The 288,358-nt window shown below is 45.1% G+C and overlaps 2 protein-coding genes across 2 annotated transcripts; both read right to left on the reverse strand.

Annotated features, from left to right (window-relative positions):
- Window positions 1-10,787: 10,787 nt before the first annotated feature.
- Window positions 10,788-190,916, reverse strand: MAML2 (mastermind like transcriptional coactivator 2). The gene is made up of 5 exons (XM_048493607.1): window positions 189,522-190,916; window positions 60,849-62,348; window positions 18,500-18,691; window positions 17,767-17,878; window positions 10,788-14,324 (listed from the first exon to the last, which is right to left on the reverse strand). The coding sequence occupies exons 1-5, from the start codon at window positions 189,918-189,920 to the stop codon at window positions 13,357-13,359; spliced, it is 3,171 nt and encodes a 1,056-aa protein (XP_048349564.1). The 5' UTR covers window positions 189,921-190,916; the 3' UTR covers window positions 10,788-13,356.
- A 3,996-nt stretch (window positions 190,917-194,912) lies between these two features.
- CCDC82 (coiled-coil domain containing 82) lies at window positions 194,913-208,578 on the reverse strand. The gene is given in 8 exon segments (XM_048494697.1): window positions 194,913-195,659; window positions 196,432-196,617; window positions 199,440-199,610; window positions 201,371-201,495; window positions 201,611-201,703; window positions 201,845-202,061; window positions 203,552-204,152; window positions 208,369-208,578. Coding segments are annotated over 7 exon segments (1,446 nt in total). The 5' UTR covers window positions 204,140-204,152; window positions 208,369-208,578; the 3' UTR covers window positions 194,913-195,593.
- Between the last annotated feature and the right edge of the window lie 79,780 nt (window positions 208,579-288,358).

The raw sequence follows: 288,358 nt of genomic DNA on the forward strand, positions 1-288,358 counted from the left end.
CTGCAGGAGAAATTGAGAGTATGGGTCATGTTTTCTTTCGCTGTCCTTATAATAAGGAGTTATGGGCAAAGATTGTTGTCCTTGACAAATTTTCAGTTTGTTCAGAGAAGGTTCATATTGAAGAACTGTTAGCGGATAAAAATCCAAATATCTCAAGGCAGGTGGCAAACTTCTGTCCCTGTGTACTTAAAACTGGTAGCTAGCTTGGTCATTTTGAAATGAAATATTGTTACGTTTTAAGAAATATTTTTGGATTCAGTTTTACATTCAAGTTTTATTGATTAATGATATTTTCCTTTTATTTATCTATTTTTTTTATTTCAAGTTAATGTTTTGATGGTTTCCCTTGAATGCCTTCCGTTTTATTATCCTGGAACTCACTCAGTGTTTATTATTGGTCTATGACCACCAATCACTCACTCAATCACTCACTCAATCATCAATCAATCAATCTCCCTTGGTGATCTCCCATTCAAGTTCAGACTATGGCTATGAGACTGCTACGTATATGTATTGACTGCTACATAGAAGTATTTACAAGCTGAAAAAAGCTTTGGGAATGGATCACAAATTGATGTTGCACTGGAAACATAACATGCTCAGAGGCACCCTTGCTTGTGTTGCTGAAATTAAATTTGCTTCTCTTCAGCCCAGTGAAACATACCATGTAACTTGAAAGACTGCGCATGCCAGGCACAAAGAATTCTCTTTTACTTCATCACTGGTACAAGATGACCCTCCCTGTGAGTCTGTGACAATTGATAGAAGAGTAAATTTTTGTGAGTTTGTGAGTTTGCTTCCTGGTGTGAATCTTCTCTGTTAGCATAACAGGAAAAAGGGAGGAGTGATTTCAAGCAGCAGGGCAATAGATACTTAACTTGAAGAGGCGAGAGATAGCAGTGGAGCGAGATCCATCATTTGAACAATTCGCCTCTGCAGAGGCAGCAGGAAAGGAAGAGAGAAATGGAAGGAAGTAGGAAACAGAGACAGCATTGTTAATAAGGATGCAGGCACTAAAGGGAAGGTCAGTAGGCCATGACCATCTCTCCTCACAATGTTTTCTGATGGAGCAAAATGGAAGGAAGTAGGAGATGACAGGAAAATAGGATCTGGTTTATTGTTATTGACATGATTTCATGGGGCTAAAGATTTGTTTCTGTCAAATGCATTCCAATTATTTGCACCCTGCCCTTTTGCATAGATTCAAAGTGGTTCGTGTTTTTGTTAAGGGATCCTGATGACTTTAGAAAATCCACTTTTTCCTTTCTCTTGACAGCAGCTAGCACTGCTTGCTGTTTTCTGACTGTCCAGAAGCTCAGACTGAGGGTGACCCGTAGTAAGCCCCATTGAACTCAGTAGGACTTACCTCCAAGTAAAAAAAGATGCACATGGTTGGGCTGTCTCAGGGCTCTGAGTTCTACACCACGCTACAACATCTGGCACTCCTACTCAGTACTGAAATTGCACTTGAGCTTCCTATTTCTATTTATTTATGCTTATTTTTAATTGCAACCAATTTGCTCCCTCATCATTCTTCCTGCCTCCCCTTTAGGCTGAGATATTGTGAGGGACCTGAGGTCACCCAGCATGGAAGAGCAGGGATTCGGACCCCTGTGGCCTCCATATCCTAGTCTGCCACTCTAACCAATATACAGCGCTGTCTTTTCTCTGTTTAAGTGAGCATGCATGTGAATGTTGCTAATACTTTATACGGGGTTGGGGTGGGGGTGGGACCTTTTCCACGTGGCATGAGGACCAGACAGATGTGACTGGTGCCACAGCATGCATTTCTTCCTCTGACCCCTAGAGGGCAGAATCATTGAAGGTTCATGATGGACAAACATGCATACTGTGCTTAAAATGCGTAATGCAAGTGCATGAGATTCATTCGCTTAATTCCCAGTGTATGTTGGGTTATAGCTGTTTAAACCTCCACTAATATAATAATTGCTATATCTAATAGTAAAATGTCTGACTGGCCTCTGTGTGGATAATGGAAGGGAAACAAAAGGGTTTCCCGTAGACCCTGGAATCATCCCTGAAAGAATTGCAATCTGAATGTCTGGTAGAGAGTTTACCATCTAAATGCTTGTTCACTTTTATTATTATTATTATTATTATTATTATTATTATTATTATTGTTGTTGTTGTTGTTGTTGTTGTTGTTGTTGTTGTTGTTGTTGTTGTTATACCATTCCTGAAAGACCACAACTAGCATGTGGCACAAACGGTTCTAGCCTCGGCTTTGGCTTTTTAAAATTTTTTACATATGTGCTAAACAATTAATTTTCTGCCCTCAGAGTAGGGCTGCTGAGGAGAGAAACCTAGAATGTTGTGCCTTGATGTCACGTCTGCATCTGCACCGGAAGTGACATCACAGCATCAGGCCTATTTGAATGTCCCTGTCCTCTAATAACTCCCAGTTCTGGGCTAACCCCACTCAGAAGCTACATTTAAGCTTCCAGATGCATAAAGGAGTTTATTAGGAATGAATTCCACCTTACCTTGTTTAATGCATGCCGATTGTCATAACTGAAACAGGACCAATTGGCTACATCAGCCCCTATCCACAGACAGAGAATGACTAAAACTGAGGTTGGTGGAGGCAATTAATTGACTGTACGCCAAATATAAGAGACAGGGCAGCTTAAAAGAAGGGCTTTCTTTTTGCAAGTTTTAACTTTCACTGCAATAGCAGTGCCTCGGGTAAGGACTCGCTCCTATTCCAGGAAGTTTATTTTGGCTCTCCTCTTCCCTTCTGTCCTGCAGAGCCTACATGGCAGCTATTAAAGACACTTTAGGAAATCACTTACACCTTCTCTGGAGCCATTAACACTTCAAGTAGTTCTTCTCCTCTGAGACCTTAAGGTTGAAGACAGATGATGGTTTTTAACACAGTCAAAAGTGGCTCAAGGGAAAAAAACCTACCTTGCTGTTCTATTGCACCATTTCTTTTGCCCTGCTATTGGTGCTGGACAAAGTTTTGCAGGTTTTTCAAACATAAAAACTTGCAAAACCTATTATGAGTGGAATGTGTGTGCACATCATGGGTGTTTAATTTTTCATCTCAAGTTTTCGTTTATTTGCATCTAATCATATTTTTCTATTCAGTATTTTCTTGCTTTCTTCTTCGCTTCTTCAAATCTTCCTCTTGGCTTATTTTCACACCATATAATAACATTGTTAATTGTTCTCTGCCATTTAAAAAAGTATTTTCTGCTACATAAATTGGTAACATGTGGAATAAAAAAATCAATTTTGGTAACATATACATTTTAAATGCAGAAAGTCTTCCTAAACAGGAAATTCTTCACTTTTCCCTTTGAAGATCTTCCTTGATATTTGTCCAAAAGTTTGATAATTATCTTTGTAGAGATACACACACACATTCTATTTTTTCCCTGTCTCTTCTTCTGCTTCAGTTGCATCTATGTCTTCTTTTTATTCAGTTTATATCCAGAATAAGTTCCAAATCTATTTGTTCCATTGCATAATTCAAAGAGATATTTGATTTTATTATTGATATAATAGCATCATCCGCATAACTTTTCATTTTATTCTCTTCTGTATCTTTTTCTTTCTTTCTGGAGATCTTTACATCTTGTCTAAGGCCCCTTCCGCACACGCAAAATAATGCGTTTTCAAACCACTTTCACAACTGTTTGCAAGAGGATTTTGCTATTCTGCACAGCTTCAAAGAGCAGTGAAAGCAGTTTGAAAGTGCATTATTCTGCATGTGCGGAATGAGCCTAATTTTTGTAGTGAGTATTTCCATTGCCAGAATAAATAATATTGGCGACATTGAGCATCCTTGTGTTCCTTTGGCTATTTCAGTTTTTTCCCTTGAAGATTCATTTATTAAAATCCTAACATTGTTTTGTACACATTCTTTGCATCCAATTTAAAAATGCTGTTTCACAATTCATATTTTGTAAGACTTCCGATAGAAACGACCAAGATATGTTGTCAAAAGCTTTCTTCAGCCAAAAACATAAATGCCATTTTTTTCTCTTTGAACATTCAATCGCATTCAATACATTTCTAGTATTATGTTTCATACATCTTCCTGGGACAAATCTCATTTGATCTTGATGGAACAGCCCAATCCAAGCTGGGTGGTTGGGGAGCCAAGCATGTCCTGGAAGGCCCACACTGTTACCCATGCAGGGGTGTGATTCAAATAATTTAACAACTGGTTGTTTACAAGCACCATTTTAACAACCGGTTCTGCTGAAGTGGTGCAAACTTGCTGAATCCCACCACTGCACCTATGCCAGAGGGAGGGTAAACAGGGCAGCAAGTGAACACTACACAGCTCCATGGATATGACCCAGAAAAGACTGCTTCCCCCAGAGTCCTGATGGTATAAGAGCAGGTGTACTCTGATCTGGAGGAACCAGGTTTGACTCCCAGCTCTGCTGCTTGAGATGTGGAGGCTTATCTGGGGAATTCAGATTAGCCTGAACTCACCCACACACACCAGCTGGGTGACTTTGGGCCAGTCACACTTCTCTTTGACCTCCCTCAGCCTCACTTACCTCACAAGGTATCTCTTGTGGAGAAAGGAAGGGGAAGAGTTCGTAAACTGCTTTGAGACTCCTTACAGGAGATAAAAATCCAAACTCCTCCTCCTCCTCCTCCTCCTCCTCCTCCTCCTCCTCTTCTTCTTCTTCTTCTTCTTCTTCTTCTTCTTCTTCTTCTTCTTCTTCTTCTTCTTCTTCTTCTTCTTCTTCTTCTTCTTCTTCTTCTTCTTCTTCTTCTTCTTCTTCTTCTTCTTCTTCTTCTTCTTCTTCTTCTTCTTCTTCTTCTTCTTCTTCTTCTATAATTGAGAATGCAAACACAACTAGGGACTGCCTTGGGGGTGGAGTCAACTTTTGGCCCAGGAACTACCCCCCTTCCCAGCAACAGACTTACGCCACCAAAAATGTGATGTAAGTCCATTTTGCTCTATGGGTGCTTTCCAGGCGGCTGGGGTGTTTTGTTTTTGTTCCTTCGCACACCACCTGAAACCCTTTTGGAGCCAGCATGGCAGCAGGGAAATGGTGCACCTGGCCACTGCACCTGGCCACTGCACCTGGCCACTGAACCCTCTGGATTGGACTATAAATCTGTAATATTTTTTGAAAGGGCATTACTAACATGGCTGCTTTTAAAAACCTGAAAAAGTCAGTCTGCAGAACAAAAAACCATTGAGAAAAGAGATGGGGGAAAATGAGTGGTTCTGCATCCATATGCCAATGGATATTGGGCTATGGTTGTACCACAGCAAGGTGTTGCAACAGGATTGTCTTGTCCACACAGGCAAATCCAGGTGGGAAAGATTGCTATAGTGCTATGATGGTACACTATCCAACAATGCATGGATTGTTGTTTAGAGAACCACAGACTCCAATGTGTGCATGGAATTCCTGCTTCTTCAAGGACTCTTTTGCGTTCAGTAAGATAGGATAGCTGAGTGTGGGTCTGTCTGCTCTGCTGGAAAGGAACAAGTATGAAATTTTACACTGTATCAGGTCTGCAGCATGGTGCTGTCTAACTTTACAATACATTACAGGAAGCAAGGTTCCAAAAATAAACCCTACAGATTGCAATACCCAGATGAATTCTCTGGTGTTCAATAGTTTTATCTTATCAGCTCAAATTGAAACTCAGAAGGCACTTACGTGCCAAAGCAGCTTACAATCATTGTATAGAAACAGTTACAATCACTGTATTGGTTCAAATGCAGGCCTATTCCATAGACCACCCAGAAAATAATTCAATCCTAAACCACTGAGGTAGCCGGTATCCAGATAAATGAGGCGTGTGCACTGCTCTTTCAGAGTCAATACAATGCCGTTCAATATTCAGAAGCTGTTCCAATTTTCACTCCAGGGACCAAACTCACAAATCCATCCATCTGCTGCGTATTCTCTGAGGGTTGGTGAAAATGTCCTCTCCTGCCAACCCCGCTGGTGGTACCTGGAGATCTCTTGGGATTACAGCTGATCTCCAGGAGACAGTGATCAGTTTACCTGGAGAAAATGAAAGCTTTGGAAGGTGACTATCTGGCATTACACAACATAGAAGTCCCTTCCCTTTCCAAGACCTGTCTTCCTCAGGTGCCATCACCAAAATCTCTAGGTATTTCTCAACCTGGAACTGCCAACCCTACTTCTCACTTATCATTTTCCCCGCCACCACAAGTGGATGTTTGCTGTTTAAAGAAAAATGCTCTGCAGCCAGCATTGACAAACTATGGATTTTTTAAAAAAATACCAAAACAGTGCTAGCATTTGCGGGAATAGTTGGGAGGGCACATAGCATCAGATGTGGGCAGGGCGGGACAGAAATTCACTTCCATTCTCCCAAGCCTGTTTTCAGTATCATGTTCCAGGAAAAAATTACTGAAGCAGGCGTGGGAACCGCGGGGTGTGTGTGTGTTGGGGCGGGGGGGGGGGGGGGGGAGCAAGAGCTTTGTGTGGAAGAACCTAGAGTTACATTCACGGGACTGCATTGCAGTGGCTACGAGTATGAACTAGTCTAGCACCAAGAAGTGTCTTATTCAAATCTTGGGATCCTCCCTCCCCCCACCCCGCTGACTGACCTTCCATATCCCACTTTTCTACCGCCTTTGGCTCCTTCACTCCAGCGACAATACAGAGGAAAATAATCCTGGCCAAGATCCCCTGAAGATGCCAGCCACAGATGCAGGTGAAACGTCAGGAGAAAATACTACTGGAACACGGCTATACAGCCATGAAAACCTGCAGCATCCTAGTGATTCTGGCCATGAAAGCCTTTGACAATACTATACAAATCCTGGCCAACCTTACCTGGATGTTGGAAGGATTATGATGCCCGTGAGTGCTTTTCACCCTCTGAAAGACTCCATAAAAACTCACAGTGTTGTTGATACAGCAGTAATTATCTTTCTCACTCACCTTTGCTCTAAGGAATATCGTTTCCAGTTCTACAGAAATCTCCTTTAAAAAGAGAGCATTGTGTTGTTCTGATCAACACTGGGATGCTGTCGTTTGCCTGTGTCTATTTGCCACATGGGATGGAACTATATAGTGAGAGGAACGAGATGAGATCTCCTCCTCTTTCCAGACATAACCACAGAAAAGATAGTTGGATCGAACCTTCCTGACAAAATTTGGCACACTGAGGTCCGGGTTGGCTCTGGACTAAATTTTCCACTAAAGGAATGGAAGGGGATAATTTCCACTGATTCTATTTCACTGCCGTAGACCCCTGATCTGCCTCTCATGCCTTTTCTAAAGGTCTCAGACCCCAAAGAGCAACATTTCAGACAAGAGTGGTGGGCTGGCTACAGTTGTGGTGGAGAGTCAGGAGCCGCTGACTTAAAACACCTAGCATGAGGGAAAATTTAGTCTGGATCTAACCTGGTTTGTGGCTTAGGGCCAGAATGACGACAAGTTACATATTTAATGCCCAATGAACTAGCCACTTATTTGACATTGTGTTAGTGTGTGGGGCAGTTCTGTAGGTCGAATTAATATTCTGAAGGAATGTTCTTATAAAGTGTGGTTTCAGACTACTGCACTTGTGTGAGGGGGAAACTAGGACATTCATTTGAATGTTTAATAGGCAAAAGCTTGGGTCTGGGTTAGATTTTCTTGGGCACAAGGAGAAAAGTGTGTGATTTTCACTGACCCCTCCCCTGTCCTGTGGGAGATCTCCCCTCTTCCAAATATTCCTGGGCTTCCCCCATTTCCTAAGGTCAGTTTTTTTCAGATGGGATTTGGGCTTCTCTAAGAGTGAAGAATTGGTACAAATAGCCTCCCCTTGGCCCCTTCAGCACATGCAGAATAATGCACTTTGACTCCACTTTCACAATTGCTTGCAAGGGGATTTTGCTATTCTGCACAATAAAATCCAGCTGCAAAGTGGATTCAAAGTGGATTATTCCGGATGTGCGGAAGGGGCCAAGCTTGTGCCCATGAAAATCTAAGGGGGATACAAGCCAAACTAACTTTGATTCTTGTATTACTTTTTTGCATCCTGAAAATATCGACTCCTATGAATATTATAACATCTGGGCTAATGCAATGGTTAAAGTAAAGACACTGAAGGACAATTCACACAGCCTTTTAAAAATGTTTCTATCACATGACCTGGTCACATTTTAATGCTACTGGTCCCTCAGAAGATGTCCATCAAAAAACCTACAAATGGTGACAATTTTGCCACGCTATTACAACATAAAAAATAGCCTTGTGAGTTGGTCTGCCAGAAACAGATTTGCACTGGATGACAAACAGCACAATCTACTGAGATTCTCCTGCTCAAGTCCTTTTGAAATGAACTAAATAACACTTCTGCAGCTTGTACTAGGTGTCATGGTCTCCACACAGGAGTTTTCCTTAGTCTCTGTGGTAAAGACTGTTGAGACTAGGGGAGGTACTCTGAAGTGTCACCCCGCAGTAATGTCACAACCTCCCCAAACAGTGCTCCCACCCCCAAACCTCTTAAAATTTGTTGAGGCAGTGTTGGGAACGCTAACTTGTGTGGGAGAACTTCTAGAAGCCATGTTCACATTGGTCTGAAGCATGAGATAATCCAAAATTGTCAAAAGGAGCTGCCTTTTTCCTGCTCGCGAATGATGTTATAAATATCCAAAATGGCCCTCGGCAGAAAAAAGTTTTGCCACCCCTGCTCTACAGAATCTGTGAATTCCTTCAACCAAGAACACCTCAACTATTGTCTTGTGATTGTTCGTTACTATTTAAGGTTTTTAATTAGCCATATGGTATTTATGATTCTAATTGTAATTTCATGCTGTTAGCTGCCCTGAATCCAGCTTCAGTTTGGAAGGGCGGGATAAAAATGGAATACTAAAATAAAAAAATATTGTTTTCAAGGTCACTTTTGTATGGATAAAAGAGAACTGGGTCAAAAACCCTCATCTTTGCCCAGAGGTGCCTGATTTGCTTACAGTTGATTGTAAGATTCTCCTCTGAATGTCTAAATGGAGCAGAAGGTGGAGCAACCTGGGGGACAGTAGTTGAGTCCAAGTAAAATAATCCAGGTGTTGGGAGACACAAACAATGGCCCTTTCCCCACTTACCTTTGACCACCCTTTGCTGCGTAAGGTTTCTGTACAATGCATCTCTGGTATGCGCCTCACAGCCTCCTAATGACGCCATCAAAAGGCTACTGTTTGAGGAGTGCCAGGGATGCCGCGCGCTGAGGGGGCGCGAGAGCGGTAGCGTCGGGGCGGCTTCGCTGTCACCGCCCCTGTAATGGAGAGTTCCCTGTGAGAGTAGCGCGGGGGAGAGTAGCGCAGGGCTTAAGGTAAGTGGGGAAAGGGCCAATGAGTTATTCCAGCAAAAGTGATCATGCAAAGAAGTCCTAATTCAAGGACAGGTAACAGAAAAGGTTGTCAGATGTAGAGTATCTCAGGGTAAGCATGTTGGTTGGCAGTAGAAGAGTTAGGTTCGAGTTCAGTATCAACGTGGAGACCAAAAGGTTTTTGATGGATGAATTTTCAAGAGTCAAAACCCACTTTATTGGATACTTTGTTTGAAAAAGGGAGTGTTTACTTTTGAAGGCTTATACCCCCTCAAATTCTTGGATCCAATAGTCCCTCTAATCTTTCCCCACTACTGTGGAGGAACTTACCCAAAACTGAGCGGAACTGAGCCGCCTGGGAGAATTCCCCCTGCTGGGCAGCCCCTGATCTGTGCAGCACCAATATGGTGACTGTGTGGTTGCACGCTCACACAGATCACAGGGAATATTGTTTGGATCTCTAAGGTGCTACTGGACTTGGATCTTACTCTTTAGAGGCAGAGATAACCGAGGCTCTGAAAGCAATACTGCGAAGATTTGATCTGCTGTAAAAAATTCAATATTTGAATTTAAACGTGTGAGAATGCCAAATAGTGTCAACAAACAAACAAACAAACAAACAAACAAACAAACAAACAAACAAACAAACACCCTTCACTGGCTTATGCCTTACAGCAATTTGACGTTTCAAAGGAAAGCTCAAACTCAGATCCTCAGTTTTTATTTGAGACATGCCTCCCAGTAAAGCAAAACTTAAGTCTCAGGATGAAAATAAAACCATCATATTATACAAACAAAATTGCATATTAAGATAAAAAAGGTAAGCATTTTTTTTCCTTCGCGGTACAAAATACAAAGATTGGACAGTACATTTTGTATTTCACAGGTGTATAAATATAACCCAAAGAATATGATCTCAGGATTTCTACCAAAATATTACACTTTTTGTTTGTTTGTACAAAAGTTTACAAAAAAAAAATCCCTTCCATTATATTTACAACCCAATACTGAGAAGAACTCCTGACTCAACAATGCAAAATATAAGATGTAGTGCATTTTACTGTAGACCCCGAAACGATAGATATGCACGCTTTACACATTTGCGTTAAACAAAACCAAACAAAAGCAACCCTTTCCATATTTTGGTCCATGCAACCCACTGGTAATTTTCTTTGCAGAATTGCTTTGAAATGAATAGCAGGGAAGTCACAACACCATTTCAGCAGCATGTGGCAAGAGCTGTCAGAATTGAACTCATGTGGTCTTTAGAAGGATCTCATCGCTTTTAGAGAAAGAAGAAGAGTTGGATTTATATCCCCCTTTCCCTCCTGTAGGAGACTCAAGGGGGCTTACAAACTCCTTGCCCTTCCCCCTCACAACAACCACCCTGTGAGGTAGGTGGGGCTGAGAGAACTCAGAAGAACTGTGACTAGCCCAAGGTCACCCAGCTGGCGTGTGTGGGAGTGACAAGGCTAATCTAAACTCCCCAGATAAGCCTCCACAGCTCAAGCGGCAGAGTGGGGAATCAAACCCAGCTGGTTCCTCCAGATTAGAGTACACCTTCTCTTAACCACTATGCCACTGCTTTGCTTTTTAAAAACCCACACACTCGTGTCAACGTGATACAGGGATCTGCAAAATGTGTCGGAGGACACTGGGCCTCTGTCACAGGCTCTGAAGCTTGGCATGAAAAGCTAAGCTGCCCTTTTGCTTGAACCTGCTATTTTATGCCTCTTAGAATAGGAAGGCTCTGGGCAGCATGGTTTTCCCAGCTGCCAATAAATGGGCAGCTATATCACCTAGATCAGGGGCCCATAACCTTTTTGAATCTACGGGCACCTTTGGAATTCTGATGCAGGGCGGTGAGCGCACAAAATGGTTGCCACAGGAGACGAAGTTGGTCACAAAATGGCCGCAACAGGGAGACAAAGAGTTCGAGCCCAACAGACAAGAAGAGTAATTTTTAAAAACACACTCAGGAAGAGGAGTGAGAGAGAATAAAACCCCCACTGCTGTAGAAACAACATCGTTTAAATTTGCACAGCCGATCAGGAGCCCCATCCACTTTTTAACACAGAGATGCCATATTGGGGATTTCTGACCTAGAGGGTGGTTTCAGGCGGGTAGCTGTTAGTCTGTAGAACAAAATTCAAGTCCAGTAACACCTTAAGAGATCCATAAAATATGTGAGGCAAGGCCCACTTTTTCAAATACTGATGACACATCTGACAAAGTGCACTTTGACTCAAGCAAATTTATACTCTGGAAAATTTTATTGATCTCTAAGGTGCCTCAAGGATTCAAATTTTAATAATCTAGAGGGTGTGTGTGTGGGTGGGTCAAGACAGACTTAGATTCTCTGGTGTGACCTGCTCCACAATTAGAAAGCACAGAGAATCCTAGCAACATCAACAATGATCAAAAGGCAACGGCCTCCCCTGAGCATTGACTGATGGAACAAAGGTGAGGGTAGAAGAAGACTCATAGGCCATTTACCCACTGGTGATCTCCTTTGCGGTGAGCGAGCATTCCCTTCAGATATCTTTGTCCTTAATGCACAGGTTTTCCCACTCCGGAACTCCTCACGTTTGACTGCCTGGAATCCCAGCTGCTTCCCAAACTTGGTAAACTATGACTTTTTGTTCCCTTTTGCAGTCCCTGAGAAGATCATTTTGCATGGGGCTCCTTCCAGTTTTCTGCCCTCCCCACCTTCCCCTGCCCACACGATAGCAGTTCCTCCCCTCTTTAGGCCAGTACAGCAGCCCAAAGGGGTTGTTTCTTTTTCTTTTCAATGTTTTAAAGACAGCTAAAAAAAGAAAGAAAACAAGGCGGTAAACAATGCAGGAAGGAAGTGGGAGGCAACAGAAGTACCAGTTGGCTCGGCTGGGGATACTTTGGAGCAGGATAATCCCCAGAAAAACCCACAGCAGAGAAAAGAGCCGTGGGGGTAAGCACTGCATGCATAATAGGCCATAGATGACAGGTCATTCTATTGCTACTAGCCATGTAGGGCAAACCTAAACCGATAGTTTCAGAGAATGGCCATGTTGGTCTGCAGTAGAACAGCTAGTCCAGTAGGGAACCTCTTAGTGGTCAGCATCTTTGGGAACCTCTTAGTGGTCTCTAAAATGCAACTGAGCTCACCTCCAGCTGTCTTAAGCAGTTACTATAGTCTAAGCCTATTGAAATCAATGGCAGACTGGAGTAACTCTATTGAGGGCTGCCCTGCTGGTGACCTAACCTCAATGTACAGAGACAGAAAACCTCAGAATACGGTAGCAGTGCTTAAGAGTTAATATCATGGGAAAGACTCAGCCTCTATGTTCTGTCCGCTGGTTGGTCACTGTAGGAAACAGGATGCTGGAGTAGATAAATCACTGGCCCAATCAAGAAGGCTCTTCTTGTATTTTTCTGTTCTTGAGAAGGGCCCTACGGTTAGGAGAGGCAGAAAGGCCACAGATGAGACCAGATGTTTGGAAGATGGGTGACCTATGGAGGTAATTAGGGGCAGGAGGCTGAATTTAATATATTTATTAGGACTAACTCCGACCCTGGGCTGAAGGTTTCTGGTCCTTCATGAATTTGGTCTGAGGGGAATGGTCTGAGGGAAATGGCTAATAAGAGATTGGGGCAGGCAGAAATATCATTTCATGAAGTGGATGTGGAAAAAATGATGGTTTCTTGGACACCTGCTGACTGCTCCTAAGAAATGGTCTGAGGCTGTTTGTGGTTCAGGTTGCCTTTTTCATTATTCAACATTTTTGTTTGCAATAACAATAATTATAATAATACTAACAACAACATGATAACATAATAATAATAATGATACAAAGCTACAGCTATTAGTAGGATAGAAGGTATATTTCTGCACTCCGGCATTTTTGTTCTGCTTTATGGACGAGCGTAAAAGCTTCCGCATTTCGTATTTGGTTTTCCACTGTAAACCGCTCGCCCCCAAAGAGCGCCCCACTGAGCCATCTGCAGAGTCGTTTTCTTTCATGCTTCTCTGCAAAAGCAACTGAGTGAAACTCTTAATTTGTAACGGCCCTGCCCTCTGTCTCAGGAATGGCCGCCTAAGATCTCATCCAAGTTGATGTCTTTCATCCAGTCGTCGTTCCCGGGCTCCGTTTTCAACAAGGAATCGATGAAATCAGAGTCGCTGTTGAGGGCTGGGCCAATGTTGTCACCTGGCTGGTTCAGGAAATCAAAGGCCAGATCATTCGCAGGGTCAGTTCCTTGGAAAGCTCTGGCTGTGGTTTGGTGGGGACTAGTTTGGAAAGGGCTTGACAGCAAAGGGTTTGCGGTGGTCACGTTCGGCCCGGGGGGATTTAAGTGTGGCACGGCCTGGGCCCGTACCTGGTTAGATCTTGCGCTCAGGGCTTTCTGTGCCCCCACCACCTGCCCGTTTAAACTATGGTTCGCTGGTGATCTCGCCTGGACGGCACCTAAGGGGTTGGGAGGCACCGTGGCACGCTGTGGAAACTGCTGGTGGGTGACAGCACGCTGTAGTGGCTGGTTTGGATAGGGGCTCCCAACGGGAAAATGGGGCCCCGCTGCCTTTCGTGCGTCCTGCAGTTTGCCCCCTGTTTCTTGAGAGACCCAGTTCTGAATGGCAGAACTGGAGGTAACCATCACGTTCAAAGGTCTTTGCCCAGAGGTCCCCGGGTTCAAGCTGAGTTTTCCTGGCTGGGAATTGATTCCAGACCCACTCTCAAACGATGACAAGTTATTTCCTTGCCCTGGTGGTGCTTGCCGAGACACTGCAGAGCTGCTCGGACTGGGGATGATTTGGTTTGGGTTCCTGTGCTGCGGGACCTGGCTCACGCCGGTCGTTGTCGTAGTATACGTGCTTGGTTGACTGCAAGGAATGTTCCCGTAGCAGCCCACGTGGCGGGCGGCTTGGTGAGAAGGCATCCTGGCTCCGTGGGCAGCGGACAGAATAGTAGAAGCCTGCTGCGAGATGCTTGGCGTGGAAACGGGGTTGGAAAAGCACATGTTGGAGCTGATGCTCATAGCAGGCGATCCACCTAGAACATGAGAAGGACAATGAAGAGATTCAGTTCTAGACTGCAAACAGGAATTCCATCTTTTGTAGACTCCTTTGGGCCCTTCAGAGAAGAGGAGTTTGAATTTATACTCCCCCTTTCTCTCCTGTAAGGGGACTCAAGGTGGTTTACAAGCTCCTTTTGCTTCCTCTCCCCACAACAAACACCTTGTGAGGGAGGTGGGACTGAGAGAGTTCAGGGAGAACTGTGGCTAGCCCAAGGTCACCCAGCAGGAATGTAGGAGTGCGTGAACATATCTGGTTCATCAGATAAGCCTCTGCCACTCAGGTGGAGAAGTGGGGAATCAAACCCGGTTATCCAGATTAGACCTCACCTGCTCTTAACTACTACACCACACTGGCACCCACCCCATTACGGCTCTCTTCCTATGGCAAATAATGGCTTTGATATAGAGGCCAAGGTTCAACCCCTCCAGTGTTTCTCCATCTAGGAAACAAGAGAGTACCCCAAAAACAGCATGGCACAACACTGTGGGGTGGCCCTCCACTTCCTGCTGGGCAACTGCCCCAGGGGTAGCAGAGCACAACTTTCCCATGGTGGAATAAAGGGGCTGATTTCTCCCAGTGCCCTTTCCCACTTGGAGGTATCAAAGAACCTTCTGGTTCTTAGCAATCCCTTCACCATCACTGGAACGAAACAGCCACCAAGGCAGATGAACCACCTTTCAGAGGAGCAATCTATGCTACAAAACAGCAGTGAACATTGTGGGACTTTAAGGACTATACAAAAAAGAAAGAGAGGAGCGTTTAGATTCCTGTACAGATGGCGACACCCGATTCTCTTTGGGGAATGGTGTGAGTTGTGTAAAAGGGCACAGTGGTGAGGCGCTGGTTTTCTCTTTTGCTCAAAAGACAAAATTCCTCCCCACCCCCATGAATCTGCAGCTATTTTTAGCCTTTTCCTTTCATTTTTGTTGCCTCTTTAATTTATACCAGATGGGCAGAAATTGCATTCCAATTTGTGTTGGGCAGACAACATAACCAGAGCTTAGATACCAAACGAAGTTAGCTGTACAAGAGAATGTGTTGATTTCTGATTCATGCTCAGAACCAACACTCGACTCAAAGGGTGGGTCGTAGGATCCCTCGGGACCTCTTAGGAGCTAGCACATGCTGGGCTGTTTGAGCAATGTTTCCGAAGAACAGAGAAGGAAAATATTATGTTGGGACTGAAAATCTTCATACTTTATCTTGGAGTTATCTGTGACCATGTAACTGACAAACTGGTCTGGGCTTTCCCATCTGCTCAGTGCTGCCCTCAAGCTGCTTCTTCAAACATGGGATGTAGGGATGTTAAGTGCCATCAAGTCACAACTGATGGTGATCACAGCAAGAGGCTTTCAAGGCAAGTGTGAAGAAAGATGGTTTGCCATTGCCTTCCTCTCTACAGTGTCTTCCTTGGTGGTCTCCCATCCAAGTATTAACCCTGCTTACCTTGAGAGAACTGGAATGGTTATACCATGCCACTTTTCCTCTTTAAACCTGATACTGTTTGGTTAATTTCTGGTTAACTGATTTTTTTTGTTTGTTTATTAAAATTCTTGACGTCTGTTGTTCACCTTGGGGGTTCGTCTGCAAGGTGGAATATAAACAAATTCAGTTGAATCAAAGTCAATAAATAGGACACAAAGGTCAAGGCCTTCTCTTGATGTTGTCTCCTAGCACTGGATTGTTGTCTTTGACTATGGAGGTTCTCATGAAAAGAAGAAGCGTTTGGATTTACATCCCACTTTCCCCCCCTGTAAGGAGTCTTAAAGCAGCTTACAAACTCCTTTGCCTTCCTTTCCCCACAACAGACACCTTGTGAGGTAAGTGGGACTGAGAGAGTTATGATGAACTTTGACTAGCCCTAGGTCACTTAGTAGACTTCATGTGCAGAAGCAAGGTAACAAATCCAGTTCACCAGATTAGAGTCCGCCATTCATGTGGAATGGGGAATTGAACCTGGTTCTCCAGATTAGAATCCACTGCTCTCCCCCATTACAACATGCTGACTTACTGATTAGTCACCATTAGTCATGGACCTATCCCCCATGAATCTTTCCTGCCCTTAAAAAGTCATCTTTGCTTGCGGTCATCATTATGTCTACAAGCAGCGAATCCCCCAATTTAATTCATGTTTATTAATTAACACCTGGAAACTTGTTGTCCATAGCAGGTGGGGTGGTGGTTTGGAAGCAACTACTAGCCACTGAACTGTCTCCATCCACTTTTAAGAAGAGTTTGGAGAGAAGAAGAGTTTGGATTTCTATCCCCCCTTTTCACTCCTGTAAGGAGACTCAAAGGGACTTACAATCTTATTTCCCTTCCCACCCACCTCCCACAACCCTCTGAGGTGGATGGGGCTGAGGGAGCTCCGAAGAACTGTGACTAGCCTAACGTCACCCAGCTGGCATCTGTTGGAGTGACAGGCTAATCTTGTTCCCCAGATAAGCCTCCACAGCTCAAGTGGCAGAATGGGGAATCAAACCTGGTTTTCCAGATTAAGTGTAGTGGTGTGCAGTGGCATAGTGCATCTCTCTGACATAAATCTCTGAAATTACAGTACTTCCTAGTCCTGAAAACTGAGATTCTCTAACTGGAGATGCCACAATTTGGACCTAAGATCTTTACAACCACTATTCCACAGATGGAAAACCCACCCTGGAATATTTTCTAGTGCTCTGCCAGCAATAGGACAGCCAGAACTTATGAGTTTACATCCAAAAAGATGTAATGTCTAAAGAAGTTTTAATAAACAACATGCGAAATTCAGCTGCCAGCATCCCAACACCACCTTGGTTAACAAATTCAGGGAATTTGGCCTCAGGGAAGCTAGATCTGGCTAGAGTTCAAACATGGCTGACATATTTTCAAGGAGATGATACATGGAGATTATTTTAAACTTCAGAGCATGAAGCTGTTTCCCATTTTAGAAAGGCACTTTCCTCTTTCTCTGGACATGCCCTTTCCTTTCAGCTACCAGATTTCCTATCTTTAGATGTGCTCTGCTTCTATTACATATATACACACAGTAAACTAAATGTTGGCTTTTGCCTGTCTGTGTGCCACTCATCAGTTGAGTCGTTAGGCTGCTACAGAATATTCACAATCACTCCAATTGCTCAGGAGAAGAGTCAGTCATGGGATAATGAAAATCAGTATATGAGAAGTAGAAGTTTGTTCAGTTGGCCAGAGAGGGGGGACTACACATGGAGAAGAAGAGCTATGTACAATGGTGGAATAAGATGAAGGGGATCTTACGAAGACGGGCTGAAAGTCTGTGTATGAAGAACAATGGGGTCAAGAAGACAGAAAAAGAATGAGGAACACCTCCCCCCACTCATGTAGCACCTTGAGATGGGAATATGCTGGATACTGTTGGTGAGACAAATTTTACACAATCATTCGGACTTTTCCATTACCTGAATACTGATGTGTTTGCTGGATGCTGACCTGGTTTCTTCTTTGGTCCTTATAATCTGGTGGTGGTCTCGTCAAGTGTCTATTCATTTGATCTTGAGGAGATATTTTCTCCTGAGCGACCGGACAAAAAAGAAAAATTTATTATTTTTTATTGACAACATCGAAGTTATTATTTGGGTCAATCTACATCAAAGGTTCCCAAACTTTTCCAGGCTGCCGCCCCCTTGCTTTAAAGGCTGCCCCCTAGCACCCCGAGGATGACAGCTATCCTTCAAGAGAACCAGCATGGTGAAGCAGTTTGAGTATTAACCTAGGATATCAAAGACCTTGTTTTGTGTCCCTGCATTGCCAAGGAAGCTGTTTGTATGTTTGTTCGTTTTGCGCCCTGAGAAAGGAAGGAATCTGTTATCTGGATATCCTCTAATCCCAGATCTGCTATGAGCTTCTCCAGTAGAGCAGGATAAAAATAAATAAACACACAAACAAATAAATAAACAACAAACATTAATTTTAACATTCGGGCTGCCTGTGGGGCTCTGACCTTTGACTTCAGAGAGGCTGGAAGCCCAGCTCAAGTCAGATAAATTAAGGTGCCCTTTGTTTACTTAAGCAGGTTCCCCAGTTGAACCCAGGTCTTCCCCTCCCAGCTTTTAATCCAATGAAAATGGATTATACATTATACATATACTAGTCCAATGAAAATGAAATTATACATACAATAGAAACACTTACTGCTTCTGTTAGTATCTGCTGCTGCTGCTGCTGCTGTTGTTGTTGATGGTGCAGGAGGAGTTGTTGTTTAAGTTGCTGATTCAGTAATGCTTGTTGGGATGAGTTTATGAAACCGCTTCCAGTATTTGGACTGGAGCAAGGACCGGATCCTGGACTGGGCTCTGCACTTTGACCTATGACAGAGTGTTGATCCTGAAAAAGACGAATGAAAAAAAAAGTCTGGCAAAGATACAAACAAATTAACCGGTCTATTCATTCACCGGATGTTGCAGGAAAATGTAGGGGATCTCATGCACACACCAGTGATTTGCATTTATTCCAGGAGGCTGTGGTTTGGGAAGTAAAGTGGATAATGTAGCTGAACCAGGAACTTGGGCTGGAAGAAGCAAGTGAAGAACATTTTGGGAAAAGGCCAAGGCTACTTTGGAATAATAACTGAGAAGGTGGGGCTTGAAAGGGAATGTCCACCTAGGATGGATGAGAGAGCTCTGGTCAGAAGGACTTTGCAAGACTTGGATGAATGCTACAAGGACATGGTTTTTAATGAGTCAGTCACCTAGTTCAGTACTTTCTGCTTTGCCTGGCAAGGACTTGCAAGCAGAGAAGGGACTTCTCTGCATCTGTCATCAAAAACCCTTTCACTGGAAAATGACCAAAGGGAACCGGGAGGTGGGGGGAGTGTATAACAGTAGCCGTGGTCCCATAGGTATGAAGGTGTGGCCTGAGTCAGAGCTAATTGAAGATATTTTTAGATCTCTTGGGAAGATACTATCAGGTGATCTCCCCATCTGTGCTAACCTGGGAAGGGGGGAGGCTGTTTGTGCTAAACTTACAATGTTATGTGAAATGTAGAATTGCTAAAGAAATAGGTAGAAACCATAGGAGACTAGAAAAGGAGTCAGATCCTGTGAAGAAAGTGTATGTATTCCTTTAAAATTTACTGAGAGATCATTTATCTTGTATATTGGGTCTTCTATGGGGCAACCATTTGGTTTTGCTAGGTCATTCACAATGCAACCATTTGGCCTCTTTTACAAGGCCACACTCTAAACCGGACAGATAGGGCTTAATAGCCAAGAATTTTTAGGTGGGGGTCATCTCCCTCACCATCTAGATCAGTGGTGGCGAACTTTTTTGAGACCGAGTGCCCAAACTGCAACCCAAAACCCACTTATTTATTGCAAAGTACCAACACGGCAATTTAACCTGAATACTGAGGTTTTAGTTTAGAAAAAAAGGTTGGCTCCGAGGTGCGTGTTACTCAGGAATAAGCTTGGTGGTAGTCGGTGGCTTTGCTTTGAAGCAACCGTGCAACTCTTCCAACGGGTGAATCACGACCCTAGGAGGATTTACTCAGAAGCAAGCCCCATTGCCAGCAACCAAGCTTACTCCCAGGTAAAGGATCACGCTTTAGTTCTTCGCATGAAAATCAGTGGGGTTTAACAGAGCTTAACAGGGTTACCTACACTGCTTCCCCAAAACTAGGTCTTAGGTTTAATGCTAATCATCGAGCCCAGCGGCCCAGGCCAGCCTAGATGTGTGTGGGAAGGTGGGGGCGACTTTGTTTGCACGTGCCCACAGAGGGGGCTCTGAGTGCCACCTCTGGCACCCGTGCCATAGGTTCACCACCACTGATCTAGATGATTCCACTCTATTCAACACCCAATTGGTTAATTACTGATCAAATGGTCTAGATGAGCCAATTCTATAAAACCCCTGACACCATTTTAGAGAGATTCATTCATAAAGGATTTTTCTTAAGATTTTCTCATTGTTGTTCTTGTTTTCTTACTATTCTTCTGCCTTAGGCTGAATAGCCTTGTATTGTATTGTTTTTTATACTTGGGACTGTCTAGAGATGAGAGAGAACTGATGTTATAATTTCTTTTCCTTTACTTTTAATAAAAAATGTAAAATCTCAGCTGTTTGAGTGTATTTGGATAAAGAACCCTGGTTTTGGTACATTATTGGTAACCTTTGGGTAACCTTTCACAGATCCTAATTTGACTTCAGAGATGTGAAGGAAAGCATGGACTGATGTGAAATGAAAGTCACTTCCGCAGAAGATTGCTTTATTTATTGTAAATTATTTATTGGAACACTTAACCTAAATAACACATAAAAACAAAAATTTAATTTGTTAAACATAACCTAGAATGCCATACTAGTAATTTCCTCAGGACATTCAAGTTTTGGACCAGGATTTGTTTTAATCGAGATGAACTGGACAATACATCCCAGGGACGCACCATCCTCCACACAACCTAGTGGTGGGTTAAAATCGAAGCCAAACTTAATGAGTTGGGCATTTCCTTGGAGGACCTGCTAATGTTAACAAAGCAGGAGGTCTATGGGGCTATCAAGAAGAGACCTTTTGATAGAGAGTTTCAACAGATGCTAGAGGAAGCTAATAAAACCTGTTCCCCGATCTCTCTGGGAATACCCGTGGATATGTTAATTGTAGCCTGGTACCTTTATCTCCTGGTTGAGGCCCGGTGGCATAGAGCAATCACCTTAGCTAAGTGTAATGCCCTGCCTTCTTCCTTTAGCCTTGGATGCCACTTTGGAATTCCACATAAAGAAAGGAAATGCCTGTGTGGCATGGGTCCTGTGGAAACAGTATCTCATATGCTGTTGAATTGTCCCTTTTATGAGATAGATAGGAAGAAGCACATAATCCCCTTCCTGCATGGAAGTGAAGGCATTACAGATAAAAAGAAGGTTATATATCTTTTAAATAGCCACAACTACGAGCTGTTGGAAGCAGTGGCTAAATTTTTAAATGGTGTTATTTTAACTCAGAAGTTGTAAAGGCTGTTATTATCTTGCAATGTTAATGTTAAACTATTTATATGCCATTAAAGGTATTCTAAATCGAATTTCCTCAGGACCACGTAGTCCTTTGAAAACCACTTTAAAGCTCAGACACACAATTTCCGGAGAATATGATAAAGGGGGTTAAAATTAAATTCCTGGTGGCAACGAAATATAGAGAAAGAAAGGAATTTTAAAAAAAGATTGTTTTGCACCTATTATGTTTATTTACAAGGAAACAAGAGAGCGGGCATCCCGTTAACGAACAAACGGTCAAGAGAGCATCCTTCATCCCTCGCAGCTCAGAGGCATCGCAGCAACTCTGCAGGGCTGCCAGCTGGTGCAAATAACAATGCTTCCACTCTGGCTTTTTAAATAGGACTCCAGAAAGAAGCACATTCTCCCTTTGGGCAGCAGCTCAGCTCCTGCAACCTCGTAGCAACAGACAACGAAACAGTGGCCTCATTACCACCCTTGTCCAACAATCAAGCCTTTAACAAGAACAAAAGTTGACAGTGATGATTAATTATGAAGCGGGGCCCGGTCCGTTCTTGCACGTGCTCAGTGCAGCCGCCTGCTGGGGCAGTCTGGCATATTTCCTGTCTGAGGCGCAGGAGTGCCCATGTGTGAACAAACAGCACTGCCTTTCCCAAAACTGTCCATGACGCAAAAGGGATGGAGGCTTTGAGTTTCTACAGCTAAATGTCTTGACATTTTTCTTCTGGGAAGGTGCTGCAGGAATGGATTGTATCCACAAATGGACAGCGTGCCGTCGGAATCAATAACAAAATGGTCATTTCTGCAATTCCCTCACACTTACAGTGGTGTGATGCCAGGACAGAATTCAAGGAAGTACAGAATTCAAGGAAGTCTGGGAATTGTAGTTCTGCAAGGAAGTGTAAAGGTTAGCTTAGGGAATCTCTAAGAAGAGTTTTGAAGAAGAGTTTGGATTTATATCCCCCCTTTCTTTCCTGCAGGGGCTGACAATCTCCTTGCCCTTCCCCCCTCACAGCAAACACCCTGTGAGGTGGGTGGGGCTGAGAGAGCTCCGAGAAGCTGTGACTAGCCCAAGGTCACCCAGCTGGCGTGTGTGGGAGTGCACAGGCTAATCTGAATTCCCCAGATAAGCCTCCACAGCTCAGGCGGCAGAATCAAACCCGGTTCCTCCAGATTAGATACACGAGCTCTTAACCGCCTACGCCACTGCTGCTCCTAACAGAAAGTGCTAAGCATCCTGCGTTTCCTGGGATTCTTTTGAGGAAGCAACGTGATATAAAACCAGTGGGTTGGATCCAAGTATTCTTTCCACTAAGTCTTCCTTCAATGGAGAAATGCTCCTTCATTCAGAAATCTTTTCTACTGGAGGAAGACCAGAATGGTAATTTTCTCCAGGTGAACTGATCTCTGCTACCTGGAGATCAGCTGTAATACCGGGGAAGCTCCAGCCACCACCTGGAGGTTGGAAACCTTAGCTTGTGCACGTACCACTTGTATGTCTCCCCCTCACTACGATTTGGTTCTCAAAATGCAGAGCACAGACTGCAAGTAGAGCTCAGGTGTGGACAAGCCACACACCCAGTGATGGGATTCAGCAGGTTCGCACCACTTCGGCAGAACCGGTTGTTAAAATGGTGCTTGTAAACAACCAGTTGTTAAATTATTTGAATCCCACCACCAGAACCGGTTGTTAAATTATTTGAATTCCACCACTGCACACACCCAGATTCAGGTAAGTGTTGTGCTGGAAGCTGTTGGAAGTGAAGGACTTTGTTACGCTGTTTCCTGCCTCAACCTACAGAGGGGGTTTTTACTAGAGAGCTAGTGCCTAGATAGGGACCTAGGGATTTGACACCTTTACTCTATCATGCTGGTTCTATCCCTTTGATGTTAGACTGATACTCTCAGGGACTTCCTTCCTTCCGGCTTCTTCCTCGACCCCTTCTCACCACTTCTTCCTGCCATGCCTAGAGAGAGGATGGATGGTCCTCGCATCCATCTCCATCCAGCTAGATTAAGATAGCATAGTGACTCTATCTACCTACCTTTCTATCCAGAATGGAGTTCACTAATAAATACTCTTTTTATTAGATAAGAAACTATAACTGACTCCGACTTTCTTTTGTGTAAGCTTGCCGCACATTGGGATTCATCACGCACACGCATGCACACGAGGTAAGGGCTTCTGCTGTGTTCTAGCCACCCGTGCCGCTCTGCTAACTACGATAAAGAGATAATCTCCAACTACCAGGAGCTCTTATCCCAACAGAAGCGGGGTGTGTGCGCGCGTTATAGCCCCACTAAAGCCCATTGAGGGGAGATTCTTCCTCTTCCACCCTTTCCCAGGGCCCACTGAATCTACTTCACAATGGGCTTTGCTGCTAGTTCTAATGTATCACAATAAACGTCTGTTTCAGAGTCAAGCTTCCACTGGGGCCTGAGAGCATCTGGCGTGCTAAAAAGGAGTACGGCGTAATTTCCAAGGAAATTTACTTCAGGAAGGAGCTGATTAAAATTGGTTTCTAACCTTTAGGATGGTTCTGATTTGATTGATACAATCCTGATGCTAAAAGACCTAAGATACAGCTCAGTTGCTTGGGGTTAGAGAAGTATGCTGATTATGAGGGAACCACTGACTTTTCATTCTCTCCTTTGAAGTCCCCACTTGGGAATGTGGCTGTTCCTTCACAGGAAGAGGTCGGAGCTATGGCTAGGTTCCAAAGGCTGGAGTGACACATCACATGTGCCGTGGCATCCAACACTGCTGTGGCAATTACGCTACAGCTTGTACAAAACACCCAAATCACATGAGAGATGAGAGAGCCCTAGCTTGCATTCACATTGAGTAGCGTGGGGGAAGCTCACAACGTGACCAGGTCGCATCATGCGGCATGCGTTTCTATGAATCAAGTGACCACATGAAGTTGCCTCCTACTGAGTCAGACCAGGTCAGTATTGCCTACTCTGACTGGCAGCAGGGTCTCAGGAGGACCTCTTTTGCACCATCCTTTTAACTGGAGATGGACCTGGGACCTTTTGAATGCCAAGCAGATGCTGTATCACTAAACCAAGAAGAAGAAGAGTTTGGATTTATATCCCCGCTTTCTCTCCTGCAGGAGACTCAAAGGGGCTGACAATCTCCTTGCCCTTCCCCCCTCACAACAAACACCCTGTGAGGTAGGTGGGGCTGAGAGAGCTCTGAGAAGCTGTGACAAGCCCAAGGTCACCCAGCTGGCGTGTGTGGGAGTGCACAGGCTAATCTGAATTCCCCAGATAAGCCTCCACAGCTCAGGAGGCAGAGCGGGGAATCAAACCCGGTTCCTCCAGATTAGATACACGAGCTCTTAACCTCCTACGCCACTGCTGCTCCTAGGCCTTTCCTTGCATGTGTGAAGACTCCACTCATATCTGTGGCAAAGATGGGATGTATTCAGAGAATGAAATTAATTTTTTAGTGAGTAAATAACTATTTGCCCTTCCAGATAAGTTAACATAGTCCCATCATCCCCTGCCAGCATCATGCTGGCAGGGGATGATGGGAACTGTAGTCCATAACATCTGGAGGGCCGCGAGTTTGACACCTGTGCTTTAAAGAAAGAGACTCCTAAAAGGATAATGTTTCATAAGGCAGACATGTTGTCCTGCAGTTAAACTTTGAAGATTGGAGTCTAGTAGTACTTTAGAGACCAACACAATTTTCAGGGTATAAACGTTTGAGAGTCAAAGCTCTCTTTGTCAGACATGCTGCCCGAGGAAGGGAGTTTTGACTCTCAAAAGCTTACACCCAGAAAATCTTGTTACCGGACTCAAACCTAAATGGCAAAGTTGGTTTTTTAACTTGTAGACTGGAGCATATAAGAGACTCTGGAGATGCAGCAGAAATTTTAATGGAGTTTTGGGTGAATGCTTGAACTTTGACTATAAATGATGACATCACATCCAGGTCTTGCCAGAAGTGATGTCATCGCATTGGCAAAGACAGCTCCCCAGGTGAGTTTCCTGTCAGTTGCCAGTCTTGGGCTGGCAATTCTACTCTCATGTGTAGTGCACCTGAGTGTAAATACAGGTGCATGAACGCTAAGGAACCATGCAACGCATACTGGCTTGAGAGAACAGCAGAGTGGTTTTTTTTTCTTAGTTATAAAAATATTTACCAACATCCCTTCTCACTTACTAGATTAGATCCAGGCTAAACTGAAGATTTCTTTTTTAAAATCGATCTACTATATGACCAGACTGATTTGGAGCCTGGCACATTCACGAGTCTTTCAGAAGACTTTTGAATGTTGGTTGAAACGGACAGCAATCCACTTTGGCTGATTCCCACTGTTGTGGCCTCCTTCCAAAGCTGCCGTAAAGCAAATGCAGGAAGACACCAGAACGAACGGCATTCTGCTGCCAGCGACAGATAGCGTTCTATAGGGCTTTAAAAATATCTCGCTTTCATCAAAAGAAGTACGACGCTCTTGTTTTTAAATCAGCAGGAGACACCGCTAATTCAACAGTGATGTAAGGGTGGGGAGGGATTGGAAGCTGACATTCATTTTATCGGAAAACACTTTACTCCCTCCAAAAGAAATGAAAGGGATCGAGGTAAAAATATGAGCCAGACCAGCAACTGTTCACATTTCTTCCCTTGGCCGTAGACAAAAGGCCCAGAGAGAATGAAAACATTCCAATGCCATCAGGTTCTTAAGAGATTAGTGTAATCTTTTATACTTTACTGATGAACTGAAGCAGGGAAGAAAAGATTATTAGAGCCAAGAGTAATTTCCCTCCCTGCGTGCGTCAATTGTTTCATTTGTGCAATCTATTTTGTTTTTTGTTTTTTTTTGTCATTATGCATAATTTCTCCCGGGGAAGAAAAATAAAAAAAAAAAGTGGTTTACGGAGTTGACCTTTGAAAAAAACACACACAAACCTCAGAAAAACCACCATGGTATGAAACATCTCTGTCTTTTTTTCATGTGATGTTCAGTGCAAGATATTTTAGGCCTGATTTAATAATGTTCTACCTGGTGATTGTCCTCTCTGGGGCAGCCTGAAATTAAAGTCCGCTGATTGCCTCGCTCCTTTCATTCACTCAAACCGCCGGTATGTGCGCCAGGGTTCCAGCATTCAACTTCTTCTACTGCTCAAGGTCGGACAGTGAGATCATTCCTGTGTTTTACCCAGCTGCGTCCATTTTCCAGGTCGTGAAGCAATCCCGAGTAGAAAACATAGCCCGATGCTCTTAGGAGTAGATGGGAAAGGGGGATCAAGTTCATACCTGGCCAGGAGGGTTGGGGGCCACCTGGGACATGGGGTTATATGTGCAACATGGAGTATGCTATTACATCACTTCTGGGGTAAACCCAGAAGTGACACGTAGTAGCTCCAGGAATTGCCAGAAGCACTATTAAGGATGTGTTCAGGTTTTTTTGGCTATTTATCAGTGGGGTATGTGAACATGTAAAGGTGCCCTCTACCAAGTGAGATCATTCGTCCACCCAGGCCAGTATCATGTTTTCTGATTGGTAGTTGCTTGCCGAGCAAGGCTCACAGGGCTGGCAGGATTCTCTTAACCATAAAGTAAACTTCTGCATTGTAATATATGTCTTAAAAACTGTAGAAATGTCTAACATTACCATACATGCAGATTAAAGAGGAGGCAAAGTAAAGACATCCAGGTTTTTTTGTTCATCATCAGTTTGCTAAGCAGACATAAGATGACTGGAAATGGATCTGTATGTTTTGCTGTCATTTAACGCTTGCTTTTTGATACTTAACGCATTTTTATCCTATATTGTGAATTAGCAATTTTGAACCCTGAATGACGTTGGTAAGTGTAAGCATTCATAATTTCTTTATCAAAACGAAATATATGGTCTTACTTAGTAAAACAAAAGACATGGATAGCGATCCATGAATGGAGGGAACTGCAAAACTTTAGACTGCAAAACTGTACAAAATAAAAACTGTACAAAATAAAAGAAGAGGAGCAGCAGTGGCGTAGGAGGTTAAGAGATCGTGTAGCTAATCTGGAGGAACCGGGTTTGATTCCCAGCTCTGCCGCCTGAGCTGTGGAGGCTTATCTGGGGAATTCAGATTAGCCTGTACACTCCCACACACGCCAGCTGGGTGACCTTGGGCTAGTCACAGCTTCTCGGAGCTCTCTCAGCCCCACCCACCACACAGGGTGTTTGTTGTGAGGGGGGAAGGGCAAGGACATTGTAAGCCCCTTTGAGTCTCCTGCAGGAGAGAAAGGGGGGATATAAATCCAAACTCTTCTACTCTTCTTCTTCTTCCCCTTGTGCAGTGTATTGCATAACCCAGAAAAGGAACGAGAAGAGTCTTTATTTAACTAGGCAGTGCCTTATCCAACATGGAAGACATTAAGGAGAGATTTCAGTCCTTCTTACACTTTTCCACAGAAAACAGAATCCACAGTTGTTATGTTTAATGCAGACAGCATGCACATATCCGTGGAGTGTCTATATCAGAGACTGCTGAGACATAAAACGCGGGTCTACTTTGTGAGCTGTGTGGCTGAGAGATTTCTTAATTCTGTTTCTGGCGTTTCTGGATGTCCAGCAGATGGCACCTGCCCCAAACATCTGGCAAATCCTCCTTCGTTTCCAGAGGCACTCAAAACATTAAGACATTATAACTGCCCCCAATTCATTTGCTCCTGAACTTCCGTTAATGTTTCCCTTTGAGGGAGGGGGGGAGAATTTTTTTTGTTATTGTCGTTGTTCGTTGAGTCAATAATACCCCGCTGCTCTTTCATTCCTTCCTTGCTTTGTGTGCAGTTTGCTTATTTTTTTTTGCTTTCGACCCAAAAACTGACATCAGAGGCATGCAGGTATTTAGAAAGTCCAACCGCAGTTTATAAATAGCTCGGAGCTGACTTAACCGTTTGGATCAGAGCGCTTCACCTTTTCACTCCACTGGAGGAACCGTCGAGTGCCTGAGGTTACATAACCCAGCTCAAATGGAAGAGAAAAGTAACGTAATTACGAGAAAGAGATATCCAGGCCCCAAACTCCAAATGTGATTGAGTGCAGGTAACCAAAGGGAGAGGGGTGAGCTTTTAATACACCCCATTCTTTTGTGGCTTGTTCCACTGAGACTGTCCATCTTTTGTTCCTCTACAAATGAAGACATGGGTGCGACTGAAGGACTTTTGATGGTGAATGACGTGTTTGCTGCAGTATCTTGTAAACTTTATGCATGACCGCACTGATCTCTTTCAAGACAGCTCTTGTGGCTTACACAAAGGAAAGAAGGATGGAGGTACCATCGGAAGGAGAAACATGCAGCCCTGTCTTGGGCGAAGCTACCAAAAGGTTGAGGGTGAACTCTGCCAAATCTGGTTTGCAGATCTGGGTCCAGGGAGTTCTCCAGGAATTAAAGCAAGCTGGTACTGAGAAACTGGCGAGAGAGTGGATTAAATGATATCTCTCATCTTTCCTTTGAGCCCCTTGAAAGAGGGGTAAGAAAGGTAAAATATTTTCACCCAGCGGCCCAGACTATTCAGGATTCTGTTTGAATGAATTCAGATCAGGAACACAAAAGCCTCCATTCCTGAGTGTGCGATTCTGACATCATAAATGTGTACCAAGGCTGACCCCTGTTGTAATATATTGGGGGTCTGGCAAGGCCAAGCTTGGTAAAGAAATGGCTGAGGATGAGGTCTCCAACAGGTTTGTGGTAGATATTCTATTATTTAATATCCTGCTCAATGTAACATACTTAAAGGTCCCAGCTGGTTGGGCTGGCAGGATTTGTCATGGAACAAAACCCCTTTTTGTCCTTCTGCTAATTCAGAGGAACACTGTCCGGGAGCGGGGCCCTCCCCCCACCCGGACTTACCGCCGGCGCTCCCCCCCCGCCCGGACTTGCCACCGCCGTCTTCTTCGGCCCGGCCGGCCGCCCCGCAAGGCTCGGGCTGGCCGGGGACGGCGCTGCCCGCGCGGCCGCGGCACAGCGGCACGAGGGACTCGCCGTGCCGCCGGACAGGGGAGGCGGGAAGCTCCTCCGCCGAGGCTGGGGAGGCTCTGCCGCCGCCGCCGCCGGGACTCCGCGGCCCCGCCCCAGGACTGGAGCCGGGGAGCGGAGAGGCGAGCCGGCCGGAGCAACGGGGGCCGCGACTCCGCCCCACGGACGCCGCGGCCGGGAGATCCGAGGCCGCCGCCGAGGGAGCCATCGGGCCCACGCGCCCCAGCTGGGAGCCGACGCGGCCGGCAGCTGCGCGGGCCGGCGTCTCTGGCGGGGGCGGAGACTTGGCCCCGCAGCTGGTGACGGGCCGGGCATGCCGGTCGGGCGGGAGACGGGCCTGGAGAGGGGAGGGGTTTTCAGGCTTGGAGCTGGGTGGGGAAGGGATAAAAGGGGAAGAAGGGAGACACCTGGGGGGTGGTGGGAATGGAGAACGGAGAAGGAGCCAGTAGACGGGAGGCTGGAAGGGAAACAAAGAGGGGTTGAGAAGGGGAGGCAAGAGATAGTAAATGAGGAGGGCAGAAGCCAGGAGGGAGAGGCAGCTGGAGGACAGGAGAAAGGAGGAGAGGGAAGGAGAGAGAAGTGTGTGGCTGGAGGCTGGGAGAAGGGAGCCCTGTGGCGAGAACAGGCTCCCTCTTGTCCTGATTAGGCAGGGCTGGTCAGCCCGAGGGTGTACAGGGACACCCCATTAATCCACCCCACGAGACCAGGGGTGAGGCCGGGAGTTACCAACACCCGGGTAGGGATAGGTGGGACGGCAACCGGGTACCCCTTTGGGTGCCCTGGAGGGGGGCCCTGACAAACACACACGAGATACTTATTTAGAACAGATGTGGGCTAGGATATATCACCTTGGCTACTTCCCAGGGTTTGAGGGAAAGCTGCAGTCCCATAATTTTGTACCCTGTTCCTCCACTCTTGGTGGCCCAACTCACCAGCTTCCTGTCAAAACACTAACCAAAGCCAGACGATCTGTATCTCAGCATGGCTGATGCACAATGGGTCTTCAAACCAAGAGGCGGGACCAGCCATCTTGATTCAGAGGTGCCGTTCAGGCTACGCACGTGTTGCAGATTTTAGAGTCAATCCACAATGTGGACAAGCCCGGCAATCAGTGGGAGGGTTGGACAGTTCTTACAGTTGGTGCATGGATGGCATGATGATATCACTTCCGGGAAAAACCCAGAAGTAATGGCAGGTAGCTCTAGGGATCATTGGAAACTCTATGGTAAAACTGTACAGTTTCTGGCAAATACACCACTGATGTCACTTTTTACAAAATTCCCCTGCCACTGCATGGAATGGTAGCAGTTAATATGGATTCAAAGGAGGGAATCCACTGCCCTGACCAGGAAAATGGCATCTCTACGGCATCATCCTTTCCACATGGTGGCTGTAGCATCTGATATGTATAGACACAGGGCTTAATGCAACCAGCTTATGACCCATGGGATTTTTACCATCACCCCCAATTTAATGTACTTGCATACGATTATTGTGCGTGCACGTGTGCACCGGTCAACGATACCTTCAATATGTGGAGACAAAATGGATTTAAGAGCAAGACAGGTGTGCGCCGTCCTCTTGCTCCCACTGTGGGTTGACTGTCTGTAATTTCCTCCTATGTGAGCACATTTCTATTCTTACAGTCGGCAGCCAAGCCATACAATGGCAAACATTTTGCTTCCAGTAGAAGGCCGGCCTATTACATTCATAACTGTCTCGCCGCAATCCCTCAGAACACAAAAGCCATCACATAATCCTCTTGCTCTGTGTGAGATAAGTATGGTTGCAATAAATGAAGTACTTCTTCTCTGAAGGATTAAACCCCCCTTTTGGAGGAGGGACACTCTCCCCACCCTCCTCGGTTTTGTTTTGTTTCTGATCCTCCTTTTTAATCAGCTGCGGGTAAGCAAGGATTGGGAACCGAAGCAGCTGCCGTAAAGGACTTTTTGCTTTTACGCACATTCCTCTGAAGCGTATCAATGTGCGTCACCTCTTGAGCTCATTTGCTGAGAGGCCACACGGATGGATGCCTTCGAAGCTGGGAGAGCACTGCGGCTCAGAGAGTGTGCCTGTGGTCCACGTTGCCAACCTCCAGGAGATCTCTGGGAATTACAACTGATCTCCAGCCGGCAGGGATCAGTTTCCCTGGAGAAAATGGCTGCTTTGGAGGGTGGAGTCTAGAACAGCGGTTCTCAACCTGTGGGTCGCGACCCCTTTGGGGGTCGAACGACCCTTTCACAGGGGTCGCCTAAGACCATTGGAAAACACATATTTCCGATGGTCTTAGGAACCGAGACACAAATAATTTTATGGTTGGGGGTCACCACAACATGAGGAACTGTATTAAATGGTCGCAGCATTAGGAAGGCTGAGAACCACTGGTCTAGAATCATAGAGTCATACAGTTGGAAGGGGCCATACAGGCCATCTAGTTAAACTTCATGCTCAATGCAGCCTAGAGCATCCCTGAGGAGCAGCAGTGGCGTAGGAGGTTAAGAGCTCGTGTATCTAATCTGGAGGAACCGGGTTTGATTCCCAGCTCTGCCGCCTGAGCTGTGGAGGCTTATCTGGGGAATTCAGATTAGCCTGTACACTCCCACACACGCCAGCTGGGTGACCTTGGGCTAGTCACAGCTTCTCGGAGCTCTCTCAGCCCCACCTACCTCACAGGGTGTTTGTTGTGAGGGGGGAAGGGCAAGGAGGTTGTCAGCCCCTTTGAGTCTCCTGCAGGAGAGAAAGGGGGGATATGAATCCAAACTCTTCTCTTCTTCTTCTTCTGACAAATGCTCATCTAACTACTGCTTGAAGAGTGCCAAAGAGGGAAAGCTCGCTACCTCCCTAGGATGTTGATTCCACTGCTGAACTATAATGATTCCTGCCCCCCTAATATTTAGCCGTAATTTGTACCCATCATTGAAAGTCCTATCCTTTGCAGCCAACAAGAACAGCTCCCTGTCCTTTAAGTGACTGACTTTTAAATACTTAAAGGAAGCAATCATGTTCCCCCTCAACCTCATCTTTTCCAGCTGAACATTCCCAAGCTTTTCCTATGGTATTTTACTCCTCTTAGGCCCCTTCTGCACAGCACAGGGAGAGCGGCTTGCAGGCGTGATAAAGTAACCCACTCTCCTGTTTTCCCGCTCGCATGCCTCTGTGCAGACAGTGGCTGGAGCCTGCAGAAACAACACGGGCTGCTATTTTTCCTTTGCATGGAAACATAGTGGGTTTTTTTTTGCTCCTTAGCCCCCTCTCTGCATAGATAGGCGGGCAGGCTAGCATGGACCCTCACAGCCATGCTGCCATCCCTGCGACCCTGTGTGGCTATGCAGTTACAAGGCGGGGACCTTTAAAAACTGGGAAGCGCAGCCGAGTAAAGTGCTTCCCGGGGCAGCCGTTCACTTGTGAGTGGCTGCAACTTGCATTAAAACCAAAGACTTGCAAATAGTGCGATTTTCGAATAACCTGTTTCGGGGGAGATAGCACGGGGCAGCCTCGCTTTAGGGGCGGGATATGTGCGAAATTCCCTTTCCGAACGGGTTCTTTCCCATCCCCATCCCTGGTTTATTGGCCCGTGTGGAAGGGACCTTAGCTCCCGCCCCTCTTGTATTCCACCTCCAAAAACTCTACCAGTCTGAAGTTGGCAACCGTAACTGTGGTCCAGGAGGTGCCTCATTGAAGTCTACCGCACACTCACTGGGTGAGCTTTAGGCAAACAATTCTCTTTCTGCCTCAGTTCCCTCTCCATACTACAGGGATGATTCTGGCCTAGCTACAGGACTATTGTAAAGATTTACTGCAGGATAAATCACGGGAAGCACAAGACACACTTAAAGTGCTATATAAATACTAACCTCTAGAGTTACAAAATTAAACCTCTCAACTTTCTACACCAAAATTTTGTCTTTATATATTCACTGACATATGTATATCTTTTCTGAAAGGGTTCCTTTCCTGAGAACCAGCATGGTATAGTGGTTAAGAGCAAGTGCACTCTAATCTGGAGAACCGGGTTTGATTCTCTGCTCTGCCACTTCCGCTAACAGACAACAGATAACCTTTAATGGCATAGTGCCACTTGACCTTTTGTCTAGATATTTTTTCAAGGGTTTCCAATTGTCCATGAATCTACCGGTAATTGAGATCCAGAAAATTTCTGTGGGGTCCAACTCAATTATTTTTAGCAGGGAAAGGGTTGTCGGACCTCTGATTTTCACTTTCCTTTGACACAAAACTTTTTGCTTGGTGTGTTAAATTGAGGCAATGGTCACATGACAGAAGTGAAACTATGAAAAAATGGACAGGCTGTGTGCAACAGAAAAGCAATAAACACATATTTCACGTACAGATAGCTGATCAGCCGGAAAAGTCCTGAAACTCATCATTAAATGTACTGTCTTTCAAGTTTGGCAGAATTTTTCTTGCAGCTAAGTGCTGAAAATTTGTGTATGTGTGTATAGAGGGGAGAGAGAGAGGGGGGGGGGCCAACTACATTCCTGTTGCAATAATCTCGTCTTGTGAGATACCTCCCTTGTGGAGTTCCAGTTTGGGATGTGGTCTTGGCAGTCTTCATCTACGCTGGGGGTTGGGGAGAGGTTTCGAGATTTAGTGGCAAGTCTGGACTTTGGCAAGTCTTGGCCCCAAGCCGGAAGGAGGAGAGAAAAAAATTAAGCAACTTCATAAAATTTCCTTTGGCCCAGACAAAAATGTTTTCAGGCAATGGCTTAGTTTGTTAGCTTTAAAACTTTAGAAAAAGGGGGAAAAAGGGGGGGGGGGCTGGGAGATGAAGGAGGGGCAGAAATTGCCAGGCAAAGCAGTGATTCAGGTTTACAAGAAATAGTGCTGGTCAGAAATGAGTAAGTGGTATTCCGAGTACTAATGCTTTAAGTAAGACCATTTTTTGAACATTAAGAGTTCAAAACGGATAAAGCAGGACTGATTGCCAGGAGGCCCATGTGGTACCCAAGGCGTTGGGAACGTCTTCAACATCTTAAGACCACACTGAATTTTTACCATCCTGGGCAGCAGCACCATGAAACCATAACATGTTGAGAAGTATGACAAGCAGACCCTCTTCTAGCGTTGCCAGCTCCAGAAATTTAAAAGTTATGAGTCAGTCCTGTTTCCCATTATGAAAGTACACTGCCAACTCTTGAAATTAAAAATAAAAAATAAATCTGGTGCCTGGGTGAGGCCTTAGATCAGTGTTTCCCAACTTTTTCAACACCATGGTACCCTTGACCTCACTCTTCATATCTCACGGTACCCTTGCCATCCCCCCCACCTTCCCCTCCCAGTGCCCCTGCTTGCCACACACACTCCCACCTTCCCCTCCCAGAGTGAAGGGAAGCACTGGGGGGGCGGGGGGGCAGGCACTGGCTGCTGACCTTGCGGCAGGCCCTGCCTCCTAGGCCAGCTCCATGTCCTTGCTGGCGCCGGCGGGAGACACCACAAAAGTGAGAGGGGTCGGCAGCATTGCCGTGGTACCCCTGGGACATGCTCACGGCACCCCAGGGTACCACGGAACCCTGGTTGGGAATCACTGCCTTAGATAGAAACTTCTAGGTTTGGGGAAGGAAGACACAGGGGATTTGGAAACCTTTATACTACTCAGTGGTGACATTAGAAAAATGATAAGTCTTGTATTATTCAGGTGACAGAAGAGTCATTCCCATATCTTGGTTTCCAAGATGGCTAAAATGGGAGGGAAATACATTCCAGTGGATACAACACCTTAGAAATATTGCCAGACAGTGTTCTCTATAAGTTAGCAACAGGAGGTGAACTGCGCTTGTGGTATGGGAACATCTCTCGATCATCTGAGGTGGGGACACAACTGTAACAATACTTGCCACAACTGTAACAATACTTGCAATGTGAGAAGGCAGGCTCACACTGTGGTCTCAGATTGTGGGTCTGAGGGCTGAGATCATACAGCTGGCTCCCCAAGGGAACTTAAAACCACCTTGGGCTAGTCACAGCTTCTCGGAGCTCTCTCAGCCCCACCTACCTCACATTGTGTTTGTTGTGAGGGGGGAAGGGCAAGGACATTGTAAGCCCCTTTGAGTCTCCTGCAGGAGAGAAAGGGGGGATATAAATCCAAACTCTTCTTCTTCTTCTTCTTCTACTGAATTCGTGGCACTGGGGACAGACTAATTTACAATTCAGATTCTCATCTACTATATACCACTAGGATTCTTGCATGTTAAGACTCTCTCCTACAATCATGTGCATGACACATATTTTTTCTGTGTTTGGGACTGACTCCCATGAATGAAATGTCTGAACAGAAGAAGAGTTTCTCGCTAGAACTTCCTGTGTTCACATACAACGTTAAAACACATAATCTGTTCCAAACTGAAACCACATTTAAATATGTCAAGACCATCAAGTGTATCCTGATTCCAGATTACAAGTGGGAAATAAATCCTTTCCTTTTTAAACCTCCCATTCCTACATTTAGCATTGCCAGGTACCCAGGGTTGTATAAAACACGCTTCTCTGTGCCTAGCCTGGTAACTGACCAGAATTGGGAGGAGGTAGAAACTTACCGGGGGCTGGGGGGGGGGATGATCATGCCAGAGTGTGCTAGAGAATCACCACTGGTGTGACACCATCACTTCTGGATTGCTCCAGAAGTTGCATCATTACATGGGGACAATGATCCCCCCCCCCCCAATTTGGCCAATAAGTTTCCATCCACTGACCAGGTGAACATCAGCAGACAGCAACCACAATCAACTGGAGGTCTCCCACTACAAACAGGCAAATGGGAACTCTATAAATTTGCTAAGCCTTTTTCATTTATTTTATTTATTTGTTAGATTTTTATCCCACCCCTCCCTGACCAAGGTTGGGCTCGGGCCAGCAAGCAAGAGTATTAAAACAATCAAACATTCACACACAGTAAAACCGCAGCAATAAATTATCCACGAATGCCCTAATTCACAATCACCTGGGCAACCTACTAAGGAAAAGAGGAAACCTAAAGGAATCCATCACCCAATCAACTAAATACTAAGAACATTCCAATAAATTTAATTTAATTTATATTCTTGTGTTGTACACCGCCCAGAGCCCTTCAGGGATGGGGCGGTATAAAAGTTTAAGTAATAAATAAATAATAAATAAATTAAAAAGCAGTAAATTCAAATGAAATACAATAAAACAGGATAGGGAGACCAGCCAAGATGTAACCATCATAGGCCAAGTGGAACATCTATGTCTTACAGGCCCTACGGAATTTAACTAGATCCTCCAGGGCTTGGGTTTTAGGGGAAAGAGTGTTCTACCAGGCTGGGGCCAGAACTGAAAAACCTCTAGTTTTAACCTCTGGTTAAGAACAGCCAGTTGGTTCCATGGCCACAGACTACCAGCCAGTTGCTCCCAGTCAAGAGCAAAGCCTTTCAGGGGTTCTATTGGGGAAGGTAGTCCAGCAGATACAACGGCTCCATACCATTTAGGGCTTTCAAGGTTAATACCTTGACCCTGACCTGGCATTCAACTGGGACCCAGTGCAGCTGGTGGAGTTCAGGCCAAATATGAGAGCTTAACGGTGTACCCATTAGAACTCTTGCCACAACACTGTGGACCAGCTAAGTTTCCAGAGCAATCTCAAGGGCAGTCTTTTGTAGAAAGAGTTACAGAAGTCTAAGCTGGAGGTCACTTATGCATGGATCACTGTGGCTAAGTCTGATGGTGATAAAAAAAAATGCTGTTCTGGCTGTATTGACAACCTGGGCCTCCACAGAAAGAAGGGCATCCAAAGTAAAGTACCCAGCCTCTTTTCATTAGTTGTAGGTGTGAACTCCACCCTGTCCAATTTCAGCAGCTGGTGGCCCAGTTCTTCCTGGCCCAGATGCAGGTCCTCCGTCTTAGATGGATTACATTTCATCTGATTCTGCTTCGACTATCCCACAATGGCTTCCAGACATCTGGACAACTTGTCTAGGATGGTGTCTGGCTGGCCCTCCATCAGCAGATACAGCTGGGTGTCATCTGCAAACTCATGACAACCCAGCCGGAAACTCCACAGCAACTATGCAAGGATTCTGTATACAGATGTTGAATAACATCGGAGAGAGGATCGCCTGCTGAGGGACTCCACAAACCAAAGGGTGTCGTGATGACACTTTCTTTCCCAGGGTTACCTCTATCCCCAGTTCTGGCGAAATGGGACCAGCCACTGCATGAGTATGTCCCATGCAAACCAGGAACCGTGAAGCAGTGGGTCAAAAGCTGTTGGACCGAGTAGTAACAGTGCTGCCCCACCCTTATCTAGTTGTCTACGAAGACCTGTGATACATGCAAGATTCTGGATTCTGATAAATCGTCATCATCTTAACAACAACAACAACAACAACAACAACAACAACAACAACAACAATAACAACAACCAGGCCGCAGGTAGCCCAGGATCCTAACTGGTCCCAGCAGTGGCAATTTGAGAATGTTCAGGACAAGATTTGATTAAGCGGTGTGCTATTTTTAATCTGCGATCAAGCCATTAGGGTATTAATCATTCCAATTATTGCTTTCAGCCTGGATTGCAAGCTCTGCTTGGGAGAATTTTCCCAAATGGCATGTGGAACGCATAAAGCTGTTGTGGAGACAAGGCACCGAACACATTCAGATGTGGTATCAGTCAGAAGAACTAACATTTTGCAAATCACTCTTTGCTTTAAAAAGAAAAAAGCTTATGAGTTAGTATTAGGGTTGCCACCAGGCCTGGAGAGAAAAAAAAATCTGTCCCTGGTGTAGTGGTTAGAGGTTAAGAGCGGCAGATTATAATCTGGAGGACAGGGGTTAATTCCCCACTCCTCCACATGAATGGCAGACTCTTATCTGGTGAACTGGATTTGTTTCCATGCTCCTCCACATGAAGCCTGCTGGTGATCTTGGGCCAGTCACCAGACTGTCTCAGCCCCACCTACCTCACAAGGTGTCTGTTGCAGGGAGAGGAAAGGGAAGGGGTTTGCAAACCGCCTTAGGTCTCCTTATGGGAGAGAAAGATGGGGTAATATAAACCCAAACTACTCCTGCTCCTCTTCTTCTAACAGAGATTTTATGTTTGGAAACGGACAGTTGAAACTTTTCATGGCGTCGAGGCAAATAACATCACCTAGTAAACGACATCCTGTTAAGTCTCTATTAAGGGGCCAGGACATTTTTTTAATTGGTTGTGCAGAATGGACCAAAGAATTTCTATTTCTTTTCTAAATAACAAAGTGTGAACTTACTTCTCAAGCGGCAAAACCACAGAATCCCACTGTCCAGAAACTCTGCTCTTTCATCATGTCCCTTTTTTTTCACTCTAAAGCAGGGGTCCCCAAACTACGGCCCGGGGGCCAAATGTGGCCCCCTGAAGGCATTTATCCGGCCCGCTAGGCATGGCGGCGATGGCTCCATTCATGTGCAGTGGGGGCTCGAGGGAGAGGAGGAACCGGCCCCAACGGCTGTTGACTGCAGTTACATGATGGCACCCCCAAATCTCCATGAATTTTCTGACCCAGAGTTGGAAACCTTACACGTGGCAACTCCTGTTCCGCCCTTCCCTCTCGGCTACTCCATGTGTTGCTCTCAGGCTTTCTGTTCTGCCTCACTCCCATTGGCATCAGCCAGGCTGGTGAATCGCTCGCTGGCTGCTAGGGAGGAAGAACCCAGGAAGATACCTAATCCTGGGTTAGATGGAATGCTTCATTGGGAAAGTTCTGCTTTTTTTTTTTTACAGGGGAAGGTATTCCACAGCCTCCCCAACAATGTTTGGAGCCCACCCTGTACTTGACATACTTTGGTCACTGTTCTAAAAATAGACCATGACAGAAAGGCTGAAAGGTGAAATCAAACATTTTACAATCATTTGTGCATAGGAATTTGTTCATAGTTTTTTTTAGTCCGGCCCTCCAACAGTCTGAGGGACAGTGAACTGGCCCCCTGTTTAAAAAGTTTGGGGACCCATGCTCTAAAGGTCTAGTTTGGGCTCAGTCCCCACATGCCTAGTGAGTGAGTTTAGAAAATGCTGTGAGCATGACACAGAGACCTTCCAATATATCATGTAATAAGACCCTCCAAGGAGACCCATGTGATGCTGAGCTTGTTGAATAAGGCCCATTCATGAGTCAATTAAAGGAATTACTGGAATGAGCACACAAAATACTTTGAAAACTGTAAAACACAATATTAATGTTAACATTATAGGGTTACTTGGCAGGCTGCGTGATATCAGTTTATTAATTTGCAAGAGCTTTGCGAATGGATGCCGGAGCAGCATCTAAGGAAGGGGGCTCTGGAATATAATACAGAAGCTTCTATGATAGTTATTCTTAATGGGAACTATCCAGGGGTGGGATTCAAATAATTTAACAACTGGTTCCAGTGGTGGGATTCAAATAATTTAACAACTGGTTGTTTACAAGCACCATTTTAACAACTGGTTCTGCCAAAGTGGTGTGAACCTGCTGAATCCCACCACTGGAGCTATCTATAAATCTTGGGAGCATTCAGGGGGATAGGCATTATTTTGGGATTATAAACAAAACTGTCAAAGGCTTTCACGGCTGGAATTACTGGGGTGTTGTGTGGTCGTGTTCTAGTAGCATTTTCTCCTGACATTTTGCCTGCATCTGTGGCTGGCATCTTCAGAGGATCCTCTGAAGATGGCAGCCACAGATGCAGGCGAAACGTCAGGAGAAAATGCTACTAGAACACGGCCATAAAGCCCGAAAACCCCACAACACCCCATAAACAAAATCCTTTCCTCACTTGTTAAGGCTTTTGATAGCCAGTGAAGGAATGTAACAAGAACCTAACAGCAGCTGTGCTGGATCATACTAATGGTGTTTGCAGTCCAGTAACCCATTCCCAGCTATAGCTAGTTAGAAACTCACAGATTGTTATTTTACGCTGTTCACCTCTCTGCAAAGCTAAAATCCCAGCTTTTAATTTTTTTTAAAAAAACTGTAACCCATGGGTCGCTGTGTAAGAGGCAATGGGTCAAGAGCCCTTTGGTTCTGGACCTTCAGTGCATGGTAAAAAGACTCATAACTCTGTTCCCACCCAGGCTAAATATGTAAAGGAAGAGGAGGGGGGAAAAGACAGTGTAGACAGAATTTAACCGCCACCAGAGAGCCCTCTGTTGTGTACCTGGAGGTGGTAGAGAATTAAATACGACCGAAGTTCATCACCAGCAAACCACTAGCATAAAGTGATGAATTGCATACATACAACTATTATCACAAAGGATATTACCGGTAGATGCTGGACTTTAGGCAGATGTTGGAAGTTTGCTACTATGAACATTTTCTTAACTAGGAGAGAGGGATGGAGGTGATGGAGGGCTGTCAATTTTGGATAGCGTTTATATTCAGAGGTTTGCTGTCTCTGATTATAGAAGTTTTTTCAGTTGCCGTAAATAGTAGCCATTGAAGGACTTCTCTTTCATGAATCTTTAGAAGCCATTCAGGACTATGGAAAACACACAGTGAACTGGACAACTGAACTGCTCTCTGAGTACAGTGGAGAGACAGCATGGTGCAGTGGTTATGAGCAGGTGGACTCCACACTTCTCCACATGAGTGGTGGACTCTTCTCTGGTGAACCAGTTTTATTTCCCCACTCCTACGTTCCTGCTGGGTGACCTCTGGCTAGTCACAGTTCTCTCAGGAGTGGGAGTAGCAGTGGCGTAGGAGGTTAAGAGCTCGTGTATCTAATCTGGAGGAACCGGGTTTGATTCCCAGCTCTGCCACCTGAGCTGTGGAGGCTTATCTGGGGAATTCAGATTAGCCTGTGCACTCCCACACACGCCAGCTGGGTGACCTTGGGCTAGTCACAGCTTCTTAGAGCTCTCTCAGCCGCACCTACCTCACAGGGTGTTTGTTGTGAGGGGGGAAGGGCAAGGAGATTGTAAGCCCCTTTGAGTCTCCTGCAGGAGAGAAGGCGGGGATATAAATCCAAACTCCTCCTCCTCCTCCTCCTCCTCCTCCTCCTCCTCCTCCTCCTCTTCTTCTTCTTCTTCTTCTTCTTCTTCTTCTTCTTCTTCTTCTTCTTCTTCTTCTTCTTCTTCTTCTTCTTCTTCTTCTTCAGAACTCTCTCAGCCCCACCTGCCTCACAAGGTGTCTGTTGTGGGGAGAGGAAGGGGTTTGTAAGCTGCCTTTAGTCTCCTTACAGGAGGGAGAGGTGGGGTATAAATCCAAACTCTTCTTCTACTTCTTCTAAATACATGTTTTGTTTTCTCTGTCCCAAACCTGCTGCCCATTAATGTCCTTGGGTGCCCCCAAGTTCTAATATGATCCAATCCAACCTTCTGCTTCCAGCAGCATCAAACTCTCTGCCTTGTTGTTTGACCTCAACTTCTGCTATTCAACGGCCACCTAACTTGAAAGTTCCATGTGGCTATCCACGGCTAATAGCCAATGACAAATTTAGTTTCTGCAAACTGAATTCCTTCTTAAAATCCGCTGACAGGTCCCGTGAAACCTGGGAAAAATTTGCATACCTTTTAACCAGTTTTATATCTCCTATCCTTTGGGAGAATCGCCCTACCCTAACATTTACGCATGGTGGTTGAACCACAATGGTTAAAACAGATTATGACCATGGTGGCGAACCTTTGGCACTCCAGATGTTATGGACTACAATTCCCATCAGCCCCTGTCAGCATGGCCAATTGGTCGTGCTGGCAGGGGCTGATGGGAATTGTAGTCCATAACATCTGGAGTGCCAAAGGTTCGCCACCACTGGATTATGAGATTAATGCTGGTTTTGCAAAATATTGTTTCCTGGCTTTGGGCCTGGAGGGTACAAAAATTTAAACCAATGCTTATCTCAGCTAGATTTGTAGTTAGAAAGGGCTGCCATTCTCCTTCGCAGGCTGACACAGATTCACATCTTTGCTGCCGCCTGCTCGAACTTCTCACAGTCGTTTCCACCAATCGGAGCTCGAATTCGGCCCCAGGGGAAAACTCAGGCATCCCACTTTGGCAGAGGATCCGATTCCCATGGAAGGAGGCTCGGCTTTTTACACCCCCCCCCCCGCCCCACATTCAACTTTAGATGGCCACATTCTCATAGATTCTACTCATTTCCTCATAGACTTTCCTTCTCAGCAAGAAGAAGAAGAAAAAAAACTCATGTAAAGGAATGTCCTTAATAGCCATTTCCCTCTGAAATGATGTACTCGAAAGGAAATAAAAGGCCATGAGACGGCCAAATGTTTCTTTTCTACTGTATTGCTAAAATCTGGGCTAGAGGCATGGCTATATTACATTTTGAGGGCCAAGGTAGATATGGACCCAGTGATGAGAGTCACACACACACATACACACACACACCCAATTTCTCCTGAGTATAGTGTGGTTTACAATCTATCACAGTTAAACCACAGGGGGAAAGAAACTCAAAACAAACCAAAACCCCAAACAAATTAGGAAAAAATATATTTAACAGGGGGGAAAAGACTTTCATGGCCGGAATCACTGGGGTGCTGTGTGATTTCCGGGCTGTATGACCGTGTTCTAGCAGCATTCTCTCCTGACGTTTCGCCTGCATCTGTGGCTGGCATCTTCAGAGGATTCAGATCCTCTGAAGATGCCAGCCACAGATGCAGGCGAAACGTCAGGAGAGAATGCTGCTAGAACACAGCCATACAGCCCGGAAACCACACAGCACCCCAGGGGGGAAAATACCTTTTCAAACAGGGATGGTTTCACTGGGCCTGATATTTATATCTTAGTTTTCTTCCTAGTCAGGATCTTAGGTGGCACATAACATTTGGCTCGCCTCCTCCATTTAACCCCACAAAGGCAACTCAAAAAGGTAGGCTGAGAAAGAGAGAGCTTGACCCAAAGTCACCCCTGACAGAATCCAGATTTGAACCTGGGTCCCCCAGATCCTACTCCAGAACTTTAACATCTATTCCATGTGGACTGTTCTTCCACTACATTCTCTCGCAGCCCATTCTGTGAGACCTGAGTTGCTAGAGAGTAGGTAGTATGTTTGTTTGCTGAAGATGTTAGCAACACCCAGCAAAAAACCCAGATTTGGTCAGCAAAGTTGAGAGAAATAGTTGTGTTAAAACCATTCATCTGTGGGGGAGGAAAGCCCATCTATTTATACCAGTCCTTTTCAACCTTTTGACCCAGAAGGAACCCTTGAAATATTTTTCAGGCCTTGGGGAAACCCTGTACCTTCAGGCTCAAATACAGGCCATAAGTTACAAAATTATTATATTTGTCTCATGTGTAGGCTGGATATACACATATATGCATTGATGTAATAGTGCAGGAAAATGTCTGAGAAGATTTAAATTCTTCATTATCATCATCTATATATATAAAAAGCTAACAGTGACTTTGTTAGTCATGCCCTAACGCTGAAACAGCTAGACGGATCAGCCCCAAATTTTCACATGATGTCCCTCCCTGTTGCGGGCAGGTAGTCGGACCTTCAAATCGCCCAAAGTCCATACCTGAGCCAGGTAAAACGTCTTTTTCCTGGTGCACCAGGCCATGAAGCTGGCTGTGTTTAACTGTCACCCTTAGAATGTTTGTGCAGCATGTCTGTGGCCTGAGGGTTTGGTATGCCCTTAGAATGTTCGTGCAGATGGCCATAGATGAGCAGTGAAAACAGTAAATAAATAATACTGGTAGGTAATATGAGAGGAAGTGAAACACATACATACTTTGCCGTGTGAGACATCAGGTGGGGTTACCCCCCCCCCCCACACACACACACATGCAGGTAACTTTCACTCTCTGTGCCTCACCCAATACTACAACACACATACTCTCATACACATCCAGCTCATCCTCACACACCTCACTCTGCACTCCCTCACATCCAACCACCACTTACCCACTTCCTCACCCATATTCGCCACAGCTCTGTTTTACTAAAAGCGAGCTGGAGTTTGCCTTTTCCTTCTAAGAAAATCCGCAGGGTTGGGGTGAACCAACACTACCGGCTCCGCTTCTTTTGCACGTGGCCTTTTAAGAACCCAGGGAGCTGGCCTCGATCTGAGCGCCTCACCACCCTGCCTCTGCTGTCTAAGTGGGATAGCCTCCTTGCCCCAGTTCTGCCTTACCCAGCCAGGACTGTGCGTGTCAACCAGCCTCATGGACAGTGGGATTTAACCTCTGGACAGTTCCGTTGTGGAATGGAAAGGGTTACCTTATACTTAAAAAACAAGACAGCACCATATAGCAATGTGAATTGAAAAGGGAAAGAGGGATTCAATTTGACCACCCCAAAAGGCTATGCTGCGGATCATTGGACCTGCATGGGCATCTGCGTGGGTTGTAGACTGTGATGAGAAGGACAATTGCCACAGCAATGCGTGGCTGGGCCCCGCTAGTTAAACATATTGACCCTGTCTGTTCTGGAATCCTCCTTTTCTCTCTAATGTCTCCCCTTCAAAAATTGCCACATTGGACCCTCAGACATGACTTAACGAATGTGTATGAAATTTATTTCAAATAACAGGCCTGACAAGATGTCTTGAGAGGCGTGCTTGTTTTTTTTTACTGCTCCACAGACTAAGGCAAAGAGTAATGGATTCAAAGTGCAGGAAAAGAGATTCCACCTAAACGTTAGGAAGAACTTCCTGGCGGTAAGGTCTTTTTGACAGTGGAATACACTACTTAGGAGTGTGGTGGGGTCTCCTTCTTCGGAGGTTTTTAAACAGAAGCTGGATGGCCATCTGTCAGGAGTGCTTTGAGTGTATGTTCCTACATGACAAGGGGTTGGACTGGATGGCCCTTGGGGTCTCTTCCAGCTCGATGATTCTGTGATTCTAACAGGGTAAAATACCTACCCAAAAACCACAGGGAAAAGATACAGGAGGGAGAGACTGATGTCACAGGTCATGTTGGATGAGTCCAGTTAATTTCTCTAAAAATGCACTTCACCGTCCCTTTCCAGCAACGTAGAATTCACCTCAATGATCTCTCCTACCTTGCATCAAAAACCAGTAATGGAATCAACCAAATACACCAGTGATGGCGAACCTTTTCGAGACCGAGTGCCCAAATTGCAACCCCAAACCCACTTATTTATCACAAAGTGCCAACATGGCAATTTAACCTGAATACTAAGGTTTCAGTTTAGAGCCCTTCGGGGGTTGGGCGGCATATAAGTTCAATAAATAAATAAATAAATAAATAAAAAGCAGTTGGCTCTGAGGCATGCATTACTCGGGAGTAAGCTTGATGGTAGTCAGTGGCTTTGCTTTGAAGCAACTGTGCAACTCTTTGAACAGGTAAATCACAAGCCTAGGAGGGTTTACTTAGAAGCAAGCCCCATTGCCAGCAACCGAGCTTACTCCCAGGTAAAGGATCGCGCTTTAGTTCTTTGCATGAAAATCAGTGGGGTTTAACAGCGCTTAACAAGGTTACCTACATTGTATCTCCAAAACTAGGTCTTAGGTTTAATGCTAATAATCGGGCCCAGCAGCCCAGGCCAGCCTAAATGTGTGTGTGGGGGGAAGCGACTCTGTTTGTGTGTGCCCACAGAGAGGGCTCTAATCAAGCCCAGCGGCCCAGGTCAGCCTAGATGTGTATGTGGGGGGGGGGGGGCGATTCCCCCCCACATGATGAACTCTGTGTGCACGTGCCCACAGAGAGGGCTCTGAGTGCCACCTCTGGCACCCGTGCCATAGGTTCGCCACCACTGAAATAAACAGTCCTACAGCACAATGCCAGAAAGCTCAGAAAGAGTCGTAACTACATTTTTGTCTGATCTCTGCTCATTCCCGCAATAGTGCATTGCCCTAATTTGAAATAATTAAAAAAATAAATTATGATCTCCCAGGGCGCCCTGAGAGACCACTCGCAGAACACTAGGGTTCCACAGAACCCTGGTTGAGAAACCCTGGCCTACGCAGTAGTGAAAACACCCTCTGTCACTCTAGCAATTGCACATTTGTAGACAGCCTTAAGCGACACAGAGTCCAGACCTTGGGTGTCCCATTGGTAGCTCTGGCTATCCCCGTGCATTAATAGTTCTTAGCGCCTTCTGTCCATGTGGTACACAAGACTAACAAATTTATAATTTATGGGCCTTTTACAGCGCAGCTGAATACTTCTGTACAGAGGGCCTATTCATCAGTGTCTCATGAACGCTCAACAAAGAAGGTGATTGATAGTTATATATGGTTTCTTTAGTGCTCCTGTTCTTGCCATAGTAAATAATTGTGAGTTAACCTTCTCTCTTTCTCCCTCACGCCAATGCACATGACATAATTCCTACTAACAGCTTGATTCCTTTACTCAGACCTGGCTGCAGAAAGCGGCCTTGAAGTCGGCATTATGTGCCATGACATGGACACCTATTTCACAGTCCCAGAGCATACACGCACACATATACACATGACCGATATTTGATTCTGGTGCTAGCACTGTTTTTAAATGCATGTTTCTGTAAATAGAAATTAGTGAAGCCAAGAAGATAAACTAGAATTAGAAAGGGTTAGACTTTGGCTTGGATCCAGCATAGTGTTTTTCCACTGATGCAAAGATGCAAAGTCCATCTAGTTCAGCTCTCTGCTACTCGCAGTGGCCCACCAGGTGCCTTTGGGAGCTCACATGTAGGATGTGAACGCAATGGCCTTCTGCTGCTGCTGCTCCCGATCACCTGGTCTGTTAAGGCATTTGCAATCTCAGATCAAGGAGGATCAAGATTGGTAGCCATAAATCGACTTCTCCTCCATCCTGAAATGCTCCCTAAAATGGCATATCCCTTTGATACCTGTGGTGTGGTGATTAGTGCATTGGACCAGGATCTGGGATACGAAGGGTCAACTCCCCCACCTCTGCCATGGAAACTTGCTGGATAACCTTGGACCAGTCACACACTCTTAGCCTACCCTCCCAGGGTTGTTGTGAGGATAAAGTAGGAGGAGAGGAGAATGATGTAAGTAAATAAATTACGTAAACAAAGCAAGAGCAAATGAACTAAAAAGGGCAACAAGCACAGACCCAAATTTGGTTGTCTGGGTGGTTAAAACTACACCAGAGCCTGTTATGTTACCTTAGGCTCATTCCGCACATGCAGAATAATGCACTTTCAAACTGCTTTCAGTGCTCTTTGAAGCTGTGCGGAATAGCAAGATCCACTTGCAAACAGTTGTGAAAGTGGTTTGAAAACGCATTATTTTGCCTGTGCGGAAGGGGCCAAAGTCTTGGGAAGCTTTTAATCTGCATCTGCAAGCAAGGCAGAAGAGCACACATCCAGCCTGAAGCTCTGATTCTAGGCTAGGATTGCCAGCTCTCCGCTGGCCACTGGAGGGGGATGGCAGGGTAGGCTGGGCGATTTGGGGATGGAGCCTGGGGAGAACAGGGACCTCACTGGGGTACAGTGCCACCCAGCCCACCCTCCAGAGCATCCATTTTCTCCAGGGAAACTGGTTTCTGTAGTCTGGAGATGTGCTGTAATTCTGGGGATCCCCATTTCCCACCTGGAAGCTGGTTTCATTATTTCAGACCCAGCAGCTGTTGACATCATCCCAAATGTAGGTGCTGCATAGCCGTGGCGTAGGCAGTGGCGAAGCTACAAAGGGACAGGGGGTGCGCCATGCACACGCCTGGGGGGCGCAGAAAATCGCCCCCACGCCCCTCCCCCTATCCCCCTCCATGGCACCACCCTGTGGCGCCCCCTTACCTTAGTTCCTTTCCTTTTTGAGAACTTTTTCAGGCTGCAAAAGGCCTGTTTGCTGTAAAAACAGCCTGAGGAACTACAGTTCCCAGGAGACCTTGGGGCTCACAAGCCTGAAAACGTTCTGAAAAAGGAAAGGAACTAAGGTGAGTGTGGGAAGGGGAGGTGCCGCGGGGTGGGGTGCCGCAGGGGGTGGGTGGGCGGAAAATATAGTATGCGCACCGGGCGCAGTTTGGCCCAGCTACGCCTCTGGGTGTAGGTGTGAGTGTCTTGCACCAGGCACACACAGGAACAGGGGCATTCTGGGGGGTGTTCCAGGGTGTGGGTGTGGCAGGGGCGCAGGGTACACATGTGCCCCGGGCACAGTTTCCCCTAGCTACGGCTCTGCTGCATAGCCATTGAAAGGTTGTAGTGTCAGCGCTGCCAAGAGTGCTGGATCATGGCCTTCACACCATCAGTAGGACCTATCAGAATTATGATTGCTAGGGCCAGTCAGAAAGCTCTGGTGTCTGGTCTATGGTCTTCTGCCTGAAGTGCCCATTTAGTGCTTTTCTTTCCAGAGTTGATGTCCCTGTGTTAAACTTTACTTATGCTTTTCCTGTAGCCTCAGAACTATGACCGGAAAAAAAAAAAGAGATCGAGACAGCTTGTGTACAGGTAAATTCATGTCAGAAAATGGTAACAGTATTGTGGAATATCATTGTGGAACACAACATAGAGAAAACATTTCTTTGCAATCTGCTATTATTGTCATTAATCAAAACAATGGTTGGTTTGCCAAAAATAGTAGCAGCTAGCAGGGCTTGGAACGCAATTTTGTTAAGGGAAGAACCGTGGGATGGTATTAAGGAAAATGGTCTCAAGAGAAATCCCCACATTAGCAGTATTTCTCAGTTTAGAAGAAGGTGGATAGGCCTTTTCCACACAAATGGTATAAATCGTTGCATGCCGTCAAATTCTGTGTGTGTGTTTTGTAAAATAACTTTGCATGTTTTCCCCTCTCCATGGTTTTGGAAGTGTTTCCCCCTCATTTTTCCTTGATTGTTTTCCTGAACACTTTACCACAATTTTTTTTAATCTGTTTCCGAGCCAGCGTGCGAATGTCTTCAAACGGTCTTTATTTCTCTGCCCCACCAAAACCCTTCCCTTGTTCATGCCCACTATCTTGCTCGTCTCCCCTACCTCATTCCCCCTTCCACATTTTTTAGAATTTTTTTGACACCACGATTAGCTATAAAAGTACTGGAATTAATGGATGCACAAACCACTTGAATAACCTTCTCCATTGCTGTGGGGAAAGACCAGGGATTTGTGGAGAGTTGCTGGTCTTTCCCATGGATAATGCAGTACATACTGATGTTAAGACTGCATGTAAAAACAAAACAAAGACGTTATCGGCAAATCAGAGCTTATCAATTTCAACCTCACAGGATTAAAAAAAGACATTACAGAAGTGTGGAGGAAAACTCAGCCAAATATGTTGCAGATTCTCATAAGCTTCCACAGGCTCTCTGTTCCCCCACCCAGCACCCTTTTTCCTACTCTGAGCAAAAAATAAAATAAAATTGGAGTTCACTGTCATCAAGTGTGTGGTAGTTCAATCCTGCCTGAGTGCTTAGCAAAGTGGATAAATGCGCTGGGTCTCTAGTTGTTTCTGGGAGAAGTACAAGTGTGTCTAATGGTGGATTGGGCTTGGCATCAATTTTTTGAGTACAAAGTTTCCCAAACGCAAAACAGCAGCTCTTCAGTTGCATTTTGCTACAATCAGAGCCCCGCCCGCTCAAAACTCAGCACGGGAAATGAATAAAGTGATTAATCAGCTTCACATCCTGATTCACAGCTTTCCAAATATTTTCTCTCTTTTTTTTCATTTCAGTTATGTTTGTACCCCGCCCTATCCCCGAAGGGCTCGGGGCGGCTCACAACCCAGCAAAAATACATGCTAGCAATACAGCAAAACACATGATAACTCAGCACTTAGCACTCGGGAGCAAAAGCCGCAGAAGGCCATTGCTTTCACCTCCTGCATGTGAGCTCCCAAAGGCACCTGGTGGGCCACTGCGAGTAGCAGAGAGCTGGACTAGATGGATTCTGGTCTGATCCAGCTGGCTTGTTCTTATGTTCTTATGTAACAATAATAAATACATACGGCTAAATAGCCTCATTTCAGATGGTGACTTAAATTACAAGCTATACAACTTCTAATACCCCAAACAGCAGTACTAACAATAAATACAACTAATCCATGCAATACCTAAAGCTTAAAATACATCAATTCATACAACAAATCAATACATATAATGGATCAATAATTTAACAGTATCAGAGTAGCAATACAGAAGTGTGAAGGAAAACTCAGCCAAATCTGTTGGACATTCTCATAAGCTTCCACAGGCTCTCTGTGGAACTAATAGAATTTCATGGATACATCTCAACATTGTTAATGATGCACCAGTATACACTAAACAGTATAAACTTCATGACAATACATAATCAAAATCAACAAATAGCCAGGAACAGACTGCATTAACATTTCCATACTAACTACCCTAAACTAGACTATGCTATAGCTGCTATAAGGTATGACCTTACTGAATTACTTAGTGCCTGCACTACATTTACTAACATAAGAAGGAGACTACAGTCCCTAACTAAGAATACTAACTAATTCACTAACAATACCTAATAGCTTGTACTCCTAATAGTAGCTACACTTAAGGAGGGACAACAAAATAGCCATGTAAAAGTTCAGCACAGGAGGGCCAGCCCCTCCTCCGATAACTCCGTCGCCAACCTTGTCATTTTATCCGTTGTTAACTGTCCGTTGGGTGTAGAGGTGGGATCCAACCAGTTCTCACCACTTCTCTAGAAGTGGTTACTAATTTTTTCTGAGGGCCGAGAAGGGGTTACTAAAGCAACCTCCCTGCCCAATAGGGACTGGAGGTGCGTGTGTGCGGCGGCGCCACTGTTTGAATCCCACCACCATCAGAACCTGTCATTAAACTGTTTGGATCCCACCACTGGTTGGGGGTCACCACTAGTGCAATGTCCCAGAAGCACCCCCTGGTATTCTCCACTCTGCAAAGGGGGCTGGCAAATATTCTTTGAGCAGGAGGCTCTCGAAACGTTCTTTGGGCGAAAAACTCTCGAAAAGGTGTTCCGGGAGACTTGCCACCGCCCCGCTCACCACCGTACTCCTCACTCCATCAAAGGGCGCTGCAAAGTTACAGGGGAGTCCCTGCCACCGACTCCCGTCTCAGTCCAAGCATCCTTTAAGACGGTTTGGGCCATGTGGTCTCCACCGTCTCGTCCTGATCACATTTGGCTGGCCCCTACTCTGAATCTCGGTCGAAGGCAGACGCTGTACGGGGGTCTTTGCCACTGACCACCCCTTCCTCATCAATCCAAAGGTCTCTGCCACCAACCTCTCTAAGTTCATCCAATTCACCCAGCTCACCCAAGACAACAGACCATCACCTATCGGGGACTGGGGACCAGCAACTGCTGAGACGGGCCAGCTGCCGCCGCCGCCGCTGTCCTCCATGTAACGTGGTGGACAAATAAAGTTGTTATTTTGTCTTAAATCGTTGTTATCTTGCATCACTTTGCATTGTTTCATTAAGTAACCAACCAGGTTGTCAGATGAAGGTTCAGTGTAGTCTAACAAAAGCCCTAAAAAGTTTCTAATGAAACTAATACCGGAGCTCTCAACCGTTGCATCTGCTCCGGGCACCATCTTGAGGCCATCCTCCTTGATGATTAAACAGATCCTCCCCCTTGCCCCAGAGATAGTGGAAAGTGAAAGTGGAGCTCTAGAAAATACATCTGTACAAGAAATCTTGCTGCGGCAAACACTGGCAGCAAAGACCTTGTTTGTAATTGGCCTTAGTAGGTTAATAGGTTAACACTTAATAGTTATGACTCTCTTTGAATTCTGTTGCAGGAAGGTAAATTTTTGGGAAGAACGTGTAATATTCTACAGTTGTGCAGATGATACAGGGGCAGAGCAAGGGGCAACTGTGCCAGGGACACGCACATGTCCTGTGCCCCTGTTCAGTATCACCCGCCCCCGCCCCAGAATGCTCTCTCCATGCCCTGGCCACAGCATGTGCCCAGGGCGTCGTCTCCCCTTGGCGCTACGCCACTGAGATGATATACTTACTGTACTGGGAGCAGACATTCGATAAAAACCTTTCTCTGGGCCAAAAAAACATATATTACAAAAAAATTGTTTGCTGATCTTGGATCGTAACAAATTGAACTGAACTGAATACTACAACATATGTTGTTTGGTTTGGAAAACGCACACTGAATATTACAAGGAACCAAGAAGTTCTCCTTCGATTCTGTGTTTGGTCCCTAAAGACTCAAAGCATAAAGCTAGCAAATCCAATTGTAAACCTTTCTCTGCCTGAATTGATACCACACGCCTGCGACAGGCAGAGAAATAAGCCTTTTGCTATCATTTAGCAAACGCTAGCTGATAAAGCCATGTCTGAGAGTGTTTCTGGAGACTTCAGAGCCAGAAAAATTCACAGAGAATTATCAGTTCTGGCTAAAAACAATGACGGCACTTATGAAGACTACAAATGTGATAGCAGAGAGCTACAACTGTTTTTTTTTAATAACCTGTGTGAGTTTGCGCTTCTTTTAAAAACAAGAAGCAAAGATGAAATCAGCAGAGTCTAGCCATGGTTATTAGGAAGATGCATTGTTTAATGTATTTGCTGAAGCCATTAGCCACAGAGGAATAATCTTCTGCGGCCACAAATCAGCTAATGCCTTTCCCACTTTCTGAATTGCTTCTTTGGCAGAATTGGGAGATAACAGATATCTGTAAGTTTGGGGATACAAATAAAATTGAGGTCTACAATATGGCGCCCGGGGCACCAGGGCACCTGCTGACACCTTTCCTGGAGTCGGCCAAGTTCCTTTTTAATTTCCAGGTGAGGCCTAGCCAATGCAAGGTAGAGAGGTACAAGATTGAGGGGGAGGGAAGGGAGGGGTGGCATGCAAGGGAAGGGAGGGTGGGAGGAGTGGCATGCAAGGGAGGGGAGGGAAGGGGGCCCGGCATCTGGACATGGCCCACCCACCCTAGTTGAGGGAGGGGAGGAGTGGCATGCAAAGGAGGGGAGTGAGTGAGGGGTGGCATGCAAGGGAGGGAGGGAAGGGGGACTTAGTGGGTTTAGAAACTTAGTGGGACAAGTGGGACTTTAACTCAGCAGGACTTCTGGCTGGCCACTGAAGATCTGATTGGGTGTGCAGATTTTTAGAAGTTGCTAGTTAGCAGCGGCAACCACAGCATAAGTTCCGCATGACTGAAGGTAAGCTGTGTGTATGTAAGAAAATATTTTAAACAGTGTGCTCATTTTGACAAGGCATCCTGTTAAACAGAGCTTCTGTCTGAAATGTTGAAAAATTATAGTTAAGGCATGACCTCACTCCCAGACATTTTGTAGCTGGCTTGGTCTCTTGAGACTAGGATTGCTGGGTACTCTCTGGCAACTGAAAGGGGGTGGGGGAGCTCACCAACCGGAAAACAAGGCCTGTGTTACAGGTGATGTCACTTCTGGTACGCATTGGAAGTGACATCATAGTATCACAGGTGATGTGAGGATGATCTGGCATCTGGGCAAAACTCTATGGCAGATATCATTTTTACCATAGGCCCATTATGCATGAAGAGCTTTCCTCGGGGCTCTTTGATCCGCATTGGGCTTATAGGGGGATCTCCTCATGTTTATATGTTTGGAACTGCCTCACTGCCTACTGCGCAGCTTGCTTGCCCCCACTTCCGGGTCACTCCCAGTCCTTGCAAGTTGGCTGGCTTTGTCAGAACATTCTGTAAAGAGACGACATCTTATTTTTCCTTGTAATTTTTCTCTTGGTGCTATACCCCCATTACCCTCCCACCGGTTTCCAGGGTCTGCCATATCAGCCATCCTAGGAATGGCAGCAAAGATCAGGTTCTCTCATGGTAGAGTTAAGGAGAGCTTTCCCGTCTTTTGGTTCTCCAAGAAACTGCTATTCAGGGACATGCTGCCTCCAAGAATGAAATAATCAATTTGGTTTTTATGGCTAACAGTCGTTGATTGACCAATCCTTCATGAATTTGTCTCATCTCTTTTAGAGACTTGAGAAGCTAGTAGGTATTTTTGTGTTCTGTACCATCGAGTTCCACAAATTATAAGCTTTGTTACTTCTTGGTCCTAGTTTGATACTTCAACCACTACACCTCAGTGGTTCTCAAACCCTTTTCAGCCACTGCCTAAGTGGTATGCTACCTACCAGTCTTTTGAATTCAGGATACATGGAGAATATGGGAGGAGACTCAGTATGACACCCCCTCCTCTGTGGTATTATTTAGCAAGAACAGATAGTTTCTTCCCTTGGTGCAGACCTTCTCTTCCCTTGCCTGACTCAGTCTCAATCTGTGTCACCAGCCGCATACAGAATGCGGCGGCTCGGCTCTTGACGGGTGGTGGTTATCTAGACCATATCACCCCATGCTGTGCCGCCTGCACTGGCTACCAGTGGAGTTCCGGATCGTTTTCAAGGTGTTGGTGTTGACCTTTAAGGCTCTACATGGCATGGGGCCCTCATATCTGCGGGACCGCATCACCTCTTATGTCCCACATAGACCGCTACGTTCGGCAGTGGCGGAACTGCTGGAAACCCCTAGCCCTGCAACGATGCGGCTGGCCTCGACCCGGGCCAGGGCCTTTACGGCTCTGGCCCCTGCCTGGTGGAACGCTCTCCCTCCAGCTGTCCGGGCCCTGCAGGACCTTGGTGAGTTCCGCAGGGCCTGTAAGACTGAGCTGTTCCACCGGGCCTTTGGTGAGGCCGGCCGCGGAACTACCGTCCCCCACTGAGGCTGCCAGTTTTCCATCTTGGCAGGGCCTTGATTCCATCTCGGGCCCTGCCTTTCCCCCTCCCAGCCTTTTTGATCGGGCGCCTGTCTTTAATCTTGTTTGCCTTTAACTTTGACATTTAAATGTTAAGAAACTGCTGCTGTGGAAATTTGTTTTAATGTGGTTAGTTTTAGTTATGTATTTTATGTGCCGTTATTGGAACAGCTGTATTGTGAGCCACCTCGAGCCCTTTGGGGGTGAGGCGGTCTATAAATCTAATAAATAATAATAATAATACACCTAAAGCTGGGTCCTATCTAACATTTCAAGGGTTTTCTTGTGCCGAACCTCCCCTTCCTTAGCAGGCCTCCAATTCCTCATAAAAGATTTTCCTGCGTGTGTTTGTGTGGCCCAATTCCCTGGGAGCAGCATTTGGGGGTGGGTATTTCATGCAGCGGGAGAGGAGAGGAAGGGAATTCACACTTTTGTCCATGGAAAATGTAGGCAGGATCCAAGACACAGATTGGCAGAGTGCTCAGACAAATTAATAAATGATTAAATAATAAGGGACAGTGTTCAAGTTCAATTTTCTATACACAAGTTCATGCCCAAACCTAAATCAGGAGTCTACTGTTCAGAATTTTGCTGGTGCTCATAGGATATTGAAAATGTAGGGCATTATTTCTGTATCTAGAAATATTTGACTCGCCCTTCTACGCAAAGTACGCCATTATTGTTTAATGTTTCCTACTCAGCTAGAGAACTTTTGAGGTCTCCTAGTAACTTCCTTTGCAGCAACTATGGAGGCCCCAGAGAAAGGGTGAATACTGTTTTAAGCAGTTTATTGCTGATTTTTTTAAAAAAAATATTCTTTGCACTGCTTCCAAATCTCTGAATGCTTATAGAAGTCCCATTGTGTCTCCTTACAAATTGCTGGAGAGACTGAATAAAGGCTTAGCAAATGTCTACAAGAGCAGTTAAAAAACTGGGCGAAGCATGTCAGAGAGAGAATAAACTATGGATCGGCAACCAGGGTTATGCCAGACATCCTGTCTATTCTGGAATAAGAGACATCCTTTCAAATAAGTGAAACATTACCAGTTTAGTCGCAGAATAGGACAGTTTTTAAGTACTCCATGGAGGAAGCATTACAGAGGATGTAGTGCTTTTTGCCTTCTGAGAGAGGGAAAATAACTTTCATCTGGGGACTTTTACATAATCTCGTGAGTTAACAAAACTCAGACGAGCATTTTACAAACATATAAGTTACAAAGAGGGCCTTTGTAAAATGTCATCTTTGGTCAGAAGAGAGGAAGAAAGACTTCAGTTCAACCCATTTAATAATAAAATATTGACGAGGCTTTTAAAAACAAAACAAACAAAAACAAAACAGTATTTCATGTTTTAGATGGATTTTGTGGAGTCTTTGGGGACCTCTACAGTCAAGTTCGGCTCGCTTTTCATCACCCTTTCTCAAGTTGCCATGGCAGCCGTGAAACTGTTGGAGTGAGACTCACTCGCAGGCCGCTTTGGTAATATTAGAAGCCTGAATATGTGTGAAAGGAGTCACTGACTTCCCAAACCAGATGCATCCTGGTTCTTGGGGAGGGCGATGACCAAGTAGAAGTGAGTCATGTCGACAGCCGGTAGCAGATTGAGAAGTTCAATTAGTCCAGGAGCAAACTGAGCCAAGTAGTGACACATGGGGCAACTCCGCACACGAGTAAAATAGGTTCAACCCAGTTCCCTGAGAAGGGTACTAACCTAGGTCGAAGCCATTGTTGTTCCCCACTGCAACCAGTTTGATCCCAGCTCGGAGGACGGAATCATCCTGTGCCTCTTCGCTGCTCCGTTCCGATTGGCTACCGTTCTATGGCCATGTTCCGTCTATCCCCACACACGTTATTAAAAAAAACTGCCACAGGAATGGAGGGACGAAGGTAGTGTTTTTTTGATTGGCCAGCTGTACGCATGCCCGAAACACTCAGCTGTGATTGGCTGAATGGGGGACTCCTGGCACCAGAGATTCCGCACTTTACTGGAATCGAGCTGAGTTCGAGCGTGGTTCCCTGAAAAAGTAGTAGTTCCCAACTGGAGTTGGAAATTTGACCGTTACACGGGGCGAAGCTGGGACAAAACCACGTCGATCCCAGTGGTTGTGCGGAGCACTTAGGTCGAACGCAGCTCGAACTTAGGTCGATAACGCAAGTGCGGAATCGACCATGGAGATGTTAAAATGGTCTTGGGGCGAGCTGAGTGCCCCTTGCCATGCTCAAAGCCAGCACAGCGTGGGCCACTCAGCTCAGCAGTCCCAGCGACGGGCATCAACTTACCCACTGCATTCTCCCACAAACAGCACCAGTGCGGGAGGAGGTACTTGGTAAGATTGTGTGGTGAAGCCTAGCAGCCCCTGGAAGAATGTAGGGAGCGGGTTTACATAAAGGGTATCCAGAGACACCACAATGTCACTTTCAGCTGTGGAATTGGAAGTGATGTCAAAGACTCACAGGACACCTCTAGGAGTAGAAAAGGACAAGAGTCCAGAAGTCCTTAAAGATTAACAAACTTTCTGGCAGAGTCTGAGAAAATTTCTGGCAGGATCTGAGCTTCGTGCTTTGCAGCTCACTCCTTCAGATACCTCTAGGATTCACCTGAAAGGCCTTTTGGATGAATCCTAGAGCCGTGGTGGCGAACCTTTGGCACTCCAGATGTTATGGACTACAATTCCCATCAGCCCCTGCCAGCACGCCCAATTGGCCATGCTGGCAGGGGCTGATGGGAATTGTAGTCCATAACATCTGGAGTGCCAAAGGTTCGCCACCACTGTCCTAGAGTGTCCCATTTCCAGAAATGACATTGTGGCTACAATGGACACCATTTTGCCCCTCCCATTTCCTCTCCCACATCATCCCATTGTTTGCTGCCAGGGGAAGCAGAGAGTCTATAGGAGTTCTCCTGCCAGGTGTGTGGAAATGGAAAACCTAGCTAATTGGCCAATGACCACTGCTCCTTGAAAGGTCTGAACCAAATGGTCCTTGAAGCTCTGACTGAGTTGTTGGGGGAGGGGGGTTGGTTGGTTCTGCCAGCTACCAGCGCACCTGTAGGGCAGAAACCCATCATGAAATTCTGGCAGGGGTTTTGATAGTTTCATGCACTGTTCTTGATTAGTTTCAAGTTTTTCTTGTTTCAGCAAAAAAACTGATTGATCCTTTGGAACCAATCCAATGCTCCAGACTAGAATCACTATCTAAGAAGTGAATTGGCCTTATTTATACATGTATAGAAGTGTTGCTTTTACTGGTACAGCATGTCTCAACTGCACCCCGTAAGGGATGAGCAAAAAGAACTCATATTTTCTGCGAAAGTTTTTTACAATGTCAAAAACCACCTCCCTGCACTCCCAGTTAATTTTTGTAACTGTTTTGAAAGAATTGCCTGGTGAGTATTACAAAGCGTTGGCTGATTCAAGGAAGCATTACCTTCACAACAGAACCCCTGGCCAAGGCAAAAATGTATTGGCTGCCTAGAACTGTGTTGTCAATCCAATCAACAACATGATCTCTAATTGGTGGGAAGCACATGTGTGAATAATGTAGGAAGGTGAACCCCCGCCCCCCAACAGGCGAAAACGACACTGAAGCAGCCGCAGCTGACGGACACAATTTCACTGAACACGATGCAAAACAATGATGATTTTCACAACAAAACCTTTTTTTTTCAAGACCAGTTTATAATGCATCCTCTTTCAATCGGTAATCTCTGACTGAAAATTCATAAGAACATAAGAACTAGCCTGCTGGATCAGACCAGAGTCCATCTAGTCCAGCTCTCTGCTACTCGCAGTGGCCCACCAGGTGCCTTTGGAAGCTCACATGCAGGATGTGAAAGCAATGGCCTTCTGCGGCTGTTGCTCCTGAGCACCTGGACTGTTAAGGCATTTGCAATCTGAGATCAAAGAGGATCAAGATTGGTAGCCATAAATAGACTTCTCCTCCATAAATCTGTCCAAGCCCCTTTTAACGCTATCAAGGTTAGTGGCCATTACCATAAGGGAGAGTATTTGATACAGCCCTGATCTCAACTTAATATATATATATTGTGGAGAGTTTCAGTATCCTGTAAAAAGTGCAGAATTATTGTGAATCTGTGCATGTGTGTACTTGTGTGGCAAAAAAGGAAACAGCTCTGCTGGCACACATGTGCGAACACACACAAAATACACACAGCTTGAGTCAAGGGCTGTGAGTTGTGGCCTATGGTTTAGATCCTATGAAATAATGCTATGTGCTGCAGACCATTGGTCATTGAATTTTTTGGTATGGTGAGTGATTTTTTAAAAAGAGAACCTACACAAATCAATAAAAAGACAAAATCCCAGGACACGCTTCCACAGCCTTTGGGATCCACTTTTGGGGTTAGTACCCACTGAAGCCAGCACAGAGTAGTGATTAAGAGTGGTGGCCTCTAATCTGGAGAATTGGGTTTGTTTCCCCGTCCCTTCACATGAAGCCTGCTGAGTGACTTTGTTCTCTCAGAACCCTCTCAGCCCCACTTGCCTCATAAGCTGTCTGTTGTGGGGAGGCGAAGGGAAGGAGATTGAGACTCCTTAAAGGCAGAGAAAAAGTGGCGTATAGAAACCAACTCTTCTTTAGGATGGGAAACACTTCTTTAGACAACTGTTGCTGTATAGCATACTTCTTTAGCTAGCACTTCTGTTGACCCAAGGGCTCAGTGGAAGACATTTATTTGGCACAGACAAAGCACACTAGTGGAAAAGGAAGTACCGATGCCAAATTTAGATGAAGAGTGGCCCTGGGCTATTCCACTTGTGAGGCCCCTCCCAATCCCCCACCCTCACGACTAGAGAAAGACAGGAGGGTGTTTTAAACAAAACTGAATAAAGCTGAGAATGATGATGGGTGTTTAAAATGCTGCAATTCACAATTCCTCCTCTGGAGGACTTAAAATGTTATTGTTAAATAGCATAGTGATTTTAAAAAATGCATAAATGTTAAACTTAACACAGTGAAGAACTTTTGCCATAACTGAAGGGTTGTTTAGAGACTACAGTGTGTTATGAACACACATGCATAAGAAAGGGCTATGATCAGAGGTGGATCCAGCAGGTTCTCACCAGTTCCCGAGAGTGGGTTACTAATTATTTGTGTGTGCCGAGAGGGGGTTACTAATTGGGTCTGCTTTTCCATTAGAAATTCCATTAGGTCCAAAAATCATAAAGTCCTGTTGTTTCCTATGTGGCTGGTTAGCGAAGATAGAAAACGGGATAATTCTCCCTGTTGGGCTGTTTTAAAAACAGGTTTTAGTAATATGGTAAAGTACCTTGTTTAAGGAAAGTATCCTTCTTTTGATTTCTAGAAACAAAATTAAGTATTTGAAAGTATTATGTATTTGACAGGCAGTCAATTAGAGGAGAAGTAGTTGTTTCTGTTGGCAGTAGAGGATAGGACTTGCTATAATGCGTTTAAATTATGAACAGAAAGATACCAGCTGGAAATTAGGAACTTTTTTTACAGTAAGTTTTTTACAGTAACAGAGAAATTATTAATGCCCTGCCCCCGGAATGCCCAGCCACGCCCCGTCGTGCTCCGCCCATCCCCATTGGCGCTACACCACTGTTTGAATCCCACCACCATGGGAACCTGTTACTAAAATTTTTGGATACCACCACTGGCTACGATAGTGTCAAAATATTGCACACCTTGGCTGGAGGCCCCCTAGATTTTGAGGCTCTAGGCTTTGGCCTGCCAAGCCGATAAGTAAATCTGGTACAGGGAAGCACTCTGTGCAGCAGACGCCTGCATCCCACTACATCACTAAGCAAGGTGTGAAGCTTTCCCCAAGCCTAAGGAACCTTCTTCCAAGGAAAGAGCCACTTAAGTTGGAGGAACGATCTTTAGGCTGGAGTGAATTCCTTCAGCCTACAGTCAAATGTTGCCTATTGCCAGTGGATTTAAATATTACGACTTGAGCATCTAGGACAACAGGCTTGATTGTGCGCCAACAACTCATCAACAAATTCTGCATTAGGAAAACAACCTTACCAGCTGATGTTGTGATGGAACAGGATACTGCATTCCTGCAACAGGCTGATTTTTCAACATCTTCTGGAGCATGATCTTTTGCTGTAAAGCTAAGGGTATGTTCGGGGGCCTTGGAAGAGGCGGGTTTTGGAGAGGCTGGGCGGGTTGCTGCTGCTGCTGTTGCATCTGTGGTGGTTGCTGCTGCTGCTGCTGCTGCGTCTGTGGTTGCACAACTGCTGAGTTAGGCTGCTGTTGCTGCGATGCTTGCTGCGTATAGTGCAGAATCGAAGGCTTGTTTTGGGCACCCAAAACAGAAGGCATCTGGTGGTTTGCTTGCTCCGAGTTAAAATGGAACAAAGGCTTCATGTTGTTCTGCGGCTCTTCCAGGGGCAGCTGGGCGTTGCTCATATAACCTCGGTTGAGGTCGTGAGCCTTCCGTTGCATTATGATGATAGAGCTTCCCTGGGGCATGGAGTTCATCCTGTAAACGTAGCTGTTCATCCCCTTTGACGAATTCCCATTTACTGGGACTCCCGGCATTCCAGAGTTTTGTGAGCTGAATTGCTGCTGATGGAAAGAAGAGTTGGGCATCTTCTCCTGAACAAAAGGTCCAGAGGAAGGTTCGGTGGATGGCAACGTGGACCAGGTGGACGGCTGATTTTGCTGGCATTGCTGAATCAAGGCATGCTGCTGCCGGTTGGCTGCTATCTGTTTCAACTGCTGAGCATGGGAAACTTCTTGCCAATTGGGCATGGGCCGGTTGGGAATGGAGGACACCTGAGATGGAGGTGTTTGAGTCTGGGGAGCTGAAGGAATCGGTGATGAGGCAGACATGGGAGCACCGGACATCGTGAAGGCTGGACCTGTTGAGGAAGGTCTCATCTGAGGTGACCCCACCGAACCTTGGTTCATAGCTGGGGAATATTCCTGCTTGATTACCATTTTGTCCATCTGCAGGGAAGAAGATCTGGCCGGGGAGGCTCTCTGGACCTGCTGCCCAAGGTCAATATTAAATGGCTCGTCTTGCTTGATAGTTGCATTTATCATGTTCTCCAGTTCAAGATCACTCATGGGAGGCACTGAAATATTAGTGAGTTCGTTGAACAGTTCCTGAAGTTCTGGGTCCATCAACTGTTCCCCTGCATCTTCTCCGTATCTGTTAGGGAAAGCATTGCCCTGTGATGCTTGACCATCCAGATGTTTGCTGCAAGAGAAGGTTTCTCCTGGTTCTTTCTTGACTTCTTTTAGAGCCATGTTGAACATCCCATTAGCGTTTGCGTGGGCGTTATTCGTTGGGCAGTTGACTTTCCTCTGAGAACCCTGGCCAATTGTCAAGCTTCCCAGCAGTGATTGGTTTTGACAGTTATTCCCACAGTGTCCACCTTCTGCCACAGAAAGATTGTTATCTCCCACTCGGACCCTCTTGATATCAAGGAAGGTGCCATCAGCAATGCCATTGGATCTCTTGTTGACGGCTGGTGAAAGATTTACCACCAGTTTTCTCTTCAAGGAACCCTGAAGCTGAAAAAAAAGCAAAAAAAGGTATTTAGTTGGCATTCAAACTACCACTGTAATCAGTGCAATCGGACAATGGTTCAAATGCAGTGCCTATAACATGGGTGCATTAATTCATGAATGTCGGTCAATTATGGACATTTGAGGAGCCCTGGGTCAACAATACAGCAGCTGCTTATGCATGCAGAAGGAACTAGGTTCAATTCCTGGCGTCTGAAGTTAAAAGGCTCAGGTAGCAAGTGACAGGAAAGACCTTAGCCTGCGGCCCTGGAGAACTGTGGTCAGTCACAGTAGACAGCATGGCTTTGAGGCTCACTTGGAATTCATGTGTTCAATAGTATCTTTTATTAATAGTGTCCAACAATGGAATATTAATTTTTCTTACTGAATTTTATATACTGGCAATCCATCTACAAGTCTCTTACATTGCTCTTGTGCTTCCCAATTATCTGAAAAATCTATGTTTTTAGATTTTCCATCAGCAGCAATTCAGATCACATCTATACAATTATGCAGATTATTTATCCATACATCTGTGCAAACCCAAAAGCCCTCCTGAAAGGAGCCACTTTGACATAGCAGCACACACAACTTGAAAACTCGATTCAAAGGCATTCTACGGCGCCTTAGCACGAAGTATACATGATTTCCTAGCTTCTTTGCAACAACTCTTCCACCTTCAGACTGGGGTATAAGGACTCAAAGATGCTCATTCCTACTCGCATCCGATGAAGGGCGCTTTGACTTTCAAAAGCACAAACCCAGAAAATCTTGTTGGTCCCTAAGGGGGCCACTGGACTTGAATTCCAGACATTCTCCTTCTGACACACTAACTGCACAGCTTGGCATATGAGCTGATCCCCACTGCAAATGTCCTGCTTCCACAACTTCTTCTATTCCTAGGCCTTTTGTACAACAGTCTGCCTCAGAAAAAAGATTTCAGTAGGATTGTATATTCCTCCACCATAGAACTCAACATGCCGGACCTTCTTTGTTGTAGAATGCTCCCCCTGGGTCTTCGTGCCGACTTTGCCCTGCTTCTCCCGCCATTCGTTTGAAAGTAAAAATACATTTTGTTCAATGAATTCTAAATGCCCTTGTATCAAAATACCATGTTCAGTAATGCACAAAATAATGGTTTTGACAAAGGCAGCAGATAAAAATTATGATTATCACATTTGTTTGGAACTATATTGTAATGTGGAAGCACGCAATGTTCTTGACCGCTGCGCCTCAACTGACCAGACGAACATCCTTTTCCTGAGAAAGAGTATATAATAGCTGAGACAATGACTGGAGGGAGAAAAAGGCAAATTTTTTTTCAGACTTTCTTGCACCTGTGACATGGTAGCGGCACAGTCAATATCTTGGGATTTCACCCCACATTCACCCCAATATCTTGACATTTCACCCCACATTTATGGCTGCTTTGGCAGGTGGACTATATTTTATTTTATTTATTTATTTATATTTTAGATTTCTAGGCCGCCTCTTCCCCGAAGGGCTCGAGGCGGCTCAACAACATGGCTGTTATCAACAGCAACTCAATGACATAATAATAATAATATTAAACATTAAAACTCCGGCGGCAAATACATATAATTTAAACAATCTATATGACATCAGACGCCCCTGAGGTCCCTTCCATCCACAAATCCCACTATTCCCATGCTCTCCCCACAAAATATCTACAATTTTCCTAACCCTAAAGCTTACTGTGTGACTCTAGATTAGTTATTCTCTAAGCCTAACCTGCCTCATAGGATAGTTGTACAAATAAACAGAAGAAGGGAAAGCAAGTGTTCCGTTCTGAACTCCTGGGAAAAACACATCTAACTCTAATGGAAGCTATATATAATTAGGGTTGCCGACTCTGGTTTGAGATGAGGGGGATGGAGTCAGGGCTTGGGGAGGGACTTCTGCAAGATATAATGACAGAATCCACTGTCCAAAGCAGCCATTTCTGCGAATTCATTTTCTCTCGGACTGTAATTCCCTGGTCCACTGTCTGCTCTCTGACACCCATTCCAACCCCTGGTTTTCCATAATTGAAGGAAAAAATTGCCTCTATTGGACTGTCAGTGGATTCACTTTGTCCCTTGTCCTATTCAGAAGCTTATAGGGAATTAAAAGGTCAACTATTGGATAGAGAGTTCTCTACCCTAATCACCGCAGCCAAGAAAACGTGTTTCCCCTGTATTTTTCTCTCCCATTTGAACGGGGCCACTTGGCACACTACCTGTATTGCTTAATAAACCCCGTTCAAAGGAGAGCCATAATGCTCACCAGGTTTAATGTTATGCCTTCTGCCTTGTTGCATGGCAGATTTAATAAGCAAGAAAAGGCTAAAAGATTGTGCCCATGTAATGACGGCTCAGTTGAATCTCTGGCTCACCAATTACTACACTGTCTCAGATTCAAGGAAATCAGATCCAAGTATGTGAATCTTACTCCTTTACATTTACCCCATCTCCCCGATTGAATTAGATTACACTACTTGTTGGACAACCCTGATCCTTCTCTCTGTAGGATAGTGGCAGACTTTCTCCTGGAAATTACCAAAGGCCAGTAGATTTCCTTCGTCCTAACATGTATTTCCTGTTTTGTATATGCTTTTTAATCCGTTTTTTATTATTGTTGTACTGTTGTCTATGCCAATAAAGGCTTGCTAGTCAAAGCAGCCATTTTCTCCAGGGGAATGGATCTCTGTAGTCTGAAGGTCAAGTTGTAGTTCTGAGGGACCTCCAAAAGTAGGTTGGCAACCCTATAACATAAACAGGTTTTATCGGCCCTAAGCTCAGCTCACGATTCCAGTTGTAAGTTTATCAATTATCAGAGCTACACTCTGTAAAACGTGAACATTGATAGGCTTTAATAAAAATAAACGATTGGCTTGTTCCTTCTTCCGCATGCTTTCCTTTTGCACAAACCTGGTGGAGACCGGCTCTTGCACCATTTCCCAATGATCTTTGCTCTTGTTCTACTCCACAGAAATTATGCTCCAAATTCTTCCCGTGAAAGAAGGAAGTCTCCAGGCAACAAAAGCCAGGTCTTGGCAGCACATTTTGCTCTTCTTGGTGTTTCTTTCATTAATTTACTTTTTTAAAAAAAACTCAGTAGTGCTTCCAAAGTCCCAAGGGCTTGGGAGTTAAGTGAAAACAAGTATCCATTATCTGCCACAGTTCCCAAGAGGGGCGAGTCCCATTCTGTATCCCCCAGACCCAAGATGATCTTTAAGTTCCTCAGGCCATAAAAATGATTTAAGGATTTCACACAGTGAAAAATAATACTGTTATCAAACATTTTAAAAGGCAGGATACTTGACTGAAGCTAAAGCGTACATGCGTTATAATAATTATGACTGAGCCATGAGGTGATGTCATATTACGATGTTTACTAGGCAGACTATATTTATGGGGTGGTTTGACATGGGTTTCTCCAGTTGTCTATACTTTACTTCCAGCAACCTGGGTACTCATTTTACGGACCTCGGAAGGGTGGAAGACTGAGTCACCCTTGAGCCGGCTACCTGAAACCGACTTCCACTGGAATCAGGTCGAGAGCAGAAATTTGACTGAAGTACTGCCGCTTACCAAGATCTCCTATAAACAGACCCAACATTCAGATGAGTTTCACAAAGCTTTAGATCTCAGATAGATTACAGGAAACAGGACTTTTTCTGTGAAAAATCTAACTATGGAACTCCCTCCTCAATTTGGTTGGTAAACAAAGAGGCTTTCCCCACTACAGAAGGGAGCTAAGGTCGACTCGGTTCCCTTCAGTGGAGGGCGATTCCAGGCTGTCCTCACAGCAACTGATTTGGCCCCCTGAAACCGACCTAAGTGGGCGGGATCATCTTGGTGCCTGTTTCGCTCCTCCATCGTGATTGGCGCTTGTGTTACGGTGGGAAATGGGAGCGTTCTTTTTTTAAACAGTTTTTACAGTTTACAGTTACATGCGCTTTCTGCCTGCCATCACTCTCCTGTTCTGCGCATGCCACAAAAGCGGCTCGTGATTGGTTGAACGGATGAGGTGTCGTTTCGATGCTTTCCCACTTCGAAGCGGTATCGACCTTGTTCCGGCAGAAAAGTGAAGTGACAAGGATGTCGCAGTTCTGAGGGGGAGGAACTGAGACAAAACAATGTTGAGCTCGGTGGCAGTGGGGATTCACTGAGGTGAACCTAGGTAGAAACCAGTTCAACTCTGTCAGTGGGGAAAGCCCCAAAATCACCTTAGGGTGACAACAGAGATTAACTAGCCCCAGGGTCCAGCCAGGCACACCTTAGGACCAGGGGAAAAGTTTAGCTGCTAACCGCCTTCCTGCCCAGGTTCGACACACATGATGAATCCCAAAATGAGAGGCATCCATTTTGTGTGGAGCAGGGCCTTGTTCTTATGCCAATCTTTGGTCTCTGTGCCTTTCTGGCACCTCTGAGCAGGTGACCTTGGTCCAGTCACAGTTCTCTCAGAACCCTCTCAATCCCACTGATCTCAAAAAAGCGTCCGTTTTAGTCACGGTGTGCGTAATGTGGGTGGCAGGCTAAATGCAATGAATCTGTTGCAACCTCGGAAGACTAGATTTGCTTGCCAACCAGATAATACATAATGCATGCTCCTTACCGCTTGCTTTCTAGATCAAAAATCCCCACCAACTCAAGGGGAGCGAACACAGATATTCTTTGTAAATATCTATTTAATTTCGAGCCGTTTGGAAATACCGTTCCGTTGACCTATCAGGCAAAATGAATGTTTTTTGTGGGGTCTATTTACACTGTTGACATAGAAGATTTCCCCCTTGCTTTATCGGCGGTGTGCCAGCGTAGAAACCCCTCATTGTGGCTTTCATTCCAGATGCTGGCATGCAGCAACGATATCTATTCCACAAATACTGCGGCTGATAGCTCATAAAGTATTATGTGTGGTTCACATTGTCCAGGAAGCAAAATAAGAACACAGGGGAACAGTGCAGCTTTAAATAGGTCAAAATTGTTAATCAGGACGGGGCATTCATTACTCGGTGTGAAACAAATAGCCATGAAAGATCAGGGCTCCGTGCCGTACAAGATGTGTATTCTTTCCCTCCGTTCCAGAGAACGTTTCCCCCCCTCCCTTTGAGATCCCTTCCAATCATGAATAAATTAACAATCCCTCACTGCTCAATCTACAGAAATTAATGTCAACATTTATTGCCAGGGGATGTGAAGCCAAGAGTAATCAAGGAGAGGCCAAAATGTAACTGTTTAACTGATCCTATCCCCGACGAGAAAGAAATATTAACGGCATTACAGAGGTCGACAGGATAATCAGGCATGTAAAAGAGGTCACCCGACACCATCCACCAGTGGACGCAGCGCACTGTTTACCAGTTGGAGAAGTTGGCTTAAAATATTAAAACACACACAGCCGTGCACAGGAAACTCCTAATCCTCAAAAAATGTGTCTGCTGCCATTTGATTTTGCCTTTCCAACAGGCTGCGGAGCAGATTTAAACCAAGAGAGATTACTGAGCACAGGTTTGTAATCGTTTGCAATCCCAGAATGCCTACAGGGCTAAACCCACAAAATGGTCAGAGCTTTTCAGTCTGGTTAGAAGATTCCCGTGTCTGTACACTTTCACATCCTGTTGTTAGGTATCCACGCAAGGGCAATCCCATACAGGAGGGGTTTTCAAACTGAGGAATCTGGGGGGAGGACAGGTCTTAGAATTTGATCAGGTGTTCCTCAGCGTGACTTGACAAAACACAGGAGCTGGACAGCAGATGTGCAGGTGTTCCACAGGAGAAGCCAATGTAGTTTCTAAAGGTATGGCCATCTGTCGGGAGACCTCTGATTAGGTGTTCCTGCATGTCTGGTTTGGACTGGGTGGCCCTTGCGGTCTCTTCCAACTCTATGGTTCTATGAGGTAGAAAGGCTGAAAATGACTGGCATAAAATGACAGACATTTTCAAGATTTACTATGGTCTAGTCTAGCAGATATAGCAATTGGGGGTATTTCTGCTTTCTTCATGCGACCTTTTTCATGCGACCTTTTCGGCCCATGCCGAAACTGGAATATTCGGCCCATGGCAACTGGAATATTCGGCCCATGGCAACTGGAATATTCACATTTAACTTTTGGGGGTAGGAAGCTTTCAGGACCGTCTGGCTGTAGTGTTCCGATTCTAAACCATCTGAAAAAAAAATGAGGTTATCTAGCTGCCTATGTCCATGGTCATCCTTTTAAAGTACTGGCTTGTACAGTTTCCTTTAGGAAGCTAGCAATGACTAATGGGATATGGAACATCTGGAACTATGAAAGAGGGGAGGAAGGGAAACGCATTGCAAAGGAAATGTTCCTTTAAAAATCTTTTATGATAACCACATGATACAGATTAACATTTACAACGATCACAGTTTGCGAGTTGCCGACTAGAATTTAGCAGTGATTAAAAGCAAGCTTTTAAGAAATATGCATTGTATGGAAACAATTCACTCCACAACATTTAGTTTCTACAAATCAATGTACTTGAAATTCACAGTTTGGCCTTGAGATTTTACCATGGTAAGTAATAGCCCAGGCCAGTCTGATCTTGTCTGATCTGTAGTCTGATCTCAGGAGCTAAACAGAGTCAACCCTGATTAGTATTGGATGGGAGACCACCAAAGAAATTCAGAGTCACTATGCAGGGGAAGACAACAGCAAACTACTTGTGTTTATCTCTTGCCTTGAAAACCCGATTGGGTTGACACAAGTCAACTTTAACTTGACACCATTTTACACACACAAGCAAATGCCAGATTGTTGCTTTTAAAGATAAAATGGAACCACTGGAATGATTTAGTACAAGGCTTATACTGTTTCAGCTAAAAATGTTCTTTGTCTAAAGAGTCTCAAATAGGACACTATTCTACTTTCTATGGAGATGCTGACTAGTACTCTCTACAGATTCAGATTTTTATCTCCATGGATAAATTCTTTGCTTTGGAAAACAGAGTGAAAACCAGTTCAATTTTCAATCTGAAAAAAAACCTGGATTGCATTAGGATTATAGCCACTCAGCCAGTTTAGAGTTCTTACAGTGGCGAAGTTAGATCCCAGCAACCAATCAACATAATTATGGGCTAGTGCTTGGGGGTGATATGAAAGCTAGGTGACAGAAGGCGGACATATGAGCTCCTGCCCCTCTGAAAAGGGGGAAGCTGATTCTGTCCACTTCCTGAGAGAGAAAGTGAGTCCCTTCTCTCATTTCTTGAAAATGGAGAGGGCTCCATTTTCACATGATCCAGATTAGTGAGGAAGAGGGGTGCCAGGCCCCTGCCCCTAAACCACCTAGGAGCTTTTGGGAGTAAAGCACAGGGAAGTGTCAGTCAATGTTGCAAGACCAGAATGTTCTAGGAAGTCCCCCAAACTCTACAGTTTTACAGAGATCTTGGGAATTCCTAGAGCACTGTGATGTCATTTCCGGGTAAAAACCAGAAGTGATATTATGGCATCTATCTACTTCTCCTTTATTTCCTCACCACCAACACGGAAGGTTCAATGTGGCCAGAAGTCTGCCTGGCAGAACCAGGCAAACAATAATCAGTTATGCCCTGTATCTCCTATAACAGTGATGGTGAACCTTTTTGAGTCCGAGTGCCCAAACTGCAACTCAAAACCCACGTATTTATCACAAAATGCCAACCCAGCAATTTAACCTGAATACTGAGGTTTTAGTTTAGAAAAAACGGTTGGCTCCAAGGGAGTAAGCTTGGTGGTAGTCGGTGGCTTTGCTTTGAAGCAACCGTGCAACACTTCAAATGGATGAATCACGACCCTAGGAGGGTTTAGAAGCAAGCCTCATTGCCAGCAACCGAGCTTACTCCCATGTAAAGAATTGCGCTTTAGTTCTTCCCATGAAAATCAGTGGGGTTTAACAGCACTTAACAGGGTTACCTACACGTCAAGCCCAGCGGCCCAGGCCAGCCTAGATGTGTGTGTGTGGGGGCAATTTTCCGCCCCCCACATGACAAACTCTGTGCATGTGTGCCCACAGAGAGGGCTCTGAGTGCCACCTCTGGCACCCGTGCCATAGGTTTGCCACCACTGTCCTATAAAGTGGGCAAACTTGAACCTGGGTCTCCCAGCTCATTCTAACCACTAAACCACGCAGACTCCCATTTCCCAAATGCTTTAGCCCCAAAAAAAGTGTTTATTTTCAGAATTACAATTTTATCCCATGCAAGGCGTTCAGTCAATCACATCTCCTCCTGAAACAGTCTTCTTATTCCCCGCTAAAGAAAAGGAAAAGCGAGGGCTTTCCCCCTCTGTTAACAACAATAACAAAAAGCAGTTACTATGGCAGCTGGCAACTAACAAAGGTTTTCTTTGGCACCGGGTTTCTTTAAAAAATTCTTATGCAACGGCAATCAATAGCTCTGCAGTGACAGTGCATTTATAAGTTCCCATCCTGTACGGTACACAGTATGGGAAGTTGAGACTGCACAATTGTGGCTTGTACCACTTTAGATGGATAAACTTTTAAATGCTGCCTTATGCAACCAAGACCTGTAAGTAGCAAATTCACACACCACAGATACATAAAAAGAAGGTATTAGGCCAGGGGGGATTTAAAAAGCCAACCATTTTCTTACCCTATTCCACTTCTTGGTTCTTTCCCAACTTTTTGCAATCTTTCCTTTACTTCTTTGTTATTTTATGTACACGTTAAAATTCACACCCTGCTCTGCCCTTCTGTATGTGTTAAGTGCCACCAAGTAACTTCTGACTCTAAGAATCACGTCCTCCATATTGTCCTATCATTTAACAACCTTGCTAGGTCTTGTAAACCATGGCTTCCTTGACAGAGTCAATTCATCTCAGGTTCCTCTCTTCCTCTTTTCCTGCTGCCTTCACAGGTTGATTTCTCACAAGAGAAAACCAAAATATTTAACTGGGGGTATTCAAGCTGACCCAACCGGCTTTTGAAATTTAGCATTCACGCTCTAAAATAATTGAACTTTCCAGCGATCGCTGGAGGACTATTGTTGGACAAAGTGGTCTATTTGGCCCTGCGATCTGTTCAAGCAAAGCAACTCTTTCGTTCCTTCTCTCATGAATGACCCATTGAAATGTTCCTGAAGTATCCTGACTATGAGGCCGTTTCTGCACAGCCACGCTGCGGGGGTGCGTCGGCATAAACGACGCCGACATACACCTGCACTGGGACCCGTGCGCATGGGCCGGTCCCGGTAGAAATAAAGAGGAAGGCGAGCGCAGCCTGCAATGCAGAGAGACTGCATGCCGTCCCCTAATGCCTTACAATCTCCTCCGGCCTTCCAGCGCGTCGCACAGACCAGGGGACACGCTCCCCTGCCCTGCGTGACAGCGTTCGGGAAAGGGGGGGATGACGCCTTCCAGCTACTGCTGTTCGCATGGCAGCGGTTGGAAGACGCTGCTTCCGAAAAACCAGAAGCAGCCTCTTTGTGCCGCTCGGGGGTTGTGAGGCCGGCGGCCGTGCGAACCCCTCCCCAGGGACCCTGTTTTTAGCGTCCCGGGGCACTCTTTACCGCCCGTGCGGAAAGGGCCTCTATTACATCCAGTAACACTACAATTGTCTCACCAAGCGTGGTGGGATCTTTTTGAACAGGTCATAGATGTTAACCCCCTTTCTTCATTTTATTTTGGAATTCTGTACTCTCAAAAAAAGTGAGGTGTCAAGAGGAATAAAGAAGGAAGTGGAAAACTCGCTACGAACAGAAATGTCAAGGTGTTTTCTCTCCCTTTTTCTTTACCTTTGAAGTGATCTACAATGAAATACGAATAAGGAGTGACTACCTCAAGATAAAGTTTCAGGGTCTTTAATTAAATCTAAGCCTCGCTATAACTATATGACAAGTTTCCACACTTGCCTGAAGCTGTGTCGAGCAGCTCACTGTGAAAATATGTGATGTATCAAAAGGAAAGTGAGCCCTTTCTCAGTTGCGAAACATTCGGTGTGGTCTTGTGATTTAAACGTTTTCAGAACAGTAATTACCGTGGTATTAATGTTACTTTTTAATACAAAATCACAGTCCAGCGGTTTGCAGACCTCCCAACTTAGATGTTTTAATGTTGTGAGAGTTTATTGTAGAATTAGGGAGACTACCATGCAAAGACAACTGCAGCTTTGGCAAGCATGAATAAAGGTCCAAGAAGAAAACATTAACATTTCAATAGAAATTTTATGATAGTTTTATGTTGCATTTGCTTGTGAATTGCTCTGATTGTCAAGTCTGGCTCAATAAATTTCTAGAGATTTGCGGGGGGAGGGTACCTAGTGAATTCTCAGCAGCAATATGTTACTCTAGGACTTCCTCCCAGACTCTATGGTATATTATAGAGTTCAGCCCATGGAGCTGCTGTGTCCTGCAAGGGAACTAATCTGTGAAACCTGGAGATTATTTGTAACAAGCAGTAAATCCCGTTGTACAAACAAATACAATGGGCTCTAGAAAACTGTTGCTGGGTTAAGGGCACTCAATGAGGGGGTCATCCCTCTTGCCTTTCCTCCTCCACTGGCCCCATATCACCAACAACTCCCTCCTTGTCCTTCTCTTCCCAGACAAGGTTTTTAAAACCTTTTCTGTGTAAGCCCTGCCTCCAAGCTATGTGTGGATGGCAATTGGTTGGAAGTGAGTTGTGTGTGGTGATTGGCTGGAAATGCGTCGTTGCTACCACAGTAAGCCTTTCATGTAATAGGATTCTGGAAGAACTCCAGGGCTCACATGGGGGCTGGCAACTTTACAGTTTGCCCACGGCATAAACAGTCATTCCTTGGGGTGCCTAATCTCTCTGCTGGTGTGTGTGTGTGTATGAGGTGTACACCAAACCAAGCAACATGTGAATGCAAGAGCCGGCTTTCAAGAGACATGATTGATACAGTCATATTTGCTAGTTCCCAGGTCCCCTCCAGGCCACCGTTGGAAAATGGGGTTGCCAGATCCAGGTTGGAAACTCCTGAAGATTTGGGGATGGAGCCCAAGCAGGACAGGAATCTAAGTGGGGTACAATGTCATAGAGTCCAACATGCAAAATATCCATTTTCTCCAGGGGATGGAGATGAGCTGTAGTTCTGGGGATCCTCAGGGTCCTACCTGGAGGCTGGCATCCACACAACTCTAGCCAGGGAGCCATGAGAAGCTGCAATGTCCCCTGGCCTCTTTAGCACACAAGAATATCCCCAAGGAGAAATACTGTAAAATGTCTCCTAGGATTCAGTGGTTCCATTTTAACCAGCCTTACAATTGCCTGCTTTCCAGGACATCAATACTACCAGGTCCAAACTCTCCTCCTTCAGCGGCTCATTTTTAAACGTCATAGGGAGCTGGAAGTTGTTTTCACTTTGGACTTGTACAAATTGTCCAGAACATTGTTGGGGGGCGGTGGGGGGGGGGAGAAGAATGAGAGTTGCTATAGCTACCCATGTTGAACAGCCTGGCAAGGAATAGCAGACCTTCACAGGTAGTTTTGAAGAAATCAGTTAAACAGGCTGTGTTCATTTAGCATCTAGAGAATAAGACTGCCAGTTAAAGTTCTGCAAAAGGAAGGTTTTTTGTTGCTGTTGCAAACAGTGAGCATGAACTATCTTTAGAAGGAAACATTGCCATGGCTTTTTAAAGGGGAAGTACTTTTCTTTGGAGACATATCATTAGAGGGTCAGATTTAATGGGCTATGAATGGAAGAGCTGATAGAAAAAGCGGAGATTGATAATTCTCCCTTCCCTGTCCCCTTTTCTGTGTTAGGGTAGGTTTTCCAATTCACAGTCGAGGCCTAGAGATCTACTGGAATTGTAACTGATCTCCAGACTGCAGAGATCAGCGGCCCTGGAAAAAAATGGTTGCTTTGAAGGTTGGACTGGATGGCACCATGGTCCCACAGAGCTTCCTCCTCTCCCCAAACTCTGCTGTCCCCAGGCTCCGCCCCCAGATTTCCAGGGATTTCCCAAGCTTCAGTTGGGAGCCCTACTTGGGAGAATCCTTGGGGACAGAAAGGGGTGCTGATGGAAGGGAGCTTACAACTTGAGCGAACACCATACACTCCTCTCCAATGAACTCTTCTAACAAGCGCAGGTTTGCTCAGGAAGGAGGCACAGATTTCCACTAAATTGGCTTTATTGCTGCTGCCCCTCCAGTCCTACTCTTTTCCCAGGGGTCCTTCAAACCCAGAGGCGTAAGGGGGCAAAACGGTGCCCGCAAGGTCTCGTGGGAAGTGTAGTTCCCACCAGGCTGCGTTTAAACGAAGGTCGTTCCCAACAAGCTGCTTTTGAACTAAGGTTAGTGGGGAGGGTGCAGTGCCTGGGGTGCCCCTCCCGGCCTCATTGGTGCTACGCCACTGCTCAAACCTTCAGGAACGTTTTTTTCAGGGCATAATGGGAGGCCGGTAGATATGGTGATGTGTCCTGAACGATTGCGGCAGGGTGGGGGCATGGCTTAAATCTATTACCTTGTATATTTTATATGCCGGCATATATATCCATCTGCTAAATCTATCAGTCTCCACACACAGTTTTATAATCAGGGTCATGTATAAATGGTGATCAGCCAATTATCCACTGCAGCCTGTTTCCCTTCCTCGCCCCGCTCTGGTATGAAAAGTCGCACCGGAAGTGCTCTTTCTTTCCCCACAGAAAGCGAGAAGCATATGCGGGGCAAGAGGAAGTGCGTTGGGACAAGATTGCTTGCCTGCACGTGCTTCTGGTCCCCACCGTGCACCAGAGCACCAGTGCGTAATCAGCTGCTGTGTATTTTCCCTGTTCCCAACAAAAAGTGTTTTCACAGAAAATATGCCAGGATCTAATTTTTTTTCCAATTAAAGGTGCTTGCATTTGAGGGCCGGAAGTCCCGCCTTTTTCATAATGCTTTTTAAGAGGAGAAAACTGGTACAAACTAAAAGGGAAATGGATAGATGTTTTTAATATTTTTTGATTTGCAGTTTCCAGTCCCATGAAGTTCACACCAGCTGGATCTACCCCAGTAAAACAGGACAGCTGAGAGAAGAGTTCGGAGTAAAAACACATTTTTAACTTGGCACCAATGACCAGTCTTCCAGGCCAGCCTTTCATTAGCAGCTTCTGTAGATTATTGTTCTTCCTCTAGGGGCTGTAAAAAAAATAATGAACCAAACCTTTGTTCAACCTAAACTGTCTCACTTCATTCTTCTCTTTTCTTTCAGACCTTCCAATCTTGCTGCCCTAGGCTCAGTTTGGAGACTGGAAAAGCAGAGACACTCATGTTCAGATCAACCTAAATGACCAGCAGAATTGGGGAGGGGTCGGGAGGGAAGAATGTTCCTGGGCAGTACCGTGATCGGTTGAAGGAAGAAGTTGGAATGCTTCCCTATTTTAAAAAAATAAACGAAAAGAAAATCTTCCTCTCCACATGCAGAAAAGGAATACGTTGGCCAATTACGCATCGGCACTGGGGTACACAGTGGGACCGGAAGTGCATTATGTTCTTATGTTCTTCTTATGTTCTTCTTCTTATGTTCTTATGTTCTTCTTATGTTCTTCTTATGTTTTTATGTTCTTATGTTCTTCTTCTTATGTTCTTATGTTCTTCTTATGTTCTTATGTCTTCTTCTTCTTAGAGCGGCAGTGGCATAGGAGGTTAAGAGCTCGTACATCTAATCTGGAGGAACCGGGTTTGATTCTCCGCTCTGCCGCCTGAGCTATGGAGGCTTATCTGGGGAATTCAGAGTAGTCTGTACACTCCCACACACGCCAGCTGGGTGACCTTGGGCTACTCACAGCTTCTTGGAGCTCTCTCAGCTCCACCTACCTCACAGGGTATTTGTTGTGAGGGGGGAAGGGCAAGGAGATTGTAAGCCCCTTTGAGTCTCCTGCAGGAGAGAAAGGGGGGATATAAATCCAAACTCCTCCTCCTCCTCCTCCTCCTCCTCCTCCTCCTCCTCCTCCTCCTCCTCCTCCTCCTCCTCCTCCTCCTCCTCCTCTTCTTCTTCTTCTTCTTCTTCTTCTTCTTCTTCTTCTTCTTCTGTTCTTCTGATGTTCTTATGTTCTTCATCAGGGCAAAACATCTTGTCCTGATGTGCTTTCTCTTTGCAGCCAAAAATCTTGCCCCGATGTGCCTCCTCTTACCCTGCGCATGCTTCTTGCTTTCCGCGGGGAAAGCAAGAGAATTTCTGACGCGATTTTTCTCACCAGAGCGGGGAACAGCCGGCAGTGGGTAATCGACTGTGGAATAACAGTCAAATGTCCAACGCTGCCTTACCACACACCTGCATTCTGAAATGGAATGGACCGGGAAAAGATTTACTGCTTGATTTTGTGATGCCTGTTGAGAGTTAGCTTGACAGACTGAGGTGTGAACAAGAGAACAAGAGATTGCTCAGTTCAAATGTTGCTTCAGACATTCAGAAGGTGTACTTAGACAGGGTTTTTTTCCCCCCTCTCCATCACCAAACTCCAGTATAAGGGCAGAAATACTGACCTTCTTTACCAGATTCTCTTGTGAGAATGACTGCAAATCATTTTGAACATTTGACAGCTTTACATATTAAACATTATTTATTCTGTGGGTTATATGACGCACCGCTTGTTCAAATGCAGGAAGCTAAAATGCTGACATGCTTGCATAACAGGAATATGTAGTTGGACAATCGACTGTTCAGAATTGGAATTACAGCCATTCTTCATCAACACGTCCTGAATTAATTACTAGCAATGAGTAATGAGTGGAGACCGTTCAATTTGACCATTTTCCCCTTCACATCACTGACTCATTTCATTTTACCAGGCATTAGCAAAAGCAAGGAGGGGGGAAAAGTGATTCAGCAGCTACGAATGCCTGACACAGATGTAATCCAGCCAGAAGAATCTGCTGATATTGCCCCCAAACAGGATCACTCTGGCACTTCTGTCCATGTTTTCTGGCAATCACTGCACTAAATATCTTTGGAAGAGCTGATTCTATTTACGTACTTATCCTGTTTTCAAGAGTTGTTATTATCCGAGGTTGCCAGGTAGTGGCAAAACCTCTGTCTGCTAAGCTCTGGCGTTTTCCCCACAGCCAATATATCCTGGGGTACGGAAGTGAACCATCCCGGTTTGGCCATGACTTCCGCACGGCTTCTGGGTCTCACTCGGGCCAGTGAGATTTGCCACGCTGATCCGCTCCCATGCAAATACCACCAGAGACGGGTGGTTTATTTTTCCGGCTTCGCTGCCTGCTCTCTCCGCCCCTTCACTGCAGCCAATCAGAACGTCGGAAAAACGGAACCTACATAAACTATATAAACATACGCAAACTACATAAATGACATAGACATAAACGTTCATGTGGAAAATGAAAATAAACCAGGGGCTCATGCATAATTCACTGGAGTTCTTCCTTCCGGCCTGAACACGCTGACGGGCAGTCGTGCAAAGGGAGAAACCAGGATAAAAACACCCTGGGATATATGATCCCAGGTCTATCCCAGGATATTTTGTCTGTGGGGAAAACACCTCTGACACCTAACTGGAGCTGTTTTGGAAGGCAGAAATCGACATATCATCTATGCAATGGACGGCTTTATAGTTTCACAGAGCAGGGTGGTTGAAAGGTGGAACAAAATTCAATAGAATGTTAAAGATCAGCAAAAAAATTTCCAAGCTATAAGTCTCTGTGAGTCAAGGGTCACTTCATTGGATGTACTGAATTAATTAAAGGTGAGCACAGGACAACCTACAACTGTTGGCGTCATTTTAGATGAGAATTACAGCCCCATTCAGAGGGGCAGGCGGGCGAGGATGCTTCCTTCAAAGGCCTTTACCACAGTGCAAGAAAGATATTTTAAAAGCTGCTGATCCTCGCCCCCCCCCATTGAGGAGAATAGAAATACCCCATGAAAATTGTGGCATATCTTTGCTAGTGGCTCCATTGGGGCAGTGGAGGCCGACTAAGGTCAGGCCTGCCTCCAGCCATGCCAGCACAGTGTTTTGCACCAGCGGGCCTGGGTGATAATATGGCTTCTGAGTTGGGAACTGCACAGCTGTGCAGTGCCCAACCACCAAGGTGAGTACCCCCTCCACTGGTGCATTTGCCCCTTGTGCCAGTGGGATGGGCACCCATGCCGGCGCTGGGCTACGCCGGCTCCAGAAGGGGATTCGCCGCCACCCCTCTGGATTGAGCTGCCAAGCAGTTTAAAAATTGCCATGAGGACCCGAAATGCCGCAGCACCACGAAATCTTGCCCCTCCCCCCTTTAAGTGCTGAAATGTTCATGGAGGGCTGTTTCGGCACTTGAAAAGGAGTGTGTGTGCTGGGGAATAAAACTGCAATGTGCCACTTGCCTCGTGGAAATTTTTAACTGCTAATTTCTCATCGAAAATGGTGTTAGTGGCCACTGATTGTCCTGGGCCTGCCCAAAATGTGTAGTCTGGCTCATAGTGATTCTAAAAATTAGGAACTATGGGGAGGGGGGGGGAATTGATTAAGCAAACTTCTCTGTGGATGAATGGGACTAGAAGCTGTAATCAGTCCCTGATGTCTGTACACTGTAAGTGGTTTTTTATTTTAAAATGACAAATGAGAGAATGCCAGATATTTTAAATATTGCAACTAAAATTGCTTTAATGGCACTTTTCAAGGTTTGCATTTCTGGGATGAAAAGCCATAGAAGGCTCTCTCATTAGCCATCTCTGAGATACACACAAACATCTGTTTTATATTCACCATGTAGCGGAGAGTGGATAACTAGGTTAACCTATCCCGTTCACATGAAGGTGATTAAATAATAATATGACACACTTCCTTACCACCATCGACAAGCCCTGGAGACCTACAGATATATTGCAGTGCATTTCACTATACCGCAGAGAAAAAAAAAGTACAGTTGGGTATCTAAAATGAACGACAGCCCCGCCTCAAAAGCAAAAGGTGATGATTGGGATAGGGGTGTTTCTCCTCTAAGGTATTTCCAGCTGTAGTGCCAGCTTGCCTGATCCATACAAGGGAATAGATAGAAGGGGAAGGACTTTTTGTTCATTCACTTGTATAGAATGAGGGGGAAAGATGCTGCTATTATGGAAGGCGGGAGAGACAATCTCCTTTATGTACAGCCAATGTTATCAGGAATCTGCTGAGAAAGACTGACTGAGAATCATTGACTACAAGTCATCATTCATTTCCCCCCCACTCTATGGTCTCCAGCTTCAAGGCTGGAGTTTGTTTGGAATTACATCTGATCTCTGGACAAGATAGATGATTCCCTTGAAGGAATTGGCAGCTCTAGGGAGCTGACTCTATGGCATTATATCCCACTGAGCTTCCTCCCCCTCCTCAAACTCCACAGTCCCCAGACATGGCTCCCAAAGCTATCAATTGATGCAAGAATTTGTTTAATTGCCTGCCTTTTAATCAATTATTGAATTAATTACATTTAAATATAGCCAAACCTCTACATTTAAATATATCTACCAGCCAAACCTCAATGTAAGTTCTTTTTTTGAGGTAACAAAGGATGTGTGAGATAACTTTTTTTTTTCAAAAGTAAAGGGAGAAAAACCCCACTCATTGTTAGGAAGAAAAAAACAACTTTTTCATTCCTGATTCAAATAATACACCAGATCCCAGGAATCCCTCCCAAACAAACGTGGCTTTATTAACTTACAATTTGCCCTCACAGGTTAAAATGGGCTTTGTCTATATAACTAAAGCTTTGGTTGATCAATTCAGCCAGTAAATCAATTAAAGTGTAAAAACGATTTTAAAAATTACACTCTCCCTCCAATTTTTTTTTAACGTAGTTGGTAGATGGTGCAGTCAGCATCAGTAATTGAACAAATGAAATTATATCGCCTGGAAATGACCCTCATCTGATGCTGCTCATGCCCGTAAAATGCAACATGTTAGGCTGAATTTCAGCAGGCAACCTGAAAAATTGGGTTCACTGCTTATAAATTGAATTAGTAAGGTTAAATTCAAAACACAAGGCACTAAAAATATATTTAAAAAAATACCTCTAACTCAGTTCAGCTTGTAGCTAAGGGCCGAAAGGAAGCAGGAATTTGTGGAATGGGAAAAAGCTGATGCCTTTTTCAATACCCACATTCATACATCTGAAGGCAAAGAAAGTACTAACAACAAAAATCATTTTCAGACATTACCATTGCACGTGCAGAGAATCTGCAAACAGATATGCACAGTTACGTTGTTGTTGGAAAAGAGCAACATGTGGATTTTGCATTGGTGTCCAGCCTCTTTACACACTACAGTGGAACCTCGGTTTTCACTGGTAATCTGTCCGGTGACACTCGGCGAAAACCGAAACCGGCGAAAACCGAAGCCACGCCGTTTGCGCACGCGCTACGCAAACGGCGTAGCAAATTTACGCAAAAAGCGTAAATTTACACAAATGGCGTAGCCGAAAACAGAGGCGCCCGGCGAAAATGGAGGCAAAACTACCACAACGGCCGGGGGTGACCGGCGAAAACTGAAATGGACTAAAACCGAAGGCTATGATTACCGAGGTTCCACTGTACTTGAATACCTGATTTTTCAGGGTTCTCATTTAGACGTAGCCGTTTCTCCCAAAGAATCTCTTTATAAGAATTTCATTTCTCTGTGACCAATGCGTATATTCCATTAACAGTTAAATTCCCGGAGAGATTTATACTGAATGCTGCTATATTTTTATATGTGTTCTGGAACTGACCTATGAATTTTAACTTATTATGTATTGCTGTATTTGTATTTATTGTACACCGTCCAGAGCCCTTCGGGGGTGGGCGGTTCCCAAATCTATCTATCTATCTATCTATCTATCTATCTATCTAACTAACTAACTAACTAACTAACTAACTAACAAACAAATGTTACACTGAAAATAAAAACAAGTTTCAGAAAGCCAAGCTTGTTCAATTAAAACAAAAACAGCTGCCTCACGTTGGTTAACATTAATAAGAAAGCTGCGGCATCTTTCCTCCAAACAGCACAGGAATATACATGGCATCCTCCCACCTCCCATTTCTTTTCTGCACCACGAACCTGTGAGGTAGATTTTGACTGGGGGGGCAGTAATTGGCCCAAAATAACACAATGAGTTCTGTGAGCGAGTAGGGATTTAAATCCAGATCTTCTGGCCCAATGCTCTCCCCCAGGGGTGTCCAACTCTGGTGCTCCAGATGTTAATGGACTACAGTTCCCATCAGCCCCTGCTGGCATGGCCAATTGGGCATGCCAGAACGGGATGATGGGAATTGTAGTCCATGAACATCTGAAGCACCAGAATTGGACACCTCTGCTCTACCCATTCTACCACATTGGCTGTGTGCTTTCTAAAATTATTTGGTCAAACTACAGAATTATATTTTCTTCCATGTTTGTCTCCTACCCCATTCCAAATGCAGCTTTCTTTGGCCAGTTTTTCCAGAAGAATGCGCAGTGGGCCAGAGTGCAAAGTAACTTCCCCATGCTTATTTTACCCCCTACTCAGAAAGACCAATGGATGCTTCCCTGAGGCAAATACAAGCCGGCTGAAAGTGACTTTTCAGTGATGGCAAGGGAGGAAAGAGTGAAAGAGTTTCTTTCCCCCCACGGTCCTGCTCCTTGAAAAAGAGCCTCAGCAGATGTATGCAGATAATAAAAAAATAGTTCTTTATAATGAATATAGAAGAACATGAGTGGTTTGATCCAACACTAGTGGCAGAGTTCTTCCTAGACAGCAAGTATTATTTTTAAATACCTATTTTTTAAAACAAAATTCTCACATGGGATGCGCCCCCCCCCCCAAATTAGCACAACTAAGCTCTGCTCCTAATTATGGGTTTCCACATGCAGCGAAGATGTTTTATTTTTTAATACAAGCAGGCATTTAAAATGAAAACTCCCCTACCTGTTGCCTGAAGTGGTACCATCTCAGAAGGACTCTGCCTTGTGAATTTGCCAGATGCACAGATCAGCCATCAATTTTGAAGGCATGTAGGGGAATATATCAGACATTCTTTTGCACCTTAATGAAGACAAAGTACGATAACTCTGAGCTATCTGATAGCTCCGGCATGTCTTTCCAGCAGACCCTCTAACTCCTTTGAAAGTTAATGAAGATTTATTTTGTGAAAGTCAAGCTGCTAGTTCTCATATAACGTAATTTACAGCTAATTTGTTTCCCTTTCCCAACAAGCTAAGCCAACTGATAGCTAGATAAAAAGTTTCAAAGCTTCGGTTTAAAGACCAGTAAACCAAAGCAGGTATTTTCCCCATCTTATAATTGTACTTAAAAGCACACTGAAAACACTCCATCGAGCAAGATTAAAATATTCCAGTACTGAAATGATTTCAGGGAGGTTTTCCACTGTACCTTTAATATAGGGGTGGCCAAAAACCCCCCAACCCCTTCCCCTTCTGAATCTCCACATCAGGAATGCCCCTTCTGTTTGGATTTCAACTTGTTATCCTGACGTTAAAGGGTTTGCCAGGAAAAATAATACAAAGGGGGGGAAAAGTTGGCAGCTTCAGTGTGCTGAATTCTCACAATGGGCACCACAAAGAAACAGCCACATTCGCATCATTGCAAAGCCAAGTGCTCGTGCACAGGGTCGGTTAGATGTCTGCAAACTGGACAGGATCCACAAAGTTTTGGATACCGTGCTATCGTCACTCTGTTTCAAATTCATTCACAAATGAATTCTCTCGTCCGCAAAAGACAAAGCCAGGTGTGAACGTAGCACGACGATGACACGAGATCCAACGTGGCTGCGGATGCAACCTTCCTCTGTGTAAAGAATGAAAACCCGAAAATGGCAACCACAGCCTTGCTGCTGGGATCCTTTAAGACAGAAAGGCAGTGGTGAGACAAGGCCCTCGCAGGCCTCGATGTCTGTGCTCCCCTTTCAGTTTTTCTCCGACATATGGCAAAACGTGTTAACTTCCTGCTGCTTTCTCTCCTTGAGAAAAATAAACAGTGAGGTGCTAATCCCTCTTGGTGGGTCATGGAGTTTGTGAACCACACCTGTTAAAACACAAGCAGCCAGGAGATCACACACAGCCTACCCAGGCCTACGATCACTTTCGCGTTGTGGCCTGCTGTTTAAAAAAAAGGGGGGAATTCACAGAGAGGAATTATTCTAACAGACACAAAACTGGGACTTTGTCAAGAACCAAAGCACTGATCGCATTTGAAGCCCATCCTTTTTCTAAGGTGGGATACATTTTCCCCCCCTTCGTATACACACAACAAACTAATTGACGCTGGTGGTGAATTTTGCAATTTTTTTTACTCCACTGGCCTCCCCACTGTGCCTTCTTGGGCATTCAAAATGAGCAACATAAAAATAAAAATAGATGTAGTCTGTCTTGGAAAAAGATGTCAGTAGGGTTGTATATTCCTCCACCACAGAACTCAACATGCCGGACCTTCTTTGTTGTAAGAGGCTCCGCCTGGGTCCTAGTGCCTACCTATCCCTGCAAGATAAGTATTGGTGACAGTCGTTTAATGAACTATAAATACTCTTGTATCAAAGTACCATGTTCAAAAATACACAAAATAATGGTAGTGTGTAAAAATGAATGATCGTTCTCATATTTTTATCATTTCAACAGAAAGGAAAAAACCGTGAAAAAGAACAAAATGTGGTTACCAGTACTTAAAAACACTAGAATCTAGACAATGGTTAGTGAACACCACCCAGACACAGGATGTCTCTAGGAAAGCAATCAAATGGATTAAAATGCGAGGCAACTGCTATGCAGATACCCTCACTAATTGATTATGCAACTTCATTGTTATTTACATATGCTAAAATGGGTGGATTCCACTCAACAAATGCAAATCATGCTTGCTAATTGCACCCTTTACACTTGTTAACCAATTCAAATGTTTTTCCTCCCACCCTGGGAGTTCCACAGGTATATATACTCCACTTGATTTACTACCATCAGATCCTCTGAAGATGCCAGCCACAGATGCAGGCAAAACGTCAGGAGAAAATGCTACTGGAACACGGCCATACAGCCCGGAAACCACACAACACCCCAGTTCTCATATTCATACGGGGCCAGAGGTGGGACCCAACCAGTTCTCACCACTTCTCTAGAAGTGGTTACTAATCTTTTCTGAGTGCTGAGAAGGGGTTACTAAAGCAACCTCCCTGCCCAATAGGGACTGGAGGTGCGTGTGTGCGGCGGCGCCACTGTTTGAATCCCACCACCATCGGAACCTGTTATTAAAATTTTTGGATCCCACCACTGTATGGGACTGTATTCTAATGCGGAACCATACAGTTTTCTCAACCACTACACCTTAATTGACCATTCTAACATCTTTTTCTGAGAGAGTATAAGCTCCTCAAAAGCCCTCCACGTGCCATCATGGCTTAGGGTTGCCAACCTACAAGTGGGGCCTGGTGTTCTAGTGGGATTTAGTTTGGCTTTTTCCACTGTCCTCCTTTTCTTCCCTTCCCTTCCCTCTTTCCCCACTCTTTTATTTATTTATTTATTTGATTTGATTTTTATACCGCCCCATCCCCAAAGGGCTCTGGGCGGTGTACAACAATTAAAACACAGTGTAAGTAAATAAACATTTAAAAGCAGCGATAAAATTCCCAATGCATTTACCGAATATAAAACTCAAGGTTTAAATTTAAAGTTAAAATCAAGATATAAGGTGGCGTCCAGCGTTCCAATAATATAAAATTCCCTCCCTCCCCACGGTAGAGGGAGGCATGGCGAGTCTCATTAGATGTTTGGTGGCCCAGATGTTAAGGGCCAAGGAAGGGGAACTATTGGCGGCTGGTTCCTCCAAAGGCCCGGCGGAACAGCTCCGTCTTACAGGCCCTGCGGAACTCCCCAAGGTCCCGCAGGGCCCGGGCAGCTGGTGGGAGAGCGTTCCACCAGGCCGGGGCCAAGGCTGTAAAGGTCCTGGCCCGTGTGGAGGCCAGCCGCATCGCCGAGGGGCCAGGGACCACCAGTAAATTGGCCTCTTCTGGAATTAATGACTGATCTCTAGACTAGAGGGAGTAGTTCGTTTGGAGGAAATGGCCTCTTCACAGGGCAGGCGCTATGGCGTTACACCCCACTCAGCTCCTCCCTCCTTGCCCATTCTGCCCTGCCCCAGCTCTATCTGCAAATCTCCAGGAATTTCCCAACCCAGAGTTGGCAACCTCTGGAGATAACATGGGAATGCCAGTAACCGTAGCCCTGTTCAAGCCTTGCAGTGAATGTATGTACAATATGTGTACAGAGTACATTTGATTTTTCTTCATACCAGTGCTGAATAAGTCTCACGTTATGGTTCAAGGCAGTATGGCTGAACATGTGTTAACCTCACACATTTATAAAGGTGCTGGTTCTCAGTTTCATTTCCTAAAGCCAACGTCTGCTGGCTCTTTCTTAGAAACTTCTTGAGATTTGGAGGTGGAACCGGGGGGTGGGTGGGCTTAGGAGCAGAGAGGGAGCTCAACAGGGAGGTAATGCTAAGAAGTCCACCCTCCAAAGTAGCCATTTTCTCCAGGGGAACTGATTTCCAGGCCTGACCTGGAGGTTGGCAACCCTGACTGGCAGGAAATTGACCACAACGTAAAACAGTCAGCCCTAATGCCCCTTCTAGACTTCTGACGTTTCTCTCCATTGAACTGGAGGTGGTGCCATCAAAACCATAGTTTGCCCCCCCTTTGCCACCACATCACTCTAGGCCAGTGGTGGCGAACCTTTGGCACTCCAGATGTTATGGACTACAATTCCCATTGTTACCGCGCTGCTCAGGATAATACTTTCCGTTCCAGAGGTATCCCGCTCTCGGCAGCGCCCAGGAACCCAAGCAAGACCCGACACAGCTCGGATAAATAAAAGTGATTTATTGAGATGATGACCTAAGTGTCAGCACCTCCCTTCCGCACAACAACTGCGCTGCCTAGCAGCCTTGCAACCCCTTAAGTACACTTTCTCCCGTCGGGGCCCGGGAGAACCAAAGACAGCCCACCACCATTCATTAACAAAATTCAAAACAACCAATCATTCATTTGCAACATGCAGGAACCAATCAGTGTCCGATAGGCATCACCTTCTCAAGTTTCGCGCCAGAGCAGGGCGAGGCGATGACGTGTCCACTGACGGGGGACACACAAAGGTTTTCTCCAGGTGTCCGGGGTCAGGAAGCAAAGAGCGATGGCGTGAGTCCCCTTATCTGCCTGCTGAGATTAGGCAGGGCAAGGCGCTTCGACCGAGGTTTCCCTTTGTCCGCGTGCATCAGGAGACTTTTACACGTGAATGGGAAGGGTCCGGGTGGGGCAGAGATGGCTCTCTGCCTTGGGCCAAGGAGGTTCCATACAATCACAAATACAGGGAAACTTACAAATCCTATTTCTACCTAATACAAACCAGTTTCTACCTAAATAAATACAAAACGGAATAAATCCTCCAATCGTTTTAATTCAGACATAGTCCAGGAGCGGGATTCTCTCCTGGCTCCGCTATCACCATCAGCCCCTGCCAGAATGGCTAATTGGCCATGCTGGCAGGGGCTGATGGGAATTGTAGTCCATAACATCTGGAGTGCCAAAGGTTTGCCATCACGGCTCTAGGCCTAGGGTGCCTAAAAGCCTTTGGCTGGCCATGGATTGATGACCCCCCCACCCCAGCACCTCCACCTAACCATTGGGGCTGTCAGCAGCTGCCTAGTGAATCAATCCCCAAAACACACACATAAAAATACAGAGTTCAAATGAAATTATCCTTGTTCTACATCCAGTTCTCTCGAGGCTCACAGAGTAATTCATTTCGGCCTTGGTAGACAATTTCCGCCTCAGTTCTCACCACTTTCTCTATTTCCTGCCGCACTTATGTAGAATATCCCATTAGCAGACTAACTTTGGCATCTGTAAGACCACCCTGTCTCCTTTACGACACAAGCGAGCTAGCAGAAAGTACTATTTCGGTTTTTTTACCCTCTATTGCCACTTTTTTCCTTTGAACAAAAATCCAAAAATAGATGGGATTTATTGCTGGATGATTTTATTAATCAAAAGGGCATTCGCAGAGGTGGTGTCAGGGAGATGAATGGCACAGAATCGCCTACACCCATTTCCCTAATCTGTGGAATTAAGGGAATACATGCATGTAAATTTCAAACTTTCTCTCTTTTTGACACAGTTCACTCAACAAGGTGGGGAAAACACCCACAGAGAAGTGGATGGGGAATTAATGTGGTTGTTGGAACGTAAGCATGGCAAGGTGTATGCTGGCTCTGCTCCCATGAAGGGGAACGCTACTTTTTAAATGTTCCAAATTACAGGGATTGAATGAATGCATGAATGTACAGTTTGTATACATATTGGTGGTGTGCTCATGTCCTGGCACAGGGATGGGACTATGACGTTTGCTTCAGCTCCCGTTTGTTCAACCACCGTTATATTCACTAAAAGTGCTACCCCAAGAAGTCAGGGTTGCCAGCCCAGCTCCGAGTTGAGGTGGGAGCACTTGAGAGGGTGCAGGCTTGAGAATAGAATTGCATAATACTATTTCTAGAGAGTAATGTCGCATACCACTCTAGGATTTCCCCTCTATGGTTTTTACCATAGGGAGTGGGGAAATTCCTAGAGTATTGCTGTATTGTGCAATGTCATCCCCATCCAGTTTCCTTTCTGCTGCTCCCTTGAGATCTGACGGGGACAGGGAGTGAAAAAATGGCAACACTAATGCCCCTTCCGCACGTACAGAATAATGCACTTTCAATCCATTTTCACAATTGTTTGCAAGTGGATTTTACTATTTTGCACAGTAAAATCCATTTTCATAGGGCATTGAAAGTGGACTGAAAGTGCATTATTCGGCATGTGTGGAAGGGGCCGAACACAGGAATAATCTTCTTGATTTCAGCGGACTTAGAAACCTGTACTTCTGCTTCACAAGATGCTTTCAGAAGCAGAGCTCAGCATGGAGCTTTGGAGAGGAAGGGGTCACAGTAATAGGTCCAGGCGTCAGTGTATGCATTTGACAGCTTTTGCATCCATTGCATGCTAAAGCATATAACAATATGTGAGCAGCACTGGAATGAAAACAGCTTTGGAGAAGAAACCACTGAAAGCTATGAAACAGCTGGGAGAAGAGCGTATTTCCCACCTTTATATGTGCCTGGCAGAAAAGTTGCAGAGAAAGGCAAGTAGTTGGAGAGAAGAAAAGGCCATAAAGCTACTACCCTGATCCCCTGAAAATAAGACCTACCCCGAAAATAAGCCCTAGCAAGGATGTAGGTATAGATTTTTTATGGGCAGGGCCCCTGCCCACCTGCCCCTGTGGGCGTGGCCATGCCTCCCCAAGCCCCGCCCCCAATCTCAGTGTTTATAAAAGCAGCTCTCCGAGGCCAGGGGAGGCAGACTCCCCTCCCACGCCCCCCACCAGCTGCGGTCCCAGCCAGCAGTCCCTTCGGTCCGCCACTCTGGGCAGAGGCGAAGCCAGAGGTGGGATCCAACCAGTTCTCACCACTTCTCTAGAAGTGGTTACTAATTTTTTCTGAGTGCCGAGAAGGGGTTACTCCCTGCCCAATAGGGACTGGAGGTGCGTGTGTGCTGTGGCGCCACTGTTTGAATCCCACCACCATCGGAACCTGTTATTAAAATTTTTGGATCCCACCACTGGGCGTAGCTAGGGAAAATGGAGCCTGGTGCAAAATCTGAGTTTTGTGCCCCCCCACCCCCCCCATGAGCAACACTTTCAATGGTGTTTAAACTAGGGAGCCCAGATTCTCCTTTTTAATCCACCTGAAAGGGAGAATCTGGGGACCACAGTTAAAACAACATTTAAAGTGATGCTGTTTTGGGGTGGATTATCCCCCACCCTTAAACAGCATCACCTTCATAATTTAAACTGGGGACTTCACATTCTCCCTTTAAATCCATACCGAAGGGGATGGATTTAAAAAGAGAATCTGGGAAAATTTGGGAGATGCCTGCTGTCAGGGGTGCAATTGTTAAGCTAGCACCACCAAACTTTCAGGGTATCTTCAGGAGACTCTCCTGATAATACCACCAAGGTTTGGAAATGTTTGGTTCATGGGGGCCAAAGTTATGGACCCTCAAAGGTGTAGCCCCCATCTCCTATTAGCTCCCTTTGGAAACAAGGGTACCTCCTTTGGGAGTCCATAGCTTTGGACCCCCTTGACCAAACTTCACAAAACCTTGGTGGTATCAGTAGGAGACTCTCCTGATGATACCACCCAGGTTTGGAAACGTTTGGTTCATGGGGTCAAAGATATGGACCCTCAAATGTGTAGCCCTCATCTCCTATTCCAGGGGGATGGGGGAACCTGCGGGAGTCCATATGTTTGAACTACAAGCTTGACCCATCAGCCCCTACCTGGATGGCCAATTGGAGACTCATGCTGACAGAGGTTTGAGAAGTTTGGTTCCTGAAGTTATGGACCTTCAATGTGTAGCCCCCGTCTCCTATTCGCTCCCATTGGAAACAATGGGGAATGGGGGCACCCATTTTACGAGTCCATAACTTTGGACCCCCTGAACCAAACCTCACCAAACCTGGGTTGTATCATCAGGAGAGTCACCCAACAAATCCCTGAAATTTTGGTGCTGCTAGCCTAAAAACTGCGCCCCCTGCAGGCCAAAAACCAAAAACGATTAAAAAATGTCAAAAAACCCACAAACAGGAGGCGGAGTTTCTGACATGTAATGGGGGGGTGGTTTAAACCCGAGAACCCCCCCTTACCTACGTCCTTGAGCCCTAGCATGATTTTTCATGATTTTTGGAGGATGCTTGAAATATAAGCCCTACTCCAAAAATAAGCCCTAGTTACAGATTTCCCAACGCAGCTGATCTGGTCACGTGGGGGGCGCAAAATCATGGGAAAAAATAAGACATCCCCTGAAAATAAGCCCCGGCTTATTTGGAACAAAAAATTATATAAGACCCTGTCTTATTTTCAGGAAAACACGGTATTACACACATTTGTAGCTCAAGAGTAGTAGTTTTGGCCTAGAGTTCTACAGTGGCGATGGGCTTCAGTCAGCAGTGCTGTTGAGAGAAAGTGAAACTCTGACACAGGTGTCAAACTCGTGGCCCTCCAGATGTTATGGACTACAGTTCCCATCATCCCTGCCAGCATCATGCTGGCAGGGGATGATGGGAACTGTAGTCCATAAAATCTGGAGGGCCACGAGTTTGACACCTGAAGGGACTGTTTTAGCAGACGCGGCATTTTACACACTTTCATGTTCCTCCATATGTGCAACTGCTAGTCATTCTTATGAACACTAGTAAGGCATTGCTGTTGACTTAACGTCACCTTCACAGTGGGAAAAATCAGCTCTCCCACTCTGGTGAGATGGAGATCCGTGAGAGAGACCCCAGAGCATTACAGTCCTTACTATATATAGTCATCTCTTGCCCTCTGTACTGGCCTGGCTCATCCCAGCAATAGATATTTTCCCAGGGATATATTTATCCATTTCAGGGTCAAAAAGCACATAATACACCCAGGTGTTAAAGCTAAAGGCTTGAATCTGCCTGGACGAGAGACCAAGTGTCCGAGCAACACTCTCAGCTAACGCACCTTACAGGATCGTTGTGATAATATATGGGGAAGATGAAAATGATTTAAACTGCACTGGCCCCTCATAGAGGAGAAAGATGAGGTATCGATGAAGAAAAAAATACTGAATTTATTTTTATTTAAGTTATTTCTTGTTATTTGTACAATTATTCATGGCTATTTTATTGATATAACTACTGGTATATGTACTATATATTATAGTTATTTGTGATATATGTATAATGCAGGTTAGAGCAACTTAGGCCGTTTCCGCACGGCCCTTTAATGGCGCCCTGGGGACGGGATAAACGCCGTCTCCAGGGAGCTATTCGCACAGGCGGCGCTGCTGCTAAGCAGCAGCGCCAACCTGACGTCGCTCCCCCTCCCCCAGGGCGGCGTCAGGCTGCCCTGAAAAACAACCCTTTAAAGGGTTGTTTTTCCCCCGACAGCGTGTTCCCGGCGGCGCGGTGCGAACAGCACCGCCGGGAACACGCTGTTTCCCTTCCCTGTCCCACTCACCTTGTCCCCGTCATCGGCCTACTGGCCGTTGAAGCCCTTACGCTGTCCTCTGACCCCTGGAGGTCGGAGGGCAGCGTGGAAGCAGGCTTCTGACGGCCAGCAGGCCGAACGACGGGACAAGGTGAGTGGACGAGGGAAGAGGCGTCTCCATGCGGAGCCGCCTGCCATCTGCCGGCCTCTCCGGAGGCCGCCCGCATGCTTGCATGCGAACGGCCTCCGCCTCCACGCCGGCAGAATTCTTGCCGGCGTGGAGGCGCCTCGACGGCCGTGCGGAAACAGCCTTAGTTATCTTGATCAAAGACAATGTGGAGTGACAACTCTAGAAAATGTATTAATGTATCATTAACTTTGCCATTGGCCTTTTGACACTGATTGACCTTTTACACTGAATGTTGTTTTTAATGTTTTATTTGTACTGTTTTATTTTTCGATATTGGATTTGTTTCTATGGTAATGATTTTATTGATTGCGTAATTGATTTTATATTGTGACCTTCCCTGAGCCCTGCGGGGATAGGGCGGGATACAAATCAATCAATCAATCAATGAATCAATGAATCAATGAATCAATCAATGAATCAATCAATCAATCAATGAATCAATCAATCAAACAAACAAACAAAACAGTCCTTGTTACAGAGAGGGGAAAAAAATAGAAAGAATGCTTTTTCCTCTCTTCCATCAAGCTCTTCAAACTGCACTAAGGACCACCAAACCCTTACCTGCTTAGCTCAAAGTAGAGGTACACTGACACAGCTTGGGTTTAATGTGATACTGGGTGAAGTTTGTTGTTTTATTTAAATGAAATACCTGTGTGGGATTCAGCAGATCATTTCAGGTACGAATGGGATTATTGCTTCCTGAAAAGGCAGCAGTCTACTGTGGCGCCCCAATACCCTTCTCACAGTGTGGATGCAGGTTTTCATGCCTTTATTGAGCTGCCTTTCAGGTAGTATGGGAGGGTTTTAGTTGATCTTCTCAGCCCGAGGAATTCCAGAAAAAGTGAAAAGAGCCTTTTTGTTTAAAACAAATTCCCTTTTTTCAAGCACTACAGAATTGTGGCAAGTTCAACATACAGAAGCAAAAGATTTGTTGAACAAACAAGATGGAATTCGGAGATTTTTCAATAGATGGAAATCAGACAGAGGTCAACTACATGCAGTCTTTGGTTTCTGTCAGAGGCACAGGCTTTTATCAAGCGTTCTAGGTTTCTCACTTTCTTAGATGTTGTATTTCTTAGAAAGGTGCAATTTGGTCTTGAGCTATTCTTAGATGTTACTGACTTAAGGATTCAAAAAGATCTAACAATACACACAGCCTTTCTACTGTTACCCACTCTTCAGAAATCTCCCTCATGATGTAAATTAAGCAGACAGGGAATCCTCCTCTGAGTGTAATCTCTTTCTAACTGGTAAAGGGATTCTTCTATCTTCCAGAAGATAATGCTCCTTTCACTCTTTATTTATGGTGTCTGTGGAAAGTCTCTCCTTACTATTCCACTTCAGTCTTGACCACTAAATAAACTTTCAGTTCTCGTGTCTGGGTATTTTCTGCTCCCAACATATGCTGATGCAGACTGTATTTCAGATCAGATTCACTCTCTGACTGAAAACCTCTCAGGGTAGATTATCCACACTCACGGTTAAGGGACTTGATGTTAACAGGCATAAATCCAAATCCAAAGAGCCCTCAATCTTCTCCCTCTCAGAGAGACCTCCTCCCTCTCCTTGTTAGCTGTTTGCTCCATCGATCAGACCCCAGGTTAGTTTACCCCGTCAGAGGCCCCTTCCCCACATGCAGAATAATGCACATTCAATCCACTTTCACTACTGTTTGAAAGTGGATTTTGCTATTCTGCACAGCAAAAACCAGCTTCAAAGTGAAAGTGCATTATTCTGCAGGTAAGGAAGGGGCCAGAGTACTATTCAGTTCCTGTGAACCTTTTTCCTTTCTACTCTGTGACGGCACTTCGTTCCTCTGACTGTACTTCCAAACCTTATTTACTTGTGCAGTTTGTCACATCTACATTCAGGCAGTTGCGTAGAGTTAGTCGCCATTACCTTTAAAGGCAGTGGTGGGATCCAAAAATTTTAGTAACAGGTTCCCATGGTGGTGGGATTCAAACTGTGGTGTAGGGCCAGTGGGGCTGGGCGGGGCACCACAGGGGAGTGGCTGGGCATTCCAGAGGCGGGGCTGTGGCAAGGATGCAGCCACTGTGCCGGTCCTTGGGCGGGAAACGAATGCACACAGGCGCAGGCTGCCACGCACGCCGGTGCACCTCCTGCTAGACTGCTTCAAGTTCTGCACGCTACTGCTAAGAGGAGGGGTGTAACTAAGGCAAAAATCACGTGACAAAATCACCAATTAGTAACCCCCTCTCGGCACACACAAATAATTAGTAACCTACTCTCAGGAACCTGTGAGAACCTGCTGGATCCCACCTCTGTTTAAAGGATGTGTAGAATTTTTTAAAAGGAAATATGTGTAGGGGTGTGAGGGGACTTACCGAGACCTCTGAAACACTGCAAAACCATCAACCCTGCAAAAGGCTGCAAATGAGTTAACTCAGAGGGGCGAAGAGGTGTGTGGAGGCACACTTAAAAAAAGAAAAAACAGAGATGCACTAAAAGAACAGGGGCCTGACACAATTCAACTTAGGAGATTGCAAACCATGGCCAATTACAGATGGGGCTCCAGGAGGTTCTGTACGTGCACTGGGAGCTGAAGCACACCGGGGCAAGATTTCCATGGAAAGTGAGAGCACTTCTAGCAATTCATAGAATTAAGAATCACTGAGAGAAGGTTACGTATTTAAGTGCCATCAAATCGTGACTGACTTATGGCAACTGCAGCAAACTGCCATCAAGGCAAGTGAGAAGCAAATATGCCATTGTCTACCGAGTCTTCTTTCCAAGCACCAACCCTGCTTAGCTTCTGAGGTCTGATGGATGAGATCAGGCCATATCATGTCTCTGAGAGATAGTTAGCACATACATCTATATTAATAAAAAATTATAAGTGTCTGTTTGTTCATTTGTTCCAAATCCCATATCTCCAAAAGTCCTTCACCGATTGCTCTGAAATTTGGACACAACGTTCCATTCGACTCCATGTGTGTTTTTATGTGTTCATTTCAAATTTTGACACAACGTTGCATCAGCCAATCAGGATGCATGCTTCTTCCTTCACATGCTGTTGGTAAATGGACCCTCAAAGGGGTGGCATGCAAGGGAAGTTATGGACCCTCAAAGGGGTAGCATGTAAAAGAAGGGGAGGGAGGGGTGGCATGCAAGGGAGGAGAGGGAGGGGCCCCAGCATCTAGAAATGGCCCACCCACCCTAGCGGAGGGAGGGGAGGCGGAGGAGTGGCATGATGGGAGGGGAGGGAGGGGGAAGGCGGCCTGGCCCCTAGCGGAGGGAGGGGTTGGGGAGGGAGGGGGAGGGGTGGCATGCAAAGGAATGGGAGGGAGTTAGGGGTGGCATGCACCAGATGGCATTTCACCAGATGAGCCACAGCAATGCGTGGCCGGGTACGGCTAGTATTTTATGAAATGTTAACTGGACAAGTTTGTACCACATAATTTGCTGCGAAGCCAATTGGGCAACGTGGGAGCAATAAAACCTTCACTGATTGGTCATTTGTTCTGTATTGGTCCCTTCCTGACTGTTCACCATATAAAATCTTGTTCTGCTTAGAAATTGAAAACATTGTGGAGAAAGATTCCAGTTCACACAATTCCCTACAGTGCTGGATTTCAGTTTGCAGGGACTACTGAAACCACCCACTTGCCAACATCTGAAATGGTTTATTTCCTACCAGGCTGCACCATGCAAGCATCCTATAAGAAAGGCCAGACTCCTTAATTTTTTTTCCTTGAATATGCACACATTCTCCTGATACAGAAGGAAGTTGTCTGGTTGGATTGACACATTCCATCAACAAGGCAATCTGATACTGCCCGATTTATTTCAAGAGGCAGGACCATTAAAACATAGGATCTTGTCTAAATAAGATTTATAAACCAAGCCAGCTAAACTAGGAGGGCAGGGGGAATTAGCAATACCCCTTTCAAATATGAATGCAGGTTTTTTGTTAGAACACAAAGCCCTCTAATATCTGAAAGCACATATTGTCTTCCCATTTGATTTTGCCAGAATCATGGATTCAATGTGAAACAGCGGGGCGTGTTTGTTCTTTTCCTCCAAAGTTGAGTCATTATCAAAGAGTTCAATGCAGTTCGCCAATAAGCCTTTATTTAGCCATGCTGGAAAACTGCTGACAAATGAGATTCTTCCTGAAGCGGTAAAACAAGGCACAACTAAAAATACCTAATTACAAAAACACACAGAGGGCCACTGGGAAATGCACATGTCTGGGAAGATTCAAACAAGCCATAAGAAAGTGGAGGGAAGCTGCCAGCGTTAGTAAAGGAAGGCCAGAGCGTATTGTTTGGTACGAAGAAGAGAGAGGGATGATGTGGTTTAGCAGTTAGAAGGTCAGACAACAATCTTGGAGATCCAGGCTGCAGTTCCTGTTGTATCATCTAGGGTTGCCAACTCTGGGTTGGGAAATTCCTGGAGATTTGGGAGCACAGTCTGGGCAGGACAGAGGCCCCTTCCGCACAGGCAGAATAATGCACTTTCAATCCACTTTCAATGCACTTGGCAGCTGTATTTTGCTGTGCAGAATAGCAAAATCCACATGCAAACAATTGCGAAAGTGGATTGAAAGTGCGTTATTCTGCATGGGTGGAAGGGGCCAGAGTTTGGAGAGGGAGCTCAGCAGGGAGGTAATGCCATAGAGCAGTGGTGGCAAACCTAGGGCATGGGTGCCAGAGGTCGCACTCAAAGCCCTCTCTGTGGGCACGCGCAAACAGAGTCCCCCCCTCCCCCATCTAGGCTGGCCTGGGCCGCTAAGCTTGATTATTAGCATTAAACCTAAGACCTAGTTTTGGGGAAGCAGTGTAGGTAACCCTGTTAAGCGCTGTTAAACCCCACTGATTTTCATGCGAAGAACTAAAGCGCAATCCTTTACCTGGGAGTAAGCTCGGTTGCTGGCAATGGGGCTTGCTTCTGAGTAAACCCTCCTAGGGTCGTGATTCACTCGTTGGAAGAGTTGCACGGTTGCTTCAAAGCAAAGCCACTGACTACCAACAAGCTTACTCCCGAGTAACACACGCCTCGGAGCCAACTGTTTTTTCTAACCTAAAACCTCAGTATTCAGGTTAAATTGCCATGTTGGCACTTTGCGATAAATAAGTGGGTTTTGGGTTGCAATTTGGGCACTCGGTCTCGAAAAGGTTCGCTATCACTGCCATAGAGCCCATCCTCTGGAGCTGCTGTTGCAAGGGAACCGATCTCTGTAGTCTGGAGATTCCCTACTTGGAGGTTAATATGTCTGAAATAGGGGGAGCACAATAACACAACCCATGAAAGGAGGTACCCGGACCGTGCCAGATGAATTTACAATACATTAAAATACTTCCTACGTTGCAATATTTACTAATATCCAAACATTCCATCTTGTATTCACAGTTCACAATGACGTCACACATATATGTTGTCGCAGCACACTGTTATAATTGGAAGCAAAGGGGCTATAATGATTTTTAATTAAAATGCTGGAGGTTGGCAATTACACAACAAAGCTTATCTTGGGATAGGTCAGTTGGCCATGCTGGCAGGGGCTGATGGAAATTGTAGTCCACGAACATCTGGAGAGCCGCAGGTTGCAGACCCCTGGGCTAGGTCTATCACAGGGATGTTATGAGAAAATGGGGGGGAGAGGAGAGCTGGTGTTGAACTGAGATTTGGCAGACCCAAGTTCAAACTGTACCATGAAGCTGACTTGGTGACACTGGCCCAGTCTCTCTCCCTCTCAGACTAACTCACCACACAGAGTTGCTGTGTGTGGATAAAATGGTCAAGGAGAGAATGTTGTACGCCATTTTGGATCCCTACAGTGATAAAATCAGTGGGTAAATATCCAAACAAATACACGTTTGCCATCCTGCGCTCCTGAGAGAAAAGGTGGGATAAACAGTGAATTAATAAATATTGGGTTAGATTTTGAGGATCCGTTCCCTTAACAGCACTATTTTCCTTCAATGCAAACAACCTTTTGCTGACTGGAGCTTTCTTTTCACGGATGGCCCCTTGAACTGAAAGGAAAGCATCATTATTGTTAAAGGAACGGATTCCATGAGATTGAACACGGCAGCATTTTTGGACCCTGAAGGTATGTCTGTAATACTATAAACTTTATAAACTTTTATACCAGTTCAATTGACATGGCTTTCCCAAAGCATCAGGGCTGCTGGGAAAGGGAACCACCGAGAAGACAAAATTCAAGAGCTCCTTCGTACCCTAGAACAGTGATGGTGAACCTTTTCGAGACCGAGTGCCCAAATTGCAACCCAAAATCCACTTATTTAGTGCAGAGTGCCGACACGGCAATTTAACCTGAATACTGAGGTTTTAGTTTAGAAAAAACAGTTGGCTCCAAGGCGTGCTTTACTCGGAAGTAAGGTTGGTGGTAGTCGGTGGCTTTGCTTTGAAGCAACCGTGCAACTCTTCCAACGGGTGAATCACGACCCTAGGAGGGTTTACTCAGAAGCAAGCCCCATTGCCAGCAACTGAGCTTACTCCCAGGTAAAGGATCGCGCTTTAGTTCTTCGCATGAATATCCGTGGGGTTTAACAGCACTTAACAGGGTTACCTACACTGCTTCACCAAAACTAGGTCTTAGGTTTAATGCTAATAATTGGGCCCAGCAGCCCAGGCCAGCCTAAATGTGTGTGTGGGGGGAAGCGACTCTGTTTGCGTGTGCCCACAGAGAGGGCTCTAAGTGCCACCTCTGGCACCCGTGCCATAGGTTCGCCACCACTGCCCTAGAAGCTCATGGAGTTGGGTAGAAAGATATGACTTTCTGAAATGCAGGACAATTGCTGCTCTGATTTCAGGCCATATAAAGGGGTGACCTTGTAAAGTTCATAGTTGCTGTCAGGGAGAAGTTGCCCATCTTTTCCATTTCCCTCTCCCAAGCAGGAAAAAAGGGCACAGCAATCTGGATTTCTGGAATTCTGACCCAGGAACTACATTGTGCCCGAGGTCCCTGTTGTGAATGCAAAATAATAACTGCTTGGTATATTTGACCCTCGATTTGAAAATTACCAGAAAACGTTTAAATGCAAGATCGGCTCTTCCATATCTCGTTCGTAGTATTGTTTTATGGATAGAGAAAAGGGGGGAGGGGTAAGAAGTCACCCTAATGTTTTAATCAATTTCATGCATCCGATTTCTGAAGGTATGAACTGTCGCATTCCTCTCGTTTCCTGTTTTCCACCAGAAGTGAAAAACATTGAAACGCTCCGAGCAAAACTGTTCTCACAGAACGTCCAGCTGTGGCCAGATGAGGCGTGAGTGCCAAACGATCCTGAGAAAAGCTATTCTCAGGAAACGCTCAACCTAATTCTGCCAACTTCGGAGAAACAGACGAAACATCTGAGCTTCTACAACAGTAAACAAAAGGACTGAATGAAACGGGACTTCGGCATAGACCTGCTTTGAATTGCGGCCTCTGGCTCTTACCACCCCTTTGTTCGCTCAGCTTTGCTTTGTAGAGTCACCCGTCAGCAAAACAGACAATTTATACAGGGGGACACCCCCCCTCCCCCGCCGCCCCACACCAACCTGTTAACTGGAATTCACAAAGGCAACTTTAGACACACCAGATGGAGTTTAAAATCTCCAGAATGCCAGCATGAGCATTCATGGAGGGTTGGTGAGGATTTGGCGGGGATTCTTAAAACTACATCTTCCTTTCCCTTTTTCTGAAACTCTGTGCCACCCGCTGACCTCTCTCCGAAATCTCTCTCGAATGGTAACAATGAGGGCCATACCTCAAGAATCTCACCACACAACATTAACTCTTTTACTCTGAATCGGGAGATAAGAAAGCCGGGGATGCGATAGGAAGGTAACCGCTGGATTTGTCTGAGAGCTCAGTGCAAAAACATACACAGCTGGCCCCTCAAGACACTGTTTAGTCTAAGCTGGAAAATATGTATTCTACTAGAGGCGTTCAAAAGTACCATCTTCCATGCTCCGCTGCCAAACTCACATACTCTTTCTCTCGCCAGACATTATTATCATCTGTGCGAGGAGAACGGCTCCGGCTCTGTAGACGGCGAGGCTGAGACCTCATTTCTTGTGGCGAAAGGTGCCATTTTGAAGGGCGCAAAGTTTTCTTTTGTTGTGAACTCGTGATCCCGTGCGTCTTTTCCTGAGGAAGAGAACACTTGGGGAAAACTGTACTTCAGGTTTTCACTTTTACTGGATCCTGATTTTACCTCAGGGCAGTGGTATCCTGCCCCTTGCTGAGAGCCAGTCACAATTACCTTCAACCAAAAGAATCACACTTCCTTTCATCCCTGGCAAGAGTTTGGCATTTCAAGGGGCTCTTAGCTTATCTGTTCCTCTAACGGTGGCTGTTTCAAGGTGAGAGTCAAATGTGAACCACTGGGCAAGGGTTTGCCAACTTCTCTGAAACACGGAGCAGGTGTTACCTGAATTAGAGGGGTCTGTACCGTTTTAGGTTGGGGAACAGACCTTGCGATGCGACAGAATGGGCTATGGGATCTCTACCGATTTGTACCAGGGTTTTTCCCTTTAGAAATCCGTAGGAAACCAGAATTTGCAGAAGTTTACCAATTTTATCGAACAACAAAATAATGTTACTCAGAACAGTCACAGGCGGTATGTCAAAGAGTTACGTGTGGCTCCCAAGACACTTAGTATCACTACCTTAGGAGAAATGAGAGAGGAAGGAGCTACTGAGTAGGTATATCTAGTCTGCAAACTTATAGCTGCTCACAAATTATCCTGAGAATTTTACAACATAACTCTGAAACATAATTAACACCCTTATAAATCCATTGGAGTCAATGGGTTTGAAGAGTATAACTCTTGGTAAATACAGTGAGGGTGGATCTTCCAATGGGTTCTGGAGAGAAAAAAATCCTTCCATTTTACTGTTGTTGCATATAGCTCTAAATATGACAGAATGATTAGAGGAGAGAGTAGTTAATCCTTTCCCCTTTACTGATGTTTTCTCTGACCAGCTTCAACCCTTTTTCCGAAGCTGCTGTTCATCTCATGGTGGGAAAAAATTTACAAACTGAGATTCAGCCAATGGTCTGGGAAGACCCCCGACTCTCTGGGTGGCCTTGAATGGCAATAAGTTAACTCTCTCTCTGCCTAATTTACTTCTCAGGGCTAAAACAGGATAAATCCCTGAGCTGCTTGGTGGAAGAATGAGATAACATGACAAAATGAATGGCAGAGCTAATATTCTTTCAACCCAAACAATTGATACCTCCGTGTACAAAGGGAGTACATGCCTGCATACCAGAGGCTGAGGATAAACAGAGGATAGGCATCATCTTCCACTTGTGAGTGCCCCGAGGCAGCTGCATGTTTTGAACCAGAAATATGGGACTAGCAGATCTCAGTCTGACCCACCCAGGCAAATCTTTCATTTGTGTTTCTTTGCTAGAGTCCTTATTTATATTAGTCATTTTTTCCCCTTAGAAGTGTAAGGTACTGACTAGGAAAATGACTATGAAGGTTTGTCAGTCTTCACATGGAACCTAGCATTCTCCCAGAATTACAGCTGATCTTCAGAATATTAAAAAAAACAGGAGCTTTGGAGGTGGGAGTTTAAAGCATCACATCCAAGCTGAACCCCCTCCCCAACTCCACCTTCCCCACGCTCTGCCCCAAATCTCCAGGAATTTCCTAACTTGGAGTTGGCAAACCTAGTATGAGCTAGGTGAGAAACCTGCAGCTGTATTCCACAGATTTGTTCCACTAGTGAAGGCACTTCAAGCAGCCTTCCCTCTGATGCTAGCGGTCAGGAGTTCCCTACAGGTGGAGCGAGGTAGAATCTTGCTGCCATTTTTTCAGATAAGAGATACTACATAGAGACATCTAGATAGTAAGTCTCATCACAAACCTCTCAAATAGTTTCTTTAATTATTAACTATGAGCCTTTTAACAAATGAAAGTGGCAAAGTGAGGCAAAAAAGGAAGCACACGTGAGAAAGCAATGTAATCATGTAATTGGGCATGTTTGAATTCATTCAAATTTATCCCCTGATATAAGAGAGAGGCTTGCCCTCATTGGATCACTTCTTCTGTTGGAGGCTAGTGCTTCTGCTAGTGCAGGGGTAGGGAACCTGCGGCTCTCCAGATGTTCAGGAACTACAATTCCCATCAGCCCCTACCAATTGGCCATGCTGACAGAGGCTGATGGGAATTGTAGTTCCTGAACATCTGGAGAGCCGCAGGTTCCCTACCCCTGTGCTAGTGGAATAGATTTGTGGGATCCAAACTGGAAGTGCATGGTTTGAATTTATCCTCCACCAGTGCTACTGATTCTACCAAGCTGCTAAGACCTTATCAGAGCTATAGGCCATATACCGAAACATAGCCTATGGCATCCTCCTATGCTAGCCCTAGAGCAACACTTACATGGGAAGGTGTTCCAGTGGTATGACATACCTTCACAAGGGGCTTCCATTAGAGGCCTCTGCCCCTCATCACCCCCAAAATGTCCCAGATGTAATAATAATAACACTGGCGTACCTCACAGGACTGTTGTTAGGTTTACAGGAATGACACATCTGTACTGTTCTGAACATTTTAATTATAAATTAGCAATACTTTTTCAAACGTGAATTATTTTCTGGTGTTTTGGAAGGAGGTACAATTAGTCTGAACTTTCCAATAGCAATTTTTGGTGGTCATCTCATGACACAAAAAGGAACAGACTTGAATTTTCCCCCTTGGGTGAACTTGTAGAGTAGCAGGGGTTTTTTTGGTATGGAAAACAGTTAGGGTGACTGGAATATGATTGAGCATCAAATAACATTAAATCAACTCCTGATGTTGGGTAAGGACCCTGTCTCAAAAAATTAATAGCCCATTTAGGCTGAAATCTTCTGATTTATAGGCTGAGCTGGGTGGGTTGGAAGACTCATTTTTCTTTTCTGTTTCTTAAATTCAACCCCCCCCCCCCAAAAAAAAATTATGGACATCAATCAAAATCACTGCCAATCACAAGCAAACTAAAAGCTGGCGGCAACTGACTGGAGGACCTGTGAATGTAATCTGAAGGTAGGTGTTTGTCAATACAAAATTAGGAGTAGTTTAACCTGGAACATACCATTCAGCACATGGGTGCATGGAAATGAATCCAGCATTTGTCATTCAATTTTAAGAAGCAGAATGCCCCAAAAGTGCCCTCAGATCAAACATGCCAAAAAGCGAAGAATAGTGAAAGGTGGACGGAAATAAAAAGGGGGCATTTCTTGCAAAAGGATTGCAGTTATACTGAGTTAGGCAGATGTGGCCAAAAGCCAGCATCAACATGTTCTTCTAGGCACCCCGACTTTGAAAATCTTACAGAAATTCCATTACCTGGAGTTATTCTCAATCCATTAGCTTCATTATTTTGCCAGGAAATCCTCATCTCCAGATTATAACCTTGCATCTATCTGGGGGTGGGGCTGCGGCTCAGTGGTAGACCCTCCACTTTGAATGCCGAGGGTCCCAGGTTCAGTTCTCAGCACCTCCAGTTAAAAGGATCAGATATAGCAAACAATGTGAAAGAGCTCAGTCAGAGAAGACAATACTTATCTCGATAGATGAAGGATCGACTAGGGTTGCCAGCAAAGGGATTGCAACTGGAGGGAGACTGACATGTTGGGGCCACCCTGTGAGGGGGATACATCACTTCTGGTACAAGCAGAACTTTATGGTTTAACCACTGAGTTTTGACAGAATGCCATAGTATTGCTAGTGATGCAATGATGTCATCAGGTCTGGAAGGTGGCAATTACCCTCGCTCTGCCACTTGAGCTGTGGAGACTTAACTGGTGAACTAGATTAGCTTGTGCACTCCAACACATGCCAGCTGGGTGACCTTGGGTTAGTCAAAGCTGTCTCAGCCCCACCTACCTCACAAGGTGTTTGTTGTGAGGGGGGAAGGGAAAGGAGATTGTAAGCCCCTTTGAGTCTCCTTACAGGAAAGAAAGGGGGATATAAATCAAAACTACTCCTCCTCCTCCTCATCCTCTGAGCACCCAGCTGAGCACCCAGCTGAGCGGGAAGGGCCAACTGGGAGTCTCTCGTCCAAAGTGGGAACCTGGAAATCCGGCCACCATAAGTCTGACCAATGAGTTCCATTTAGATTGTACCCTTAACAAACATATCGAGAGCATGTATGACAATCTCCTTTATTTTTAGTGGAAGGACCTAGTCACATGCTAAGGAAGACACGTACACCAATATTGCCACTGAAGTTCATAATTACAACAATTGTTTTATGAATGATGTGGAAATAATACCACTAGCCATTAACATTATGATCATTTTGCATTGAGTATCATTTTGCATTGAGTAGCAGAGTGACCTTAGCCCAGTCAAAACCTCTCAGCTTAACCTACCTTGCAGGGCTGTCGCAATGATAAAATGGCATATCCCTATATATGGGACCTGGCATACTATATTGGCTAACAGAATGAACTTTGGGGAGGTACCCAGTTCAAATGTTACCCCTGCCACAAACTTGCTAGGTGGCTTTAAGTAAGGCTTCTTTTGGCTTCACCTCCAATCTCCAAAAGCTGGCCAAAATAGCAGCCCGCCTTACAGGGAGGTTGTACAGATTACAATGTGAGTAACGCTTTGGCTTCTGAAAATGCTGCACAAATAGAAAGCATTAGCATGTCACTCAGAGAAGACTGGAAGGATAAGTTTAAAAAATTGTGTGCGTGTGTACATAAATAATTACGATGATGGCGCGTGAAGCCTCTTTCGGTGTGCATACGTTTTCCATAAATACATGCGTTTCTGCAGTGGCCCTATGAACGAAGGCCAAATCCCACAGTGAAGGAAGGAGAGGCCCCTGCCTTCACATTTTCTCCTCTTCTCACTTTCCTTGCAGCTCAGCTTGCCCAAAGGTCTGTGCTCCTATCTCTGCTTTAATCGCTTCACCTCTGCCGAGAGAAAGCAGGCCTTGCACATAAATATCGGCTGGGATAGTTAATCTTTGCAAAAGTTTTTCAACGTGTAGCCTTCTTCAAGGTCTCCGTGGCACATATCTGAGCTGTATTTCAATGTCCACCCTCGCATTCCAGAGTTGTTTATCGCCGGCTGGCCGATAACCTTGAGAAGTGCCTGTTTATGATGTCTCAACTACCAGCTTGGTGGGGGGGCTGTCTGGCTCTCGCCGGCTCTGCAGAGCTTTTGCCTTCCTCCAAATGTGCTTTATGCTTTGGTTCTTCCAGCGTCACCGAGATTTTCAGAAGCCAGTCATATTTTTTTTAATTTGGCTTGGCCACGGGCCATATCAAAGGGCAGCAAATGTAAATATAAATCTTGAACTTTTAAGGGCAATCAAGAGGAACAAACAAACCCCCTTCCCGCACAGTACACACACATAGGAGAATTACACACGTGAAATTAAAAGTTCGATATTCCAGGTTTCCATCTGTCATTTTAATAGGCATGAAGATACTACCTGGTACCCCTGCTGAGAATTAAGTATGGCAAAAGTATAAAGAAACACGGAGAAGTGTGAAAAAGAGGTATTTTTCAGTCCTGATACTTAAGGGGGCCAAGTCTCCCAATGTGTGACTTCAGGTCCCGTGCAAAACCAAAAGTGAGGCCATTAGCTAAAGTTCCAGGTGAATCCTGGAATCCCACAGGGTTTCACCAATGCAATGATCTCACTTCCTGTTTTGCACCAGACCTGACACCAAGCACTGGGGTGCTGCTGGTGAGCCTGGTGCCCCATTTCTCCACATGGGTTGCGGGTCAAACCTGAGAACTTCTAAACTGGAGAGTCAAAGATTGCTCCTAGGATCATCTAACATGCAAAGCATGAGTTCTGTTATTCCATTATGGCCCCAGCTGACAGAAAACCTTGTAGCAATAAACACAGGACATATCAAACACAAGTGGGTGAAATGAGGTGAAGGGAAAAGTCCTGATTGGCTTGGCTTTTAAAAAAAAATGGAGAGAGACAGTTCCTGTATTGAAGAGAAGCTAAGAACTTTCAAAGATATATATTTTTTTAAACTGAAAGTTTAAAAAGTTCACAAAAAGGCATTAGCATGGAAAACAGGAGTTGCATCAACTGCCTCTAATTTATGCCACAGCCTCATCCCACAGGTGTCCGAACACACAACCACATTTTGCAAAGCAATCACGATAGCAACAAATGTGTTTCCTGTGCTGGCTTTCCCCGGTGCACCATATTGGTTAGAAAATATGATACCACAGCAGTACAACCTTGAGAAAAACATCTGAGAATTGTCCACAACAATAAAAGAAGCAAATATCCATCTATTACTGCGCTATAAAGTCTGGGCTTATCTACACGGCAGGCTTCTTTTTGTAGTGCCCCTAAGTTCAGAAATAGACAGGGTGGCCACCAGAGATAGGGGCCTTCCCCCATGATGTTGTCTTGGCAGGAAACAACCCTGGGGAACCACAATTTGACTCACCTCTGGACCTCTCTCCAAAATTTGGCAGCTAGGCACCAGCTTTCATTTTTTATCAGCCTTTTAGTCAGATTCCCACCCATTTCCTGGGTTTTACTTTATTTATATACTTGCTTGAGCAAGCGGCAGAGGCGTAGCTGGGCTAGAGTGCGCCCGGTGCGCACTCTGTGCCCCCCCCCCACGCTGCCCTTACCTTAGTGCAGGCTGGAGAAGCAGCCTGTTCCCTACAGGCTGAAAATGGCTTGGTGGGAACTACACGTCCCATTAGACCCTGGGGCTTGCAAGGTCTCATGGGAAGCATAGTTCCCACCAGGCCGTTTTCAGTCTGAAGGGAACAGGCCGCTTCTCCAGCCTGCACTGTTTGATGAAGGTAAGAGTGTGTGTGTGGGCCGCTGCCGGGGGGGGGGGGATTTTCCACCCCAGTGCGCGCCCGGTGCAACACACGCCCCCTGGCCCCCGGTAGCTCTGCCTCTGGGAAGCGGTGATCAAATATTCTATCTTTTCTTTTAAAATGTTTATTGCATTATAATAAAATCAAACATAGTAATCTTGTGAAACTTACATATATCTGCTATTCATCCTGTTTTCCAACGGGATGTTTTCCAACATTATTACATTCTAATTCACATTTTAAAATATCACATAATTAATATAAAGTTCAGCAATTTCTTATCTATATTACTTTTAATGCCTTTCCAGCCCAATCTAGATGACCAGCGCAGGAGGGCCACTGTGCCAGAGGAGGCCCTGCACTGCCTCCAGCGAGTGGGAGGGAAGAGCCTAAAAAACCATCCCTGCCGATGGGACTCCCTCAATGGAGCTCTATGCACTTATATCACCCAAAACTGGTGTTAATTCAGGGCCAGGACCATGGTGCAGCTGGATCCAAACCTGGGGTGGAAGCCAACTAAAGTCAGCTCTACCCCCAGAAATGCCCTCCCCATGCCGATGCAAGGCCAGGCGTTATGGCCATCCATCGCAGGGTGTCACAGTGGCTGGGCAGCAGTGGATTTGCCCCTCTGCCAGGGTAAATGCCTCAGGAAGGGCATTTGCATTGGCATAGGCCTGCCCTGTCCCCAGCTGCATCGGTGTTGTGGGAGCATAGCAAGGGCGTTCCTGGGGTGGGTGGGGGTGGAACTGACCTTAGCGGGATGTAGTGGTTAAGAGCAGATGCACTCTAGTCTGGAGAACTGGGTTTGACTCCCCGCTCTGCCACTTGAGCTGTAGAGGCTTATCTGGTGAACCAGATTAGCTTGTGCACTCCAACACATGCCAGCTGGGTGACCTTGGGCTAGTCACAGTACTTTGGAGCTCTCTCAGCTCCATCCACCTCACAGGGTGTTTGTTGTGGGTGGTGGGGAAGGAGATTGTAAGCCCCTTTGAGTCGCCTTAAAAGAAAGAAAGGGGGGGTATAAATCCAAACTCCTCCTCCTCCTCTTCTTCGTCTGATGTCACTCCTGGGTTTTAGCTGGAAGTGATGTAACATGCCTTGCTGATGGTGCCCCCCAAGTCTGTGCTCCTCCCCAGCCTCCTGCTGATTGCCAGCTGCTAGCCTGCAACTATATAATTTCTTCATTTTCAGGTTTAACCGGAAACCAAACACTGGAACCAACTGTTAGCTTTCAAACGCAGCACCGAGAAACAGCTTTCATTAGTATTAAGCACAGTAAGTGAATACAGAGAGACCCAGGTTAATCATCTTCTATTCAATAAGTAAGATGATATAATGTGTCTGTGGTTTCATGTCTTCATTTGAAAGAATGTGCACGCTTGAAAATGTAGTGATGAAAATGTTAAGAGCTAGCAGAAGATTCTTGAAGCCCCTTTCATGCTAAATAACGCACTTGAAATGTATTTTTGTTTCCCTAGGAACGAGAGTATACATTTCATCCGTTCGGTTACAACTTACAAATTTGTTCAGCTGTTTCCAATTTTTAAAACATGCTGTTTCTGTGGGATCTTTTTCTGTGTGTATATGTTCTGCAGCAACTAGTGCACCTAATTCTCCCAGAACCAATCACTTGACACCAACGGAATACTTATGCACAAGAAGACTCACTCCTAAGAAACCCTTTCATCTTCAACGGGAACTGAACAATTTGAGGGTTTCTACCAAAGCTAAAATAAAATTTTGAACACAGTCAAAATGTATCAACACTACAGTTTTAGAAATCTGGATTGTGCGTTTGAGATTGGACTTGAACATTCAAAGTCTGACGTTTCATTTTTGTCAGCGTTTAAATATATGTCTTGCACTTTGTTACAAGCAACGAGATTCATACCGTATTTACACAATAGCCAGGCTTTACAAAAAAACGGCATCTAAGTGAATTAGAAGACTGTCCAATGTTGTGTACTGAAAACTACAGTAGCGCACATTATCTAATAAAATATTATGTCCTTACTACTACATGTCATGTATTAACTACTGAATACATGGGAGATCTAGGTTGAGATCTTCCCCCGATCCTGGATGCTACTTGGGTAACCTTGGACGTTGAGCCAATGTACTACAGTGGTTAAAGTATCGGATTAGGATCTGGTTGAAATTCCTTATTTTGCCATGGAAGCTTGTTGGGTGACATAAAAACATCTAGTAACACAAGCGAGTTCACACCCTAAGAATCTGAATTCAGATTCTCGCTTGTGTTACTAGGGTTTCCTTCACACTCTGACCTTGTTTATGTTTTGACATAAAAACATGACAACCTTTTCTCTCAGCGCTGCCATTTTGGCTGGGGCATCTCAGTCCACAACGCAGCCATACGTGGCAGCAAACACAATTGGTTCTTCCATTACCCCTCCTCAACACTCTTATTGGGGTTCTTGCCACAATGAAGTTAATTCTGAGGAGAGGATGTTCCCTTTCAACTAATATAGAAAAGTCTGTCTCCACATCCTTTCATTCTTGGGTTTTCAGGTAGCTATAAATCTTCCTTCTTGTTTGTTTGAAAACTGAATATTGAGAATAAATTTGTGGGATGGTAGTAACCATTAAAAAGATGGACATAGTTCTTTTTCAAAATGTTGTCCATCCTGATATCACCTTATTTTCATACACAGAGCTCCTAATTTATGACAATCTAGGTCTTACACAACCATACCACTTGTTCAACTGTATAAAATGGAAAGATAGGGTGTTGGTGGTCAACAACAGCACAATACGGCGGAATTTGCATAAACCATTATTTTTAGCCTGGCTATCATGCACAGCAGAAAAGAGAGTTGGATATAAAGCTCCATCATGTTGGTATATGCATGGGAAAAATGCTATTCCTGTCATTGCTTTCTGACTCTGGAATAACCCCCTAAGGAGACCTTCCTTCTCCTGAGCTGTTGACCCTCCTGGGCTGTTGACGGACAGTGAATACTTTTCTATTTAGGAAACTGCAGATTTGAAAAATTGGGGCTGATGGGAATCATAGTCCATGAACATCTGGAGGACAAGGGTTGGACACCACTGGTTCAAAACATAAAAATAACATACATATAATTTGTTCTGTTGATGTAAGTAGTCTAGATGGAAGGCAGGGCTGCTGCTGAGCTTGTTGTGAACCATTCAGGCATTCACCCACACATTTATAACTCCATACACAAAGCAAGAATGAATATCAGATGTGCAGCAGAGAATGAGCCTGCTACCAGTACGAAACCGTTTGCTTTCCAGGAACACGGAGACTTGGTCTCAAAAAGCAACCAGCGGGTTTTGTTTGGGCAGAAACACCGTCCTGTTAAAATGAATCACAAATGTGATCAAATTTAAAATGACTCCCTTTTGAGGCATATGAATCGATTTCACATGTGCCAGAAGTTCTGGGGAAGTTCTGATCTAGGGATGCCAGCTTCCAAGTGGGATCTTGAGATCACCTGGAATGACAGGTCATGTCCGAATTGCACAGATCAGTTTCTTTCGAGAAAATGTATGTCTTGGAGGGTGGGCTCTATGGCATTGTCATCATAGGTCCCTCAGCTACCCTGAATCCTGTTGGAATTTCCAGCCTTGCTTTGCATGCAGCAGCAGCAGAAGCAGCAGGGGATTCTGGGAAGCTGCACGAACATTCTAAAGGTGACAGTTAAAATCCGTTGGTAGTGCTCTGTTCCCTCACCACACACTCTGAGACTGCCTGACTGACTAACTAAGAGAAAAGATGTGCTCTGTGCTCTGTATACTATTGCAAACCAAATGATATAGAAATGTGCTCTGACTATATAGACTATAAGATATTGTAATACAACCAAACTGTAACAAACCATTAGCCGTGCATGTAACTATTATTATGTGATAATGTGTATATAATGTATATCTCTCTCTCAAAGTTCTGCTTATGTTTATCATGAACTTCTGAGGTAAAACGGCTGGTCTTTTAAGAGATAAACTATTCTAATTTAATGTGCTGCACAATCCACATTTCCGCTCGTTACTTTGCTTGACAGGGTTATATACTAAATATACCCGTTGCCCTTTAAATCCATCTTCAAATCTTCAGGCATTTCCAAACCTGGATCGGGCAATCCTAGCCTCTTGTACCCAGCTAGTGGCCAGGGGGCACCTGGCAACCTTATTCTAAACAGAGAATTAGAAGATTATTAGAATCTTAGAATTATAGAGTTGGAAGAGACCCCAAGGGCCAGTGGTGGGATTCAGCAGGTTCGCACCACTTTGGCAGAACCGGTTATTAAAATGGTTCTTGTAAACAACCAGTTGTAAAATTATTTGAATCCCACCACTGGAACCTGTTGTTAAATTATTTGAATCCCCCCACTGCCAAGGGCCATCAAGTCCAACCCACTGTAATGCAGGAATACACAATCAAAGCACTCCTGACAGATGGCCATCCAGCCTCTCTTTAAAAACCTCCAAAGACTCTACCACACTCCGAGGTAGTGCATTCCACTGTCAAACAGCCTTTCTGTCAGGATGTTTTTCCTGATGTTTAGGTGGAATTTCTTTTCCTTCACTTCGAACCCATTACTCATGATCCTAGTCTTTGGAGCCACAGAAAACAAGCTTGCTCCCTCACCAACATGGCATCCCTTCAAATATCTAAACATGGCTAACATGTCACCTCTTAACCATCTCTTCACCAAACTAAACATACCCAGCTCCCTAAGTCTCTCCTCGTAGGGCATGGATTCCAGACTTTTTACCATTTTGGTTGCCCTCCTCTGGATCCGTTCCTTCTGTTGTCTGCTCAAGTTCTGCCGAGTAAGCAGCAGTAGTTAGGACTCAGTTAAGATCGCTCCAATCATATTTTTCTTATGAAGGACTGAAACAGATGATTGGATCATAGGATTTTCTATCCTATGCTCCAGTGAACCCTGTGTGTGTTCCTTCCCATTCTTCCCTTAAATCTAAGCTGCACTTCTGTTATTAGCTCAACAGAGAAAACAAAAGCAGTTATATGAGGGATTTTCCTACTGAGGTACTGTCGAAGGCTTTCACGGCCGGATTCAACTGGATGTGGTGAGTTTTCCGGGCTGTGTGACCGTGGTCTGGTGGATCTTGTTCCTAACGTTTCATTTGCACCTGCGGCTAGCATCTTCAGAGGTGTATCACAGAGGGAAGTCTGTTACACACTGTGTCCTACTGAGGATTTAATAGAAACTTTGGAGGGTGATTTAGATTGAGAAAATAGCATCAGCGATGGTGGGGGAACTATCTCTCCAATAGCACTGCTGCATCAATTGACATCAACATCTCCTACAGTTGCTTTTAATTTATTTTTAAAATCCCTCCGATAGGAGATGTGATCCCGGATCTCCCAACCCACACCTATTTTGGACCTAACACCGTTTACAAAAAGTACAGTTGTTCAAGGCATCAAAATATCTATAGCTGCTCGGTGCTCATATATACTATGAGCAACCCTAGCTCTTTTACAAACCAATGTCTGTTTCTTTCCAGCTTCACAGACATCCAATAATTCCCTTCCACTTTTGCCCAGCAGCACTTCAGAAAAATGTCCAAAGCCACTTCTGACACAGTCGGAAAGCCCTCTCCATTTTTATGTTTCCCACCAAAGCTCCTGTGAGCGTCTCTTACTTACTAGCTGTCTTGCAGATTCCAAACGAACAAACAGAAGAGGAATGTAAAATCGGCAGCTTTATCCTTGGGAAACGGTATTTGCAGAGAGGAAGTTGCCTTCCTGTTTTTTTTCTGTAACAGCAACTCAATTTTTTTTTTAAATAACGTTTCACAGGTCTCTGCCCTTCCCCATATGGAAAATATTTCTTTAAACATCTGGCTCCTTTTTATAGCAATGATAAAAGTAGATTTATTTTCTATAGGCCATAGAAATTACTACTTGCTCAGCGAATGAGCTACTTTGGATTTTACAATTTATTTTAAAGATACGTACACTAAGATCAATGCACTCATATCCGCGTGCTGTAGAAGGGTTCAAAATATTTTTTCCCAAAGACAACTTTGAGCTCCACAATTGTTACACGATGTTGCTGATATTCCTGCTTTTGATCATCAAGTAAATCCTGCCCTATTAAAATAACATTTCATTATGTAATGTTTTCTTTTCAGTTTGGAATAATTAGATATGTTTTCAAGGTGGTAGATGAAAAGCCAGATGTTAGATTACTCTGAGGCTTAGTAAGGGCGGCAGGCCAGACAGAGTGGCAGCATGGCAGATTCTCAGTGGCTCTGGGTCAGCAGCCTAACACAGCAGTGAATATTCCGGACAAGATGAAGGGAAAAAAAATCAGAGATATGAAACTAGGGCTAGTGCCTGAGTGGACATCAGTGGATATTTAGCTGATTTTTAAAATAATAACAGCATATAAGATGACTAGTTGAAAAACAGCCCCAGGTCACACATTGTAAAGATCAGTCCAGACATGACTGTTATCCCCCCCCTTCCCCACTTTTAACTTTATCTGTGATATACAGACTCCCTGGGAAAACTGGCCACTTCTAACTTAACAGCACTTAGTTCTCCCGCCACCAGCAGTGATGGCTGATTGGCAGTGATGGTATGGAATGTTTAGAAATATTCTAACTAGTCTGAGTAAATGAAACAGAATAGCTTGGGGGGAAATCTCACGGCTTCGGGACAGGAAGGGCTGATGAAAAAGGGGAAGTGGAAAGGCAAAGATAAGCTGGCCAGATGCAAACGAAGACACAGCTCCTTCTATACTTTTTATTGTTGTATACTGAAGAAGAAGGGGTTTTGGCAGGAGCATCATATTGCTTTTCACCTCCAGGAAAAAAGACCTATAGTTTCCAAAACGTCCGAATCTGCACAGAGATACACTTCTGCATCTAATCACACTCACGTAAACCACTATGGTATAAAGGCGAGACTGTTGGACTAGAATCTGAGAGATCCAGGTTGGGATCCCCACTCTGTCACGGAAACTTGCAAGGTGACCTTGGGCCAATCACACACTCTCCAAGTAACACCCCACACAGGACTCTCGTGAGGAGGAAAAGGAGGAGAAAAGAAGAATGCAAGATGTTTCTGATCTCCCTTAGGGAGGAAGATAGGCTATAAAGGAGCTATCTATTTAGCAAAGAAATAAATAAAATCACAGAGGCTTTAGAGGGTGAAAGAAGGAGGGTATGGCTGTTGTGCCTTGAGTGGGAATGGGCAGAAATAGTGTCATGGGATTCTGCAATGTCAAAAACCTGGATTTGATGCAGTGATGCTCTAGGAATCCCACCGCTCTCTATGGTTTTTTTTTTGTAAATAGATAATTTAGGGGATCCTTAGAGTGACATCACTTTAGATTTTACAATGGAAATGACATTGTGGTGCTGCTCCATAACATATTTCCCTCTCCATTTCCCCAGGGAGGATTAGTGGGAGCCCATAGCAAGGGAGCAAGGGAGCCAAAGACCACAATTATAGTGAAAGATATTGATTGGCAATCTCTGTTTACACGATAAGATATATATGAATCTCTAGCTTATCATAGTTTTCGTTCCCAGCAACTGATGTATTAAACCAATGGTCTTATCACAGCTTGTATCCTGTTGTGAATATCCTCTGATAGAAGGAATATCTGTCAATGGAGTGGGACCTTCATCTCCATCTTCTTGGGGTGACAGTGGACAGTCCAGGAAAACAATGGCCAACTACTCATGGAACACATTGGGCCTTTTAGTTACATGATGGGACAGAAGTCTTCTCTTGTTTACACACAAGGAGGCAACCCAGTCCTCCCAACAGCTAGTCTCAACAGGTCTCTGTTTCCTGGTCCTTTTAACTCCACCCCTCTAAAAGTACAGATCTCATAACACTCAGTAGTCCCTATATACTATACAACTGATATTCTCCCTCCCTCCTCCCTTCCCCTCCAATCTCTCGCTCACCAGATAAGCCTCCATGGCTCAAGTTGCAGAGCGGGAAATCAAACCCGGTTCTCCAGATTAGAGTGCACCTACCTTTAACCACTACACCACCTGGTCTGTCTGAAAAAAAGTTTTTGAAAGCCCTCTCGATCATCAGGGAGGGCAGAAACAGAGCGGGGGAAATGGGCTGGAGCCAGATACAGACCCTGCTTGTGCTGTTCCTTGCAAAAGCCAACTCTGTTGTAATGATACATTGATATATTAACATGAGTCTTTAGAGAAGAAGGAAGGAGCTGGTAACATAGAAGTAGGGGATAAGGGGAAGGCATGAGGAGTGGGAAGGGTGGAGCTAGGCAGGCTGGCCGTGAACAGAGGGAAGAAGTCCAGGGCCAAGCTGTGCTCACTGAAAAATCTCCCTGTTCTGGGGGCAAAGCAAAATGAAACTTGTGCTTCAAGTCATCTCGCTTGCTGTGGGGAGATTACAAACTGAAACTGGGGCTCGAGGGAATACGTCTGTACAAGAAATCTTGCTGCGACAGACATTTGCCCCCGTCGCGCAGCAGATGCCTTGTGCACAATCGACCAATAAGAAGGAAGGCGGAAAACAAGGGGGGAAGGGAGAGATTGGTGTACCCTCCTGCTGTGCTATTAGCAGACATTTTCTGTGGGGTGCAACCCAATTTATCTAGGTAAAAATGCATTTTATACTCTCTTACAAGCATTTAGCATCTCCCTGTTGTAGCTGCAAAGTTCATGTCAGGTTAGATGCAGTTCTGGGTTGCACCTCAAATTTCTGGAGTGGCTTTCCAGGTGCCACAGCTGGAGATAATTCAGAAACCTTATTGCATGGAACTGAAAATTCCCATGCGGCATTTTGCTGGCCAGCAAGCGTTTAGCTAAATGGACCTTTGGATTCCGATTACAAGGGATGATGCCATACAAACAAAAGCACAGCTGGGGCCATTAAATAAAATTTGGATTTCGGCTAGAGGGCTAGCAGAAGCTGTCTATGAACAAGTCATGTCGTTCCTCCTTCCACTTTTCATTTCATTAGTTAATCTTCCAAGGAAAGAGGCTGATCTTTTCTTGTCTCTTGAGAGAGCAGGATTTGTCAGAAAGCCAAAAGATACCAAAGGTTTAACTGTCTCTTATTAATCATTTAATGGGAGTAAACTCTACCCTTCTCCAGGACCGTATTAGATTATTTTCACTGTTGATTTTTAACAGGGGAAAAAACAACAACCCTACATTAAATAATCCCCTTCCTCAACATGGGTTTATGTTTGCCCTGCAGGGATTAGTAGCTGCTATTATTAATAACAATAGTGTATACAGTTCTGTGGATTCTCATTCTCGTTTGTTACGAAAGGTTGGATCCCATGGATCTCTTCAGCTAGTGGAGGAGGTACCTTCTGCTGGAGGAAGGCATCTTGCTTTGGGAAAGGTGCCTTCTGCTGGTGGAAAGTTCCTCTGCTAGTAAGATCCAACCCAAAGATTCATTAATTGTCTGTATTTGTGTGACTGTCTCTTCCTTTATAGCCCCCAAGATCAGGAGCCAAGGGACTCCTAATTACCCCTGGCCCACGGGAGGTCCGTTTGGCCTCAATGCGGGCCAGGGCCTTTTTGGCCTTGGCCCCCTCCTGGTAGAACAGTCTCCCAGAGGAGATCAGGACCCTGTGGGATGTCATGGTGTTCTGCAGGGCGTGCAAAATGGAGCTGTTCCACCAGGCATTCCGTTGAGGCTGATTTTTGACTACCAGTCTCCCCTGGAGCTATGTGTCATCTTAGCCCACGGGTGGGTCTTACTTCTCCTGCTTGATTTTCATAGCTTTTAGTGTAGTCTGGTTTCATCAATTGCTAATTTTATGGACTATGTGATTTTATTATGTTGGTAGCATAATAGAATAAAAAAGACGGTTTTGTCTTTTAAACGATGAGTCTTTTTGTTGAAATACGTAATGCAATTCTGTTTGCACATTGCCCTGAACCAGACATGGGAGGGACGATAAATAAACAAATAAATACATAAATAAAGATGACTCTCATATAGGAATAGGATTGTCAGCTACAGAAGAAGAATTTTGGGAGGGTGGATAAGCTATTTCATGTTATGCTGACATACAATGCCACTTCTGATGCGAAAATGGAACAGATATCATTGTATGAGGGCGGCACTCCAAGATTCAACCAAAACTCTATGGTTAAAACAACAGAGTTCTGGAGGAATCTAAGAGCTTCATGTTGTCATGGTGCTGCCACTTGAAGTATGTCATGGGTAAATCTTTTAACAATGTACTTAACTGGTAGGTTTTTGTTCCTTTCTGTCTCTTTGATGTTGCTGTAGTTTAATAAATTTTAATTTTAAAAACCAGCTGTTGGCATTGTATGAAACCAGGTAACTCTAACAGCATTTCTGCATTTGTAAAAGGACCAATAGGAAGCTCAGATAATCATAATTATCTTAATCCATCTAAAGGTTGCCAAGATCATGGCTTTTTCTGTATGAGTAATTTACAGCATATCTTGCTACCAGATGCTACTTTTTTTTTAATTCCACAAGTTTTTTCTTCCATTTTATTCTGGAAACATTTTTCTTAGTTTTGACTCTGTTGTTTTCCCAAGCACTTTAACCACAATTTTTAAAATCCATTTCCAACCCGGCATTCCCATGGAATGACCTGGTTAATCTCCAGGACGTGATCATGTTGAAACAATCTTTATTTCTCCACCCCACCAAACACCTGATTCAGATCCTCAGCCAGGCACAAGCACAGAAGCTCTCCAGGTCCTCAGGACCAGAAGAGATGCAGGGGACCCCAGACTGGCATGCCCCCCCCCCGCCACTTCTCCTGAGCCCCATGAGTGGCACAGGAGAAAGCTGATAAGTGACTTGTATGAGAGGAGACACAGCACTTGCTTGGCTAGTCCGAGCCTACCAGGCCTCAGCCATGAGGGGAGTGCTTGCAGGAACAGGTCTGATGCATGAGACACACACAGCATCTCCAGCTGTCAGGTGAGTGTCTGACTTAAAAGAGGCCAAGGGAAAAGCTGCTGTGTGGTAGCAATGTCTTTATAATGGGCTGGTACCACTGTCTTTACAATGCTGAATGTGGAGTCTCCTGATCCAACCCTGACTTGGGCTATGGCTTCTGCTCGTTGTCTCCTGACCTGCCCTTGGACGTTGAGACTGTGGACATTTCTGGAATTCTGACAAGTAGTTCTATGATCCCAAACATGGTCACATTGGCTCCCAGCAATGTGCTTCTCAATTCCCATTTGGCTTTTCCTTGAAGTATCACATTCCCCAAACAAAGAGCCAATCTGGTCTTTCCTCCACCATATTGGACCAGTAGGTGCTTCAGAAAAGCCCACGGGGCTCTTTGGGTCTACAGAGAACACTCACTTGGAACGGCTACGTCCATCATAGGAGGATTCTTGGTATGGAGCCTCATAACGTTTTGTGGGGCCTCCTAATATTTTGTGCTCAGACCTGGGCCACGTTGTAGCCATTTTCTCACCTCATAAGTCCTCATAACGTTTTGTGGGGGTTCTCTATGGTAGCGATTTTGTTGAGACACCCAGCATCTCCACCTTTTTGATCTTGCAGGCATCTTGCAGGAATTCTAACACAGCGTAGTGGGCACAGCCACACAATGTCCACCACAGAAGGTGGCGTCAACTACAAAATGGTTTCCCCAGTTTCCTTTGAGTTATACAGCGCTGAGGTGGCAGTTGCTGCCCAAACAACATTCTGCACAGCCAATCAAATCTCCAATGGCCAATCAGAAGACTTTCTGGGCAAAAGCCACACCTACTTTCCCAAAAAACTTGGCAGGCATCAGAGAATCAGACAGCCCCTGTTGGGTGGTCACCATGGGGCCCAAGGCACAACACTGGGGACACCTACGCTATGCGATGGAGAAGAGTTGGATTTATATCCCCCCTTTCTCTCCTATAGGAGACCCAAAGGGGCTTACAAACTCCTTTTCCTTCCCCCCTCACAACAAACACCCTGTGAGGTAGGTGGGGCTGAGAGAGCTCAGAAGAACTGTGACTAGCCCAAGGTCACCCAGCTGGCGTGTGTTGGACTGTACCGGCTAATTTGAATTCCCCAGATAAGTCTCCACAGCTCAGGCGGCAGAGCGGGGAATCAGACCAGGTTCCTCCAGATTAGAGTACACCTGCTCGTAACCACTACGCCACTGCTATGATTAGTTAAGGTTAACAAGAGAACATGGAAAGGAATTAAAAGCAGAGAGGGAAGAGCATGGCTCCTACAGAAAGCACCTGGATAGCAAATCACTCTTACGTCTTCACCAAACCCTGGTGAAATTTGCATCCCTTTCCTCATTTCCAAATAACACATGACCTTCTTACTATAGGACCATAAAGGCCCAAATCAGCATTTGTGTGAGGCTGTTGTTGACTGTGTAACTTAAGCTTCTGAAGGATGAAAACAAAAGCCAGATGTGTGGATGTGTTTGGGAAGGTAGTGAAGGAAAGGAACCGTTTCTTAGTGGAAAATATATCACGCTGGCGTCAGCTGAGGAAGCAGTGCTCCCATTCAAAACCATGAACTCGTACAACACAAAGCACAGTCTGAGAAAGGAAGGTTTTATTCAGTCTATCAGATCATATTTCTAGAAGTTGCTACCTGGAGGTATTTAACTCACTGGTGTTGTTATAACAGCTTTTACATTAGATGGCTGATGAAGAAAACCTGGAATCTGACTTCACCAAAGAAATTCATTCACTTTAAAGTCTGCAAAATTTGAAGTATAGGTATAGAACTCTCCAGACTTGTTGCAGGGGAGAGAAAATGTATCACGCAAACATGGAATGACCTGGTTAATCTCCAGGATGTGACAACCACACAAAAAATACACGTGCCTCTATTGCGGTTGCATGCCTAGTAGAGAAGTTTCAGATTTTAGCAGGTGCCTCCTCAAGTAATATGAAAACCTTGAGAAACCGGTTTGTGTGTAACCATCCTTCCACTAAAGGTCATTGGTGGTTTCAAGCAGCACAGCTTTTCGTGGGTTGTACATTTTCCAAGATGGAAAGTGGGGAGAGGACTAAGATCACAGGAAGAGGATCTCCTGACTGTCCCATCAAAGAAGCCCATTTGGTGGTTACACAAGAGAGGGCCTTTCCAGTGGCAGGCCAACAATTTACTCATGTGTGGTCTCCTTCACTTTGAGTATACATTCCCTTCTGGTTTGATTCTCGGTTACACCCATGTTTTCCCCTTGTTGGCAGTCCCCTGCTCTCAGGGCAGAGAATCCCCATAATTGTTGAGTCTCTTTAAGTGCAACTTTTTTCTCCCTTCACAGAACAAGCGAAGGAGATCACCATGTTCCTTGCATTTTCTCGCTTCCCCCCCCTTCCCACGCCCAAGCGATTCCTCCCGCTCCACAGCCTCCCTCCCTCCCATGCCTCCTTCATGTTTGGAGGGATTGTAAGTTTATAGAAGTTCCCCCATTGGATTTCTTTTCCTTAAAAAAAAAATAGTGCTGTCCAGCAATAGTGCGGTGAACACAGTGAACTTGACAAGGCTCAGGGTGGGGAGGGGGGGATATTTTAAACCAGACAACTCTAAGAGAAGGAGGAGTGGGAAAGGGGGGGGGAATGCTTTACGCAGAACACAAGGGACATCGCTGCCCTCCCCCGCCCCGCCAACCTCCCCTTGATGAGAAGATTTCTTGGGGTGCCTGAAGTGGGAAGATCTCCTGTCCAGCAAACTACTTATAAATCAGACAGCCCCAAAACAAAACAAACCCAGGAAACTGCAAAAAATGCACGGTGACAAAAAAAGAAGGCAGGAAAAATGGTGGATCAGCCATGACAGGGATACTTTGAGGGAGATTAAAGACGTAGGGCAAAAAGGGCACGTAGGGCACACACAAAATCTACCTTGAAGCAAAGATAGTGAAGCAACTCTTCCTCAGCCATATGGTGTTACGTGAATCAAGGGCTATAGCCGTGGTGGCGAACCTTTGGCACTCCAGATGTTATGGACTACAATTCTCATCAGCCCCTGCCAGCATGGCCAATTGGAGAACTTGTAGCAAAACATGGCCAATTGGCCATGCTGGTAGGGGCTGATGGGAATTGAGGTCCATAACATCTGCAGTGCCAAAGGTTCGCCACCACTGGGCTATAGTATGCCTTTGGTGGTGGGCACATGACTGAAAGGGGCCTCCAGAGATGATTCGGAGGGAGGGGAAATACCAGAGGGTAGAAATTTGGAAAACAGTGGAATTAATGGAAGTATCAGAAGAAGCCACATTAAAATGCAGTTATTTTTAGGGTTAGCATCTGATGCTAAAGGACACATCTGATGCTAAAGGACACAAAAAAGATATATCAGTGTTCAAGTCTCTGCTGCCTTTGCTTCATAACTCTTGCAAGCATTAAATCTACGCGCTCGAGAAACTTTTCCGGCAGTCTGGAAGCCTTTCCTTACACTAGTGGCTGAGATCATTTAACACTTCCGTTCGAAAAACTTCCCTGGGAAGATTAGCATGATCTTTGTAACGAGCAGCTATTGTGATCCCCACAGACCCAAGAAATCTATGGGAACTGTGAAATTCAGAACACATTTCTGTCCAAATGTGATTTTAAAATCCACCCTCAAAAATCCAACCTGCTTTTTGTGATTTCTTGCCCCCTCCTCTTTCTTTGCTCAGATGCATAAGTGCCGCACATAAAATAAGACATTCAGATAGAAACTTGGGTTACGCTGGGAAATTAAAACATGTGGTTTCTTTGTTCAACTCCAGCCCCACTAGCCCCTTCCTTCTGCACAGGATAACCTACAGTAGTTCTGATATCTGGATAAAGACTGCCTGTTTCAGAGCCTGTTTGGAACAGTGTTGGTGATGGAAAGCAGCTGGGAAAATCTCTCCCTTTATTCAGCTCAGAGGCCAATGATGGACTCCCACTCGAAAGGGAATGTTAAACCATGTCACAAATCAACCCTAAATGGCACAGGTCTCTGTTTCCACCATCTGGCTTGTGGGCTAATTTTTCCTAAATGGTCAATCCAACTAAAATGGAGGCCATATTTTCCAAACAGGAGCCAGTCACTTTAAAGGGCAGATAACAACTTAAAAAAAAACACAAGTTAGAAACACTGAATGAGATTCTAACTTTGACTGGCTCTTTAAACAGCTTGAAGCCGCTTTTGTATCGAGCAGTGGTTTTAGCACAGACTTTCCAGCAATTCCTAGAACCACCACTGTCACTTCTGGATCTTTCCTAGCGAAACGACACCGTCACATAAGTGACACTGGGTCATTTGGTCATGTTAGGGCTGCCAGAGAGGTGGAGAGACACAGAGAGAGCTAATTTCACACATGACAACACTTCCAGGGGAAACTGGAACAATATTACATCATGTTATGAACTGCCGGAAACTCTGTGGTAAAACCATATGGTTTCTGGCGATCCCTAGAGTGATGTGATGTCACTTCTGGGTTATTCCTGGAAGTGACATCACATTTTGACTGACAATGGTTTTTTTATTTATTTTTTTCCTCCCACACTCAAAAGCAGTGGTGGGAACCATGGTTGCTGGCGGGACCAGGAAGTTGTGCACCTAATTGTTATGTAACCATGTGCTGATAATTTCTTTTCACAGTCTTGGGAACCATTTATGTCTTTATTCATGTATGTTTTGTTTAGACATTTCTTTTATTTGCTTAGCAGTTTCATTCACAGTTGCTTTATCTGAAAGGCATTAGGAGTTTTCCTCATTTTTTCCACTGTTGTATTATTTGTTTTTGGCATTATGATCATTTATTTGCTTGAGCCGCTCGCTGCTTGTGGGCTCCTCCTGACTAGGGTATTTCCTTTATTGCATCGTGCCTAGTAATTCATTGCAAACCATTGCGTTTGCTCCTGCTCTTATTGGTTCGTGTTTGCCGAATGGGCCGAATTTTCACCTACCAAAGTTTCCACCACAAAGTATATAAAAATCCAGGATTTAAAAAAATGTTCAGAGTTCACACATGTAGAGGGAGTACAACTCCTTCCTATTCACGACCAGGTGGGATGGTTATACTCCCTCCTTTGTCCATTCATCTGTATTTATTTTATTTACAACATTTATATACCACCCAAACAGGGTACCTGCCCCAGATTATGGGAACAATGCTTCTTGAGAATTCCTAACCATAAGAATAGAGCACACGAGCACTCACAGAATGCAAGAGTGTTCATTTATTTATGCAATACTACTTATATCCCACCCGTCTCTTGTCTCTTTCGTACAGAGCTTTTGGGTTCAGCTCTGAGTTGGGAACTTCCTGGAGATATGGAGGCAGAGCATGGGGAGGGGAGGAACATCAGTGGGGTATAATACCATTGAATCCACCCTCCAAAGGAAAAAGGGAGTGGAGCAACCCCCACAAAGGTGGGAGGGAGGGGCCAAGCCGAGGAAGGAGCTGGCAGTGGAGACCAGGCTGGGGAGTCAGGCTGGGGAATCTCAATGAGAGTTGGGCAAGAGTCTTCTCTCCTACCCATTCTGAGATGAGTCCCTCCTATCCCAACTTGGACCCCCAGGGAGAGGAAAAAGTACCCATGGGAAAGGTGACCACTGGGCAAGAGCACCTCACAACACCAATGCATGGCATCACTTCTGGTGCAAAACTGGAAGTGCCATCATTGTGTTGGGGTTAAACCATAGAGCTTTGGGTGAATCCTAGAGCATCAACATTACTTGATGTCACTTCCAGTTTAATGCTGGCAGAATCGCTCCATGTCAGCCCAATGCTGATGAAATTGTCCCCGCCTCCAAATGCTGTCGCCAGGATGGCAACTATAGCTGGCCACCCTTTCACTCACCGCAGAGAACTAGCTCTTCCCACAGAGGAGCCACAATGCATTTTGTGAACAGTGGTGGTTGGTGGCGCTTGGGGAAATTTATACACTTTCAGTTGCTGAGAGGGAACAAATTATTAACTTCATCTTTGTCTTCGCACTTCATTAGCGCAAATATTAGAGCTTATGTTTCATTCCGCTGAAAACCCTATGCAACAGCTCCTTTTTAATTGCCAGGCCTCAGAGATGGCAAATCCTGACTTCTCATTAAGATGCCAGCTGACACTCAGTCCCTCAAAGCGCCCCTCAGCGGCTCCTGACCACTTAGATACCAATTTGGAGGTGTTTGAATGTGCTCCCAGAAAGGCAACTGACAATGAGATACCCGCTGTGCACAATGCCTAGCTTCTAATGGTGCGTAAGACATTTTAATTCCTGTTTATGAAGGGACTTTGACTGCCAGTTTGAATATTTCCTTTCCCTCTAAGGCTTCACACAGGGACAGGCAACTTGAAGCCACATCAAAAATAACTCGTGTGTTAGGGGGCTGCAACCAATTTGCAACTTTTGCGTAGCGTGTGAGGAACATCCTTGGCATAGCATTTTAATTAATGTGACGGACGGGGCGCTGCAGTTGGTCAATGTGTTCTTGGATATGTCCGTTCTGATGTAGCCCTCAGATATGGAAAATGCAGCTGAGCCGGACTTGTGCAGCAAAGTGTGGTGGGAATGAGGAGGCTGTGTATGGAGACAGCAGGAAATTTATGCAATGCATTTATACCCCACTTTCTCTCCAGTGAGGAGTCCAAAGTGGCCTAGAATATTCTCCTCTTATCCTCACCTCACGTGAAAAATTAGGCTGAGACGGTGTGATGGTCACACGGTCAAGCAGCAAGCTTCCATGGCAGAGCGGGGACATGAAACAGCATCTTCCGGATCCTGTGACACTTACCACTCTACGATGCTACCACTTCTGCCAGGAGTTGGAGGAAGGACTGTGTAGTTAAAAGCTGGTGTGTATATTAATGTGTCTGGGCTGATACTATTTGAAATGGAGTTGCTGCCTACTGCTTGGGAAATTTCCACAGATTTGGGGGAAGTGTGTGGTGAGGGCAGAGTTTGGGGGAGTGAAGAGGTGATATTGTAGAGTCCACCCTCAGAAACCACCATTTACTCCAAGGGAATGGATGTGTGTAGTCTGTAGATCAGTTGGAATTCTGGGAGATAGCCAGGCTGCACCATGAAGAAGAAGAAGAATTGGATTTATATCCCCCCTTTCTCTCCTATAGGAGACTCAAAGGGGCTTACAAACTCCTTTCCCTTCCCCCCCTCACAACAAACACCCTGTGAGGTAGCTGGGGCTGAGAGAGCTCAGAAGAACTGTGACTAGCCCAAGGTCACACAGCTGGTGTGTGTTGGAGTGTACAGGCTAATCTGAATTCCCCAGATAAGCCTCTACAGCTCAGGTGGAAGAGCGGGGAATCAAACCTGGTTCCTCCAGATTAGAGTACACCTCCTCTTAACAACTATGCCACTGCTGTTACCACATGAGGTTGGTAGCCCTAGTTTGAAGTGTTACAGAGATGAAGCTTAAGCAAATCTACTCAGAAGTAAGCTCCATTTTATTTAATGGGGTTTATTATCAGGGAAGAGTGCATAGAACTGCAGCCATGCTCCACTCGGCACTTCAAAATTCTTCCACTGGGTTACCAACCTCAATATCAAGCCAACACGACTCTGAAAACTGCAAACTAATTTTTAGGTTCTGAGTATGTGTTACTGACATCCCAGCCCATAGGGAATGTATGCTCAATGTGAAGGAGACCACAAGTGTGTAAATGGCCACAGTCTTCTGCAATGAAGGGAGTGCACTGGGGTTAGAAACAGCCTTGGAGAAGGGAGGACTTGAATCAAAGCTTCATGATTTGACCTGTTCTTTACAATCCACTTTCCCAACACAACTCCCCCCTCTCTCCCAGAACTGCAGGATACCAATATATTTCCTCTGTAGATTAACTAGCATTTGTTACACAAGTTTGATTTGCCTTGGAAAAATGGCACAGGGAGAAAGGATCGAACTGTCGCCACTACATCTAGTTTTGATCTTAATATTGTCATATTATGTATGCTTTAAACATCCTCTGAACAATGCCTTTTATTTAGAATAAAGTAACTTCCTGGCTCATTATTTGCAGAATTGACCTGGAATACCCAGCCAGACCCCCCCCCCCCCCCCCCCAGTGATAGCTTCACTCTTGAACAATATGATTTCACCAGCCTAAACTCTAGAAATAAGTAAACTGCCTTCTAAAGTTTTCACATGCAATACCATCCTGTTCTGCCTTTTAAAAATGTATTTTTTCATGCACAACAGAAAATGAAAGATTGTTTTAAAAAAAATCTGGCCCAGATTCAAGAATGCTAACGATAACGCTCTCACTTTCTGCCCACAAAGTGTTCCATGCTAAAACAAAACGAAACTGCAGTTGTCGAAGGCTTTCACGGCCGGAATCACTTGGGTGCTGTGTGGTTTCCGGGCTGTATGGCCGTGTTCTAGCAGCATTCTCTCCTGACATTTCGCCTGCATCTGTGGCTGGCATCTTCAAAGGATCTGGATACAGATGCCAGCCACAGATGCAGGCGAAACGTCAGGAGAGAATGCTGCTAGAACACGGCCATACAGCCCGGAAACCACACAGCACCCAAGAAACTGCAGTTCCTTATAATTGGAAAAAAGGTTGAAGTACAGAAGTTTCTCGTACTTCTAGCTAAAAAAATGGGTTGGAAATTAGAACTCAAAGGGCAAAGCACATATGACACAACAAAACAGAAGTCTTGTCAAACACAGTGTGTAACTGACTTCCCTCTGTGATATACCTCTGAAGATGCCAGCCACAAATGCAGGCGAAACGTTAGGAACAAGATCCACCAGACCACGGCCACACAGCCCGGAAAACCCACCAGAACCAAAACAGAAGTCTTGTTCTGAAACTATTCAGGGGACTCAATACCCCATGGAAAAGAAACTTCAGATAATTTTACTATCTAGTATTTCTGTCCACTTGTACAAATGCATGAAGTATCCACATAGGGCTGAGCAGTGATTTTCAGACTGTGCACTGCAGGAACCTTGGAGTTCCCTAGAAACTATCGGGGATCCTTCAAATATAGGGCAAGGACTGGTAGGCATGTTTCCCTAAAATTCAGCTTGCCCTCCACTTCCACATTTCCCACGCCATGTACGGCCACAAGGGAACCATTTCTAGAGTGCCATCAGTTCACACACAGGGACCAGCTCCCATGCATATTATGGCTCTGACATGTGTATTCCTATTTGAGTAACACCCATCACCACTGGTTGCCCCTGTGCTCCAATGCTATGGCAGAAGGAGAAAAAGTTCTCTCTGCCCACCTTCTCTACTCTCTGCATAATTTTTAAAAAATAATTTCTCCCCTTAGTTGCCTTGTCCCTTTTTCTACTTGATGGAAGAGGACAGAAGACAGCCAGAAGCAAACTCACTTTGTGTCTCTGTGAGGACTTACATCAGTGGTTCTCTACCTTCCTAATGCCGCGACCCTTTAATACAGTTCCTCATGTTGTGGTGACCCCCAACCCTAACATTTATCCATTTTACAGATGGAGAACACTGATGCAGAGAGTCTCAGGCGACCCCTGTGAAAGGGTCGTTCGACCCCCAAAGGGGTCGCAACCCCACAGGTTGAGAACCGCTGACTTACATAAACAACTCTCTAAGTTAACAGTACAACTATACCCATGATACAACACATGGTTATGTTTTACTGCTGTTGGGGACCCCCATAAGTTCTGTCTCTGGTGATGGAGCCAGGGTCTTTGTTAGGCATCTTAGAAATAAGGCTATGGGCTGCAGACCAAGGAGAGCTTTGGAAGTAGCATCCTTGTTATTATTGCATCCTTGATATAAATACATGCTTACTTCCAGAGCTACCCTTAGTATGTAGTCCACCAATAGGATGTATCAGTGAGTCATATCCTGCTACTGAGAATATAATGAAATGCACAAAACAGAGATTTACATGCATCCCACACAGGGAGATATTTGTGCAGCTCCTATGGGTGCAGTACCATGTATCTCCCCCACCCCCCCACGGGAATGATGTACTAAGTCCCATTTCAAACAGCAGTGATTAGCGTGAATAACAGGAAGCACGCTTCTTCCCCACTTCCTGTACTCAAACATATGATTAACATCCAAAGCCCCTTCAAGCTTGAGCTGCAGGCTGTGTGCTGAGATCTTCTATGTTAACAATAAAGCCCATCTCCTGTATCAATTCATACATGTCTACTCAAATGCAGTAAGAACAATATACTTTTAGTTCTATGAGCATGTAGTATTTCCTTTAAATGCTTACTGATTTCTCGGGTTCTGTGCCTTTGGTTTGTGGGTTAACCTGCTCTGTTTCTGTGACAACATTCCGGGGAACAAACTGTTATAGTTAATATTACATGGTAGCTGACTTCTCTGCAACCTCACATTGATAACATGCCGCTTTCTGGAACAAGGGATTTTTGCCCACAGGAGAAGTCATCTGCAGAACTTTAATGACTGTGTCTGGCTATAATTACCAAGTCTCAATATTTACAGAAACCCATTTTTTCTTTGCTGTGTGGATGGCTGGGAAAATTTCTTGCAACTTAAGCAGAGATTCAGAACAACCTTTTAAATAAGATTGAGGACTGTTTCAGTCCTATGCTTAGGGCACTTTCGCATAGGAAGAATAATGCACTTTCAGTCGACTTTGCAGCTGGATTTTACTGTGCGAAATAGCAAACTCCGCTTGCAAGCAATTGTGAAAGTGGATTAAAAGTGCATTATTCTGCATGTGTGGAAGGGGCCTGAGTGAGTTTAAAGCCAGTCCCACTGGACAGTATCGTACAATTCAGTTACAATCACACAGGAGTCTGAGAGATCTTCATGATACATAAAATTTTCTCTTTCATTCTGGAGCAAAATTTCCCTCCTCATAGGATAGAATTTTGTGTATCAAAAATGCAGAAGAGGAATATTTTAAATTCTATTTTATTTATTCTATTAAATTTCTATACCGCCCCTCCTCTTTTGGGCTCGAGGAAGTTCACAACCATTCATAAAAACAGCATATAATACAATAAACTATAAAACGATAAATTCAAAATAGTGACCAGAACTATTCTCACCACAGATAAACAACTATGAATGCTACAGATGACACTGTTAGATGCAGGGAAGAGGAGATACAACTGCGTGTATCAGGAGCCTATTAGCTATGCACAACAGGAATACACAGTACCTGTGGTCTTCCCAATACATAGGTCACCATGTTATGTGACTAGCAGAAAACTCTGTATTTATCATGCATGTACAGCCCTGGTATGCGTGAACATGAACCTTGAAAAAGTTAGTGGTTAGCATATGTGTACTAGAGCTGTACAGAATGGTAATTATATACACTGTCCCTGTTCAAACAACATGCATCAAAAGGCTCAAGGTGCATGTATCTTAAAAGTGGCAGCACTGGGCTGTAGACCAACTTTTTGCCTAGCTTCATGTTCTGGCTAACTCTTTTCTTCAATCTCACAATACGTTTTACTCTGGTCTTTCATTGTCCATTTATGCACTTGTGGTCTGCTTTGCAGTGAGCATTTGTTCCCTTTGAGATCGACTCTCTGTAATGCTCATGTTTCAGCTTCCTCAGAATTCACCGCATCTCAGCTCAGACGTGTCAAGGTTTCCAAAACCTGGTAAAGGATGACTGTTCCTCCAGCTTCACAGGGAAAGCAAAAATAAACAGAATGCGTTTTTGCATTACCCCGGTTTTCTCACTTCTCCTGGCTTTCCCTCCGCACCCAATAGCAGTTCCTCTGGCCAGGATAGAACAAGGAAGTGGGTGGGGTGTGTGGCCAGAAGGGCAAATCCACATACCCTGTTTCCCCTAATATAAGACATCCCCGAAAAATAAGACATAGTAGAGGTTTTGCTGAAGTGCGAAATATAAGGCATCCCCCGAAAGTAAGACATAGCAAAGTTTTTGTTTGGAAGCATGCCCGACGAACAGAACACAGGAAAAATAAGACATCCCCTGAAAATAAGACATAGCACATCTTTGGGAGCAAAAATTAATATAAGACACTGCCTTATATTCGGGGAAACACGGTAGCTGAGGGACACTTCACAGCTGAAGATTTCCCTGCAAATGGCAAAACATGGGAAAATGGCAAAACATGGGGAAAACATGTCCACTACAAAGGACACCGTTGCACAGGAAGTAGAAAGCGCCTCAAAGTCCCTTAATTGCACTCAGCACGGTCACCTCTGTCTACCACTCTGCTGCCAAAACCATTTAAATCTTTGCTCTGACTATTTGACAAATCTCCTTACATCCCTCTACTGCCTTCCAACTTTTCCCAGATCCTTTGCAAACTTGTTATTTATTTTCAGAGCCCTCCATGGCCTGTCTCTCCATTTATCTTTCTATCCTTGTATCTGAAGAACCTAAGACCAGCCATAGGACCTTCTATGGGCAGAGCTGATGCTCTGCCAGAGCCACGACAGCTCCCCTTAAATAAGGACACAACCGACTTCGACTTCATCATCCTATTGGTTTCTCAAGATGACTGACGTGAAATACTTATTCACTGAGACTGGATCAGGGTTGCCAACCTACTGGTGGGGCCTGAAGATCTCCTGGCATCACAACTGCTTTCCAGATGACAGAGATCAGTGCCCCGGAGAAAATGGCTTTGGAAGGTGGACTCAATGGCATTATAACCCACCGAGGTCCTTTCCCTCCCCTCCCCAAGCCCCACTTTCATTGGGCTCCAACCCCAAATCTCCAGCAACGCTACCCTGGAGAGACTCTGTTAGACAGAGAAGAAAATGCTGAGTCAGGACCCAACTCAGGATAAGACAGATCCATGTGTTCATGTGTGCAGTAAGGCAGCCCCATGTATTTATGTGTGCAATGCAATTAAGTTATGGATAAAATGGAGGCAAAGAAATGATGTAAGTGGCTCTGGGTCCCTATTAGGGTTGCCAATCTCTAGGTGGGGCCTGGGGTTGACCCAGAACTACAACTGATCACCGGATTACAGAGACCCATTCCTCTGGACAATATGGCAGCTTTGGAGGGCGGGCTCTATGACATCCCATCCCTGCTGAATTCCATCCCTAGGCTCCGCCCCCAAACCTCCCAGAATTTCCCCACCCAGAATCAGCAACCCTAGTCCCCAATGAAGAGAAAGGCAGAGTAGACATGAGTAAATAAATAAAAACGGGTTCCCTTGACAACTCAATTCTTGATAATGGCTTCAAGCTGAATGTGGGAGCTGAATCGCATTGTGGCTTGGATGCTATATCTTGTTTCCACAGGCGCTCCTCTTCATCTCTTGAGGTGATGGTGCTCTGTTGTAGAGTGTTTGCGCCTTTGGTCCAAAAATTGCCTACCACTGAAGGAACATGCTTGACAGAGATAGACTGCCTCTGCAGTGGATGAAGAAAAGCACAGGCGGAAACAAGATTCACAACCCAGGCCCGTGATTCCAGGGATCTGAGGACATACGCGAGTTGTACCTGGGCATTGCACATGTGATTGCACACGTGATTTCACAGTCACATGTGCAATCATTACTTGATACTGCAGTTATTGAGTGATGGTCAAGCATGTATAAACCAGCTCAATGAAGCCCAGACTCTGAATTTAAACACACACACACACACACTCTCTCTCTTTCCAATACACCTTCCTCTCATCAGTTGCGTATCTGTCCTAAAACCAGAATTAAAACATAAAAAAACATGCTTAATTGGCATTCTTCTGCTCCTTTTCTAGCACCCTGTTTTACAGTCTTTCAGGCTGGGGCCTCCAAAAGATCAGTTGCCCCCAGTACTCCTCAGCTCCTTCTCTGACACATTTGGTAACTATTTACTTAACCGAACTGCGAGGGCGGGAAGAAAGCTCCAGTTCTCTTGAGACCTCACTCTCTCTTCGCAGCAGGCTTGTTTACCTCAGTGTTGCAATCATTCTGCAGTTGTGAAACCCCCCCCCCCCCCCCGGCTGAAATCTCGGAAGAAATCTTTAGCGACAAGCATTCCTTGAGACGGCAAGCAAAGATTGATCAAGGAGCGAGTGGTAGAAGCAGCAATCATTTAAATTGCCTCTCACGGAGACTAGCTGGATGTGGTAATAAATGTACAACCCCACCCGAAATGGTCGCTGTAGACCTCGTTTGGCCCCTTCCCTTCTGCAGTGTCTGGCAAAAGCTGAGATATTATGGTGTTATTATATCTATTTCTCTGCCCCTCCTGCTGAACATCACTGGCTAGCAAAGTTGGGGAGGAAATGTGAAATGACATTGTAAGCTTTTTATATTTTGAGGACAGAGAAGATGTGCCACCATCATAAAATAGTTACTGAAGTGGGAAGGGAAGCAGCTAGGAAAGACAACCAGCGGCTGGCACTTGGTAGTAGACCTGGAAGGGTCCCTGCATGACATACTTTCTAATGTCAACTTGAAAGTAATGTCACATTGTTCTAGGATTCAGCGGAAACTCTATGGTTTTACCATAATATCAGTTGAATCCTAGACCAGTGTGACGTTACTTCCAGGTTCATCCTGTAAGTGACATCACACCAGTGATACAATGGGAATTTTTGCCTCCCTGCTATGAAAACAGTGTAGTGGCAGAGACGTAGCTGGGCCAAACTGCGCCCAGTGCGCGCATTCTATATTTTCCGCCCCCCATGACACCCCCCTGCAGTGTCCCCCCTTACCTTAGTTCCTTTCCTTTTTCAGAACTTTTTCAGGCTGCAAAAGGCCTGTTCACAGTAAAAACGGCTTGATGGGAACTATACTTCCCAAGAGACCTTGTGAGCCCCAAGAGACCTTCCCAAGAGACCTTGTGAGCCCCAAACTGTAGTTCCTCAGGCCATTTTCACTGCAAACAGCCTTTTGCAGCCTGCGGAAAAAAAGTTCTTGGAAAAGGAAAGGGAGAACCTGAGGTAAGTGGTGGGCAATGGATGGTAGGGGAGGCTTTTACCGCTGGGAAAGGGGAGGGGCCTGGGAGGTGATCACACTTCCGCGTGATGCGCTCCGGAGCACGGCGCACCTCCCCGCCCCCCTGTAGCTCCGTGACTGTGTAGTGGTTAAAGGTGCTCGACTGAGATTAGGCAGACTCCATGTTCAAATCTCCATTCTTCCATGAAAACTTACTGTGGGAGCTTTGGCCAGTCTCTCTCGTTTTTATCCACCTCAGGGACTGTTGTTGTGAGGATAAAATGGACGGGGAAAATTATGTGGTAATGTTAAGATTTCAAAAGTGCCTGCTTCATTCAGCGAAGCAAGAGTTAACTGCTGAAGTCACACGCCTAGAATCACATGAGCTTCTGGAAAGATCTCTTCTTCTTCTCTGAAGCCTCCACGACAGTTTTGCCATCTCCAGCACTGCCTGATTGCTGAATCCATCTATCTTTGGGCAATGCTGGCCCTCCTGGCCTTTGGTTTGGGTGCCATCTGTGCCTGTATCTGTATCTGTAGTTTTATATGAATTCGCTGCTATAATGTATTTTAATGTTTTATTTGGAATATTGTATTTATGATATTTGTATTGTATCTGTTTTATGTTTCATTGTACACCGCCCAGAGCCCTTCAGGGGTTGGGCGGTCTATCAAGACTAATAAATAATAATAAAAATAATAATTCTTCCAGAAAAAGAGGAGAGACAGGCACACAGGCACAGATACCTAGACTAGACTTTCACAGACAGAGTTTGCTGTTCCTATATTTAGCGTAAATTCATTTGTTATCTATCACTTGCATCTTTGCCCTATTATTTACTCTGCTAATTCATTGCAATGCTTCGGGTTCCCATTGGGGAGAAATGTTGGTATGAATAAACACTGTTGTGAATCATGGTTGTAGCACAATATCCAACAAGGAGACAGCCTTCGTTACTACCACCTGTGTACGTGTAAGTGAAACATGAGCAAAGCCAGGCTTTCTCACAGAATACTGTTCACCTGGGTAGTACTTTATGGATTTCAACTGGAAAATGAATCATAATGATCAACAACACTAGTAATTTCTTTGAATATACAGAAAATAACTTTTCCCTGTGACTAAATAGGGGAAAGATACTCCATATGCTCCACGATCTTGGAATTGTGATCACTTATTGGCAATAAAATAGCCTCCAGGAGAACAAGGCCAAGAAGCTTAAATGAAGCTGGCTTTTATTTCCATTTAAGCCACAAGTGATTAATATAATTTATATGTGGGCGGGTAGGCTTGTAAATATATTGCGAGAACAGCACAAACCACCTGAAACCCTTCAACGTTAAACTAAGATGCCGGCTTTGTCCTAGACAGGCCTTCATGATCCGGGACCTATATATCTGAAGAACTGCATCCCCTGGTATCTACCTTTGGGGGATTTACTTTCGTCCCGGCCATTTCTCCTCGCAGTCCGCTCAGTGAGAGAGATGTGCTTGGCATCAGCCTCTCGCAGAGCATTTTCATTAATTGCACCAAGTAGGGTTGCCACCTCTGGGTTGAGATTTGGAACAGAGATTTGGAACAGAGGCCCTTTCCGCACGGGCCTAAAACAGCGCCCTAGGGACGGCAAAAACGCTGTCCCTAGGGAGCTGTTCGCGTGGGGGGTGCTGCTGCATTGCCCCCTCGTGGTGAGAAGCGGTCAAGCTAGCTTCCCAACCTCAGCCCCCCGAGCTTAGGTTTTCTGGAAACAGCGGCTTCCAAATGCTGCCGTGTGAACGGCAGCGGCTGGAAGGCGCCATGTCCCCCAAGACTATCTCAGAAAGCTTACCTCGTCTCCTGGCATTCACTGGCTCGCGCAGAGGCCAGGGACACGCCTGGCCTGGGCGCAATTACCTAGAGCTACTCTACCCAGCCTGTGGGGGCGTGTCCCCTGGCCTTCCAAGTGGCGAGCTGGCGGCCAGGGGACGAGGTAAGCTTTCAGGGACGGCGCGCAGCCCAGCGGGAGGGCCAAGCGTCAGCCACTCTGCTGCCCTCCTGGGACTGTCCATGCGAATGGTCCCGGAAGGGTCAAGGCTTTTACTGGACGACAAGACCCCCCTGCACCGTTGCGGTGTAGAAAGGGCCAGAATATGGAGAGGAGGATTTGGAGAAAGGAGGCAGTTTAGCAGGGGCGTGATACTATATAGCCCACCCTCTAAAGCTGCCATTTCCTCCAAGAGAAGGGATTTCTGAAGTCTGAAGAGGAGTTGTAATTCCAGGAGACCTCCAGGCCCCACAAGATTAGTAGTCCCACCCAGAACGGAACTGGTGTTATTTGATGGCACCCATTTTGAGTTTGACCTAACTTTGGCCAGAACATTCTTAGGACAGGCAGCCTTCCTTTCCTCATCAGGGTAGACTCGTTCTGCCTGAATTACTCTCTAGTGCCATTTTGTTGCTTCACTCTCCTGAAAGCATATTACTGAATCACAGTGCTGCAAAACTGCTGGGATCCTGTTGGGATGGCATGATGGCACGCTAGTCCTGCCGAACAAAGAGAAGCAGTAAAACTCAACAGGAGCTTTTCTGAATCATCTGTAGGGACAAATAAAGAGAGGGAGAAGGATGGCATCTCCAAGGCATGGTTCTGTGGCTGGCTTGGGCCTCCACGTCTCTAAGTTTAATAATTCACTAGAGCTATCAAGATGTCCTTCCAGAGTTAATTACGAGCTCAACATGGGGCTGACAGTGAAGAGTGATGCTTGTAATTGGGTTAAAAATGTGGCAGCTAGAAAATGAGAGAGCCAGTTACGGTGAGGAGGAGGAGGAGGAGGAGAAGAAGAAGAAGATGAGGATGATTTTGGATTTATATCCCACTTTCTCTTCTGAAAGGAGACTCAAGGTGGCCTACACACTCCTTTCCCTTCCTCTCCTCACAACAGACACCTTGTGAGGTAGGTAGGGCTGAGAGCTACGAAGAACTCTGACTAGCCCAGGGGCTGATGGGAATTGTAGTTCCTGAACATCTGGAGAGCCGCAGGTTCCCTACCCCTGGGCTAGCCCAAGGTTACCCAGCAGGAATGTAGGAGGGCAGAAACACATCTGGTTCACCAGATAAGCCTCCACCACTCAGGTGGAGGAGTGGGGAATCAAACCTGGTTCTTCAGATTAGAACTCACCTGCTGTTAACCACTACATCATGCTGGCTCTCAGAGCAGAGTACCAGACTAGCATCTGGGTGACTCTGGTTCAAATCCCAGCGCTGCCATGGAAACTCACTGAGAGACTTTTGGACCGTTTCTCTCTCAGTCTAACTTATCTTACAAGTTTATTGTTATGAGGATAAAACAGAGTTGGGGAGGGGAGAGACTGATGTTGAAAGCTGCTTTGGGTTCCCATTGGAGAGAAAAGCAGGGTATAAATATCTACATGAGTAAATAAATAAAACTGACCAACTAGGTGAGTTCTAGTTCAAATCAAGCCTAAACTCTCCCTAGAAGCTAAAATGACTAAACCAGTGGTGGCGAACCTATGGCACGGGTGCCAGAGGTGGCACACAGAGCCCTCTCTGTGGGCACTCGTGCACAGAGTTCATCATGTGTCACACACACACACACCTTAGGCTGGCCTGGGCATGATCCTTTACCTGGGAGTAAGCTCAGTTGCTGGCAATGGGGCTTGCTTCTGAGTAAACCCTCCTAGGATCGTGATTCACCCATTTGAAGCGTTGCACGGTTGCTTCGGTAAGTTTACTCCTGAGTAATCTGCAAGTGCCTCTGGAGCCAACCAAGTATTTGACATTTATTTATTATTTTATTTATTATTGAAGTTTATATACCGCCTCTATCCCCAAAGGGCTACCCATGTGGAGAACAAAGTTATAAAATCACATATATACAATAACCCTTAAATACATTAAAGGCTCCAAGGAATTTAAAAAACGCAGCTGACCAGTAAATGTGCAAAACAACAGTCCGCTAATTGAACCCTCATTAAAAACTAAACTAAATTAAACTAAAACCTCAGTATTCAGGTTAAATTGCTGTGTTGGCACTTTGCGATAAATAAGTGGGTTTTGGGTTGCAATTTGGGCACTCGAAAAGGTTCGCCATCACTGGACTAAACTGAGGCTACTGTACTTTAGTCACATTATGAGATGACAAAACTAACTGGGAAAGGCAATAATGCTGGGAAAAGTAGAAGATGGCATGAAAAGAGGAAGACCCAACATGAGATGGATTGACTCTATAAAGGAAGTCACAGCTCTCGGTTTACAAGACCCGAGCAAGGCTATTAATGACAGGACTTTTTGGAGGACACAGATTCACTGGGTGATGTCGCTTACCACACAAACAGTCCCATTAAAGAAGATGCTACTTACGTCTTCGTAGATCTGTTTAAGGATTGCTCCTACACTAACTTTTTAAGGCTCATGTTGGAGCAGGGCCCTCTTGAGTTAATAAGAAGGATGTAGTTGCCCTTAAGAGTGATTTAACCTCTGCTCTAGCAACTGTCCTGAAAGGAGTAAACAAATCATTTCCAGTCAGCACCATTTTTAATCTTGACATGTCCAGAGTTTATGAAATAGGGAAAAGAGCCAACAAAGAAGTACGCTGCGGAATTAACGATTCGGTACCTGTAGCCCTACCTGGATATGCACCAAAGGTTAACGATTAAGTTGTAATATTATGCCTTTTTTTTTTTTTGGTGGCCTAGAGTTGAAGAAATTACTGACAGGAAGCCCAGCTCAAGAATTCAATCAAAAATCCTTCCATTTGTCAAAGCCGTTTCCTGTCCGGTTTCTAAACATCTGCTTCTCCTGTTTGCGACAAAAAAGCCTTTGTTGAAATAATAAGCATTCATCAATACTTCCCTTGCAAATCACAAACGGTTTCTGCATGAAACTAAGTCCTCTTGTTCTCCCCCCTCCCTCCTCCTCGCCTTGCGCCTTTCAAAGTTTATTTTACATATCTCTAATAGCTTCCTTGTAACCTCCTTTTTCTTTCCGCTTCTAAATTCTGGAAAATCTCAAACTGACAAAGGAAGACATGTTAAAAATGCTGACACGTTCACCGGCTCAAGCTGGCCGCAGCTCTTTAACCAATCGGGAGGCGAAGCAGATGGGTTTTTTTGCCCTCTTCCTTGCCAAGGACTTTTTGAGTTCCCTTACATGGCAAGGCTTTCCTGTTTGGAAAAAGCTAACACTGCCTAGACATAAATCTAGTGTCTGAAGGGGGCAGCAGGAAACAAGAGACGTTTTCAGAGTTTTTCATTTCCTATCTGAAGTATCACCAAGTTCTTGCTCACCCACTTGCAACAGGGTTACCAATCTGTAGGTGAGGCCTGAATTTCTCCCAAAATTAACAAATAATATCCACACAGGGGAGATCAGATCCTTTGGAGGACACAGCAGCTTTAGAGGACAGCGTTTATGGCATACAATAGAGTAGGGTTGCCTGTGGGAGACAGGACAGATGTGAGCAAGGTGACCCCCTCGGTGATCACATGGCATCACTTCCAGGAAAACACAGAAGCGACATCATGCCTCTCTAGGAATTGCTGTAAACTTGGTGTGGTAAAACCATAGTTTCTAATGATTTCTAAAGAGGCACAACATCTGGGGAAGGTGACATCATGCTGTCAGCCATTTTTTTTTCTCTTGCTGCCGTTCGGAGTGGAAGTGGGAAACAGGAGGTGGGCAAAGGAGACCCCCTTGCTCCCCACACCGGAATCTAGGAGAAGTCCTAGAGTGATAGCACACCCCTTGCTCAGGAACCACACTCCAATCTCTGGTTCATTCCGCACATGCAGAATAATGCACTTTCAAACTGCTTTCAGTGCTCTTTGAAGCTGTGCGGAATAGCAAAATCCACTTGCAAACAGTTGTGAAAGTGGTTTGAAAAAGCATTATTTTGGGTGTGCAGAAGGGGCCTCTGGGAAATTCCCAAGCCACAGTTGATAACCTTAGTTCACAACTGGTTCAGAACACAGTTTAGCCACCAGATGTTCAGAATGCACAATATGCCTTAAACATGCAGGTGCCATATTCAATTTTTGTTTGTTGTAAATATGTGCATCTAGAGATACACACATCATTATAAGAAGAGCTGAAGAACCACCACTCATTCACAATGTCTGCTCTCATCCCATGCTCCTGATCTCTGACAAATATATATTCTTTATTATTCAAAAACCTGAAGCTGTTTTGACCCTGGGCAATAGCAAGGCCTGCTTCCCTGATATCCTAGCTTTGTCTACAGAGAGGAATGATTTCAAACACGTTCCTGATCTATATTTACAATGCAATCCTAAAATGATTCTCTAAATGCACTGAAGTCAATGGCCTTAAAATAGGCTAACTCTGTACAGGGAAATACTGTCCATTTTTTTTAGCCACCACACTGTGCAAGTTCCTGAAGTCCTGAGAGGAACACTTCTTCCTGTCCTGTTACTCTTCAGTGTCAAGATACTCAGTTAGGTTGATTGACAACACGCTCATAATGGAAGAAAGAACGTGTTTCTTCACACAATGAACAACTAGCTCTATGGAACCAAGCAGCTTAAAGAGTGTTTTGCTTTTTAAAGGATTATACAATGCTTTTGAATGAACTGTCCCCTCAAAATATTAGTCAGGAGTGATGATCACAAGTAGAAAACTTCAAGGGCAGAGATGTGGGAGTGGCACACTGTTATGTGCAGCAAGGCATCATTTCCAGGGGAGCCTAGAATTGATGGTGGGTAGTTCAATAAATCGCTAGAAACTCTATGGTAAAACCATTGCATCTCTGGTGATTCCTAGAGCTACCCACCCTCACTTCCAGGATTTTTGGTCTCCTACCGCCAGTTGGAGTTGCAAGGGATAAACATGGGCTGCCACCAAGAGAAGTGGTGGGATCCAAAATTTTTAGTGACAGGTTCCCATGGTGGTGGGATTCAAACTGTGGCGTAGCGCCAATGGGGCTGGGTGGGGCACGACGGGGGCGTGGCCGGGCATTCCAGGGTGGGGCATTCCTGGGCAGGGCTGTGGCAAGGATGCAGCCGCTGCACTGGTCCTTGGGCAGGAAACGAATGCACGCAGGCGCAGGCTGCCACGCACGCCGGTGCACCTCCTGCTAGACTGCTTCAAGTTCTGCACGCTACTGCTGAGAGGAGGGGCGTATCTAAGGCAAAAATCACATGGCAAAATCACCAATTAGTAACCCCCTCTCGGCACACACAAATAATTAGTAACCTGCTCTTGGGAACCTGTGAGGACCTGCTGGATCCCACCTCTGACCAAGAGGCCTCCTTCCACAGTGGGAGGGTTGGCAGCCCTTAGCTGGTGCTGCAGTGGGCTCCCTCTTCTATGGGGTGTATTGTTTGGAGGTCCCAGCACCTTTCAAATATTTAACTAATTCCTTGCCAGACCCGGCATAAGACAAAAGGTGGTTTACTCCAGTGTACGTTACCATTGGAGAAACGTTGGAACTGTAAGGGGCTACAGACTGGCCTGACACAGCTGTGCGTGTCAAAAGATTTCACTTCACAGGACTTCCTTCTTGCAAACTATAATTTAGACAGCACTTCCCGGAAGATCTGCTTGTTCTCTTGAAGCAGCTTTTTAAAAAAGCTATTTAACGCTTCATAATGTGAGGAAATAGCCAATGGAGGCCCAGGCTCTTTTCTCATCAACCACCCCGCCCTTGTCCAAATCCGGATGAATACAAGGCCGTGGTTCTCACATAACTCATCACAGTCCTTCTTCATATTTAGCACAATCAAAGGAATAATTATCGAGAGTGGATTTTCTGCAACGACGTAAACTTGCGTGTGATCGCCCCTGACATAAAGAGAGCTCTGTGTCTTGGCAAACTCTCCCTTTCATTATGAAGGCAGCAGCCTCAAGTTACACGCGGGGAACCTCATTCTTTCTTGCTTTCTAGTTTTATGCTCTCTGAGTCACATGATCCTCCGACTGAATGTGTTTTATCTTTTCTAACACGCACACAATTCGGATAGCTGTGGCGGATTGCTCTGGGTAAGGCAGGCAGTACTTTTGCGTGCTATCTGGCAAGCAAATTCAGAGGAAATGAGACAAGTTTGGTTCAGAGAGCAAAAAACAAGAACGAAAACGTCAACTGCAGGTTTTTAAATTACACAGAACTCCTCATCAAGCATCCTGCAGAAAAGGACACCAAGGGAGATATTCGGCCAAACTAGACTAGAAGCAGGGAGATCACAGTTCACAGCTTCTGGCAGGGCCTTTGTTGTTTAAAACAGTGGCGGCGGGATTTGCGTTAAGGGGGGAGGAGAGTTTCTTTCAATACATTTTGACAGCGCTCTGCAGTCAAGCTACACAACCCCAGCGATCTCTTTGATGGTGGGTCCAATTTTTTTATATGTTAAAAATACTTTCAGGGAAAATTATTGGGAATGGGGCTGTGAACTGGAGAAGAAGGGGTGTTAATGCCGTACCAAACCGACCCACCGGGCTATTTGCCCCGCAGGATCAGTGTTGCCAATATCTAGGTGGCACCTGGAGATCTCCCGCTATTACAGCTGTTCTAGATCACGAACTAATGGATTCAAACTACAAGGTAGAGATTCCACCTGAACATTAGGAAGAACTTCCTGATGGTAAGGGCTGCTCAACAGTGGAATTCACTCAGTGGTGGGATTCTAATAGATCAACCACTGGTTTGCCCCCCCCCCCCGCCACACACCCCTACAGCGCCCCCTGTCGCCTACTTACCTGGCTGCTGCACCCCTGCCCCCTTTTCCGAGGTTGGGCGGGGGGAGGCTAGGGAAGGTGGTGGCTTTGAGGGCGGGGCGGGCTACAGTCATTGATTGGGCTTGTGCGCTTCTCTCTGGGCCATGGCGGCTGCGTCTCCGTGGAGAGGCTCTCGCTGGAGTGCTGCGACGGCCCCGACCAAGCACACGTGGCCCAATCTGCGGCTGGTTGCTGATTGGGTCGCGGGCGCCTCTGGGCCAGCGGCGCAACCTTTGTGGGAGGAGAATTCCAGCTGGTTAGCTACCAGTTCGGCAGAACTGGTGCAAACTGGCTGAATCCCACCTCTGAATTCACTGCCTCGGAGAGTGGTGGAGTCTCCTTCTTTGAAGGTTTTAAAACGCAGTCTTCCGGCATGGCAGGGGGTTGCACTGTGATCTCTTACAACTCTATGATTCCACGATGACAACCAAAATCAGCTGTCCTTGAGAAAACAGCTGCTTTGGGGACAGAATCTACGGCACTATACACCGCTGAACTCCCTAACCCTCCTCAAACCCCACACTCTTCAGGCTCCATTCCCAAAATCTATAGGTATTTCACAACCCTAAGCAGTATTAAAGGCTATTGCGGGGGTGGGGGGTGGAGAACAGGGGAAGGATTATCCTCCCCTCCCCACACATAAACATCACGAATTACTTAAAAAACCGTGACAAATCTGATCATCGACCACCCTGTTCCTTGCCTGGGTTGGTCTTAATTTAAACCAACCAGTGTTAGCAGTGTGAGAGGCAGGTTTTGGGCAGAGCCAGGGCTATATTTGAAGCATGCCTGCCCTGAATGTGGGGGCTCATTCAAGATTCTGTGCAGGTCCCTCGCCTTTGCATCTGGCACTCTGGACACTTCTCGCTTCCAGGGAGGTATTGTCTGACTTTCTCTGTGCTCCTTGTTCCATGGAGCGAGCAAGCGTGGCTACCACAGTTGAGAACATTTCTGCACAGCCCCAACGGCAGCAGAAGGGTGTTTCGGCAAGTTCTTCATTCATGAGAAACACAGTGTTTGCTTACAGCGTAGGCGACAAACACAAACGCTGGCGCCAGAACTGTTTGTCTTCTGTATGGAATCTGCTGAAGACAAGCTGTTGAAACCCTCCAGTGAGGACTGTCGATTTTGGGTTGGCAAAATCCTGGGGATTTAAGGATGGAGGGGGGAACATTTAGGGAGGGGTGACCTCAGTGGGGTACAAAGCCCTACAGCCCATCCTTCAAAGCAGCTGTTTTCTCCCGGGAGAATGATCTCTTTAGTCTAGAAATGAGTTGTAATTCTGAGAGATATCCACTTGGAAGTTGGCTGTGATACAGCAGCCAAGAAACCCAATGTGATTATGGGCTATATCAATAGGAGTATAGTGTTTAGATCGAGGGATGTAATTGTACCACTCTACTCTGCATTGGTCAGACCTCACCTGGAATATTGTGTGCAGTTCTGGGCACCACAATTCAAGAAGGATACTAACAAGCTGGAACGGGTCCAGAAGAGGGCAACTAAAATGGTAAAAGGTCTGGAATCCATGCCCTACGAGGAGAGACTTAGCTGGGTATGTTTAATTTGGTGAAGAAAAGGTTAAGAGGTGACATGATAGCCATGTTTAGATATCTGAAGGGATGTCATGTTGGTGAGGGAGCAAGCTTTTTTTCTGCTGCTCCAGAGACGAGGACCAGGAGACATGGGTTCAAGGTGAAGGAAAAGAGATTCCACCTAAACATCAGGAAAAACTTCCTGACAATAAGGACAGTGGAATTGCCTCACCTTGGAGTGTGGTGGAGTCTCCTTTTTTGGAGGTTTTTAAAGAGCGGCTGGATGGCCATCTGTCAGGAGTGCTGTGATTATGTGTTCCTGCATTGCAGGAGGGTTGGACTGGATGGCTCTTGGAGTCTCTTCCAACTCTATGATTCTACCCTGCTCAGGGATCTGAAACAGGTTTCCTTCGAACAGGGTCAGGCTTGCAAACTGCCCCAGTTCTATGTGCGGTGGATTGAAGGAACATCTGCCCTACCTCTGGGCTCGCAAGGAACGACCTACAGTGCTGGTAGATTTCTGTGTGGCAGTGAAACATCTCTATTTGGTGACACTTATTCACAGAAGTGCTATATGCACAGCCAAATCTCAGATTTGGATTAGCCACACATATTTCAGAGCAAGAGATTCAACAAAAGCCATAATAAGAAAGCCTGTTTGCATAACTAAAGCCATGCAGTTTAACATAACAGATAATCAACCTGTCAAATAATAATCCATTAAGTTTCTGCAGCCCAAACAGTGGTTGTTACGAGTCCTTTCTTAGGAAGTAGCACATACACAGTGTCACAATAAGGAATGTACACAGGAGAATCCCAGTAGAATTGCTTCTGTGTACTGGCATAAGTGTGCCCATGGTTGACACTAATCTGGAAAACCAGATTCGGACCCTCCTCTAACCTCTTGGCTAATATGAAGTCCCTTGGCTGGGTGGACTGCTTGAGAACCAACTGGGCACATTTCCTCTCTAGAACTCTCTCTGTGGCCCATGCAGGCAGCAGTAGACAATGGCAAACCATCTCCAAATGTCTCTTGCCTTGAAAACCTTATGGGTTTGCCACAAATCAGCTGTGACTTGATGGCAAAATCACATAGACACACACACTCTGACACACCCAGACACACACACACCCAGACACACACACACACCCAGACACACACCCAGACACACACACACACGCGCGGTATCTAAGAAGCCCTTTATTCCCATAAAATTTTTTGCTTGCCATTCGCTTTATGTACCAGTTATTCTAGAATTCTACCAATACATGTTAAAGATTTCATTTTCTTTTAAAAAAGCTGTTAATTCTTATATTTATAAATATACTTATATTTATACTTCTCCCTGATTGGTTTTTCACAACCTTCCCCTCCCTTCCACCCTATCCTTACAGAAATAACATAGTAAGGTCGGTCAGACTGGTAGACTGAAGTGCACAGGGCGACTCAGCGAGCTTCTGTAACAGAGCAGGAATTCAAACCCTAATTTGACAATAAAACCCGCCCCCCCCCCCCCCACACCAGTTCTTAAGGAACCACATTGGGTCCCACACAGAGTCATATAAAATTCTGGAGCCTACATTACACCATCACATGTATGTCTGCCATGATGTATTTGAGTTTCGGGTAAGGTGTATCCCCCTGCCTTTCTCCCCACAACAAATAGCACCAGTACATTGTTCCAAGTGGCTCTTCAACCTACCTCATAAGATTGTTGTGAAGACTAAATGAACGCTGCTTTGAAATCTTTGGAAGAAAGAAGGAACATGTGAAAGGCAGGAACTTGATATACAAAGAGTCCAAGACACCCAGATGATGACATGTGTTTGAAAGCAGGCCTTTAACACCTCTCTCTTGAAACAAGCAACTTTACAAATCACCAGAATAAATTCTAGTTCCTCCTCACTAGCCAGAAAGCCAAAACATGGTACAAATGAGTCACCACACCGTGATTGCTAGTGAAGTCCGAAATGAGGAAATTACAATCTTAAGAAACAAACCTTATCTTACGACAAGAAGTCAGCTCTCAGAAAGCAGTTCAAGTTTTGCAAAACTTGTTTTCACGTGGGACCTATTACATGTTCTTTTTGTCTCTTCATTAAACCAGTTACTGAGTCAGACCCCTTATCTCCACAGTTATTCCTCATGGAATCTACAGGGGACATCGGCGGGTGGTTATCACCTATTGCTAATTTCTCATATATTTCTCTGTGTGCAACTTTTGATGAGCCAGATGGCTTCTATTAATAAAACGCAGGTGGGAGGCGGATGGTAAGTTCCAGTCCTAAGCTCCGAAGCTTTCTCGCTTGTATAGAAAGCACAATATCAACAAAATGAACTTGCAGCGCTTCACAGTTTGCGAGGAACTTAGCAGAATAATGAAGCAGATGATGGGAATTAGTATTAAAAATGCACGTCAGAAGAGATGATTTCCACAAATCTGGGATAATCGTTACAAAATTCTACCTAGGTGGACAGGATTAAGTAGGATATATATCAGCTATAAGCTTGAGACAGCTAAGAAACCTATTTTGAGTGCCAGGTTTTAGTCTCAGAGTATGTGGAGTTCTTCTAGGATTACACACAGTGGTTTTTCTTTTACTTGGGGTATGTTGTAGGCAGCCCCCCATACAGATGGGATTAAGGCAATGCTTTCAGGTAAGGTTTAGTCTACAAATTCAATTGGGAAACCCTAGCACAGAACCCCAGGTGAACACCTGACTCAAAGCTCTTATTTAGCCCCTCCAAGCATGCACAAAGTGCTTTTCCTTTGGCAGCCCCAGTACAGATGAGATTAAGGGGTGATACTTTCAAATCAGCTCGTTTACACATTCCTAAAAATAACAAGGTTCATTCCTAAAAAAAAGGGCTGTGTTGCTGTGCAAAGGTTTGGCTCCTCAGAAGCCCAAAAGGAGAGCATGAAGCCCATAACTGCCCTCTGTTGCTACTCACCAGTAACTAGTATTCAGTGATACACTGCTGCTGAACATGGAGTCTCCATTTAGTCACAATGGCTATTTTATAGACCTCTATTTGACCTTTTGTCCTCTATTTGATTTCCCCCCCCTAAATCCCTTTTAAAGTCATTGACAGCAGTGGCCATAATAAGTAGCTATCTTCAGTGATTGCAAGGTTCTATAAATGAGGGTGTATGAAGTAAGCACTGGGTTCCTTTAAACGCATACCTCGCCTCCAACAGTGGGGAGGGGCCACGGCTCAGTGGTAGAAAATCTGCTTCGCCCGTGGAAGGTCCCATGTTCGATCCCAGGCACCTCCAGTTAAAAGGACCAGGCAGGAGGTGATGTAAAAGAGAGACGCTTCTAGTCTGAGCAGGCCATACTTTGATGGACCAAGAATCTAATTCAGCATCAGAAGGTGTCCTGTATTCAGTTTCATTAGGGTCACAAGTTTGTGCTATGGGAAGGGGGTGCTGCTGCCTAGAAATCGAACTCAGATCCCTTTCCTGAGATATTCACAAGGCTTCACTGACAGAATTTTGATGTCTGTCTTTTCAGGCTTAGGGGTCAGTTAGAAACAAAAATGAAAGCCAGTTCATATTTGTGAATGAAAACTAAGTGGTTGATTCATAAAAAGAGACGGTTGTAGGGGGAAAAAGGAGAAAGCATAAACTCGATTCAGGGAAGCTTTAAGGACACACGTGCAGAAACCCCAACCTGACTGTTCTCTCTACTTGAGCTTTCTCAAGGTGCTGCACGGTTTCAGTTCTCCTACGCAAACCAGAGCCACACTTTTAAGCACGACAGCGACAGGCTGAAATTTTTTAAAAACAAAAAGCACGCTCTAAACACAACCGCAGCAGCAGTGGCACAAAACATCCTTTATTGCCGGACGTGAGAGAAACACACCAGCTTCTATAAAAAGCCATAGGAAGGAAGTGGACGAACCTCAGAGGCAAGTGGGAGTGCGAAAGGAATGTTGTCGCATTTTTGAACACACATTTTTCTTTTGTGTTCTACTAGGAAGGCTCGCTGTGAAAATTTAAAGGGTGTGTGTGTGTGTGTGGGGGGGGGGGATGAAGCGGCTGGGGGTACTGGCTTCCGATTTGGCTTCCCAAACTCACAAGCGGTTTTCTACAAAACCTCTCTGCTCCCCTCCTTCCGAGAAATCTTGAACCTCTCCTGAACTACAGGAAAGGTCGATGTACTAGCAATTGCTGCCTTGACTGAAAGGTGAGCTTTTTGGCATGCAAGGGAAACCTCGCCAGGTGATCTTGGGCCAGTCACTTGCTCTCAGTCCGACCTACCTCACAGGGTTCCTGTGAGGATAAAATGGAAAAGAGGAGAATGATGTGAGCAGCTTTGGGTCCCCATTGCTGGAATATCCCCGTGAATGCTCTTGGGAGGAGTGGGAGGAGCAAGTGAGGGCGGCTGTATGGGCTGAGGTAGTGAATTCCACACTTTTATCATTCATTGAGTAAAGAAATATTTCTTTTTGTTTTCTTTGCCATTTGCAAACTTGCTTAAGAACATAAGAAAAGTCATGCTGGATCAGAGCAAGACCCATCAAGTCCAGCTGTCTGTTCACACAGTGGCCAACCAGTGGCCTCTAAGAAACCACAAACAGGAAGACTCTAATAGCCTCTTCCTGTCTGTGCTCCCCAGGACTTAATATTGTAGGCACACTTCTATGCTGGAGAGAATAGGTATGCATCATGACTATTATCCATTGTCCCCAGAGGCGTATCGGGGGGGGGGGGGGTGTGACGGCGCTCAGAGGCAACACCCCTGCTCTCCGTGGTTCCTGCCAAGACACTCACCACCTCCCTGCATCCCCCCTCCGTGGGCCCACTCTGAGCTTGGGGCGGCTGCAGTAGCTTGTAAGGTCTGCGAGTTTGTCCGCTGACTCCCGCCGGATGTTGCCCCCCCCCCAACCTCCATCGGCACCAGCCCTGCTGCCTCATCTTCGGTCTCTTGCAGGGCCGGGCCAAGGGATGCCTGGCGGGCCCGCAGAAGGCTTTGGTCTGCGTGACCAGATAGGTGGCAGGTACGTCTCTGATTGTGACTAGTAGTATGGATAGCCCTATCCTCCATGAACATGCCCTCTACCCTTTTAAAGCATTCCATGTTGGCAGCCATCACCACATCCTGGGGCAGGGAGTTCCACAGGTAAACCAGGTGCTGTGTGAAGAAGTACTTCTTTTTGTCTCTTTTGACTCTCTCACCTTTCAGCTTCAGCAGATGACCCCCAAATTCAAGTATTATGAAGAAGAATTTGGATTTATACCCCACCTTTCTCTCCTGTAAGGAGACTCAGGTGGATTACAAACTCCTTCCTCCCCCCGCCCCCACAACAGACACCTTGTGAGTTAGGTGGGGCTGAGAGAGTTCCAAAGAACTATGACTAGCCCAAGGTCACCCAGCAGGAATGTAGGAGTGCGGAAACACATCTGGTTCACCAGATAAGCCTCTGCCACTCAGGTGGAGGAGTGGGGAATCAAACCTGGTTATCCAGATTAGACCTCACCTGCTCTTAACCACTACACCATGCTGTGTAGGAAAAGCTTCTCTGTGTCCACTCTCCCCATTCATAACTTTATAGGCCTCTATCCTGCTCCCATTACCAAACTTTTTTCCTAAGCTGGACAGCCCTAAGCATTTTAACTACTTCTCATAGGGCAATTGCACCAGCTCCTTGATCATATTGGTTGCTCTTTTCTGCACCGTCTCAAGCTCTGTGATATCCTTTTTTAAGTGTGGTGACCAGAACTGTGAAGAGTATTCTGTGCGATTTCACCACAGACCAGTGAAGGGCAGCACGGTAGCAGCAGTTTTCTTTTCCGTATCTAATTATGGCGGGCACGGAATTTGCCTTTTTTCACAGCAGCTGCACACTGAGTTGGGATTTTTGAGTTAGCTACTGTTAATTATGGTAGCCAAGGGTGGTTTTGCGCTAATTACAGTTAGCAAAAGTGAGAGAACAGAGAACCTCTTAACTACGGTTTGTTATACAACTTAAAAGGAGGGGGCATTTCCTATTAGGATAAGGTGACCAGATTTTTACTCCTGTAACGCGGGGCGCGCGCACTCCGCTAAGAGTTGTGAGGAGCACACTGCCTTTTCGCGGGCAGCCTCCCGGCTGTCAGGAAAACAGGGAAGCACCTTAGAAGGCATGCGCAGCGGCAGCAGGAGGCGACGCCGCCGCAGGGGAGCCGCGACTAATTAGTGGCAATGCGCCCTGCGTCAAGGCGCCTCCCAGCTGCCTGCCTGCCTTCTGGGGCTTTCCCTGTTTCCCGCCTCTGCTTCCCAGGAAGGCAGTGCGGCAGCTGCAGGCGACGCTGTCAGCAGGGAGTTTACTCACTAGGCAATGCGCCTCATGTCATACTTCCTGCCACCGGCCTCGCTTCTGTTCTGGTGGTAGCTGCACGGCATTGCACGCTGCAGGAGCGCATTGCCTAATCGGGACAATTTTAAAACCCCGCGGGACACATTGCCAAAAAGCGTGAGTGTCCCGCCAAAAGCGGGACGGCTGGTCACCTTATATTAGGAGGGAAGGGGAGAGGCATGCAGAAACCCACAGGTACCCCTGAGCTAACCAGCTTATGAGATCAGCCAGTGATACATCCACATTAAGCTCAAGTGGGAGTGGAGGATTCGTTTCCGGTACACATGTATGCAAGTGCATACAGACGAACACTAAGGAACCATGCAGGACTTTAGTGATGTTTTGAATTGTCAAGTATAATACATTATTAGATCATTATTTCCCCTACCCATATATCTTTGTTCTTCGGTTTCTACACCCTTTGCTTTTAAAGCAGGGTGGGGCGAGCTGTTGTATTACAAAACTACAGTACACAGAAAGCATTTTTTCTATTAATAACTGCGCTGAGTTTTAGCATATGTGAAAGACAGATACACCCAAAACGAGAAGCCCCGACGTATATAATCAAAACAAGGCAGGATATCACCAGTCTGCAAGACTATCCCTATTCCCATCTGTAACAGATTAGAGCTTCGAGAAGAGTCATTGGGATAAATAACATTCTGTGTAGCAAATCCATTTTTCCCGCATTTCCAAAATTAGCAAAAATGCAGAGAGGCTGCACTATATGCCGTGGGATATCATTGTAACCAGGAGTCACGGAGATCACACCAGGACGAGGCTCTCAGCCTGCACTTTAAGAGCTTAGCCATGTCCTTCCTTTCCCCCTGCGCTCAGGTGCGGCCGAGCAGCCAAAAATAATTAACTACCTGCTGAGGAGCAATTATTCCAGGAAGCACAACGGTATCCAAAGGTGCTCCTTTATGACTAAACACCAGTGTAGAATCAGCATTGACTCCAGCGAGGGGTGGGAAGAATTATGGCCAGGTGTCAAGTTTCAGGATCAAATTGAACTCGCAAGAAGGTAATACTTGTCCAATAAGGCCTTGTGGTTACAGTTTCAGTTCTTGAGGTCCCAAATTTATGTTAAAAAAAAAACACCCCCTGAACAGATTGGAGATTCATACCATTGGAAAGCGAGCTGTGGTAGTTCTTCCGCACATTCTTATATAAAGAATGATTGAAAGAGGATATGCATGGGAGTCAATTGACCAAGTCAGTCCATATATATGTTTTTATCTGAGCAACAGAGTAATCCTAATCATACAGATGTCTTCTAGAAAGGAACCGGACGGCTTCTAATGATGTGGACTCAGTGACATAGGTATAGATTTTTATGGGGGGTTCAGGGGCAGGGTCCCGCCCCCACCCACCTGGGGGTGTGGCCACACTTTCCCAAGCCCCACCCCTAGCCTCAGTGCTTATAAAAGCAGCTCTCCAAGGCCAGGGGCAGCAGACTCCCCTGCCCCGTCCGCCTCGCTCCCCCCCACTGGCTGGGCTCCTAGCCGGCAGCCGGCAGTCCCTTCTGCCCTCCCCTCCAGGCAGAGGCGTAGCTAGGGGAAATGGAGCCTTGTGCAAAATCTGAGTTTTGCGCCCCTTCCCATGGGCAGCCACTGTAATATTGGAATCCACCCCCAGACAGCATCACTTTCAATGGTGTTTAAACTAGGGAGCCCAGATTCTCCTTTTAAATCCACCAGTTAAAACAACATTGAAAGTGATGCTGTTTTGGGGTGGATTCTCCCCCACCCTGAAACAGCATCACTTTCAATGTTTAAACTGGGGATTCTCCCTTTAAATCCTTGCCGAAGGGGGTGGGGATGCAATTGTTAAGCTAGCAGCACCTGCTGGATCAGACCAGAGTCCATCTAGTCCAGCTCTCTGTTACTCCCAGTGACCCACCAGATACCTTTGGGAGCTCACATGCAGGATGTGAAAGCAATGGCTTTCTGCTGCTGCTGCTGCTCCCAAGCACCTGGTCTGCTAAGGCATTTGCCATCTCAGATAAAGGAGGATCAACATTGGAAGCCATAGATCAACTTCTCCACCATAAATCTGTCTAAGCTCCTTTTAAAGCTATCGATGTTAGTGGCCATCACCACCTCCTGTGGCAGCATATTCCAAACACCAATCACACGTTGGGTGAAGAAGTGTTTCCTTTTATTAGTCCTTATTCTTCCCCCCAGCATTTTCAATGAATGCCCCCTGGTTCTATTGTGAGAAAGAGATAAAAAATTCTCTCTGTCAACATTTTTTACCTCATGCATAATTTTACAGACTTCAATCATATCCCCCCCAGATATCTTCTCTCCAAACTAAAGAGTCCCAAACGCTGCAGCCTCTCCTCATAAGGAAGGTGCTCCAATCCCTCAATCATCCTCATTGCCCTTCTCTGCACTTTTTCTATCTCTTCGATATCCTTTTTGAGATGTGGTGACCAGAACTGAACACAGTGCGGTCGCACCACGGCTTTACATAAGGGCATGACAATCTTCGCAGTTTTATTATTAATTCCTTTCCTAATTATCCCCAGCAAAAAGTTTGCCTTTTTCACAGCTGCCAGGCATTGAGTTGACATTTCCATGGAACTATCAACTTAGACACCCAAATCCCTTTGCTGCTCTGTGACTGATAGAACTGACCCTTGTAGTGTGTATGTGAAGTTTGGATTTTTTGCCCCTATGTGCATCACTTGACATTTTGCTATATTGAACTAAGGAGCCGCTTGGCATAGTGGTTAAGTGCTTGCACTGCCACTCACACACTCAGAAGTTCAAGCCCCCTGTGGGTCAGATATCCTGGCAGCTGGTTCATGGTCAACTCAGCCATCCATCCATTCCTTGGTCGGTAAATTAGTACTTAGCACATAGCTAGGGGGTAAAGAATAGCTAGGGAAAGCAATGGCAAACTACCCCACAAAAACAGCTTGCCTATAAAATCACTGCTTGCAGTGGTACCCCAGGGTTGGATACAACTGAAGGGGAAACTTTACTTTTTACATTGAACTGCATTTGCCATTTCTTAGCCCACTCACCTAATTTATAAAGGTCTGCTTGGAGCTCTTCGCAATCCTTTGCGGTTCTCACCACCCTACATAATTTGATATCATCTGCAAACTTGGCCATCACACTACCGACCCCTACTTCCAGGTCATTTATGAATAGGTTAAAGAGCACTGGTCCCAAAACAGATCCTTGGGGGACACCACTCCCTACATCTCTCCATTGTGAGAGTTTGCCCAAAGTCACCTGATGAGCTCACAACTCAGAAGGGAATTGCAGTGTCTTCTGGCCCATAGACAAGCCTGTATCCAATTATTGAGATATGGTTGGCTGTACCAAAACATGTTATAAGCCACCTTTCTCTGAGACAGAGTATAGACTTAGTTCAATAAATCTGCTGCGCTAAAGCGCTTGTTTGTTGCTAGGCATCAGCTCCCACTTGAACACCAAGAGGAATAACAACCCTCATAATTAAAACAGAAAAGAAATGTGAGAAATAAATTAAAGGCCAGCACATAAAGACCCGGAGGTGCCTTCTTAGCCTTTGCTGCAGGAATACAAGAACAGCACTGATGTATATACAGAAAACATGTTTGGTGTTAATCTATAGGCCAGCTGATACTGTTTTATCTACTTGGCCACCTGTACATCTGCATTTGTGATGTTAACAGTGTGAAGGAGTGGCTAGTAGTGTCAAGAAGGTATTCCTAGGAGAACTTCCTAGGCCACAATCAGCAAAGCGTTTCACATGTGCAGCTTGTCTTTTAGTCACTCCTTATCTTTCAAGGTGGTTTCTTTGACCAGCACTTGATTGGAAAGATTCACTTTAGCTGAGAATGTTCTGGACGAAAGGCTCCAGTTGCTCATTCCAAATGGGGGAGGGCCTTTTCGCTCCCAGTTTGGAAAGTTCAGACAGGGCAGCCTCTGGATTGGTCAATTGGGGTCACCAGACTATGGCCAGCATTTTACATAAAGACTCATCAATGGAATTTTGCATAAAGACTCATTGCAATTACCCCTCTTTCCTTACCCCAACTTTGTGGCGAGAGAGAGAATTTTGTGTAAGCCGTACAACCTTAAGGCCTCAAGAACAGCTATACTGTGCAGGACTTCAGTGAGTATATAGAAAGACAGCTTTATTTGTTTTTGTGTATCCTGTCTATGCTAAGCTGCGATTCTGTTTGTTTTTAACAACTTTTTGAATTTTCTAAATGAAACTCTGGCCCCTTCCGCACAAGCAAAATAATGCGTTTTCAAACCACTTTCACAACTGTTTGCAAGTGGATTTTGCTATTCTGCACAGCTTCAAAGAGTACTAAAAGCAGTTTGAAAGTGCATTATTCTGCATGTGTGGAATGAGCCTCTATTTTGCTTCTACTAGTGTGCTTGGGCTCCTTGCTGAGTGTGGTATGGCTTGTGCCGCCACAGTTGGAGCCTCAGTTGAGGATCTGGAAGACCCCAAGTAAATACACAGAAATGAAACGTGCCAGCAAATTTCATTAGAAGCGTCATCAGGTGCAGAAAGTCACAGACTTCAACAGACTCGGAAGGATGCAGCTCTATTAGAATAGCACCACATGATCTTACAATCTTAGTTCATCCCAAAGTTTATGTGGATTATTTGCCACAAATTGTGCGACGTTTTCCTGGCTATTCTACGCTTCATCCTTAGATAGTTTTGCAGGAGTTGTAGAATTTTTTTGCCTCTCGGGCTGCTTAGTGGTTACCAACATGTCCTTTTAATTTCCTTAGACAAGGCCAGAGCTTTCTAAAGACGTTCCTCCGACTGTTTCACTCCTATTATTATCAGATGTTTCTGTCTGTCTCTGTTTTTTCTCTCTCCCTCCCCTTTCTAGGAATAGAGAGTGAGAGAGAGAGAGAGAGAGAGAGAGAGAGAGAGAGAGAGAGAGAGAGAGAGAGAGAGAGAGAATTAAACGCACCCTTTCTTCCTCGTTCCTACTGTGAAGCAGCTCCAGCCAAATTGAGTCTGTGGGAACAGAGGCTAGCACGCATCAGATTGTAAAATCTCCGCAGTGGGTCAGAATGTAAACAGGGACTCCTTTTAGAAACAAGAGAGTAAAATGTTCTCCAGAAAATTTTTGCTGTGCTGTTAAGTCACATTCAACAACAAGCAAATTATCCTTGTCCTCTGCAAAATAATCAGGGAACTGATGTGGAGAGAGACTTTGAACTACGGTACTGAAGATCAAACCTGAACTATTAACACAGAACTGCGAGATTCCAGCATTTGTCTCCAAGAAAATTTCAGCAAGAACATGTATTTGCATAATACGCTACCCCCCCCCCCCCCCCCAATCCAACTGCATACAAACTCTGCTGTTTGCTGTTATACTGCCTTGCGCCAGCAAGCTGTTAACTGGGCTATTGTGAAGTTATGGAATGTTCACAAACATTCTAATTACATACCCCCCCCCCCCAAATCATAAATAAAAACCGATATGCACTTGCAGCACCCTTTTTCTCATAAGGGTTACTGCCAGACTTCCCTTTAATTACAGGTTGTGGAAGACTCCATTACAGTTGCTTTATTATTATTATTATTATTATTTATTATATTTATAAACCGCCCTCCCCCGAAGGGCTCAGGGCGGCGAACAAACAAATAGATAGAGCACAAATAAAATCAAAATTTTTAAATAGTTATTAAATATGGCTCTATAAGTTAAAATCAACCCCCATTAAAATGCAGCATCTATCAAAATTACCGATGGCGTCCTACTCGTAGTCCCCTAAGAAAAGAGGGGGGGGGGGAAAGAAGAGGGAGGGGGAACGGCAGGGTCCACAGATTTTAGAAAGTGGGTTCAGTTTTAGACTGAATTAATTTGCTTGCAGCAGCCTAAACTACACCGTGTTAAAAGTTAAGACACCACTTGTTTGTTAGGGTCAAGATATGCCTGAAAAACATAACTGCTCCACAATTTATTGTCATCAACACTTTAAAAAGAACCTTGCCAGGATATGAAAAGGAAGGCCGTGAGCTGTTCGGTGTCTGATGGCCAAACAAGGCATGACAGTTTTTAAAGAGTTGGGTCCACAGTTGCCATTTTCCTGGTACAGCCTGAAGATCCCCTAGGTCAGGGGATGCTGGCAGGGGCTGATGGGATTCATAGTCCATGAACATCTGAGGAGCCAGAGTTGGACAACCCTGTCCTAGGATGACTACTGATTTCCAGACAACAGGGATCAGTTCCTTCAGAGATAATGTATGCTTCAGAGAACGAATTCTGCTGAGGTCCCTCCTCTGGGTTGCCAACTCTGGGTTGGGAAACACCTGGAGATTTAGGAAATGGAGCCTGAGAATGGCTCCTAACTATTTATGGAAGGCTCAGGCAGCCTTGTTGGAACTATTCTAGGCAGGTTTTCCCTCCTTTTCTATGACTGAGCTGCTTGGATGGTAGCGTATGAGGTGTTTTAGTTTGGAGAGGAGACGTCTGAGGGGGGATATGATTGAAGTCTATAAAATTATGCATGGGGTAGAAAATGTTGACAGAGAGAAATTTTTCTCTCTTTCTCACAATACTAGAACCAGGGGGCCTTCATTGAAAATGCTGGGGGGAAGAATTAGGACTAATAAAAGGAAACACTTCTTCACGCAACGTGTGATTGGTGTTTGGAAAATGCTGCCACAGGAGGTGGTGATGGCCACTAACCTGGATAGCTTTAAAAAGGGCTTGGACAGATTTATGGAGGAGAAGTCGATCTATGGCTACCAATCTTGATCCTCCTTGATCTCAGATTGCAAATGCCTTAGCAGACCAGGTGCTCAGGAGCAGCAGCAGGCCATTGCTTTCACATCCTGCATGTGAGCTCCCAAAGGCACCTGGTGGGCCATTGCGAGTAGCAGAATGCTGGACTAGATGGACTCTGGTCTGATCCAGATGGCTATTTCTTATGTTCTTATGTTCTTATGTTTTATGCTTGTCTGTTCATCCTTAGTAACTCCAGAAAGGTGAAGAGAGTGTTTTTCCTTATGGCAAAACCAATATTCACACCTTACAAGTCAAGAAGGAGGCAATACCAGTCAGAAAGGCTGATAGTCAGAATTACATCATGTTTCCTACACTGGGGGAACAACTGTTTCATTAGGAGGAAATGTGAAGAGCTCAGGTTTACTTCTGGGTTCCAGCTTTGCTGACAGCAAGTAGGTTGCTACGGCTTTCTCTCAACTGTGCATGGCATGTAGATTAATTCCACTGAGGTGGCTATGCTAATCAACACTACTGTCTCCAAGCTAGATCATTGCAAAGTGCTCTATGTGGAGCTGCTCTTAAGGCAACGTGGAAACTTCACCTGTCTCAAATAACAATGGTTCAGTTTCTAGCAGCAGTGTTTTAATCCTACAACATCTGTTTTGGCCACTGTTTTGGTCTGCATTGGCCACAGAGATGTTTCCAGATGCAAAGTCCTACATGGTTTGAGACTCACATATTTGAAGGACCATCTCCCCATTCATGAACTTGCCCATCAACTTCATTCACCTTCCCGGTTCTTCCTTTCAATCCTCCTCATGAGGTTTTTTTTTTTGGGGGGGTGGTGGTGGTGGTGGTATCTGGCACCAGTGTACTAAACTGTCCTCCCAACTGAAGTGAGAGGAATATCCAGCCTTCCAGCATTGCCTCAAAGCTGCAAGTGTATGGAGCTACAGAATAATGTTTATCTACGATCCTTTGTCTAAAAACTAACATTACCTGTCCTGGAGCATGATGCCTGTGGGAAGTATATCTTTTTACGCTGTTGTGTTAACTTTTTTTGATTTCTAGGTATGAAATTTTTAGGTATTTATGTCAGTTGGAACACTGGAATGACTCAGATGGGTTTGGTTTGTATAAGATGACTTGAGCTCGTGGCAGTGGAGAAGACGGCCTACACATTTGAAAGATAAAATGAACAAATAGCAATAATCCATACCCAGAACAACAGCCAACAGATGACTCAATAATTATATCTAGACAGATGTGATTACCTCTGTCTAGGAGAAATTGATTTTTGTTTGCTTTTCCTTTCCTAAAAATTCCTTGGCTATCTTCTGGGCACTCCAACTGAGGCTGAACTGGATCTTCTGGATTACTTGGCTCCTCAGAGTAGAGAGATTACTGGTCTAAATATCCTGGCTTGAAACGCCTGCACCTCCCTCCATACTGTTTTATACCTTTCTTTTCATGGAAGAGTGACTTTTTCTGACAACCCTTCTCTGGGAAATTAATGTGAAGAATGTCCTGAAGAATGAATTATGGAAATGTTTACTTCATCCACAGAATGGTGCCAGAGGATTTCAATATCCTGCGATTGCGGCGTGCTTAAAATGCTTTATTTCTGTAAATACTGCCGCTTAGGAGAAGTGTAAAAACGACAGAAGAGTTTCTGCGAGACACATGCTGCCCCATTCTCTCTGTGTTGAAACAACACAAATGCTGTGACAGATTGACAAAAGGCAGGAAACCTTCTGATTCGGGAGCTCAGTTCAGCCAATTCAAACACATGTTTTTGTAACATGCAGCTGAAAAAGGTCAGAGGTTCATTTATGGTTCCCACATACAAACTTAATGAATAAAAAGGCCCCAGGCATGAACACAGATTAGAATATGCTGAAATGCAGCAGAGAGATATTTAGGATTCTGGTATGCACATAAATTAGCCCAGCGGCAAAACTGTGACTTTAAAAAAAGGTGATTCACTTGTTCTCTGAACGCGAACAAATTAATTCTTTAGACATATCTAGCTCAACCAAATGCACTGTTAAGAGCCAAAATACACATTATGGTGGACACGGATCCAATCCATGGCTGCCAACAACATTTTATAGAAAAATGTAGCTGTTTAAAAATTGTCTGATCCCGACTGGGCCCACAGTGTGGCAGCAACAAACAATCTTGCCCCCCTCCGCACTGAAACAGCCGCCCCTCCGCTGCAGTCGTGCAGCTGCAATGGGATGGGAGGGGGCGCCACGCCCCGGGCGCATGCCGTTGGGGTCACATGGGGGGCGGAAAATCACCCCCACACCTATCTTCATCCAGCCCAAAACAGCCTGCTGGTGCGGCAGGAGCGGAAACCCCAAAGCCCCATGCCTCTGCAGGAGTTGGGGGTCGCAAGGTCTCCTGGGAAGTGTAGCCCCCCCCGCACCCCCCTTATCTTAGTTCAGTAATCCCCGTAAAAACCCCAGGCAGGTTCCCTTTAGTCATCATGACTAGCCATCATTGGTGAACCTATCTCCATGACCCTGTCTAGTTCTCTTGTAAAGACGTCTGTGCTCATGACTGTAACTACATCAACCAACAGTACATTCCACAATTCTATACAGCAAACCTGAAAAACACCTTTCTTAACAGTCCTAATTATTCCATTTTTAAGTTCACCAGTTTCCCAGGAAATTTCTCAACCAGTAGTTTCATCACTTGTTGCCAAAACAATATCAACTCTGGAAGACACAACATAATCTCTTTTAACAAATTTGACTTAAAGCACACCTTGAGCACACAGACAATAGGACTTGTGTATGAATGAAAACGCTAGGCTCCGGCACTTGCTGGCAGAACCAGAAATTTGAAGGTTTCAAACCAACTCTGGACAGCTAGATCAAACCTTTAGAAAAAGAAGAGTTTAGATTTATACACCCCCCCCCTTTCTCTCCTGTAAGGAGACTCAAAAGAGGTTTACAAATTCCTTTCTCTTCCTCTCCCCACAACAGACACCTTGTGAGATAGGTGGGGCTGAGAGAGCTCCAAAAAACTGTGACTAGCCCAAGGTCATCCAGCAGGAATGTAGGAGTGTGGAAACAAATCAGATAAGAGACCACTGTTCATGTGGAGGAGTGGGAAACAAATGCGTTTCTGGTTCTCCAGATTAGCGTCTACCTGCTCTTAACCACTACACCACAATAGCTTTAGAGTCTAACATCATCCCAACATATCTTCATCCAGCCCAAAACGGTATTTACAGCCCTGGCCCCGGCCTGGTGGAACACCCTCCCTCCGGCGGTTCGGGCCCTGCGGGACATCAGTGAGTTTCGCAGGGCCTGTAAAACGGAGTTGTTCCGCCGGGCCTTCGGAGGGACCAGCCGCTGAAATGGTGCCCCAGCCAGTTCGCCATCTAGGCTACCATCTACTGTGGCTCGCCACCCTCCCTCCTCCCCAATTTTTCCCTGGGAAAATTTAATGAAAAATGGGGTTGGTCGGACGCCTCCTATTATTCCTATTATTATTATTATTATTATCAGTATAATGTTACCGCTGTTTTAAAGATTTTAATAACTTATTTATTGTGTTTTAAGTTGTTGTACACCGCCCAGAGCCCCTAGGGGATGGGGCGGTATAAAAATGTAAACAATAAATAAATAAATAAATAAATATGGCCAGGGCTAAAAGTCCACATCTACACTCAAAACAGATTTAATAAAAAGCAGTAGCATAGACACACCCTACATAAATTAACTCTACAAAGCTCGGGGGGGGGGAGGGGCTTGTTTTTGATGTTTCATTTAAAAAGATGGAAAATTCCTTTTGGTCTTGTGCTGAACATCCACATTTTCAAGTCCAGTTTCCAGGGTCAAAGTTAATTATGCATCCGAGTGCAAAGATGGGGAGGAAGTGATGAAAGCTGTCATGTGCCAGGCATTTCGACACTACTGAAACATGTCAAGTGTTTGCCTCGATCTGCACAGCTGGATGAGAAAAGCAGGATGGTGTTGAGGGTACAAAGGACAAGACCCCATTTTTAAGGACAGCAATACCTTTCCCAATCAATGAAGAGACATTTCAGGTGTGTCCCTCCATTACCTTCTCTCCTCTTCTATTTCCCATCTGCTGGTTACTTCAGATTATAATCCTGAAGGAAGACTTCTGTTCTGAGTTCTACAGGTTGAATGCTGGATATTTTCTAGCTCTTCTTTTCTACCAACCTCTACGTAAAGATGTGGGGTTTCCCAGAGAACCTCAAGGACAGATTAGCCTCAAGGATAGACTACCATACATGGCAACTGCAGTAAAAGAGGGGGCAGGATAAAATGGCATTATTCCTACAACAAAGCGTACTTTACAAACCAGAAATCACATTTTTTTGAATTTGGATGCCATAACTTTAAAACAAACCAAAAAGCCCATTTTTTTAAAAAAAATTAAATACACCAACAAGATGGTGAGATCTAGGTCCCTTCTGCACACGCAGAATAATGCACTTTCAATCCACTTTCAATGCACTTTGCAGCTGGATTTTACTATGCAGAATAGCAAAATCCACTTGTAAGCAATAGTGAAAGTGGACTGAAAGTGAATTATTCTGCAGGTGCGGAAGCAGGCCTAGTTCCAAAGACATACAAAAGAGCTGATGTAAGATGGACCACCCTAATTGATGTGATAGCCAACAGGCGGCTGCCGGATGACCACAGTGAGCACCCAGGGGCATATGGAAGGAGATGGTCCTTCACTTCTCTCCCTCAGGGTCTCCAAAATAAAATAAGTGGGAAATGGTAGTTTGAGGTTTTGTTTTTTTGTCTCTTGCACCCGTCCATGGAAATGCAAGAGGAACAAGAGGTACTTCCCCACTTCACACACCGTTGAATTCTATCTGTACTCCTGGTGTCAACAGCTGGCAGATGTGCAATTCAGATGTGCTTGTGTTTAGTACGGTTCTGTTTTTCTACTGCATCATGCGCTCAAAGAAACACTCTGACTTTTAAATTACTGGCGAATCCATATTCTTACATAATAAACTAACAGAACAGATGCAGTAGAGCCTTCAATAATATGCAGGTTCTTGTGGTTGGGGAAAAGCCTGGAATATAAATCCTAGATTTGCAAATAAGGGTGGTTCCAAGCGCGTCCTTGTTTTCATTTCAAAAATGTGGGCAAAACGCCGAGCGATCCAGCAGATGAGTAATTCCAGCACGCTGCATAGGGCTCCACGTAGCTAAAGTAGGGATATATGAATATGCTATCTTTTTGGCCCCTTCCGTTTTTGCATGTGTTCCCAGAGATTTTCTTTGGTACTTTCCCAAGTAATTTTATATTTATGGCATGTGCATGGTATTTATATGGAAACTCAAGGATCAAATTTAACATGTGTTTTACTATTATTTGGGCTAGAGAAAAAGAAAAACTTAAATTCTGTCCGAGAAACTGTAAAGTTTTGAAAAGAATCAGAGAAGTCACAATGTTCTGTCGCTTCCTATGCCGATGGCCAGGGTTATCGATGCAGGGTGAAAGAAAAGCATGCGAAACCATTGCTCAGTGGTACAGTATCTGCTTGGCACACAGGAAGCCCCAAGATCAGTCCCCAGAGCTTCTAGCTCAGGGGTCTGCAACCTGTGGCTCTTCAGATGTTCATGGACTACAATTCCCATCAGCCCTTGCCAGCATGGCCAACTGGCTGGCAATTGGCCATACTGGCAATTGGTGGTAATTGGTGGCAATTGGCCATGCTGGCAGGGGCTGATGGGAATTGTAGTCCATGAACATCTGGAGAGCCACAGGTTGCAGACCCCTGTTCTAGCTACAACACAAGACCTTTACCCCAGTAAATTGAAGAACTGATAGCAGTCAGAGTTAGTGTTGCCAACTCTGGGCCCAGAAATACCTGGAGATTTGAGGAAGGAGCCTGAGACCAGTGGAATATATGGGGGCAAATGTCCCTGGGCGGTGCCCATTTAGTCATATGTGTGTGTGTGGGGGGGAAATTGCCCGCACACCCCTCCTCGTCCCCCGGATCCTGCGTGGCCGGCACCCTCCTGGGAAGGAAGGGCCCACCCCTCTGCAGATAGTGTGCCGGGTTGCCTGCCCCGAAGATGCAGCTGGACCAACCCTGCTGCTGCCCCGTCTGTGCACCTTCTGGGTGGCCCTGTTGGGCAGCAGAGCAAGTTGCGAAGGTGAATCCCGCAAGCTCTGGGCCTTTGCCAGCCTCCAGCCCCTCTCCTTGCCCCAGGGGCGGCCGGGGGTGGGGGGCGGAAAACTCAGTTCTTGCCCCAGGCTCTATTTTCTGTCGATACGCCACTGCCTGAGACAAAGGGGTTTAGGGAGGGGAGGGACCTTGGTAGGCCAATGCCATGAAGTCCACCTTCCAAAACAGTCATTTTCTCCCAGAGAAGTGAAATAAATGTTTCAAATGAGTAATAAATAAATGTGATTTATGTAGTCTGCCAATCAGCTATAATCCCAAGAGCTCTCAGTCTCTGGACACAGTTGTCAGCTCTGGGCTGGTAAATTCCTGGAGATTTGGGGGTGAAGAATGGGAATGGAAGACTTCTCAGAGGATATAATGCTATACATTCCACCCTCCAGAGCAGCCATTTTCTACACAGAGATTGAACTCTGGAGATCAGCTGTAATTCCAGGGGCTCTCCATGCCTCATGCGGAAGACAGAAACCCTAGGCTCCAAGCCTGGATGGGACACATGCAGTTGTTTTATAGAAACTCGAAGCAAACGCTTCCAAACACCCAAATGCCTTTTTGCCACATGTTTAGGGAATATGTATTGTTGCGAATAATACTGGATTAGCCAAGGTCCATCTGTGGCCACAAGAATGCATCAAAAAATTAACAAAGCAATAGAAAAAGTGAGGGGATTTTAAATAAACAAACAGAATTTAGCACATCTGGCCAAATGCCTCCGCTGTTTGAAATCATCAGAATGCGGGGCTCATTCCATCGACTTTGGTCACCGTTTTCTTTCCTCTCATACCAGTTCCAAGAGGCTGAGAGGTAACCTTGCCCTGAACTGTCTGTCAAGAACATGCCACAGAAATGGGTGGACAGGAGGGAGAGGGTACATTTTGGTTAAAGTGTTTTGTTTACAAGTAAGGTCTAGTGGAATGTTCCAGAAGGCTGTTTCAGTCGGGAAGGCAAATGATAACTTCAAGTTGCTTGTGGCTCTCTTGAATGCAGTGGGAAAGAAGTAACAGATGTGTTACTGGGAAAGAGGGGGAAAGATACACGCAAACACATCTGAATCTCACATCTGCCAGCTGTTGACATGAGGAGTGCAGTTCAATAGTGTGAAGAGTGGGAAACAGAACCTTCATTTCCTGCAATTAAAGCTACCGGGGCTGGAATTCTCACCTCAGGAGACTGTATGATAATTCTCCATATTATTTATTCTCCCCACCCTGGCAAGGTGTTTATTAAATCAGCTGAATGGGTGAAGATAAAACATCGAGCAGACCACAATTTTTCTGCCCGTCCACCACTCTGTTCCTGAGGAAGGGGAAACAGTCAGGCACTTTCCCATCTCACTTGAGTCAGGTTCAAGTTGAGAAGGCAGTGGCTCAGGTTGAGAACATCTGCTGGACGTGCAGAAGGTCCCAGGTTCAACCCCTGGCCTCTCCAGTTAAAGCAATCAGATAGCAATTGATGTGAAAAACATTCACCTGAGACTTGGGAGAACAGATGCCAGTCTGAGTAGACCAGTGGTGTCCAACTGTGGCCCTCCAATTGGCCATGCTGGTAGGGGCTGATGGGAATCGTAGTCTATGGGCGATTCCACACACGAGTAAAATAGGTTCGACCCAGTTCCCTGAGAAGGGTACTAACCTAGGTCGAAGCCATTGTTGTTCCCCACTGCAACCAGCTTGATCCCAGCTCGGAGGGCAGAATCATCCTGTGCCTCTTCGCCGCTCCGTTCCAATTGGCTACTGTTCTACGGCCATGTTCCGTCTATCCCCACAAACGTTATAAAAAAAACTGCCACAGGAATGGAGGGATGAAGGTGGCGTTTTTTGATTGGCCAGCTGTACTCATGCCCGAAACACTCAGCTGTGATTGGCTGAATGGGGGACTCCTGGCACCAGAGATTCCGCACTTTACTGGAATCGAGCTGAGTTCGAGCGTGGTTCCCTGAAAAAGTAGTAGTTCCCAACTGGAGTCGGAAATTTGACCATTACACGGGGCGAAGCTGGTACAAAACCATGTCGATCCCAGTGGTTGTGCGGAGCACTTAGGTCGAACGCAGCTCGAACTTAGGTCGATAACCCAAGTACGGAATCAACCTTAGAACATCTGGAGGGCCAGAGCTGGACACTGCTGGAGTAGGCTCTATTGAGCTTGGTATAACAACAGTTTAAGGTAGTTTCATGTAGGCAGTGGCCATTACTCATTGGTTAAGCATTTGCTTTGTCTACGTAAGGTCTCAAGTTCAATTCCTGGTATCGCCAATAAAAAGGGTCAGGTGATATAAAGATCTCTCTGGAGAGCTGCTGCCAGTCAGACTAGACAATACTAGCCTCACAGCCATTCCTGTGAATGGTAGCAGCTGGACATGAGGCCTAGTCCTAATTATATTTTAATTGATGCCAGTTTTCAATTTTGGAGGAGCAGTTCTGAGAGTGACATGTGGGGTGGGAACTCTTCTAAACATTATAAACAAGGAAACATTTATTATAACCAAGTGTCGGACTGAAAATGCGGACAACCACGTTCAAATCCCCATTCTGCTATGGAACCTTGAGCCAATTTGCAGTCTAACCTACATCATAGGGTTGTTGTGAAGATAAAAATAGAGAGCAGGAAAACAATGTAAGTTGCTTTGGGTCTCTGTTGGGAAAGAAAGGCAGGGTATCACAAAAGCCAATAAATATTGAGAGTTGCATTTGGCAAATGACACGGCATTGTGGTCCTCAGACATGAATTTATGTGCAAATAAAGAGTCACCAGGAATTCTCCCTGTTCCATACACATACCCTTAGTATGCAGCATACCTGGAAACCTGGATGCAGCAACAACTAAAAAACAGGGCCAACAGAGAAGGAAAATGGGGAAGGGGAATCTGGCTGGTACCTGCAGATTGAATGGAGCAGACACTGCAATCACTACGCCAGTACTTCTGCAACCAATTTTTTTGTAAGACAAGAGCCAGTGTGATCCAACAGAGTGTTAGACTAGGATCTAGGAGACAAGTCTTAGATACTCTGTCTCATATAAATATGTTAGTGGGGTCAGCTGGGGTGCAGTGGTCAAGAAAATTGTAGGTTTCCGCATTAGAACAGAGTCCTGAACAAATATGAGAATTATCATTCAATTTTACGCCCTATCTTTGTCAAAATTATTATTCTGTGCATTACTGAACATGTTACTTTGATACAAGAGCATTTATAGTTCATTAAACTATCATCAAACTTTCAAACGGAAGGGCGGGGGGGAAGACACTATGACCCAGGCAGAGCATTCAACAACAAAGAAGGTCCGGCATGTTGAATTCTGAGGTGGAGGAATCTACTAACATATTTTTCTGAGACAGAGCATAGTTTCTACTTTACCATGGAAACTTGCTGAGTGACCTTGGACTTGGCACACGTTCTCAGCCTAATCTACCCCACAGGTTGTTGTGAGGGTAAAATGGAGAAAAGTAGAACAGTATAAAAAACAAGAAGAAAAGTTTGGATGTATACCCTACCATTCTCCCCTGTAAGGAGACTCAGGGTGGCTTACAAACTCCTTTACCTTCCTCTCCCCACACCTTGTGCGGTAGGTGGGGCTGAGAGAGCTCCAAAAAACTGTGACTAGCCCAAGGTCACCCAGCAGGAATATAGGAGTGCGAAAACACACCTGGTTCACCAGAGAAGCCTCTGCCACTCAGGTGGAGGAATGGGGAAATCAAATCTAGTTCTCCAGATTAGAATCCACCTGGTCTTAACCACTACATCATGCCGGCTCCCTGGTGCAAAGAAAGGTAGGGTGTAAATGACGGGAACAAGTGTGGAACAGTAGCAGGGGAATCACAGAACTTGAGGAATTTAAGCAAGCTGGATGCTGGCAAACTGCCATTTACGTGCAAAGCATACACTTGCTATGGTGATGTCATCTGGAACATGCATAAACAGCCAATGGCCTTTTCCGGCAACCACCTTCACTGGCAGGGGCTTCTATCTGCAAGCACTATTGGTGCAGGCGTGCAATAAAAACAGCTTTTTCCACCTAAACTGAAAATAAACCACATTTTGTTCTATTTAGCTAGCGTTTGATTTACGGCAGGGTTTTTGATTATTATTTTTGCTAAATCTTCTTTATTTAAAGAAAGGTATTTTTGTCTTTTAAACTAACAGGCTGAGGTGGAATGTTTCTGGCTGCAACTTTGCTCCTTCGTTCTCTCTCTGGGCAAAAAAACGATTTGCTGCGAGGAAGGCCGTAACTAGGCACAACAGTGATAAATCTGAAGTCTGTGGCTATAGACAAGCTCCATGCACCTGCTGGAAAACCATTCTGGGGTTTAAGCCAACGACCCTGGCAACAAAGGGATTAGCTGCAACGTGTCAAGACTTCTGCAGGATATGCTAAAGAATGACAAATCACCTATACTATCACTGGAAAATAGTTATTATTGAAATTATTCCTATGTGGTTGTGCAAGAAAAAGTACGGTTGGGTTGCCAACTCTGATTTGGTAAATTCCTGGAGATCTGGAAGCGGAAGACAGGGTTTGAGGAGGGGAAGGGAAATCAGCGGAGCAGAGGTGAAGCGCTCACAGGGATATGTGGGGTCCCATGTCCCCGGGCGCACGTGTGGGAGGGCGGGGGTGGAGAATTGCCCCCCACATCCCTCCCCTCGCCCCTCCAGGCTGATCCCTTACCTGACCCTCCAGAGCAGGTAAGGTAGGCTGACCAGACGTCCCGCTTTTGGTGGGACAGTCCCGCCTTCAAACAATTTGTCCCGCGTCCCGCGGGTTATTTCAATTGTCCCGATTTTTGGAAGGCTGCCACACTGCCTTCTGGGGCGCAAGGCAGTGCAGCAGCCTCCCGCACGCATGGCCGCAGGAGCACGGCTTTCTGTGACAGGGTGGGAAACGGCAGCGTCCCAGAAGGCAGTGCGCTCCTGCGGCCGTGCGCGCACGCGCGCACAGCCACAGGAGTGCACTGCCTTCTAGGGCGCTGTGGGCGCTGTGATAGGGCAGGAAACGGGAGCGCCCCAGAAGGCCATGCTCAGTCGGGAAATGAGAACACCCCAGAAGGCCTGCCGCAGGAGCACGGTGCACAGTGCACTCCTGTGGCTGCACGCGTGTGCAGCCACCCACCTACCCGCCTGTCCCGGTTCACAAAGGTGACCATCTGGTCACCTTAAGGTAAGGGGGGAAGCATGGTGGCAGTGGTGCCCGGAGCAGGTGTTCCCCCGGGCATCATTTCATCCCCCTCCCCTCGCCTCTGCAGTGGAGTATAGTGCTACAGAGTCCACCCTCCAAAGTAGCCATTTTCTCCAGGGGAAACCGATTTCTGAAGTTTGGGGAGGAGTTCTAATTATCTAACGTTGCTTCCACATGGGGACCAGTGCCTCTATGAATGCAGAGGTTTCACAGTGGCATAAAATGCTCCACACCAGGGTATTCTCCAAAGCATTCCCCTTGCACGCATCATCTTGTCCACGCCTCTTTTGCTGGAATGCTTGTCGACAGCTTTTTTTTTTTTTATGGAATAAGTATATAAAGAAAGCCTTGGCCCTTGGTGTGCAAGATCTGAGAAAGGCTGTTAATGACAGGACATTTTGGAGGCCGTGAATTTGCAGGGCACACATATATTGCTGATTATAATGTAATGATTCTCTACATTATAATATAGCAATTAAAAAGAAGAAAACAATTGGAAAAGTCTGCCATTGGCAGCGAGAGGGAATAGTGGTCGTGAAAGGAAATGGCGGGGAAATTTCAGAAATCTGCACTTTCCATGTCTGCAGGGTGACCAAACACACTCTGAGGGCAGTCTTTCTGGGGAACTTCTCACTGAGGCAGGGGGAAACCCAGAAGATGGGAAAAGCCAAAACAGAGTTTGTGGTGGTGGAAAGGGCTGTCAAGTCATAGCTGACTTATGGCGACCCCTTAGGGTTTTCAAAGCCAGAGACATTCAGAGGGAGTTTGCCATTGCCTTCCTCTGTGTGGGCTGAGAGAGTTCTGAGAGAACTGTGACTGGCCCAAGGTCACCCAGCAGGATTCATGTGGAGGAGTTGAGAATCAAACTGGCTCTCCAGATTGGAGTTGGCCACTCTTAATCATTACACCATCCTGGCTCGAATGGTTTTGGACAGATGCAAACCCCCTCAACAATAAACCACTGATATTTGCAGCGGCCACTATGTGTGGAATGGAAAGCGAGGAATGGGCCGGCAGGGGCTATCCCCCTCCCCTCAATTCACGTACAATGCTTTGATCATTTTAATCATTTTAATCTCTTTCCTATTGTTTAGCTGAATTAATTTTAATTCACGGCAAAGCCTAACGTAAACAATTTTTATTTTTCATGCTCAAGCATGTGCAAGGGATCTAAATCCCTTTGTACTCAGTGGCTGGAACATGAAGAAGAAGAAGAAGAAGAAGAAGAAGAAGAAGAAGAAGAAGAAGAAGAAGAAGAAGAAGAAGAAGAAGAAGAAGAGCAGCAGCAGCAGCAGCAGCAGCAGCAGGAGTTTGGATTTATATCCCCCCTTTCTCTCCTGTAGGAGACTCAAAGGGGCTTACAATCTCCTTGCCCTTCCTCCCTCACAACAAACACCCTGTGAGGTGGGTGGGACTGAGAGAGCTCCGAGAAGCTGTGACTAGCCCAAGGTCACCCAAGCTGGCGTGTGTGGGATGTTGCTGACTACTGGGGTGAGGACTCAAATAAAAGCCTGTGTGTACTCCACAATGTGTGAATATCTCCGTAAGGTTCGAAGCGTAATAGTAAAAGAAAAGATGTACTGAAAATTTAATGAAAAGAATTACAGATGACTTACAAATAGAGATAATGCAGCATCTGCTTCGACCCATGCGGTATACATTTTTAACTGAAACATCGTGTATGCTTCACAGCATTTACTTCTGAGTAAGCATGAATAGATTTGGGGCGCAATCATGTAAATTGGTCCTGTAGCGAAGAGCTGCCATTAAAAAAAGGCTGCCAGTAAAGTTCAGACTGCGCTGTAGGCCGTGGATCTTGGTAAATTAGCCAGAATTTACATGGCTAATCCTATGCACAGGAACACAGGCCTTTCCTTCTGCCTCTGAGGAAGGCAGTGGTCCATCCCCCCTCGGCCTCCCCACTGGGACTCCACGTTAATATCGGCCTAAGAAATAAGCACTCTGGTTTATCCAGCAGTCTGATTATCCCAACCCTGGCTGTGTCCTTCCAGCCCCTCCTGCAGATAAAAGAGGATTTAATGAATTCACAAGTGAGCAAACGCCACCCCCCACCCCCACCCAGCCTTGCCTCTATTGAAATGCAGATTTGGTGCTGTGGAATCTCGGCCCCAGCCTGCCCAGATTAAAGCAAACCCCTTCGCACCCCCTCCCCAGCCGGCAGCCTCGCTAGTTCCTTGCCCCATCGGTGGATTCACATGGATACAGTTCTGCACAGCCTCCTTCGCTCACAACAGTTGTAATAAGTCAAACCCGCTTGGCCGGAGGCCCAACAAAACACAAACTCTCCCTTGAAGTCTTCCAGCGTTTCTTACCATGGCAACATCACAGTCATCCGCACAGCAAACAATCGCTCCGACCCATTCTTACAGCTTCCCCGCTTTCTTTCTTTCTTTTGCACAAGGGGGAAAAAAGTATATCATTGAACCCGGGCTCGAGACTTGTACTAAAGATTTTTTCCATGAAAAGAGACAGCGGCGGACGGGGATTAAGTTGCCATCAACTCGGCGCTGCGAAGGAGATCAAAGGAAACCGGAGAGCAAGTGACACAGAAAGACCGATTTTTGAAAAATTAAAAAAAAAGCACTTTTACTTTGAGGAGGGCGTGGCGCGCACAGGCTTGGCTGATTTATGGATTAGCGCAAAGCCTAACAAGGTGAAATTACTTCAAAGAATCGTTACAGGTTTCCTGATGTGACCACAAACGTGTTCTGGGTAGGGATCCAGAACACCCTCTGTGGGCAGGATTGTTATTATTATTTCCTTGTTACAAAAATCTGTACCCACCTGTAAATCAGTTGGGCTGGGCTTTAGCTTCAGGGGAATTGCTCACTATTTTTTTCGGTTTTGTTTTTGCTAGACAATTTATGAAGTCAAAGTTATGGCCCCTCCGAAGCCTGTGGGAAACGCTGCTGCTGTATTTTCTCAGTTCTCTAGTCGGCTAGAAATCATCTGACAGTTCGGGCGACCAAATGGGTTTGTGCTGTAGGTCAGTGTTAAAGAGTGTCACAAATTTGGGTCCCTGGCATCTCTCTCTTAAGAAGAAGAGGAGGTGGAGTTTGGATTTATACCCCCCCTTTCTCTCTTGTAAGGAGACTCAAAGGGGCTTACAATCTCCTTTTCCTCCCTCCCCCCAAACAAACACCCTGTGAGGTGGGTGTTTAGAATCAAGTGGTAGGAAACACTTCCTCATCAGACAGGGATGACAGTTGGAGGTCTCCTGGAGTTGCAGCTCAACTGGTGGCTACAATTCCCTTGCAGAAAATGTACACTTTGTGGAGGGTGGACTCTATGGCATTGTACACCAATGAGGCTCCATCCCCAAATCTCCAGGGGTTTTTCAACCTGGGTCTGGCAACTCTATTCCCCTGTGTCCTACCAGTGATCAGGAAGCATCTGGCAACCTGATCTTGAGAGATACTGTGACACAAGGCCTAACTACATCATAGTTCCTAGGTCTGTCAGGAGGAGCCATGGGTCCTACCGAGGAAAGATGAACTGAGAGTTCCTACTTGAAAATTAGATAACCCCATACAGTTGCCAGTGTGGAGTAGTGCTTAACAGTGGCAGACTCTAATCTGGAGAACTGGGTTTGATTCCCCACTCCTCCACATGAGTGGCGGACTCCAATCTGGTGAACCAGGTTTGATTCCCAATACCTCCACGTGAAGCCTGCTGGGTGACTTTGGGCCAGTCGCAGTTCTCTCAGAACTCGCTTGGTTCCTGTGGAAGCAGGAAATCACAAACTACATCTGAACATCTGTTGCCTTGAAAATTCTACAGGGTAGGCATAAATCAGCGGTGACTGGATAACATTTTCCATCCAGACTTGGGGGAACTGTTGGAAGGGTGCTCAATGGGAATGGGATACCACAAAGTACAGATGTAAATGTTCTCAGGGGAGGAAATATCAGGTTCCTGGGACTGTTTCTGTTCAGGAGGACGTCTTGGTGGTGCTATGGAGGCTTAACGATCCTTTAAACTGCAGGTCCCTGTCCACATTGGCCCCCATGTGCCTGCAAACGTAAACTACCAGAGTATATCTGCTTGGCAGAATTTATGGATGGATCTGGGAACACTGAGTCATAAAGTTCGGTCTCAGGGTAGACCATATTAACCTGAATAAACCTACAACCTGTCCTAAGTTAAGGCGGCTTCATGTTTTCAGTGTTGGCATCAGTGAACTTGTGTAAGTCTCAGTATATGGAGAAAGCGGTGCTGGGATTATTTTACTCTGCATCCGGACTGGTTGTACCATGAGATTGTGCTTTAAAAACTGCCACTAGAGCCTTCAGCTGGTATGTCAGGGCCTAAAATTAAGTCACAGACCAACCTGTTGGGATGTATGCACAGTTGCCAACTTCCAGGTAGGTGTACCTTTTGGCATAATCAAAACCATCCCTGTTGAACTTCTTGCATTTAGTCCCTTTAGTTTCATCGAGAAACTTACAGAAACTAAATAGAAGGAACTTCCAGGCCTGGAGATCTTCCAGAATTACAGATGTTCTTCAGACAACAGAGATTATTCCCTCTGAGAAAAGGGCTGTTTTGGAGGGTGGACTTTGTCATTATACCCCACTGAGGTCCTGCCCCTCCCCAGGTTTCAACACCCCCCCTTTTCAGGAATTTGCAACCCAGAGTTGGCAAGCCTAACTGTACTAGAAACATGACCACCATTTTCTTGTTGTTTAAGAGAAATAAAGCAGAAAGGTTGGTGGCAGGGCTTGGAGAGAAATAAGTAGAGACAGAAGGAAAGACAAATGTAGGGTGATGGAGAGACACAAAAGTGACTCACAAGACTGTGAATGTTCTTTGAGCCTTTGTTAAAACATTATTTGTTTAAAGCAACAGTATACTCCCACCTTACTTCTGATGCACGCAGGACACAGCCTAAGCAACCTGTTTCCAGGAACTGGCTGAGGAGCACTCCTTCCCCAGTGGGTGGGTACGGTAAGTGTCTCTCTCTTCTTTCAGCATTTAATTTGCATCACGCAGCACCCACAGAGATCTGGATTCAAATCCCCATTCTGCCGGTAAACTTGCTGAGCAGACTGTAGCCAGCCACTTTATCTTATCCTAACATTGTTAGGTAGTGAGAATAAATGGATACCTGTTTATAACATCATGTCTAGCCATGATAGTTCACTGACAAAAAGTGAACAATTTGAAACTAAACTGTGAAAAGACAGAGGTAATGCTTGTTGGGAAGAAGGAGACCTTGAAGGAGATTGCTCTCCCCACTTCAGACGGAGTTCAACGGACCCTTGCTGACTCAGTTAAAAGCCTTGGGGTCGTATTGGAGAAGCATTATTACTGGAGAAGCAAATTAATGCAGCTCCCAAAAAAAATACTTTCTTCCAACTCAGCGTAGCATGCAAAAATGGCCCCACGCCTTGATATCCACCCGGATCCATGCCACAGTAACATCAGAACTAGACTACCGCAATGCACTGTACATTGGTGACCCCTCAAAATCAACTGGTCCAGAATGCTGTTGCTTAACTATTAGTTGGGGCCGGACACAACATGCATGTTACTTCCATTCTGCAGACACTCCATTGGTTCTCAATTGTTACTGAGCTCAGTTTAAGGCATTGGGTGTCACTTATAAAGTCCTTCACTGTCTTGGATCCTCTTATTTATGGGACCGCCTCTGCCTCTGTGCTCTGCCATGACAACTCCACTCAGGTCATCAAAAGTCTGTGCCAGTGCCAACCAGCAAATGGGCAAAATCAGCAACTGCCTGTACCAGAGCCTTTGCTATGGTTCCTACCTGCCTAAGAAGGTCAGGAAAACTGTACTCTCCTGGCCTTCCACAAACTATCCAGAACTGAATTATTCAAGAGGGCTTTGCAGCGCAGGTAATAAGACTGCATAGCACAAAACGGGTTCACAAACTCATTTGGATAAATGATTGGGACTTCTGGTTTTTGTTGCTGTATGCAGCATATTGTAAGTGGGATCCTATTATGTAACTTCTGTTCTGAATAATGTGTCATGTTAATACTTAATGCTATGCTTCTGTTTGTTTTTGGTGGTTCCAGACTTTTGATAGCCTAACTGTTAGTTACTGAATGCCTAGGTAGCTAATTTTGCTGCGGAACAACTTTTATTTTTTTACAGTAAGGATGGTTTAGCAGTGATATCAGCTGCCTAGAGGGGTGGTGAGCTCCCCCTCACTGGCAGTCTTCAAGCAGACACTACTCAGGAATGCTTTAGTTTAGACTGATCTTGCATTGAGCAGGGGGTTGGACTAGATTGTCTGTATGGCCTCTTCCAACTCTATGATCCTGTGATTCTATTACTTTAACCACGGGGAAGGGGAAACTTTGTATGTCTCCCTGAGTTTCTTGGAAGAAGAGCACAAAAATGTGATAAATAGATCACATCACCATGTGACACCCCCGAAACTAGGTTTGGCAGGAGCTTAGCAGGCGCGCGTGTGTGTGCGCGCGCGTGCATGTATTAAAAAAAAATCACTGTTGGTAAAACCAAAGACATTCCATTGATCCTTAGAATGCTGTGACATTTAAAGTTGTCAACTGAAAAATTCCTGGAGATTTGGGACTTTAGCTGGGAATTTATTAAGTCCACACTTGAAAGCAGCTATTTTCTCCAGGGAAACTGATCACTGTAGTCTGGTGGTCAGTTGCTATTCTGGCAGTCCTTACCTGGAAGTTGGCAGTCTTAGTGACATCACTTCCAGGATTTCCCTGGAAGTGAGGTCAAATGGTTGTGGCAACAGTGCACCCCCGTTTTTCCTGCAGGGCACCAGCTGCAACGCTACAATTTGCAACGTTTAAGCTAGTATTTTAAGCTTGAAATACGGAATTATGTTCTGAATTAAGAGTATAACATTTTACTTCAATATCTCTGTGCTCAAGGAACTCCCAGGTTACAAAGAAAGACTGCCCGACATTCCAGGTATAAGGTCAGGCTGTGACTGGGGACCCCCAGAAGTCTCCGCCACCCCGTGAAATTCTGCCGTTCATCTCCATTTTGCAAACTACGTGGCAAAATACTCTGACCCTGTTCTGGATTTTTTTAAAAAAAGATTTTGAGCAACAGATTATATCTTTTTTTCTCACCCTACCACTAGCTTCCCCACGCCTCACCTCTCTCTCCCCCTCTCCCCCCCCTCCTTTGCTGGTGTGGGACTATTCACATGCTTGTTAAGAATAAGCTAAAGTACACAGCTGAGACCACAGAACCTGATTTTCAGGAACTGAATCCCTGTTCAGATAATCTCACATTAAATGTTAAACACTTCCTTAGATGTTCCTTTGAATTGTGGCCTCGGCGTGCCCAATCCATCACAGCCCCCTTGTCTGTTTCGATCATTACTTTTGCTAAATTCCCAGCTTTTTTTATGACTCTGGTGATTTAGCGGTAGTAAAGTTATTTGCCCTGCCTCTCCTGGTGGGAAAATTACCCCTCTCCCCACCGGTCTTGGGTAAACACTTTCGTAAGAGAGAGACAGGCTTTTGGAAAATAAGAGTTTTCGAGCATGAGAGAAGGAGAGGCAGGGAGAGAAAATAAACTGCAGACCGAAAAAAAAGAAGTTAATGTCAGGAAGGTCACCACATGGTACAGAGAAGAGCCATTATTTTTTTTTGGGGGGGGGGGGGAATGCGAAGAACATGTGGAAACCATGTGTCTGGCAGGTCTGTGTCAATTTCACAAACACAGAAGTGCTACAAGATTGTGGCCCAAACCAAACGGGAAAGGAGAAATTTGAAAAAGTAGGAGGGAAATAGGACTCTAGAGAGACCGTCAGCTACCGAAGACACTCACGATGGTGATTATTCTAACATTCACTTTCAAGGGAACCTGCTTGTTGCCAGATGCCTGAAGATAAAATTGTATTGACCCTTTCAGAGGCTTAAATGGATGTTATTTACTGGGTGATATGATTTACCTCAGTGCCACGAAAACCTTCCACTGCCCATTTCTGCATGTTAAAAGGGCAGGGCATTTTTTTTATCCAGGCCTATTGGAACCTGTTGCTATTGATTTACATCATTTTCAGAGGGGCAGTTTAATCCATTTTAGTATCTGATAAATATTTCTCCTGTATTGCATTTCGGACAGGGAGTCTCTTTAAAGGACTGCTGATTCTGATGGCGAGCTGTTAATTTTTTTTTTCATTTCAGACATCCTAAAGGCCAAATGTCCTGCTTTTTAAATGAGGGTTTGATCCCATTTTTTTGTGGTAAACTTTTTTTAAAAGGTTTTGTTACATGGTTGTGTTTGACTCGCTACCTCAACCGTTTGTAGTGCTTTGTAAAAAGCTTCTTTTTGCTGCCCCTTTTGTTTCTACCTTTTTAAAGAACCAAAGCAGATTTTCAATATGGATCACGGTAGCCGAAACAGGGAGAGAACAACAGAAAATGGTGGGTGCCATGGGAAAACACCATATCACTTGATGTTCAGTATTTGATCTAAATTTGCTATGGATACAGTTAAAAGAGCCCACTGGAAAAGAGTCATTTGAAATGATCCCGCTTTGCTTTCACAACATGGGAGTCCTAGACTTGCCAAACTCTAGGTGGGGCCTGGACATCTCCCGTTTTTACATTTACAGTGGATCCTCGGTTTTCATTGCCTTCGGTTTTCATCGGTTTTGGTTTTCATCGACTTTTTCAGTGAAAAATTCGTCTCGGTTTTCATCGATTTGTCTCGGTTTTCATCGATTTACAGTAAGGTGCAGGGGTTTGTGGAGAAAAATCACCCGGACAAAGCTGTTGCAGGCCGTGTCTGCAACTTGTTTAATGACAATGTCTTGCCCCATTTCAGACAAATCTTAAAGAGGCGTCAGAAACAGACCTCTTTGGACAGCTTTCTGCTGCGACACTGGTCCACTGGCTCTGAAGCTGGTCCTAGTGTTATTGTTTGTTACTGTTTTCAGCATTACACACTATGTTTATTCACCAAAAAATGTGTTTTTGGTATGTTTTTTGGAGTGCCTAGAACAGATTAATTGGATTTACATTGATTCCTATGGAAAAGTTTGCCTTGGTTTTCATTGGTTTCGGTTTTCATCGATTCTTTTCGGACGGATTACCAACGAAAACCGAGGTTCCACGGTATCTCCAGACAAGAGATCAGTTCCCCTGGAGAAAAAGGCTCTTTTGGAGGGTGGGCCGAATAGCATTGTACCCTACAGACATCTCTCCCCTCCCCAAACTTCACCCTCCACATGCTCTATTCCCCAAAATGTCCAGGTATTTTCCAACCCAGAGCTGGCAACCTTGTTGAGGATTCAATCTGATTCAAAGCAGAATAATGTCTTCATGTAGAAAGATCAATCTAGTCTGTTCACAGATCCAGTCTCTATATTTAAGTATCCACAGATTTGGCCGCACTGAGAATAAAATATATTGATGATTACGAATATTACTAACACTACTTAGCACAGAATGCATGTAGCCCTCATCAATGCTTACTAAAAACAACTTTGCTGATCCAGCAGAGCAGACTCTCAAGCAGAAACATCCATCTTCTTGACAGGGAAATTACAGCATTATTATATATTCTGCCTCAAATGTTCTACGCTGTTATTGATTTCTTCAATCACATAAGCAGGAACTCCCAGCCAATGGGGCCGTCAAAGCTTTTATGTGTGTATCCCTGTTTCAGAAACCTTTTACAGCATATAATATTTGCCCGAGCAGACAAGTCTGATTTCTCCCGAGCTATTTTTGGTGTGACCTACAAATATGTGCTTTTAACGTCCTTATGAAAAGTAGCCACTGTGTATGTGCAAGAGACACAGTTTGAAAGCTAAATACCATTCCTTGCTATTTAAAAGAATAAACTCAAGGTTACACAGACTTCCCCCCCCCCTCAAGTAAGCAAATACTAAGTTGTAGTCTACTTTATAAGACACAATCCAAAGCTATATACCCAGCTGCCTGTCTTTCTTGTAAGGATGCTCCAGAGAACTTTTAGCCTACTAAAGCAAAAAGCAGACACTGCAGTACAGAGGATATCGGCTGATATCAGCATTCTCTTTGCCCTAAACCCAGTTCTTCCAAAATCTACCCCCAAATCTCCTGCAATTTCCCAACCCAGAGTTGGCAGCGTTAACTGGAACCATCGTTATATTTTCTTATCTCATTTGTGCCAAACCAACGTCATTCGTGTCAGCAATAATTTATAGCACCAACGTAAACCATCAACAGTCTCTTGATAATGTATCCTTTTCGGAGAACCTCACGTCCCTCCTCATCCGTGAAGCATATACTTCCTGTAGCCGTGGCATTTGATGACTACAAAACCTACAGTGCAGTGCAATAGGAGACCACTCACGCATAAATTACATTCAGGTCCTGAAGCAAGTAACTGGCACCATGAATGGAAGGTTGGTGGCAAACCAGCCCAGTTTAAAAGTAAGAGCTAGAAAAGGAATCATCAAGTCACTGAACAGAAAATTTCAGGTGGGCTTTTCTCAGGAGATAATCACAGAACTGCGGGGCTACCATGAAGAAAGTCCCGCCGAATGCAAGTTTCTACTGCACATATGGAGCATCAACCAAGGCTATATAAAGAGAAGTTACTCTAGAAGGGGGCTTTCCCTAAGATGCAGTGAATTTTCTACAGAAATCTGATGAAAATGGAAACCTGCCTGAAGATTTTTGTTCATGCATGCCCTCAGTGACAAGCCAGCTGCATTCATGAGAAAGTTGCTTCTCTAAGCGAATTCGTTTGGCACGCACCTTGATCAGGCACCTGTTTATATGCATTATGCGGGTGCACGTGTATTTCCACAAGTGTATTCAATAAACTCAACAGCAGCTTAGGGTATTCTAGCCTCAAACAAAACAGTTATTCAGCCCAAACACCTGTTGCTGATACCAGTGTACTAGATCATGAAAGGGGGGGGGGGAAGGAAGTGAAAGTCTGCAGTGCTAAAAATTAGGAGACATGGGGCGGATTGAGTTGAGGCAAAGGAAAAAGAATAGTCAGGAGAGTGGCTGAGAAAAGGAGCCTCTAAATCCAAGAGGCTTCTGCAACTTTTTCTGAGCCTGAACTAAAGAAACAGGCTGTGTAAACACTTGTGTCACGAAACTGCTTTATACTGAATGGTCCACCAAGGTCCGTATTGTTTAAGAAGAAGAAGAAGAAGAGTTTGGATTTATATCCCGCCCTTTCTCTCCTGTAGGAGACTCAAAGGGGCTTACAATCTCCTTGCCCTTCCCCCTCACAACAAACACCCTGAGGTAGGTGGGGCTGAGAGAGCTCCGAGAAGCTGTGACTAGCCCAAGGTCACCCAGCTGGCGTGTGTGGGAGTGTACAGGCTAATCTGAATTCCCCAGATAAGCCTCCACAGCTCAGGCGGCAGAGCGGAGAATCAAACCCGGTTCCTCCAGATTAGATACACAAGCGCTTAACCTCCTACGCCACTGCGTAGGAGGTTAAGCTGCTGCAGATTGGCAGCAGCTCTTCAGGTAGAGAGGTCTTGTATACACCTGCTACCTTGTCAGGTAGACAGGTCTTGTATACACCTGCAGAAGCAACAGCAAAAGATCTTTACGGCCCTTGGCTGGGGAGTACATTACAAGAAATCAAGACAGGCTGGGTCCTTTTAAGAACTGCAGGCTGCAATCCTGTTCATTCTAACCAAGTAGGGGCAAACCCGATCCAGGTTGACAGAACTTGTTTTGGGGCCAAAACAGAGAAGACTGCACAGTAAAGAAACACACAGCTGATCAGGTGACAGGAATTCCCCTAAACTGGACTCTTATTATTTCAAAACAAGGGTGGAGACTATAGAGGTGGATGTTTGAATACTCACGTCTGAACCCCCAAAACGCGTCCCTCCATACAATATCTCAGGAGTTGTTGGTCAGGTGAACCCTGGTCTAGAGTTGGTGGCAGTGGAGGCATTGTCCCCTTGTGCCACTTCTAGTTTAACCAGAGGTGAAGCAGGAGCACCAGCTCAACATTTGACGCAGCAGGTTCCACCCTCCAATTGTTCCTAGAGGTTACAGGCTGCAGCCTCGCACCTCTCCAGAAACCCCTGAAGTGACTCTGGCCCTTTCCCCACTTACCGTTTGCGGCGCGCTACTCTTAGTGCGAGTCATTTCTGCCGTGGGGTCGTGTTCCCCACTGCCCCACGCTCTGCGCGGGGTCATCAAAAGGTGCCATTTTTTCAGCGCCAGAAATGACACGCGCTGAGGGGACGCGAGAGCGGCAGAGTCGGGGCGGCTGCGTTGTCGCCGCCCGGACTCGTGGGGAGGGCAGCTGGACCCCGTGCTATTTGGGGAGAGTAGCGCGCAGCAAACGGTAAGTGGGGAAAGGGCCTCTGTGTAACTATAGAAATTGGCAACGATTCGAGAAATCAGCATCACAGAAGATGATCCCCCTTGTTCCTACACCTGGAACTACCATCGAGGCAAAGTGGGGAGAGAATTATGTATGCCACTCTAAGCTCCTTGGGGAGCACCCGAGACAGAAGTGAGATACAGCAATAAAACGCAATTAACTGCTTGTATCAAGGCTATTCAGATTCCATTCCCCAAGAAGATCATGTTGCATGGTGGGGAATGAAATCAAATGAGCTTACAATGTATTTTGGCATTCATTTCACTTGGCAGCATGTTTTAACAACATGTTCACACATGCTTCAGAGGTTATACTGAACAGAACTAAGTCTTTTTTATTGGGGGAGACACATGAATGGAAATGAATCCTGGTGCCATGCAATGTAAACGTCTTGTGAAATTTGTGTGTGTATGTGACAATTTATCTATGGGTTTGAGGAATTTTCTTACACACAAGGGCTTTGCACATAAGAAAAGCATAACACGATCCTAAGTTGAAGAAAAATCTGACCTCTGTATGGGGCTGCCGGCCTCCTGAGATCACAACGGATCTCCAGACTACAGGGATCGGTTCCCCTGGAGAAAATGGCTGCTTTGGAAGGTGGAGCCTGTGAACTTTATGCCACTGAAGGCCCCTCCCTCCACAAACATCACCCTCCCCAGGACCCAACCCCAAATTTGCAGGACTATCTTAACCCAGAATTGGCATCCCTGCTTTTATGTTTGTTTTCCATGTGTTCCTTGATTTGATAATAGAGAGGCACTCTGAATGTCTTGAAGCACAGTGTTGTTTTATTTGCTTACCCAACGAATTAAGCCTAGCACTGAAAACTGGTTCTGAAAGACACTGTTCACTGTTTTCCCCTCAAACAGTGCTGAATTCCTGTCCCAAAGAGGGACACAGATAATTTTAGTGCATTTGTAGCCAACATTTTTTCTCACAAGCTAAGTACTGTTATTAACAGATTAATTTTATTTATTTATACCCTGCCTCTCTGGATAAATATCTGTGAAGCAACCTACAGCAAGAAACAGACCAAGAAACTAATAAAAAATCAAGACAAAACAGCTACAAAACAGGTTACAATTTCAAATAAACTCCTTAAAAAAAACACTGACAGGGGTAATTATATAGGTGCACATGTAGATACATTATTGTGAGGCGGGTGTTTGATCAATGTGAAAGGATTTGGCCAAAGGCAACCGGAGCCAAAACCAGTTCCTTAATAGCAGAGTGGTTTACCTGACAGATTGATATTGTTAGGTTATGGTTTCTTAATGACTCCCTTCAAGAAGCAGTGTTATGGAGTGGTTGAAGCGTTGCGGAGGGTTGCTAACAGCCTGGAGAAAAATTATGCTGCCAGCTTAATGGGAAGTTGCTTACCAGATAGGGTTGCCAAGTCTGCCCCTCTGGCAGGAAACCTCGCACTGGCAACCTTAGTTGCCTGCCACAGCTGGAAGCAGTGAGAAAAATAAAGTTTAAAAACTGCCAACATCACACACACTTTGATGTGACTTCTGTTGAAAACCCAGAACTGACACGACATCCCTCAAGGAACCCTACAATTTACCATAGAGTTTTCAGCAATTCCTAGAGTAACCTGACATCAATTCTAGGTTTTCCTTGAAAATGATGCCATAGCACACTGGATGTTGTTGCCCCACCACACGTTCCTGCCTCCTAAGTTCCTGGCAGCAGTGATATTTATCTCTTTGCCGTGAAAAAGTTCCACTGCCCATTATCACACAACACTCCTCTATTAATAGAAGAGCACATTATTTTTCCAGACTGGTTGGAAAAACTAGTGTTGGGCAAGTACCTGGGAGACTACAGTCTAAATGCCATCTTGATCCCACAAACCTGGTGTGACCTTGGACCAGTCATTCTCTTGGCCAAACCTAACTCACAGGGTTGTTGTGAGGGGAAAAATGGAAGAGGACAGAATGTTGATGTAAGCTTTGGGTTCCCATTAGGAGGAGAGGTGGGGCATAAATATCTAAATGAAGTCTCTATCAGAGCTGTGGGAAAGTAACCTCTCCTAGTTCAGGCTCATTCAGCACATGCAGAATAATGCACTTCCAAACTGCTTTCAGTGCTCTTTGAAGCTGTGCGGAATAGCAAAATCCACTTGCAAACCGTTGTGAAAAGTGGTTTGAAAATGCATTATTTTGCAGTTGCGGAAGGGGCCTCCGTTGAAAGGGGTGGGCAGGTTTGTAAAGCAGGGAAGGAAACAACATACAGACAACTGTGAGTTCAGTGAAGCATCTCTTCCTCTCTCCCTCTCTGGCTATCAGATATATTTGCTTCCTTGAATGAAGTGCTTTTTGCCTCTGCTTGTATATTTGCAAACGAAGGAAACGTTCATTTCCGAGTCTCCAGCCCTCTGTTCTCTCTCCCAAAGAGAACCGAGCCAGGCAAGTTCTGCGCCTACAACTTCACTGCTCAAGAAAGGTGAGGCATGCATGGAACCATGGAAGGGGTTACAAAGGCCATCTAGCCCAACCCCTGCTCAATGCAGAATCATCCTAAAGCATCTGTAACAAGAATTCATCCAGCTCTGGTTTGAAGATTGCCAGAGAGGGACAGCTCACCCCCTTCTCTAGGCAGCCAGTTCCACTGCTAAACTACTTTTACTGTACCTTTCCCTATACTTTTCCGACCATAATTTATACCCATTATTGCGAGTCCTGTCGTTTGCTGCAGGCCAACATACATACTTAGACATCTACTTTGTGTTTGGGAGTGATGTGCATTGAATGGATTCAAACCACATATTAACCTCTGTGATACTATTGCTACCCCTGAAAAGCTAGTTTTCCAGCTGCAGGTAGTAGCTAATGTAGGGGAGCTTTTAAAATAGTTACTCTCCCACCTACAATATGAAATGCTACATTCCAGAAAATTCTCTGCTACCTGATGCCAATGTGTAGGGTGGTATAATGGTTACAGTTTTAAACTAGGACTAGATATCTGGATTCAGATTGCCTTTCACTGGGTGACCTCAGACCAGTTACAATTTTCCAGTTGAGTCTACTTCACAAGGCTGTTGTGAAGGCAACAATGGGAGAGGGAGTGTGCATCTTACTTTCATATTGTTTTGTTTGTAAGATGCTCACAAGCGGCTACCCCCCTGCCCCCTTGGTGATCTGTTTTGATTTCATTTTCAGTGTCACTGGGAATTCACCTACAAATAAGGAATTGGGATTTCAGGAGCTTTCCATCTCAAAATAAACTCTGGGCCTCCCCAAATCACAACTCAAGAAGGTTATGCCATAACAATGCACACAATTTGCCATTTTGCCGTATTTGAACGTCAGAACAAATGCGGTTTGTTAACAGTCCTCAGTCACAAAGGTGTGAACCTGACACCATTCTCATATACATTCTGTCTTGGAATACGATATTAATCTTGCTATCCTCACAATGACCCTGTCTGGTAGGCCAGTATTATCCTCACCAACTCAGTTTCTTTGCAACACACACAATTGCGGTGACATGATTTGAAGCAGAGCAGCCAAAACTCATTTGGGAATGCAGAGCGGCTCAATTCGGATTGTTTGAAGCTACATCTGTCCTTCTAAAAAAATCGCTGGAAAGCCAAATACTGGGATTAACTTCAGCCTTGTCTAGTGCCAGAATAATTTTTAATTAATTAGTAATATGTGATAATTCTAAGATATTGCATTATTTACTGGATATATTATACAGTTTTAATTTCATGGTTCTTTAGTTTTATTGCTTTATTTGTTGTATATACGGCCTTTTAAAAATATTTTTCCTGATTTTATAATCTACCTTGAGTCTCACTAAGATAGGTGGGTGACAAAATGAAAATTAATAGTGCATAACAGCTGAGGTACAATGGTGTTTCCTATTGAGAGAACTTGATTTTAGCACACAGTTGATTGAATTGCATTTGAGAGGAGCCATACAAAGGTGCCAAACGCTGGTGATGTAGCGTGATCAGGCATGTTGACAACATTTTATATTTCATATTGGATGCCTTCAAAAACATTTAAGAAACTCCAATGCATCTACACACACAGCCTGGCATACCTTTCATTGACCCAAACAGAAATAATTTTTCAGTAAGCATGCATAAGAGCAGACCAATTCTGGGGTAAGATTTCCCATGCAGTTTACACGCTGAAATCAGAAAAGCAGGAAACGTAGACACCCCAACAAAATTGCAACACATGCAAACGTTCGTTTCAGCTCTCGCTCCCTATGAATGATGTAATAAAACGATGGCTCAAAATGCCATACAGAAGAGGGTTGTGAAGAAATCGATAGGAAAGAGCTTCCTTTCCAGCCGCTCAAACGCTGCATGTGAGAATGCGGCCGAAACTGCTCCACAGCCTTCTGAGAACTGGTCTGCATGGAAGCTTTTTGGAACACGTGGGAAGCTATTTGCATGAGCTGGCAGGAGAGCAAACCCTTCGAGCTGGAATGCTGCACCTGTGTAAACCGGGAAGGATACTAGAGACGTCAAATTATGAAATTTGTGATGTGTGAGGAGATATTTATTCCTGCCTTTGATCCCAGCCCTCGAGGTCTCATTCCTTGATGCCCGACACCCTGGTTCTCTGCCGGCACCCTCCTCAGAGAACTTTTGTGGCTCGGCCTGTCTTCTTGGCCTGGATTCCTGTCAAAGCCGCAACCAAACAACCCAAAACAGCCCTTGCCCTTTACCTGTCCTGGTGTTATCAATAGGAATTGTTCTTTTCATCCGTACCCTGATAAGGGTTGCCAACAGCTTAGAGAAATTAAATCTCATGTATTTCTAATAGCGGCTTCATGTGTGGAAATGGGCCGCTGAAGATTTTCACGGCCAAGAAGAGGTCAATAACATCCATTCAGTTGCAGGACAATTTTTCTCTCCAGGTTGTTGGCAACTTTCCCCATACAGCCCCAACAATCTTTTCCCCACTTTATTTGGATATTTTTATCCCCACTTTTCTTCTTAGTTGAGAGCCCAAGCAACTCACACAACCATTCTCTCCTTTGCCATTTTACCCTCAAAGCGACAACTCTGTGAGGTAAATTAGGCTGAGAGAAGCTAACATTCAGCAAGTTTCTGGGGCAGCGTAGGGACTGGAATATGGTTTCTCCAGATCCCAGTCTGATAGTCTTACATCACCAGCCTTTACAACACCTGTGCAAGGCAGGCTAGCATTTTCACCCCCAGGATGGGCGAAGGGATTGGGGCTTGCCTACCAGTGGAATCCCAAGCAGGTGTGTTCAGAGCTAAGTCCCAATGAGTTCTGATTTCAGTCTATGCCTACCAGTGAGGATAACATTCAAAACAAGGGATTTCAGTGTCTGCAACTGAAACCTTTAGACCTCTCCAAAAATTAGCTTGTCTTGCAAAGACTCCATCTGGGTCAGCTCCCTTGAGCTACATTTCAACTGGGTTATCACCAGAGCAATTCCTTGTACAATCAAATTCCTTTGACTCACTGGTCAGGAGGATGGAATAATTTGCCTAACATGCTGTTCTAAGATGTGTCTTTTTGTCTTTATGCTATTAGACTTTTATACTGCCTCTCCCCTTTGAAGCTTGGAGCGGTTTCCCTTCATAAGCACAGAATAAATACATAAATACAGTAAAATCAATCAGTTAAAACTATATAATTTCTATGTAATCCCAATGGTGATAATATATCCGATTAACAGAACTAATTAGAGGGTTGGGGGGAGGGGAGAGGCCAGTGTTGGCAACCATTATATGAGGGGGGTATGCAGTGGGAAGGGGGAAATCAATGGACATTGTCCGTTTAGTCTGGCGCCAATCCACTGTCTATCCACATCCCATCTTCAATATGGGGATAACTGTTGGTCTACCTTACCAAATCGATGCAAATATTGCAAGTAAACGGCTCTGAACCTGCCTTGGCATGGAAAAGAGCCTATAAATTTAATAAATAAACAAATAAATGTAAAACCCCTTCTAAAAACATGTTACACAAATACCAAGTTTTATTACCCTCCTTTGTGCTGATGCAATAAGTACCAGGAGATTTGTAAACATCAGCTTTCTTCACAAGAGCTTTACACAGTGCCTGTTCTTCCCCAAAGATAAAATTACTGATGGCTTCAAAATAAGATAGCGCTGACGCACCTCAAGAAATACTGGAAGAGTTCTTTGCTGTTTCCACCCTATGACTATGACACACAAACATTTCTTCCATAACGTGCTCCTTTTACATCCGGGTCCCTTCCTATCGATGGGACTCGCCGTTCCCCCCTCTTGGGGAGGGTTTTCAATATGGGTTTCGCTGGACGCCTTTTTATTTTTATTTTATTGTACTAACTGCTGTTTTTCAAAGGGATTTAGTGGTCATATTTTAAAACTGATGGAGCTTGCGTAGTTGTAATTTATTTACATGTAGTTAAACTTTGCTCCCTTTGGTTGTATTGTGGTAGAATTTTATGTTGTACACCGCCCAGAGCCCTCCGGGGATAGGGCGGTATAGAAAACCAAACAGTAAACAAACAAACAAACAAACAACTGCCCAAGCACACACTACAAGGGATTAACCAGGTTCCTGGGGTTGTAACATGTTGAACCAATGCCACCCACAAAGATTGGCAACCCTATTTTCCAGGGGGTAATTCCTCTTAGTCTGATCAAGCCTGCAAACTGACAATATTCCAGTAGTTGATGGAGTAATTTTTCCCTTTGAAACAACAGAGTCCTGCGGGCCTGTGGTCTGAACAGGAGAAAACATGTGAGGACCAGAGATGGTTTTTTGGAGCCTGTGCCCATCACTACATTTCAACAAGAACTTTAATCTGCAAAGAAACTTTAAGTACTGGGATCACTGTGTCCTCCCATTCTTTGCACAAAGCACAGAACAGATTGCCTCCACAGTCTAACGTGTTGCTCATAATTTGCTGCATTTGTTTAACCCACATATTGCTATTATAGGAACGTGCTGGAATAAATGCATTCGCTATGGCTCACCCCACGATACTCTAATGGGACATGAGCAATACCAGCATTCAGGCTCTGCAGCTGGGATCCATCAAGACAGAAAAAGGACAGCACGTCCGACGTGAAGATCTCGATCTTCCCAGCAGAGTGCATCAGAGAATTACTTGCCATGCTGAAGAATCTATCACAGGTGTCAAACTCGCGGCCCTCCAGATGTTATGGACTACAGTTCCCATCATCCCCTGCCAGCATCATGCTGGCAGGGGATGATGGGAACTGTAGTCCATAACTTCTGGAGGAGCGTGAGTTTGACACCTGTGATCTAAGTCAATGATCTCCATGCATAAACTACTGCACAGTCCCCCCATAATGCGGCAGGGAGACATTTCAAGGTTTTGGTTTTGCTGGGCTCAGCGTACAGTACCGTTTTCAGAACCTCTCCTTGACCTGCTCAAAAAACACAGTAGAAACCTTTGAATCCCGGGCTCTGCGATGCAAGCCATTTTTAGGCCCTTTCTGCACAAGCAGAATAATGCACTTTCAATCCACTTTGCAGCTGGATTTTACTGTGCAGAATAGCAAAATCCACTTGCAAACAGTTGTGAAAGTGAAGTGAAAGTGCGTTATTCTGCATGTGTGGAAGGGGCATGGAGAATCTCAGTCACTCAATATTTGTGGGATCCAAGTTCTTGAAGAATACCAGGGTATAAGCGTTTGAAAAGATCCTTAAGTGTAAGGATGTGTTGCTGATGACAAAGATCAAGTTAATTCCTCTTACGATATTCTTCATTACTGTGCAATGTGAAAGTTGGGCAACGAAGAAAGACGGCAGGTAGAAAGTTGATTAGTTTGAAACGTGAACTCTCCCTCTAGAAGCTAAAATGACTAAAGTGAGGCTATCGTATTTTGGTCACCTTATGAAAAGACAAGACTTGCTGGAAATGACAATAACGATAGGAAAAGTTGTAAAGGAATAAAAAAAGTCCCAACAGGATTAACTCAATCAAGTCGGCCACGGCCCTCTGTCTGCATGACCTGAGAAAGGCTATCAACGATAGGATACTTTGGAGGTCATTAATTCATAGGACTGACAAAAATCGGATGGCGCGCGTGCACACACACACACACACACAGCTCTCTTTAGATTTTTTGCCACTATTTCTGTCTTGCACTAGTACAGCTGATTACAGTTTGCATTATGCCTCTGCATCCTTTCACCGTAACACCCCTCCCACCTTCTGACTGGGATTTAAGCACTGACAGATCTAGGGGGACAGAGGGGGCAGACGATCCAGGTGCCATTTGCCTGGGTCACGTGGGGGGTGCATTTTCCACCCGCCCCTGCCCTTTCCCCTGCCCTCCCCTGTGCCCAGCCTGATGCCTCACCACCCTCTCTTCTCCTCTCCCCCACAAGCAGCACTGGCCAGGCTGCCACCGGCTCGGAGCTGCCGCCAGCTAGTGGGAGGCCTTTGCGCCCAGCTGGCAGCACCCCCGTCCACCTGCCCGATCTACTCTAGCACCATGCTGCTGTTACAGAGGGTGAGGTTCCAGTGCAGCTGCTGACTGGCCCTTGCAGCCGCAGACTTGTGGTACCATCTAACGTGGCTTTATGCCACAGGTGTCAAACTCGTGGCCCTCCAGATGTTCATGAACTACAATTCCCACCAGCCCTTGCCAATGCTCATGTTGGGAGGGACTGATGGGAATTGTAGTTCATGAACATCTGGAGGGCCGCGAGTTTGACACCCCGCTTTATGCCGTCAGCTTCCAGAAGCCCCGCCTCAACTCAAGCATCTATCAGTAGCCAGAGATTAAGCAGTAATGATAAAACACACAGCTGTGTTGATGAAAAGCTCTTTCTGGCAGGGAAATTAAGTGATTGGGGGAAGGGAGGGGGGAAACACTCCAAGTGATGTCTTTTAAAGCAAGCCACCCTGCTCTTTCCCTTCTCCCAGATATGAAATGTGGCGCTGATAGTTCCAGTCACCTTCTAGGACTGCTGCGATTCTCATTAAACTGTAATATCGCACGAAGAATTAATAAGATGCCGGCTGCTATTTGAGGTAGAAAAGAGGGCTACTTAAAATGCTGGCATTCCTAGGCGGGAAAACCAACCAGCCAACCCAGATGAAACTGAAAAGGATTCCAGTGGCATCGAAAAGACCATCAGATTTATCCCAGCAGTGCTCACTTCAACAGATGCATCAGGGTGCACAGCCTCAATGTGCGTTAACTGCTGCCAAGTGCCTTGCGACCTATGGCGGCCCTATGAATCAATGTCCTCCAAAAAGTCCAATGGTCAACAGCCTTTCTTAGGGCCTGCAGACCCTCCTTCACAGTCCGGCCATTGGGGTACAGTGGTTAAAAGTAGGTGGACTCTAAACTGAAGAAGCAGGTTTGATTCCCCACTCTTATCTGGTGAATTGAAAATGTTTTCTCCTGCTCCTACACATGAAGCCTGCTGCATGACCTCGGGTCGGTTACAGTTTTCTCAGAACTCTCTCAGCCCCACCTACCTCGCAAGACCTCTGTTGTGGCGAGAGGAAGGGAGGGAGTTTGTACGCCGCTTATAGTTTGGAAAAGCAAGGAATAAACCCAAACTCTTCTCCTTTTCTTTGCCTCATGTTGGATCTTCCTGTTTTCCTACTGCCTTCAACTTTTCCCAACATTACTGCTCTTTCCAGTGACTCCAGCTTTCACATAATGAGACAGAAGTACGATAGCCTCAATTTAGTCACTTGACAGATGCGTGTCCACTCCAATTAATCTGGGGAAGTGAGCGCAGACCCTCATGCAGGAGAAAAAATTATTAACCCTAAAAATGCATCTGGCTGTTGCCACAAGGAGTAGAAGAGTTCAGATTTATACCCCACCTTCCTCTCCTGTAAGCTGGCTCACAAACTCCTTTCCCTTCCTCTCCTCGCAACAAACACCTTGTGAGGCAGGTGGGGCTGAGAGAGTTCTGAGAGAACTGCAACTGCCCCAAGGTCAGCAGCAGACTTCATCTGTAGGAGCAGGGAAACAAACCCAGTTCACCAGACAAGAGTGAGTGGGGAATCAAACCCACGCCTCCAGATTAGAGTCTGTGGCTCATGTGGAGGAGTGAGGAATCAATCCCTGTTCTCTAGCGTGGTGTAGTGGTTAAGAGCAGGTGGTTTCTAATGTGGAGAACTGGGTTCAATTCCCCACTCCTCTAGCGGAGTGGTGGAGGCTTATCTGGATAACTGATTTATTTCCCTGCTCCTCCACATGAAGCCTGATTGGTGCCCTTGGGCTAGTCATAGTTCTCTCAGAACTCTGTCAGCCCCACCTACCTCACAAGGTGTCTGTTGTGGGGAGAGGAAGGGAAAGGAACTTGTGAACCACCTGAGAGAGAAAGGTGGGCTGTAAATCCAAACTCTTCTTCTTCTTCTTCTTCCAGATTAGAGTCCACCTGCTCCTAACCACTGCACCATCCTTGCAACAGTGCAGTGAAGACATAATGCAACAATGCAGACTTAATGCAAAGCGGACTCACCGCCACCAACGCCGGGTTCCTCTGCTCCCCACCAGCCGCCGGGCCCTGCTCGACCCCATTCCTGCCGCCAAGGGCGCCGTCGCCGAGCAGCGGCTGGTGATAGTGGTCCGCCGGAGGGGGCGCTGTGGCGCAAGGGTTGCCGGCCGCCGCCGCCTTGGCGTGCTTGGCGCCTTTGCGCGCCGCCTGGCCGTGCTGCTGCTGCACGAGGCGGAGGAGGTGGCGCGTGCCCTCCCGCTCGCGCTCCGAGGTCTCCGCCCGGCCGCGCTCGTAGCGCCCCGCGCAGTCCAGGTGGTGCTGGCGGCAGACGGCGATGCGCGCGCGCAGCCGCTCCACGATCGCGCTGTGCACCCGCGGCGCCCCCAGCAGAGCCGGCGCTTGCGGGGCCGCCGTGTCCCCCATCTCGGGTGCTCCTCCGGGCCTGAGCCGGCCTAGGCTCTCCCTCCGTGCCGCATGAGTGGGCAACGGGTTTGCTCCAAGAGGCCGATCTGGGTTTGTTTTTTTTAATTTTGCAAAGCTGCCAGAGATCAGCCGCCCCCCACCCCCTCCGGCTTGGGGGTCTATCACACCATCGGGCAGGCAGAATGAGAATCTGACAGATTTAGAGCGGAGCTCCCCCCCACGTTAGAGACTTGCTAGCATATGAATGCAACGGAGCGGCGAGCAGAAAAAGCAAAGAGGCCACGCCGCGGTGGAGATTTGCAAGGGATAGGCATATAAAAAGCAACGGATAGGAGGGCTTTTATTCTCTCCCCCCCCCTTCCAGGAAGTACTAATGGACGGCCGCTTGAAAGGATGCAGACATTTTTACAGTAAGCAAACTTGGGGGGGGGGGGCACGTCTAGTAGAAAAGTAGAGGGACAACTTTTAAAAGGGGCGGGGGAGGGAATCGACAAAGACCAAGGTCTCCTAGGGCAGTTTGAAAAGCTGGGGGTGGGGAATTTGGTAAGGGGGGGGCATGCACAAGAGTGAGACGTTTTTAGAAGCAAGTCGTTTGCACCGGGAAGGCTCGCCCAGACGGATGATGCACGCGGTTTCTCAAGGCTTTGGCAGAACTTCCAAGCTGAAAAATCTAATGTTCAGATGGGGGGGGGGGGGGGCGCGCCGGTTAAAACCCCGTTCGGCTTTTTCTTCTCTCCTCGTCCGGCTTCTTGTTGTAATCCCGTTTTGCACCAGCTCTTAATCACGTACGTATAATATAGCAGACAAGATCCTTATGGTGTCAATAAATTGGCGTTGGGATCAGATGCAATCTCTTGGTCGCGGACGAGAGGAATCCCGATCGAGAGCTACTCCTGCCGCCTCCGCGAAATCGAAAAGCAAAATCCGAGCCTGAAGCCAAAACAAAACAATCTTGCAACATCCTTGTTGTTTCTTTGTAGTTCCAGAAGCTCCAGGCAGCCCCAAGGAGGGAAATCAATATTTCGGAAAGGGGGTGGGGGGGAATAGCAACGGTGCCCCCCCTCCCTCGCAATGCGCCCACCAGCTTGCAAACTTCCAAACTTTTTGTACCTCCGGACCGGTCCAAGCCAGCGAGTCGCCCCGTATGTGTTTGTAAATCCCAGGCGCGGACCGCAGGGTTTCCCCTTGCTCCGCTCTCAGTGTAAATCTCTCCGATTCGGATTATGGTGGAGGATCCCCGTTTCGGAATGCAAAGTGGCTCCCAGCGCTTCTCCTCTTTTCCGCCCGGCTGCTACGCCTGCCCGGCGCGGGGGTTGCAGATAACACAGGATTGCATTGTGCTCGCGGAAGACGCACCGAGGCAGAGAGCAGTCCGCGGCCGACGCTGACTGGGGGAGCCCGGGCGGAAAGCTGGCGGGAGCCGCGGCGGAGCAACGAGGCCAGGACGCCCCCCAGCGGCAGAGCGCCCTCGTTGCAGGGACGGGGAATCGAGCAGATTCGCCGCCGATCCGGAATATGTGAATGCTCACGAGTTGAACGGGACTGACCCCTAATTAAGAGTGCATCTTGGTTTCCAAATAGCCCATATGCCTGGTAAAACCTGGGCATAGCTGGAAACGTTAGAAAAATCACGCTGGATCAGACCCGAAAAAAGCCAGCATGGTGTAATGGTTAATGAGCCCTCCGGGGGAGGGCGGTATATAAATATAACCAATAAATAAGAGTAGCCAACTCTAATCCGGAGAAGGTTTGAGTCTTCACTTGTGCACATGAGTGGCAGACTCTAATCTGGCAAACCAGGTTTGTTTTCCCCACTTCTACACATGAAGTCTGTTGGACGACCTTGGGGCAGTCACAGTTCTCTCAGAACTCTCAGCCCTTTACAAGTGACAGAATTTTCTAAGTAATGTCCAATACTAGATACAGTTTATCTGTGTGTTTTGAATGTACTTTTGATTTGTACTTCAGAAATGTCTGTAATGCTCTGGAGCCTATTTTAATATGCCTAATAAAGGTTGTTGTATTGTAACTCTCAGCCCCACTGACCTCACAAGGTGCCTGTCCTGGGGAAGGTGATTGTAAGCTGCTTTGAGACTCCTTAAAGGTACAGGAAAAGAAAGGTATAAAAACCAACTCTTATTCTATTATTAAGAGGATACAGGTCCTTCAGAATGGATGCCATTTACTTTTGGTTCTCTAAACCAAGCTGTGGCCTTACCATGTCTGTTGTCCATTCCGGGAATGGAACAAAGGTACTTTTGAAGCTATAGTAACAGGTCAGTTACCTGTAGGCTGGAGAAATAGTTCAATATAATAAACACGAGTGAACAGTGAATGGGATGTGATACATGGTTTATTGCTTTATACAACTAAATGAACATGGTAAAATCGGGGGGGAAATGTTGCAGTCTAATAAACTTCTGCTGTCCAAAATGAGAATTGACATCTTGTCAAACAAAAATAAGTTAAGCTGCAGAACACACAGCCTTAGTGGCTCTGGAGGAAGCTCGAACACTTCCCTTGGGTAGATAGGGGCTTGCTCTCTCCCAACTGCAAATTTCCCAAGTGAACTGAATCATTGAGAATTTTGATTAATTCTATTTCAATTACCTTGTAAATAGCATGCCTCTATTTACCAAGTGTAAACATAGGCGTGGGTTCCCAAACACTTCAAAATGCACGTTCTTCGAACGCAGCTGGCAAAGCTGAGTTGTAAATCCCATCAGAGCCTTAAAGAAGATTCAAAACTTCACACACTTTCAGAATTTCTTTGATTTCCCAGCTTACTGTTAAGCCTGAATGTATTAAATCTTGAATTTTTGTTAATGGAGTTTAGAGCTATGCATGGAGTAGAGTTTTACCGTGTTTTCCTGAAAATAAGACAGTGTCTTATATTAATTTTTGCTCCCAAAGATGCGCTATATCTTGTATTTAGGGATTTTTCCGCTCCACAGCTGCATGCTCTGGTATTCTGTTCGATGGGCATGCTTCCAAACAAAAACTTTGCTACTTCTTACTTTCGGGGGATGCTTTATATTTAGCACTTCAGCAAAACCTCTGCTACGTCTTATTCTCAGGGGATGTCTTATATTCGGGGAAACAGGGTAGCTGTGTTTGTGTTGCAATTTCTAACATATGGATGCCTGACCCTCTCATTTTTCCAGAGCTGCTTATCTAGCAGTCCCCTCCATTTTAAACCAGCAATGGTGCTGCAGCAGTTGAGAGGGCTATTGGCGGCAGCAAGCGACTTTTCAACGCTCAGTGAATAGGACCTAACAATAAATTGCCTTGCAGGATTTGGACCAAAGGTTCATCCATCGGTGTCAAACTCGCGGCCCTCCAGATGTTATGATCTACAGTTCCCACCATCCCCTGCCAGCATGATGATGGGAACTGTAGTCCATAACATCTGGAGGGCCACAAGTTCGACACCTAGCCCAAGGTGCTATTGGGCCAGAGTTCTGTGAAGCTCACAAGCTTGGTGATGGCCAATCCCACTTCCTCTCAGAATTTCTCTACCGCAGTTCTGTTGATCTTAATAGGAGCTCCGTTTTCACTCAAGATCAAAGCTGACTGCATTCACTTCTTGGGTAAAACCACATGTGTAGCCACAGCGGAAGTGAATAAGCAGATACTAACGCTGGTTCACTTATATGAGTGCTGGAAAGCATCCAGACTTGTTAATTACAATTGGCTTATTATAGCAGATTACAGAAGCTTCTGGGTGAAGTGATTCTTACCCACAAGTCATGCATACCAAGACAGTTCCTATCCACAGGCATTCAGAGTATTTTGTGTAGGCACCCCTTTTTTCCAGAAGGAGAGATGGTATTTACTTAATTTTGTCATTAGCCAGAGGAAGGGTAAGAAAGTAAATACCCAGTTTCTCAAGCTGGCTGGCTGTCAATATTGTAGGCTTCTTCTCCTATTAGCTGGGAATTATTCCCTATTTAATGGTGGGAAAAAAATGGCCATACCCTGGAGTCGCTAAATCCATTGCTGGAACTTCATCTTCAAGCTGATGCAGTGGACATCTGTGACAGGTCCTTTCCTGGGACCGAGAGGCCCACCCTGCTTCTCTGATGAACCTGGTTGGTTGGTTTTGAGATATACGACTCCCCTTCAGCTACAAGATATTCTTAGGCTTCCAAGTGGGAAGGCTTTGGGCTGATGCTGTGAGGTGAGTTTTGTATTGAGGCTGAAGAGTACAGAGATTTCAGAAGCAGGTTTAATGAAATAACAAAGACTTATTTGTATACAGGGTATGTAGTGAATTTCCGTTCAAGGTTGCAGTTATCAGGTTTGCTCAACACCAGAGATGGCCTCACAACTCTGTCCTCTCCCAGAGATGGAGTTAAGCCACTCTACTATGCTGGCAGGCAGTGCTACACAGGAAATTGTCTGCTCCCTTGCTGAGACAATTCCCTCTCCCCAAGCTCTCCCTCAGGCAGTCCTCATCTCTCGTCTGGAAGAAGATTGGATGCTGGAGTAGCCCTCCCATAGGTTCAGATGTAGAAACACCAGCTGGATAGTGGGTTATACGTAATGGTTTGAGGGCTGTATGGCGTGTTCTGGCAGCATTCTCTCCTGGCGTTTTGCCGCCATCTGTGGTACAGCTCTTCAGATGGCAGGTGCTGTGTGGTTTCGGGGCTGTATGGCCGTGTTCTAGCAGCATTCTCTCCTGACGTTTCGCCTGCATCTGTGGCTGGCATCTTCAGATGAAGCTTTGGGTGCTGTGTGTGGTTTCGGGCTGTAAGGGTCGTTCTAGCAGCATTCTCTCCTGACGTTTCGCCTGCATCTGTGGCTGGCATCTTCAGATGGCTGTTTCACCTGTCATGGGCAGGACAGCTTCCTGTCTCTCGCAACAGCCACAGAAGTCTGAGCCACATTCCACAATGGAAGCAGACCCAACAGGTATCATGTACAAAAACAAAACAGCTACCTCTGCCCAATCTGATAACGCCATTAACACAGTTTACTCACACAAGACTGTTATAGAAATGATTAAATGCTTTTATTTTAGCGCCGCTCAGCTTCACACTTAGTCCAATTTTCTTCTTCTGTTTTGCGTTGGTAAATGCCAATAACGTTAGAGATTTTTTGACTGCGCTGGTTACACATAAGTGTGAATTCTGGGGCTCCGGGATGCATAAATAATGATGGCCTGCTGGTTTCAGAGAGAATCTGTTACTGCTGTTTCCCGCCACCCCCCTGGGGTCTGAAAAAAATATTTGACGCTTACAGCAACTTTTAAGAAAATGTGCTGGGAAAACAGCATGCTGCTTAGACGCTGTTCGACTTGTCACTGTACAGATCGTTCTTCCACAAAAAGAAACTGGAGCCAAACGTTTCTCAAACACTGGCACAATCCACCTGGTATCGCTGCAGAAAAAAGTTCCATTTTCTTGAATGAAGTCCTAGTTATTCAGGGGTGGGGTTTTTTTTATTGTAGACCAGCACATTCAACACATAGCACATGATTTCCGATATAAAACTTTTTTCATTAAAAGCTCTGATAATTAAAATGAAACATGCAAATTACCATTGATTCGTTTCATAATTTACAGAAACACAGAATAAAGGAAAGCAAGAATGCAGGAATGTCTTCAAATGCAACCAGCAGTCTAAAGAATGCATACAAACATCCATCTGCGGAAGATGCAACATGTACGCTCAGTCCATTTTTTCCTCTTGGAAGAAGTCTGCGTCATTCATGTAGCCTTCAAGCTCTGTATAGTGCTTCATAGAATATATATAAAAATGAAACTTTAGCAGAAATCCTAGATGAAAGTTTTTTGTTACTTGATGACATAATTCACAATCAAGATCAATAACTGTCTCCAGATTATCACTGAACACGATCTTTGCAGTTTCAATAGCTCTACAGATAAGAAAATTTCAGCGGGGGCTACTTTCTATCCCTGAATGAAAGACGGCACCTGTCAAAACTCCCTTTGACACAAATGTAAGAGGCTATAAATTCTCCTACGAAACTGACCAATTTATTGACAAATTCCATGCCTATAATTGCGCTAAAATTATGTGCCTGTTCATCAAAACTGATGACTGCTAGTCTCAAAATGTACCAAAAAGGAGCTACTCTGAATCCTTGTTATAGAGGTAGCACTTAATAAGCAACTGGTGTTCTTATTGTAGTTAGTAACTCAAATTAAATACACTTCCAAGATGTCAGATCATGCTGTTAGGAAGTAATCATTATGAGAAACAGCATTCTCTCTTTTGTCCCTAGCTGGAATGTTATTTCAGTCACTCAAGCAAGATTTAATTTCCAGAAAAGTGATATTTCCAGTAATTTTTCCTAGAATTATTTTCTATGGCAACCTGATCCATTTTAGGAGTTTTTTAATTTACACTCTTGTTACACTCTTCCACTTTCCTCTCCCTTTAATGACTTACACTTTTCTTCACAAAAAAGTCACTGCTCCATTGAGTATTAATTTTACCTTCCTGCAAAACAGGATAATTTACCCAACAATCAATTCCACTTTACCTTCTGGATCCAGCCATCTTCTTCCAGCCGACTGAAGACTCTGACTACTGTGTCTTTAAGTGGCTCATCCTGAACTCCGTCGTTCTTCATAACACAGCAGCAATCCTTGTACAACTTGTACTTAAAATGCTTCAGATTGTGATAAACTTCGGTACGACTTCCACACACGCTCCCAACTTTTAATCTCTGCATCAAAAGGCAAGTTTATTTACTGTGCATGCCTTGGACAATTATACAATTAGGTAATGAACTAAACAAATTAGTGGGTCATGGTTAAATTATGTTATGAGACACAGGGGATGTTTATGAATATGTATCTAATTGAAAGTAGCTCTTGAACTCCATCCCGATAGCAATCAAATCAGCCTTTCCTTCCTTGCTGCCCTGAGAATGGCAATTCAGGAAGCCGCTGTGTTAGTTGCTTGCTTCATTCAGTTCAAATATTGGTGCAATTCCAGCAAGTTTAAAAGAATGCAATTAAGAGAACTACTGTGCAATCTGTAACCTTATGCAGCATTACTCCCATCGAAGACCCCTGAAATGAGTGGATTTAGACTGGAATAACTGCAAAGGATTGCACTGTAAGTCTTTGCAAGGATTCAGTTACTACCTGCAAGGCACAAGGCATACTCCATTCAACCCTAAATGAACTACAAGGGAATGAAATCAGAGAGGTTGGCTGTCAAACACTACAAATCCTACAATTATGCAGAACAGTCAAACCAACATAATTCTATATAGTAATCTTCCTTTAAAAAAGTAAGGGAATGCAAAACTGGGAATCCCACGGGTAACCCAGTCTTGTTCAACCACATGCAGGCACAACAGATGTTGCTAAACATAAATGGTGCATGACAAAACACTCGTCAGTATATGATTCTCACATTAAGAAATCATTACCGTCTCTACACTACACCGATTCAGCTTTCTGAGCTGCACAAAGAAATGCTAACTATCTGTGGACATTTAGTTTATTTTTAAATGGGGGAAGACAAATGATCAGCCAGTTATGGTCAATGTAAAACTTCACTGATAGGGGATTTTGAAGGCTGCTCCCCAAGGTATCAAGGACATTGTTTCACAATGTTATCTCTCAGTCAGATATAAGGGCCTTTTACATAAGTATGCAAAGCATCCATACCATTAGCCCAGGGGTCTGCAACCTGCAGCTGTCCAGATGTTATTGGACTACAATTCCCATCAGTCCCTGCCAGCATGGACAATTGACCATGCTGGCAGGGGCTGATGGGATTTGTAGTCCATGAACATCTGGACAGCCGCAGGTTGCAGACCCCTGCATTAGCCTATCAATCTGATAAGAAGCTGTAGAATATAGTACAATTTAGTTCTGATCCAAGAGGATAAACTGTCTTTCTAACCTTCCTAAGAAGCTTAATGAAATACGTGGGCACCTACTAACTGCAGCAAGAGTCACAATTGCATCCTCTTGGAAATCAGATAAAAGATCATAATACAGATTTTTGGGAAGATACAATCAGATTGTGGCCAAACTGACCATCGTTTGTAAACAGACAGGCAAAACGTGAATTTTGGGAACTTCTTATATGAAGGGGATTCAATAGTGTCAAAATAAACTTGAGGATTATTAATTTGATAATGATTTAAGGTATGAGAGACTGACCAGTAAAGGTGATGTAGAGCTGGGGGACAGAAGACAGTAAATTTAAGATTTCATGATTCCAATAACATTAGAATGTCACACTGGGATCCATTATGTCATGATTTTTTTAATGCAGTCTTGGTTGGATGCGCGGAGTTTATTTTTTTGCTTTATTTCTATCTGTTTTTAATTCTTTTTGGTTTGTATCTTTTCTATGTCCATCAAATATATTGTTAAAATTAATAAAAAATATTTTTAAAACGGATATACTGTCTGTCTAGAATCGCTCCATATAGAATTTTACATTGTTTCATGCAATTATGTTGCTTATTGCATGAAGCTGCCCCTTATTCAGAGTAAATGAAATCCGTCAAATTGTTAGTGAAACCCTTAAAGCAGGGGTGTCCAACTCTGGTGCCCCAGATGTTCATGGACTACAATTCCCATCAGCCCCTGCCAGCATGGCCAATTGCCCGTGCTGGCAGGGACTGATGGGAATTGTTGTCCATGAACATCTGGGGCACCAGAGTTGGACACCCCTGCCTTAAAGTAACACTGTCAACAAGATCACCTAGGACAGTGATGGTGAACCTTTTCGAGACAGAGTGCCCAAATTGCAACCCAAAACCCACTTATATATCGCAAAGTGCCAGCATGGCAATTTAACCTGAATACTGAGGTTTTAGTTTAGAAAAAACGATTGGCTCCGAGGCGTGTGTTACTCGGGAGTAAGCTTGGTGGTAGTTGGTGGCTTTGCTTTGAAGCAAACGTGCAACATTTTGAACAGGTGAATCACAATCCTAGGAGGGTTTACTCAGAAGCAAGCCCCATTGCCATCAATCGAGCTTACTCCCAGGTAAAGGAGCGCACTTTAGTTCTTCGCATGAAAATCAGTGGGGTTTAACAGCGCTTAACAGGGTGACCTACATTGCTTCCCCAAAACTAGGTCTTAGGTTTAATGCGAATAATCGAGCCCAGCGGCCCAGGCCAGCCTAGATGTGGGGGGGAGGGGCATTTCCCCCCACATAACGAACTGTTTGTGCATGCCCACAGAGAGGGCTCTGAGTGCCACCTCTGGCACCCGTGCCATAGGTTCGCCACCACTGACCTAGGAGTTACATTGATTACCGTTAAATGGGAGCTGAAACTTATTTATATATTTAACAACAAGCCTAGAAAGTACTGAATTTCAATGAACTCTGTAGAGGTCTCCTGGCCAGCATGATCTATATTTCTTCTCTCATACATGAATGAAAACACTTAAAACTCTTCCACCACCGCAGGCATAAACTCATGACAAGCAAATATCAGCAACCAAAAGGCAACGTGCTTTAGCTTTTCAGTCCATAGCAGTTTCTGGGATTTAGGAACCGCTCAGTATTTTTACCTGTTTGTCATGTGACATGAAGTCATCTGTTTCCATTGTATTGCTATCGTACGATTTTCCCGACAGAACCACTGTAAGCGTACAGTACCTCTGCAGTTCACAGGCCTGACAGGCACGTCGTTCCGAGTCTCCATAAATGATGTACATATCAGGGTAAGTATCCACACGTTCCTAAAAAAAAGATACGTGGTTGCAATCCTGTTGGCTATTTTGTTTCGTGACTCAGCTACCGCATATGGACGGAACTCACGTGAGTGATCTTAGCCACTGCAAACATTCGTTTCCTCACATTATGAGGTAGGTCCCTAATTGGAAGTTTTTCTTTAAAATCTATTAATTTTTCTCCTTTAGAAAGAGATTGGCGTTGCTTTACTCCCAACAGTGTGGTGAGCTGGCGTGGTTAAGAACGAGAACCAGGTTTGATTCCCCACCCCTACACATGAAGACTTCCAAGTGACCTTGAGCTAGTCACAGAACTCTTTTAGCCCCACCTACTATACAAGGTGGAGAGGAAGGGAAGGAGTTTGTAAGCTGCTTTGAAATTGGGTCAAAAACTGGAAGGGATGTCATGCATCACTAGGATGCTCTAGCTCTCCCCAAACTCTATGATAAAACCATAGAATTTTGGGGAATCACTAAGGCATCCCTGGCAACGTGTGATATCAATTCATATGAGCAGCGGATTGTTATCTGGTGAACTGGATTAGTTTTGCTGCTCCTACACATGAAGTCTGCTGAGTGACCTTCGGCTCGTCACAGTTCAGAACTCTCTCAGTCCCACCTACTTCATGAGGTGTCTGTTGTGGGGAGAGGAAGGGAAAGGAGTTTGTAAGCCATCTTGAGTCTCCTTACAGGAGAGAAAGGGGAGTATAAATCCAAACTCCTCTTCTTCGTAATCATGGTTCTTATACTGGGTATTCCAGGAGCTAAGATCTATCGCATCCCATATTGTTACTGTATGATTGATTCAATGGGATATATGAATAGTTTCAAGTCTAATTTTAAGGCCAACCGCTCAGATTAACAAGTACACAATTACAGACATTAAGGCCGAAGAAACAAATATATGGTCGGAGTATGCAACACAACATCCCTGCTGCTTTTAAGCTCGCGGACTGCAACTACAACACACACACTTCCCCAAATATTTCCCTATTTAGAATGTACTTTATTGGGTCCATGGGCAGGAACAGACCAGTTACTGAAACATTCTCTGGCAACAAAAAAGCCCGAAAACTGATGCCAGTACATTTTCCAGCTTATACCTACTGGGTCTAATTCAATCCTTCACATGTAATGGGCAGAAAGAGTTTCTACATTAGGCAATCCTACTTCTTTCTATTTCAGGGGAAAATCCATGTATGCAAACTTTCATATGGAACTGCTGTTACCAATGAAGGAAACGGGAGTTCTCTCGTACATGTGCACAGAGGAAGGGAACTATCCCAAACCCAATTAATTTAAACAAAGGCCTGTCAACAAACAAAGGCAATCCTTCAGCTGCAGTATTTAACCAGGCACTTGAGATTCTGGTTTAATCTACTGAAAGTTTGTGTGTGTGTGTGCTGTCAAGTCACAGCTGACCTATGGTGACCCAGTAGGGTCTTCAAGGCAAGAGACATTCAGAGGTGGTTTGCCATTGCCTGCCTCTGAATGGGCTAAGAGAATTCTGAGAGAACTGTGACTGGCCAAAGGTCACCTAACAGGTTTCACGTGGAGGGATGGGGAATTGAACTCAGTTTTCCACATTGGAGTCCACTGCTTCTAACCAGTACACCATGCTGAAATTTTTATCAATTAAAAAAACAAGGCTTGAATTGTATAGTGTGTTAATTTGGAAAAACACATCTGCAGGGAATAGCCTTTCTAAATAGCAACCAGCGTATAATTCAGTACCAGAGCTGGCATTCAACAAGACAAGAATTCAGGACCTTATATCGCTCTTTCCACCGACTTCTGGCAAGCAAATTGTTAAGACGGGGTTGAATAAAGCGATCATCCAAGTAATGAAGCGAAGTCAGCATCTCTTGTGCATACTTCTTCTGCCTTACTCCTTCTGTTAGAGAAAAAGAAATCTTGTTTAAAGTCGCATTCTTATTCTAAAAAAAAAATTGCTTGCATTCACTTCAACAAGGCAGTCTTTAAAAAGCTGACATGTCCTTCATTATTACCATATAATGAGATCAAAAAGTTGTCATCCACCACATTGATGAGAAAGGCCCTCACAATTCTTTCCAAGTGGACAGAAGGATCAACGTGATACACTATCAAAACAAAACAGAATTAGTAAAATATGTATTTCTGTACATGAGAATTTCCTTGAAGGAGACTTACGAAGCTTTCAAAAACTGGGGCACTATAAATATGATGCGTAGAAGCAATTTCTGGCTTAAATTTAATCTTACAGCCTGGAATATAATGCTGCAGCAGCGTTTCACTTGACATGGAATACTTCTTCTCTTGTGGCTGGCTTTCATCATCCTGGGATTCCTCTCGTTCCCCTTCTTTGCCTTCTTCCTCCTCCACAATGAAATCCTTCATGCTGTCCTCATCAGCTGAATCACTGATTTCAGAGGGACTCAAGGATGATGGATAAGCATCTTCTAATACTTCTTCAACATCCTAGTGACAAGAAGAAAACAGTATTTTTCTAGCATTATCCCTAAAATAATCCATGTTACTACAGAAGTATTCATATCTTTTAAAAATCCCCATTATACTGAGACATTATCATCATTTTGGCTTGCAGATGAAACTTGCTTATATACAGCTATCAAAATACATCGGCGGCCCAATCCAAGAGTCAGGGGGAGGGAGGGCGGTGGTTGTGAACAGTGGCTTGGCACCACTCCCAAAGGGGGAATCAGTGGCACAGGTGCCAGCAGAGAGTGAGAAAACACTTACCACTCCCAGGTAGCCCATTCCCGAAACAGACTTATGCCCTCAGGGGATGGGGCGGTATATAAATATGATAATAAAATAAATAATAAATCAATTTTGCATACGTATTTCCTGGGCTGAAATGCCACTGGACACCAACTAAAGTCAGGTCCTCCCCCTGGAAAAGCCTCTGGAATACCCCCCCCCCGGTGTCAGCACAGGACTGAAGGTCACAGCAGCAATGGCGTCCAGCCTAATTTCCGGGTTTGGGCACCGGGCTACTATCCACAACCCTGCGCTGGGCTAAGTGCCCGTTCGCCAGCGTCTGTGCCAGTTTGCCAAACTGGTGGTGGTGCCCGCACAGGGGTTACGCTGAATTCAATGTGGCTTCAGGCCCCTACCCGGGTTGCACTCATAGGATTGTCCCCAAAAAATGTTTTTTAAGGGTTAGGTAACTGATTCTTTGGTTAATTATACTGAGATTCCCAAACTCTGGGTTAGTAAACTGGAGTGCTTCCAGAAGGCCTGCTGGCACAGCAGCGTAAGATGCCAAACAACAACAAGAAGAAGAGTTTGGATTTATATCCCCCCTTTCTCTCCTGCAGGAGACTCAAAGGGGCTTACAATCTCCTTGCCCTTCCCCCCTCACAACAAACACCCTGTGAGGTAGGTGGGGCTGAGAGAGCTCTGAGAAGCTGTGACTAGCCCAAGGTCACCCAGCTGGCGTGTGTGGGAGTGCACAAGCTAATCTAGTTCACCAGATAAGCCTCCACAGCTCAGACGGCAGAGCGGGGAATCAAACCCGGTTCCTCCAGATTAGATACATGTGCTCTTAACCTCCTACGCCACTGCTGCTCCTAGATGAATTTCTGCTCAAGTATCAGGTCAGCATGCAAGTTCCGGTGATGAGACCAGCATACCCCTTTGACATATTTATTTAAAGCATGTTAGTCTGTCTTCCTCCAAAACAACACTCAAGGGGGCTTATGCTGACAATAAAATATACATTTAAAAGTTCCATAAAAACTGACAAACACCTATAGATAAAAAGTAAGCGATTGTGTCCAAAGCCCTCCTGAATAATGCCACCTTGCACAGCTTGCAGAATCTCAACGAAGTGGCTTTCCTAATAACCGCAGGAACTCCAAGAACTTTTTTTTATTTTAGCCTGTCCCCATTGGCCTGATGGATATAAATTCCGCACGCGAACAACGAATGCACTGTAACTGCACCTCGTGATGGCTTCTGTCACTCCGAGTCCGAGTCGATCGCCGCTGGGAAAGTTCTTGCAGCTTCATCAACCGTTGCTGTTTTCTTTTCGTTTCTTCCGCAGGCGTCGTGCGCCGCTCCTGCTCAGCGGGAGAGTGCTTCACAAATCGTCTATTAATGCAATTCGCGTTTAGCAAAGCACTTTTCTAATACAAATGCAGCTGTAGCGGTCAGCTTCGCATACGGCTGTCGTTATGCATCACTGATGATCGTGACCTCTTGAGTTTTCCCGGGACCACCGTTTCTTCTTCCACGTCTTCTTCTGCGGTGCCCCCACAGCCTGCCTCTACGACTGGAACGCTTCCCCCGTTAACTGTGGTTTCTTCTTTGCTTTTGCTAACCACAGATTCACCTTTTTCTTCCGCTTCGTCTTCTGAACTGGTTTGACTTTCTTTTTCTGACGTCGATGTGATTTCGTCATCCTCTTCCTCACTGTCAAACAGTCCGGTTCTCTTGGTCCGATTCCAATCGACCCGAGATTTGGTTACGGGTTCTTTTGCTCTTGCGTTTCTCCTTGTTTCATATCTTCGACTTGTAGAATTTGTTTCCATGAGGTCGTACTTTCTGTAAAGGTTAAAAAAAAAAGGACGGGATTTCATGTTATCAATTGATATGCCTTTTTCTGCATTCATATTATATGGAGGTATGAATGCCTGGGGAAGAAATAGCCAGAAAAAAGAGAGACCCCCCACCTTTTCCCCCTATACCAGTGGTTCTCAACCTGTGGGTTGGGCCCCCTTTGGGCAGTGATGGCGCGAAGACCTATGGCGCGCAGGTTACCCAGAGGTAGGCAGAAATCAGGAAAACCCTCTCTGTGGGCACGCACAAACAGAGTTCATCATGTGGGGGGGGGGGAAGTCGCTTTACACACATCTAGGCTGGCCTGAGGCAACTGGGCTCGATTAATGAAGTAATTAAACCCTAAGATACCGCAGGATTACTAGCGGAAGCAGTATAGGTAACCCTGTTTAAAGGCGCTGTTAAAACCCACTGATTTTTCGTATGCAAAGAACTGAAGAAAGAGTAGAGATCAGCCTTTACACTGCAGGAGTAAAGCTCCGGTTGCAGGCAATGTGTCTTGCTTCTGAGTAAACCCTCCCAGGGTCGTGATTCACCCGTTCGAAGAGTTGCATGGTTGCTTCAAAGCAAAGCCAACAACTACCACCAAGCTTACTCCCGAGTAACGCACACCTCGGAGCCAACCGTTTTTTCTAAACTAAAACCTCAGTATTCAGGTTAAATTGCCGTGTTGGCACTTTGCGATACATAAGTGGGTTTTGGGTTGCAGTTTGGGCACTCGATCTCAAAAAGGTTCGCCATCACTGCCTTTGGGGGTCGAACGACCCTTTCACAGGGGTCGCCTAAAGTATGCATCAGTGTTCTCCATCTGTAAAATGGATAAATGTTCAGGTTGGGGGTCACCACAACATGAGGAACTGTATTAAAGGGTCGCGGCATTAGGAAGGTTGAGAACCACTGCCCTATACCCTCAGGTCCAAATGTAAAAGTGTGAACCTCTTTTGACATTTTCTAGTAGAACCTCCATCGATTATGGTTTCACTGATATTTGAGCTGCCCAATATGGGGAGAACAGAGTGTTTTAACCTCTCTTCTGTGTACCATTTTCCCCAGAGCAAATCCCCTTTCCACCTTCCTGGAAATACTATTTACTCTGCTAGGGGAAAACATGCAGGCATCTGTTTCTTCCTAAAGAACAGCTTTGGCCAAACGTTTACATGATCTCTCCTAGTCATGGCTAGCATAACACTTAGTGATGGTAGAATTGTTGCATTTGATTAACTTACTAAAACTACACTCTTTAAACCCGAGGTTTAATATTCTTAGCCCCAAAAAATAATCTGGGAATTTGCCATGCATAGTGGCCAGGTCTTTGATCAACACAGCCTTTCATTTCCTTTGCTTTTTACACCTCAATCTTCTATCTTTATTCATTGTTTATTTATTTATCAAGACCATCTCAATGCTGTTTCTTCAGGCACCTGCCAGAGGCAGCTTATTAAATTAAGATAAAAAACAAACCATTAAATGATAGTAATCAAAAGCCAGCATTGAACACACAAGCCCAGCATAAAAGTATAGATCATAAAAAGAACACAGAAAGCAACCGTTTACAGGCTAAAATGGAGGATTTTTTTAAAAAAATCAAGCCCTTAATTAAACGGGTGAATAAAAATGTTCTGCCCCCCTGCCCCAAGCAATGTAGGCTCCAAGAAAGCTTCAAGGAGGATGGAATTCCATAAGCCACAGTTCCTAGCCTTTTCGGTATGGTGGCCCAGAAGTCCAATTGACGTAGTTTGGTGACTGATCCAGGGCTGGCCCAGGATTTTTGAGTGCCCATAGCAAACTGTGACCTTGGCACCCATCTAGTTCAGCGTTCCGTGTTCTACAGTGGCTAACCAGATGTTTTTGAGAAACCAAGAAGGATCACACAGATGCCCCACTATGTACCCCAAGCAAGTGGTATTTAGACATAACACAGTCTTTGCAACTGAAGGTTACATTCCAGCCATTGACCATCCTCTCCTTCCTCAATACTTTCTCTGACGCACCCTCAAGACTGACTGGCTCTATTGATCTTTCAGTCATGTTTGACTTGATCAACGCACACATGAGGTGAAGAGAAAGCATACCAACTAATGGGTTAGGGAAAACGGGCTAACCACCGCTCTCAGAGGCTTCGCCAACCACTTTTGGGTCCTGACCCACAGGTTGGGAAATACTGCCATCACCAAGGTGCCACTGCTGAAAAAGCCCCGTCTCCTTCTGCGTTCTGGAGGCCAGGTGACCAAAAGCAGGGCTTGTGAGGCAGATCTCCACTGGCAGGCAAAAAAACTATGAGAGGAGACAGGTCTTCAAGGACCCGGGCCCCAAGCCATTTCAGGCTTTAAAGGTAAGAACTAGCAGTTTGAATTGTGCACAGAAACAAACAGGCAGCAAATGCAGATCTGACAAAAGCCTGCCTGCTGCATTATGGATGAGCAGAAGTTTCTGGAAAGTACTCAATAGCAGCACCCATGTAAAGTGCACTGCATTTCTTGCACTGCATAGGGGGTTGGATTGGAGGACCCTTGGGGATCCCTTACTGACCAATGTTTCTAACAGTTCTCTGTATGCTGAATATTGGTACTTAATTCTGGAAGAACTGAGCCCTGTGGGGATAGGGCGGGATATACGTATGAAATAAAATAAATAAACTCCAGGCCCCACTGAGCCATTCTCTCTCCAACTTGTAGAACGTGGTGGCCAAGTTTGTGGATGATACCAAATTATGTAGGGTGGTGAGAACCACAAAGGATTGCAAGAGCTCCAAGCAGACTTTGATAAATTAGGTGAGTGGGCTAAGAAATGGCAAATGCAGTTCAATGTAGCAAAATGCAAAGTGATGCACATAGGGGCAAAAAATCCAAACTTCACATACACGCTTGCGGGGGTCCGGTGCTTATCAGTCTGTAGACCGGGAAAGAGGGATTTGGGCATCTTGGTTGATAGTTCCGTAGAATGTCAGCTCAATTCATGGCAGCTGTAAGAAAAGAGCCAAACTCTATGCAGGGGATCGTTAGGAAAGGAGTTGATAATAAAACTGCAAGGATTATCCAGCGCTCATATAAAGCCGTGAAGATGCGTGCACTTGGAGTACTGTGGTCCAGTTCTAATTTAAGCCACATCTCACAAAGGATATCGAAGAGATAGAAAAAGTGCAGAGAAGGGCAACAAGGATGGTTGAAGGATTTGGAGCACCTTCCTTATGAGGAGAGGCTGCAGCGTTTGGGGCTCTTTTTAGTTTGGAGAGGAGACGCATTCTGAGGGGGGGGATATGATTGAAGTCATATAAAATTATGCATGGGGGTAGAAAATGTTGACTGAAGAGAGAAATTTTTCTCTCTTTCTCTCAATAATAGAACCAGGGGCATTCATTGGAAAATGCTGGGGGGAAGAATTAGGGACTAATAAAAGGAAACACTTCTTCACGCAACGTGTGATTGGTGTTTGGAATATGCTGCCACAGGAGGTGGTGATGGCCACTAACCTGGATAGCTTTAAAAAGGGCTTGGACAGATTTATGGAGAAGTCGATCTATGGCTACCAATCTTGATCCTCCTTGATCTCAGATTGCAAATGCCTTAGCAGACCAGGTGCTCAGGAGCAGGAGCAGCAGCAGGCCATTGCTTTCACCTCCTGCATGTGAGCTCCCAAAGGCACCTGGTGGGCCACTGCGAGTAGCAGAGTGCTGGACTAGATGGACTCTGGTCTGATCCAGCAGGCTAGTTCTTATGTTCTTATTAACTGGGGAGGGGGGGAGGGCACAGATTACTGGGTTCACCAGTTTCCCCTCTAACCATCTCAGACCACTTAGATTCTAGTTCAGTTTCAGACCCTGATTTTCTTTTTCTTTTTAGAGTAATTGCACCACAAATCCAAAAGTCAAAGTGACTGCGCCTCACTGTACCCTAGAAAACAAATGCACCACTCTTGGCCTACATCTGCGTCTGGTACCTAGGAATGGGTTCGGCTCTGGTGCAAATGCAAGCGCAAATACTAAATACACACACTGAACATAACAAAACACTGATCGCTGAGCCTGGCTCCTCTCTCTCCTTCTCCCTTTCTTTATCAGCAGAAAGAACTTGACTTCTGTGCGAGGGAAGGGGGAAGCCTCTGCACATGCTCAGAGGCACAGTAGGAATTTGTCCCCTCCGGTTCCCGCGCTTTCATCCAACGACTCCAGCGTGCGCCTGCCACTCCTCCCCCATCCCCATACCTGAGATTCCGGCGGCCGGTTCCTTCCCGGTTAACTTAGAGGCGGAGCCAAAACACTGTATGTGTTCAGTGAGAGGTAGATCGGGGGGAGGGACTTGTAAACCCTTCGCGCTCCTCGATTGGCTGCGGATTCCTGCCACTTTCCAGCCTTTTTTTAAAACTGCGCACTCTTGCATTGCTGCCTCCCCTTCGAGGAAAGCGAAACTGCGCGGGACGTCACGTGGGGTTCCTTGAGTTCGTCGGAGAATGCGCATGCCCAGCAATAGAACGCAGAAGAAAGTAGAAAGGATTTTTTGATGGCCCTAGTTGCTTTTCGCTGTCCAGCCGCTGGGTGGTGGTGTTGTCTAGCCGTTCATTACTCGAGGCCGTAAGTGATTTCATTCCTAGGCGATGTTCTTTGCTAGCGAGATAAGGATGTGATACGCAGCTGGTTGCTCTTCCAGCTGGAAAAGTGCCTGGTTTACAGAAAAGGGGTGGAGGGGTGGGCTCACAGACGGCAAAATGTTCAAAGAATTGCAAGGAGCAAATATATATATAGCAAGAAGGTTTCAAAGCAACTTAGCAAGAAACATGCATGGAGCCAGATGGAAAAAGCTGGGTATAAATATCTTAATAAATAAGATTAAATGCAGACGTTTACAAGACCTTAACAGGACTTTATAATGTATAAACTTGTAGCCAATGGTTGTATATCACCATCCCTGAAGCTCTGCTTTGCCCCACCTAAGAATGTTTCAAAACGTTCAAGGCATATTTTATTGTACTTTCATGCCAAAGAATACTCAAGTGTCCTTTTGATCAGCACAACAGTGCTGTGTGGTAGGCTAGAGACTGAACCAGTGAGAGCCTACAGTTACCCAGGAAGCTCAATGCTTCAGCAGGAATTTGAACCTCAGTCCTCCTCCAACTCTTATAGCCCAAAGATATGAAATGCAAATTCTGGCACTTTTCTGCCTTTTCTACAGGACTGTGGAGGTAACAGCAAAATCATGCGAGTTACAAAAAGGTGTCAGAGTCTGCATCTATTCAAATTAAACTGACATATCGCGAATAGCCACCGTACTGGAGTTTAATTTTGTGAATTGCTATTTAATAGAGCAAGCGTGGAGTATACAGTTCCGGAGTGTGGAAAACAGCTTTTAAATACCTGCTTCTGTTGGGTCCCAACAGAATAGTACTGGACTAGAGCATTACCAGTCGACAAGGGAGACTCGATGTGTGTTGTTGGTTCCATGCTGAGAACTGAATTCCCAGGTGCCCTGAGCCTAAGGTTACCAACTTCCAGGTGGAGCCCTGAGAGCTCCCAGAATTATAACTCACCTCCTGGCTACAGTGATGTGTTCCCCTGGAGAAAATGGCTGCTCTGGAGGGTGGACTCTATGGCACCAAAACTCCTCCCTCCCCGGGCTCAATCCCTAAATCTCGAGGAATTTTCTGACCTGGCATTAGCAGCCCCAGATGGGCCCAATTGGGATACCATACCAAGCAGACTCTTTTCTGGACCATTTTCCTACCTAAGGAGACCTTTAGGAAGTTGCTATTGGCACGACCGGGAGTTCCACATGTGGACTGATGACGCACATCTAGGTTTTCTCCCGGGGGGAAATAACAATCCTTGAGGGCCATTACAAACTGGGAGGACAGTTTAGAGAAGAAGATGTTTCCCCCTTTCTGCTGGGTCTCAATCCAAATCTGCCCTGAGTGCGCCTAGGAATTAAGTTCCCAGCATAGAACTTGTTTCAACATACATTGGACAGGGAGGATCTTGGGAAAACCTTGGCCTGGGCACATAGTCTCAGCCAAACCTACCTCAGAGGGCTGTTTTGAAGATAAAACAAAGGAGAGGAGAATGATGTAAACTGCTTTGAGTTGTCATTGGTGCGTATGAATGAAATAAAGTAAGAAATAAGTAAACAAATGGCAAAGATCAATGGGTTTCCTATCACAAAATGCCTGTGTTTATTTATTGACAGAATGTCTGTGCCACTCCTCAGTTCAAGACTCCTAACACTTGTATTCTGCATCAGGAGTGTGAATGCTACTCCTAGGTGTGTGTCAGTGGCGTAACTAGGCAAACTGGAGCCCTGGGCAAAACCTGATGCCCCCCAGGCGTGTGACCGGTGCAACACGCACCCCCCTTCCCCCTTGTAGCTACGCCCAGTGGCATATCTAGGCAAACTGGAGTTTGGTGCCCCCACCCATGGGCAGCTGCCCTCCCCCACTGTGACCAAGCAATGATTTTTTACACCAGGTTGTTTCAAAGTCACCATCACATTATAGAACATGCCCCAACTCACACATCTGAACACAGCAATAGGCCATGCCACACAGCAGAAATAATTTTTTGGAAAACATTTTCAAAATGCTTTCAAAATGTTTTATTACTGCTATGAAAACATTTTATGGTGTTGTATCCAGTTCCCCCAATTGGGGGAAACAGCATCACTTTCAGTGTTATTTAAACTGGGAACCCCAGATTCTCCCTTTAAGGTGGATTTAAAAGGAGAATCTGGGCTCCCCAGTTTAAACAAGTAATGCTGGAATCCACCCCCAAACAGCATCATTTTCAATGGTGTTCAAACTAGGGAGCCCAGATTCTCCTTTAAAATCCACTTTAAAGGGATAATCTGGGGTTCCCAGTTTAAACAACATTGAAAGTGATGCTATTTTAGGGTTGATTCTCCCTCACCCTGAAACAGCATCACTTTCAATGTTTAAACTGGGGATATCAAATTCTTCCTTTAAATCCATGCCAAAGGGGGGGATTTAAAAGGAAAATCTGGGGAAATTTAGGGGGTGCCTGCTGTCAGGGGTGAAATTGTTAAGTTAGCAGCACCAAAAATTTAAGGGTATCTTTAAGAGACTCTCCTAATGATACCACACAGGTTTGGTGAAGTTTGGTTCAGAGGGTCCAAAGTTATGGATCCTCAAAGGTGTAGCCCCATCTTCTGTTAGCTCCCATTGGAAACAATGGGCGATGGGGCACCCACTTTGGGAGTCCATAGCTTTGGACCCACTGGACCAAACTTCACAAAACCTGGGTGGTATCAGTAAGAGACTCTCCTGATGATACCTCCCAGGTTTGGTGAGGTTTGGTTTAGGGAGTCCAAAGTTATGGACTCCCAAAGGGAGTGCCCCCATCCCGCATTGTTTCCAATGGGAGCTAATAGGAGATGGGAGCTACACCTTTGAGGATGGATGATAGCATCAGGAGAGTCTCCCAAAACATCCCTGAAATTCTGGTGCTGCTAGCTAGCCTAAAAACTGCACCCTCTGCAGGCCAAAAATGGAAAAACACTGAAAATACAAAAAGTCCCATAAATGTATCTGCAGTTTTTGCACCCCCCACAAGGGGGCGCCCTGGACAACTGCCCACTTTGCCCAATGGGAGGAACGCCTCTGATGTGTGTTGCTCCTATTCTGCACTTGCTCCATAGGTTCCCAGTTCTTTTCTGGGTTCAATTCAAGACACAGGCCTCTACAAAACCCTTTGTGGTCCGGGGCCTCCCTATTGGCAGAAGTGCCTCTTGCGAGATACTCTCCCAATACATGGGATTGGGCTGTGACTCAGCGAAAGAACTTCAACCTGAGACCTTGGGGAGTTGCTGACAGTCTGGGTAAACAATACTGACCTTGGTGGACAGATGGTCTGATGTAGTATAAGGCTGTTTCATGTGTGTGCACATATGTGCTGTATTGTGACAACTTCACTAATGGAAGCAAAGACCTTTGAGGGTTCTCCCCTGCAAAGGCGAAAAATCAGTTGCTGAGAGGCCACTGATGAGACCAGTGTGGTTAGTGGTTAAGAGCAGTGGACTTGAATCTGGTGATCTGGATTTGTTTCCCCACTCCGACAAATGAACCCCCAAAAAGAAGGGAAAAGAATCTTTCAACTGGGAACTTTAAGAGTAAGAGAACCTAATGCAGAAATTGACCTGATGTGTCTACAGTAATGGACTTGGTGTCTGCGTTTCTGTGGTATATGTATATTATTTTCTGTTTTTTTAAGAAATGTAGATGTGCCTTTAATTGGGTTTTCCTTCTTCTATAGTTCTCCATAACTCAACATCAGGTGCGATCAAGTAATTTGAACAACCATTACATCAACCCTTCTTTGTCAAATAGTATATTATACCTCAGTATACAAAGGCAATAATCTGCCTCTTTGGGCCTTTCCCCACTCTCTTCGACCCCCCCTATGCCACGCGCTGCTCTCAGCGCGTGGCATCCCTGGCGCGCGCCCAGGCGGGGTCATCAAAAGGCGCCGTTAAAAAGAGCGCCAGGGATGCCGCGCGCTGAGGCAGCGGCAGCGGCAGTGGCGGGGCGGCTGCGCTGTCGCCGCCCCTCTCGTGGGGAGTGCCGGGGGACCCCGCACTACTCTCCTCAAGTAGCGCGGGGCTTAAGGTAAGTGGGGAAAGACCCTTTGATATATCCTTGACCACACATAGCTGAATGCAGTCCAGTCCAGGGCAGATTAGTACCGGTATATTGCATAAGATTTGAAACTGAAAAGATTTATTTGAATCTATTATTTTCAATATGTGGTTTGCTATTTATTAGGGCTCCCTAGTGGTGTTCTGTTAAAAAGTTACCTGGTAGATTGAAACCTATAAGATTCAAAAGGTATACCATCGATACCTCTGGGAACACCATTTAATGTTTCTTTGTAAGTAATTACACCTATTCTTTTTATTTTGAAATCTTACACTGACTCATTTATTTGAATTTTAGATTTTTAATATCTTGTTTTTTGTAGGACCTAATTAAAATCTACTGGGCTGTAAATAAGATTATATGGATTGTAACTAGTTCTATGTCTGGATGGGTAGTTTTAATGACCTCTGAAGAAGATCCAATTGGAGCAGCAGTGGCGTAGGAGGTTAAGAGCTCGTGTATCTAATCTGGAGGAACTGGGTTTGATTCCCAGCTCTGCCGCCTGAGCTGTGGAGGCTTATCTGGGGAATTCAGATTAGCCTTTGCACTCCCACACACGCCAGCTGGGTGACCTTGGGCTAGTCACAGCTTCTCGGAGCTCTCTCAGCCCCACCTACCTCACAGGGTGTTTGTTGTGAGCGGGGAAGGGCAAGGAGATTGTAAGCCCCTTTGAGTCTCCTGCAGGAGAGAAAGGGGGGATATAAATCCAAACTCCTCCTCCTCCTTCTTCTTCAAAATGCATCAGGTCTTTGTTAGGTCTTTCATGTTCCTCATCCTGAAATATTATGCATTTGAGTATTTAAATTGAGGTTTTGTGGTTGTTTGTGATATATTTTATGATATTGTAGTATTGTATGTGTTCTTAGATATGAATGTATGTTTTCTATTGGGATTTTTATGTATAATGTTTTATTATTTGGTATATAGCTCAGTGCAATAAGATATATATTTTATACACATTAAAGGGATAGTTTTCAGACTTCCCAGCCTTTTTGGTTCCTGACCCTGGGCTAGTCACTGTTCTGCCAGAACTCTTTCAGACACACCTACCTCACAAGGTGTCTGTTGTGGGGAGAGGAAGGGAAGGAGTTTATAAGTCGCCTTGAGACTCCTTATGGTTGAGAAGAGCAGGGTATAAATCCAAACTCTTCCTCTTCTGTTTGTACCCAAGTGTTCTATGTTGTAGCTCACACCTGATGGAATGGCCTGCCTGAGGAGATCAGGAAATCTCCCACACTTGTATCGATCTGCCCAATGTGCAAGAGGGAATTGTTCAGGAGAACCTTTTTGGAAAGGAAACAGGGTCATATTTAGGGACTTTAGAATTTTAGATAGCCAGCATAGTGCAGCAGTTAAAGTATTTGTTTAGGATCTGGAAAAAGGTTTGAATCTCCACTCTGACATGGAACTCGCTGGGTGATCTTGGGGCAGTCACACATACTCAGCTAAACCTACCTCATAGGGTTGTTGTGAGGGTAAAATGAAAGGAGAATGGTGTCAACTGCTTTGGAAGAAAAGTGGAATATAAATAAACTACATAATAAATAAATCACTTCTATCGTCAGTGGCAGACAACTTACTGTTACTCTGTTTTTCTAGTTTTGCAATCCAGTTTTTCCAGTTGTTTGTGCTACTGCATGAAGTATAACTACTTAGTATTCTATTCTAATTTTAATCCCATCTTATTATATGGTATAAAGCTCAGATTGTACATAGTGAATAGAATAGAATAGAATAGAATAGAATCTTTATTGGCCAAGTGTGATTGGACACACAAGGAATTTGTCTCTGGTGCATATGCTAGTGTAGTGTAGTGTAGTCCCCTTTGAGTCTTGGTGTGAAAAGATGATCATTGCTATGATCAGCTATCAAGGGGTCCTTTTCATCACAGTCACAGTACACGTGCTAGTCTTACACAGTTAAACGTGACCCGTGATCCAAGCGGATACGACAGATTTGCACATGGTGCGTGTGTACAGCTGTGATTCGGATCTGGGCTGTATGCTAGTGTAGTGTAGTGTAGTCCCCTTTGAGTCTTGGTGTGAAAAGATGGGTGATAAATGAAGCGAATTCATAACTTTCTTCTCCTTTGTGCAAATCAAATATGCAATTATTTAATTTGTTTTTTCCCCATAACACATACGCAGTGATATTTGTATGCCATGAAATCAGCATTATACGACATTAAAGATATACATCATATGGAACTTCTACCTACAGACTGGACCGACAAAGCTAACAGCTAACATTGTGGACAAAAATATAAACAAATAAACTAAAGGACATATTGGAGTCATTCTTTCCTAGCTTGTCCGCTTCCTGTTTCTGAAATAATTTCCTTTGTTATTTGAGCCTGCAAATAGTTGCCTTTCCCTGATTTAATTTCCATGGACAGAGGCCGGGTTTGAAAGCCGTTCACCCGCATTATTATAATCATCATTAGCTCGAGGTTCTTTGGAGAGCTTTCTGCCATACAGAGTTTTTCATTAAATTTGCTGATTACCTTTCCATTCTCAATAACCCTTAAAAACCCACCTACGCCAAAGTATGAAGTGAATCTAAGCCATTTGGCTGACATAGCCCCGTTGTTCACTAGATGGCGTTTGAAACCTACATATTGGAGGAAATAATACTCTGCCAAAATATCTAGTCTTTTCATGGCTGGTGTGATTATTAATTAACACATCCCACTTATGATTTCCAACAGCAGTGGCAAAATTAGGTTGTTGTGACCTTGATGAATAAAGCACGTAATCATTTCCGAAATCCTGGAAGTCAGAAAGTTGCCGAGATCCTTCTCCTTCTCATCTTTCCTGCTTCCGGATAGGACTGTAATCAATAAGATGAAAATTTGAATTGCAAATCATCAAGGTTCAATTGCAGCACATACCTCTGGTGGCAACAGCGGAAGCGAGACAGTTTATGATTTATGAAAATGATTTGTAGATACCTGTGCTGGGGCCAAGAAGAATGCCTCGCTAAACTTATTTTGGGGGGTAATTTTTCACGAAGGTTAACTCGTGCGTATTTTCTGGAAATTATAGCTGGTTAAAAAAAATACCGGATTTATCAAATGGGTTGACGCTAATAATCACAGGCATTAGGAATTGCTCAAATATGTGACAACGTATCTATCCTTCTTGGGGTTAAATGTTAAAACCTGATGTCTCTGGAAAAATCCACATGCCGATTACCAGAAATGTCATTGCTATGATCAGCTATCAAGGGGTCCTTTTCATCACAGTCACAGTACACGTGCTAGTCTTACACAGTTAAACGTGACCCATGATCCAAGCGGATACGACAGATTTGCACATGGTGCGTGTGTACAGCTGTGATTCGGATCTGGGCTGTATAAGAAGGAAAGAAGACCTACAATTTTTCAACCTTCCATCAGTGTGCCAATTCAGAACAAAATCCACTGTGCTGTTATTAACATTTTCAAGAGAGAAAAACCCACAGATTTTGAAGGGATGCATCTTTTTCCCTTTAAAACTTCTAACAACAGGGCAGAAAACCCCTTCAGGGGTGGGCGGTACGCTAAATCTAACTAATAAATAAATATGATTATTTATTTATTCTTAAAACATCTCTGTGTTGCCTTTCTGCCCAATTAGGGTCCCCCTAACAACATAACAGGCAAGGTGGGCCAGTAGCAGTGACTGGGAGTATGCCAAACAACCTGCTTGCAGAAGCCTTTACCTGCTTGCAGAAGACAATGCTAGTGGAAGACTGATGAATCTCCCCAGGGAGAGAATTCATAAGTTCTTCCTTTATTCATATTGCCACCCCAGAAGGTGGAGGCATCTATAGAAAAGCCTTCAAAGATAGCCAGAGTTGGATGGGTAGGTTCGTATATATAGTCCTTTAGGTATTCATATGCAGTCCTTCAGGTACTCTGGTCCCAAGCCACATAGGGCTTCCATCATTAATTTTAAAAGATTATTATGACTTTTAAAAAAGAGACATAATACCAACATCCAATGATAAATGAAGTCACAATATAAACAAATAAAAATAAAAGGCTTCTGGCTTCTTCTGCGCCGAGTAGAGTTGCTCCTGAATTACAACCAAATAAAACATTAGATCTGAAATGCTAAACCTAAAACTATTCACACCTTTCTCTGATATAAGCACAAGTATTCAAACTTTCTACCTTCAGGGGATCTTTTCAGATTGATTCGGAGTCTTCTGCTTTGGAGGTTTTTAAACAGAGGCTGCTTTGATTGTGTGTTCCTGCATGGCAGGGGGTTGGACTGGATGGCCCTTGTGGTCTCTTCCAGCTCTTTGATTCTATAATTTTCTGGTCAGGGGCCCTTTGTGGCTTACAGACAGTTGTGGGTTGCGTTGTTGCTGTGTGTCGAAGGCACGACCAAGATTTCTGTTGCTGTTCACAAACAGAGCATTCAGTCTTAGAATATTCTGTAGTGGTTACTAATGACAATGGACGGTTGATAGTGATGGCCGAGATGATGTCAGAGAATCCTTACCTGCCATCACTGATCTTCTTATTGAGGGAGCCCAGTCAGGCTTTCAAACCCCTCCTGCCTGGGTCAACAGAATGCAGTCCTCATTTAATTTTGTTAATTTCTAGCATCTGTATCTTGTCTTTCAATCATTACTAAACAAAAAGGTACACAGTACATGTTACAACACCAAAGCAGTACAGCATGTACTGTGTATACTGGAACATACTAATGCACCATGTAACCAGTTAACATAGCTTCATTGCAACAGAACAATTTACAAAAATACATAGTGTATTACAAACAACAGCAGTACATAGTGCATATAAAAACCAATACTACAAGGTTGCATAAGTCAGAAAGGAAGCGCAAAAAAATGAAGGTTTTGTAACCAGAAGGAAAGCAATTGCTGGAATGACAGTAGTTACAGACAGAATATCTGGTGACAATAGTGCTTAGTTGTGTGAACAGATGCAAAGGTCAAAATGAAAACAAGAAGAAAAGAAAATTCTGCCTTCAGGAGAAGTCAGTGGAAAGCACTGTAAATCTGTTTCGCACTTTCTGTGCTTCTTCGAGATTTTCCCCAAATGCATGCCATAGTTATCCTTTGCACTGCTATATTTATAGACAAATACACTATCATTAGTTACCATATGTACATTTCATACAGTGCTTTTACTTGTTGGTAGCATAGTTTACCCCTCTCTTCTTAATTTAAGGTGAGACGTAGTATTCTGTTCACCCCAGTGTTCTGAAACGATTGTGAATATACATTGCATCAATTTTGTATGTTAATTCAACAATATGTATAAAAATTCATGCACCATAACAGAATAATATATATAAAATCTTATCCATAACACAAATATTGGAAGAGCTAGTAGTTATTTCCCTCGGGCAAATACACATGTATGGTATACTTAACATAACAGCCAAACCTCTTTCTGTTTTATTGGCAATATTGCCTGCAATGGTCCTGTTTCTGAAAATACTTACAGTCTATAAAAAGCAAGAGAAATTCACTTCTGAACTCAATCCACCAGGATTTAATGTGTTCAGCTTCCCTTATGCCCCACTTCTCTTCCTGCTGGACACCTAGAGCATCTTACAATGTTCTCCCCTTCTACATTATATCTTCACAATAACCCTGTGAGGTAGTTTAGGCTGATTGTGTGTGCCTGTTGTAGAGAAGTAGGGGATTTGGCTCCCCTGTTCCAACCCTAGTAATACAAAACTCCCTACAGCCTGCCCAAATCCGCCCTTTCATTCACTGAACTGTCAAACAGACCCACTAGCTTTGCTTGTGTTGATTCAGCCTAACCAAATTTACATATGCTAAAATGGGTTGATCAACACATGCAAATCACACTTGCTAATTGCACCCTTTACACTTGTTAACCAATGCAAATGGTTCTTTCTCCCATCCTGGCCGTTCCACAGGTATATATGCTCCACTTGCTTTACTACCATCAGATCCTCTGAAGATGCCAGCCACAGATGCAGGCGAAACGTCAGGAGAAAATGCAACGGGAACACGGCCATACAGCCCGGAAACCCCACAACACCCCAGTGATTCCGGCCATGAAAGCCTTCGACAATACAGGAACCAAATTTGTCAGCTTGGTTTTTGACCAACCAATGCTCTGTGTCTTTAACAAGTGCATGACAGCCAAAAGCCAGATCTTTCCCCACCACTGCACCTGCATGCCAAAATAGTTAATAAAAATCACCTCCTTAAAATCGCCTCTTTAAGACACACCTCCTCAGTTAATAAGAAAGGGGGCACGCCTCTTTGGAAAACCTAAAAGTACCAGCCATTAATCCTGATGAGGCTGTGGGGGAAAGGAGGGGAACTGTGCATTACTGCTGTATTTTGGCAAAAGGAGAACATTCTGAAAACATGTGTGGGGCCAGGACCGCATTTCTGGTCCTACACAGCTGAATTAGTTTAAGAAAAACGTAAAGTTAGAAAACACCCAAGAAGCAGTTTTGAAACAGAAGATAAGTTTACTGGACAGCATAAGTATCTGACCAGGGTGTCCCCTTAAGGGTAAGAGGCACCCGCACTTCATACAAAAGGACCCAATTTTATAGACACAGAATTTAGAAAGTTACAGAAGGTTGACCCTCCCGGGTGGCTCTTGAAAGAGACACACCCAGCATACGAAAGACCCCAGTCTTTATAGATGCAGAATACAGACGTCACACAATCATCATCATAAGATTTATGTACATGATCCATACCTCTTTCACGTGCTACAAGCATGTATGTTCAAATCCCATTGGATAGAACTGTCTCCTGGTCACATGAAGACAGCCTCTTATTCTATGTATTACATTCCTTCTGTTCATGCTGTTAGCGCGTGCCTTCTCTGCGCATATGCAAAGGACAGCAATAAAACTAGCTTGCTGTCTCCAAGAAAAACCTGTTTTCTTAGTTTTTGCTCCCAGAGAGATATTTCCTTAAGGCATGCAGCTCTGAATCTACATACTTTTAGATCATAAAACTTACCCTTTCTCCCAATTTGAAATGTTAAAACATTTTAAAAGATTTTACAAACACTGATTCTAACACAATTATAGTAAAATACTAATACATGCGAATCTCTCATTATCATTTCTGTGTTCATTTAACTATATATAGAAAAACACTTTTTCCTTATTTAATTAATCACATTCATTTCTAACCCAAAAACAGAGTAATAAAATGCATATTTCTGCTGTCACGTTGGCCCTCAGTGACAAGATCTCAAAGATGTTATCTGTACTTGCCTGCATAGTCACCAGCAAGCTGGTAACATTCCTTTTGACCCACTGCAAAAATGCAGGCTGTTGGAGACAAGCAAACCTGCTGTCTCTTTACACAGAAACCATTTTGATTCTTCAGATCTTTGGTTCTAAACAGAATCCATGTTTCTTGATTAAATACAAATTTATACATTCTGATCCATCTCCACACATGTTATGTTGCAGGTCAGGGCCCCCAACCTGTTTTGTCTGCAGGCATCTTTTGAATTCTGGCACAGGGTTGTGAGTGCAGCAACAAAAGGGCTGTCACAAAATGGCCGCTGCAGGAGGTGGATCCAGCCACACAATGGCTGCCACTGCTCGCCTTCAGTCATACAGTGAACATTCTTGTGCTGTGGTGGCAGCCAAGGCAACATGTTTAACAATCTGCAGAGCCAATCAAATCTCCAATGCTCAAAAGCCCCGCCCACTTATTAAAAACACTTGGCAGGCACCGGAAAAGATGTCAGCGGGCACCATGTCTCCCATGTTGGGCACCATGTTGGAGAATGCTCTTGTAGGCTAATCATGAGATTTCTTACCTCCCCCGCCGCCCGAATATCATTCTAAAGCAATTGTACAATATTTTCATTTGTAGCCAAAGTCAGCTTTGCAAAAGCTGCTGCAGCACAGCCGAAAAGATGTGCAAACAATCAGCTTTAGTTGTGTCACATTTCATTACTATTCCTGCTAACTCAGAGATTCACCCATGCCCCAATTTTTGCCTTCCTGACAGAGCTACTGCTTTGGATTTAGGGAAGGCAGGGGAAATATACAGGTCCTCCCCAGAGCCCCTTTCAGTATGCCTTTAGAAGAGCTATAGCTGACCACTCCCACGGGTTCTAGCTTATTTCTACCTCAAGAAATCTTGAAATCAATTTTATAAAAATGTAACCATCCTATCTTCTTCCTAAAATTATCCAGGGCATTGTAATCTGATAGGACCACCATCACTATACCCTGAGGTGGGGCAATTAGCAGGGCCCAGGGCTGCGGGCACGGCCTCCTGATGCCAACTCACGTGGCCATTCCCTCATCTATATCGTCTGCATTTTCATGCAGTTGTACAAACATCCCAGAGAGATTCTGTAAACGAGAGATGGAGAAATTTGTAAATCCCCAAGATCACAGTTATTATTAAATCAAGTGAATAGATGATGCTATTAATAGGACAGCAAATACACTGAGGAAATTCCTACCCTATAAAGCTGCTCTCAGCACTAAATGCCCAGGTTCATGGAGAGAAGGACTCCTCAGAGTGATTTTTTAAAAAGGTATGTGTGGGGAAACACTTTCTGCCACCATGGGATTTTTTGAAAGCTCTGCCTTCTCTTACCCCCTTACCTATCTCTCTTTCTGCTGTCACCTGCCTCGTATTAAAGAGTATCCCTTGCTTAAGGGCTAACTGTTCAGCACTCTCTGCCGCCCCGTCACGTTACCAAAATTAGAAGCACGTATCTTAAAAAAAAAGAGTGAGAGAATCACAAAGTAGCCTTACAAGGCACTGCTGCTTGGGCAATTTAATCTCAAAGAATGAATCTCGGTGTCTTGCTGTGAATTTGTCTCCCTCCCGTCACCCCCACGATCTCGCATCCTGCATTTGGAACGGCACCCTTCTGGGCCGGGACAAGGTAAAAAAAATTCCCAGCCCCAGTTTCATTTGTTCAGTTTTCTTTAAAAATCTACGCTTTTCTAAAATCTAGCTAATTGGCCAAATCTTGCAGAGGTCACTAAATGACACGGATGAGATTGACCTTAATAGTAAATGAAATAAGCATCTCTTCTGGAGTCCTTTCCAGTCTGTAAAGTGACCCCCAATTCTGCCTGCCTGCTTTGCCTTCCCTGCCTGCCTGCTTTGCCTTCCCCGCCATGACAAATCCAATTAAAATAAGCTATATCATCTGCATTTTCATGCAATTACACAAACATTCCAGAGAGAATTTGTAAACAAGAGAGATGGAGGAATTTGTAAATCCCCAAGAACACGGTCATTATTAAATCGAGTGAATAGATGATGATTGCTATTAATAGGACAGCAAATACACGGAGGATTTCATCACCCGATTATCTGATGAGAAAGGAAGGTTGCGGAAGGCTGCAACATCTCTCAAGGGTCCTTGCAATAGCTGTCACCCACCTTTTTCTTGTTTGCCAGGGCTGCAGTGCCTTTAACTCTTGCATAACAGTAAGAGATCCAGAGGGCAGTGCCTCTTTTCATCATGGTTTCCCCAGACTGTTGGTATTTGCAAATGTCTGTCACAAGCAGTCATAAAAGTGTTAACTATTTGTTTGTGTGTAAACAAGATGTTGAGGTCACATTCTAATGAGCTGACCTATTGATTAGCTATTGGCCAGTTTGAATAGCCATTGCTTATGTGTCTGTGAGCACATATACCCAAAGTTATAAAGTTAACCTGTTTTCTTTGTTCTCAGGCAGAGGGCCACTACGATAGCCACGAGCTGAGAGAATTGTAAATGTGTGACAGTGCAGTATTGTGTTAATTGTTTTTTTCTCCATGTTACTCTTCCCTTTTAGCTAGTAAACTTTTATATAAAGCAACTCATCAGTATGTGGGTTTTCACTGGTATCTGCTAAACTCTGCTAATTATGCATACCCACCAACACAGACTACAAAATAGCTTTTATTTGATACTAGCGGGGACCCGGCCACGCGTTGGTGTGGCAATTGTCCTCATCACAGTCTGCAACCCACACAGATGTCCATGCAACCATCACAGTCTGCAACCCATCATAGTCTGCAACCCACACAGATGTCCAATGATCCGCAGCATAGCCTTTTGGGGTGGTCAAATGGAATCCCTCCTTCCCTTTTCAATTCACATTGTTATATGGTGGTGTCTCTTTTTTTTAGTATAAGGTAACCCTTTCCATTCCACAACAGAACTGTCCAGAGTGCGAATCCTGCTGTCCATGAGGATGGTTGACACGCACAGTCCTGACTTGGGTAAGGCAGAACAGGGGCAAGGAGGCTATCCCAGTCAGGCAGCAGAGGCAGAGTGATGAGGCGTTCAGATCGAGGCCAGCTCCCTGGGTTCTTAAAGGGCCACATGCAAAAGAAACGGAGCCAGTAGTTTGGGTGCTGTGTGGTTTCCGGGCCGTGTTCTAGCGGCATTCTCTCCTGATGTTTCGCCTGCATCTGTGGCTGGCATCTTCAGAGGATCTGATGGTAGGGGTCACCTAAGACCATCAGAAAATGGTATTTTTATATTTTATATATACCAATTTTATGGTTGGGGGTCACCACAACGTGAGGAACTGTATTAAAGGGTCGCGGCATTAGGAAGGTTGAGAACCACTGTTGTATACGGTCTACGGTACAGGGTATATGAAAGAAACCACAACAAATATCCCCAGTGGCTTATCTGCCTGGGGACATGGGGTAATCCATGTCTCCGGGCAGTCAAGCCTCCTCCGGGTGCCCCCCCCTCCCCACAGCAGGGAGCCTGGGAGGGACGCCTCTGAATATCCCTCTGGATGGTTTATAATGGGCCGAAAATAGTCAATTTGTAACCAAATAATCCCAGTTGTGGGAATAGGACTGCAGTTCAAAAGTTCAGTGGACATGAAATACTGCTGCTTCTACCATATCTTCTTGGGTGATAAAAGCTAACTTCTTGTTTTGTTTAACTCTATAGGCTGCCTGGCTAAGGAAAGTAACACACACTCACAAGTTAATATTGCAGTCTATATATACTTTATATGAAATGAACAAATGGTGGCAGCTAATGAATAACAGTAGCTGAGCCTCCCACCCTGAAACTCTCCAGGAGTGAGAGCTTGTTATTAAAGGGACTGGACTACCTTGTTTGTTAATATTTCTATGAGTGAGAGAGAGGACCTGAGGTGTGAAATAGTCATGGCTCTTTGTATATTTCAAAGGAGACAAGAAGTGATGTCACCTATGTGCAACACCTGTGTAACACTATGTGTAACACAGAACTTGTGTCTTCTGTGTTAGAGAGAGAGGTTTTAGAAGGCTGTAGGCCTGTGGTGGCGAACCTTTGGCACTCCAGATGTTGGCACTCCAATTGGCCATGCTGGCAGGGGCTGATGGGAATTGTAGTCCATAACATCTGGAGTGCCAAAGGTTCGCCACCACTGCATTCTGTGTGAGTTGGGAAGGGCCAACACAGCTGGAGGAACATTGTGGCCATCCTTTTTGGGGGGAGAGGAAATGGTATTTGGATAAGTAATACATCCCAAATTGTTATGCACCTATTAAAGGTGCAGGAAACCTACCAGAAACACCTGCACTGAACAATGTGGAGATTCAACAGAGGTCTATCAATAGGTCATTCCCCACTGGATTTTTCTTCTTGCCTAGAGAAAACTAAGCCTCCTGAGTGGAAACTGCTGAAACCTGGCTACTGAAACACGAGCCCCCAACCCTCATTCTGTCTCTGCTGGAATCATATATTTTTAAATGAAATTTCAGACACGCCACATTGACAAATTGGTGTCATTTTTGAGCAGTTTAAATAGTTCCCTGTCAACCATCAGAAGGAAAGATATACTCAATTAAGTTTGCAATTAGCTCACGCTTGAGTCTTCTCACAGCTCAGTAAGGGTTCAACTAAATGTTAAACTGCAGCTGCATGCAACAGTCCAATGGCTACCTTCACGTGAGAGGTTTCTTGGAGGGGGTAAACAAAGTAGGGATGCTGAACACTTCTCCCAATAGCTGCTGTTCCTCTGAGAGCTGCTCCCCAGAACAACATCATTCTTCCTTCCTCTACTTTAACCTCATAATAACAACCTTGTGAGGTAGACTAAGGCCCACTTACCCTTGTCAGAGGTTTGCTGCGCGCAATTCCCAGTGCGCGCAATTCCTGGTGCGTGCCCCGTCATCAAAAGGCGCCATTTGAAAAGGCACCAGGAATTACACTGAGGGGGCGCGAGAGAGGCAGCGTCGGGGTGGCTGCGTTCTCGCTGCCCCTGAAGTGGGGAGTGCAGCTGGACCCCACGCTACTTTAGGAGAGTAGCATGGGGCTTAAGGTAAGTGGGGAAAGGGCCTAGGTTATGAGAGAGTGATTGGCCCTAGCAGGGTTACTAGCCAACAGCACAACATCACTTCTGGCAAATACTGGAAGTGGCATCACGTTACTGGTGTGTTGTCAATGGAATACTCTAGGATTTGGTAAAAGCATAGAGTTTTCTCTGAGTCTTAGAGCATCACATTGACATCATGCCAGCAATGTGACATCACTTCCACATATTCCTGGCAGTGAAGTTGCACTATTTGTGTGACCCCATTAAATGTTCTTCTCCCTCTAGCCCTCAAGGAACTGGTCCTTGATCCTAAGGGACCAGATCTTAAGCTTTCCATGTGTCTCCTAGGATGAAGGTAACTCAGTGAGCTTCCATGGTGAAATACAGATTTGAACTTGGGTCTTTCGGATCCTAACTGAATACTCCAACCATTACACCATGCTGGTTCTCCCATTCCTCACATAGTTCGAGACCCATGTGGAGAGGCTTAAGTTTAATTCTGTTGAACATCATTCTAGCCTGTCTCCATTCTAGGCTCCTACAATATTTATCCTCATTCTTTGTCCATTTGGTTCCTGCAACTTTGTGTTTTTTGCTAGTAGGTAATAATGTTGGCAGAAAGAAATGGCAGCTCACATGGTGGGGAAAGATTGTTAAGCTGTGAGCACTGAACTGTGCTTTACCGCAATAATACAATTATTGGATTGGCTCACAGGGCAAACTTAAGTAGAGTTACACTCTTCCACGGCCGCTGAAGTCAAGGCATTTAGGGGGTCTAACTCCACTTACTATTGAACTGTTAGGAAATCCAGTTGAAGCATTCCAGATTTCAGTGCAGACAGGGAAAGAGGAGAATGACATTTTAGCAGGGGAGAAGATTTGTATGGAGGTCTGAACAGCTGGACACATTCAAGATTACACTGGAAAATGATAGTGTATTTTTAAAGAATTTATCATGGTTATTTGTTCGAAGTTCCTAAATGCTGTGGCAAAGTTACCAAGCAGCCATGCCTTTGTCATGCTCCCTTCCTTCCTTCCTTCCTTCCTTCCTTCCTTCCTTCCTTCCTTCCTTCCTTCCTTCCTTCCTTCCTTCCTTCCTTCCTTCCTTCCTTCCTTCCTTCCTTCCTTCCTTCCTCCCTCCCTCCCTCCCTCCCTCCCTGCCTGCCTGCCTGCCTGCCTGCCATCAAGTCCCATCTGACTTATATTGTCCCAGGGAAGGAAAGCTGGGGCTTAATCCTTTTAGCCCTGCTATTGCTAATCCAGAACTTCCCCATGCTATTATTCTCAGTTTTAAAGGGGGTTACGTGTGGTATTTTAAAGACTCTCTTTCGAAATACTAATTGTGCAGAAAGTCTGACTTTTATTTATCAGAACCCATTGGGATTTGAAGGGTTAAACTCTTCCTTGCTTCCTGTGGGTCCCTGATCCAAATCACAGCGAGGCACGCAATTTAATTTTTATGGGCAGGCAGAGATCTGTGATTCAGGCCAGGAGTGGGGGCCGCGTTAATTCCAGGCTGCAAACATCTTCTGTCATCTTCTCGCCCTGCTCTATATTAGGACAAAAATGTTGCTAAAAGGAGGGGGGGAAATCCTTCCATGCACTTTTTTTTTCACTTCCTTCCTTTCTTGTCTATTCCACTTCCAGACACGCCAAGCAATAAGGTTTCTGTCAAATCTCCCGGGGAGAGGTTATTGAATAATTTAATAGTTTTCACTGTTCTTAAAATAAGTCTTTTCACACCATTTTTGGCAACACATTAATTTCACATTTGACACGATTGGCAGCGGCTTCAGGATGACAGAGTGAGAAGACACGTAAGCAGTCAGGCCTCTCCGCCCGTTAAGCGGTGCCATAACAACACGGGGGCCGAAGACTGGCAGAGGAGCAAGATTTTTATTTTTATAAACTATTTTTATAAACTATTTATTAATCTACTGTTTTAGAATGTTGTTGGCGTTTTTATAGTTTGAATAGTTAATGTATTTAAACGTTGTATTGTGTTGTAACTGTTGTAACCCTTTGGGATAGGGCGGGATAAAAATGTGGAAAAAATAATTAATTAATCAATCAATAAGACACTGCTGCTCACAAAATAAATGCCTCTCAGAGAATTTTAGGACTCATCTTGTGTTTCAAGTTCGGGCAGGAAGGAGGTCCTAGTCTGTTCTATTTACAGTTATTTCCCACCCTTTACCACAGTCGCAGGGAAGGTTACCATAAAACATGCAACATTAAAATCATGATAGTAAAAACACACTAAAACCCCATTAAAACACAATGCCCCATTAAAACACAAAACCCCATTAAAACCCCATTAAAACACCCCATTAAAACCCCATTCTAAAAATCCAGACACAATCTAAAACCGTGGCGGCGAACCTTTTGCACTCCAGATGTTCATGGACTACAATTCCCATCAGCCCCTGCCAGCATGGCCACGTTGGCAGGGGCTGATGGGAATTGTAGTCCATGAACATCTGGAGTGCAAAAGGTTCTCCACCACTGATCTAAAATCTCCCATGTCTACCCCACCTACCCACAAAAAGGAAGGGTGTACAGATTTCCCAGGAGGCCTCCCAGGGACAGGGAGACCAGCCAAATGCCTGGGTGAAGAGGACGGTCTTTGCCAGGCACAGAAACTGCAAGAGAGTAGGCACCTGGAGAACCTCTAGAGAAGGCCCTGTGGGATCCCCCCCCAGATTGGCAGCTAACCATTTCCCTTGACCCTAAGGTAAGCCTGGCTGGACAATGGGGCTAACTAATCTGCACTGTGTCACCTTAAGGTGATTTAATCAGCACTGCTGAAGAACCTTTTGGGAAGAAGAAAGACACAGAACGACAATTCCACCCCTCCCTTATCCTTGAAGGAACAGTCAGAGTAAACATGTCCTTGTATAAAACCCTTATTTCCAGTGGTGGGATCCAAAAATTTTAGAAGTAACAGGTTCCCTATGGTGGTGGGATTCAACCAGGCGTAGCGCCAATGGGGCTGGGCGGGGCACGACGTGGGGCGTCGCCTGGCATCTCCGGAGACGGGGCATTGCTGGGCGGGACTGTGGTAAGGATGCAGCCGCTGCGCCGGTCCTTGGGCGGGAAACGAATGCATGCAGGCGCAGGCTGCCACGCACGCTGGTGCACCTCCTGCTAGATTGCTTCAAGTTCTGCGCGCTACTGCTGAGAGGAGGCAAAAATCACGTGGCAAAATCACCAATTAGTAACCCCCTCTTGGCACACACAAATAATTAGTAACCTACTCTCGGGAACCTGTGAGAACCTGCTGGATCCCACCTCTGCTTATTTCTCTCTAGATGTAGGTGGACCCTAAACTCCAACTACAGTCAACAAGTTAAAAGTGTGTGTTGGAGGACTGGAAGCAAGTCCTTTCCTTCACCCGTGTTCGAACTCTTCATATAATTTTGTTAGCTTTAACAAAAATTTAAGCAGGAAGATAGATTGCAATATATATATATATATGTATTTAAATAAATTAATACACATCTATTTCCCTGACCTGGATGACTCAAACTAGCTTGATCTTGTCTGATCTCAGAAGTTAAGCAGGCCCTGGTTAGGACTTGAATGGGAGACCATCAAGGAATATCAGGGTTGCTAAGCAAAGGAAGGCAGTGGCAAACCACCTCTGTGAGTCGCCTGCATTGAAAGTCCTGCTGGGTTGCCATAAGTCGGCTGTAACTTGATAGCTCTTTGCATGGGCACATGCACACGCACACATGCATTGATCAACTGTTGTTATGTAGAGGTGGAATGATATGGTATAGCTGTCAGGGATGGCACTCAATTGATTGATGTGCATCCTTGGCTCCAGACCAGGGCTATAAAAACGGGAGATGGTATCTGGATGACTGAGATGCATCCCTGTCAATGTAACCGCTTTAGATGCATGTGCCTTGCCTGCTAATTGTTACTATTGTGTGAATGAAACGTTCCTTCCTTGATCCTTTCTGTAATGCTTTCCACGTGCTTGCTAGATAACTAGGCTGACCCTGAGAATCACTCCCGTGGGAAAAGGAGATATTTCCGTTGTACTGTGGGGGTGAAAATCCAGGTGGATTTATCTCTGACTGTTGCTGACCTTGGGGCGCCAAGGCTCTGTTGTAACTCTTTCTTGCAATCTTTGGGAAAACGGGATGGGGGGGATCCTTGGGGGGGATGAAGAGGGGTGCTGGTTAGGCAGAACTGGCTTCCTGTAAGCTAGGTGCTTCGTTACCTTTCGATAAACTCAGAGGCGTAGCTCCAAGGGGGCAGGGGGGTGCGCAATGCACTGGGCACGGAGCAGCAGCGGCGTAGGAGGTTAAGAGCTGGTGTATCTAATCTGGAGGAACCGGGTTTGATTCCCAGCTCTGCCGCCTGAGCTGTGGAGGCTTATCTCGGTAATTCAGATTAGCCTGTACACTCCCACACACGCCAGCTGGCTGACCTTGGGCTAGTCACAGCTTCTCGGAGCTCTCTCAGCCCCACCCACCTCACAGGGTGTTTGTTGTGAGGGGGGAAGGGCAAGGAGATTGTAAGCCCCTTTGAGTCTCCTGCAGGAGAGAAAGGGGGGATATAAATCCAAACTCCTCCTCCTCCTCCTCCTCCTCCTCCTCCTCCTCCTCTTCTTCCCTGTGGGGTTGTGGCGAGGGCATTTTGTGGGTGTGGCATAGACGTTCTGGGGCGGGACAGGGGTGGAGGACGCACCAGTGCACCAGGCGCGTTCCCTCCCTTACTACGCCTCTGAATAAGCTCTGCTGTTCAACGGATCCAGAGCCTGTTTTTTTGTTTTGAGACTAACAGCCAATCTCATCAGATTTATGAAGCTAAGCAGGATCCATACTTGGATGGGGACAACCAAGGAAGATTTTTTGCAGGGGAAGGCAATGGCAAAACATCTTGGCTTATCACTTGTTTTAAAAGCCCTTTGCTGGGTTGCCCTAAGTTGATTGCGACTTGTCAGTACTTATGCCAGTATGATGTGTCGATACCTGTTCTTTTTAACAATACTGGCTAACAAGGTAGCTTGCAAAGGTATGAAAAAGGTTTTAAACACAATAATCACAAGCCGTTTCTACATGGGACATTTGCTCTGGGTTCAGTGCTGTTGGAAAGCCTCTCCGCTCCACCTCTCTCACAGCATCATGGGGTTTTCGTGTACCTTTTGCGGTTTTCCTGGCTTTTCTCCAGTCTTTCTCAAACTTGCTTTGCTGCCAAGTATCGGGAAAGATCATAGGAAAACCTGGATGACTTTACAAAGAAAAAATGGCCACCACTGGACGGCAATGAGCATAATTTACCCCTCTTCCTTTTTTTGCAGGGTTGGACACACATTCGGCAGAAGTCCTTGCAACCAGTCCTTGCAGACAGCCCTGCCGTCACAGCTGCTTCTTGAGCATACAAAGCAAGCACAGCTGCAATTTGAATTGTGATTTTAGTAATCTGTGCAGGACAACTTCATCTCTTTGAGATGCAGAAATGGGAATGACAAAAATTGGTCTTCTTTCCCTCAAATGCCCCACTGATTTCAGCTGGGCTAAATATATTTCCTTCCATTTGCATCTCCCAGTGGTTTGCATTCATGCACAAAGCAACTGATAATGGCCGATAGAGTGCCACAAGCCCAAAGAAATCTTTTCCTTTCATGAATGGGGCAGCTAAATCCACATGCACGGGGGTGCTCTGCTTGACACTGGCCCACAGGTAGTATGACAGTAAATAGCAACAGACCATTAACGGACCCCATTCTTCATTTGTATAAGTTCCATACTGTATATTGTATTACTGGAATGATTTAATCCCAACTAAAGGTTCCTGGAATGTTTCTTTCAAGGTTTCTTTTCTTTCTTTTCTTTCTAAAAAAGTGAAGTAAATATAAAAAAGGTACTTCAGATGTTAAGCCAACATTATAAATTTAATTCATACTTATTCTTGATAGGAACACATTTATATTTCATGGTTTCAAAATTCAAAGGACTGTAATATCTAGGTCTGGATGGCTGCTTTCAGGGCAAAATGATAAACAGCATTGTCCCTCGCAGTTAGATAGCAATACCGGAGAACACTCAGTTCAGCAACAAATCAAAAGATTTATATTAAGGAGGAAAGTCATATTAATCTTGCCTAGGTAGCTCTGATGTCAGAAACTTATTTGAAATAGAAGCTGGAAACCGTAAGGTCGGAAAAGAAAGGAGCTGATTACATTTCAGCGTGGGCAAGCCATAATGGCACAATTATATAAAGGGGAAGTGAATTCAGTGTGGGAGTGAGGTTGATTTAGGATATTTTTCTGCTTCTGGGTAGAAAACTCTATATCTATAAGCAAGGGACACACAATAAAGAATGGGGTTTAGCAGGCAGTTTTCCTAGAAGGTGCTCTATTTTACAGTCTAGACAAAGCTCTTACTGGAAGGATGTATTTATAGGATATGAAAGGCCCAGTTTTCGGGGGAGGGGGAGATAATGTGGCCATAATACCATGATTCATTGACATGCTTTTATGCAGCACTATCCTTTAGGCTATTTTAAGGAGACAGTGGACACTAATGGGCCACTGGCAGGGATGAAGGTAGGCCATATAGGGCAATGCAGGCTATTGGAAAGAGCTGTGGCTCAGTGGAAGAGTCTTTGCCTTGCATGCGGAAGGTCTCAGGTTCAATTCCTGGCATCTCCAGTTAGAAGGACCAGGCAGTAGGTGATGGGAAAGATACCCTGAGCTTTACAAAGCTCAGTGTATCAGTATATCCTGAGCTCGATGGACCAACGATCTAATTCAGTATAAAACAGCTTCATGTATGTTCCTATAGCAAATGGATGAAATGGTACCTTCAGTTTTCTGCCAAGTCCCCCCAAAGAGGTAGTACCAATATAAAATTAAATTATGTGGCAACCAGTGGCAACTCCCATGTAGGGCAGGGGATGCTATTGTCTCAGCAACCACATGATCTCCTCCCAGAATATGGAAGTATTGGCAACTCCAATGGAGAATGAAGCATGAGAGGAAACCTATGGGTGGAATTATTATTATTATTATTATTATTTTATTAAACTTATAGGCCGCCTATCCCCGAAGGGCTGAAGGCTCATTATCCTCTCAATCGTTCATTCATTACCACTAAGGTGCTCAGTTTGGGGTTCACAGGCAGCCACAGGCAGCTGTAACTCACAGAATTGCTGGTGATTTCTACAGCTACCTGGAACTGATTCAGGACAGTTTTAGGAATCACCAGGAACTCCATGGACAGAACTTCCAGTAAGAAGATGAGGTGTTATTTTCTTCTACATTTGTTCTCCCCAGGATCATGCTTGCTATTTGGTCCCAGTCCCTGTCCACTGATCAGGTGAGCATCATTGGCAAGGGGTGCAATTACCTGAAGGTCTCCCACTTTAAGCAAGCAAGTGGGAAATCTATGCGGACTGTTGATTTAGCTCCTGAAGTTCATTAAACACACTCTCTTGTTCTTGACTCTTTGTAAAGCACCTTCTGATAGACTGGGATGTTCCCCACTTCTAATAAAAGAAGAGCATGAATGAGGCTTAAAGCAAGATCACCATCTCTAACAACCAGTGCACTTCCAGCTGTTGTGAAGAGGATTTTTCAGCTCTCTTGTTCTTGCGCATCTATTGCACCCTGGTAAGCAGAAAAATATAGGACAGGTGAAGCCATGGTTTAACATGAAAAGCGGGTGACAGGGTTATACTGCTATCTGTTGTGCAGCTTTCAAAACCACAGAAACCCTGTCAGAACAGGAAGGGTCGGCAACCCCATTTTTCCAACTTGCCCTCAGAGCTCCATTTCTTGTTGCCGTTGAGTACAAATGTGGGGTTTGGCAGAAAAGAACCCTCTACCACCTCCACTTTTCACTCATCTCAGTTATCTTTGAGAGGGGATTCTCACTGGGAAAGGCATTTTGTAATCTCTGCCGAAGGGGGAAGCGAAGGGCAAGCCGCTTGAGATTCTTGGGTGTCTTCCAAAGCTGCGCTAACCCAAACTCATCTGATCATGGAAGCTAAGCAGGTCTTGGCTAATAATTGGATGGGAGACAGCCAAGGAAGTCGAGAGTTGCTGTGGACCTCTGAATGTCTCATCTTGAAAATTCTGCTGCGTTGTCTAAATCGTCAGTGACGTGATATAATAAAATAAAATAAAATAAAATGCCTTTAAATTGGAATTCACTGTAACAGGGAAGCTGGGCTTCTCATAGGTTTCCTGAGCGTTTTTCTGAGTGTTATTTCCTCTACCCCCAACATGTTCTTATGATTATATATTATGTGATTACAGAATTAATCACACAAAAAAGGCAGAGGCTACACGAATGTAAGAGGAAGCCAGCGAGTCCAAACTCAGAGTTCCTATAGCAACCTCGGTTCCATCCCTTAATTGCAGCTCCTTTCTGAGGCGATTCAGAAGAGCAACCAGTTGTCACAGCAACCTTAATTTTAAGTCCCCAAGTCTGGAAGATATTCAGTCCCGGACTTGAAAGTTCCGTTATCAAAGCTCTTGCCGGCATCTCTGTGTTTAGTCTTGTAGAAGCTGTTTTGTAGGCGAAAGGATTTAATTCGAACAAGAAACCAACGGGAGCTTGAACCCCTGGAAGGACACGGTGCTGAAATAAAAGCTTATGTCAACCGTCATTTAGATTAGACCATTTACACTCGTGAGGGATATATTACCTTGCTCTTGCAAAAATTGTACATGCCCCTCTGTTCTCTTTAAAGGGAACACTTCGCTGATTCTGTCTCAACTGGCAAAGCAAACAGCGTCTGACACCTGGAGGATGATCTATTTCAGAGAGGCATTCGTTCCTTGAAATGGTTCATCAGGCAATATAAACACATTTACCTCAAAAGACCCATGTTTCCAATACCACATGCACACCTTTAGCTGCTTAGGGAAGTACTGTAAAAGTCAAATTTCCTTGTATCACACCGAGTCTCTGTTAAAATATTCATATTGTCAGCAGCAAAAATAGGGAGAAGGCTGGGCCTGTATATTGCAGAGGAAAAATAGGCCACTGACCGGGGTTGCAAACTCTGGGTGAGGAAATTCATGAGATTTTGGGTTGGATCCCAGGGAGGACAGGATTTGGGAAGGGTTAGCGCCTCAGTGGGGTATCATGTCATAGAACCGTGGTGGCGAACCTTTGGCACTCCAGATGTTATGGACTACAATTCCCATCAGCCCCTGCCAGCATGCTCAATTGGCCATGCTGGCAGGGGGTGATGGGAATTGTAGTCCATAATATCTGGAGTGCCAAAGGTTCGCCACCACTGTCGTAGAATCTACCCTCCAAAGCAGCCATTTTTTCCAAGGGAAGTGATCTCTGATTTCGGGAGATCAGTGGTAATTCCAGGAGATTTCCAGGATCCTCCTGGAGGTTGGCAACCCTACCCCTGACAGGGCTACAGACTGGAGGGGCTGAAGCTTTGCAGAGACCAGACAGAGTTGTCAGCTTCCCAGTATGGACTGGAGTTCTCCTGGAATGATAATGAGTCTTCAGACTATAAATATAAGTTCCTCTGGAGCACAGGTGTCAAACTCGCGGCCCTCCAGATGTTATGGACTACACTTCCCATCATCCCCTGCCAGCATGATGCTGGCAGGGGATGATGGGAACTGTAGTCCATAACATCTGGAGGGCCACGAGTTTGACACCCGTGCTCTGGAGGAAATAGAAACTTGGAAAGGTGACCTCTATTGCACCACAGTCCCACTCAGTTAGGGTTGCGTTTCAACGTGCAGGTGGTGACTGGAGAGCTCCCACTATTACAACTAATCTGCAGGTGACAGAGTGGTGGGATCCAAAAATTTTAGTAACAGGTTCCCATGGTGGTGGGATTCAAACTGTGGCGCAGCGCCAATGGGGCTGGGCGAGGCACGATGGGGGCATGGCTGGGAATCCAGGGGGTGGGGCATTCCTGGCAGGGCTGTGGCAAGGATGCAGCCGCTGTGCCGGTCCTTGGGCGGGAAACGAATGCACGCAGGCGCAGGCTGCCACGCACGCCGGTGTACCTCCTGCTAGACTGCTTCAAGTTCTGCGCGCTACTGCTGAGAGGAGGGGCGTAACTAAGGCAAAAATCACATGGCAAAATCACCAATTAGTAACCCCCTCTCGGCACACACAAATAATGAGTAACCTACTCTCGGGAACCTGTGAGAACCTGCTGGATCCCACCTCTGGATATGTTCCCCTGGAGAAAATGGCCGCTATGGAATGTGAACTCTATGGCATCGTACCCCACTGAATTCCTTGCCAAATCCCAATTTCCTTGAGCTCAACCCCTCAAATCTCCAGGTATTTTCCAACCTGGACTTGGGAACCCTATACTTTCTCCAAACTCTGCCCATCCTTAGGCACTTCCCCAAATCTCTCGGTTAGAAGTCGGGCCTGTGCCAAAACAACCACTCCCAAGACTTCGACAGTTTGGATTTTTCTCTCTCTAGCTTTGAAGAAAAAGGGGTAACAATTTCTTCTGGCTCAAACTGAGCATATGGATCTCTCATGGGCACGTCCTCGCTTCCTCCGGCTTGCAGACATCATATCAGCCTGCAGTCTTGCCAGGACTTTACACCCCATCTAGAAGCTCTGTTAGCTAAGAAGATTTTCTTGGCTGTCTCCAGTTGCTTCGCCTCTTGCACAATGTAAGCGAATTCTGGCAACACGCCATTTTATTGTTGCCAGGGGCCTGATGGATAATGATGTTTCCTGAAGTAAATGCACTTTTCTGGCTGAGAAATTGGTTCATTAGCATGAGGAAATGATCAAGTCACGGGGATAAGAAGAGATGTTTTAGTAGTCGTGGGCATAGAAACGATTTCCGATGTGACTGAGGAAGTGAGGTTAAAGTCTCCCAGTGGTGAAGAGAGGAGTTAAAAATGGAAGCGAAAGAACTCCTGCCGTCTCCTTCATGCCTGCCAGGCATTCCTCCCGCCCAGAAACAAGCCATGTAATGCTATTAAACGGCACGCTAAGGAGAGCTAATAATCTGTTGCTACATTAAACATTATTATTTCCTGTACCTCACCAGTGGTTTTTATGACTGAGCCACTGAGCCCACCTACAAGAACTCCACTGCTATGTGAAATATGAGCTCCTCCAGTTAACAAAAGCTTTTTAGGCGGAAGAGGAAATGGAATACCTCTTATTGCAACCAGCTAAAACCGCCAAGGAGTGAACAAGTCCTTAAGTTCCACAGAACTCATCTTCAGGTTGCTGTCTGGTAGAAGGTCATGAAGAGGCGTGACAGCAATACTTCTTGGAGCAGCAGTGGCATAGGAGGTTTAGAGCTCGTGTATCTAATCTGGAGGAACCGGGTTGGTTTCCCAGCTCTGCCGCCTGAGCTGTGGAGGCTTATCTGGGGAATTCAGATTAGCCTGTGCACTCCCACACACGCCAGCTGGGTGACCTTGGGCTAGTCACAGCTTCTCGGAACTCTCTCAGCCCCACCCACCTCACAGGGTGTTTGTTGTGAGGGGGGAAGGGCAAGGAGATTGTAAGCCCCTTTGAGTCTCCTGCAGGAGAGAAAAGGGGGATATAAATCCAAACTCCTCCTCCTCCTCCTCCTCCTCCTCCTCCTCCTCCTCCTCCTCCTTCTTCTTCTTCTTCTTCTTCTTCTTCTTCTTCTTCTTCTTCTTCTTCTTCTTCTTCTTCTTCTTCTTCTTCTTCTTCTTCTTCTTCTTCTTCTTCTTCTTCTTCAGCATCCTGTTGACACAGTGGTCAACCACATGTCCCCAGAAGACCTATAAGAAGGGACAGGTAGACTAACAGCACAATCTGGGACAGCGCTGCCCCCATGCTGCCCCATTGCCTCCAGAGGGCTTTCAGATGGCATGGGGAGGCAGAAGAAACAAAAAGCCTCCCTGGCTACCCGAAAGCCCACCATAGGGGAAAATGGAGCTACGTCACCCAAAAGGGTGGTACAAATCTGTCCTCTCCATTGCCAGTGTTCCTGGGACAAAAGCCTGGTGGGAGCCTCTGAGAACACCCCCAGTTGCACTGCCCTACAAGTTAGGCTGACACATCTCTGGAAGCAGTGGCCAGAGGTGACTTGAGTGATGTGGCAACCTGCCCGCCTCCCTGTTTGCTCTCTTGGCCAGCTTAAGTGGTACTTACACTAGCTGGAAGGGCAAATCTATGGGTGCGAGCCCACACCATCTTCTACAGCCATTCCACCCTCTCCATCTGGATTGGACTGCCCAGCCTCCCAATGTTTTTGTCCACAGTGCTGGCTTTCAGAGGGCCCTAACTCTGAACATAGACGTTCCATTCAGTCACTATGGGCCATAGCTATTGATGGACTTATCCTCCATGGCTGTGTCATATCCCCCTTTTAAAGTGGTAAGGAATTCCATAGTACTCTGTTAAAAACTGTTTCCTTGTGTTGGTCTTGGGGAGAATTCTGAGGAAGGTTCTGGGAAACCTGCATTTTTAGGAAGACTTGTTCACAACTTCGGGATGGTTGGGGTAGTCATTCCTGATAAAAAGTTATTACTGTTCTACTACTTTTTAATTTTTTCCAGAGGGCAATGCAATTATCTACAATTACCTATAAATTGCTTTTTTTTTAAAATAAAAAGAAGCCAAGCTTGGGAACCAATGGGAGACCGGATGGGACAGGACATGGAAGAACCCCATAATGTCATTTCCAGGAAAACCCAGCAGTGACGTCATGTCTCTCTAGGAGTTGCAAGACACTCTATGATGTTACCACAGAATTTCCAGCGATTCCTAGAGAGCTGTGATGTCACTTCTGGGTTTCGCCAAAAGTGATGTCACACTATCATTGATATCTATTTTTTAATTTTTTGAAAATTTATCCTGCCGGCTACTGGTGGGCGTGGGCAAGGCTTGCTGGGGGTAGGTTTTATCCCATCCTCTATAGGCTCATGGTAACCCTATCAACACTAATCCTAAATCTTGTATGACTCATTTTTTAAAATCGAGACGATTTTAAAAACAAGACTAATTATTGGATTTTATTGCTATTGGATAACCATATTGTATTGGATTTTATAGTATTCTGTATGCTGCCTTGATTATGGACTATAGAAAAGCAGGGTATAAATATTTTCAATAAATAAGTAAATGAATGAATACTCTACAAAACTAGTGGTCACATTTTGCTTCCATTTTTAACAAGGTTTATTTTTTTTTTACAGACCACTACAACCTGAACACTGAATCATGATGGTCATGGTAGATTTTACATAGACTGCAACAGCCGGTGGAATAATTTATCCTATTCTTCAGGGTTTTTTTTATTACAACAAATCTGTGAGCTCTCCTAGGCTGGCAGATAGCAATTGGCCTCATAGCGACGGATGACTTTCTGGGCTAAATGGGAATTTGAACTCAAGCCTCTTCTGTCTACATTCACAACTGCCAGTAACCTAGGATATTGTAGATGGCTTTTGAGCAGAATGTAAGCAATTTTAATAGTTTCCCGGGAGCTCTATCAACTTTGAGCTCAAGCTATGGCAAAATATTGGGAGAGAATTTTTTTATCAGATTGTAAGGAACAGAGGCCCTTTCTGCACATGCAGAATAACGCACTTTCAGTCCACTTTCACAATTGTTTGCAAGTGGATTTTGCTATTCCGCACATCTGCAAAGTGGATTGAAAGTGCATCATTCTGCATGTGTGGAAGGGGCCTCAGATTCTCCGTGATCTAATGTTATATCTCTTTGTTTATACTAAAAAGTAATGTATTACGTAACATGGAAATGTTTACATTTATATGTAATGCATCACTTGCTCAATGGTACATCAGAGACTTGGGCTGATGTCTTAGGAAGAGGATCTGTTTGTGCAGCAAAGTGACTCAGACCAATTTCTGGATGAGAGAATTGTGAATCATGGGTGCTGAGGGGTTCAGGGGCCAATGACTGACCTCTGTTTTAATGGAGTTTCATTTTCTCCATGCTCATTGTCTGACATATTAGAAGCATGATCTCCCTAGTCCTCTCTTGTAGTAAGCACCTGGACTATAATATTCTGCTACCCTACAATCATGGAATGATACGATTATTAGAGTTGGAAGGGGCCATACAGGCCTTCTAGTCCAACCCCTTGTTTAAAGCAGGATCAGCTTAGACGCAGTGGTGGCGAACCTATGGCACTCCAGATGTTCATGAACTACAATTCCCATCAGCCTCTGGGCATGCTGGCAGGGGCTGATGGGAATTGTAGTCCATGAACATCTAGAGTACCATAGGTTCGCTACCATGGGAGAGCATCCCTGACAAGCGTTCATCCAGACGCTGCTAGAAGACTGCCAGAAAGAAGAAGCTCACCTCCTCCCTAAGCAGCCAATTCCACTGCTGAACTACTCACACTCTTTTCCCTTAATGTCCAGTTGGTATCTGTTTGTTATTTATACACATTATTGTGAGTCCTATCCTGCCTTCCTCAAAGTGACAGCCTTTCAAATACTTCAACAAAACAACCATATTTCCCCCTCAACCTAGATCAAGGGATGTAATTATACCTCTCTGTACACAATATTCCTCACCTGGAATATTGTGTACGGTTCTGGACTCCGCAATTGAAGAAGGATATTGACAAGCTGGAACAAGTCCAGAGGAGGGCAACCAAAACGGTAGCAGGTCTGGAATCCATGCCCTAAGAGGAGAGACTTAGGGAGCTGGGGATGTTTAGTTTGGTGAAGAGAAGGTTAAGAGGTGACATGGTAGCCATGTTTAGATATTTGAAGGGATGTCATGTTGGTGAGGCAGCAAGCTTGTTTTCTGCTGCTCCAGCGACTAGGAGTAATGGGTTCAAGGTGAAGGAAAAGAAATTCCAGCTAAGCAACAGGAAAAACTTCCTGACAGTAAGGGCTGTTCAACAGTGGAATGCACTACCTCAGAGTATGGCGGAGCCTCTTTCTTTGGAGGTTTTTAAAGAGAGGCTGGATGGCCATCTGACAGGAGTGCTTGGATTGTGTGTTCCTACATTGCAGGGGGTTGGACTTGATGGCCCTTGGGGTTTCTTCCAATTCTATGATTCTAACCTCTTCTTTTCAAGTTGGAACATTCTTTATAGGGCATCCAGTTCATCCCTCTGCTCAATCCAGCCCACCCGCCATTGCCGCCGCCGCCGCTGCCGCCCCTCCTCCTCCTCCTCCTCCTCCTCCTTCATTTCAAGACGGCATAAAACTTGAAAATAACCCAAATAAGGCTCCGCACCAAGGAATGTACATCCTTCTGTTTAGAAAGTGGAAGGAAATGAAGATGGAAGAGAGAGGTGAGAGAGGCTATCCATAGAAGAACATACAGTTACATGGGATGATGACAATGATGATGAAGATGGAAACAATGATTTGCTTTAGAGCTTGCTTTTCTCAATGAAACTCCAAGTGGATTACAAAATCGTTCAAGCTGAAGACAAAAGCTTGGTAGAGAACAGAAAGTGTTTCGAGAGATACAGCTTTGAAAATCTGGTGTGACAAAGAGTGAATGTATTATGGATGTGCGTGCCCTGGACAGAGACATGGGGCTCAGCTAGATCAGACCCAGGTCTATTCCACACAGCACAAATAAGATGTCTGGGGGAACATCTTAAAAAGAGGTGACTTTTTAATCTCACTCCGCACACCCAAAATAAGACATCCTGGTGCTGTCTTTAAAAAAGCCACCTCTCATTTGTTTTCCAGGCAGCACAGGTGTTGGAGGAAGGAAGAGGTTTTTTCTTGCCTGACCTGGAAGGTCAGTTTCACCCTCCACTTTTGTGTGCCTCTGAAGGGATTCTCCCTGCCTCCATTTGCTAAGTTTGGCGTAGGACGTTTGCTCTGCAGACTCCGATCCTGGATGCCTTTTCAGTCAGAAAAGTACATAGCTGGACTCAGCTAGTCCTGCCGATTCCAACAATACATAGTTTCCCTTTTTTTAATTTTGGAGGAGCATAGCTATATATGTTGCTGGAATTGGCAGGCCCACTGAGTCCAACTATGTTCTTTTTGGATTGAAAAGGCACCCAGGATGGAATCCTGCAGAGCAAACGTCCTGAAGCAAACTTTGCAAATGGCAGCAGGGAGAATCCCTTCAGCAGCACACAAAATATCGGGCTCAAGCTGAGGCTGAAACGGACCAGAGAGCATACCGGTTGAGTAGGAAGAATAAGATGCCTCCTGAGCTCTGCATTCCACACAGCCAGGCAGAAGATGTCTTGCAGGCAGCTTAGGGAACAAAGGTACTTTAAAGTGTCCTCAAAATAGGATGGCTTGAGCAGAAATAAGAAATACTGAGGAAAAAGGAAAAAGCTGTCCAGAGTTCCTCCACAAGGCACTTTTTTTGTGTCCTCAGGACGTCCTATTTGTGCTGTGCAGAATGGACCCAAATTATTTTAGGAAGGTCACAAGCAATACCTGAAGACACTTGGAGCAGTAGGCGTAGGAGGTTAAGAGCTCGTGTATCTAATCTGGAGGAACCGGGTTTGATTCCCAGCTCTGCCACCTGAGCTGTGGAGGCTTATCTGGGGAATTCAGATTAGCCTGTACACTCCCATACACGCCAGCTGGGTGACCTTGGGCTAGTCACAGCTTCTCAGAGCTCTCTCAGCCCCACCTACCTCACAGGATGTTTGTGAGGTGGGAAGGGCAAGGAGATTGTAAGCCCCTTTGAGTCTCCTGCAGGAGAGAAAGGGGAGATATAAATCCAAACTACTCCTCCTCCTCCTCCTCCTCCTCCTCCTCCTCCTCCTCCTCCTCCTCCTCCTCCTCCTCCTCCTCCTCCTTCTTCTTCTTCTTCCCTTGCCAAAACTGAAAACCCTCAAGCCCTTTAACTTTTTTTATTTTTTATAAAAAAGGTGCTTCAACCTGTTGATCATTTTGGCTTGCCGTTTCTGCTCTTCTTTCAAACTGCCTTCAATTGGCTGAACACTCCCCCAGTCACCTGTGCCCCATTATGTTTGTTGTTTAGTTATTCATGACGATACTAAGGTTCTGTTGCAAGGAGATCTGGGAATTCAAGAAGGCCTTTCCAGAAAAGGTGGGTCTTGAGGAAGCATGTATGAATCTTGAACATCTGCATGACATTGGAAAATATTCCTTTGTTTGCAACAAAACACTGCCGCCACCATGTTTTACTATACTCCAGACCGTGTTTTAGTATTTGCACATCTAGCAGCTGAGATGCAAAACAGCATGTCTATGTCTCCTGACTACTATGTAGTCTTTTATGGTGGAACATCCATAAAACTCTATCTCATCTAAATTTGCCTCATGAGGCAGAAGTTACCCCTTTCTCTAGAAAAATAATAATAAAACACAGTGGGACGCAACATCCTGCTATGAAGATAACATAGTTTGCCTTAATAATTTACCATAAAGAAAAATATGTTCTCTTAAAATATATTAGAACCCAGCATTCCAGGGTGATGGGATGGGAGGGAATTAGCAGGGAACCAAAGGAAACCACAAAATGTCTCTTTTTTGGGAAACACACTATTCTGCCTTTAGTTTTGTGCTTTTTTTTTGGCTAGTCCAGTTATATTCTGCTGTACAGCAATTTCATTAAAAGTCCTATCATACCAGTAGCATAATGTCTAGCCAAGTGCAAAAGCCTCCATTACCCTAAAGAGTCAGTAATTGGCCGAATGTCTTCAAAAACCTTGCTTGGGTTCACCACGGTACATGTAAAAATTAATTACCCCAGCAGCACCTGCAGTACTTCTAACACAAGGGTGTCAACACTTAGTCTTTCCGAATGGTGCATTCTACCCCAGCGCTAGATATGAACCTTGCAATAAATGTGATTTGTGAGGCTCATTAATGAAGTACTAGACCTAATTGACTTCTCTTGGCTTTATGACAACATAAAAATAAAGTTCTGCATTAGTGATGATAATTCTTCTCAACTTCTTCGGTGGTATTCCTGATGCTGCAGGTCTGGATTCAGCAACGAGGTGGAAATAAAAGTACATTTGTGTGTGTGGCAAATCTACTGTTATGGGAATTTTGCTGCACGGCCAATAGCTGCCGTCTTGTTAAACAGACAAACCTGTCTTCGAATGAGTTGGGCTGCAGGTCTCTTAAGGTCCTGAGCAACTCTTCAGGATCGCAGGTGGACACCTTTCATATCATCTACTACCTATTACTTTTAAACAGAGAGATATTGGCTCTGGGGCCTGCATGCAAAGAAGTTGCTCTACCAACGAGTGACAACTCTGCCATCATTCTTGTTGCTTCCGCATCAAGTGTGTATCAAATATTGAAAATAGATTCTGTACTTGATCTTAGTTGAAAGGCTGAACAGAGACCAAAAGGACAATCAGCCCACTCCCAGCTATACAAATTCTTCTCAGAACTGTTGAATTTCTATAGGAAACATTTGAAGTGAAGGAACCTACTGACTGGCGCCAGTGATGTCATGAACCTCCTTTCAGTCCCCAGAGCAGGTTTGCAACTGAATAACACATTTGCCAATCATCCCTCTACAATAGGTTGCGGAATGTACCACTCTTGGCTCACCATGCCTATTCCACTTCTGAACCTTTACATTGGGGGCTAATGTTCAAAGTATGGGTGTAAAGGGATCTGGCTAGACAGAAGCCAGAAATATTGGGAGCCTACTGGTCTGAGCACGACAAGTCTGAACTGTTATATGTTAATTATTGTTTTACATAGAAGAAGAAGAAGAAGAAGAAGAAGAAGAAGAAGAAGAAGAAGAAGAAGAAGAGTTTGGATTTATATCCCCCTTTCTCTCCTGCAGGAGACTCAAAGGGGCTTACAATCTCCTTGCCCTTCCCCCCTCACAACAAACACCCTGTGAGGTAGGTGGGGCTGAGAGAGCTCCGAGAAGCTGTGACTAGCCCAAGATCACCCAGCTGGCATGTGTGGGTGTGTACAGGCTAATCTGAATTCCCCAGATAAACCTCCACAGCTCAGGCGACAGAGCTGGGAATCAAACCCGGTTCCTCCAGATTAGATACACGAGCTCTTAACCTCCTACGCCACTGCTGCTCCTGTTCTATATATTACTTATGAAAAAGAAAGAACAAATTTGAAGTTGTCTTCTGTAATTTTTATGAATGTTAAATGTCACAAGGTGGGATCACACTGTCAAAGATGTGAACTCCTTCCGTTCTCAGTTGAGAGCAATATCTCTTTGACATCCCTCTTGGAATTAAAGTTGAGTTACACTTCCATGATTCACAGTGGGGTGCTGCGATTTCATGCTGAAACTCTGCTGAAACACTTGGAAAAACAGATGAGGGGGAACTCACAAAATGGTGAAGGAAGAAGCAAAGGGAAGGCAGAAAGGCATGAGGAATGTCTTAAAGAGACGGCACCGGCAAATGAAGCCGTTTTGAAAATGTTCTAACTGAAGAATTGTTTTAAAAAGTTTTGAAGTTGAAAATAAATAGTTTGGGGGTAAAAACAATGCGGAACTCCACGGAGGAAATGTTTCATTCCCTGCCTCAAAATGTTTTTAAGTGACTTGTGTGGAAAGGGCCAGTGTAAGTGACTTCAGGTCCTCACTGAGGAGAAAGGTGGGGTATAAATAAAACAAACAGTGAAACGCACCATTCCCCTTGCCCACTACTGGTACACAAACTGAGGTAAAGTCTGACAACATCCCTGCCAGAAGCTAAATCAATACGCCAAGAAAGTGTGGGGACTTTTTAGTTTATTAGATTAGATCTTCCTCCAAAGAACTCTGGCTTGTTTATGTTTTCTTCCATCATTTTATGCTTACAATGTGATCCTAACAACACTTCCCTGGGAGTAAGCCCCACTGAATAAACTGGGGCTTACTTTAGAATAGGCCTACTTAGGTTGCGTCTTCAGTGTCATGGTCACGATTACTATCACTGCCTACCCACACCATACCCTTTTCATACCAAATTAAACATCAGGAATTCCAGTCATGGAAGTAGAAAACAACTGATGTCTGTTCCTCAGCCACTGAACTCTGTATTAAGAAAAATACCAATACTAATGTATATTGTGCCAACAATCTGTGTGCAATATGATTGGGGACCCAGAGGGCTCCAGCACGCATGAATTTAATTCCTATTTTCATTAGGATCCTGATACCTTATTTAAGCATTAACTTAAAACAACAGAATCCCCCAAGACTGTTTCAACTGTATTCCTGTGACAATCTCTTCAGGTAGTTATTCTCCCTTTTTATTTTTCATTGTTCGAAAGAGGGAAACTTTTCTCCCCCCACGTGTCTGCGTAATGCTTCATTTAAGATTCAGCGCAATCATCTTTGCTTCGGTAATTTTCATATTAAATTACAACTATTAGCGCTCGTTCCTCACCCTAAAGGAAGCCAATAAAAATCACCCGACTTAATGAAGTTGTTTTCGGTGGCAAGGACCTCGTTTACAGAAGTATGTCTAAGTGCCTCTAAAATGAACCGAAAACTGGCAGGCCGCTAGAATGGGATGTCCCAAAGCTATAAACTGGAACCATAAACATCTGTCGACTCCTAGAGTATTCATTTAACCTTTGTAATATCACTTCCAAAGGCTCGGAGGCATTCAAAGCCGACATAGCCATATTCACCAAAGCTTCATAACTGAATGTGAACTTCTCTTATTGGTTTTCTCCAGTTTGGAATAATTGCTACGAATTGTTCACTTGCTGGTACATTCCGATAAGTAGGCTGTGATACCAATCGAACAACAGAGTTAATCCAGAGCATCCGGTCAGATTTAATTAAGATAGCATCTCTTGCGCACCTTCTTCTGTTATTCCACCTAAAGGTAGGCGACACAATCTCCTCACAATCTCCTCATTTTTGTGCAGGGGCTAAATCTGGCCGAACCCAAGGAAAAAATGGGAATCAAAATTGTTCACAACTAATATAAGGTTCGAAACTTGGAAGGCAGTTTCTCTCTTCAGGAGGTTTTGCAATAGATCTTCAAAAGCACAGAGCAGCAGCGTATAAAAGTTGAGGTTTGAAAGAGAGGTACAAAGACATATGGGGACATTTTGCAGAAATACATGCAATGAAAAAAGGAGCGCCATCTGGCACTGTTTGCATTTGTTTCTCTTTTTCGTTTCCCCCTTTCCCCCTTTCTTCCTCTTCTTTCCGTACTTCTCCTCTGATCATTCCTTTGTTTTGTTCTTAAAACTCCTTCCCTCCAGAGCTGAGAGCTGTTCCTTCACTGAAGGCATTCTGGAATGGTTTAAAGAGCTTCCTTTCCTGGAAGGACTTTGAATGAGACTGACTGGGGGCACTGTGTGAGTTTTTACAGCAGCTTTGCTAAGATAAGTTCCTTTTTGTCAGCTGTTATATGCTTTATTATGCCCTTAAAAGTCATTACTTTGAGTTAATATATTAGTAAACCAACTCATGGATCAAGTTTTGTTATGTTTAGCTTTCCCTCAGTGAGTCGTCCTTCAGTGTGCCCAATGTTCTTAGTTGTTTTTATGTTTTTGTAATTAGTTTGGCTCTGATTTTAATTGTTTTAACGATATAGGAGATTTTCTTCAGTTCTAATAGTTTTTAGAGTGTGATTTTTGTGTGTGCATTTTTAATGCATTAGCCATCTTGGTGGCCTTTATGAGGACAGAAAGGCAAGGCATAAATTTTGCAAAATAAAATTTTGCAAAATCAGTCAAATGGTGGATTACAATGGAACAAGCAAACTCAATAATAACCAACAGTGTGCTTGGAATACAAACACAGCAACATCCAAAGAGCTTGAGAGTTGGAAAAATTATTTTAAAGACAATGTTGAATGGAAAGGGAGAGGCATGGCTGGCAAATTAAATGGGAATGAGAAAACAAGCATGTACAACTCAAATATTGTTTGATTTTTTTTGTTTTGTGTGCGTGCATGCGCATCAAATTGCAGCTAACTTATTGGCCCCCATAGGGCAGGAGATGCTGGGAGGTAGTTTGCCATTGCCTTCCTCTGCGTGTGCTGAGAGACCTCTGAGAGAATGGTGACTGGCCCAAGGTCACCCAAAAGGCTTCAAAGGAGCAGCAGTGGCGTAGGAGGTTAAGAGCTCATGTATCTAATCTGGAGGAACCGGGTTTGATTCCCAGCTCTGCCGCCTGAGCTGTGGAGGCTTATCTGGGGAATTCAGATTAGCCTGTGCACTCCCACACACGCCAGCTGGGTGACCTTGGGCTAGTCACAGCTTCTCGGAGCTCTCTCAGCCCCACCCACCTCACAGGGTGTTTGTTGTGAGGGGGGAAGGGCAAGGAGATTGTAAGCCCCTTTGAGTCTCCTGAAGGAGAGAAAGGGGGGATATAAATCCAAACTCCTCCTCCTCCTCCTCCTCCTCCTCCTCCTCCTCCTCCTTCTTCTTCTTCTTCTTCTTCTTCTTCTTCTTCTTCTTCATGTGGAGGAGTGGGGAATCAGTCATGGTCTTAACCATTATACCACCTCCCATCTCAACCAATATACCACACTGGTCTTAATCACTATGCCACGCTGGCTCTTTCATGTTACATTCCTTTTTTTTTCCTGGAAGGACAACTAAATGTAACCTAAAGAAAAAGAGGGGGTTGTTTTAAATTTGCATAAAAGTATGCAATTTTTTTGGGGGGGGGGAGGAGAGAGTCATCTGACATCAAGGACCATCTTGTTTTTTTTAATAAGTAGATGGAATAAAATATGCACTGGCTATTGTGGGTTTCATGTGTCATTTTTCTGTTTTTAGTGAAGTGTCTTTGAAGATATAAAGACACCTCACTGGAAAAGAGAAGTGGGAAAAAATGACACGTGGCAGTGAAAACTAAGTTTATTCATGTACTTTACCTGCTGAAATAGCGGCCACCTGCGATGCAAGCAGAGGAAAAAGCCCTGCAAAGAACTCAGCTAATGGTGGGCGGCACGGTGAATCCTCGGAGCAGCAGAAAATGGCAGGCGCCAGCTGAGGAGAAACTGAAAGTGACAGTTTGCAGATTGGGAAGGAGAAAAAACCCGCTTTCTCCTTGTACACTTTATTTGTCCATGCTGTCCAGACAAAATATTAGCAAACACTTAAAAAAAAGAGATGTTCGCATGATGTCTTATTTGGGTTGTCCAGAAAGGTCCCTTGTCACTGTCTCTCAAGTCCAAGACTTGATGCCAGGGAGCCAGGGATTTAATTTTGTTGTATCACATAGAGAAAACCTCTGCATAAAAGTTGCCAGAACAAGACCAACATCTTTTTTTTGAGAGAGAGAGAGAGAGAGAGAACAGAATGTAAAAATGTAAGGGGAAAGGAAGAAAGAAATGGGGAAAAAACCCCTTCCTTTTATGAGAAACATGGGCCATTTTCACATGAAAAAGACAAATTAGAATGAATGGCACTCTCTCCCGCAGCTGAGGGGAAGTCTACGCTTGGTAATCAAAAGCCAAACAATCGGCTGTGATTGCCTTTTCATTTGTTGGGAGCCTTAGGATGCTCAGAAACTCTTGTCAGTCATAAATGGAAGAGAGAGGCCCTGCAGTCCTCAAAAAAGGATTGCGAGGGGATTCGTTATCCGCCTAGTGATCTATGAGCATCTCTCTGATAAAGTCTGCGAGTTTCATAGCAAAACCAATTTGAGAAAGAAGCATTATCAATTTTCTTTTTGTTGCTGCTGCTGTTTTTGTTTAGGAGCTCGGAGGGGAGGGGAAAAAAAATAAATTAAATATCCTCTCCTTCCGGCCATTATTTTGCCAGCCACTGTTTAGAGTGTAAAATGCCGCCAAATGACATTTCTCTCCTACAAGCCATAGACGCTTTATCGGGTTTACCACAGCCTCCCTTACTGCTGTCTCCCGTCTAAGAAACAGATAGTGCCTGGCAGTTTATGAGATGAGGACTAATCTGACAGTGATGTGAAGAATGCCGCTACCAATGGTCCTGATAATGGGGGAAAGCAATCCTTTCTATCCACACAAACCATTTCAGTAACTGTCGGAAGGACAGCATTATTCCAGATACTCTACATCAAATGGAGTTAATAGATCTTATAGAACTGTCAGGAAGTTCCCCCAAGGCAGAACTCCTGCTTTCCAACCTCCAGGTTTGCCCCAAACTCAAACCTCTAAATATACCAGCCCTAATAGGTGGACTTTGTAGCAATGTAGGTAGCGTGGTATGGTGCTGGGTTCTTGCAATCTGGAAATTACAAGAGAGCCTAAACTGTTTCTTAAGATTTATTTTCTTAAGCAAGAGTGCAACGCAAGAACAGGCACCACAGTCAATAAACCATTACAAACCTAATTAGTTCCCACTTGGGCGCTATGTATGCACTCTGCACTGGCAGGCAATACATACAAGTTCCACGTAACTGGCTGTCAACTTCAAACAGTTCTCTGGTCTGGACTGCTGGGTGAACCTACAGTCCACCTCAGTTTACAGCGTCCCCAGCTCCCATTAAAAAACCCCAGTTCAGGCACTACTTTCAGCCAATCACAACCCTCCGCCAAAGGTGTTTTGACCAAGGACTCAATACTAGGATACATGATTCAGTACTCCTGAGAGCTGTCAAACAATTAACTCATCTTACTGACTGAATTACTTTCAGCTGTCTCTCACCCTCTTATTTCCAACAATCACCTTTCAGCCAAGAAGATTTTAATCTCAAGAAGATGAATCATCTTGGCAAGAACCAATGTTATACTGTGTCCCACCAGAAGTTAAAAACGTGTTTCTGCATCATTCAGAGTTCTTCTCCACCCATCAGTTTTTCCCAATCTCAAACCTTCCAATTTGGTCATTTTTTTCCTGGTTCCCCCAAATTGCTCCTACCTCCTTTCAATACAAAGAAGATCCAGGAAGTGGCTGTGGATTACTTCAACACAAAGATTCCATCTTTCTGTGAGACAAGGCATAGTGACTCTTTGATTTTAGAGGCAGGGTGAGGATGGTGAATAAGAAACAGGGCACCAGTAGCTTACTTCTGGAACTTAGGAAGTATTATTATTATTATTATTATTATTATTATTATTATTATTATTATTATTATTATTATTATTATTATTATTATTATTATTATTATTATTATTATTATTATTATTATTTAAACTTGATAAACCGCCCACCCCCAAAGGGCTCTGGGCGGTGTACAGCAAAACAACAACTATAACAATAGTGCACAATAAATAATTAATAAATAATTAAAAATAGCAGCAATCTAATCTAATAAAGACAAAACTGATAAGACTAATGATGATGGCGCCCGATCACTAGGCTGGGAGGGGACAGACAATATCAGAAAGATGTCACATAGGTAATGCCGATGACGAAGGTTTTCTGAGTCTGGGACCAGCAAGGTTAGGACAGAAAGGATCGATTTTTATTGTCCTCTTTATCAGCATAATGGAATTTGTTTGACAATATTTCATACATTCCCATTTGTGTTCTGGTCTCACTTTACACCTGCTGTTCCTTAGACTTTGTCCTAAGTTGCAATGAGATAGCAGAAGGAAATATTGCTTCCATCCTATGCTTCCATAAGGCTAAGCACAGTCAGTGTTCCAGTAGACAGAACAAGGTTGCCAGCCCCGTGCCAGCAAATCTTGGCAGATTTTTGGGCAGTGCCCAGGTAAGGTGGAATTTTAGGGGATGTGACATCACAACTTCCATGATGCTGCAGGGATTTCCGCAATCTCTATGGTAAACATGGATGACGTGACATCACATCTGGGTGGAGGTTTTGGGAGATGTTACATCACTGCCTGATAATGCTGTAGGAATCCGGGCATTTTCTAGGTCTATGGTCCTAGAGCATCACCATCAGACCTATTCCTACCCATTTTTCCCCTCCCCCTCCTCAAATTATCAAGGATAGAAGATTGAGGGCAGTGTTTGCCCACTATCAACCCCTTGGTATCTCACTTATGTGGTCCCTCAAGGTTCTCCATCCCTGTGCTCTTTACTATCTACATGAAATTGCTGGGTAAAGTTATCTGGACATTGGCCTTCTACCCAAATGCAGGTGACACTCAGCTCTATCTCACACTTCCAAAGGAACTCAGGGATGCTGTAGAAACCCTGAGCTGGTGCTTGGAGGCAGTTTTGGGGTGGATGCGGGCAAATAAACTGAACCTTAATCCCATCAAGACAGAAGTGCTACTGATGAATGGAATGATGAATTCCGGCATCAAATACAAACGGTGGGTGACAATACATCCCCAAAGGGCGTAGAGTTTTGCAAATGAAAAACAGCGTTGATCCCTGGCTTGAAAGATGTCTGGCTAGCTACAACCCAGGCCAGGGCATTCTCAGCCACGGCCACAACCTGGTAGAACATTCTGCCCATCAGCGGCATATCTACCTAGGAACAAGGGGTACAAGGAAGTCCCACCCCTTCCTGCGCCTCAAGCCCCACCCCCGGCCTTAGTGCTTATAAAAGCAGGCCTCTGAGGCCAGGACTGCAGTCTCTTCTGGCCTGTCCGGAGGGTAGGTCAGAAGGGGCTGCTGGCTGCTGGCTGGGAGCCCAGCTGGCAGGGGAAGTGGGGGGGGGAGTTGGGGCACCCTAGACCTTGCCCATGTCCATGGTGACATGGGCGAGGGTATTGGCAGTGGGGGGATGGAGCCAGGGAGGGGGGGGGGGTTCGGCCTGGGCGGGGCGTCCAGGAGGCAATTTGTCTCCGGGCACCATTTACCCTGGAATGCCTCTGCTGCCCATGCATACCAGGAACTTGCAGGATTTGATGCAGTTCCGCAGGGCTTGTAAGACAGAGCTGTTTTACCGGGCATATAGTTGAAGCAGCTATGGATATTCCATCAACCTGGCCTCCGCACTCCTCTTACATTTTTAGAAGAATCAGAATGTTCTAAAATTATAATTTGAATGTTTTAAAATGATTTTAAATATTTTTATTTGTATTTGTGCTAGTTTTATGTATTGAACATAGTGTGAGCTGTCCTGAGTCCATCAGGGGAAGGGTGGCAAACAAGACTAATGAATAAATAAATACACAAGGGAAAAAAAGTAATGAATGAGGCTACATCAGTTGATCCTGAGTTAGGCGGGCACATAAAGCCATGCCTTCCTGTTGGCCTTAGTAGGACCGAATGAGTTGCGTCTTCCAGCATATGTGGCGTAGGAGGTTAAGAGCTCGTGTATCTAATCTGGAGGAACCGGGTTTGATTCCCAGCTTTGCTGCCTGAGCTGTGGAGGCTTATCTGGGGAATTCAGATTAGCCTGTACACTCCCACACACGCCAGCTGGGTGATCTTGGGCTAGTCACAGCTCTTCGGAGTTCTCTCAGCCCCACCTACCTCACAGGGTGTTTGTTGTGAGGGGGGAAGGGCGAGGAGATTGTAAGCCCCTTTGAGTCTCCTGCAGGAGAGAAAAGGGGGATATAAATCCAAACTCTTCTTCTTCTTCTTCTTCTTCTTCTTCTTCTTCTTCTTCTTCTTCTTCTTCTTCTTCTTCTTCTTCTTCTTCTTCTTCTTCTTCTTCTTCTTCTTCTTCTTCTTCTTCTTCTATATGCTTTATTGCCTGAGCTTCAGTGCAAAAGACAGAGACATACCATGTACAATATTTAAAGCAAAGCATTTCTCCATCACTCCAGGGTTATTGTTCATCTCCCAGGTCGAGTGAAGGTTTGCGTGATTTGTGATTCTCTGAAAAGACCTGCAGTGACGAGTTAGAATCACCTTGTTTTGCTTTTCTGCTCTCTGCAACAATATTTAAAATATAAGATGAAGCACCATCCTTGGGTATTTAATTCAATTTCAGTGTAAGTGGGCATATTGCTGTTTGGAGGTTCCATGCCCTTTCTCTGCGCACCATGAGTAATGCAGCCCTTGAGGGCTGGATCTTCTATTGCTTCCCTTTTTCTTCTCAAGGCCAGCTTTGAGATCACATCGCAACCCAGGAGTGTTTTATACTGCTTTTCGGCAAATGGCATTTCCAACCAGATAGTTGTCCCCCTTTGAACAAGAGGCACTTGTTAAGACTTGCCTTGGCTTTGGCAAGAGGGTATAACCCTTCAAGCTAGTGTGGTGTAGTGGTTAAGAGTGACAGACTGTAAGCTGGAGAACCGGATTTAATTCCCCACTCCTCCACACGAGTGGCAGACTCAAATCTGAACCAAATCCTACACATGAAGCCTGCTTGGGTGACCCTGGGCTAGGCACAGTTCTCTCCAAACTCTCTCAGTCCTACCTACCCTGTTTCCCTGAAAATAAGACATCCTCTGAAAATAAGACGTCATAGAGGTTTTACTGAAGTGCTAAATATAAAGCATCCCCCGAAAGTAAGACGTAGCAAAGTTTTGGTTTGGAAGCATGCCTGTTGAACAGAACACCAGATCATGCAGCTGTGGAGCGGAAAAATAAGACATCCCCTGAAAATAAGACATAGCACATCTTTGGGAGCAAAAATTAATATAAGACACTGTCTTATTTTCGGGGAAACACAGTACCCCACAAGGTGTCTGTTGTGGGGAGGGGAAGGGAAAGCAATTGTAGAATCATAGAGATTGAAGACACCACAAGGGCCATCAAGTCCAACCCCCTGATATGCAGAAATACACAGCCAAAGCACTCTTGACGTCCAGCCTCTGTTTAAAAATCTCCAAAGAAAGAGACTCCACTATTCTCTGAGGCAGTGTCTTCCACTGTCAAACAGTTCTTACTAACATTTAGGTGGAACCTCTTTTCTGTACCTTGAATCCATTACTCTATGTCCTAGTCTCTGGAGAAGCAGAAAACGAGCATTCCCCATCTTTAACATGACACCTCTTCAAATATTTAAACATTGCTATCATGTCACCCCCTTAACCTTCTCTACTCCAGGTTAAACATACCTGGCTCCTAAGCCACTTCTCATAGACAGGTGTCAAACTCGCGGCCCTCCAGATGTTATGGACTACAGTTCCCATCATCCCCTGCCAGCATCAAGTAAGGAGTCTCAAAGCAACTTACACACCTCTTCTCTTCTTCTCCCCACAACAGGCACCTTGTGAGGTAGAGAGGGCTGAGAGAGTTCTGAGAGAACTGTGACTGGCCCAAGACTTTATGTGTAGGAGTAGGGAAACAACTTCTATTAATCAGATAAGAGTCCACTGCTCATGTGGAGGAGTGGGGAGTCAAACTCAGTGCTCCAGATTAGAGTCCACCGCTGTGAACCATTACACCGCACTGTCTTTGTGAATGGGCAAAATCAACAACTTTTTACCTTAAGAAAAGAACAGGAATATTTTCTACTTTTTAAAAAGAGGGCTCTCCTGCTTCCCACTGAAAGATCAAGTGTCACTAAACTGACCACCGTCATACAAGCAGCAATCTCTTGCCTATCCAAGATCCCTCAAATCAGGAGGGATTTTTTAAAAGATTCTTATAGCTGTATCACTGAAAAAACAAAACAACCCCCTTCCCTGCTCTGACAGGATGCTTACAGAGGGCGAAGGAAGTCATTTATTTCAGAAAGGTGTTCATTATAAACAGATAAAAGTTTATTCAGCGTAAAATAATGGTTCTTATTCAGGTTATATTAACACTAAATTATGCATGTATGCCCAGGCTTAGTACAGGGTTTGAGAGGCTGGTTGAGAGCACATCGCTGGTTTTTCATTTATTACTTTGATGGCATGCCTGGAAAGGCAGTACAGCCAGTTGTGACGGTTGGCTGGTTGCAACAGTGCCCCTGTGGTGGTAGCTCAGCTGCAAAGTGAGCTGCCGGCCTGCTCTCAGGGCACTATGATGCCATCACTGAAGATGGCCAGTGGGCGGTAACGCAACTTCACTCTCAACCTAGTTCTCCCACTGCGCCAAGCTGTCCCAAGGGCATCTTTCTCCCATGTGCCAGCACAAGCAGTCATTAACACCCCCACACCTCTAAGCCGATCATGGCAAATATTCAGAATAAGCTCCGGGTCTCTGTGAGGTTCATTAAATTGAACTGGTGCACAGAGACCACACCAAGGCCGATGCTTACTCACAGAAATCCCCGAATTACCATTCCCTTGAATGTGAACTTGCCTTGAACTGCTTGGTCTAACGGGCTTCATCTTCATTACGGGAAAATATCGCGCACAAGTGCAGATGTCTATAAAGTACTCTTGAAATGTGACTTATTAGGAGCACGCTCAATTCCGCTATTACGAAAATGCTCTTGGTTAAAGTGTTAATGGAGTCTGTGTTAGCTCCTCATACATCTTTAAGAAGTGACATCCAGGATTTTAAGTAGGTTGCCTGGTTTCAGGCTTACAGTGCTAGATTAAAGGATACAGGGATGCACGCAGCGCCATGTTCTAAAAGCCTAGAACTCGGTGACCCACAAGTCTTCACAGTTTAGCTTGCATTTTTTCAAACATAAAATGGGCATCCTCTGTATCTTGGCCTAAATAGAAATCCCAGTGCTTTAAAGATAGTTCACTGTTGTGCTTTCTGTTTCAGAATTCAGACTATGCTTGAACAACTAGAATGTTTGTGCTCCATTGGCTGTAAGGGTTGTATGGGAGCCAATAGCTGGTCTGTTCTGGTGTCATAGTGGGTTTGGTGACAAAGCCGTCAGGCTGTCATTGGCTTACCTGCTCTGATTTCACAGAGGATCAAATTTCATATAAACTCTTAAGCAGCTACTACAGCCCTTTGAATACCCAGTTTACTAGAGGTAAAGCATAGATGACTGCGCATGTGTCTTTTTTCTTTTTTTTATCAGGGGTATGTCTGTGAAGCTACGACATCATGATTAGAGAAGCTGCAATATGCATATATTTGTGTCATCATAGTTTCACAGACATACCCCTGAAAACAAAACAAATCAAAAAAGAAAAATGACACATGCGTGGGATTGCTAGGCAAAACAAACTTTATTCGTCTACTTTTTACACAGAACGTGTACACGGGTGAGCTGCAAGCGGATGAAACCTCCGTGGAAAACCTTCATCAAGTGGGGGAGGCATGGAGAATCTCTGCAGCAGTGCACAAAATGATGGGCACAGCTGTGAAGCTAACAAGACCTCTGTGCAGCAGGCGGGGGAAAAAAGATGCGTTTTGGCTGGCAATGCTTTTGGCTACCTGCCTTTGGAGGGCTGTGTGCAAACTAAAAAAAAAAAGCCAAAATAGATATTTTTTTTAATGTCTGCAGGACATTTGATTTCTCCTGTGCAGAAATCACCCAGGAGAACTTCTAAAATTAATTTTGGAATGTGATCACATGTGTCCTTTGTTACAGATCTTTCTTCTTTCAATCCACATGTATCTCCTTTCCTCTTTGTCTTACCAAAGCATCAGTGTCCTTTGATAAAACACTGCAAAACAAAACAAAAAATGTCTGGGTGGATGATGGCATCAAGATTGTTTTTGCTCACTGTTTTATGATGTGCCTATATGGACTTTTGCATGGGTAAAAGCAATGTGGAAAATGAACTTTGATACAGCAGTAGGACAATCGCATTGCATTATCCTGGTGCATGTTTTGTCAGTAACAGGGGTGGGACAGAGGAAAAAAGAATATATGATCTAAAGAAACAGAGTTGTAAAACGTGTTTGCAACATTCAGGAGCAAAAATGCACCAGTTTTTCTTTAGAAATGAGATTGGATCATTCAGAAATCCAAAACTGGAGAGAAACTTGGAGGAAAATTTCAGAAACGTGTGTACTCAGAAAGTGCTACATGAATGCTAATAGTTGCAGCAGCAGGAGATATAAATTCCCCAAATAAAAATACATAAAGTAATAAATTGGGCTCCAAAGAAGTAAGCATTTTAATATAATACAGAACCAAATATTTATGGGGAGAAGTTAAAATGCTTGGATGCTAACTGGGGAGATGTTGACTATGCAAATTTCACAAATCTTTCTAATGCTCCTACAGTTGTTCCTCCCCCCCCTTCCCCAGCCCCAATTTTATCTAGCTCTGCAACGCAAGCAGCACATTAACAAATTCATCCTAACTGAGTTGATATTAAAATAAATGATGCCACCTTTTACGTTGATTTATCTGAGAGGCTATCAAGTGGCACACCACCGCGATCTGCTTGGTGACTCTTGGAATTGCTGATGTCAAAATTGCAGGAAATTGCACTGAAGAGTAATCCTATTCCTCAGCGCAAGTGATTGTTATTTATTCGGGCCCGTTACGGAGCTATCAGCCGAACGCTCATCTTGAATAAAGGCGCTGGGATTTCATAAATTTGGCAAATCTGAACTTTCATCAAACGGTATGATTTGCATTTGATTACAGGCCGGGTGCAGATTATGCAAAATTGGCGCATCTTTTATCTAAACGATTCTGGATTTATACAGTGCCTGAGAAAATAGGAGAAGGAGATTAAAAGGGAGGCTGCTATAAGAAAGAAGATATATCTTTTGCAGCTTGGCCATGTGATCCTTTAGGATGAGCAAAAATGGAGCTGAAGGCAGAAGAGTTGCCGATGAGGGGCTGTGTGGATCCAGGTGGTCTCAAAGGCTTCTGTGAAATTTGATGGCATAAAATAACCAAGGTTTAGCAGTACAAAATGTTGTCCTGGCTCCACATGCTGAAGCCATGGGAATCTCGTGTTGGAAATTCCAGCCTTGCTTTGCATGCAGCAGCAGCAAGAGCAGCATGGAATTCTGGGAAGCTGCATGAACATTCTAAAGGTGACAGTTAAAATCCATTGGTGGTGTTCTGTTCCCTCACACACACTCTGAGACTGCCTGACTGACTAAGAGAAAAGATGTGCTCTGTGCTCTGTATACTGTTGTAAACCAAATGGTATAGAAATGTGCTCTGACTAGACTAAAAGATATTGTAACACAACCAAACTGTAACAATTCATGAGCCCTGCATGTAACTATTATGTGATACTGTGTATATAATGTAATGTAAATATCTCTCTCAGGTTAAGTAAAATTCTGCTTATGTTTTATCATGAACTTCTGAGGTAAAACGGCTGGTCTTTTGACAGGTAACTATTCTAATTTGGCGTGCCACACAATCCACATTTCCGCTCACAACTTTGCTTGACAGGATTATATATTCCAAATATACAGGTTGCCCTTCATCTTGGAGTACAAGGGCCCAGCCTCTATATCCTTGTTCTTCAATGTGCCTGGATCTATCTCCACCTTGATTGCTCACGGATGAATGTGCCCCATAAACATACTCCCATGAGGTGCCTAGTGTCTGAAGCTCATCTGAAAGTTCTTCATATGGTGTTCATTCGACAATAGTTCATTGGCACACGCAAGTCAAGTATGAGCATATATGTGGAATTTTTCATCTCTCAATGCACACATTGAAAAAAGTCAAGGCTAGTTTGCAAGACTCCACAGTTTTTGGGGCTCAGGTGAGGGCTGGAGATCTCCCGCTTCAAGAACTGATCTCCAGATAATAAAGATCCGTTCCCTTGGAGGAAATGGCTGCTTTGGAAGGTATACTCTGTGGCATTATGTTCCACTGAGGTCCCTTCCTTCCCTCCCCAAACTTCTCCCTCCCCAGGTTCTACCCACAATGTCTCCAGGTATTTCCCAACTGAGAGCTGGCGACCTTATAATCTGGAAGTGATGTCATTGTGTTGGAGGAATGCTCTAGGTTTCATCCAAACTGGAGCAGCAGTGGCGTATCGTGTAACTAAGAGCTCGTGTATCTAATCTGGAGGAATCGGGTTTGATTCCCCGCTCTGCCGCCTGAGCTGTGGAGGCTTATCTGGGGAATTCAGATTAGCCTGTACACTCCCACACACGCCAGCTGGGTGACCTTGGGGTAGTCACAGTTCTTCTGAACTCTCTTAGCCCCACCTACCTCACAGGGTGTTTGTTGTGAGGGGGGAGGGGAAAGGATTTTGTAAGCCCCTTTGAGTCTCCTATAGGAGAGAAAGGGGAGATATAAATCCAACTCTTCTTCTTTTCATCACATCTCAGAAGCTAAGCAAGGTCAGTTAGTACTTGGATGGAAGACCTCCAAGGAATATCAGGGTCATGATGCAGAAGCAGGCCTAAGTAGGGTCAGTCCTGCTTAGTACTTGGATGGGAGACCACCAAGGAAGTTCAAGGTTACTACACAGAGGTAGGCAATGTACAAACCACCTCCGAACCCCGTGAGGAGTTGCCATAATGACTTGACAACAACACAGACCTCATGAGGAAAATCATGCTTATAAACAAACAAATGAGAACATTAAAACATTTCTGGTTAATCGCAGAAAATACCATACTCTAAACACATCACTGCAATCAAATTTAAAGCAAGAAAAAGATGTAAGAAATTGACAATCCCAGTCAACCATGTACTCAAGAAGAATTCACCTTTGAATTAAGTCTAACATCAGGACTTGTTTAATTAACATAAAAGGAGAAAAGAGCATTAACCGTTTTTCAATAATTTTATCAGGCTGTGAACAACACTTTTACTTTGCACACTGTGAATTAAAAGCGATTCATCCCACACTACGTTATCCCAGATTTCCTCTTGATCCCACTCGGTATTTTCTCCTCTATGCTGAAATATATACGTCTGCTTCTGAGGTTTTATCTCATGCATCTGATAAAGGGGGCTCTAATCCATGAGACCTTCTGCCTGAAGACTCTTATTTGTTTTAGCACATTAAAGTGGCTTTTTATTATAAACAAATAGAAGCTACTGTTCATAATTCAGGGCAGCGAGGCAGATGTTAATGTGGATATGCAGGGAAGTGTTAGAAGTTCCTTCAGTCTTTTGTTCTTCAATAATCTAACAATCCAAGCACAAAAGCTTTCTCTGGATTGTGCTGGTGAACATGGTATGTTTCAGTGTTTATTTCATACATCAAACTTGCTGTACAAGAAAAAAAAACCCCAGCATGGTAGGAAGAAATCTAGGTAGAACCATTCTCCCTCTAAAGCAAACTTTCTGCTGTCAGGGAGTTTTTAAGTGGTGGAGTTGTCAAGTTTTTTGGAGCCATAAAGTTTTTGCTCCCTTCTGAAGCCCTGAAGTAGTTCAGCCCTTCAAAAAACTTCTCCCCATGTTAAGAACATAAGAACAAGCCAGCTGGATCAGACCAGAGTCCTTCTAGTCCAGCACTCGTCTACTCACAGTGGCCCACAAGATGCCTTTGGGAGCTCACATGCAGGATGTGAAAGCAATGGCCTTCTGCTGCTGCTGCTGCTCCTGAGCACCTGGTCTGCTAAGGCATTTGCAATCTGAGATCAAGGAGGATCAAGATTGGTAGCCATAGATTGTCTTGTCCTCCATAAATCTGTCCAAGCCCTCTTTTAAGCTATCCAGGTTAGCAGCCATCACCACCTCCTGTGGCAGCATATTCCAAACACCAAACACAGGTTGCGTGAAGAAATGTTTCCTTTTGTTAGTCCTAATTCTTCCCCCCAGCATTTTCAATGCATGCCCCCTGGTTTTAGTATTGTGAGAAAGAGAGAAAAATTTCTCTCTGTCAACATTTTCTATCCCGTGCATTATTTTATGTTCTATTTAATGTTCTATTTTATTTAATGTTATATTTAAAACCAGCCCTGCCATTAAATCCCCTTTATCCAAGCTCCAGTCTGACTCCCGCCCGCATCAATGGCATGAGCGGAAAGGAAAACGTGTAGCGGATTGTTGCCCGTTGTCAGTATCTGTTCGGTTGCTCCACCTGAAGGCCCAATTTGTTTCAGCTCTTTAAGAGATACCAATTTCAGTGAACATTTTTTTTTAAAAAAGAAGCTCGGTGAATGCGCAGAATAACAAAATCCCCTCCAAACTCTTTCCCCGCCTGTTCTAGCAGGACAGCTTTGCCTTTGTTTTCGTTGCTGTTTGCTTCCCGCAATTGAGATGCACAGTGGGTTAACCAGGCCCGCCCTGCCAGTGCAGCAATTTGAGAGTGCGACGTGACAGATCAGTCAACCTGCTTGTTTCTTGCTGTCACTACAACGGTCGGCCGTCTCTGGCTGTGCCATCATCTTACCTTGTTTCTCTCCATTAACGTTTGCAGATTGAATATCTGATCTTCACTTACGTGATCTGCTTCTCCTATTCTAGGAGGTGCAATTTGTTCCCGCTCATCATCTCGCCTACTCAACTTCCTTGTCACAATTCTCTGACTTATCCGGAAAAACAGACTCCCCTCTTATCTGCTGATAGAAACCTCGATTCTGTATTTTTTCCCCCTTACCCTTTCCTTGCTCTTTCTTCAGTCCTCATCTCCTGTCTTTATAACATTTTAAAAATTCTATTTTTCTTTCCAGAAGTCAGAGTAGTGCGCACAGCTCTCTCCCTTTTTGAACCACAACTAGGGACGCTATGAACCTCTGCAGTTAACAGGCTCAGCAGGTGAATGTACTGTGTTTGATAGCTGGGATCACAAGTGAGCCGCGCCACAAATCACCTCACTTTGCGGCTGCCTGCCTTGAACAGCCGTCAAACAGCTTTCTGGCTGTGCAGTATCTATGGTGGTGCAATTTAATGTCCTTTGACACTGCAAGCCACTTTTGCAGAAATACATAAGTTGTTGAAATCAACCCCTTCAACCCCAAAATTGCACATGTTTTAGTTAGACAATGATGTGTCGGGGGGGGGGGGGGATACCGGCCACTTCTGCACAGCACAAATAAAACGTCTTGCAGACGTTTTTAAAAGAACCATTTTGGGTTTTTTTGACCACATAGCATGGACAAAAAAAAATTGCCAGGGAAGTGGTTCTTTTTCTCCCCTTTCCGCATTAGCTCTCCCTTCTGTTTTTGCTGCAGCTCATGCCCACCATTTTCTCTTGGTTGTGATTTGTGCTGCCCACTAGTGGCATGGAGGGGGGGCAAAATGGCACCCAGGGCAAAATGGCGCCTGCCCCCCGCACCCCACTTACCCTAGTTAAAAGGAGTTAAAAAGTTAAAAGAGCAGCCTGGCTGGGGGAGGGGTGTGGGGGAGCGATTCTCTGCCCCCCACGGTGGTGCCTGGTGCGTTTGTCCCTCCCTGTCCCGTGGTAGCTCCACCTATGCTGCCCGCTATTTGGTGAAGGTTTCCGTCAGGAGTTTCCTCTGCTTGTGGCACATCCACCCACTATTTCCATGTTAAAAGTACATGAATAAGTTAGTTTTGACTGCTGATTCAGTGCACATCTGGTTTTTCTTTTGTTTTGTTTTGAGGGATGTGGCTTCACCACAAGATGGTTGCAAGCTCATAATGGGGAGAGTCTACGACTCAATAATATAGGGCCCTTGTATTGCATGCAGAAAGTCCCAGGTTCAATCCTACTCTTTTCCTGGGTGTTATGATTAAAGAGGACTTGACCTGGGGTGTTCAGACTGCTGCGGTGGTTAAGAAGGCCCGGCAGAGACTGTGTTATCTGAGACTTTAAGGAAACAACAACTGAATGAAGAACTGCTGGTGAACTTCTACCGCTGTGCCATAGAGAGTGTCCTGACATACTGCATCTGTGCATGGTTCGCCAGTTACACAGTGGCAGATAGGAAGGCGCTCCAAAGGGTGATCACTACTGCCCAGAGGATTATTGGCTACCCTCTCCCCTCCTGGAAGAACTTTATAATTCCCTCTGCATACAGAAAGTTCAGAATATTCCGAAGGACCCGTCTCATCCGGCATACTTTCTTTTTGAAATGTTACCACCTGGCAGATGGTATAGGATTATAAAAACAAGGACAAATAGGCTTTCTTTAGTTTCTATTCTAGAGCTGTGGCTATGCTGAACTCCATGGTTTCGTGTTGATGTGTTTGGGGCTGTGTAGGGATGGGTGGAGGAAGGGGAATGTGAGGATGGGGTGCGAGGTCTGAAATAGTGTGCATCGGGGAATGCTTGCAAATTTCGTTGTGCGTGCACAATGACAATACATTCTTCTTCTTCTTCTTCTTCTTCTTCTTCTTCTTCTTCTTCTTCTTCTTCTTCTTCTTCTCCTCCTTCTTCTCCTTCTCCTTCTTCTCCTGCTCCTGCTCCTGCTCCTGCTCCTGCTCCTGCTCCTGCTCCTGCTCCTGCTCCTGCTCCTGCTCCTGCTCCTGCTCCTGCTCCTGCTCCTGCTCCTGCTCCTGCTTCTTCTTCCATTAAAAGGATCTGATAGGAAGTGATGTCCTAGAGGTCCTGAGGTCCTAGAGTGCTGCTGCTTGGGGGGCGGAGCCAACAGTATAAAGCTGGAGCTGGTCTACATGACTACTCAGTTTGATGCTGGGCTCAACATGGCAGGGTTGAACTTTAAAATGGAGGCTCAAACAGGCCTGACCTGGTCCTAAACCAGTGATGGTGAACCTTTTCGAGACCGAGTGCCCAAATTGCAACCCAAAACCCACTTATTTATCGCAAAGTGCCAACATGGCAATTTAACCTCAATACGGAGGTTTTTAGAAAAAATGGTTTGCTCTGAGGCGCGTTACTCGGGAGTAAGCTTGGTGAAGCAACATGTGACGCTTTGAACAGGTGAATCATGACCCTAGGAGGGTTTACTCAGAAGCAAGGCCCCCCCCACATGACGAACTCTGTGTGTGTGTGCCCACAGAGAGGGCTCTGAGTGCCACCTCTGGCACACGTGCCATAGGTTCGCCACCACTGTCCTAAACTCTACCTAGAGTTCAGGGTGAATGAGCCCAGATAAACGCTGGTCAGTTCAGTGTTCAACTGTGCCCCTGCTTGCAAACTTTATGTGGAATTCAGGAATGGGGTTCAAGGAGATGGAGTGACCTGGCAACACCCCTTATGAGACCTGCTCATGTGGTGCCCGGGGTCAGAGCAAGTCATTGTGCTTGCCCCAGGTGCTGTTTTAGGCAGCCATGCCCCTGAAGCTAAATATGAGGAACAAAATAGGCCTGAGCTCCATCATGTTTTGTGCAACTGCATACTAGATCTCATCCCAAAACTCTAACAGAATTACTCTTTACTGAACACAACAAAAATAGTTCTCTCTCATTTTGAGTGGAGTGACGAGGAAACACGAATATCTCTTGGGAGGAACAAAGATCAGGAGGTCTGCGTATTAATGGCTCTCGACTTCTCCACCACATACATTTTATTTATAGATTTTATTTATGGAACCGCAGCATCCCCTGGAAAATGCTATCCTGGGACAATATTTTCCTTGATGAAGAAAGCTGTCTCCTATATCATCTGGAAATGTGACACATTCAGCCATTATTCATTTTGCAATGGCGGTTGTAGCATCTGCCGCAAAGATTTCCTTTCTGGAGCTGCTATTGCAGGCCTGCACAGAATAAACCTCTCCACATGCAGCCCCTGGGAGAATTCTAAATATCCACTGTTTACATCCTGAATTTCTGTGGCCCAACAAAACCCAGCAGAAGTGGCGAAGGCATTATGAGAATTTCTGCATTAAATTCATTTCTTTTTCTCTCTACTGAAGACCTAGGCTGATTTTACACAGGTGATCTGCCCCGCAGCGAAAGTAGATTCTGCCCAATTCTGCTTTGATCCTGCCATGTCTCCCAGGCAGGACGTGGAATCCTTTTTCCTCTTTCCCGCCCCACCCCCACTTTTGCTTTAATGTAGTTTCGCAGGCAAATCCGAATCTGCTTGTTAGACACCTGTTAGCTGTTGCCCTCCACAGTACTGGGGAACGTGGGTCATTTTGACTTAAGTGAAGGCCACACTGTCAGGAGGGAAACTGGGTGAATGGGTATAAAATTGAGTGCCTGGTCTTCACCCTACAGTTAGCCAACAGAGCGTGCCATCTCTTTACTAGATTGATCAAGCTACCAGCAGCTGATCAGAGAAAAACATCTCCCTTAGATCTAGAACTGTGTATATCTGCCCTAGTTCTGTTAGTGCCATCTTCATAGATCTTGAAACAAAAACTTTTTAATTCTGTGCTTAAGAAGCCAATGCTGCATTTCTGCATTTTGTCTAAATATCCTGGGTTGAGCAAGAGAAATACTGTTTGGTGCAAGAAGTTCTCACAGTTTTTTGGCCCGGATTTGCCCCGCAATATTTTCCTCATCCCAGGGTATTCAAAAATCGCCAAATTGGCAATTCTTTTAAGAAATCCTGGGGTGAGCCCGCTACCATGCAAACACCACAGGAGCAGAACCAGTTTATTTTCCCCGCCCAGCTGCCTGATCTCTCTGCCCCTCTGCCCGCCCCTAATCTCCCCACCTGACATTAATTCAAGCTGCCACTCAAAAACAACAGCCAATCGGAACGTTGGACACCGGGAATGCTCAGATACACTTGCAATGTAAATACAGAAGTCCTGGGCTTGTGTGAAAGAAATTGGAGTATTTCCTCCCGGTGTTCACTGGATTCCTTCAAAAAAATGGGTAGCCATGTGAAGGGTGAAACAAGGATAAAACAGACCTGGATTGTAAGATACTGGTTGTAACCAGGTATGATTGTGCCGTGTGGAAACGGCTGGAATCATTTATCAAAATATCTTATATTTGGGGGTCGCACTGTCCAATAACGAATGAGAAGTTTCACTTAATGCAGCTTTGTGCAATACAGCATGCAAAAAAACCCCTCTATTTGGTTAACATAGCAAAGTTGCCCAGTCAAGAAAGTGTAGAACTCAATGCAATAAACTCTCTTCAAGCCAGCATATTGTAACAGGAAAAAGAACTAACTTTTACTGATGCTTATTCACATATTTTGGAGTAGAAGAATAATAATCATGTCTTGTTGAAGGCTTTCACGGCCGGAAGCACTTGGGTGCTGTGTGGTTTCCGGGCTGTATGGCTGTGTTCTAGCAGCATTCTCTCCTGACGTTTCACCTGCATCTGTGGCTGGCATCTTCAGAGGATCCTCTGAAGATGCCAGCCACAGATCCTCTGAAGATGCCAGCCACAGATGCAGCCATAGATCCTCTGAAGATGCCAGCCACAGATGCAGGCGAAACGTCAGGAGAGAATGCTGCTAGAACACGGCCATACAGCTTGGAAACCACACAGCACCCAAATAATCATGTCGTATTTCAAGTGACCATCTGACCAGCAGCATCTATTTGCAAGTCTGAGACCATTAGTAGGCCCATGGCATGCTTGAATAGGAGAGATCTGCGAAAGCTTCTTTCTTCTGGCAAGACCAGCAGGAGAGAGGACAAAGGCACAGAACTGAGAAAGAGGAGTCAAAGAGAAACTTATAGCACAGACAAAGAGAGGCATCATCACACATATACATCAGGCTTTTCACTCTGGTGCTAGAGACAAAGGATACATGCCCCCCACCCCCCACCCCCTGCAGTGTCCAGACATTCTTGGCTTTACTTCAATAAAAAATTACTGCAAGATCAAGTACTGATCTTGATGTTTCTGAGTGGTGTTCCTGTGTTTGAAAAGACTTTTTGACGCAGTCATCACAAACTAATTTGGAGGTGCAATATGAATTTTGAAGGAGGTCATTATCAGGAATAGTGGGTTACATGCTGAAATGTATCTTGTGCTATTTGATGCCCCAGTGGAAATACAAGATGGCATATGGTAAAATGTGCTGCAAATGCTGCTGTTATTTGTAGTCGACGCACATGGTCAGCGTAAGAACGAGACGAGACGCGGAGATAACATCTGGTGGAGATCGCCAGCAGCGGGAGCCCGGAGGTCCGTGTTCCTAGCGAATCTCCCGCGTGCTGGTTCCTGGCACCTTTTATTGTTATTCTATCGGGGGCGTGTAGGAGGGAGGACCGGGGAGTTCCGAGGAGAGCCGAGGCGGAGGTCGGGAGATCATCATGTGATGCATGATCTCACCTGGCCTACGTCTTGCGGAGGAGGAGGCGTAAGCCGTCCTGAGCCTAATCCTTCACCTGAGGGCAGGATGGCCATTGTCCCCTGCGCCTACGGTGACCCCTGAAAACTCAGAAGCCAGTTCATGACCCAGTGACTCATAGGGGGGATGAGAATTAGAAGTGGGGCGGTGGTGACCAGGAAGGCCGTGAGGTCCGTTGGCGTTCAACGTTCTTACCGCACGGGTGCTGCTGGAGTCAACAGTGCAGTATTCCCCATACATCCCTCCTTTTTACATTTTTTAGAAGGGGACCGAGAAATGCTAAGGGGTGATTTAAAGGACGGCAATGTGTCTCCTCCATGCCTAGATACCAATTGAGCTTGACCGAGCTGCTTGTGCAACGTTAGGAACAGTTGGTGGCGGGGGGCAGGGGAAAGTCCGAGGAGAAATGCCACACTGCGATTACGAGCAATATTATTAGGAATACACATTTGAACAAAACAAGAGACCAGCGATGGCTGGGCATACAATCAAACCAATGCAGAGCTGTCACGATAGCACTCAACCATCCTCCGGCAGCCAGCTCCAGAGGGCTGGAAACCACCAATGGGAGCAATACACTGCGTATTTCAGGGATTGGATACAACTTCTTGCAACTCACGCACTTTCATATAGAATCAACTACAACTGGGAGATTATCCAGAGAGATTAAAAGAAACGAAAGCACATATTATGTACATTCTCACAACCCTGGTGATGCAATAACAACAAATAATCAATGGCTGACGCGATTATCTAAAGTCGGAAACAGCCGAAGTTCCTGCTGCTTTCGGAGCCCAGAGCATCCAGAGCAATGGAGGTAGAAGTTGATGGACTTAGCGAGGGCACAGGCCAGCGGCCAATAGTCTTGGTGTTACAGGAAACAAGTCAGGACTCCCACAAGGAAGTTGCGAGAAACACACTCTGCCTTGGCTAGAGCATACGTAAAGCTCCGGCAGGGGAATTAGAGGGAAGGGCGGGCGTGGCTGTGCTTGGGCTTCTGGGGTGAAGCCTGAAGAGGCAGAGCGATGGTGAGTGGCAGAGAGTTCCGACGAACACAGGCGGGAAATGCAGCAAACAACAATTAACATAACTTCTAAAATTAAGGCATGCAATAACTTCAGCAATAGTTGGTTCACAGTAAGCAATAAAACATGGCTAAACGATACATAGGCTGGATGATTAATACTTGAGGAAGGAAGCGCTTGGTGGTTGCATAATTGTCCAATGCATAGCTCTTGCTGTTTGACTACCAAAGCTATAGAGCCATGGCGTTAGAGTCCATGGATTTCTCAAGAGCCGAGGGAGAGCTACTGATAGTCTTTAGCATTGCAGGTTCAGTGATTCTCACGAGCAAGGTTGTGAGAAGCGTGTTCCAACAATATTCAAGCTGAGAACAGTGAGGAGGTTCCAAGGGTTAATCTATCCAGGAATGTCCCTGGCTGCAACTCAAGCTTCAGCCAGGGGAAGTGACAGAGGGAGAGAGAATAGCGATTGTAGATGAGGAGCAGCAACACGCGGCATCAACCTCTGAGCCACAGCTGGCCAGGCTGCCGTTCCCCCCAGGGGTGGCCCCAGCGGTGTGATCCTTGTGGAAGAATGGGTGTGCTGGCTCCAGAGAGATCCCCCCCATCTCGTGGCCCAGGCTGGGGGGTGTCAGACCCCTCTCGACAGAGTGACTGGGTTGGATCCTCAGGGAGGCCCGCTCCATTCGGGATGGGGCTGGCCTGGCATGGCGAGCTGGACTCCTGTATGGAAGAGAGAAACAAACAGCTTTTCCCCAGGGGTTTCTTGGCTACTGGCTGGGTTAATAGATGACAATAGAGGACCTGAGCCCTGAGTGGGGGAGCAATTTTTGAATGATTGATAGAATGATACTTTGGATATGGTCTGCTGGATGAGACCTTGATTGGAGTGCGATAGGGGACTACTCCCCTTTCTTTCGTTGTTTGGCCAAGCTTCGTTAGGCATCAGTTGGCCCATTCCGACCAACGATCACTTGCAACATATCGAAGCGTTAAGAGATACAAAGGCAGGGATTTACCCGAAGGCTTAGGGAGAAGGAGAGGTCACAACCAGGTCGGCAGCTTAAACAATTCACAATTATAGTCATATCGTGAATATAGCATTCATAGGAAAGATTTAGAGAAAGATGCAAAGAGAACAGTTCCTGGGCTTGAGGTTTGATCACCACGAGCAATTTGAGAGGGGTTTGCAAAGAAAAACCTTTTGTCAGATCCCAGATCTAGAGGTGGGAGTCGTCAGCCCATGAGAGAGAAGGAGGGTGTGCAGAAAAGAAGGCGGGGAAGGGTTTGGAAGTCAGCTCCTACCTTCCCCTCCTGTAAGAGAGACTTTGGCGGTTTGAGCTGCTTCCTACCTTCACAGCCGAGGAGGCTGTGTAAGATAGTGTGGCTGAGAGACCCCCCTTGGCACTGTGACTAGCCAGGAGCCGCTCAGCAGAGAATGTGGGAGCGTGAAAGTGATTTTGGCTTCATATGTAACAATCGCCACGCCAATGTGGCAGTGTAGGCTCAGATGGACGCAAGGAAAAGGTTCTCAAGGAAAGGTTTGAAGAAGAGTTTGAGGGTTTAGACTAAGATGGAAGTGACCCGAAGCAGGTCCCATCGGCCTCTAGGGAGCATGCTGCGAAGCTGCGTCCTGTTTAAGGTTGATGCTGTAATGAAGCCTTCAAGGCATTGGCACACACATAATCAGAAGGAGAAAACTTTAATTGAAGCTTACAAGAGCATGGCTTAGAAGCAATGGAAAAATCCCTCTTATGAGGAGAACTTTAGGGTCTCTACTTGAAGAGACATACTGCAAGGACATACATAGGCATACAGAGCACATATAAAGTACTTGAGGAGGATTGCAACTCTGATTTGAGATCTTGCTCTCTCTGAGGTACTACAGCGATTCACATACTGCAGCTGGGAGCTTTGAGCTTAGGGCTTTGCACAGGCTCAGAGGCTATGAGATCTGGTTTGAACCTTACAGCTGGAGAGGGCCAGGGGCTTCTTCTTCACGAAGGACGCTTTGGCTTAAGGCCATTGTGCAATAGAGCATCTTCCCCTTTCCATGCCCTCATTGTCCTGTAGATTGGCTATGGGGCATTCTGAGGAGGGTTCAAAGCGGTAGTCCCTCTTCCGTCAGCATTTCTTTCTGTTGCAATTCAGTGACTGTGGACTCTGCAGAGATTTTGAAACGCGTGCCATTCTGGGGCACTGGCGGAGGCATGGTGACTTTGGAAGTAGAAAGGGTTAGCAGAGCAGGAAGTATAGAGCGTAGAGGGGGGAACAAGCTGGCAAGACCAGCCCAATGGTCTCCGTGGGGATGGGATCACTATAATTGAGCTGGGGCAGCGAAGATCTCATGGGGAGCCCCGGGAAGGGTTTGAGGTCACGGATCTTGGTTCGGGCTGGGAGATGCCCGAGGCTGAGCCTCCCCAGCGAGCATTGGGCGCCGGTCTTAGACTTTCCTGGGGGTCTTAGCCCTCTGGGGAGAGACCCTCCTCCCGTCAGGGTTGTAGGCCCCGCCGGGCAGCCTGAGTCCTCGGAGAAATGTCCTGGCTTGCCTGGTGAGACCTTTCGTCTCGGGGCTGTCTCACTTGGCAGCCCGGAGAGAGGGGCGGCTAGAAGGCTGGCTTGATGGGCCGAAAAGACCGATATCCTGGCAAGCACGAGCATGTCCAGCCAGCTCGGGAGTTCCTTCTAGGCCTGTAATTCGCTTTGCGGCACTCAGCGGGCGTTCTCGCGGCAAAGGCGCTTAAGAGTTCGCCCTGGGCCTCCTCGTTGTCAACCTGCCTCTGAGGGCCTCCCTGAGCCTGTCCACAAACTCAGCATAGGGCTCTTGAGGCTTCTGCCGGGTGCTAGAAAAAACTTTGGGTTGGCTGTCGGTGTGGGGACTTTCCAGCCTTTAGCCGAAGGCGCGTTCAGAGGCGACGTGGGGTGGCCGCGGCAGGATAATCCTGATTGTTGCGCGGGGGTTACTGAAGGCGCCGAAGCCGTAAAGCTGTCTTGGTGTGGCGCCGCCCGGGCGGCTTGCCCTGCTAAAGCATTGCTGGCGGAACTTCGCTCTCCCAGATCACAAATTGTGCAGGGCTCCGGAGCATCTGCGGAAGGTGGTCTTCCAGTCGTCGGGAACCATTAAGTGATTCCTCGCGATTACCTCTAGCATGCCTCTCACGTGGGGCTAGTGATTCTCGTCCGCGCTGGCACTGCGAGCTCAGTGAGGATATTATAGCTCAAGGCGGTACTGGAAACAACCGAACTATACCATCCTCCCCTCGGTATCGTGAAATGGGCCGAGGGCACAATGCGAGGATATCGGCGCCGTCTTCCGTCGAGGTTTCTTTCCTTTGCAGATCATGGCTAATCTGGCTCGCGAAGAGTTTGAAACCCGCCATTACGCGGGCGCTGACGGAGGTGCTTGGTGGCTTCGGAAAATGAAGAGGAGCAAGGAGGGGCGGCGGGCAGCTGGAGAGTTTGAAATGGGCGAAGGAGCCGAGGGGCAGAAGGAGGACAGGAAGGCCCAATTTAGCGGATAGAGAAAATTCGGGGTAGAAATTGAAGGTGAAAGATCGAAAAAGGAGGGCGCCTACAGCAAGGGAGCCATAGGTCTGCAGGCTGATGGCGACCATAACATTGTCTCCACGTCAGTAGCAGTGACATCGGGCGCTAGCGAGGCTCTGTGCTAAGAGTGCCCGATGTTTTCCCCAGTCCTTAAGATTCAATGTCCCCTCTGGGTACCATGGACACTGAGCTTCAATCTCCTCAACCAATTTGGCGCAGCCCTCCTCTTTACGGGACCCTGCCGCATTTCGCTAACGCTTTCAGTTCGCCAACGCGTTTGTCATAAGCCCTGCTTTTGCAAGCTCCCATACTTCACCGGTGTTCCGCCGGACGAGAGTGTCCTAGGGACGCTGTCTCTGGATGCGCTCGATCCAGCTGACTCTCGGTATCGCCGCCCTTTCCCAGGCGGCGGTGAGCAGGGTGAGGTTCGAGGATTCGGGTTTTCGCACCAGCTTGTAGTCGCACCCACGTGGTCAGCGTAAGAACGGTGGCGAGACGCGGAGATAACATCTGGTGGAGATCGCCAGCAGCGGGAGCCCGGAGGTCCGTGTTCCTAGCTTAATCTCCCGCTGTGCTGGTTCCTGGCACCTTTATTGTTATTCTATCGGTGTAGGAGGGAGGACCGGGGAGTTCCGGGAGGCGGAGGCGGAGGTCGAGATCATCATGTGATGCATGATCTCACCTGGCTACGTCGCGGAGAGGAGCGTAAAGCTGCCTGAGCTAATCCTCACCTGGGGGCAGGGACCATCCTGCCCGGTGACTGAGCCAGACAGTTCATGACCCGTGACTCATAGGGGGATGAGGAGTGGGGGTGCGGTGTGACCAGAAGGCCGTAGGTCCGTTGGCGTTCCAACGTTCTACCACGGTGCTGCTGGGTCAGCAGTGCATTACTACAGTTATTGTTCTCCGAAGTTGTTTAGTTTGAAATGTTAAGTCACCATCTGCAATCTGGTCCTATTTTAGCTCCATGTAATTTATCAGCGTTATATTGCTGTAATGTATCTGTTTATTATGTTGTTAGCCGCCCTGAGCCCTTCGGGGATAGGGCGGGGTATAAATATAAAGTGAAATGAAATTAAAATGAAAGTTGGCTCAGTGCAAGGGTTATTTGTCATGGCTTTTTGAGTTTCCCCTTGCACAGAAAAATTCCATGGGATCTGACCTCAGGCCTTGAATACATTGTGCTGTTTTGTTCATTAGCTTCCTGTCCAGTTAAATGAATTTGGATGTACTGTGGTTACCTGTGTAGCCCCCCCCCCAAAAAAAAACAAATTTTGCAGTTTTGTGTAGACAGCATGTGTGTGCATGTTGTCTGCAAAAATAATTTCTTGCCTTGCTTTTGCATTTAATAAAAAGGTGGTTTCATATCAAACAAATCCCAGACCAGCGACTCAGCAGATGACAGCTAGCAGATGTTAGAATGATAGGAGTTCTAAAATGAGTCTAACTGTAGAAATCTGAAAATGGATTTAACTGAGTGACCTGCCATTAACAGTCTCAGCTCTGCTGACAGATGACCTCTCTGCTGACATCCATGTACACCAGAGTACGCTTAAACCGAACACTGATCATAGCTTTGATCCAGAAATGTGGGTATAATTTTACTGCGCTCAGTAGAATCATTTCTGATTTTTACAAGGTGAAAAGAAGAAAGGGAGGCCTATGTTGGTCATGACTTGGAGGAACTGAACAAAAGCAGAGGGGGGATTGTACATAGGTAGGGTGACTGACAGATCCTTCAAACAACTTTGACCCACCCACGGCTCGTTGGGGAGGGTTCCAGATTAATTATGTGACATTGTTGGGAAATTTAGACCCCTTAACTTGTGAATTAGCAGAGTGCGGAATAAAAGAGACCTTGAGACTGTTGCTGTGGTTATATATAAAGAGTTTACTTACTAACAAAGGGAAAAAAACAGGGTTACACGGAATAAAAACAAAGAATAACTTTCTAATCTAGTTCTAACTTGGTTACATTGCATAGGACCACGTGCTGCCACATGGCTTTAGACAAAGGAGAGATTCACCTCTTAAGGGGAATCTTCTTGTAGCATCTTAGAAAAACGTGACTGTGTAACCCACTGAGTGAGACAAAGAAACAGAGATAACTTTATAACCTCTGACCTACGTGCCTAGTCCCACATAAGCAATGTCGGCTTAACTAGCCAATGGCTTAATCAATGAACTGGTCCTAAAACTATGACCTCAGTAACTAATTAACATGCACATAGTTAACCCTTTCTTTTCAGGATTGTGACAGACACTTGCAAATTCTAACAGACATCTGTAGCCACTGGTTGGAAGCCACTGGTGAGTTGGGGTCAATTTCCACAAGATGCATTTCACAGGGTTAAAGCATAGCACAGATACAACCTATGAACAGCACAGACGGAGCTACCATGGGGCGGGGCAGGGCGGGGAGGGCAAATGCCCTGGGCGCAGGCACGGGGCGGAGAATCACTCCTCCACCCCCCCCCCTCAGGCCACCTCCGTGGTCCGCAGCAGACTCCGCAGGCTGCAGCAGCCCCCACGGATTCAGACCTGCTCGCCTTTTTAGCTTTAAATAGGTAAGTGAGGTGTGTTTTGGGATGTTTTTGGGGGGAGGGGCCCGGGGGGTGCGTGGGGGCCCCCGAGTGCCATTTTCCCTTTCTACAGCACAGATTAACAGTTTCAGTCATATGTAACCTGTGTGTTGCCTCCTTTCCTGCACGTGAGGTTCCTGCTTTGAACTGAGATTGCACTATGCATAGTGTTGGCATCTCTGACTTAGTCAGTGCCTGGGGATTTGAAGGTTGGTGGAATAATTGTTTGCATGATGCTTGAGGAGGGCAGATTTTAGAGAAGGAGTTCGATGAGGATGTCCTGCTATTGTGTACCATCCAAAGCTGCCATTTCCTCCAGGAGAAACTAATCTATGTAGTCTGGAAATCAGGCATGGCAAGAGAGGAAGTTAATTCTTTTCTCCCGGTGCATGTTTCCCAAACAGAAATGCCCCCTCCTTCCCAGCTTCAGGTTGTTCTATTCAGTGGTGGGATCCAAAAATTTTAGTAACAGGTTCCCATGGTGGTGGGATTTAAACTGTGGCGTAGTGCCAATGGGGCTGGGTGGGGCACGACGGGGACATGGCCAGGCATTCCTGGGCGGGGCATTCCTGGGTGGGGCTGTGGCAAGGATGCAGCTGCTGCGCCGGTCCTTGGGCGGGAAACGAATGGACGCAGGCGCAGGCTGCCACGCACGCCGGTGCACCTCCTGCTAGACTGCTTCAAGTTCTGCGCGCTACTGCTGAGAGGAGGGGCGTAACTAAGGCAAAAATCACGTGGCAAAATCACCAATTAGTAACCCCCTGTCAGCACACACAAATAATTAGTAACCTACTCTCAGGAACCTGTGAAAACCTGCTGGATCCCACCTCCGGTTCTATTGGAAGAAACATACAGGCAAAATACAAGCAACCAACATGTTTCCCCCAATGGAGATATAAGGAGCAACTGTGTGTGTGTGTATGTGGTGGTGGTGGTGGTGGGGTACATGTACAAGTTGGCCAAAAACTAAACAAAAAACCAGAAACCCAACACTATATGAAACTAGGGCTCATTCCACACATGCAGAATAATGCACTTACAAACTGCTTCCAGTGCTCTTTGAAGCTGTGTGGAATAGCAAAATCCACTTGCAAACAGTTGTGAAAGTGGTTTGAAAACACATTATTTTGCGTGTGCGGAAGGGGCCTAGGTTCCTGGGTCAATAATTATTCAGAATACTAATGGGAAAATTGCTAATTTGAATATTTCTGCCCTTGCAAAGTTAAAGCCAATGTAGAATGGGAAGGGAGGGAGTAGAAAACAGCTTCTGGGAGTGGTGAAGGCCAACGCCGGCGCGCTTGCCCACCCCACCAGTGTAAGGGGCACCTATGCCAGCAGAGAGAGCAAAGATGCCAGCATGCAGTCATAGCCCAGCTCTGTGGTGCCCAAACCCAGAAGTGCCTGCCTCCTGGGTGTTACGCTGGCATTCAAGTGCATGCTGGTGCAGCAGGGATGGTGGTGGGAGTGGGCTGGGCTGGGGGCCTTCCCAGGGGACAAAAATTGGTTCCCACCAAGGCTAAAGTTGACTCCCACTGGACTTTCAGCCTGGGAATGCTTCCCTCTGTGGCACACTCGAAAGAAGAAGAAGAAGAAGAAGAAGAAGAAGAAGAAGAAGAAGAAGAAGAAGAAGAAGAAGAAGAAGAAGAAGAAGAAGAGGAGGAGGAGTTTGGATTTATATCCCCCCTTTCTCTCCTGCAGGAGACTCAAAGGGGCTTACAATCTCCTTGCCCTTCCCCCCTCACAACAAACATCCTGTGAGGTAGGTGGGGCTGAGAGAGCTCCGAGAAGCTGTGACTAGCCCAAGGTCACCCAGCTGGCGTGTGTGGGAGTGTACAGGCTAATCTGAATTCCCCAGATAAGCCTCCACAGCTCAGGCGGCACAGCTGGGAATCAAACCCGGTTCCTCCAGATTAGATACACGAGCTCTTAACCTCCTACGCCACTGCTGCTCACTGTGGTGTAAATCTCTTTAGCCTGGGGATCTATTAGAACTGCAGGAGGGTTTTTCAATTTCCTTTCTTCCCATGCCACTCAAAGGCCCTTCGGAGGCATTGCAGCACTTGCATGTTAGGTTGCAGAATTCCTTCTCATCCTGATGTCTTGGATAACAGAGTAGGAGTGGAAGAACAAGATAACGTTTCTTCTTCAAAGAAACAATTCTCTCACCTGCTTTCTGAAACGTTACAGTCTAGATATGGGAAGTGCTGTGGGTAGAAAGTCAAGGCTGAAAACTGGGGCACGTTCATTAAGAAATGTATACCACTGAACCCAGCAGGAGTTACTCCTGAGTAAACACACAATGGATCAGGCTGTTGGAAATATACATAACATGCATCGATGCTTGGATAGTAATAATGTTATCTTTTTTAGCACACTGCATGGTATGTGCACATGGGTGCGTGCTGGAGAGACAAATTATGACAAGGGGAAAGGGGATTTTAAAAGGTTTTTAAAGGTACAACATGCTTTATGGACACTCTATTCCCTGTAACAAATGAAACTCAACTCTGAAACTCCCAGATGAGGCCATAATTCATTATACCACAGTTTAAGCTAGAATTTAATAACAAGAAAAATTGATATGTATGGCTGTGTACACAAACACTGTGATAATTGTTTCTCAGACAGAGCAAAAAGATCATAAACCTGTTTTACAGTGTTCCTTAATTGTATCAAAAATTGAAAACCAGGACTTTATGGCGGGTGAGGGAAACATTAATCTCCTGTCGGATCATTTAGAGCTCGAGGTTCCGGAGGAAGTGTGGTGATAATTACTTACCTTTAAGGGGCTTCCAATTTTTTTGGTATCAAACTGTCCTGGCGAAAGTTGTGCGGCGGTTTATTTATGATCACTTGGCTTTCCAGGTGTGCTTTCATCCCTTTGTGATAGAACCTGCCGATCTGCATTCTCAGCGTGTACAAGTCGGTTCCTTTAACGATAAAGCGATTCCGCCACCCAGATGAAATGAATACAGGAGACAGGTAAGGCATCATTCTGATGCGTCATGAATCTCTGGTGTGCGCTATAGCAAGGCTTTCCATCTAGGGACCATAGATCAGTCAGATCGCAGAAGTAAATCACACTCTGTGGTGCTAAGCAGTCTGCAGCTACTGTTCAGAAAAAGTCCAGTAGCACATTAGAGGCCAACAAGATTTTCGAGGTGTAAGCAGTGGTGGGATCCAAAAATTTTAGTAACAGGTTCCCATGGTGGTGGGATTCAAACTGTGGCGTAGCGCCACTGGGGCTGGGCGGGGCATGACGGGGGTGTGGCTGGGCATTCCTGGGGCGGGGCATTCCTGGCCAGGGCTGTGACAAGGACGCAGCCGCTGCGCCGGTCCTTGGGCGGGAAACGAATGCACACATGCGCAGGCTGCCATGCACGCCGGTGCACCTCCTGCTAGACTGCTTCAAGTTCTGCGCGCTACTGCTGAGAGGAGGGGCATAACTAAGGCAAAAATCACGTGGCAAAATCACCAATTAGTAACCACCTCTCGGCACACACAAATAATTAGTAACCTACTCTCGGGAACCTGTGAGAACCTGCTGAATCCCACCTCTGGGTGTAAGCTTTCGAGAGTCAGAACTCCTTTCATTCAGCTACTAGAACCAGATACCAGAACCTGGGAGGATGGCTGAACTATTTAGAAGACCTCTTACAGACTTCCTTTTGTAATCTACCATGAGTGATCAATTGCTTCTTCTTAATTGCTTCTTCTTCATTACTGTTTTCACAACAAAAGTCATAAAGAGCAAGCCATTACATATCAAAAGCTGATTTGCTGCATGAAATTACCAAAAATTTAGCCACACTGCAAAGATACTTGTTTATCTTCACCTCTTCATAACCGAGATTTAGCTTGTAAAGAGGCAGAGTCCTGCTTAAGCAAAGGAAAAATCAATTCAGTTCTCAAATCTGAAAATTCAGGGCAATCTATAGAGTCAGTTCAGCTAGTAACACATCTGGAGAGAGGAATACCATTAACTCCTTTTCACAGGACCGCTCATAGCAAGGTGTTCAAATGTGCAAGCATAAATGCCCTTCTATACTTTGGAAGAGATCGTTCAAACAGGTAGTTTGGCATTTTTGTCAAGGAAAGAATACCAGTTGAAACCGATGAACATACTCCGCTCGCTGTAACCAACGTAGTCTTAAAACCAAGATCCTTCAACCACCTTTTAATTGATTGACCCCATTTACTTATAGTTCCTATCATATCACTGATAATGCTCAGATGTAATAATTTAAATTCCAAGCATTTGCCCCAATCATTTGTATAGTCTGTACTGAAAAACAAAGAGTTTAAGGTCTAGGTCTGATTAGTAGAGCAGATATGTTAATAGACCTTAGATCAGAACAGACTAGCAGACAGCTGATATATGTATAGGCGTGTGGTAATTTGCATATTTAGCAAAGGCTCATGGGAATGCTTTTGAAATGATCACGATAATACTAAAATGTGGTCTAGAATAGGTCTGGGCTAGCTATAAGATCAAGAGCGGGTTGATTGAGAAACGTTGAAGGCAGTCTTCTCTGAAAGGCAAAACTTGTTTTACGAATTGTGGAGCTGCAAAAGAAGGAACAGAAAGCTGAATTTGTTATACTCTGTTCCACATAAAGATGCTGATTTGATCAGTTGAGGCGAAGAAATTGAGAAAATGTTATGCTTCCGCATTAGAAAATGGTCCCAAACGAATACGGAAATTATCATTCATTTTTATGCACTGCCTTTGTCAAAAGGATTATTTTGTGCATTACTGCACATGGAACTTTGATATAAAAGCATGTAAATACAAAATGTATTTTTACTTTCAAACTGATAGGGGGAGCAGGGCTAGGTAGGCACTAAGACCCAGATGAAGCATTCTACAACGAAGATCTTTTCCACATAGCACAAATCTAATGTCTCCAGGACGTTATAAAAAGACCCATTTTCATTTTTTTTGTTCACTTGGTGCCTTCCATAATGTTCTGCAAGCATGAAAATAATTCCTGCTGTTTTGGTTCCTTCACACACAAAAATGCTTCTTTTTTTAAAAAAATCACCACACATGCGTACCTTTGAAGCCACAACGACAGGAATTTTTGCAGCCATGCCAATTTTCTAGTGATCTGATTGGCTGTCACTTGTTGTCTGGGCTCTGATTGGATGTGCCCATTGGTTCTTTGCTTCTATTGGTTCTTGCCCTCAGATGAGAGAAGACTTCCGATTGGTGGTGACTTTCTGCAGCAGCCATGACTGACCCAACTCATACTTCTTCCTTTTTCTCCAGTACAGTGCAGCACTTTGACCATGGAGAGAATTCCCCTCTCCCTATCATTCTTAACATTAATGGTATAATCAATGAAAACATGATGGTAATAAACGCAAGAAAATACCCCATCTCCTCACAAATGCCCCATTATGGCTACCCTCGTGTCCACCTTCGTAGCTTCACATTTTCAACAGACCAAATAAAAAAAGGGGGAGGCACTTTCATGAAACACATGCTGTAATGATTGTGTCACAGTACTTCAGTGAGGGAAACGGTGGACTGCATTGCTGCCAGGGGAGACAGTGTGCTTGGGGAACTTCACAAAATGGCAGGCAGCCAGAGAGTCAGCATAAAATGGTGGGTGGCAGCAAAACATAACTAGTAAGCGGAAAGGGGGGAAACATTAAAATCAGGTGGGAAAAATAATACGTTTCCTGTCTGCTTTGTTTGCACAGACCAAGCAAGAAACGTCTTCAACCTGGCACGGAGAAAAAAGATCACTAGTTTAGTGATTTTTGAAAAACCTGGGTTGAGTAAAAAATAAAATGACATGAAACCATTTTTGGGGAGGGAGCTGTGTGAATATCCCCCCCCCCCTGCTTTTTATAATATCCTGTAGACTTTATATTTGTGCTGTGCGGAAAAGACCAGAGAAGGCCTGCAAAGTGCTTTGAAAGTGGATTATTCTGCTTGTGTGGAAGGGACCAATGCTATCCTTGCCATCCATCTCAGAGTTCCCGGGATATTGTATAAAAATCTTGGGAACAGTCCATCAGTATAATCTGTTACCAAACCCCTATAGCACAGGTGTCAAACTTGCGGCCCTCCATATGTTATGGACTACAGTTCCCATCATCCCCTGCCAGCATGATGCTGGCAGGGGATGATGGGAGCTGTAGTCCATGACATCTGGAGGGCTGCGAGTTTGACACCTGTGCTCTATAGCATACAATAACAACCCACAAACTTTAGCATTAAAGACTGCAAGAACGTATTGACCCACAGAAGAGTAATAAAATCTCAAAATAGCCTTCCCAGTACTGATGGCTATTCTTAAAGCAGAGTTCAAATGCACCTTCCAAGAAAGAGTCGTTTGAAATATAACTCCTAAATGCTTAACTGCTCTACTTGCTCCATAGGCTGACCTGCTACTGCCAACTTATATTTCCTTGTCCATTGTGTTTTGCTAAAGAGAAGGACCTTTGACTTAGAAACGTTAATAGTTAGACACTCTTCGGAGCAATACTCAGAAAAGGAGGTTATAAGTTTACGTAGGACAGTGATGGCGAACCTATGGCACGGGTGCCAGAGGTGGCACTCAGAGCCCTCTCTGTGGGCACGTGTAACCTCAGCTTGTGGGTTCTGTGGGGCAGTACTTGGAATGAGTTGCAACAACAATTTTTAAACAACAAAATGGTTTACTTTTCTTTACAATTAACACTTTTAAAGCATCAACATTTAACGTTACAATTCAAGGTCCTGTTCAGGTTGCATTTCAAGTCCTTCTGTTTACAGTCTACTGATAATGCCAAGTCCAAATTCTTCTTTGCAAGTGGGTTGGCTCCTGAAGACTCCAAGGGCTTGATGAACAGGTTGCAACATGATGAAGGTCTCCAGGAGAACTCTCACCCATTACAACCACAAAAGAAACCCTGAAACAATAAACTCCAACATTTACAACATAGCAAAAAACAACAACTACCTTCCCAGTAGTTCCCAACAATATTGCAATTACCTTAACAAGGTGTTAAGGGCTTATAGAAATCAAGGTCCGAGTCTGGTACCCTTGTCTTTTGCAAAGAGCTCTTTCAGCCTTTCTGCTGCTCTGAGTCTCCACCCCCTTACTGGGTCAACCCATTCTGGGCCAACCCATTCTGGGCATGGGGGTTACATTCTCCCCCACTAAAATTCTGTCATCCCGACAGTAATTACAATGCAACTCTTGAAATCATTGCACAATGATTTCCCCAGAGATTCCTGTACTTGGAGGAACCACATTTGGTGCATCTGAATGCAGAACATTGTCTTTCCCTTGCAAGGATTTCCAACTGTTCCAAACTTAGCTGCACTGGAAGTTTGCAAAACTTTCCAGCAAAATGTTATGTATTCAGCCAATTAGTTTGCAGAAGGGATGGGGTTGCAACTGAATCCTCCTTCATGCAACTGCCAAACAGAATCATGTGCTTCAAATTCACATAGCAACATCTCTTGAACTTACATCACATAACAAAACAGTTATATGGGGATCAAACCCCAACTTGCTGCACATTTCCATTGCAAGCAATTTATATTTGCAATCTCACTTCCAAGCCCCACGTTGGGCACCATTTGTAACCTCAGCTTGTGGGTTCTGTGGGGCAGTACTTGGAATGAGTTGCAACAACAATTTTTAAACAACAAAATGGTTTACTTTTCTTTACAATTAACACTTTTAAAACATCAACATTTAACGTTACAATTCAAGGTCCTGTTCAGGTTGCATTTCAAGTCCTTCTGTTTACAGTCTACTGATAATGCCAAGTCCAAATTCTTCTTTGCAAGTTGGCTGGCTCCTGAAGACTCCAAGGGCTTGATGAACAGGTTGCAACATGATGAAGGTCTCCAGGAGAACTCTCACCCAGTACAACCACAAAAAGAAACCCTGAAACAATAAACTCCAACATGTACAACATAGCAAAAACAACTACCTTCCCAGTAGTTCCCAACAATATTGCAATTACCTTAACAAGGTGTTAAGGGCTTATAGAAATCAAGGTCCGAGTCTGGTACCCTTGTCTTTTGCAAAGAGCTCTTTCAGCCTTTCTGCTGCTCTGAGTCTCCACCCCCTTACTGGGTCAACCCATTCTGGGCCAACCCATTCTGGGCATGGGGGTTACACACGCACAAACAGAGTCGCCCCCCCCCACACATCTAGGCTGGCCTGGGCTGCTGGGCTCGATTATTAGCATTAAACCTAAGACCTAATTTTGGGGAAGCAGTGTAGGTAACCTTGTTAAGCACTGTTAAACCCCACTGATTTTCATGTGAAGAACTAAAGCGCGATCCTTTAACTGGGAGTAAGCTCGGTTGCTGGTAATGGGGCTTGCTTCTGAGCAAACCCTCCTAGGGTCGTGATTCACCCGTTGGAAGAGTTGCACGGTTGCTTCAGAGCAAAGCTACCGACTACCACCAAGCTTACTCCCGAGTAATGCACGCCTTGTAGCCAACCTCTGTATTCAGGTTAAATTGCTGCATTGGCACTTTGCGATAAATAAGTGGGTTTTGGGTTGCAGTTTGGGCACTTGGCCTTGAAAAGGTTCGCCATCACTGACGTAGGATAACCATGGATCTTGAGAGAACATAGCATCCAGGAGGATCATGGGTAGGGCCCACTTCCATTACATACATTTGGTAGGCCCCAATATATGTGACTGCATCATCTGAAAATGACACTTGAGACAGAAATTGAAATCAAAGATATCATTTCCCCCATGTCTTGTCTTTGAATTGTTGCCAATTTGCTTTCCCTTGTTTTGCATCAACAAGGCCTTCTTACATACATACATACATACATACATACATACATACATACATACATACATACATACATACATACATATGGTATCATATGTATTAAAATGTACTTTGATTTCTTCTTATAAAAACTCCTAGTGAAACCTGCTTCACTTTCTTGGCTTTAAATAAGCCTGTACACTGAACCAGAAACTGTGAAAGGAAAAGGGGGGAGGGGGGGAAGCCACCGAGAATAACACTTCAATATCTTTAATAATAGTTTGGCTTTCTCTCTCTCTCTGTGTAGATAAACACAAACCAGAAGCTGCAAACATCTGCTGTTGCCCAGAGATATACTGTAGCTCAACAAAAAGTTATCAAAAGGTTGTTTAAAAAGATCTTTTTATATCTATCTGTCTATCCCTTAGAACCACAACAGAACAAACATCCGATGAACCTGCAAATATATTTGACTTTGACAAATAACAGCAATGTGCAAGAGGTAGGGAGCACTTCAGAAGACACTGTAGGGAAGATATACTGTTTAAAGCAGTTCCAATCTTTTAACTGCAGCCAACTGCTCTTCTTAAATAGCAAACAAATGACCAGTCCTGCAATGTGGGCGGGGGGGGGGGGGGGGAGGGGAGAAATCCTATAGTCTACTGTGCAAGGCAAGTAGATAGGAACAAGTGAGTAATCCCTTTTCCAATGAAATCTTGAGTATCAACCTGTGGGAGAATTAGACTCGGATACATAGCCATGCAACTCTGCCACTGTCTCTAACAGTAAACTATGCGGTAAGCCAATATTGCATAGTGGTTAGAACAGTGATGGCAAACCTTTTCGAGACTGAGTGCCCAAATTGCAACCCAAAACCCACTTATTTATCGCAAAGTGCCAACATGGCAATTTAACCTGAATACTGAGGTTTTAGTTGAGAAAAAATGGTTGGCTCCGAGGCGTGCGCTAATCGGGAGTAAGCTTGGTGGTAGTCGGTGACTTTGCTTTGAAGCAACTGTGCAACTCTTCCAACGGGTGAATCATGACCCTAGGAGGGTTTACTCAGAAGCAACCCCCATTGCCAGCAACTGAGCTTACTCCCAGGTAAAGGATCGTGCTTTAGTTCTTTGCATGAAAATCAGTGGGGTTGAACAGCGCTTAACAGGGTTACCTACACTGCTTCCCCAAAACTAGGTCTTAGGTTTAATGCTAATAATCAAACTCAGCGGCCCAGGCCAGCCTAGATGTGTGTGTGGGGGGGCTCTGTTTGTGCGTGCCCACAGAGAGGGCTCTGAGTGACACCTCGTGCCATAGGTTCGCCACCACTGGGTTAGAATGACAGACCAGAATTTGGGATACTGCGGTCCTGGAAGTCTTGTGGAGTGCAGTATGAACCTAGAATTTTGCTATCAGCTACAGTCCCTATCATTTTTCTGGATCAAAAATGTATCTGAATGTGCAATGGCTGAATGAGGCCAACACAGTGATGCTGATTGGAATTCAAATCCATGACCTTTAGAGTACAAATTAAGCATCTATCAGATGAGGCATATTTCCTGATGCAAAGCACAAGAAGAGGGTGTTTGACATGAATTCTCTTAATGCATATTAGCTTTCAAATTTTAAATGGGGCAAAATCGCTCTTTACACAAACCAACAGAATGGTTCTTTTAATGCCTTCGTGTCATTTGGACAGGCACATTTAACTGTTTAAAGCTTTCCTTATTACACCATAGAAATTTGATTGCGTCTCATCTTTAACTGTCAAAAAGAGAATGAACCATCACAGAAAGAGCAGGGACCTTTCAGTTCAGTAGCTCGGCCTCCAGAGAGGGGCCCCCTTCTTAAAATTTAGATGATTCTTATAACTGCTATGGCAATGTATGATAAAAAAAATAAACTATACCCTGAGATAAAGCTTCCTCTCTGATAGATTATATAACATGGAAAAATTGGTCATTATGGACTGTAATCCTTTATGATTTCAGAGGCCGTTAGTTTAATTTCTGTCTAGGAAAGCTGTGATGGAGGGCTTTAAAATGGACTGAATTTGACCAATTAAAGGATGCTGGGTTCCCAACTGCAATTTGAGTTGTGATGATCCCCAAGATGATTCTATTTACATTTCTAATTTTTCATACAAATGAGTGGCTACTGCCAGTATCAAACTCAGCATCTTTTATAAGATGCAGCATCTTTTATAAGTTGCTTTTATAAGTTCCTGTTGTTTTATGTTAATCAAATATATGGGCTTTCATTTCTGATGAAGCATTGCAAAAGTATTGCAATTGGCCTTCTTCCTTCCCCCAACTCCACACAAGAAAGGGGTCGAGTTGGTGAACTGTTGTGTATGCATGTGCTTGTTTTTGTTCCGATACCTCAGTCTTCAAAGAAGATTTCAGCAATTGCTATGGAATTGCTATGTACATGAAGGCAATAGCAAACCAGCTCTACTCATTGCTTGCCTTAAAAGCCACAAGATCCTGGGGTCACCACGAGGTAGTTGCAATGCAATGTAATGGTATGTTATTTTTAAAGAAAGCCAGTACAGTGCAACAATAAATGTTGTACTAAGGCTTAGGAGATCCAAGTTAGTTTGTCTGGATATGTATAACCTGCTTTTGACCCCAATGGTAAGGTGACCAGATTGTCACCTTTTAAGAACATAAGAACATAAGAACAAGCCAGCTGGATCAGACCAGAGTCCATCTAGTCCAGCTCTCTGCTACTCGCAGTGGCCCACCAGGTGCCTTTGGGAGTTCACATGTAGGATGTGAAAGCAATGGCCTTCTGCGGCTGTTGCTCCCGGGGAGTGTTCAGCTGGCTGTGCATCAACAGATATAGCTGGGTGTCATCTGCATACTGATAACATCCTAGCCCCAAACTCCTGACTAGTTGGGGGTACATATGGATATTAAAAAGCATTGGGGAGAGGATCGCTCCTTGCAAACTCCATATAGCAAAGGGTGAAATCCTCTCCCCGAGTGCCACCCTCTGTCCCTGATCTTGATATTTCAATAAAGATATTCCCAGGGCTAATTACTCCACAAATGAAACAATGGCTCATTCCGCACATTCAGAATAATGCACTCTCAAACTGCTTTCAGTGCTCTTTGAAGCTGTGCGGAATAGCAAAATCCACTTGCAAACAGTTGTGAAAGCGGTTTGAAAACGCATTATTTTGCGTGTGCGGAAGGGGCCAATGTCTGGTTCCATGTCAGTGCCAGATTTACATGAAGAGAAGCCCTGGGCCATTCGGCTTGTGAGCCCCTCCCAATCTATCACCCTCACAACTAGAGGAAGATGGAAGAGTGTTTTAAACAAAATTGGGTAACATTGAGGATGATGACTGGTGTTTAAAATTCTGCAATTCACAATTTCTCTTCTAAAGGCCATAAGATGTTATTGTTAAATACTGTAGTGATTGAAAAAAAATGCATGAATTTTTTAAATTAATACTCTGAAAAACTTTTGCCATATCCGAACTTTGTAAACATTTTGTGGAATAAGTCCTGGAAGGACAAAATCAATACAGAAATCCATACTAGTGTCGAGTTATTGACTTAAGAAGGGTTGTTTAAAGACTACAGTGTGTTATGACAGCATGTGTAAGAAAGGCCTATGAGAGTGCCAAAAATATTATACACCTTGGCCGAAGGCCCTCTAGATTTTGGGGGCCTAGGTTTCAGCTTATCAAGTCTGTAGGTGGCACTGTTCCATGTTCTCGGTCCAGAAATTCAGCAGGATAGGCAAGTGAAGGCATTTTCTCCAGACGACTCCTTGTTTTCTTTCTTGTCTTCATTGATGCCATTTTTGTCCCAGCTTCTCCCAGTGCATGGTCAGTGACACACAACCATGCAACGAGGTGGATATTTCTGTCCACTTGAGAGGAGAAGGTTGAAGGATAGGAGCCCCTTCCACAAACAATAAAGCATTCAAAATAGCAGTAATTTCAGGTTAGCTAAAAATCCTCCATTTCTCTAGTTGCCAACTTGCCATGATCATGGAACTTACATGAAAGACTTGACCCATATCTCATGTGACATTGCTCACAGGAGAAAATAGAAATTGGCTGCTTTGTGAGTGTAAAGTGGCTTTAGACTTAGAATTTCCCATCAGTATATCTACTTCTGAATGTGGCTATATCTGTGTGGATACCTAAATCCAGAAACTGGGACAAGGACAGACAAGGCAGGCCTTTCTACAAACCTGAGAAAAGCCCCAGGTTTGATGAAAAATCTGAAATCTAAAAACAAAACAAAACATTGAAGGATTAAAACCATCCAAAAGAATTGAAGGAGTACCTGTAGCTTTAAAAAAGGTATGTCCTCAGTGGCCATTGCTAGGCAACCACAACATTATTGCCACTACTGAAGCCTCATTTTCTGTCAGCAAAATGCAGCTTGTGGAACAGGGCTCTTTCCCTTTCCCTGTTTTGGCCTTTGAGGGAGGACTCATTGGTGCCAGGCCCAACAGCAAGCACTAGACTGCTTGCTATTGCTCAACAGCAGCCACCCAAAAATTGGCAGTGAGATGCAGTGGTTTAGAGTTTCAGTTTAGAATCTGTTTCAAATCACCACTCTGCTATGGAAGCTCACTGGTGAACCTGGGCCAGTTATATATTCTAATCCTAACCTATATTACAGGGTTGTTGGGAGAATAAAATGGAAAACAGGAAAATGATGTAAACTGCTGTAGATCACCAATATGGAAAAAGCAGGAGAAGAAATGAAGTAAATAAATAATAAATATAGCTGAAGATGGGAGACAGATAAAAAGTAGGTTGGTGGGTAGGTTGGAAGGAGAGAAGGAAGTAAAGAAAGTTGAGGGTATGGGGGCTGCCAAGAAGATGAAAAGAAGAAATGATTAGGGGAGGGCAATAAAAGGAACAATAAAGTGCCCTCTGAAAGACCTTGTGGGAATCTTGATCTGCAGCTGGGTACATCCTGGCCCATCCTGCTGACTGGCGTTTCACGACTTGGTTATAGTTTTCCTGGGACCGGAATAAATGTTTCACAACTTTTTGTGTTGCTACCCTTCTCTTTCTCCTCATTTAAGATCTGCTAATCTAGTATCCAAACTGTAAAAAAACCCCGCTTTCCTTTAAAAGGTAGGGGCTCCAGTTATCGTTAGGAGAAACGCATGCACACACTTGCCCGAACATTCCTAATGCTATTGATTCACTTGACTTTAATTTATTATGGATGGAACACGATTCTTTTCAAATGAACCCCTACTGAGCCTGATCTGCTTGCTGACAGAAAATCATTCAGCTGAAAAAGAGTGTTTAATATTGCCTCAGGGAAGGTTTGGCTGAGGTACTCGCTTAATACATGGTTTTAACACAGGAGGTGACTGATAAGGGGGAAAAGAAGCGCTATTAGAACACAAATGATCTAGAGGTTGACAGTGAAGGGAGCAAAACCCACAAAGGGGGCCTTTTTGAGGAGACCACCCCTTTTTGAGGATACCATCATGCCACCTGCATGTCAGAGAATAATTTACCCGTCAGTAATGAAACCTTGATTTCTTTTTTTTTTAAAAACAGTCTTTCTAGACCAGATCACAGGGCCATTACTAATACAATCGTTTGCAGAGTTTCTCCAGTCTAAGGCCCCTGAATATAGAGTGTTTCTGTGAATGGAAGGATTTTGGCCTGTGGAGCATGACTTAATCACCTCCCACTTTCAGTGCACATCAAAATCCACCCCCAATGCTGTACGTATGGCCCAGCAGTAGCATTATGAGGCACATTTTAGACTGCAGCAGGTGGAGGAGATGTGGGGAAGTCATGCTTTGTGGACAGAAACCTTTGACTAGGTACAGTGGTGGCGAACCTTTGGCACTCCAGATGTTATGGACTGCAACTCCCATCAGCCCCTGCCAGCATGGCCAATT

The sequence above is a fragment of the Sphaerodactylus townsendi genome, linkage group LG04 (assembly GCF_021028975.2).
Source record: "Sphaerodactylus townsendi isolate TG3544 linkage group LG04, MPM_Stown_v2.3, whole genome shotgun sequence".
Lineage (NCBI taxonomy): Eukaryota > Metazoa > Chordata > Lepidosauria > Squamata > Sphaerodactylidae > Sphaerodactylus > Sphaerodactylus townsendi.

Excerpts from the sequence above, each read along its gene's own strand:
- MAML2 (XM_048493607.1), bottom strand. The coding sequence starts at position 189,920 with ATGGGGGACACGGCGGCCCCGCAAGCGCCGGCTCTGCTGGGGGCGCCG. Across the intron at positions 18,692-60,848 it reads TTCCATCACAACATCAGCTG|GATCAACACTCTGTCATAGG; the intron begins GTAAGGTTGTTT and ends CGTCTTTTTCAG. Across the intron at positions 14,325-17,766 it reads GCAAACACATCAGTATTCAG|GTGGATCGCCTGCTATGAGC; the intron begins GTAATGGAAAAG and ends CTCATGTTCTAG.